This window comes from Monodelphis domestica, chromosome 1 (genome assembly GCF_027887165.1).
Source record: "Monodelphis domestica isolate mMonDom1 chromosome 1, mMonDom1.pri, whole genome shotgun sequence".
Classification (NCBI taxonomy): Eukaryota; Metazoa; Chordata; class Mammalia; order Didelphimorphia; family Didelphidae; genus Monodelphis; species Monodelphis domestica.
In genome coordinates, this window is record NC_077227.1 from 151261943 (window position 1) to 151530338 (window position 268396).

At 34.3% G+C, this 268396-nt stretch overlaps 3 protein-coding genes and 1 long non-coding RNA gene across 7 annotated transcripts; 3 read left to right on the forward strand and 1 right to left on the reverse strand.

Moving 5' to 3' along the window:
* Positions 1-6007: 6007 nt before the first annotated feature.
* VPS13C (vacuolar protein sorting 13 homolog C) lies at positions 6008-219833 on the reverse strand. 4 transcript variants are annotated; one of them, XM_056807953.1, is made up of 85 exons: positions 219058-219833; positions 197213-197256; positions 191391-191433; positions 189688-189783; positions 189149-189250; positions 174136-174198; positions 171507-171572; positions 171137-171246; positions 170129-170188; positions 163433-163492; positions 162971-163051; positions 161530-161593; positions 158208-158335; positions 157215-157321; positions 152509-152680; positions 149888-149950; positions 148886-149021; positions 148027-148121; positions 146937-147079; positions 145678-145870; positions 145116-145230; positions 144506-144642; positions 142269-142392; positions 140177-140294; positions 139256-139385; positions 138306-138384; positions 137213-137352; positions 136870-137023; positions 126980-127059; positions 126108-126167; positions 123078-123237; positions 122487-122603; positions 122301-122404; positions 120872-121039; positions 120129-120433; positions 118914-119061; positions 118005-118113; positions 110592-110728; positions 89290-89446; positions 88849-88928; positions 86345-86404; positions 85367-85529; positions 80609-80722; positions 78358-78461; positions 77554-77721; positions 75942-76246; positions 73909-74056; positions 73393-73540; positions 70821-70951; positions 68851-69020; positions 66870-67117; positions 65876-66105; positions 64454-64546; positions 61687-62052; positions 61189-61275; positions 59716-59871; positions 59281-59545; positions 58205-58365; positions 56163-56284; positions 55519-55813; positions 54052-54441; positions 48007-48111; positions 47045-47209; positions 44414-44542; positions 43401-43534; positions 42969-43095; positions 39988-40223; positions 38348-38489; positions 35848-35988; positions 34163-34244; positions 33987-34056; positions 30483-30594; positions 30228-30341; positions 25481-25611; positions 24652-24733; positions 23877-23990; positions 22989-23064; positions 20951-21114; positions 18383-18428; positions 17239-17362; positions 16414-16528; positions 11869-11957; positions 10693-10816; positions 10172-10255; positions 6008-8124 (listed from the first exon to the last, which is right to left on the reverse strand). In XM_056807953.1, the coding sequence occupies exons 1-85, from the start codon at positions 219155-219157 to the stop codon at positions 8035-8037; spliced, it is 11268 nt and encodes a 3755-aa protein (XP_056663931.1). In that variant the 5' UTR covers positions 219158-219833; the 3' UTR covers positions 6008-8034. The 4 variants fall into 4 exon arrangements, with proteins under 4 accessions (XP_056663931.1, XP_056663933.1, XP_056663939.1 ...); XM_056807955.1 differs by lacking the exons at positions 171507-171572; positions 174136-174198; XM_056807961.1 differs by lacking the exons at positions 6008-8124; positions 10172-10255; positions 10693-10816; positions 11869-11957 and adding an exon at positions 12200-15727.
* On the forward strand, positions 103907-109081 carry LOC103099715 (uncharacterized). Its single transcript, XR_460598.3, has 2 exons — positions 103907-104092; positions 108654-109081. It is a non-coding gene; the product is annotated as an uncharacterized LOC103099715 (long non-coding RNA).
* Positions 152753-153654, forward strand: LOC100016597 (cysteine and glycine-rich protein 2). Its single transcript, XM_016423616.2, has one exon. The coding sequence runs from the start codon at positions 152822-152824 to the stop codon at positions 153401-153403; it is 582 nt and encodes a 193-aa protein (XP_016279102.1). The 5' UTR covers positions 152753-152821; the 3' UTR covers positions 153404-153654.
* A 9089-nt stretch (positions 219834-228922) lies between the features above and the next one.
* Positions 228923-232440, forward strand: LOC100022659 (C2 calcium-dependent domain-containing protein 4A). The gene is made up of 2 exons (XM_001374402.4): positions 228923-230583; positions 231063-232440. Exon 2 carries the CDS (start codon positions 231105-231107, stop codon positions 232323-232325), a length of 1221 nt encoding a protein of 406 aa, XP_001374439.1. The 5' UTR covers positions 228923-230583; positions 231063-231104; the 3' UTR covers positions 232326-232440.
* Positions 232441-268396: the final 35956 nt, after the last annotated feature.

Genomic DNA, 268396 nt, shown 5'->3' on the forward strand with positions numbered 1-268396 from the left:
GAAGTGGCATTGCCATGTAGGGAGCTGGGCCAGGGAAGAGTACTGAAAAAGGAAAAAAGTTGCAAAGCTAGTAGCAGCATCAGTGGTGTGGTTCAGACCTCAGGTACAAAGAAGAATCTCACTTCCAACACCTAACCCACTTTGTAGAGGAATAAAAAGAGCAGAAACATCCAGTCAAAGGGAATATCTGACATTGACTCATTTCCATTGGTTGATAGGAGTGGAAGGTTCACAGCAGTCTACTCTTGCTCAGATGAAAACTCAAGTTAGAAACTGGAGGAACTGAGACCAAGGGGAGATCATTTAGACCTTGCCCTAGATCAGCCCACTCTGGAAGCCCTGAAAGGTCTTCCCTGCAGGTCCCCAGCCTGTCCTTCACATCCTAGGATAGAACCATACTCAATACCCCAGATAGCAGCAATGGGACCAGCCCAACCCTTCCCTCCAGAAGCACCATATCTAGTCCAAAGTCAGAAGGGTTTGAAAAATGCCCAAAGGAAAAAAAAACAACCACAATAAGGTATTATGAAGGGGAAGACATTCAAGACACAAACACAGAAAAAAATAACTCTGAAACACCTATAGATATTGCCTCAGAGAGAAAAAATGTCTCTTGGGTCCAAACTCAGTTAGAATTATCATAGACAAGAGTTAAAAAAATTTTTTTTCATATACATGGAATGAAAGCACTTAAGGAAAATATTAGAAAAGAAATGAGAGCTATGGAAGAAAGAATTGGAAAGGATATCAAGCTTGGAACAAGAGGTTCAAAACCTTCTCCAACCAAATTAGAATAGACCAAATAGAAGTCAATGACACCATAAGGGAACAAGAAATATTAAAAGAAAATCAAAAGGTTGAAACAATGAGGAAGAAAATGTGAACAACACTGACCTTAAAAAGATAAGAATTTCAGAATCACTAGACTCTATGACCAAAAAAAAAAGCCCACATATATTTTAAGAAATCTGAAAAAAAACAGCATTCCCAGATTATTTTTAGAACCAAAGGACAAAGGAGAAACAGAAATAATCTAGGAATAGGAAGGAAAGCAAAGTTGTCTGAAAGAAACCCTAAAACAAAAACACTAGGGAATATCACAGCTCAAATCCTGAGCTTCCAAATAAAAGGAAAAAAAAACTTTTAGTAACCAGAAGGAATTAAAGTACTGATGTAAAAATGGAGATTTGAACCTCAGACTTCAATTCCCAGAAGTCCCTGGTAATTCCCAGAATTCCCTAAAATCTTGCCTGAGTGCTCACCTGGGCCAAGAACAAAAGGGGTATTTAAACTGACTGTACCACCTACTTGCTCTCTCTGCTTCCACTTCTAAGTACACGAGTCTTTCTACCAGGCAGGCAAGATGTAGGTTACACATGCTTTCCTTATTTTGTATTTCTTTATTTCTTAATTCTAATAATTTTAATGAACCTCATAAAATATAATACTTTTAGCAGAGAAACTAATTTAAATTTTACAGTTTTGGTGACCAAATGGGATAAAACTCTCAATTAAAAAAAATGATAGCCTAGATAGTGATTTTTAAGCCACGTTTCTCCAAAGCTTTTCAGAAAAGTCTCTTCATCAGCTTGAGCCTGCGCTCCTGCAATCCGCACCTATTTGACCCCCAGAATCACTCACCTGGCCCAGGCCCTGCTTGCCTGCACACCTGCCTGTAGCCATCTGCTTTGAACCTGGTCCTGGCCCTGCCCACCCCCTTGGTCTCTCTCTGGCTCATTTGGCCCAGCTGATCACCCAGGCTACTGGTAGCAGATCCAATTTTTTCAGGATCAAAAACAACCTGGTAAAAAATGGGGGTGATTTTTTCTTTAGGCTACAATTAGCCTCCATGTGGACTGGAGGCAGGAGATTGGGTGGGGAGGAGAGGGAAAGAAGGAAGAGGCTTTTCCAAACAGGAACTCACAAGCATGACTGCTTTAAAAGGATATCTTTTGACTGTATTGATTCTTTCACTTAGCTCACCTGGGAGTCAGGAGAGAATTTCAACTCCCTGCAATTCTTTGGCAAAAATTGAGATTCCTAAAATCCACCCTTACTATGGGGGGCAACTCAGTGGCTCAGTGAATTGAGAGCCAGGCCTAGAGATGGGAGGTCCTTGGTTGAAATGTGGCCTCAGACACTTCCTGGCGGTATGGCACTGGGCAAGTTATTTAACCCCAATTGCCTACCCTTTACCAATCTTCTGCCTTCTGACAATAGGCATCTAAATGGACAAAACCCCAAGGAACTTTAAAGAGACTGGAGGTTATATTTTTAAGGCTTTTCAGATTCCAATGTTTTATAAAAATCTCTGTATTCTATTGCATTTTACTGATTGTTTTAAGATTTAACTTTGTGATTTTAAGTTCATATATTACTGCATTCAATACTATTCTGTTACATTTAATCATTTTAATGTACTGGGTTTTAACTACTGTTAAGTTCTGTTGCTTTTCCCCTATAGCCATAATGAACAAACATTATTGTGTAAGTCCATATAAAAACAGCTTTTCTATTTTTGACTTTGTAAATTGTCACATAGAGGATAGATGGACTCCATCAGAAAAAAAAATGCTTACTTGCTTATATTAATTGGGCCCCGTTTCAAGGACCTGATATAGATTTATTTTTCCCTTACTTGTAATTTTTACACATAAAACTTTGATAGTCTATATTTTCATCCAGAAATTTTCTTTTTTATTTGGATTTTTATGATGTCTTTTTAATTTCTCTTGCCAATTGATTCATATACCTCATAACTCAGCCATGCATCCCTAAGTGATCCCTGTTTTTCAATCACCCTCTTCATGGGGGAATGTAAAAATATTATTTTAAATTGCAAAGTTTAAATTCCTTTTGAGACAAATTTTAGGTTAAGAAACATGCTACCTCTCTAAATCCAGAAACTGAACTATTTGGAGAAGGCACAATGAAGATGCCTCCAAATGACAAGCTGCACGAGAAGATCAAGAATGAACTTTGGGTGTGGTTGATTGAACATTCATTTATTTGTATGTATACTTTCATGCCAAAGGGGTCTGCCCCCTAACTGGCTTTTTTGTCAATGCATCTAGCAATTATTGGTTTTATTCTTTTTTCCTTTTATCCTCAAATTATTGTAATCTTTAAGTTGATTATGTTTTCATGATCCTTTTGGGAAAACTCTTCTGAATAGGATCAAACCGCGAAATGTAAAAATGGAGATTTGAACCTCAGACTTCAATTCCCAGAAGTCCTTGGTAGTTCCCAGAATTCCCTAAAATCTCACCTGAGTGCTCACCTGGGCCAAGAACAAAAGGGGTATTTAAACTGACTGTACCGCCTACTTGTTCTCTCTGCTTCCTCTTCTAAGCACATGCGTCTCTCTACCAGGCAGGTAAGATGTAGGTTACACATGCTTTCCTTATTTTGTATTTCTTTATTTCTTAATTCTAATAATCTTTAATGAACCTCATAAATATAATACTTTTAGCAGAGAAACTAATTTAAATTTTATACTGAGGAGTCACAGTCAGTGCTTCAGCAGTTACCACTATAAAAGGGTGGAGAGTTTGGAGTAAGATCTTTCAGATGGCAACAGATAGGACCTTACAGTCAATAATAATTTTCCCAGCAAAACCAAGTATAATACTACATAGGGGAAAAATACACATTTAATGAAAAAAAAGACTTCCAAATATTCATGATGAAAAGGTAAGAGCTATAGAAATTTTTTTAAAGTATAGAGTACTTTAAATACTCTTAAAGTATAGAGATTTTAAAGTATAAGCATAGGAGTGAAGAGATATAAAAATGGGGGAAATTTTTAAATGGGCAATATGATAAAGGACTAAACAAGAATAAATTGCTTACATTCTAATATGTGCAGATGATACCTGTGTGCCCTCTGATCCCTATCATCATTAGAGTTCATAGAGTGAGTCTAGTTAGACATGGTTAGGGAGTGGTTATGCTTAAGAATAGAGAAGGGAAGAGGAATACACTGGGGGTGGGGGACAGCACAGAGTAGAAAAAATATTAGGGAAATTTATTTCATATAATTAGGATGCTGAAGGAGACATATATATAAAGAAGGAGGAAGTGGTGGGGAGAAGCCTCACTCTCTTTTGAATTGGTCAAAAGAAAGGATACACACATGCATAGAGTTGAAACAAATGTATTTCACTGAGCAGCTGAATAGGAGGGAAAGCAAAGAAAGGGAAATGGAAAGAGGAAAGATAGATAGATTGAGTGATTGATCCTAAGCAAAACAACCTCTAAGTATGTACAAAAATACTGATAGCTCTTTTTGAGGTGGCAAAGAATAAGAATCTGAGGAGGTCCCCATAAAGTAGGAAATGGATAAATAAGCTATGGTATAATAAATGTGGAGTACTACTGTGCATGAATTCTTATCAGTGTAACGACCAATTATGATTCCAGAGGATCAATAATGAAACATGCTAACACCATGTCCTGATAGAAAAGTGAAGGACTCAGTAGAGTGAGACAAGTATTTTTTAAGATATGGCAAATGTAAAAATGTTTTCTGAATGATATATAGATGTGTAATCGGTTTATTTTTCTTATGTTCTCAATGAGAGATAGGGAAGAATTCAGAAGGTGAAAAGGTGGATCTTGGATCTTGGATGATTATCAAAAAAAATGGTTTTTAAATAAAACTTAGGAACTTTAATCAAGAAAATGACCAACCATAATTTCTGCAGTCTCATGGTGAAACATGCTGCCTTCCTCCTGACTGTGAGAATTTATTTTTCATAGATTGTATTAATTCTTGTATCAGGATCCTTGAATAGAGGCCTCAAATTCAGTATATTAAGGGAAATGACTGTATTCTGGTGTCTGGGGATCTGGGTCAAAGATTCCTTCTCTTTTCTACTTTTTTCATTTTCTTTGTCCTTAGGAATAAAAAAAGGCTTCCTTTTTAATAGGATTTGGTTAATAAATAAATAATAAATGAAGATGAGTTGTTTTCTGGTATACACAAGAAACCCATCACCTATCCACCTGTCAGTGTGGGGAAAGGCTGAAAGTTTGATTGGGATAATCAAAGGGCTGAACAAAAAGCTCCTAAAACAATTTACTAAGGTGCCTGACCAAGAAGAGACACTGGTCATTGAGAGAAGCCTAACATATACTACTTTATTGCTTATATTGCTGGCCTTACCAATATATAAATAAAATCAATAAATTGATATTTTTACCCCAAAATCAGTTTCAAGATAATTTTAATTGTAACATGACAGAGAGGTAAAACTTTTTGTTCAGCTTGACTATGCATAGTTCTAACAGGGGTTTTGTTTTCCTTCCTTTCTCAAGTTGCATGTGGGGATTATGAGAGGGTAAAAAAGCTCTGTTTGAAAAGAAAACTGAATTGTTTTAAAAGGAAAAGATGTGGTTAGAGTATTTAAGTGGAATGAAGAAGGAAGATGAAGTGATTGACTTGTGGTGAAGCACTCTACTGAAGCTGAACATCAAACAAAACTAAAATATAATGGCAAGGGCTATTCATTATTTTTTCTTTGCATCCTTAGTACCTACAATGTGAAGAATTAATGGATGCTTTTCGTTCTTTCTTTTTTTGGGAGAGGGCTGGATCCACGTTCTTAGCTACCAAATACAGCTTTCTTCCCCCCCCACCCCTACATCCCTATAGCACCAGAGATCCTTTATTTTTTATTTTTAATATATTTTTTCTAAAAAATATATACATTTTTCTATGTTACATGATTCATGTTCTTTCTTTCCCCTCTACCCTCCCAGAGTTGACAAGAAATTCCAATGGGTTATACATGTATTATCGCTCACAACCTGATTCCATATTATTATCTTTTCAACCTAAACCCCAAATCATATACAAATATATACAAGTGATAAATCATGTTTTTCTTCTGCATGTTTACTCCAACACTTCTTTCTCTAGATGTGGATAGCATCCTTTCTCATAAGTCTAAAAGATACTTTTAAATCAGATCAGATAACATATGTAAATAACATCACCAGAAAATGCATTAAATATTTTATTTCTTTGAAAAGTTTACATGCTTTTTACATATTTCAAAAGTCAATGAGAATTAATGTAATACAAAAACAAAACCAAGAAAAACCAGAGCAAAACATTCAGATTAACGTTGAACCAGAGGATTAGCCCTATAACAAAGCTTTAAAAAACTTAAATCTTTAAGGCAACAGTGTTGGTGATTTGAAGGATTTCAAACATTGACTTTTGCATTGTTTAATACCATAACCCATGTCATTTTAGAATAAACCATTAGTGCACTGTATTTTCCTACAAAAATTAAATGTTCTTAAGAGATATTATTTTCTTATGGATAATATGGTAATCTCAAATTCACAATTAAGAATTTTTTAAAGAAAAAGTTTGGTAGCATATTCTGTATGCAATCTTTTTTATGTCTTTTGAAAAACTATCATTAATCATCTATAAATAAAATTTGTTCAAGATAAAAAATTTTATAAATTTTAATTTTCTCAGAAGAAAAAATGAAGACAAAAAGGCATATGGGACAACATAAAATAAAAGCATTGATTATTTCCTGTTTCAGAAATTTTCAGAAATTTCAGAGACACACTAAATATTACTAGAGAAGTGATTCCTGTAAACCATAAAACACTTTTTAATGAATCTATCCATTGTCAGGACAATGCAAATTTTCAGACCTCCATTCCTTATGTAAACAAAACCAAAACAATATCAAATTTTGTGCATTATTGAACCAAAATTCAATTTTTTTCATTATTTTATGATAGGTGACTGATAATAAACCATTTAAGATACAATCATTACATTCCAAATAGATTAAGAAAGCTCAATGACTTTTTTTTTTTTTAAGTTTAACAGTCAGTGCACTAAAGAGTAACTTAGGCAGATAGGGTTAAAATCAAAGAATGCTGTATTGACAAGTTCACTTCTTCAAAGAACACTTTTTTCTGATAAAGTGCTGCCAGTTCGGTTTGTTTTTAACTCCTGAATATGAGTTTTAGGGACTTAACAGTTCCATTAGATCAGCATTTCAAAAATATTTCTAGACCTGTGTGATGATTAAGTGTTCATTTTTGACTACCTTAAAATTCCTTGTAATTTTAAAAAATTATACTCTTTGAAATGCTGCTGGACATTCAATGTATTAAATAAAAACATTTTATACCTCTAATCCCTAAAACAAATTAATGTGCAATATTTTCATATACCAACAACCAATACTTCTGCCAAATAACTTTTTCTGGAACAGGTATGCAGTTTCTCTCAATATATGAATTATAAATCCAACAAGAAGAAGAGAATATAGAACATGGTACAATTTAATGCTGTAACATAACTTATCTTGGATCCATTGTATTATAATGTAAAAAGGGGGGAAGGGAATCAAAGGAAAAATTGGGTAAAAAAAGTGATTTCATTAGGCAATGGAAAAAATTCTTGTCATTTTTTCATTTCATGGATGCTTCAGTTCACAATTACATGATTTATTAGAAATTTGTCTCTAATTATTTAGAATGGCTAAATGAAACATTCAAATGTCATACAATTATCTGTAGCTCATACCCACTAAGGAAAACAATGATCATTTATAAAGTTATTTTCCTCTTGCCTCAGTTAGGATTCTAATTTATAACCAGGTCTACTGTCCCTTGTTAATTTAAATTTATTCTTTCCACTCCATATTTGAAAGTAACTAACTCATCTACAAGTATTTAAAGTGCCAAATATATATATATATGGAAGATGGATTAAGGGTACATGTAGAGGAAAATATATAATATATACACACATACTTCATGTAACCACTTAAGAATATAATTTAGCCCTTGAGGAAAAAAAAAGAATAATCTGACAAGTTCAGTCAGTAGGTTTCTTAAATGAAAATTTATCTTGGTTCCATTCTTCTAGAATATGAAGAAAGTTCTGACTTGTCTACAAGACAATCATGACATCTAATTCATTTCCAAAAAATGATCATACAATGGAAGAAGAGCATTAACCCAGTATCTGGAAGAATTATTAAGGCAGCATTACTTTCTAACTAATTTCAATGATGACTGTTTCACCAGTTTTTGCTGATGTCTTGTTGACTGTGCATCCTGAATGGCATTACATGCTCTCTGTAAAATAGAACATTATGAATTAGAAAAATAATAATGAAAGTGTAGAAATAAAGATTGGAAGAAGTGAAGGAGAGAATGAATAGGACAAAAAAGCTATGTTATATCTGATCAACTTTCAATACTAACTTTCATCTATCATATAGATATCAATACTCCAAAAGGCAATGGTTAGTGAGTATGGAAGGACTGAGTGAAAGTTTTTAAGGATCGGGAGACTTGGGTTTGTTTTAGGGAGCAGGGAAGTAACCTGGACATAGGGAGAAACTAGAAAGAGAGAAATAATACTAGAGAAGATGGATTAAGGGTACATGGAGAGGAGTAGCCTTGGCTAGGGAAAGGGCTATCTCTTCATCAGATACTAGAATGAAAGACATAGTGAGGAAATCCTTTCAGGGCATGTGAGAAGAGGAGAAAGGGAAAGAGGGAGTTTGTGGTAGACAGCTTCAGTTTTTCAATAAAATATGGTGTGAGGTCCTCAGCTGAAAAAGAGAAAGAGGAGCCGGGGGGAGGGGGTCTGTGTGCAGGGAGGGCACTTGAGGAAAGAAGTGAAGGTTTGGAATAGTTGTTCTGGTAATTGGGAGGGAGAATTGATTAGAGAGAAATAGATTGTTTTACTACAATACAGGTCCAATTGAGATTAAATAACTTTGTGGAGGACCAAGGAATCATTGTTTTGAGATTTCCTATTGTACCATTCAGTAGTATGTACTAAGAGCAAAGGAAGTGGATAGTGAGAAAAGGAAGAAAGTCAAAGATGGGTATGGATGAAGATCCCATACTATACTACTCTCATGGGTTATTTTTTTCCACTACCTTTACCTAGTAGGTACCTAGTACCTACCTACTATCTTTACCTAGAGATAATGCTGGCAACCAAAACAGAATATCACTTCTGCTATCAGCAGTAGTGGGCATGTCCTCAATTATCAGAACTATCAGTTTATAAAGCTTTTTATTATATCTATCTTTAGTGTTAATCTGGATGTGTTATGGTAGAAATAGAGTATACTTATTTTTTTAAAAGTGGTAGGTCTTAGGGCAGCTAGGTAACTCAATGAAGGGAGAACTAGGACTAGAGACCAAGGGTCCTGGGTTCAAATCTGTCCTCAGACACCTCCCTGATATGTGACCCTGGGCAAGTCACTTAATCCCAATTGCCTAGCCCTTACTACCTGGGAACTGATACTTAGTAAGGTAAGGGTTTTACAAAAAAAAAAAGAAAAAAGAAAAAAGAAGTAGGTCTCTATTCCATCCAAGACACTGTTAATTTCTGGAGAAAAACAACTTCTTACCTACAGTGAAATCTTCTGGTTTTAAATATGTATTAAATATTTTAATTAAAAAACATATAATTTTCATAAAGTATTAAGATATGCTCTTATCTTTCTATGGCAATGCTCTTTTAACTTGTATAACTGTGTTCATCAAATTAGTTCATATGCCCATGGCATTTAGGAAATTTGGGCCCTTGTGAGCAGCCTGAGATAATGAAGAAACAAATAATGAGTTATGGAAAATCCTCAGATTCTCGCATTTTTCCTAGTCTAGGCACTTCATCTGTCCTCTCAAGTCCAAATTTTAAGTCACTTAAAGTTCAGGACCTTGTTTTAAAGAGCTTTGCATTCTGATATAATACTTAAGACATGGCCCTATGTACATCCATACAATAAACACTTAAGTCCCTGACATGTGCAGCACTGACATTGATAATTACTATACAAACATGAGCATTTTAAGGCTGAAACAAACCTAGGACCACTCATCCCCAAGCAATATTTCTGAAAGGCAAGGGTTTGAATCACTGGGCAAGCTAGAAAGTGGAGGACAAGCAGAGAACGCTTTACCATTCCTGCACCTCTCGGTCCTGCTGAATTCCAAGTCTGGATGGCAAAAAGCTGTGTAGGACAATGACAAACTTACATAGCAAAATTCTAACTAAAAGTATCTTTTTTTCTACACTTGAAAGAATAAAAGTCACTGACTGGCCAATACTAATGGATTTCTTCTTTTGGCCTTTCTTTTATAAAAGATATAAATGATTTACCATTGCTATTGTTGCATCTTGAAGATAAATTTTTCGTAGACAAGCTTGACTGACACTGTCCTTTTTGTGGAATAACCCATGATCCTGTTTTGAAAGAAATGACATAACTAGGCACAACAAAATAAAAAACAACCCACAGTCTTTAACTGGACACTTAAATGTCAGCTTTACTTTCTATCATATCTTCCTTCCCCAAGAAACTCCTCATTCTGAAATCTCACTATTCTACTAGACCAAATCTGCCTGGTCCTCACATCTTATCAGCGTCCGCGGCTCCTCTGGCTGTGCCCTATGACTGACAGGCAGGGCCACCGGCTTCAGGGCTCCTGCATAAGGAGGAGGTATAGTCAGCCAGGCTTGTCCTCCAGATATTCTGCTTGCAGACTTCTCTGAGACACCAACCTTCCCCCTGCACGAGGCTCCCTTTACCCTTCCCTTGCTAGCTTTTCAGTTTCCTTTTCTGTGTTGTCTTCCCCCACCCTCATCCCTACTCCCATGCCCCAATTAGATTATTTCCTCACCTTAACTGAGATTTTTAGAAGATTATTATCAACACTTGGAGGTAACACAAAATCTTCGAATGGGTATTGCCATTCTGTGGACATGTGACCCAAAATCTCCACTTCTTTTACGTACAGCACTCGCCTATTCATTCAGATAAATAGAAGAAAAAGTGATTAATGAAACTAATCTTTCTCCTTACACAAGCTGCTATTTTGAAAAATTATATGCTTAACTGACTATTGCCTAGTAAATTTTATATTGTAGTTCTAAAAAAAGCATTCTCTTCAGATTTAAATCAACTGCCCAGCTCATATTTAATATAGATCCTAAGATAGAAGAAGCCTTAAAAAAAAACAAAAAGAAAGAATGGGGGCAGCTAGGTAGCTCAGTAGACTGACAGTCAGGCCTACAGATGGGAGGTCCTGGGTTCAAATCTGGCCTCAGACACTCCCCAGCTGTGTGACCCTGGGCAAGTCACTTAACCCCCATTGCCAAGTCCTTACTGTTATTCTGCCTTGGAACCAATACATGGTTTTGATTCTAAGGTGGAAGGTAAAGGGTTAAAATAAATACATTTTTTAAAAGAAAGAAAAAAAGTTCATGTATAGGAAGCAAGACTTAATGTGACCTTTCAATGGTACAAATCAGAAGGCAAGAATCACTAAAAGACTAGGGGACAAAAATAACCTAAGAAAAAGCTGGCAAGTTTAGAAGTCCTCACCAAGCATTCATCAAAAAGTAGTAGCTGGAATCAACTGTTTTATTTTGAGACTATATGGAATTATGCCATCTAGAGAATTTTAAAGATATTAGTCATAAAGAATTCTCTTAAGTTTGATTCTGAGTCTAATATCATAGAGGAAAAAAAAAGAATACTTCTGTTTCTGTTTATGTATTTCAGAAAAATAGTACTCTGTTTCTAAAAGTCTTAATATGATCTGGAGCACAAATAAAAAGAAACAGAACTATTCTGCAAATGAAAACACCAGGTTCTCTAAACATAATCTTACATTTAAATGTGATACTCTAACCATTCTCTTTATGAATGTCAAGAGTTAAGAGAACTAGGTTTCAGAACCAGTTCTATCATTAACTAGTTGTAATATTGGGATGCAACATTTAAAACTTTAAAGTTCTCTCAGTCAACTATTTTTCTTATCGATATTTTCCTCTGTATATTCAAGTCATTTTACCTATTTGTAACCACAAGATTTGCGTTTTTATATCCAGGAATGACACAGTGGTACCGATAGCTTTCCCCATCCAGCTTTTTTATGTGATTCTGAAAAAGAAAAAAAAGTCTCAGACAATGGGAGTACATTATTTGTGGTCATTTCCAATCACAAAAAACAGATTCATTCAAGACAGCACAAATGCTAGATTTGAAACATTGATTCCTACAAACAGAATCTGAATTTCTAATATTGACATAGGAAGCTGGAAAAAAGTGTTCCTCCAATGCTCTACTCCAATTTTCCTTATTGCCTACCCAAATAAATATTTATTAAATGTTTACTAGCACTATTTCAACTAAAATATATTTTATTCAGCTTGAATAAATGACAAAACTGTTTTTAAAGGGGTAATTAAATGCAAAATGTATAACAACAAAACTATAAACAGGAAGCACTATTGCATTATATTTACAAACACCAGGGAAATGGCTATATCTGGAGATTTTTTTCCCTCATAAGGAGAAAAGGCAACATATAATTAATACTTTATTATAAAATAACAGATATATTTGTAGATCATACATAGGCAGTATTGTATCTATCTCTTAAATTTTATTTCAGATAAAAAGTACAATGACAATATTATTGAGGACACAGAATTTCTAACAATTCAAAACAGTTAACATAATTTGTTGCTAAACCCAACTATAAACACAAGACAATCCAAATAGAAACAATAAACTAGAAATACATTCTTCTAGACTCTTTCAAAGTCATTTTTACATGTAGTATATGTATAGTCACATGAAAAACTGACAAAATTGGTCATTTCAATAATCAAGTTTTCACTGAGGTTATTACTCAGTATTTAGACATCTATTATGAAAATAATGTGAGGTAAGTGATTTCAAAATACATAGAATGTGTCATTAACTAGCAAATAAGTTTAACAATTTGTAGACAAGTAGCATAACTTTAATATCATAGAAACATGCTATATACAAAGGTAGCAGAATTACTCTGTTCTTATGCCCTTTCCTAAATAACGGTTCTTCAGATGCCGGGTCCAAACTTATCCTTGGAAAATCCAAAGCACCAGCCAGGAAGGAGGGTGATTCATTTTCAGAAAATTGGTCTCAAATTGGGATATAATTGTAAAATTAATAGTCTGAATTAGGAATTTACTTGAATATCAACTTTGGATAATTACATTTGTGATAATTTTCCTGAATGGATAAGTTATATTTTCTGGATTTGAAATACAAATTAATATGTTTGTTACATTCAAACAATATATATTAAATTCTAACCATATTCTAGCTTATAACCATAAATACAATTTACTAGTCCAACTTTTATATTGGTAGTTTAGCTTAACAAGCAAACTTTTAAATATTATTTTAAAGCATATAATATTATATTCAAAACAGAAACCCATTTCCTTTCTACTTTAATAAATTTCACAGGCCAATGTGAGAATTTATTTTCCTCAGTAGTCATGTATGTTACAAGGGTTTTTCTTTATTTTTCTTTTCCATTTCAGGGGAAGGAGAAAGGAAAAATGAGAGAAAGAAATTAAATGGGTGTTAAATGGAAAAAGAAAATTTAACTATTAAAAAAGTTCTACAATACTTAGATATTTCAATTGCTGGTAGGAGAAAGGCCAGAAAAATGCTAAAATAACTAATATCCAGACCTTTTTTCATTTTCATCCCAAGAGGGCAGAGAGTAGTTTGGAAGAATTTATTTTACTAAAATTCAATTAAAATATGTAACAAGATTTAAAACATACCGAAGTGAAATTAATCATTCTCACTAAGCAAAATCATCTTGGGAAGAAAAAAGGACATGAAAATCATGAGAAATATCTAAAAAATGGCTAGTAAACTACCTATTGAACTTAGAGTCAATACCATACTGTTATGGTTTATTTGTACTTTAGTTGCTTAATTCATGTTAGTTTTATTAGACTGTAAATCCTCTAAGGGCAGAAACCATGTGCAGTACTTGTTATGTATATTGCCTTTGGTATTAACTATAAGTCAGGACATATAGGTAGGTACTCAATAAATACTTGCTGTCTGGCTGATTATTATAGAGTGAGCAAGAGGACATTCTAGTTTGCCTAGGAGACAAGCTTGAATGAAGCTATCAAGTCTACTTCCTGTTTATATAATGTAAGGGAACTTATGGTATTCTAGATTTTAGAATGATATCAATATTACTTGGGAGTAAATAATACATTACTAATGAATAAAAGTAACAAGCCCAATAACAAATCAACCAAGAATGTACATCTATTTACCTAGAATTTTTTAAAAAGTGTTTCTGGGTTATGTATTTATTAATCACTCATGTAAAGAAGGAAAATACAAGACAATATGTATTAATATAAAGATTATTGAAAGTACTTTGTAAATATTATGGTAAAAACATCATATAAGCAAAGGAACTCTGAAATTAAAGTCCATTAACATTTCAGTATACTGTAGAAAAGAAAATATTAGTTTTATCTTAAAAAGGGCAATTTATGGATGATTTAAGACTATAGCTCTAATTTGTATTCATTATTCCATAGAAAACTCTATGTACAAAGCTGTTTCCCAAGCCTTAAAGCATACAAGAGCTTTTTTATTTCCTCTCTCTGGGCAACTCTCTTATTAAAAAAAAAAAACCACATAATCCAAGCAGAGTTCAGATGCTAATGCCCATTATGCATAGAGGTACTACATCTTATATTAATATTAATTTGAAATTTCAGTTTAATTTTTTAATTTGGGAAAGCACTCTGGATGCTGGAGGAGAGACTGTCTCATTTTCTGGACAATAACATTGTATGGAAAATTGCAGTGCAATACAGCAAAGCTGTGTGGTTCAAAGCCAACAACTTCTCTCCTGATTTTTATTAGAAGACTGAATAGTAGTAGGATTGGATCATGTCACATGAATGCTTGAAGAAATACCACAACCAGATTTCCCTGTTGTTGAATATTAATTTTCATAAGAGTATTAACTCATAAATTGTGAGGAACTATATGTATAAGGCAAGAGAATAAATTTCTCTAAAATTAATGTGGCCTAATTTAAAAGCCCATAGTTGATTTGTAAGGCATAGATAATTGTGTATATAAAGGTATTACTTAAACATTTTTCTTAAATGGAGTAATATATCCAGTTACGATAATCAAGACCAAAGAGAATGAAATAATACTCTATGAAAATTTGAGTCCATTTTGAAAAGGCTTGTGCAAAAGAAGGGTGAAAATTCATCTTTTAGCCAATTGTCTTAAATCCTCAATACAATTGCTCTATAATTTATCAGCCTTTTACTATTACTATAGGTGCCCAAGAAGACTTAACTATATCGCAACAAAACCTAAAGCATTCGCAGGGGAAAAAAGCTGTGTAATGAAAGTGTTAATATTTTAGAATTAGCAGAAATGAAACAATTCCACTGATTTGTATTTTCTACATTTGAGTTTCATAGTGCCCACATGAAAAAATATTAGAAAAACTGAAAATACAAAATGTGAAAAGAAAAGCATATTCTTTTGAAATGTCAACAAGGCCTTTCTCCAACTAATCAAATAGTATAAATTATTTGCTGCATCTTTCTGTATTTCAAAACCATTTCTTAGTGTTACCCTTTATGACAGAAAGAATACCATGAATGCTAACATTTTGTATTTGGTGCATCAAATACCTTTCTATAATATTTAAAAGTTCACCTGAAATTAAGGGTCTAAAGAACATTTCATGAAATTGACCCTCAATCTAAATACTCCAAAGACAATAAATTAATACCACAGTATATTTTTTTAAAGATGAGACCAAGTAGTAGTATGGGAAATTTTTACTCCTCTATTTCCAGTTCTTGCTGTGTAGGCAGAAAAAAGAAAGATAGAAAATGAAGTTAGAAGCATGCAAAAAAATAAAAGCATACTAATTTACAATAAAAGAAACTAAAAGCTAATAAAATTACAGATTTATTTCCTTATGAGGACAAAACTGGTAGCAATCAATTTCTCCTATTTGCGGGAGAGGAAAAAGGGTAGAGTACAAGATAGTTATATTACTTAAAATGTAATAAAGCTTCAAAGTCAGAAAAATATAGTTTAAAATATATTCTAAGGATCAAAAAATATGCAATGTTTTATCTGCAGCATCCTACCTAGGTGAATGTATATTTATATGAAAGTTCAAGTAAAGCTAGTTGATAGGAAGAAAGAAAAGCCGTGAAATTCAAAATACGCAAATGAAGTATAAGAGTGGCATACCTAAAAAGCATGAGACCCAAATGAACACTCAATAACTGGATATTCTGCCCATGCTAAAAGTATTTCATATTTTGTGCCTTCATTTAATAGTCCTATTCTTCCTTGTCCAAGCTATGTTTTTCAAAGTAGACAACTACCTATATTTCCCATTCATTTTGCTGTGTTAATAAATAAATCCCCAAAGGAAGCCTACTACAAGTACAATCCACTGAATGTAGTACAAAACTCCCATGAAATCTAAAAATATGTACATAACTTCTGCATGACCAAAAAACATAAAAATTACCTCAAATAAATCATGACCCTCAGATTCACTTCTGTCATATGGTCTTATGATCCCATCTTCATGGATCAGGCGAGGAGGGCGGAGGCTAGATACCTCTTCAGTTGATTCTGCAGCCCTATATAAACAAAGAAATAGGAGTAAAACAAATTCTCTATAGTTGAATTTGGATTCTGGAGGACTAATATTTACATCCCACCTTGGCCACTAGTTGTGTCACCTAAGCAAGTCACAGGGCCAGGTGCATAAGTGCTTAGTAAATGTTTGTTGACTGACTGATTGGCTTAATGGTTCAGCTTCCTTATATGGAAATGGACTCAGTGGCCTTGAGGGTCTCTTTCAGTTCTACACCTAGGATCCAATAATCATACAGAGCTGATTAACATCTTACTTTAATCTCAACCCCAATAGCTTTTAGAAATGAAATAATAATAGCAACTTTAAAGGGAAATAAAGAACTGCAGAGAAGATGACCAGGAAGGATTGAATAAGAGTACATATAGATTCTAGCACAGACAAAAACTGAAAAACGTATAATTTCGATGAAGTATATATATGTATATGTACACACACACACACACAAAATAAAGATAAATAAAAATGCCATGCCAGAAACAAAGGAGAAGGAAAAACAAGAACAAAAACAGGCAAACTAGCTATTGAGTATTGTATATATTCTCTCCCAAAAGGTTATTTTTATTGGATTTTTCATGAGATGTCAACCTGGGACCTCCCATCTCTAGGCTTGTGACCTTTGTCCATATAACTATGAACATTCATTTTTAAAACCTCATAAAGAAATCACACTCTCCTCTTAAATATTTTTACCTCTGAATTCCTTGGAAGGTACTGCTGGCCATATCAATGATGCCACCAGTTGGACGAGCCACAGCACCCACAAGCCCTTTTCCAATCCCTTTAAAGAATCCAGCTGCTCCTTCCTTTTTGGCTCCTTCAGAAAACAAGAATAAATTGAGGTACATTTTACTTATTGAGTTCTTGACTAGGTAAAAAAATGCAAAACAATGATGTATCTACAAAATTCAGAATAAAATGATGAACTGGTTAATAAAGCAAGCTTCTAGAACTGAGCTTTCAGAAATATAAATTGTCTATTATGTAATAAACTTTAGAGTTCAGTCAAGACTGGAACATTTCAGACAACATTATGAAATCTGCCCTCTTTTAGCTTCAAAAGTAGAAGAACTAGCAATCCCTCCCACTTTGAATTTTTTTCTCTTTTTATTACTATGGACTTGATAAACATTAATAAACATGAACATTTCCCCTTTCAAAGAAAAAAAAAGAACCACATACAAAATTGTGAATCTCCATTGCATATAGATTTTAAAACATATATATTTCAAATTTAACATAATTTCAACACTGCTTTGTTTGTCTAGGTCCCATTCTGCATTTTCTTTTGCTTTCTTTCTTGTATTTTTCAGCGATTCAATGTTCTTTTCTTTCTTTTTTTATATAATTATCATTAACCCTACTTCTTTTCAAAATCCTCCTATACCTCAACAAGAAACTAAACTATTTTTCCCTCCCTCCCACTACTCCCACATTGCCAAGAAGGCAGACTTGCACATAGGTTGTACATATATAATCATATAATATATTTTTCTCTGTTTGTCATCTTGTGAAACAAGACACATTGCTTATCCTAGAGAAAAATTAAAGAAACAGAAGTGGATGAGGCAAAGGGGGAAGGCATTATCAAAATCTTATGCATTATCATACTTATTTTAGTAACTGAAGTAGTAATAATATATATAAATTAGTCAACTATTAGTGTATGTTCACAGAATTTCTAGCTCATTCAAAGTATTCTCAGTTCGGAACTATGACTGTGCTATAGTATTCAGTCAATAATTCCATCAAAATAATTTGTAAATGAAATTCCCTTTGTTCAGAAAAAGCAAACATGTTTCCAATCTGGTTTATCGAAGAAATATTTTTATCCTACCTTCCATAGGCTTGGTAATTATTCCTGTCACACCACCTACAACTCCCTGAAAGAGAAATCAAGTTATCTATCAAATTAAAGCTGTCTTAATTTTCAAGTGCCACTAGAGGTCCCTACTGCCATATTAAATTCATCTTTAAGTAACTTTTATTACCAAGTATTATCTAAATATAGCTGCTAACATTTAAGGGCAGATTAAGCATTATAGAGCATATTTCCCATAAAAATGATTAGACAGTAGAGGACTAATATCTAACTTTGTGAAAGGTAATAAATAAATAAATGATAAACTAAAACAGTTAAGTAAAACTAATAATACAGTAATCTTACCTGAAAGTGCAGCAATATTTCAAATCAATTGCACCCTATGTCTGTTTTTTTAATGAAATTAACAAATTTATTTTCACTCTATCCAATTCCTCAATCCATTGGGAAAAAAAGAGAAAAACAAATTTCTTGTAACAAATATGCACAGTAAATCAAAATAAATGACTCAATGATTGTATGTATTATTTGTAATATATAGCGTAATGTGCCTAGTTGTCATTTGAAACCTTTTCATCCCCTCTATGTAATGAACATGTCTCATTATATTCTAAAACTGGTCCTCTGGATTCAAGAAGAGTCACTGAATTATTATAATTCTTATAGCCTTCCAATTGTTTTTTACAGTGTTGTTACTGTCTGAACCAGTGATGGTAAATCTATGGCACAGGTGCCAAAGATGGCATGCAGAGTGTTCTCTGTGGGCATATGGGCCACCCCACCAACCCCACCACCAAAGTTCATTACTAGAAAGGCAGAGGGACCCAAGCAGAGCTGCTCCCCTCCCCATCTCCATTGTGCCTGACCACATTTTTTCACATACCCAGCATCTCTACACAGCAGCCCAATGGGAGCACACAGGGGGTAAGGTGAGCAGCTCACAGATAGCAGAGCTGAAGGGAGCAGAGTGTTCAGGCTTCCCTCCTCTCCCTCTCCACATGCACCTTTCATCACCTGCTCCTCTGCCCAGCAGCCCAATGGGGAGCCCTTTCTCCCTCCCCTGTCCAGGGTAAGGGTGGAGTGGGGCATGGCACTTGGTTGGTCTTGGTGGGGGGTGGGGGAAGGAGGAGAGGGTTGAAGCACTTGACAATCCATCTCTAAAGGTTCACCATCACTGGTTTAAACTCTTCTCTTGGTTTTGCTCTGTATAAATGGAGATTTTGAACCCTAGACTTCATTCCCCAGAAGTACTTGGTATTTCCCAGAATTCCCTATAATCTCTCTTGAGTCTCCAGGTTGGCGAGATCATAATTGTTATTTAACTGGCAGTAACACCTCTCACTCTTTCTTCCCTTGCAATGATGTAGCAAGTATAGTGGTAAGCTAAGTGCGGGGGTTTTAAATGGGCTAATCAGCCATGGGCACGTGGTTTTTATTTTGTATCTTCTTTATTCCTTGATGTCTAATGATCCTTAATAAACCTCATAAAATATAATATTTTTATTATTAGAGATATAATTTAATTATTACAGCTCATTTCATTCTTCATTGGTTTATAAGTCTTTTTTATAATAATGATATAATAGTATAAGTTGTTCAGGTTCTACCTACATTACTATATCAATTTATATGTCATTGTGTCTTTTTGTCTACTTTTCTCATTTTTTATAGCAAATTATCACCCCCATCATCATCAAAATCATATCTGCCACAACTCTAAGTCATCTAAATAGAATTTAACTTAGTGAAAAAGAACTAAAAGAGCTCATTAATTTCTGAGGCAGTCTTTTCTAATTGTGGGCAGATCTAAAATTTTAAATTTTTTCTCAGAAATTTAGCTACAAAATGCCCCCCAAAATGTGCTCCTGATAATTTTCTAAGTTCTAGTTCTGCACTTTTGAACCAACTTTAATAAGCTTAATCCCTCATTTATGTGCTAATCATTTAGCTGATATTTGTGTAACACCAGAAAGTTTATAAAGTACTTTAAATGGTTGCTTCTCATAAGAAACCCACAAATATTATAACATCCTCATTTTACTGAGGAAGTGAGGATTATAGTGAGGTTATTTGACTGGCCCAGTATCATACAACCATCAAAGCCAGAATTGTTATATAAATCTAGGCATTACCTAATTCTAGAGTTAGCCCTTTCCACTGAAACATACTACTCTCAACACAATCTCAGGCATCAACTAATAACTAATGCAGTTTTCAGAAAGTGTTTTCACTTCATGAAAATTATTCAAGTAAAACTGTTAACTTAAATCAATTTAGCTTAGAATAACGCAAAAAGTATACTGGCTATTGGATACACACTCAGTCTAGATTAAAATTTTTATTTTAGTAAAATCTAGTAAAAAGTGAAACATCCAGTCCTCACCTTGAGAAGAAAGTGATCAACAAAGCTGATGCACACAATAAAACCACTATGAAAAGTTCAGCCTTATCATTTCCTAATAAAATTCAGTAGTTTAATTTATTAACTCCCATTTAAAATAATGTAGATTTCTACTAATATCTTCATATTCTAAATAAATATCAAGAACAAAGTCCAATATAGATCCAAAATGGATATAATACCCTTAGGAAGCCTTTTCCTCCTTTGGCCAGGCTATCTCCAAAATCTTTAGGCTGGCGACCCATCTCTTCACGTCGTTTTTGCTGATATTCTTTGTCCATTGTAATTGCAGCCAAACCCTTCCCAACAGAACCTGTTATTCGGGAAACAACCCCTGCTGCACCTCCTAGAATAAATAAAATATAAAATTAAAAAATCACATAAAAATAAGCCAGTCCCTTAAATGGAAATATAATACAAAATTACCTATTATGGACATGTGATTATTTCAAGATTGTCTCATATTTAGTAAAAAAAAAAAAAGCAAAATTAATTCCTCTATTTGGTACAATTCATCAGAAAGAAAAAGAATTTAACTCTTTTTCCTGCTGATAATTCTCCTAAAATACTCAGTTTTTCTGGCATATAATTACAAAATAGATTTTGATATATAAAAAATTTCTTCCCTTGTGATTTCATTTTATTTATCTTTATTTCAGTAATTTTATTTTTTACCTTTTTTAATTTTAACTAAATATTTATCCATTTTATTCATCTTCAAAAAACAGCTTTGGGTCTTGGTAATTCCATCATCCTTATTTTCCATTTAATCTATTTTCTCCTATAATTTCTAAATTTCTATTATAGGTGTATGGCATTGTTTAAAAATAGGAATTGTGAATCTTAAAAATTACTCAGACTCTACTTTAGATTATTTTATTAAGCTATTCCCAATTTTTAACAATGAAGATACTTAATCAGGAATGTATTGAGAACTTTTAAATTTACTCTACAGTGTAGTCAGTGTCTTAGGGGAAGATAAAGTTGCGAACTCCTGATTGAACAATGAAAGTCCCTAACTCATACTTACAGTAAAGCTAGAACCTTCAGCTAGGTCTATTTTTAGATCTAATACAAAAGGGTGCTAAGTACCTATTAAGGTTAAATTAGTACCTAAACAGTCAAGCAACTTACAAAAGGCAAGCTTAACAAAAGAGGTGTGAAGTACTCGGAGGATTTAATCTAATCAGAGAAGGTGAGAACCAAAGAAGATGAGAACTAAGAATGGGCAGTCCTGGGAAAAAGCGTCTACTGTGATTGGTAGACGTGAAAATTTAGGGGAGGTGACATAAGAGAAAATTTCTTTAAAAGGAAAGGGTAAGAGGTGATTTAGTAGTGGGAATTCAGAGTTGAAGTGAGGGACATTTGAATGGAGTTCGCAATTGAATTCAGTTTGGAGAGGATTTCAGTTCGGAGGGAAAGAACCCAGCTTGGAGATGATCTTGTGGTGAGTGATAAAGGCTGACTCCCTTTCCCTTAGGCTCAGGCTAGGCCCTTTTCTACTGCTTGGCTATTCTCTCTTTCTCCTTCCCTTAATTCCTTCATTTATAGTAATTAAAATCTCCATAAATCCCAGCTAAATTGGGTATTTTTCACATTTGGGAATTTCCCATGGTGACCACTTATTTTAGATTTTAAATCAAAACACTAAAATTATCCTTTACAGTTTTGGTCAAAACCTTTACAGTAGTTTGGCCTTTACAGTTTTTAACATTCACAGAATTCTGGATGAACATCCCATTTATTAATAGGCTTGTAATTGTACAGGGTATTATATATCTGAATATTTTAAATGTACAGGATGTTATATTTGAATATCTTGTTGAATCAGTTGAAATTACTTTATAGTTGATAGATAATAATAATCATAATAATAATAGTAAAATTACTAATAGCTAGCATTTATATAGCACATTAAGGCTTACAAGCACTTTGTCCATTAATTTATTTAATTAATTTAATTTACTTATTTTGAGATTTTTATTTAGAAAAGTTTATGTTATGCAGCTATCTTGCTGGTCAGATAAAAACTCTTTAAAATGGATCAACTCAGAAGAGCCATAGACTGTTCTTAAAATTATCTTTCATTTAAAGGCAGGAGAATAAATATTTTTATTAAGTGATTCTATTAAAAAAGAGATCTCACTTTGATTAAAAATGAGAATTTTTATCATAAAATATTCTTCATTGACTATAACAAATAAATGAAATGGCACCTACCTACAGTGTGTCCAAAGAGACTTCTTACTCCAATTACTAACCCCTCAGCAAATTCTTCAGGGCCCTGAACAGCTCCCTGATTAAAAAAAAATGACCCACAATTTGATTTAACAGTACTTAATCATACTTTGGGGATGAACAAAGACATAAATATTTTTCCATAGATAACTTCAAAAAATCCTGAAAATTCCATTTAACACATGCCTTTAATGTTCTTCTCTCCTATTTTCCCTCTCATAGTTGAGAAAACTAAGTCTATGTGGTCATAACATCTCTTAAAGAGAATTTTGTCAGACTTTGTGAAAAATCTATAAATGTCAATTTAACATCATCTACTTTAAGCACACTAGAAAAAAAAAGCACACAAGAAACAAAGAGACTTGGCAAAGTTAAGCCAACATAGTTCTAATATTGGGATTCAAAGTATAATCTTAAATCTGGCATGTCAGAAACTCATTTCCAAATTATCTTCTACCAAAGAAACTTTGGTTTCTTACAACCCTTAGAACCAAAAGTGTTAGCCTCTATTTGATGCTTTAATATTTTGAGAATTATATTTCAACATAATTGAATTCCTTTGTAATCCTATACAATTTTTTTTATGCATTTAAAATCATTATTCTAAGAGAAGACATAGACTTCACCATACTGACAAAGGAGCATGACAAAAAAAATGATTAAGAACCCATATATATATATATATATATATAATATATATATATATATATATATATATGTATGTATGTAGAAAGCAAATTAAAACTTTCAAAATGGACTATTTAAATATTTCATTAATTTGCCAAACTTAAAATCCTACTTTGTTTTGAGAATAAAGGTAAAAGTAGAAACTCAATTTGACTTGAAGTAAAAACAAATAGAATTAAATACCTGGAAGGGTTCATAGAAGAGTGCTTCAACACCTTCAGAGAGACCTCTAATTAGTCCAAACGGATTTCCAAGTACATCTAAACCCAATACAAGGACATACATCTGCTTCAAAAACTAAAGAATAAAGGAGAGAGTCATTACAGTTTCTGTGGTTATTTATTTGTTTAATAAGATCAGGAAAAAAAGTCGCATGCTTTTCAAAAAACAGAACTAGTTAAGCTAAACATTCAAGTTGAAGGGAAATGTAAAATGGGCAATAATTGGAAATCATAGCAAAAAAGGAAGTGGAATGCCAGTACCAAAAGTAAATGGCACTTTGATGTATCTTATGGGATAGAAATAATACCCTAAAAGCCCTAACTAGTTAATGGATCTTCCTGAGCACACACTTAATACCAGAACACCCCATGTATGCCTCAGTAAATTTTTGGCACTGAGTTACAGGATTCCTCTGGCATAACTTACTGGGCTGGATTTTCTCTCCAAGTTCAAATTATTCCCAGGAGGCCATTTGATTCCCTAGAACCTAAAGAGCCTGAGAAGTATAACAGTCTCCAGAAGTATTCAGCCACTAGCTACAATACATGTACATGCACATATACATATACATCCATTCTGATGAAATCTGTTTTATTGGAACAATTATATCTAAGAAACAAAAAGTCAAGGAAATACATTTTTATTATTCAATCAAAATTCCAAGTAAATAATTAGGTGGCAATCTGGACTACTAGGTAAATAAAAATGGGGCCATGCTGTTTTAGTCAGAAATTACCTGTTCACTGTAATGCCTGACAACACTCCACATGAGCTGATCTCTCTTGTAGAACTGGTACTGTATCTCATAGTATGCAAGTCTGAAAAAAAGTATGCAGATAAACAGTTATTCTTAGTAACTGATATTTAATTTAAATACAACTGTAATCTTGACTATTTGAAAATTTTAATATTTAGTTTTCCATACTGGCTACACAAACTTGGCAGTTTATTACCATATACACTTATTGATTGCTCCAAATTACCTTTTTAGTATTTCTTTCTTGCCAAAATTATAGAAAAAAGATAGAATTTGACAAAAAGTCACGATAACTTGAGGATATCTAGCTTCACTAGTAAACAGATACTAGATTATCCTCTATAGATAAATCTCATCGTAACTACACTAATCAAATATTTTTTGTTGAAATGAAGTATATTAAAGATATAGTTTATTTAATGTTCTCTGACTGAATACAGATTTGTGAATTTTTATGCCTAATTTTCAGCACTTCAAACTTAGTATGAGGTTGATAATTAGTGAGAATGAAGCCAGTTAACTTCTGGAATAAGATATGGTACTACCTGGATAACGACAAAATAATGATTGGGTATAAGATCTCTATTTTTAACCACTACAAAGCTTATCTGTAAAAAATAAAACCAACCTAAATATGAGTATGAGGATAATGGGAATGTAATGCCTAGGTTAAGACTATTCAGTTAATATTTTTCCAAGTTATTAGTATGTGCTCTGAATGGTACAGATAGTGAAGATTAATCATTAGGAATGTAAACTAATGAAATGTAACCTTTTATATTCTCAATTTATTTGAGATAATGCTTACTTGAATATGAGGTCATCTACATCAGTCAGTGTAGCACCTATGCTTTTCAACAGGAGGTTGACAGAATGAATTGCAATCATTTCCTGTTTTTCTTCTTCACTACCAGAACCCATAGAGAGGCTTAAATGTAACTGAAAGAAAATTATTTTTAATAGTTATATCCAAAAAACTATTAGATTCCTTGTGTGAGACAGCTTACACATATGACCGACTTATGCTTCTTCCAAAGAAATATTACTCTATCATACAACAAAAATTATCAGTCTACAAATTGCTTGGTAATTCACTTATAATACAAAACTTCAAACTAATTTATTTAATAATTGTTAAGAGAACTCTAATATTTTACCAACATTTAACTTTTTTTTTCATTCATGGTGGCTAAGAATACAAGCAAATATGAAATGAGCTAAAACAATATGGTGAATCAGCTACAAGTTATGAATGTTTATGAATGATTTATTTTCATCCAATTAACTAAACATCATTTATTGTGATATGCACTGCATCAAAATCACCTATTTTTAAAAAACTGAGAATATGCTTGTCTCTAATATTTTGATGCCACTTCTCTTACTCATGACTTCTCAAAGATTACTGCTAATAATCTTCAATTATATTATTCAAAAACTCTGAATTACTGATGCAGCAGAAGCAGCTCAGTGGCACAAAGAATAGAATGCTTGGCCCAAGTTTTGCTTCAAATATTTATTAGTTGTGTAACTTTGGACAAGTCACTTTAACTTCTGTCTGTCTCAGTTTTCTGAACTGCAAAGAGAGATAATAATAGCACCTACCTCCCAAGATTGTGGTGAGGATAAAATGAGATAATCTATGTAAATTACTTTGCACTATATAAATCCTAGCTATTATTGTCATTAGTATTACTAAAAATGACACTGATAGATGTCATAAAACAGTTCATATTGTTGATAGTTTTTTCTTTCTTTTTCTTTCTCAGTTCAATACAGTGAAAGAACCCCAAATTCTACATGACTTCTTTTAATGAATTTGGAATATCTCATCATATGTGTCATAAGAAAATTAAAATGAGATTTCTATCAGAATCCAAATAACCATTCATTCACTTAGCATTTACTGAGCAACTTCTATGTTAGACACTACTATTGTGGGAAAATAAACTATATACAGGGAAATTAATACAAAATGTATACATAGGCAATACAAAATAATTCCCTCAGATTTGGCCCAACTAGGGTGCAGAAGGGAAGGCTTAGGAAAGAGCTAAAGCAGGCTATCCTATGTATAGAATTTATGGATTCTTTGAGGTAGAGATAAAAAGGAAAAATATCTGAAGCACAGGGGACAGTCTATGCAAAGTCATGAAGGCAAAGATGGAAACAATCTGTTCATCTGAAACTCTGTGTGTGTGTGTGTGTGAGAGAGAGAGAGAGAGAGAGAGAGAGAGAGAGAGAGAGAGAGAGAGACAGAGAGAGAAAGAGAGAGAGACAGAGAGAGAAAGAGAGAGAGACAGAGAGAGGCAGAGACAGAGACAGAGACAGAAACTTCTTAATGACATAAAAAGTAAGGAGTTCCTAAAAAAGAAGTTCCCAAAAAAGGCTAAAGTTAGAGCACTAAAATCCTCTCAGTTTGCTAGCATAAATATTTTTGGTTGCATGAAATGTTATCAAGAGGTATGGCAGTTAAAATTGTAAAGAAACCCAAACCAGTGAATGCTTATGTCAGCTCCTTGTCATTATTCTTTATTCAACTTTATAACTGATTTTTAGGCCATCTTAAAAAAACCCTACAAAACCTAGAACTATACATTAGTATCAAATTATAACTATTGATATGCTATTAATTACTACTTCAATAATTCAGAATTATTAGAAGTGAATGCTGGATAAGGAAGGATTTGTGAATAAGAAAAAATAAAGATGATCACAAAAGATTGAAAAAAAACCCACTTTATACAAATTGAAAAGCTTTTGCCCAAATAGAAACTATGTAGTTAAAATCAGAAGGGAATCAGTTAACTGGGAAAGCATCATTGTAGGAAATATTTATGATAAAGGTTTTATATCCAAGATACAAAAAGAATTTAAATAGGCACATACCCACAAAAAGAATTTAAATAGGCACATACCCATGAAAATACTACGTATGATATTTGTATGAATACAAACTTAGCAGGTCAGAGTATGAATAGGTAGTTATCAAAAGAAGAAATGAGAAGGGAATTCCAAGTTAAAACAACTTTAAAATTGCACCCCAAATTCATCAGCAATAAGGACAACCATCCCCCAAAATGAAACTAATGACCACTGAACATACAGTGGGAAGACAGGCATACATGCACTGTTTGTGGAGCTGTGTATTATACTAACCATTTTGGAAAGTAAACTGGCATTCAATTCCAAAAGTCACTAAACTACCTATACCTTAGCCATACTACAAAGAAGTAAAAGACAGATGGAAAGGACCCATATGTACAAAAATATTCACAGTAAAACCTTTTGTTGAAGCAAAGAATTAGAAACATATGAGATGTCTATTAATTGAGGAATTAACAAATTATGGTGTATAAATTACCAATAGAATATTATTATGATGTAATAAATAACAAAAGAATGGCTACAGAGAAACTCTAAGACTTGTATGAATTGATGCAGTCAAGTGAGAAGAACCAGGAGAATACAAAGACCACTATAATGTAAAGAGAAACCAGTTTTAAAGACAAAAGAATTCTGAACAATGCAATGACTACTCATGATTTAGAAAAATAATGATAAAGTATGCTTCCTGTTTCTTGATGATGGCTTAGAGATATGGATGAAACATACATTTTCAGCCATGACAAACATGTAAAATGAGTTTTGCTTGACATGAAAAGGTTCTTGTTTTATTTGGGTGAAGGGTATATAGAAGAGGGATTAAATAGCTATAGATGAAAAAAGACAATGAAAATAAAGGAAAAAAGCACCAACAAAACAATTTTTAAAAAATACAGACAAAAGTAGAAAAGAGTTCAGAAAAGAAACAGATAAACAGGTTAAGATTACTATGCTGTTAAATTTAACATGTGCTTTTAAAAATGTTACAAATTGTAATCCCTTTTTTTTGTTCTTTGGATAATTAAATGTTCATGTTTGCTAACATTTGGAAAATTCATTATAAAAGGAAAAAAGTGAATGACATGTTTTATGTGAGATGACACAAATCATAACTTAAGTGAATATAAAATATTAAATAGCGAGCATATTTCCTTTGAAATCAATTAAATAAGTTATTTCAAATACTTGGATTACAATTGCTTGTATTCTTTGCTACCTACTAACAATGCAGAAAAATATAAGAATTTCTGTAAGAATGCCTAATACTCTATGTATCTAAGAAATGCTTATTAAAATATGTAAGTTTAGGCTTTTTGATATCCTAAACACTTGGTTCTTCATTTTATAACTTTATAAGAAGTCAAGGACAAAAATCTTTCAAAATAATGACTTAACAATATATAAATGAGATGAAACTTTTTTTCCACAAAGAGTTAGGGAAGATTATTTGGTAAAGGGAACTGTCAACGCAAGAAAATGTGACACATATATATATGGACAGATATAGATATAGATATAGATATATATCTGTCCACTTCCAGAACAGCTGTGAAATATCACATTCACATTTTTGTTTTGGTATTTTATGTTTTTTTCCAAGAAATGGATTTTGTGATAGGGTTCAAAGATAAGCCCATAGCACCTATAACTTTTTGTGTTTTTTAAATATTTTATTTTTCCCCCAATTACATGTAAAAACACACCTCTAGTTTCTATACCTCCCTTAGGATACACCCTCCTTTTGAAATGGGAAGGGAATTATGGTCCATTACTTATCACATTCACAATTTACTGTGTGCTTTAGAATAACACGTAAATTTCTATCATCTCTACCAAAGTATATTTTTTTTCAAAAAGAGAAAAATGAACAAATTTGACTCTAATTTTATTTCTAAGTACTCAGCCAGACTAGTCTGTCAATTCAAGACAAAGAGACAATCAATTCTAATTTTTATAAATCAGCCCAAACAATTATTATACTGAGTCAGTTGTTAAAATAGTCAAACCAGTCTGTATGGAGCTAGTTATGGATTAAATGCAGGATTTCAAGATTTTTTTTAAGATAATCTGTTATTCCTTTAGCCCACTTGACGAACTTATTGTGTTAAAATGGATAATATATATAAGATATATTTCTCTAAGAAATCTAAAAAGAAGAATGAAATAGAAAAAAGCAAGGGGGAACATGAAGTTAAAATTTGAAGAAATGAAAGAAATCCCATTTTCTTTTCATTAGATTCTAACAAAATTTAGAGAGGGAACATTACAGCAATAGTGTAATATCAGCATCAGCATTTTCACATAGTGATGAGGATGCCCAACAAGACTTTCTGTTTAGACAGTATTTTTTTCTGGCCACAATTGATCCATTAAATGTTGGTTGATACTTCCATGCTTAATTAGGAAAAGCTTTTGTCAGCTAGTTCTTAACTAGTTAATGAACTCAAGGGAGCTATTAATTTAGAACTGAAGAACATGCATTAGTAGTTTCTCTGTAGGACAGTGAGCCATTGTATATGTTAAACATGCTATTAAACAATTTGTTTTATTTATCCACGCCAAGTCCTTGAATTGAAACCTCCACCTGATCAACTTTTTCACTAAATTTCAAAATTAATATTATTATCAAAAAATTTGTTTCCCATGGTCCCAAAGTAGTTACAACATACCTTAATGGGAGAAATATGGAAATGTTCAAAGAAACTGAGACTTGATATGTCTGTCATTGATGTTTCCATTAATTCAGTGTTTAGAGCATCAATATCTTGCTGAATTAATTTGGTCTAGAAATAAAATCATTCACATAAATTCTTAATCATATTTTCTTTTTTAAAAAACTAATTCACTTAAACATCAAATTTCAATTACTTATCACTTTATGTTTTTCTAAGAGATACAAGTGAAACTATGAAAAGTATGATTACCCTTTTCTTTTCAGCTTCAGGGTCAGTGGCTGGTGTTAAGAGTGCAAGAATTGCACCTAAGAATCCTTGGTCAATTTTCAAGGCCATTTCTTGGATAAGAACCATAAAATACCTAGAAAGAATAATAGATATTAAAAGCAAATAACATTTCTCCCTATGAACAATAATTGTACCATCATACTTTCAGCAAGAGAACTGGACTACAAACCAACATTAATGGAGCACAATGTGCTTTACCTCCATTCTCTCATTTGATTTTCACAACAGTCCTGTAAAGCACATACTGGTGAAATTAATCTTCATCTTTAGATGAAGAAACACAAGTCCAGAGAGGATTAAGTGACTTATAGGTCCTAGGTAAATGATTTCCTGCATCAGGTCAAAAAGTCACAGCAAAAGGCTGTTACTTCATTAGATACTTAATCTCTTTTGTTAGGAGGTTCACGGAGTCCAAGCATAGGTGGAATGATCCATTAGAAAACCATCATTAGTACCACAGTTTAAACACTTAAGACATTACTCAATTCATTATAAAAATCAGACTTACATGGCTGACAATATGCTATATATTCATTTGTCACCTGGATGCACAACTTTGGGACTTCTTTGACTTTTCTATCAGGAAGCTCATTATTGGAAAAACCTCCTCATCCCATGGGATCCCATCATCCTTGGTCCTCCATCTCATCACTATCCTCAGTTCCTCTAACTTTCTTTTTTTTTTCCTTTTTGGTAAGACAAAGAACTTATTAACACACCAATGCATATACATTGGTGGACAGTTAAATTTTGTGTCCTGACTTTTATAGCCAGTGGTAAGAAATTTCCACATGAAATAAAGTCAATTTTGATTGGTCCATATTTTGAATGAAGAAATGAGATTAACACTGTCTCAGTTAAACTCTATAGGAAAACAAGTCAGATTACAGATTAAATTACTCAAGAGGCCTCACTTTGGACTAATTGAGGGGAGATTTCTATAACACTAAGAGAACCAAGAAACTCATATTCAGGAAAATCCTCTTATACACTTAACTTGGACAATAACTAAAGTATTTGGGAAGTGTCAAACCTCCCTCTAGCTTCTACCTGAGGAATGTTTAAAGTTAACATTATTATTCCATAAGTTAAGTTTTTGTCAGGTGAGGTTAATATAAATAGAAAAGTTTCAGCTAACTAAAAGTTGCTAGAGAAATAGCCCTGATCCTGAAAATAAGTAAAAAGAATTAGGGAATACCTGCCTTCCAGACAAACATGAAAACATGAACTACAAGGCTGAGGTAACACAATAGTGGCTACCATGTCTACAGCCAAGATGCTACTAGCCTTAGACCTGAAGTTGAGAAGCTTTACTGTACTCCATATCTACCATGACCACGTGTGGCTATCTGAGGATAAATCATCTCGACCCTCCACTGCCACACTGGACCAATATTCTGCAGAGTGTGGAAAGAAAACCAAAGAGGAGGGGCTAGTACAGGTGGATTCTGTTCTTCAAGGAGACATAAGATGTCTCACCATGCAATAAGAGTACAGAGTGGCTCATGAGAAACCTCCTTCAGAAGCTGAGAAATTGAGAGAAGGAGGAATGACCAAGACTTGCTGGAAGCAAGACCTTTCAAATGCAAATGGATAAATGTTACAGAGATGTTTTTTCCATGCCCTCAGGTGCCAAGCCACAAAGGCTAACTTCCCTTTCCTGGGTAGCTACATACATTCTGGCTCCCTGAAGGACAACAATTGGACATAAAGAAATCAAGTTATTAGCAGCTCTCCAAGTTTCTGCATGGCATTCTAAGCAGCATCCTGTGTATGTGAAGGAGTTGAGCAAAGGTACAAAAAGCATTATGGCTGTGGATTAGAAACAATCTAGCATTACATTTTTTATCATTCTTGAGTCTGCCTCAACTGCCCAGATTGTCCAAGAAGATACCAAAGAAAAGCCTTTGCCCACCAAAGATAGAATCCCTTTACTGTGCCCCAGACAAAATGACTTCTTCCCTCCAGGAGTCTGGCCACAAGAATGGGAGCACCCATTCAAGCAGGGTGGTCTATTCAATTATCATTGACTATGCAAAGAAAAACAGCCTAGTTGATGCAAACAACAAAAATCTTATGAAGTTGTACTTCATCTTGTTTGCCTACAACTTGAAGAAAGCTGAACAATACACATTATTGAAGCTTCCATAGTATAAACTCACTGCAAGATGTCTGGAGATATTGCAGCCTGCCTATCAAATAATCTTTTTATTACCAAGAGTTTGCTGCAAAGAAAGAAAGTCTGTTCAACTGGCATCACCTCAGCACAGAGGGCTTCCAATAAAAAGATGACCTTGATCCAGAACCTAGAGGTCGATAGTCTTGACTGTTATCTGTGATTATCATACTCCAGGGCTGGTGTCACCCTCTTCCCTATTCCTGGGACTAAGGATGCTATTCTGGTCCAAATCCAGGAGAATCACATCAATCATCTACGTTGGCTCCTGCTTGAAGAGTATCCTATCCTATCTCCTGAAAATATATCCAAGGCTGGGAAAAGTCCCCAAAAACAAAAGCTGGTATCAATTTTTATCCAACTGTACTCTAAGCTTATCTAGCTTTCACTTAAAAGTGATCAGATAATGCAAATGTTATAGAATCTTCTGTTTTAGATTAGAGGATTTAGATTCTGATTAAAGGGCAGTGTATAAATGCCATCCTAAAAGATTATTTCAGTACTTAATTCTTTGTACTGGAATATTCTTCCCTAAAAAGCAGGGTAGACCAAAATCAATTGGGGGGGGGGGATGGAAACAGTATTACTATTAGAAAAACAAATCAATAGTAGAATACAAAATTAGATGAAAAGGGTTTTTTATAGAAACTAAAAACACCTTTGACCTCTAGGACTGTCAAATAAAAATTATAATAAAACATTACTAATCATCTGAGAGACAATGTGGGGAATGGTCAAGTCAATAAGTATTTATTAAGTGCTTATAATGTGCCAAGCACTGGAATACAATTCAATTAAGGAAAATGGCCCTACCCTCAGAGATCTTACATTCTAATGTGGAAAGACAGCATAAAAAGAGAGGGAAGTTTGCATGGGAGCAAAGACCAGGAAAAGATGAAGCATAAGGGGCCAGGCCCTTCCTCAAAGAGAAGAGGAGAAATAGCCCAGCTTTTGGGAGTCCTGAGTTAAAGCCCTGCCTCTGACATATATTAATAACTCCATGAACACAAAAATGTCAATGAACCTTTCAATGTTCAAAGGAACACTTTAAAACGATAATTTACAGACCAGGTGTCACTCTACTTCAGTGTACAGTTGAAACACTGCAAGATTCCTATATCAATAAAAGCAGTGGTCTAAAACAAAAAACAGGATTCATCACCACAAAGTAGATTACCAAACTCAAACTGAAAAAAAAAAAGATTTTATATTACAAACCAGTTTCTAAAGAAATTTACTTTGCCTTTAGCACTATCAGTGTAAATATGTATTAAAACTTTCTTACTTACTTGAATTGCAGCACTTTACTATATTCATTAAATCTTGTGATGATACTAATGTCAATAAAGGGCCTGGGTTCTGAAAAGCAAAAAAGAGAAAATAATTGGTCTCTATAAAAAAAAGTTAATATTTATTACCTTTAAGAGATATGAATACTTTAAATTAACTTTTAATTTTCCTCTACCTGAATCCAAAGCAATGGACTTTGGAGGGGCTACAGGATGAAATGCAACTGGGAACATTGAACCTGGTAATTGGTTATCAACCTACAAGAATAGAAAAAATAAAGATTATTGGATCCATAAAAAGAGCTTTAATGTCACACAAACACATTCTCATCCCTAATTATCTCTGTGTTCCTTAAGGAGTTTTCTACTTCTACTTTCACTTTTCCATTTTTTTTATTAAGTTGTATTTTTATAACACTTTCATTTTCCAATACAATTCTTTTTTTTCTCTCCCCTAATCAGAGAGAAAATCCTTCATAACAAGAAACAGAGGAAGGGGGGAATGATGTTCTGGAAAATCAACCATCTCTGTAACCAATTGCAAAAGCATATGTAATTTGCTATACCCCTATTCCCCTCCTTCTGTAATGAAAGGTGCATTTTCTCATACCTTCTTCAGGGTTAAATTTAATAACTGTAGTGATAGTATTCCAATTTTTTCCTTTATATTTATATTATTCTTGTCACTGTATATACTGTTTCCAAGTTCTGCTTATTTATATACTCTATCTGATCATATATCTTCCCATGTTTCTTTTATTCTTAATATTCATTTCCTATAATACAGCAATGCTGCATTACATTTCTATGCCACAATTTGTTTAGCCATTTTCTTTTCTTCTATTTTCTTGCTACCATGAAAAGTGTTACCATAAATATTTTGTACTACATGGGTCATTTTAATTATTTAGTTCAAAATACACTAAAACAAGTCACTTTACACTAAAATTAAGGCACTGTTTTAAAACAAGTCAAAATTATGTCATTCTCAAGTTTATATGTTTGTAATGAGACACTGTGACAAATACAAAGTAATATGATACCCAAGTTAATAAAAAGAGCAAAAGAAGATACAAAAAAGTTACAGGAAAATACATGCAATCATACAAGCAATAAGTGGAATACACAGAAGCATTAATTTAGAAATCTTTGTACCTACAAACTATATGATCTCTCAAAAAGTAATTAATCTATTGTCTTACTGTGGATATTATGTACCATATTAAATAGGGAGTATCAAGAAATAAATGGACTTTCTTCCAGATGTTATAGTTGAAAGTCTCTCATTTTAAGTAAAAAACAATTATACAGCAGAAACTCAAACTTACTGTTCAATGTGTGAATAAGTCATAAATTGTGTTCATGTAACTAAGAATTTCCCTAATCAAATGACAGTAGGTCATGTGAACATTGCCTCTCTATCTAGAAATACTTTCATGTACTAAAGAGTGGTCATTGAAGTTGTTTTTTTTTAAAGATTTGTACAAAGTATATTTTGAAAAAGCCCAAGCCCTTTCCATAGGTGATTAAGAAAATATTAAAATGTCTTATTCTAAATTTATTTAATAGAGATTTCTAACTTAACAGATTGTTTTATCACAAAAAACATACTTTTCTTGGTTAACTGGAGATTCTGACCAAAATGAAGAATTACAGTTCTTCTGCATTAAGATGTGTAAGTTAGGAAGCATAGATAAAATGTATTTCTATAGCTAAAGGAAAGAGTTCTCTAACAATTCTGAGAAACTGGAAAATATATATATACACAACCACAATCTAAGTTTAACTTTATAATCCTGTTCTGATTTGATTTAGTAACTTAATTTAGGATTTCTTTAAGTTGAAGATAAAAGTATATTACCTGAAGCCAGTACAACTGGGCCCGTAAACTTCTTTGGTGAGGAGATTGCTTAAGTTCAATATGAATAGCTGGTAAGAAATCTCTTTTAATAGAACACCGAATTGGGACTCGCATTTCCATTGGGGATTTACTAAAATTTACCTAAAATTAAAAAAGTTTATACATGAATTATATTTTGGAGTTGCATGTATTAGATTTACAAAAAACCTCCTATAGTAAGGGCAAAAGTCCCAACTAAAGAACACCATCGTAACATAGCATATTTATTATTTTTGTTAAATTAATATGAAAAATGTAAATATATTTTTATGTAAACAGGGCAGCCAGGTAGCACAGGGGATAGAGTATAATGGGCCTGGAGTCAGGAAGAAATCTTCAAATATGACTTCAGACACTTACTAACTATGTGGCTCTGGGCAGGTCACTTAACCCTACTTGCCCAGGTTTCCTTATATGTAAAATGAACTGGAGAAGGGAAGGGCAAATCATTCTTTGCCAAGAAAAATTCAGAGTCAGACATAGCTGAAATGACAGAACAGCAACAAACATATACATACAAATATTCCTTTACCTCATCAAAACTATGGTAATCATTTAAAAGTGATGAGGAGGTTGTTATTTTGTTATTGATCTTCTATATTCATGTTGACCTAAAGGTCAACAATCTTACTTTAATATTGGCATTCTATTCACTTAAGGAAAACACTTATACAGAGGAACAAGTTCTATCAATAGGAATTAAATCTCTTGATGTTCAATTCTTATATACACTTTATTTTTACTGTGTCTACTGAATTACTGAATTAATCTGAACTACTGAATTAATCATTTGGGTATTCAATTTTACAGCTAAAAAAAAAAATCTGTTCCACAAACATTAAGTATCCACCACATAAAAATAGCTTCGTACTAGAAATAAAAATAAATAAATTTGTTCTGATATATGTTCTCAAGAATCTTATAATCAGTCTCACAAGGGAGGAGAGATAAATTTACTATAATGAAAAGAATAACATCTTAAGTGCAAATTTGAAAAGGCTAAGGATACAGAAATTAGAACTTTAGGAAAACATGGCAGCAAAGATATAGAACTGGCAATCATCTGAAAAAAGATAAGAATTTAAAGTATAGATATAGATGAGTATGGAGAGAGAGTACATAGAGAGAAGTAGGATGATAGAGCTTTGTAGAAAGGGAATTTAACCATTCCAGGAGGGTTAAAATTTGGTAGAAATAAAGTATATATGTGGTCATCAGTACTTACTGCCTGACCTGAACTTTTACTTTAAGCTATAATGGACAGCAGAAATTCAAACTTCTTGATCAATACAAAAAATAAGTCATAAACTGTGTCCATGTAATTGAGAACTCCCCTGATCAAATGGCTGTAGGTCATGTGAACATTGCCTCACTATCTGAAAATGTGCCAAAGTTACCATTTTTTTAAAAACAAAGGGCTAAAAAAGAAAATACATGGTCTCTGTCCTAAATTTAATTAAAAATAAAACAGTGAATTATAAAAAGTTGAGTAAAACATATTTTAGTCTAAGAGTTGGAGTGAGGGGAAACTTATTCAAGATCAATTTAAAGATAAATTCTATATTTTAAAGAATAATTTATACCTATGCTATAAAAGTTATTTTCAAAAATTAAGAAACACTCTAACAAACTTTAAATAAGGTAAGTATAGTCCTAATATATAAACAAAGAAAGGATAAAACAAAGAAAGAAAACTGAAAGTTAATATTATTCCTGAATATTCATTTTAATTTAAATTTTTGAATTAAAATCCTAGTAAAAAGATCATAACAAAAATCTTATTTTTACTATGACCAAGCTGGATGCAAAAATAATTCAATGATTATTAATAATTAGCACAAATAATTATATTGAAAACTACCTAAATCACATGATTTTATTAAGTGATGAAGAAAATCTTTCACAAATTACAACAATCATACTATACATGCTGAAAACTCCTACAAAGCACAGGTTCAGAGACATTCTTTTTTACTATGACAAAAAGTATATAGGTGAAATATATATTTTGCCCTTGACACATGTAGCACTTATTGGTAACATCCCATGAGTAATCTCAATTTCTAGGACCACTGGCTTTTCAAATCAAAAAGGATTTTAAATAATTTTGTATAAACCTCTCATTTTTGTCAAGTGACTTGCTCAAGATAATTAAATGGCAAAGCCAATATTTGAATTCAGGTCTTTTGACTTTGGATTTAGATTTGGATTTTGAATCTTACTGATTCATTAAAATCTTGTTAAAAATTCTTGGCAATTTCCCATGAAAATATAAAAGAACATGTTACAACCAACTAGCTGATTAAATAATTTAAAAAAAAAACATTTGTAGATTTATTGTAACTGAATATTTTTTGAAACTTTCATAGGGATAATTCTTACTAACCCTAACTGAAACATAATTAAAATACATACATACATTTTGTTTGACATTAATATCACAAAATAAAGTTAACTATACCTCAAGATTGCTGTCTAATTTAATCCAGCCATGCCCATTTGACTGAAGATATTTCTGGTAGGCCTGTTCCAAAATAATTATTTGCTTTTGACTAAAAGGTTTCCATTTCCGTTTTGGTTTCATTTCCCAAACAACATCAGAACTAGAATAATTAAACAATAAAATTTACTTCATTAATATGCATATATAAACATGCTTAAAACATTTCAAAATTGTCCTTCATCTCTAGAATATTACAAGTAATTTATTCTAAAGAATTTATACATTTTGAGAAATACTAAGATAAAGAATACTTTAACACAATTAACACTTTCCAAAGGATTAAAAAAAAAAACAAATGCTATGCTAAAATAAGGGTTCTTAGCCTTTTTATGCAGTCAGTCTTAAGAAGCCTATAGAACCTTCTCAGAATAATATTTTCAAATGAATAAAAATAAATAGGGTATTTTAGGGAAATCAATTACATTGAAACATAGTGTCAAAATATTTTTAAAAATTCACACAACCCAGGTTAAGAATGTCTGTACTAAAATACTTTTTAACTATTTGATTCAGGATGTTATCTGTATGTAAGAAGGCATATTAGAAAAAATTAAGTTTTTACTTATATAATTGGTACGTATTTAGTTATTGTTAGAGTTAACAAGGCTCTAAGAACTTGTTGCTGTTGTTTAGTTATTTCAGTGACTCTTCATAACTCTATTTGGGGATTTTCTTGGCAAAGATACTGGAGGGGACACCATTCACTGAAGACAAGATTAAAAAGAATGGGGGAAAATCTATTGAACTGATGGTTAATATATTCTTCTTTATTATAAGAATAAGGAAAGTTGATAACATAGAATATAGGAAAAGTAATAGAAAATATTAATTTTCCATCCATCATATTTTCCTATGCAAGATCAAAAAGCAGTCCTTTGCTTAGTTCTCTCACTTCCACATTCATTTTACACTGAATTTCCGCAACAGTGAGCAGAAACAATGGAGCTTAAAAGCAAAAGGCATTAAAGGTAAATTATTTATTAAATTTATGGCATGAACAGAACTTTCATTTCTGCAATGTCTAAACACAGCAATTATATAGATTACCTTAGTATATCCAGTAAGAGAATCAATATGGTTGATCATGTTTTTCATATAACAAACCACACCTAAAATAATTTACTAAAATGAAATAGGTTTAAAAATAAATAAAATCATTTGGTGTATGAGAGAAAGCTTGCCAGTGTAGGGTTGGGCTTACAATCTTAAAGACTGGAATTCGAGTCATACCTCTAATCCATATTGGCAGTATGACTACAGACAAAATCCTAGACCTTTTAGTGTTTTTGGCAACTCTGAGTTACAAATAAGGTACTGTCTTACATTGGTACCAGGAGTTTCTTTATCTAGAAGTTCTCAATACCATGAAATCTCAAGTCTAGTCACTATATCCTAACCTTTAAGTTCAATCTGTAACTACAGACTTCAAGATCTACAAGAAGTAACTGATATCAGCACTCTTACAAATCTCTTAAAGCTGATAAACTAAGGTATTTAAAATCCAGGGGGAAAGTGATTCAGAATATAACTGTCAAATTATAGCAAATATTTTCAACTCAATAACTTTTAATCATGGTTTTTTTTTCTTCCTTCCATACCTGGTTATCCCAATATATGAGATTTCTTGTTTATTTTCATTGTTAACCAGTGAAAGTCCAAGACTATGAAGTGACACATTTATTTCTTGATCAGCTTGCTCCATTTCTTCTGCTTGACGTGCTTTGGAAACCAATGCAACATCATCAGTAAAAAGCAGTACTCTTTGGCGTCCATCCAGGAATGATACCCAGTGTATTTGGATATTTGCATCATATGGAAATTGTCCACATTCATCCTAATAGAACAGAAAAAAAATTCACTGAAAAAATGCATATTTAATACATAAGGACAAAACCAATTGAGGAATGATGAGTACTTCAATGTTTATCAAGAAACTTTATATGCATTACTTCCTTAGATCATCATGGCCATACAATAAAGTTGGTTGTATTATTATTATTATTATTATTATTATTATTATACACAACTTGAAGATGAGAGAACAGTGACTCAAGAGTTAAGTCCCATAATTGTTATAAAGTGAGTTAATTTAAAAAGCAAGATTTCAACTCAAGTCTCTCCTGACCTCAAGTATTGTACTCTTTCCCATGTAACACATTTCTACTCATTTTCAAAGGAGAGAGGAAATACAAACATGGAAAGCTTTCATTATCAACAATGGAAGAAATTAAGCAAAGTTACATTATATTAAAAATTATGCCAAGAATACCACTCTAGAGGCATATAGTTTTTTACTTTTCAAAACACTTTCATTTTCATCATCTTTTTTTAGGTTCCTAAGAACCAAGTAAAAAAGAGGAGAAAAGCAATATTATTTCCCTTTTATGGAGGCAGAAACTAAAATAGTTACCTATGTACTTAGTGGTAAAAATACATAAAATAAAGAGTTGTAACTTATATGAATAACTCACAATAGCACCTATGACAAAGAATTTTGTGCCTTATTCTTACTGTGATATTTATATACTGTAAGGTAACAGCTATATGCTGGGAAATCAATGTAAGAAAATATTTCAAAAATAACTTCATTCAAATCTATCATGGTTCATTTGTAAGACAGGACAAGCAATCACAACAAATATATTTCTTTTAAGCATATTGACATGTAGGTGGTCTTTGATGATAAGTATGACCTACTAACTTATTAAAAATCATTTTACTGCTTTGCACAGAACTTTGTCTTAATTTTTGTGTAAATTTCAAAATAAAATTTCAAAGATATTACCTTACTTGTTTAGTAGTGTAACAAAGAATTTAATATCTGACCATATATCAATAACTATATTTAATTCTCAGTACATTTTAAGAATTTCTTTAACAAATTAGAGTAAATGATAAAAGGGAGAATTCAGGATAGTAATAAGATATATAAATCACAAGAAGGTGGAAATGTTGAAGAAACTGAGATACTTAGCCTGAGAGAAGGAAATAGCATTTATTAAGTGCCTACTAAGTGCCAGGTCTTGTGCTCAGTGCTTTGCAAATATCATTTCATTAGATTTAAACATAATCTTGGGAAATAGGCCCAATAATTATACAGAAAACTGAGGCAGAGGTTAAGTGACTTTCCCATGTTAACACAGCTATTAATTGTCTCTCCTCACTCTAGGCTTTGCTCTCTAACCACTGTACCATCTAGCTATCTCCTAGTTACTGGAAGGAAGAAGTAAAGAAGTATTGGGAAGAGACATGATGATTGTCTTCAACTCTCTGAAAGGTTGTTATGTGTGTGAGAGGAAGTAAATCTGTGCTATTTTGCTTCATAGGTCAAGTACATGAGGGGAAAAATATTTCAATGACAGATATACAACAAAGAAATGGGCCACCTAGCAAAGTAGGGACTATCTTTCTTATTACTGAAAACATTTAAGCATAAATTGGATGATCAGTTTTCAGGGATATGATACATGAGATTTCTCCATCAGCTAAAAGGTTGATCAATAACTTTATTTTTTAAGGCTTCTTTCAGCTTAAGAAATCTTCAAAAATTTTTTGATATTTATTTTTATGGAGGTGTAAAATGTAAACTATTAGAGACATATAAAGCTTTACCTGTGAAATAAGCCTAAAAAAAAAACCTAGCAGGTAACACGATGCAGTTTCAAATGTGATGGGTTTGAAGGCAGAGGGCCTCGGTTCAAATCCTCAGTCACTTACCACCTATGAATATGCAAAGAAAACCCTTAACCTCCTAAGGCCTTACTTTTCTCATCCGTAAAACAAGAGTGTTGGACAAGATCCCAAATCTAGGTCCCAAGTTTAAGCTTCTTTAATCATATGAATCTCAAAGCCAAGTTTGGGACTAATTCTGTCTCAGGTCAACATCTCTGATATATAGGTTTGAAATCAGTGAAATGAGAGTCATGTAGTCCACTTAATAATTAACAAAAGAAAATTTACTCAGCCATAGCAGGGGAAGGATATTCACAGCAGAAAAGGACATATTATTACAAGTTGTAGTCTTGATTCAACTAAGAATGGTTTTCTTGGTTAAGTGTGGGTCATCCTATTAGTCTCTAGTTAGAAGACTGAAGGAAGAGCCCCATTCCTTTGCAAAAGTTGTATCAATCAATGGTCTGAGTTTTACTTAGCTTCTTCAGTCAATTAAATTTTAAAGGCAATTGTAATACCTTTAAAGAAAAAAATTATCTCACATGGAAAAGGAAGGAAAGAGGTTTAGGAATATGTTTGCTTTACAAAGCTTTACATTTAACTAATTTTTTTTTCTTTTAGTATTAAAATTGTCTCTAATGCACCACCCCATCTCAAATTTCTTTTAATCATGATCTAGTAGACACAAGGTTAAGGGGCTAAACTATCATTTTCCCTAAATTTCAAATATATAATTACCTTACCAAACAATGAAATGCTTGTGCAAAAATTATCTGAAACTTTAGTCCAAACATAAGATCCTTCATATAATCCCAATTCATTCATAGTATAATATGGTAAGAAAATCACATGCAAAAATAGCCATATTTAATAATGTATAGCATACATTGCTTTTAAAAAGCTATACCTTCAACAGGTCATGTTCTCCCACATTTTCTGCATATTTCCATGTTAGTTTTTTGGTGCCAGTAGGATCTTCCCAAGCAAAGAGCCGTACTTGTCTTGGTAATAAGACCATTTCTTCCTGTAATCCACTAAAGTACACATTACAGAACACAGAGAAGGGAAAAATAACAAATTGAACATGGAAAAACATGAATTATATACTATTAATTCTAACTAAATTTCTTATTTCAAGACTTTTAAATAATTCTTATTATATCATTAGGTGATATACAAGCTTACATCAGCAATTATAAGGAATATAATCTCAATAGGTTCACTTAACAGATAGTGAAAGAAAAGGAAGAGATGTATTAAATGAATAGCCATTAATTTGTAGAAGGAAATATAGTTACATTTATAGATAATCTGTATTTTCTATTAGCTCTTTATATACCTCTGTTTATACTGAAGAATATCCCATGGTGTGTGGTTAATGATTAGGGCCGGTGCAGATCCTTCATGGTAATCAGAGAAGTTTATGACAGTTGAATGTTCAGCAATGTTTACATCTACCAAGATACCTCCATTCTATTACAGGGATGAAAAGTATGAGAAATGTTTTAAAATTAATATCTAATACAAAGAAGTTTTCAAGGAAAACACTAAATCGTTTGCTTTGAAATAAAAACTTCCTTCTTGGGAAAGGACCAACTTGTTAAAAAAATATTTATATCAGCTCTTTTTGTGATGAAAAAGAATTGAAAATTAAGGGGATGTCCATCAATTGGGAAATGTTGAACTAATTGTGGTATAAGAAATGATGAGCAGTACGAGTTCAGAAAAAGCTGGAAAGATCTATGTGAAATGATGAAGTATGAAATAGGCAGAACCAGAACAATGTATACAGTAACAGCAATATTGTAGAATGATCAACTGTAATAGACTTAGTCACTCTCAGCAACACAATAATCAAGGACAATTCTGAAGGACTTATGACAAAGAATGCTATCCATCTATGGAGAAAGAACTGTTGGAGTCAAATGCAAATCAAAAAATACTGTCTTTTACATCAATTTATTTGTAGTTTTATTTGGGAGTTCTGGTTTTATACTAGTATTCTCTTAAAACAATGAAAAATATGTAAGCATGTTTTACATGGCAATATATGTATAATCCATATTAAATTGTTTACCATTTCTGAGAGGGGGAGGTAATAGAAGGAGGGAGACAGTTTAGATCTTATAATTTTGGAAAATGTATGTTAAAAATTGTTATTACATGTAACTGGGGAAACAAAATATCTTTGATTTTTTTAAATTTCTTTTTCTCAAATTCCTGCCAGATTCTATTCATACAATAACCCATGAGATTTATTTTAAATGAATGCTAAAAAAAATTTTAAGTGGCATTTCAAATTAGCTTAAGATAACTTTTTAAATGAAGACAGTACAAAGGACCAAAACTTACCAGTTCTTCTAAGCTCAATAAAGTGCCATTATCTTGTTGATTATAAAAGAATGGCTTGGAGGATCCTTCACAGCCCACCACTCGCACACAGAGTTTGCCTGTCAAATTTTCAGGCCAAAATGGAAGACACTGACAATATAAAAGTTGGCTATTAGTACACTCACCCAGCATTTTAGTTTTAAAGAAGCTGTGTTAGTTTCCTAAGATTTTGGTTTGAGAAAAATGTCCCAACAATCACAACTACCCCAAAGTTAAATTGGATGTCTCATAAAATTTCAGATTTGCTTAAGTTGCTTTCAAATAAAAATTCTTTCTCAAAAGTTATCAATCATGGGGGCAGCTGGGTAGTTTAGTGGATTGAGAGCCAGGCCTAGAGATGGGAGATCCTAGGTTCAAATTGGCTTCGGACACTTCCCAGCTGTGTGACCCTGGGCAAGTCATTTGACTCCCATTGCTTAGCCCTTACCACTCTTCTGCCTTGGAACCAATACACAGTAAGGGTTTTTAAAAAAAAGTTATTGATCATATTTAACAGAAAATGTAATGACTTGATTTTAATCCTCATCTTTTGGGTGCACTCTAAAGCATTTGACACTGTAATGCTGTTTCTTTTCTGTGGAATTTTTGTGATACTCCTAAATCTCCTCTTTTCTGACTGTATGTTTCTCAGCATCTTTTATTAAATCTTCATCTATGTCATATCTACTAAATATGGATGTCACCTAAAGTTCTGTCCTTGGCTCTCTTCTTTTTTATCTATTTTATGTCACTAAGTGATCTCATCACATCACTGCAGATGATTCCTAGAACTTTATGTGCTGCCATAGAGCTTTTCTGAGCTCCAGAATCATGTAACCAAATGCCAATTGGACATCTCAAACTGTATGTCCCATAGACATCTCAAACTCAACATGTACCAAATGATACTCATTATCATTCTCCAAAATATATACTCTCCTCTTCCAGACCAATCAAGAGAAACTGGTCTAACAAGACACAAAGGAAAATGTGAAAAGATAAGGAATGCCAGTTATTCAAATCATAATAATGATTTTAACTCATTGAAAATAATTGTTTTAAAAATAACTTTAAGCAATTTAGAACTATGACCAAATAACTATAAAACTGGGCATACCTTCCAACCTAACAATAGTGCTATTAGTTCTAAATCACAAAGGGATCAAAAACAAAGGAGAAAGATTGACATGTACAAATATATTTACAGAATATTGTATTTTTGGTGGCAAAAAAATTAGAAACTGAGAGGATGCTCATCAACTTGAAAATAGTTGAATAAGTTATAGTATATAAATGTGATGAAAAACTATTGTGGACTAAGAGGTGAGGATGGTGAGGATGATGGTTTCAGAGAAACCTGGTAAACTTTATATGAACTGAAACAAAGAGAAATGAAGAGAACTAGGAAAACAATGAACACAGTAAAAGCAAAACTTTTAATGACAATCAATGGTGAAAGATTTAGCAACTGATCAATATAATGATCTGGGACAACTACAAAGGACTCAAATGTTATCCACCTCTATATAAAGAATTGAAAAACTCAAATTGCAGATTGAAGTAAATGTTTTTCCACTTTATTTCTTTTTTGGGAACATGACAAATGTTGTAAAACATATTTTACATATGCACAATGTATAGACATATTTATACTGGGTACTGTATTTCTTATCTTCTCAATTGGTAGAGAAAGGGGGGGTAGAGGAAGAGAATTAGGAACTAAAAATAAAAGTTTAATTTGAAACTAAAAAATAAAAATAACTTTAGAGCTGTTTAGACTGTGTTAAGTTGAAATAAATGATAACAGATGAGCATTACTACTTCTAAATGTTAATTTATTTTTCTGAAACAAGTCCTACCAATACTAATCTTTATTATCTTTCCTAATATTCAAACAACACAAATTGGTCCTCTTTATCTCCAAATCCTCCTCTCTTCCTTCCAAATTCATGTCAACACTTCTCTTCCTCCAGCCATTCCAGCATGCAATGTTTTGTTTTGTTTTTTTCCTTCTTTGAATTCCCCTGTACAGTCTCATTCTTGGTGAATCTATCTGTTTATTTCTCAGAGTTTCACTTTCCTTCTCTGTAAATGAGAGGGTCTAGAATATTCTGATCATTTAGGCTACACATCTTAATACTTGTTATATATTATTCTACTGTTGAAATGTTTCTTGGATGTGTATTCTAATGAGAATGCATATACAACTTTTGTATCATCTATTCAAAATAGAAGCTGTTCAATACTTGTTCTTTAAATAGCTTGTTAAATTGTATTACGCACAGATAAAATGTGAAATAGAAGAAAGCCTTTCTAAACTGACAGATTTTATACAGAAATCTGTTAAAAGAGTGTTATTTGTGGTTCTTGGAGGATCAAAGAGGAAGGCATTTCCTACAAATATTATATTATTTTACATTATAAAATTATAATATTTATATTATATATTATATTTACAATATAATACAATATAAAATTATATCATAAAATTATATTGTTATGTTATAATTTCTATATTATAAAATAATTATATTATAAAATTATGATATATTATAGGTATATATTATATATTATACAAATAATTAACAATTATAATAATGAATTTTTTCTTACCTCAGAAGTGGCAATATAGGTCCATTTATTTGTTGGTAACGAGCCATCTACTGCAATTTCTCCAACTTCTAATTCCAATGAAGACTTATTGGCAATGGTAAAGAAAGGAGTTAGAGTAACTATCCTTGTAAGATTAAAACTGCTCATTTTGATGCTAACTCCAACCTATGGATGAGAAATAGATTAGTACTGTACCTCCATCAGTCTGTTTTATAGCCAATCATCAATTTAAAAAATATTTAGGATTCGAATTAAGACTATTTAAAATGTTCATGACCAATTATTATTTTAATGCTGCAAATTTTTTAAAATTTAAGCATTTCTCTAGAATCAATAACCTTTCAAAAAATTCAAAATATTGTCCTTCCAATTTAACACCATTAACAATCAATTAAAAGAGCATTTATAATTTCACAGAAGCATCATTAATAAAATGAATATGCATGTACAGATGGAAATAATTTTACTTACCTGTTTTACTATTCCTTTACTTAATTTTAAAATACAGAGAACTGATTGACTACTTAAAGGAACTAAACACATGCAATGATATTGTTTAAATATGAATTTCAATACAATATAAAAACAGTACATTTTGTCTATATTGCCAACTTTGAAAATAAATTTAGTTAATATTAAGGACTGTGTTTTCTTGTTCTAATACCATATTTATTTCTATAACAAAAAAATTCAAGGAATTTCAGACATTAAAAAATAATTTTAAAGGAACAAAAGAACTTGAATGGTTTCATCACAATACTCTGAAAATTGATCAGTACAGCCAATAACTTAAATATTAGGAGGTAAAGATATGTCCAGGGATGGGGGCGATCCACATAAAATACCAGATTTCTGATTCTCTAGATATCAAGTTTGGAAAATACTCTCAGGGACAGTTTATATTACTATAATTGTGGCAAAAATAAACACAAGATTGGATTAATGAATAAGCAGCATCTTACCAGATATTCCATATTATTGGCAGGACATTTTACACAGCCATAACTTCCAACTGTATCTAATGAAAAACTATTGGACCAGGTACTAGTTGAAATTCTTAACTGTACCTGCACCAAAGAATATATCATGTTATTTAAAATCAGCTAACATTGCATCAATTTTCACTGGTGAAATATTGTTAAGTATTTCTCCTTATTAACCCAGAATACTGTGAAGCTGTGGACTTAGGCCAAATTTTTAAAAATAGGCAACAGATTCAAATAAAATTAGACCATTAGATATGCTTTAACTTGAACAAATGATTGAAAATCTCTAAATTTCACTATTCCTCCGTAAATTATACTTAAATCTAGAATCCGTCTTACAAGGTTGTCTTGAGAATAAAGTCAAAGCACTTTAAAAATGCTACAAAAGTGTACCCAAAGTCTTCTGGGGTAGAGAGACCAAGATTGGCAAACTATGAAATGCCCAGCGTGGGAGAAAGCTCAGACACTTTAAGATCCAGCTCCCAAGGAAACCACAATCAGAAGGGAAAGAATCAGAACATAAGTGATAAGATAAATAAGGAGGAAGGGGAGTAGAACAGTCTAAAAGTATCTAAGATTTCAGGAAAAAAAAATCTCAAAAATCTTGAAAATAAATGTCAACAGAAAAAGCAGGAGGAAATATACATTCCAGATCTACTAAACAAGTTCAAGCATACATGAATAGTGCAAAATAAATGAGAACAATGAGAGCAGAATTTAGGTCCTACACAGCAATAATAATGAACAGAACAGAAAAACTTGAATCTCTAATGGCAACCTTTATCAAAGAAATAAAAGAAAGCACAATAGAATAGTAATGTGAATATAGAGAAGTGAAAGATAATACAGAAAAGAAGCAAAAACAAAAATATTAAAAAGAAAATATGCTCACTTTGGAAGCAAAACATTGATCTCAAAGTAAGAAGCATAGAGACAAACCTATGGATTAAAGGTCTCCCAGGAGAACACAAAACAAAAAACATTAACATCATAGAGAAGGATATTATAGAAATAACTGACCAGAACTTCTAAACATAAAAATAAAATCCCAATTAAAAGAATTCACAGATGGCTTCCAGAAAAAATAACCCAAGGCAGAAATCTCCAAGATACATGGTGGTTTAATTTAACAATTTTAATTCAGAAACAATTTCTGCAGGTCATCAAGAGAAAGACTGTCAAGTATAAAGAAAGGATATTTAGATAACGCAAGACTATTATTCATCCACTAGAAAAAGATAGAAGGAATGGAATAAAGAGTTATGAAATGAAGTGGAACTGAGGATGCAGCCCAATAACCTATCCTGAAAATCTGAGCTAAACCATATAGGACAAAAGATGGATATATAGTAATTAGGAAGAGTTTGAAACATTTTTTAGAAATAAAAACAGAATTTAAGGGATTATTTGCTTCTTGACAGAACACCACAAAACACCACTACTGAACTGTAAGAGGGATTAATAAATGCAAAGAGCATCAAGAGTGACAAAAGAAAGACCAAAATGAGATTTCTTTCTAAAAGAGAAATAGGTAGAGGTGAAAGTGAAATTTTGGTAAAAATAATAGTAAAAATGTAGAAAAAGGGAATTATAGATAGAACCCAGAGATACCCTGTCTATAGTGAATGATTCTTTTCTGGGACTATATTACAACATCAGAAGTATATTAAAGAGAGAGAGGGAGAAGTGAGGAAGAGAATAATGTTTCAGGGTCAAATGAAGGACTAACAATGAGAGAACCTGATCTCAGAAAGAGGGAATGAAAGAGGCCTTATTCAAGAGTTAGAAATGGGGTACACTGATAAATATACCTATAGCTAAAGGGATCAGTGCTTGGGGTCTCACCTACCATAGGGAAGTATTCTCTTTGATATTTGCAATAACTGGCATTGTTCTGAGTGAGGCACAGTGGAAAAATGGTATCACGATAAAGCCTGAGAAGTCAGAGTCAGAAAGCATATAGAATAGATAGCTTGGAAGCTTTGACTACATGAAGAATACAGAGAAAAGAGAGGAACCAGATGAGTATAAGGATCATGAATCAGAGAATGAGGATCTAGACTAAACAGAAAGAAATTGAGAATGAAGAAAGTGGTGCAAAAATATTTTAAATTAAAAAACTAAGGAACAGAACTAGCTAAAGAGGAGGAAAGGAACAGGGAATCTACTTGTCTGAGAGGAAAAAAGTGTGTGTGGGGGATATATTCCAAGATAAAAGCAGGAGAGAAGAACAAATAAACAAAGTCCTAACAGGAAAAGGGTAACAAACAAAAAGGGGGAATCATAGAGTTAAGGAGCCAGTGGGAATAGGGTCAACTTAAAGAAAAGATTAAAGGAGGGAAGCTGGGTATCTCAGTGGATTGAAAGCCAGGCCTAGAGACAGGAGGTCCTAGGTTCAAATCTGGCCTCAGAAACTTCCCAGCTGTGTGACCCTGGGCAAGTCACTTGACCCCCATTGCCTAGTCCTTCTGCCTTGGAATCAATGCGTAGTATTGATTTTGATTCCAAGAGTATGTGTTAAAAAAAATACACCTAATTTTTATGACTTTAAATGTGAATGGATTAAACAGTCCCCCCCCAAAAAAAGATTAAAGTAACAAATACAGTATACAAATAGCAGAAAAGGATCGAAATAACTTGAAAAAAACAATTTTGAGATAGATGGAGGAATATATATATATATACATATATATATATACCTAATTTTTATGACTTTAAATGTGAATGGATTAAACAGTCCAAAAAATTAAAAAGTGTCAGATTACACAGGAAAATAATATCCTAAAATTCAAAGTTTATAAGAAACGCATTTAAAAAACAAAGACCACTACAAAATAAAATTTAGTCAAGAGAAACACAAAATGGTAGGCACACATTAACAATTACAAGAGAATAATGGGTAAACTGCTGACATTCAAACATGTGTCCATTCTAAACTCTATAATCAAGGTCAGAGAGAAAGTGCAATTAGATAAAATCTAAAAGTAGTTCCGTTATTTCTTTCTGATCTTTGGCAAATAATGAAAAGAGAGGGGAAAGGAAATATCCTGAGATGTAGGACTAGAAGTAGGAAGAAGGAAGGAAGAAGTAGGAAGAATGCAAAATTATCTCACTATAAATAGATAGGTAGACAGATAGATATATAGATAGACAGACAGACAGATATAGATATAAACAAAGGGGTAGAGGAAAAGGTAATGGTTGACATGTGAGCATCATTCTCATCTAAAATAGTCAAAAGAGGGAAGAATACATAAATACACAGATGGATACAGAAATACATTTCACTCGACAGGAGTATAGGATATGTAGAGGGGGGAGTTAGAGGAATATAGATTAATAGGCGGTTTAATCCTAATTAAAATGAAATCAAAAGATACACAAAAACATTCATATCTCCTTTTGGAAATGGCAAAGAATAGGAATTAAGGTGGGGTGCCCATAAATTGAAAAATAGTTGGAAAAGTTATGGCATATAATTATACTACAAAAGAAATTATAAAAAAGATAATTCCAGAGAAACTTGGCAAGATTTGTATGAAATGATGCCTAGTGAAGTGAATAAAACCAAGGAAAACAATTTACATGACACAATATGGTAAAAACAAACAACTTTCAAAGAATTAGAAACTATAATCAACCTAATGACCAATCATGATTTAGATAACTAATGATCAAAAATGCTACCCACTTCCTGATAGAGACATGACAAATTCAGAATGTATAATGAAAAATAATTTTTTTGGACATAGCTAACATGGAAGTATGTTTTGCTTAATTGTACATTTTTATAACAGGGGTTTGGTACAGGTTCACAGCGAGAGGTTTGGGATAGAAGAGAGAGATGAAAGATTCACCGAGTTAAAAAAAAGAGAGAGCTATAAAGCAGAAAAAAAAATGTAGATCATCAGACTACCCTTGTAACCTGCAGGAGTAGTAATCGTATCATCAGGACCCAACTTTAAACCTGTGCATGCCAAGCTGGGGGGTGTTCTTGTGAACAAGACAGAAATATGTAGACTGTAGTACATGTAGTTACATGGATTTAAAACTGACTGGCTAAATCCACAGAATATTTATCAATAGTCTAATATTTAACTGGAAAGAAATTGAAAAAGGTATACAGAAGGATCTATAATTGGCTCTCTATTTAACGTTTCAAATACCTTTTTGTATAAAAGGATAGAATGCATGCTTATCAAATTTACAGATGGCACAAACCTAAAAGACATAGTTCCATGCATTCAATAAAAGAATCAGGATCCAATAAGATTAAATTTAATAAGGATAACTGTAGTCTTACATTTGGCTCAAAAATCAAGCTCACTAATATATTATGAAATGATATAGCTAGGGGACAGCTAGGGGGCTCAGTGGATTGAGAGTCAGGCCAGAGACAGGAGGTCCTAGTTTCAAATCTGGCCTCAGACACTTCCTAGCTATGTGACCCTGGGTGAGTCACTTAACCCCCATTACCCAGCCCTTACCATTCTTTTGCTTTGGAATCAATACATAGTATTGATTCTAAGAGGGAAGGGAAGGTTTAAGAAAATGATATAGCTAGACAGAAATTTGAAAAAAAAAAAAAAACAGGGTTTTACTAGACCAAAAGCTTGATATGAGTAAACATTATGATATGTCAGCCAAAAAAAAACCTAATGAAATCTTAGATTATATTATAAAAGAAGGACAGATTAGAGAGGTGACAATTAAGCTATATTCAGCCCTGGAAAGTTCAGATCTAGAACATTTTATTTAGTTATAAGTGCTTGAGAACCTGAAAAACTAGCTAACTATGGGTTTGAGATCATCTTTTACATGGATCAAATTAAGAGACTTACAGATGGTATGAAAGCTCTTTTCAACTATAAGATAGACCCTCATTTGGAAAAGTGAAGAGACTTCAATCATTGAGAATTTACCACCTATTGAAGACTCCCAGACCCACCTCACTACACTGCAGTCATCTTCCAGCCATACACTATGAATACATATTCTACTTCCTCACTTCTCTCATAAACATTCCCTCCTTTTTTTCAGTTCTTGCTCTAGGAATAATAATGAAATTAGTCACCATTCCTGTGACTAAAACAAAATATCTTTCACAGACCACTGCTCCCCTAAGTGTTACCTTTCTCTAATAGGATATAAGCCTTTTGAGGGCAGGTACTAGCTTTCTTTTTTATGTTTATAAAGTACAGTGCTTAGCTCACTGCCTAGAACACAAACTGCTTAAGGAATATTTTTTCATTCACTAAACTAACAATGGCTATACAAATTTGATATAAGGGAAAAAAAAATCTTAACTAGAATCATCCAAAACTGAAATGAGCTGCCTCAGAGGAAGTGATTTCCCTGACATTAGAGCCCTTCAAACTGGAAGGAGGAATAGTTATCAGGTATAACACAAAGGAGATTTTTCTTGGGCAATATGATTTTTAAAGACCCTTCTAATTTTAAAATTGTGTGAGTCTATATGTGTCATTGGATATCTCTGCCTATTATTTGTCTTTTACTAAATAATATTGTCATATATTAACTATTAATTTATTAGTATGTGGTCCTAACTGCCTTGACCCCTAACTTTCTTGCTAGGTGGCAACTACCTGTTTTCAAGTCCCTCAACTAGAAGTTCATCTCTGGACCAAGCTTTGTTCACATATCATGGTAATACTAAATTCCATTTCAAAATGAAAACTATTCCATGTACTGTGATAAAATTTAACCTGCCTATTGCACCTATTCACCATCACCTATCTTTCCAAGGGATTAAAAGTCTTGTATCTCTGATGAATTTCAATACAGGAAATTCTGTGAGATATTGAAAAAAGAAGCTCACAACCTGGTGGTTCTGACACCCACTAATATGTCTCAGAGATACATTCTGGCACTAATTCACTCTGAGGCACAGAGTCAACAGGTAAGCAAGCATATAATTGGGAGGCTAAGTGACTCTCTAAGTCTCCGTGTTACAACTGAGGATGTAACTATTACAATCCATAACATGAAGTGAAAACATACCTTATTTTTACTAAAAATGTTCTTCTTTTTGAAAGAGAATAAAATAATGTCCCTATAGTCAGCTGGATGCTTCACATGTGTATCCTCTGCACGATACTGAAGGACACGAGAAGTTTTATTAATGAGCCAGTAGGGACTGAAGACAGATAATATCATGCGGCAGCCTATTCTCCTAACATGTATTGTTAGGTCTACTGTCATCACTTCTGTGGAGTCAGATGTGAAGCAAACAAGAAAGAATTCGGGGAGGGCATCTTGTATGCGAAAATGTCCATTCCAATTTTTGCCCTGGTATTTCATCAGGACTAATTCCATTATTTCTCCATTTATTCTTGAATAAAGAACATCAGCAGTACTACCTTCTGAGAGCTCATGAGTATCTGCAGCTCCCTAAAAAGAAAACATTTTTAGCTAAAAAACATAGCAACATACCAAGGATTATTGACACATTGCTCTTTTGATATAGGATTAATAAAACAAGACTAATAAACAGACAGAAAGAATGAAGTGTTGAGAATAAGAATGGCTAAATTGTAAACCTCATCTACAACTAACTGTAGTAGGTGTGTGTTCAAGGCAAGTGATTTCATTAATCAGTACCTAAGTTTCCTTTTCTGTCAAAGAGAAATTATAATAGTCAACTACAAGCTTTGCTATAACTATATCAAGGACAAAATGAGATAACAAATAAGACAATGCTTTAAAACTTAAAATGCAATAAAATACATAAAGCCATGGTATAGTAACTTGTATATGTTTTTGTAAATGTAAACATTCATATATACATAAAACAACAACAATAGAAATAATAAGAATAGCTAGCATTTATATGGTGCTTACTATGTCCTAGGCACTGGGTTAAGTTACAAAGATTATCTCATTTGATCCTCATAACAACTCTGAAAGATGAGTGTTATTATTATCCCCATTTTACAGTTGAAGAAACTGAATCAAAAAGAGGTTAAGTGACTTGCTCAATGTCACCCAGTTAGTAAGGATCTAAGGCTGAATTTGAACTCAGGTCTTCCTAAGTCCAGGTCTATTGTTTTATCCACTGAACCACCTAGCTGCCTATGCACACATGTATATATACATATACACAAATGATATAAAGAGATCATTCTAGATATTGCTTTATACCTTCCATTCAACTAAGAAAAATATCAAGGAAAGAGAGCTATGAATAACTGAAGAAGTATGGAACCAGAGGTGTGTCAACTAAAATTAGTAAGTATAACAAATTGGCATCTGTAACAGCAACTCCAAAAGTCTTTAATAAATATACAAACACACTTGGTTATATTAATTTATATTATTGTATGTCTATAGATGGGAGGTACGGATCAAAAGATACTTATTTTATGTTATTAATTTATGGTAATGTCAGGCCTTAGTTACTACTACTACTATTTAAAACTGACCATCTCCATGCAAAAATACTAGCCAACCAATATAGAAGAAACATACCTCAAGTAAATATCTTAAAGAATATGGAAGAAGATTCCTCAAAATTAGAGATGGATAAAGATGAATAATGTATGCTGGATCCCAATCTTCACCATGAGTAGAAATATAACTTAATTCATCAGGAATAGCAACTGTGTTTACTATCAGGGGTAGGAAGTTCCTTTCAGTTGATGGGCACTGCAGGATGCACCTGACTTCATTGCTTCTATGAAGTTCCTCTTTCCAAGAAATATAGGTTGTTGACTCTTTAAATTGACCCTTCAAGATTCCAGCTGGCTGAATAAACAATTGACATCTATGGAAAAGCAAATAAGGAAAAAACATCTCTAAAACCAACAGAAACAAAAACTGTGTTCTAAAACATCTATTTAAATAAGATGCAAATACATATTCAATAAATGAAAACAAGTCTTAAAAGAGATCTAGAAAATAACTTCGGTGCCAAATAATTTTTTTTTAATCTGGGAAGGACAATTTACAATGACAAGAAAGTACATACCAATAATTCATTTCTCCAAGTAAGAATGAACTTTATTTAAAAGCTCGTTAATTCTCACTATTAAGTTTTACAACTATATTCCTAGTCAGAAGAAATAAACTGAAAACATGAACTTTAGATTTCTATATATTAAGAAATATTCTACCTATATGAATTTAATGGAACATGGAATTCTTCTTCAGGTTTCGCTATTCCAATGGGTTCCAATAACTTAGCAGCCTTGACAAATTTATAGATGGTAAATGGAATAGAGAAATGGTTCTTGATCTATGGAACAGAAAGACATATTATTAAATGAAATGTCACCCTCCAAAATCATATGATCACATACAAAATAAAATTACTGCTGTTTCCAAAAACTTCCACTGAAAATTGATTGAATAAAAATATTAATATATTTAAAGGAAGTGAAAATTATTAGATTACCCAAAACATCTCTGTAACCAATGCCTGAGATTGGTCTATATTACCTTTCAAGTATATAACCATTTTAAGTAGTCATTAATATTTTTTAAAATATTTAGGAAAAGTAAGTCTTTATTCATGATATCTTTAAAGGTTCCTCCTACCTTTCTATTGCTTAGGAAATTACTAAAACCATCAGGAAAGAGTCAATGAGAGTCATAACTAGAGTGGTTGCAATGGGAGTGGAGAGAAAGGGATTGAATGTGAGTGCAAAAACAAAATTAACAGGATTTATCAAGTGATTGCATGGAAATGAGGGTAGTAAAAGAGAAGCAAGTCACTGAGCATTGCCTGGGCCAGTATTACCAAAAGAAACAAAATAGATGGGAAAATGAACCAGTATAAAAAGGAGGATTTGGGATATGCTGAACTTGAAGGGCTAGACATGAGGACATATAGGCAGTTGTAGATCAGTCAAAAAACTTGCAATCTAATGGAGAAGACAACAAGCAAGCAAGCTCTTTACATGGGATATACAGGTAATAATTAAAAGAGAAAAGGCACTAGAATTAAGAGGTGCTGGGGAAGACTTCCAATAAAAGACAGAATTTTAATTGGAATTTAAAGGTAGCCAGAGATGTCAGTAGATAGAGCAGAAGAGAGAAAGCATTCCAGGAATGGGAGGCATGCCTGGAAAGTAGAAGTAGGACCTGAGCTCAAGGGAGATCACAGAACTGGATATATATTACAAAGCCCTAAGAATGTAGATAACTAAGAACTACTAAGAAAAAGGTGGAAAAAAAAGAGGACCAAAGAAAGAGCTTTGAAAGACATGGATTATTAAAGGTTAGGGGAGGATGATGAAATGCAGAGAATGAGGAAAGGAACAAGGGAAAGGACTATTACTCAGGTACCTGCAATATAAAGTAACATAACCAAGTACCTTTTTATAGTGAGTTGTATTATAAGATGCCACTTCAGACTGTATTATTTTATACATTTTCAGAAGGAAATACTTATGATAATTTAAAATTAATATCATGGATAGTATTGGAAAATAGATGAGGAAACTTAAAAAAATTTTTTTGCCACCTCAACAGTAAGAAATTAGAAGCCACTATCTTATTAACACAGAAGCACTTCAAAACAAAAGAAAAGATGTCCAAAATAACTATGCAAAACTTTTTGAATGGTTTCTTTCCGATATTCTAGTTTCTTGAGAAATACAATAAAAACTCAATACAAACAAAATAAAAGCTATACTACTGCTTGTAAATCAACCTCCATTAAAATAATACTCAATTTTTTATTCTTTAACATTTAGTAAAAAATCATTAAATTCTAAAACATAAAAGACCTCAAAATGCACTTTAAAATTAAGATATGCTAACAGGTATTTTAAATAAGAGCAATAGAAAAGCAAGCTGATTAGGAATAAAAATTGTTTCAAAATGCCTGCTTATAAAATAAAACTAGTGTTGGTCTAATAAAGTTTTACTAATACTTAATTAAGAGAAATCAATGTCAAGTTAAAAGGGGCATGCAGACCAATCAATCAATCAACAAATATTTATTAAGTGCCTATAATAGGCCCAGCACTATGCTAAGTGCTGGGGATACAAATAAAAAAAAATATGAAACAATCCTTAATCTCAAAAAATTTACATTCTACTAGAGGACATATTGTATACAGTTATTAGCATATACTGAATTTTTAAATGGCAGTTAAAAAAGAAACACACTAGCAAACTGAAATAAGGAAAAATCACTTTAAAATCTCACCTGCAAAGAAGAACGAAGGGTAATCACTTTATTCCCTTCTGTTGCATCAATCTGCACCAAAGTCGAGTCAGAATAATTAACACAAGGATTTCGCACATTATATAACCGTCGGCCAGGTCGCATAATGGGGATATTTGCTACTTCTGTGTATCCATGAGGCACTAATATACATAATGACATTCACATAAATTAAATGGCAATAAAAATTTAAGCAAATAAAATTCTTCATAATTTCAGTAAAGGAGCAAAATTAAATCTCAAAAAGTAAATTTCTATGGAAACCTACTTTATAAAGCATGTTTCTAGGTCCAAGCAACTAATTAAACTGAAGTCAATTTAAGCTTTTTAATGGTACTACACCTTATTCGTTATGTCACAGTCCTCAAAATGTTAGACACAGCACTTGATTTTATAAAAGAAAATAGGGAAGAGCATTTTCACTATTTAATATAAATACTGAATTTAATAGTAGCTCACATATACAGTGTTTTAGTATTTTCAAAACATTTTTCATACCATATCACATTTGATCCTAACAATTCTATGAAATTAGCACGTTTTTATCCCCATTTTAACAAATAAGGAAACTGAAGTGCAGAGTTCAGAGCCTCAGACTTGCTCAGAATCACAAGTTATTTGTTGTCTGAGGCATGATTTGAACCCAGCTCTTAAAACAACAACAACAACAAAAGAATCACATTCCATGTCACAGTAAAGTAGAAAGAAATTCTGGTTTTTCTTTCCCTCATTTTTGTTGATGTTATTTTATTTCAGTACTGTTTTTACCATTTTGAAGAGATGCCAGCAAGCTGTGCTAACATTGGCTAGAACTAAATTGAACAGACAAAAATTATAGACTTAGACTTCTGAGATCTAATATTAAACTTTTTAAACTTCAAGAAAAACAAAGTTGGGAGGTTGGAATAAACTAAAGAATTAGTTTCAATTTCAAGGGATCTTAAAGCCTAGAACAAGTAATACCAAAAAGAGTTCTAATTATTTTTACATTTTAGCTATTCCCCAGCTATGGCAATTACAATAAAAGACAATTATACAATCAAATAAATATAACATACCAAAAGTGAGAGTAAAGAGAGAACTTTCTTGACGGCTCAACACAGACAGTTTCCCTCGATGCAAGGGTTCTGAAGTAGAATATTCCAGTTCCAAAATCTGATCAACATCAACATCATAAATATCATCTTTTACAGTTGAGCCCATTACTCGGAGATTAGAATTAGGCTGCACCTTAATAGGAATACCTAATGCATTCTTCACTGTGAAGGGAGCCCTATCTTTTAAAGAATAATCAAAAGTAGATGCAGTTCCCTCTGAAAAAGCCTGAAATTAAATAAAAGCAATATTAGTACAAATTTGAACAATATAGGACAGTCTCTTACACTACCAGCTATCCAACAACAAAAACAAATTTCTCTGAGAAATTTATGATAATCTTTTTATATCCACACACTTTTTGACTAATTTACATTTTAAACAAATAGCAGGTATACCTTTGTTAAGTTGTTGAAAACTGTGAGGAAGCATTTGGATATCGTTATGTTCATTGTATCTCTTGAAGAAATGTGAATTGCTGTTTGTGGCTCAGGAAGAAAAATAAAATCATCTCCAGGCATCAAACTTTTATCCTGGACTGGGTTATTCTTCAACTATAAGAAAAAAATTAAACCAATTACCAGTCTCATATATTCAATGAATCCTCAACATACTTTACTATACTTTTCACTTGACAAGAATATTCTACAAATATTTTATTTTTGAGTTGACAACACAAATTTGCCTTCTTTAGCATACAATTAAGACTATACCTAAGTTCCTAATACTAACTACAATTTCTAAAAACCCTACTCTGTCTTCAAGGACAGGTTCTTCTCTCTGGCCAGACCAGGCATATTCTACTCTATCTATAAATTATTCACTAACTCCCTTACTCCCTAAAGTAATAGACAGCTACCACTCACTCACTTCAATCAGTTTTCTATTGCAGTCCAACTGTCAGGAGCCAACCGACAGCAGATCCTTGCCTCAGAGACAGACTTCCTGCTCTAGAGATCCCAGAGGCAAAAAGACTTCTAAAGGATAAAGTGAAAAACCCTCTTGGTAAGCTCAGGCCCGCCTTTATACAAATGCCAACCCAATCTACCAGCAACCAACCCCCAACGACCAACTCACTCCCTGCAGCCAATTTCTCTGCAACTGCCAGCCTTAACTTTCCACAACTGACCAACCAACTGCCAGCAGCTTGCTCTCCTAACTGTCATCAACTCACCGACCAACTGCCAGTCTTAACTCTTAATGATTGACAGCCTGCAACCCCCGCTGTCTCAGCAGGGGGCTTCCCTGGTTCCTACTCCCTGTCACTGTGGGCTGGTTAATCCCTACACATCTTTATGGTAAGACAACCTCCAGGTTCCCCATTAAATTAAAGAAATTAAAGAATTCCTTTTTACAGGTCCAAAATAATTCTTTAAGAATGTGCTAAGATGGAGTATGTTTCTACTTTTCCTATATTTTTACTAGTTTTAACTACAAATTAATGAAACAATGAATTTTCACACATCATTAATTTCCAGTAGTTTATCATCAAAAAACTTTAAAAGCTCATAAAGTACTTCACAATTATTGAGAGCTATTCAATACCAAAGTGAGGCAGATATAGTATTCAACTCCCCTTAATGAAGAGGAAAATAAACCATAGAGGGGTTAAGTTTGGCTTCTAAAAGTTATTTGCAACACACAACTTTTGAAAACCTGTTTCACAAATGCGTATTATGAAAATTAGTTAATATTGTATTAGAAGCTACAACCACAGTAATAAAAAAGGATGATCTGGTATTTGTCTTTAAGTTTTCTTTAAGTGTTTTTAAGCAATAACTAAATGTAGATAATACAGTAGAATATACTAATGAATACATTCAGACTTTTTATAAAGATTGGTACAAAAAAATACCATCTTGATTACTTACTTCAAGCTTTAAATTCCACTGTCTGTTCCCTTCTACTCTCTCAATCAAAGGTTCCCAAACAGCATGTATTTCATTATAATAGTGAACCTGAAAAAAAATAGAATTTAATTTCAAATAGGAAAACTGTTTCATTCTCAACTACTTGATGCTTCTGCAACAAGGAGGAAATAAGTCAGCTGGTTAATAGTGCATATTAACAGTCATGTAATTACTCACATAATTGTTTAAATGTACCCCAAAATAGTACCCTGACCTCATTTTCTTCTATTTTGTTTTAATACTAGAGAGTTTACTGGATTTTTTCTGAAAATAACTTGTTTTAAAAAATGAAATAATGAAAAAATATCACTATAAGTTGCACTAATCAATATAACTTATTATATATTTATCACTATAACTACAAAGAAATTCTAAAGAAATATTAATTACTACAACATTAGAAATTTGAGTTTACTACTGCAATAATTTTGTACTAGAAGGTAAAGATGTGGGCAATACCTCAAGTGTCATGTCAGCAGTAGCAGCCATCAAAGAAGACCAGTTTTTAAAATTCCCTGAAAATGTGGACTCAATCAATAATAAAGGTATAGTTCGATGCCCCAAACCACATTCAAAGGTAACTTGAACAGATTTTACATCCATAACAAAATTCTCCTTTATTGAAGGTTGTTCAAGATCTTTGAATGTTTCAGTTACTTCTGTTGCCATGTCAACGCCAAGAAACCAAGCACTACAATCATCAATAGACTTGATAGCCCAGAGGTTTTCAGTACTGCCTGATGTACTTTTTGAATCATCATCTTTTTTCTTTCGTGACATAGCAGCCATGATTGTCATCACAGTATTGAGAATTATTGGTGAAACCTTAAAGAAAGAGAAACAAAAGAAATAAATTAAAAGCTGCCCGAAATGACAATAGGCATAATCAAGAAATAAAGAAAAAGAATTTCTTAGTGAAAAACTAAATCCTCAAAGTTTATATAAAATTAAGAAACAAAGTTATATTTCATTATTTCCCTAGCTTTATGCAACTTCTCAACTCACTATATTTGCAATGGATTCACCCTAAACACATAAGGTAAGTATCAAAAATTCTTCAGCTTCTAGTCCCAGCTCTGGGCAAGTCACTTAACCTCTCTGAATTTTCATTTCCTCAGCTATAATATAGGGACAATTCGATTACCCTAGTTGTTTTGTTATTGCACCTCCTGCATATTTATTTTGCATAGACCCAGTGTTTACTTATTTCTAAATATTTTATTTTAAATATTATTTCTAAATATGTTGTAGCCTCCTAACATAATGAAGTTAATTGAAAGCAGGGACTCCCACATTTACATTTGTTTCACTAACACCTAGCACAAAAAAGGTAGTTGATAATAGCCAGGTGACTATCAGTCACTGACTTCTAGTACTATCTCACAGGGCTGTTGTGATGCTTAGTGAGGTATTATAAAAAAAAGCCTTTTGCCACTTTTAAAGATACAGATATCAATAATTACAGTCATTATTTTTATTTGCCAGAGGTATGTGAAGTCAACAAATACATATGAATGTTCACTGGTTATTTTATAACCATGGCTTTTTAAGGGATTTTTAAAGGGTTTTTTTATTTTTAATTTTTAATTTTAATTTTTAATTAATTAATTAAATTATTTACTTAATTAAATAATTAATTTAATTTAATTTTTAAATGAGCCAAGAGCTTCCAAACTAAAACAAATCCTGTTCATTCTTCCATGGGCATGTTATTCAGTTATCCTTTCTTTTCCATCCCTATTCCAGTTCTCACTGACTCATGCCTATACTATGCAAAATCTTACCATATCTTAAAGTAATTTTAAACACTACCAACAGATTTATCCTTTTCAAACGGCACTCTGATCAAGTAATATTCCCTGTCTCCGATTAAAATCTTGTTCATTCTCCTACATGTGTCAATACTGCTTAGTTTAATATTTAAAGCTTTGTAGCTTTATCTCAAATAATTCCCTTACATAACCCTTTCCCTCTACTAAAGTTAGTGGGTCTTCTTATATTCCAAACAGGACCTGAACCTTACCATTTCTACACCTTTGGTCTCATTGTTCCTCATTTTCTTATACCTAAATAAATTCTACCTAACTTTTAGGGCTCAGCTCAAATAACAATCCTTCCCATCCTATTCCAGCCAACTTCTCCACAATACCTCTTTCACTGCCTTACCATCAAGGAATCATTCCTAGTATCTACCCAACTTGTTTCTTCTCTCAGATTCTCTAGCCCTCCTGCATAATACTACCAGATTAGAGCTCTATTTCAGGAACATTGATCATGTTATTATTCCCTTTCTCAAAATTCTTTAATGTCTCCTTCTTGTCCACAGAAAAAATAAACTGGTATCCAAAGTCCTTTACAATATCATTTGTAAATTTGTTGTGTTCACTCCTCTTTGATAAATGAGGCAAACTGGCCTACTCGCTAAAATCTAAATACACGTTTCTTTCATATGTATGTTTTGGGTCCATTTTTCTTTATTTCTTTCTCCTTTTTTTTGCCTTCCCTCTATGATTCTCTTCCTCTGATTAGTGTGCTACCTCTCACATTCTCTCTATTCAATATCCCAGGCCAAGTTGACCAAAACTAAAAAAAATGTTAAAAATTATTTTTACATTTAATGGGGGGAAATGAAATATTTTTTTAAAATTATAGGTCAGGTTCAGATGTAGACTCCTCTATGAAGTTTTCCCTTATTTCCTGATATGACTTCCCTCATTTTGGACATATATTAAAGTTCTCTGAACCTCTTAAAATACTTATATTCTACTTTGCTTTACAAGACCCTGGAGAAGGTACAAGAATAAATAAGCCAAAAATTCCTGTCCTTGGTGAGCTGAGAATCCCTTCCTTATCATGTTTGTGGATGATGGGACTCAATCATTTATTAGCTCATTTAGAAAAATGCCAGAAACTTCTTTTCAATAGGAATTGTCTCATTCTCACTAAAGATCAATACTCTCTACAGCCATAATTACTGTTATACACACACACACAAAAAACCCAGAAAAACACTGATTTTCTGAAAAATTTGCATTGTATTCTTTAAATATTAAATATTAAAGCACTGAATATTTATAATTCTAAATAATAATTTAATTCAGCTGAATGAATACTTACAAGTTATCTATGTGCTAGGTTTTGTATCAAATAAAAAAACAAAAAAAATGTGATCTCTGACCTTTAGGAATATATAATCTTGTTTGGGTGATTACTCGCTGATACCAACCTTAATTACAAATTCTTCAACTAGAACATCTATATTTTGTCCTCTTGAAACATGCTCATGTTTTTCCATAAGTAAAGAGCAAGGCTGTAAAACCTAAAGCAAAAGAAATGGAATTTATATTTTAGTATTTACAGCAATATAAGGACTAGTATGATCTCACTATGATCTTACCAGGTACCTTATTAAATGAAAAAAGCAATTATTTCATATTAACTAAAATCCTTTCAGACAAAGTTTTTCTTATCTATGAATATATGTAGGCTTTTAAAATTTATGTCAGTATAAATTTAAAATTAATCTATTATATTAATTTACACAAAATCCTTAATAAAATACAGAAGTATGTGTCAAGCAACCCTCCCACCCCAGCCTCCCAAACACACATTTTCTTGATAGTATAATTTTAATATCTTCAGAAATTTATTAGAGCAGCTAAATGAAAATTTTATAGGCTAATCAAAAATATTAGAGACTGTTAGATGCCTCAGAGGATAGAGTGCTAGCCCTGGAATCAAGAACACCAGATTTCAAATCTGTTTCAGACACGTACTAGCAATGTGATCCTGAATAAATTATTTATTCTCTGTTTCCTAATCCACTAGAAAAGGAAATGGCAAATCACTCGAGTATCTTTGCCAAAAAAAAACCCCAAAAAACCCAAACCCCATAGATAGTATGGACCATAGGTTCATAAAGAGCTATACATAACAGAATGGCATAATAATTCAAAAATGGCAATTTAGCAGAAAGCTCTCACTGGAATATGTTTAACTTCTTTTTTTAAACATTTTTCAAACTCAACAATAATGTACTAAAGATATTAATTAAACCTGATAACAATATGCCACAGGAAAAGTTCAAAAGTTTATAATGTAAGCAGTTTAGGGAAAAAGCATAACCTTCATCTAAGAAATGTTTACTTAGCCTATCAATTCAACAGTAAAAAAAAAATCATTTGATATCTAAATGAAACAAAATTATTCTTTTTAGTCTATTGCTACTAAAATATCATAGTTTATAAATTAATAGTCCAGTTTAAGAGAAGAGCTAGATTTATTTTTGCAAATCATTCTATATATCTTTCAAAAAATTATTATTAAAGTTTCAAAATCACAATTTTGTCGTTCTTCTTTCAAAGAGCTATATATTAAACATGCCAAGTAACTGGAATAGTAATTATGACAACTAGTAAAAGTTTTGTTTTTCTTATGATTTAAAATAAACTTTTAGTAGATTATGACATTAGAAATTATGCCAAGTGTTAGTTAAATTTTCTTCTTCCTCCACAAGTTTATACTGTTGAAAAAAATACCAATTCATGCTAAAACTCAATTCCTTTCAACACAACAATTACTACATATGATAATTTTGTCATTTTTGCAATTCTTTAACCTGAAAATTAGGATCAGAAGTGACTCTTACCGTAGTGACATTTTTTCCTCTTTTTTCTCTGAGAAAAGGACAAGCCAGCACTTTAAGGTCTTTCACAGATGCTGCCATCTTCTGCTCAAGGTTTGAAGACAATAAATAAAGGTTACACTTAAATGATGCTGTCAGAGCAGGAGCATCAGCCTTTGCCAAGCTGGCAACAAATACCACTTCTGGATCTGTTATTTTTGCTTTTAAAGTCATATTTGGCCTTCCAGAACTTTCTGAGAGGAAAAAAAATCAGAAGAAGCAATGCCTCAGACACAAAAATGTTGACAATGTCAAAATAATGTTATGTAGATAGAGTACTGTATAGTTATCAATCATTCACAGAAATATTAAGAACACTGAAAAATGTTCCTTTCAAATTCTTTATATATTTATTGCTATGTTCAAACATTTAGGGATCAAAGAGCAAGGGACACAAAGAAAATCATTGGTTGATTATATTAGATGGTACATGTTTAATTTTACTTTTCAGTGAACTTATATAAGTTTACTAATACAAAATTTGCAATAAAAACACATAAACTATATGTCAGTTTTCTAATTTTTAATATTTTTGTGGCTATTTAAAGAATAGCATAGGTCTGGAAAAATAGAGATTACCTGAAGAAATCAATTACGTGGTGGGTTACTTTAAAAGTTTAATAAAACATTAAGATTTTTATTTTCTTGAGATATAACAAAATTCCCAAAACATAAGATATAGATATCTGAAACAAGAAGAACTTTGGAAATAGCCTAGTCTGATCCTCTTATTTTTCAGAGGAAACTGAGGCATAACTGAGGTTTAAGACTTGCCAAGACTAAGCTAGAATGCAGGTCTTCTTAAATTTCACTCGTGTTCTTTCTAATATACAGCTCCATTAAGGAGTTTCTAAGTAGTAAATATTTTTTAATGACATGATCACATTTTAAAAATCTAATTGGAAATCCCATGATTTCCTTTTGCTTCTTTTTGTGACAGAAAAAATGTTCTACCAACCTTTCTCTAGTTTGATTTTTGCTGAAGTAGTTTGCCTTAGCAAGATCTGTGAGTTTTTTTCAGTTCCAACTGTTGACCTTTGGGGAATCGCTTTGATAAAAAAATCTGCAACTGTCATTAGAAACTCCACACTGGCACAGATATACAACTTGTCAAGAACAGCATCTATTTGACTTCCATGTTTGTCTTGCTTGTAATTTATATCAATCATTGAACTTTTATCTTGACTATTCTTCTTATCAATCATTCTGAAAAATAATAAGATTCAATATTTTAACATAATTCTAAATGATTAATGTATTTTACCTTTCACTCAACCTGTTAAAATTTGGTTTGTGTCAGTGTGAACTGAAAACTAATTAATTTGCCAGCATATGACTTGTCATTCACTATAGTGTACTCCATACTACTAAAAAATTATAAAATATTTTCATTGCAATACAGTGAGTTGGCAAACCAGATTCTGATGAGAAATTCAGTCATTTTAAAGAATATATCAATCTGGGCCCATTAACTTTCATAAGACTACCATATCCTTTATCTTATTTCAAGGAATAAAACTTTCTTTAAGGGTATGATCTTGTCATATTCCTTTTACAACCCAAAGGACCAATCAATTCAGAGTTTACTGAACATTTAATATGGAAAACTGGACTAGTGGAAAGCACTACACATTTTTATTAGATCAAAAAAGAATGTGTCACCAATAAGATAAGAGTATATTAGGTAGGACTGATAGCAAATGCAAATGATATACCACTTGCACACTAAAAAGATGATGCTAAAACTTGCTTTTCTTCTTTAAAAATAATTTATTATAAATAATAGCAAACACCAATATAACTAATTGAACTTACTTTAAAAACTTTTATTTATCTTTTGTTTTTACATTTTTTATATTTCTCATTGTATCTTTTCCTGTTCCCCTTCAAAAGAGAGTCATTTTTTAAAATAAAGAATGAAATGACAAAGAATTAGCATGTCAAAAATGTCTAATATTGTATGCAGCAATAATTCTCCACCTCTGGAAAGAAGTAGGGAAAGGTTAAAAGCTGCTTCTAAATGACTGGTTGAGTCTAAAATAATTCAAATTTAAACTGAATTTCAAAATTAAACAGTATTAACCTTTTTTACACAAATAAACAAAAATAGGTGCTTCGTAGTTATGAATTGGGGGAAATCTTAAGAATGTTATTAAAATAAAATAATAAAATATTTTTAAAAGTTATAAAAATAAAAGTTATTAAAATAAAATAAAATAAAAATAAAAGTCTTTTAGATTTCCTTGAAATTTGCATTATTACTGTGGATTAATGAAAGATGTTCCAATGACATGAAATTCCCATCTGCGTTCCTTATAAACAATAAGGCAAGGGAAGTACATTCAATCTCTACAGTTTCATGGAAGATGGATTGTGTTCACTGGAAATAATTCAGAGAAACGGTTTATCAAAAGAAGCATCTAGCTTGAAACAAAAAAAGCCTGGGTTCAATTCCTGTTTCTGATTCATATGGCTATGTGATCCCATCAAATCACTTAACAGAATGACACAGAAATTCTCTGAAAACATAAAGAGTGGACAAAATATCAATCTGCATTGGTAAAAAGTTTCGAGCTCCCTAGACCATTGAAATGACTGTTTCAATATTTAATCTGGTCCCTAATTTACCAAAGCATCTCCTTTCCTCAAACAATATTATCTTTATTTCTACTTCCATTGCTTCAATTTATTTTATCATTAAAATTACTTTTGAAAGAAAATGATACATAATGTCAGTATATATTTTAAAATTCCATAAATCATGACTATTATTTCATATCTGCCATGAAAAGCATGACTATGGAATGCTTAGTCAAATAAGTCAGTCTCAAATGAGACTTTAATTACTGAAAATCTTAAGTTCAATAGGCAAGGTTAGCAAGTGAAGTACATTTTTCAATCTCAAATAGTATTTCATCCAAAATATAGCATTAACAAACCGTGATGTAGCTTTTTCAACACCTTCTCTGAGATCATCAAGTGTACAGGTCTGAAGTTTAAGAGAGACATTCAATGAGCCATCCTTAAACATCTTTCCTGCTGAAGCCATAAGGTGTAGCCTGAGTTCACCAAGTCGTAAATGGTCACTGTGAAATGAAACTGTGGAACTCTATTGCACAGTTTTTAAGAGAAAGATAGTAAAAATGAATAATAAATGATATCACAGAATCACAGAATATCAGAGGTATATGGAATACATAATTGGCTAGTTAGTATAATCCATCCCTGAAAAAAATTTGCTTGACACGATAGCAAACAATTGTTCATTCACTGAGTCTTTGCCTGAAGTCTTATAATGAAGGAGAGCTCACTGCATATAGCTCTTCAGGCAGCACCCTGTTTCCATTTTGGCCATCATATGCTTTCTAGTCTCTGTGCTTCGGCTCATACTATTCCTGACAACAACAAGTTCTTCCTCACTCTTTTCTCAATATCCAACTTAAATTCCCCTCTTTTATGGCACTCTACTTAAATTACCAGGATCATAATGACCTTGCCTACTTTGGGACTTCACAAACCACTTTGTTGGCAGTACTCTTATCTGTTAGTATTAACACTTATTTGCATGTGTACATGAAACTGCTATAAGCCATTATATTAGTGGAAACGAGTAAACACCAACTAGTAAAATATGTTTGCAAATTTAGCAAATAAAATAGAACTTTAGAGACCTAGCTTTTTTTTCCCTTTTTTCTCTGAATATATTTTTATTTCATTAAATATTTCTCAATTGCATGTTTAAACAATTTTGGAATTAATTTCTTAAGATTCTAAGTTCCAAATTTTCTCCAGTCCTCCATATATCCTTTTCTCTTCTTGAAAAGGGAAGCAATTTGATTACATATGAAGTCATTCTAAACTTATATCCATTTTAACCATATTGCAAAAAATGCAGATTAAAAAATAAAGAAAGTTTAAGAAAGTATGCTTCGATCTGCATTCAGATTCCAGTAGTTCTTTCTCTGGAAGTGGATAGCATTTCATCCTAAGTCCTTAGGAATGGTCTTGGATAACTATATTAATAAGAACAGCTAGGTCACTCACAATTGGTCATCATACAATATTGTTGTTATTGTGTATAATGTTCTGCTCATTTTTCTGCATCATTTCATATCTTTTGAAAGCACCCTGCTCATTATTTCTTAAAATACAATAGTATTCCATTACCATCAAATACCACAAATGGTTAAGTCATTCCCCAATTGACTGATATCCTCTCGATTTCCAATTCTTTACCACCACAAAAAGAGCTCCTATATTTTTCAACATAAAGGTCCCTTTCCTTTTATCTCTATAGAATACAGATCTAGTAGTTGTAGTGCTGGGTTCAAAGCATATACAGAGTTTTATACTCTTTGGCATATGTTCCAAATTGCCCTCCAGAATGGATCAGTTCACATTTCCATCAACAATGAATTAGTGACCCTATTTTGCTATATTCCCCCCAACATTTATCAATTTCCTTTACTGTCATATTAGTCAATCTGATAGGCAAGAGGTGGTAACTCTGGGTTGTTTTAATTTGCATTTCTCTAATTAATCGTGATTTAGAGCATTTTTTCCTACAACTATAGATAGCTTAGGTGTCTTCTGAAAACTGCCAGTTTATATCCTTTGACCATTTATTAATTGGGGAATAAATCATGTCCTTATAAATTTGACTTGTCCTCTGTATATTGTGAAATGAGTTCTTTATCAGAGAAATTTGCTATAAAACCTAGTGGGTTTTTAAGAATTCACAATGCTATTTATTGACTCAATAAATACATCAGTGCTTCTTATATATAAGGTATTCCAATAGCATGTCTGAAATATTTCTTTAGTTTAATAATACTAGAATATGTTTGGGAGCAGAGATATATTCTATTTTGTTTAGCTACAATTCCTACTAGAGAAATTTACTACATACCTGATTTACATCATTGTTATAGAGGACAAGTGAAAGGGACTCAAAGTGAAAATCAAATTGAAGAGTAACATCTTGACTGTCAGAAATCTTCAAGTCTGTCATGTCTTGTTCAAAAGTACATAATACTGAACCTAAAAAAAATAACATTTTTTTTATTTACAAATAAAGGAAAATCTAGGAATTTTTCTTTCTTTACCAAAATATTTTCCCAAGTTTTATAAGTTAAGAATCTTAATGGAAAAGAGATCTTTTCCAAACTAACCTAATATTCTGTAAGTAGCATAGATAAAATCTATTTAATTATAAAGGGCATGGATACAATTTCTATTGACCTTGACTAAGTCTTTTATTATCTTTGTAAAAAAGAATTTCTCAATTTGTATAATGAGGATTAATAATGGCTGCTTTACCTTTTTCAAAATTTTATTTGAAAGTAAAAGGTGGTAGTATTTTAAAAAGACTGTTAGTATGTATTCTATATTGGCATTTTCACACACACATATGAAATTTAAAGACTTCAAAAGACCATCTAGTTTATCCTCTCACCGTTAGTAGAGGCACAACTAAATCAATAACAACATGTATGCACACACATGCGTGTATGTGCGCACAGACACACATAAAAATATGTATGTCCAGTTACCAAGTCTTCTTGATCCTATCTCCAAAACATTTTTCATATTTACTTTCCCCACAAGGATCCTTCTAATACTATTCTTCACTGTAATCTTTCTAGATTTTTGCAATAGCTTCATTATCTTTCCTTTCTTCTTCCAAACTTCCCTATATCTATCAAAACACTACGATTGTTTCTGTCCTCTGAGTCTGTAATGCTGGCACTTTCCTTAATTGATTAATATCCTTCACACTACACATACAAGTTGCCAAATCTTGTTGTTCCTATTTCCACAACATCCCTCACATCTGACCCATTCTCTCTACTAAACAGCTACCATTTTAATTCAGATTCTCATCACCTCTGTCCTGTATGATTATAATGGCCTAACTCGTCTGACTGAATAAAGGTCTTTCCCCACTCCTGCTAAAGTGATTTTCTACAAGTGAAAACAGAACCATGGCACTCTCCTACTCCCTAAACTCCAATAATTCACTATTTCTTCTATAAAACACTTAACTTTTGGGAGGGTGAATTTGAAGTCTTTTGCCATGAGTTCTCATCCTATCTTTCCAATCTCCCTTTACATTACTATTTATTATTTTTTCCCGTTCAACGTGGACATCTTTTTATTTAGAGGATGATTTTCCATATGTAGCTGGATCAAAAGGCAATAATTTGCAGTATTGAGGAATTAAACAGGAAGACCGAACTGTTATCTAACAGAACAAATTATTGAATAAATTTATAGAACTGCTTCCTTTGAAGATCTTTAAAATTTATTAAGCACCTACAATGTTCCATGAACTATGCTAAGTGCTAGAAAAACAAATATAAAGAATGAAATTCTACTCAAAAAACTAATATTCCACTTGGGGAGACTGATATCTATAGCTTTAATACCTTAAAACTATTTTAAGACTTTTGGAATTCTGTATACATTAATTCAAAAGAAATAAACAGAAAAAATACAAATGAATACAAAATATTCTGATAAAGAAAGCACTAGCAATTGGGAGAAAAGGTTTAACGTAGATGTGTTACTTGAGCTGCAAACTAGAGGAGAATCCTGAAGTAGAAGATAGGAAAGGGTTCATTTAAGGCAAGGGAGAAACAGTGAAAAGGCATACCATGCATGAACACAAAGGAAAGAATAATGAGTTCTATACTGGATATGTTGAATTTGAGACCACTGTAGTAAATCTAATTTGAATGATCAACCAACAATTAGTGGTATGGAGCTGGAAGCTCAGGAGAGAAACTATGGCTAGACAAACAGAATTGTGAAGTATCTGACTTGATGAGGTTACTGAAAGTGCAGAGAAAGCAGAGAAGAGAAAGAGAGGGAACCCAAAAAAAATATCCAGTCCAACCCCATAACTTAATAAACAAGGAAACTGAAGGTCACAGAAGTTAAGGGACCTGTCCCAGATCACAAAGCTATTATATGTCAAAAGGACTATGTGAAGTCAAATCTTGCTGACTCCAAATACAGTGTACTAACTACAGTACCATCTTCTTAAACTATGAAGAAAGAGTTAAACTATAACCTGAACAACCAGTTAAAAAAAAAAGAATATAATAAAATTTAGAAAGATTTCTATCAAACCTAATTAACAAGAAAGTATTGAATGCTTAACATAATAAACATTAATTACCTGATAAAATGCTTTATTTTTCCCAATGTCACCAAATAACTGAAGCATTACTTTCCTGTGCCATAATGTTCATACCATACATAGCAAGTTGCTGGTTAGTTCATCATCTGAGTATATGTGTCTATGATCTTTCTTCCTTCTTGTATTTGTACAATTTTTTTCTCCTCTAGATAGCTAAATACCTTGCATTTTAATTGTAAACTGCAGAAATAATTCTACCAAATTTTTAAAAATTTAATTAAAAAAATTCCTCCCCCCCTCATGCCCTGCCAACTTTAGCAAAAACCTTAGCTATTACCTCTCTCATGATCAGAACCATCCTGAGATATTTCCATCTTCACTCTTGGACACTCTGATTGTAAGGAACTTGGCTGTAAAGATCCTTCTCCAAGATTTTCCATTAAAATTTTCATTAGAATGGTTAAATCTTCTTCACTGAGGGCAATCTAAAAATCAGTCACAATTTATTTGTGGAAGATAATTAAAACACAAAATTATAAAATCATAAATATTTTATTTGCAAAGTTATTAATTAATCAGACACTTATATATGAAAAAGGAAACGCAGCAATAACCACGGTGGCATTACAAATTATATTTTGAAGCCACTTTAAAAGAAGACTTCTTAGATTTTTATCCACAGTACCTGAACACGATGCAATAATAGAAAATGGGGAAGTGCAGAAAAACAAAATGACATCGTTTACAATTAACTCATTAATCCCTCTCCAGATATCACTTTGAACCTTGTCACCATGAGAGCTACACAATGAAAAACACAAAACGATTTCCATAGTATTTTTTCCAAACTTGCCTGCATTGGTTTCAGGTCTCCTTTTATCTTTATACCAGGGATTTGTGTATACCACTCTGTTGCTAAGTTCCGTTGGATAGACCAATGCATATTCACTGGTTGCAAAATTTCAATATCAGGTATTGCAGATTCAGTCTGCAAAATAGTTCTGAGAAGAAAACAAAATTGTTAGAAGTGTGAAACAAAAATGCAACTGATTATAATGGAGAATAGTTTTATTATTATTTCTTCATGAACAAAGATTAATATTTGTATTCTTACAAACTACAATACTTAAAATCACATTGAAAGAGTTTATAAAATGCCTTTTCACTTTACAAGTTGAGTAGCCTTATTTTTCAATAAACAATAATCATACTAATTTTTTAGGACAATCATAATTAATATTGATTGAGGTTCCCAAACCACAAATATCCTACAATACAGTTACTGAGTTTTTTATCCTTGCTGATATATAAATATATGATTTGAAAAAGCTAACAGAAAAGAATGTAACAGTTTAGGAAGTTGCAACCAATGTAGAAGAACTGCCAAAATTGAAGGGCAGAGAAAGACATTCACAATCTACCTCATGTATATAGTACACTAGAAATATCATCAAACTAGAAGGGAAACTATATCAAATCTTAGAGATCTGACATGTACACTAAGAAATGCTATATTACTTATCTTATTCCTGTTACCTATGCTGTAGCACTAACAAGTAGCACCACATTTTTATTTTAACCTGTCTTTATCCTTAATCTATCCAACTTTCTAAACAATAATGTTCATGCCATTCCATAGACCTAATAAACAAATCTACATTCTCAACAATACATTAGACATTTCTATAAGAGTTTCAATTTAAAGATTGGAAACAAGAAATTAGAACTCTTTTAAGAGACCTGTATTAATTATTGTTAGTTAATATACTACCATCAAACTTATATATAACAAGAAAATTAACATAAAGTCTGTTGTTTTTAAAAAAGGATTAAATTGCTGAGATCAATTGTATACAGTGTCCAATGGCCTAAATAAGCTTATAGGCACAATCACTGAATGAAGTATCTCCATAACATTTGTATAATTCTGTGAATTTATGGTCATTGAAAACTGTCTCCTAAGTTTAATATACTACCATCAAACTTATATATAACAAGAAAATTAACATAAAGTCTGTTGTTTTTAAAAAAGGATTAAATTGCTGAGATCAATTGTATACAGTGTCCAATGGCCTAAATAAGCTTATAGGCACAATCACTGAATGAAGTATCTCCATAACATTTGTATAATTCTGTGAATTTATGGTCATTGAAAACTGTCTCCTAAGTAGTAATATACTGAGAACAACTATTTTTTATTGTTTTTTTAATGATTTTAATAAAGGTATTACTTTAATGGACAAGTTTCACACACTGGAAAAACCTAGATGTAAATTCTAAAAACTCTTTTGAACTGCCATAACATTTTCCACCTATTTTGTACTTTTACAGTATCCTTTATTTATTTGTGATTATGACTTATTCCTCACTACAGTATGCAACAGAAGTGACCCTGGGTTCTCCAAGGGTGTGCCAGAAGAGCCTACATAAAGTTGGGAAGTAAGAACCCCTTAGTAGACTATGTCAGTGGCTGATATGATGAATTTTTTTAGCCACAACAGCTCTTGAAGATTAAATCATAGAGAGAGAGATTCTGATTTCCATGAGGGGAAGAAGGACCCAACTAATGAAATCAGACCCTGAACATACTGATGTCTAATTATATCTACAAAACTATAAATTCCATGAGGGCAAGAATTATATCTTACCTATCTTTGTACCTCCCTCAGCATATATAAGTTTGTTACATGTTAATTAAATGTTTGAGAAATGTAATTAATTTGACAAAATTAATTTAATTAAAGGAATTTTCTAAACACACCAAATGATTTGGTGATGATATTAGGATAAAACAATTACTGAGATATCATACCCAAACAAAATTCTAAATTACATTTTATTAAATGCCACATTATTCAATTACATGGGGGAAATGTGTATTTATACCTTGACAACTTCAACTGAGTGAGTTGTACATCCATGTTATCAATGACTGGAGGAAGAGAAGATTTTTCCATAGGGACCAAGTTAAATTTGTTTTCAACTCTGATTAAACCTAAATCTGCTAAAACAGCATTAGGGGATACTGAAGACTGAGGGATAAAAATAACTGGTGCTTTCAGGTTGATGTCCATGGAAAGACGGAAACTCTTTTGAGCAAAATCTTTCACACTAGAAGCAGCCTTCTCTGCAGCCTGGGCTGTAGCAGTACTCAGGGCGTCTTTAGCTTTCTGGAAATTGTTGAGGAAGTTCTGTAGGAAGGGAACATCATCTCAAAGAGTGAAAACAAGCATATTTACACAAAAAGTGAAGAACTGAACAATGCAGATAATATGAATATTCACCTTTGATGAATTTGGTAGTTGTTGGGTTTTTTTAAATAAAAACCCCAAAAGGTAGAGAATGGAAAAGGAAATACTCTTCTCAAGAAAAGTGGCTCTAATAGCTAATTGAAGATTTTTTAAAACAGATGTATAGAAGTTGTCTCTCCCCATACTTTAAGTAACTGATGAGGAAATGTGCTAATAATATGCATTGGTAAAGGGATCTAACAAATGTTCGTTATATCCATTAAATGACAAGTCTATATTACAGATAGTTATCCTGAATCACCGAAATGAATAACATTTTTTATTTTTAATAAACAGCTATATAAATAATTAGAACACTTCCTATAGTGGACTCTCCCTCTCCATCTACCATTCTATTTGTTCATCTTTATCCCATCCTTCAAGGCTCATCTCAGGGGCCATCACCTCCATGAAGCAAATCTTGGATCTCCCTTGGTATGAAAGTGTCCTTTTCCTCTTCAAATATATAATGCAACATTGTCTAGACCCCTCCTTAAAAAGTCTTCTTTTTAATTACCATACTTTACGTATTTGGCATACACATGAAATTATAAAAGCTACTTGAAAACAAGATTTGTGTCATATCTAATGCTATGTCACCACTGCCTGGCAAAAATGCCTCACACAAATTGGTACCTAATCAACATCTGATGAATGTGAGACTATTTTGAGATCGAATTTGATAAAATTTCATATGTTCCTTCCACTTAAAAATTTCAATGAAAAAAACAATTATATCCTTAGGAGAAAAAAGTGATTTTTAGAAGTTAAATGAACTTCCTCCAAAAAGCAACATGTAAAATAAAATGCTCCAGTTCTTACAGAAACTCATAGGCTAAAATCAGAGAGACAATTGATTAATTCTAATATCTATTATTTGCTAATAACTGACATATGCCAAGAAAAAGTCTTAAAGGTGTTTTTTCTCTTGATTTAGTCCAGAAATGAGATTTCATGATAAGTCCAAATGAGGAAACTCCCTCTACTAATGCAAAATGGCACAAGCTCTACAACTAATTTTCTTATAGAGATGTTTAGGGCAATGAAAAGTTCAGTTCCTTATCTCAGGTCACACAAATAGTATGTTTTATAAATGGGGCTTGATAATGTTAAATATGGAACATTTTTAACTACCTCAGTTCGAACATGGTCACAAAAATTGTTTAGGTCCCAATGTAAAAAAAAAAGTGAATAGAAAAGAAACTTACCAGAAGAGACATGAAGAATTTATGAAGATAAACAATTTGAATGCAGCCAACTTTAAGACTTAGTTTACCATCTACTTTAGACATGTCAGTATAGGCTTTTCCCTCTGTGGCATCTGGATAAAGAGTCATTTGGAACCTAAAGACTTCATCTCCCACTATAGAGACAGCCTGAAAGTATCACATTGTGTTATCACACCAGTTTAATTTTATGAGCCTTCTTCCTCTAATAAGAGTATGATTCTTTCATAATGGCAAATTTTATGAATCAATTGAAGACAGAAGAGAAAACTGAGACAACTAATATGTTATTTTTAATCAAACTATCAATAAAAATTGAGAGAAGGGAAAAGAGAGAGAAAGTCAGTTGGGAATATATACACATACATACGCATTTCACTGCATGTAACATTAGGCTGAATGCCGAACATTAACCAGTACCTTTTAATGATTTATTTTATTATAAGAAGGCAGTGGAGATACTGTAGTGGAAAGTGCTAATTCTAATGTTCAAGGGCCTCCATTAAAATCTTGCCTCTGATACTTCCTGTGTTACCATGGTCAAATAACCTAACTGCCAAGAGCCTTAGTTCCTTCATCTATAAAGATGAAGACAGATAGATATATACATATATGAATATATTTCCCACTGATCTTTTTGTTGTTAAATAGTTTTACTTTGGGAACATTTCAGTTATTTTCCTGGTCATAAAAGCTTTCACAAACCTTTTTTTTTTTAATTGTTTCTCTAATCCAATTTACCAAAAATAAACTTTATTCTTGAAATTTCTATTTATTAAAAATCACCTTTTTATGAATGGACACTGGATCAGCATTTGTAACTATGATATCTTTAAGCCTGGCAAAAACTTCTGTCTCCTTCGACTGCACAGAAATAGATGCATCCATTCCTGTAGGAAACAATTAGTTCTCTCTCTTACATTCAAGTACAATAAAAAGTAAATCTAGCAATATTTAAGCAAAGTGGTATCCTTTTAAGATACAGAATAACAACAACAATTCTCTTTGCTAAAAAGAATGGTTTTTAACTAAACCAAATTTAAAGTATTTATTTAGATGCTACTACTGGTAAGGTCAAAAAGCCTCTTCAGAGAAAAACTAAGCAATTTAAATAGAGCTGTGAAAAGTTTCAGCAAATATCTCTAGAATACTGAAGACAATCATTAATAATGTGACAATTTTGTTCTAATAGATTTTAAGCTTCTTAAGGACAGGGGCTGTCCTTTGCCTCTTTTTGTATCTCCAGTGCTTAGCAAAGTACCAAGCACACAGCAGAGGCTTAATAAATCTTTTTGATTGACTAACTGATTGATCCATTACAGATAATCAAGACTTAATGATTAAAACTAGCCTAAGGAGGGGCTAATGATTAATAAAAACTGAAGACTAGAGAACACTAGCTGAATTGCTTTCATAAATGACATCATAATTTTAAATTATTTCCAACTAAAAATAAACATTGCCTTGCATGTTCCAATACAATGACAACTGATTGTTTGCCAGTCTACTGGTAAGAATTTATTTCATCATATTAGAAGGTAGCAGTAGTACTATGGGGAAAAATAATAACTCTGAAGTTCCAGGGTCTCTATTAAAATCCTGCCTCTGTGCCTGTCACTTACTCCCTGTGTCACCATGGTCACACCACTTAACTAGCTTAAGCCTAAGGGTCTTCATCTGAAAAACAAAAAGACTGAACAAAAGAGCCCCCAAAGTTCCTTCAAGTGTGAGCTCAGATCTATGATCCAATCAAAACCTTTACATAGTCACTAATATTTCTAACATCACATTCAAGAAAGTCTTTATTTAAAAACAGAAAATCCCCCATGATTACAAAACATCTTAGGGCAAATTAATTAATCTCAATTAAAAAGAGCAATAGAGCCATTAATATCATAGGGGAAAATTGAGATTAAAGTCTTCATTTAAATATCCAAATATATCCTAAGTGTGTTATTGCCTCAGCAAATTATTATACTTGATAAACATTTGAACATTTATTAGGACAGAGACAAACTGCAGATATTTTACTAAAGAGATGTTCCATTTAACTATATTTTTTCTGATCCTGCACTAAGCCTACAACATGGATAATTATCAAATCAGATCTCTGAAAAAAAATTCTTATAAAGATGAATTACAACTTCCTGGAGAGAGTAAGTAAACATACATATTGAAAAAATGTACATCTTATAAACAAATTATAAACCTACTAACAGATTTTACATTTAAGAAGTAATTAATCAGTCCTACATATATTTACAAGTAATATGGACGTTAGACAGCCCAATAGATATAGCACCAGCACTGGAGTTGAGAGATGCTGGGTTCAATTCTGTTCTCAGACACTTCCTAGCTGTGTAACCCTAGACAAAGTCCCTTAACCGCATTAACCACTCTTCTATATCAAAGTTGTTACTAAGACAGAAAGTAAGTGTGAAAAAAACAAATAATAAACTACCTCCAAACTGCTCAACATTAAATGCATGAGAATGATTTTATTCAAGAGTACACAAATATTATCATGAAATGATTTCTGAGACCTATTAATGAGGCTTTAAAAAATATTTTCAGATTCTTGACACATACTAGCAATCTTAAAAGCATACAATTTTTACCAGTTTCACTTTTGTATTCAATAATTCTGCTCCAATATAATGTCTGAAAAAGGAATGAAATTGTCATGACTACTGTCTAAGAATTTATACATGATAAAAATGGCACAAGTTGTTTTAAAATTATTTTGTCAGCATAGAACATATGTGAAAATTATTTCACTGCTTTGTTTAAAGTCTATTTGAAATAACTAGGAAAAATTCTCATATAACTTTTCATTCTAAAAAAATTCATTTCTAAAATTATACAGTATATATGTAAAAAACTGCTCGAAGGAATCCCTTAACTATTCACAACACATCCACCATAGACTGTAAACTTAGAAGCAAAGAGCCATTGAACTTTGAAATAAAACTTGTAATGTTTTTTAAACTATAAGATTATATTGGATAAAAGAAAAGTGATTTACATAATTACTTGCCTTTTATTCTAATATCTGCAATGTTACACTTCTGATCACAGACAAAGATATTAAATGCATTCAGTTGTGCAGTGACTTTCAAATCAAAAACATCTTGATGGGAAATGTCAGATACTGAAAAGTTAACAAAATATGATTAGAGAAGTACAATTAAATGTAACAAAGAAATTCAGTCTCAAATTCAATGCAATAAGTGCTTTTAGTACCATACATAATCAAAAAGGCTAAACAAAAATAAGATCCTTGAGGTCAGGACTAGTTTAATTTTTATCTATCTCCACTACTCTGAATACAACAAAAGTAAAATCAATTCCTAATTAAGCACTTAATTAATGTTCAATGAATGGAAATTAAAATTTCTAAATAGTAAGTTAAAACGAAGAAGACAAATTCTAGATTAAGAGGAAAACCAACTATAAATAATAATTCATATTTACATAGCATTTTAAGATCTGCAAAGAGTTTCCTCAAAACAACCAATATATGTGGTAGTATTATTATTCCCATTTTATCAAGCTTCAGAAAGGTTAAGTGACTACAAAGCAATCCAACAAGTTTTTGCTAAGTGTAGGTCTTCAGGACAAAAAACATTACATCCCCCTAAAAATATTACTTTTTCCTGAGTCTTGCTCAAAATTGCATAGTTAAGTATCAGGCCCAAGATTTGAACTCCAGCACTCTGACATCAAAATCCATTGTTCTTTCACCACCTTGCTTGCTACTATATCATGCTGCCCCTATAACTCAAAAGTACAATTATTTGATTAGGTACTTCAGTAAAATATCTTTATGCAAAGTTCATATTCTTTCTACTTAATTCTTTGTTTGATAGAATTCACTTATGAATCCATTTATCAAACAATTAAAGAATAATTAATCTCAATACCATATAAGCTATTTGGGAAAATAGACAAAGAAGGAATACTACCAAATTCTTTTTATGACATAAATATGGTGCTGATACCTAATCCAGGAAGACCAAAACCAGAGAAAAAAATGTAGGCTAATTTCATTAATGAATATAAATGGAAAATTTTTAAATAGAATATGAGCAAAGAGACAATAGTAATATGTCACAAGGATCATGTACTATGAACAGCTAGGATTTATAACAGAAATGCAGGGATTGTTTAATATTAGAAAAATTATAAGCATAATTGAATATATCAATAGCCAAACTAAAAGAAATCATGATTATCTCAACAGATACAGAAAAGGCCTTTGACAAAATGGAATATCCATTCATATTAAAAAACTAGAAAGCATAGGAATAAATGGGCCATTCTTTAAAATAATAAGTATTATCTACCTAAAATCATCAGCAAGTATCATCTATAATAGGGATAAGTTAGAAGCCTTCCTAGTAATAACAGGGATGAAGCAAGGATGCTTATAATCACCATTATTATTTAATATTGCACTAAAAATGCTAGCTTTAGAAATAAGAGAAGAAAAAGAAATTTAAGCAATTAAAGTACAGAATAAGAAAACCAAACTATTATTATTTACATATGATATAATGGTATACTTAGAGAATCAACTAAAAAGTTAGTAGAAATAATCAATAAACCCACACCTAAGACAAACACAGGAACTATTTTTAAAAATACACTTTTCAAATACACAAAACACTTTTCCCACAACTCAAGTCAGATCTAAGCAAATGGAAAAATGTTAATTGCTCATGAAAAGGTCTAAGTTAATATCATAAAATGACAATTCTACCTAAATTAATTTGCTTATTAATCAGTGTCACATGATAAAATTAAAAGGGATTCTTTTATAGAACTAGGAAAAAATAAAATTCATCTGGAAAAACAAAAGGTCAAGAATATAAAGGGAATTAATGAAAAAAATATCAAGGAAGGTAGCCTAGCAGTACCAACTCTCAAATTATACTATAAACCAGTAATGATTAAAACAGTTTCATACAAACTAGGTGGTAGAGACATGAAGAGAGAGAGGTTTTGCAGGACAGGCCAAGATGCAAGAAACAAGGCTGGGGACCTGTCTGTCAATCAAGAAGAAGGTTCCAAATGGAATGTTCCCAGGAGTTGGCAGTTGGGGGTCTGGCCACAGAGGAAAAGCAGGATCTTGGACTTTGATTCTGTCTCGGGCTCTGGGGGTTGAAACTGGCCAGGGGGAAGAAGCTGAACTGATATTATTTAGTTTCTGTCCCAGGCTGAAGGACCCTTGAGGGGGGCCTTCTGAAATTGGTGGCTTTGTGAAGAAAGATTTTAACTGTTGTCCTCCATCTCTAACTGTCCCTCTGTCACAGTTGTGACTTCCCAAGCCCTCATAATCTTCATTTTAGATTAGGGACACCCTCATCCCTCTTACCTCAGTTTCCCATCCTGTTTTCCAATAAACCCCCTGACTTGAAAAGGAAAAGAGTATCTTTATAGTTCACTCAGGGGGGAGGGAAGAAGTCAAAGGCTTCAAGAAGAAGTGGGAGATGAGGGAGGCATGGAGGAGAGGGTGAAGGAGGGAGGGAAAGAGGGTAGGAGGAGATTAGGAAAAATATTGATCCACTAGTTATCAGTAGGGATCAGTAGGCAAACTCCAGAGCATTCCCCTGCATTAGTATCTCTCAATAGGCAAGTGTGTCCCCATACTTAGTAGTAGCTCTCTCTAGCCTCAAGCCAGAGCATAGTCAGTTATAAGCAACCAGAAATAGTTTCCACAGATCATCTTTTCTATTTTAACTAAGAAAAAGAATGGTAGATCATTGGAATAGATTAGATATAGAACATAAAGGGCTAAATGATCTTAGCAACCAAGTATTTGAAAAACCTGAAGACCTCAGTATTTGGGATAAGAACTTACTATGACAAAATCTGATGGAAAAAAAGGAAAACTATGGAATGGATATATAGATACAGATAAAAATAAAGATATAAATATAGATATAGATATAGACCAATATCTCATACCCTATATCAAGATAAGGTCAAAATGATTATATGATTTAGATACAAGGGGTGATACTATAAGTTAATATGGGTAAAAATAGAATAATCTACTTAAAACCTATGAAGAAGGGAAGAATTTCTAATGAAATAGAGCATTATAGGACACAAAATGAATAATTGTGATTAATTGGGATAAATTAAAAAGCTTTGGTACAAACAAAAGTAACCAAGATTAGAAGGGATACTAAAAACAAAAAAATCTAGCAAATTTCTCAGATAATAGTCTAATTTTTCAAATTTATAGAGAATTAAGTCAAATTTATAAAAACAAGAAAAAGTCATTCCCCAAATAGCAAATGGTCAAAAGATTTGAACAAGCAATTTTCAGACGAAGAATCAAATCAAAGCAATCAATAAACAAATGAAAAAATGATCTAAATCAAAACTGATAAGAGAAATGCAAATTAAAACAATTCTGAGGTATCACGTCACAACTATCAAATTGGCCAATGACAGTAAAGGAAAGTGATGAATGTTAGGGGGGATGTGGCAAAATTGAGACACGAATGCAGTTTTGGTGGAGTTATGAAATGATTTGCCCATTCTAGATGGCAATTAAGTACTATGCCCAAAGTGCTATAAAACTATGAATACTCTTTAATCTTGAATTCAACTACTGGATCTGTATCCCAAATAGATTATAAAAAAATTTACTTACAAAAATTTAAAAAAATTAAAATTTATTTACAAAAATATATTTAATGCCCTTCAATTGGGGAATGGCTGAACAAATTGTGGTATATGTTGGTAATGGAATAACTATTGTGCTATAAGAAATGATGAGCAGGATGATTTCAAACAAAGCTGGAAAGATCTACGTAAATTGTGGCAGAGTGAAATAAGCAACAAGGGAACACTGTACAAAGTTAACAGCAATACTGTACGATGACCAACTGTAAAAGACTTAGCTAATCTCTGCAATACAGTGATCTGGGACAATTCTGATGGACTTATGACAGAGAATGCTATCTCCCTCCAAAGAAAGAACTATTATAATTGGAATGCAGAACAAAGCATACAATTTTTCACATTAGTTTATTTATGGTTCTAGTTTGGGATTTGAGTTTTATATGAGTATTCTCTTATAAAAATGACCAAAATTGAAGCACATTTTACATGATTACACATGAATAACCCATATCAATTTGTTTACCATCTCTGAGAGGGTGGAAGGAATAGAGGGAGGGACACAATTTAGATCTGATAATTTTGGAAAAAATGTTAAAAATGTTATTACACATAATTAGGAAAAATAAAATATTCTTCTAATTTGAAAAATACAAAAAAATAATGTACAAATGATAGAGCTGATCAGATATTAGGATTATAGAATTAGGAGTAGAGCATGACAACTTAATGGAGAGTGAAAATCACTCACTAAAGTACCTTATAATCAAAGTAAAGTTTAAATTTGATTTTTCTTTTATATATGACCTAGTCTGCCCTTATTGATGTAACTAATATGATTTCTATCATCATTTTATTTTACAAATTATAACAGGTTTTTTTTAATATTCTAATTTTGATTAAAAGTATAATAGTTATGGGGGCAGTTAGGTGGCTCAGTGGATTTAGCATCAGATCCAGAGATGAGAGGTCCTGTGTTCAAATCTGGCCTCAGACACTTCCTAGCTATGCGATTGTGGACAAGTCACTTAACCCCCACTGCCTAGCCCTTACCACTCTTCTGCCTTGGAATAAATTATAATATTGATTCCAAGACAGAAGGTAAAGGGGTTTTTACAAAAATAAAAATAAAGCATAATAGCTATTTTAAAAATAATACCAGCTTTGACAACAGTTTTTTTAGTTTCCTCTATTGGCATTTTCAATTCATATCCCTTCTGATTAGAGGGAAGACCCTGGGATGGAACAGCAGAGGACAAAAAGTCCATGATGGATAGCAAAGATTCCAAATGGAGCACTAAATCCAATGATGAAAATGACACCTGAATCAACAACAACAAAAGAAAACTGATTTTAGAAATTGCAAAAAAAAAAAGGAATTAAAAAATTTTGTGCAAGATAACCATTCAAAATATTACAAAACACCAATGAGGATTAGAGAAAGCTGTCTCCACATTAATTCTTCTAAATATAATTGCATTTTTTTATTTTTCCTGGTTTTCCAAAGCTTCACAAACCTAATAGTTTATCAAAGATGCAGACCCTTTGATAAGAAATTAGGCCACATTTCAGAAAAAAAAACTTCAATGTTGAAATATATTTTAGGCAATTTATTTAAATTTGAGAAGTTAAAATCTTTTATACATAGAAGAATGTGTGCTTCAATCTAAATGTATAAATCTACACAATTCTGTGTACAAAAGGGTATTACAAAGTATGAAAGATCATATTCTGACTTTTTTCTAAAATTCACTCTGAATCTGAAGTCATTAGAAATTGCCATTTCTTTAAAAGAATGTTTTTGTACGGAATTCCTACAATACTAGCCCAAAAAATTAGCCAACATCACAATAAGCCAAAAAATGTAGTGGTCTAAGATTTTTTTAAGGGTACACATTTTTTTTGTTGCTTTTGAGTCAATCTGAAAATGAACTCAGTGAAGCAAATCACTTGCAAAAAGTTAAGTCATCTTCCTATGAGACTTTGTCTTCTATTTTATACACCTACCAGAGAAATTGCTACATTGTACTAGGCTTTTATCAATGTTTAAACCCCCAAAACTGAGACAGCTACTGGAATTAGATTAAATGATTACCCCCACATTTTGACTCCTGAGAATAAGCTATAAAGTAATTACCTTTACTGTTTGTTTGGTATTATTATGAATAGTTTTAAATTCTGGTCCATCACTGTCTGCCTGCAAGTAAAATAAGATTATATCTCTTAAATATAAACATTAAAAACATACACACAATTTCTTTTCTTGACTTTTTTATAGGGTTATAAACATTAATTTCCAAACCCTTCACATTTTTAATAAAGTTTGGTTAATTTATATGCACAGTATAAAAATGTTTCCACATGATAGAACACTCTGAATGTAGGACAAAACTTAAGCAAGTATATTCTAAATGTGCCCTATTTATTTATTTTCTCCACTCACATTTCCTCTGCTATATTTTTTAAAAGAAAAAAAAAAGCTATGGGGACTCAGTGAAGATAGAGCCAAATATGGAGATAGGAGATTCTAGGTTCAAATGTGGTCTCAGATACTTCCTAGCTGTGTGACCATGGGCAAATTACTTAACCCTAGACCTTCCCACTCTTCTGCCTTGGAACTGATCCTCAGTACCTAAAATAGAAAGGGTCTTAAGAAATAAAGGAAAGAAAAAATAACAGTACAAATGTTTTCCATATATAACTATTGATTCTTCTTTTAAAAGCTCATATTGTTACTAGAAAGGATTTATTGCAATATATATTTTGTGACTGATAGAGAAGATAAAAGCTTAAAATTAAAAGAATGCAATAACTTGAGTGGGAAAAAAACTTTGATATCATCTAGATTAATTGCTTCATTTTATAGATAATAAAACTTAGACCCCAAGAAGCGACTTGATCAAAGTCACACAGCAGCATTACAGTAAGATTTAAACTGAAAGATTGTTTGTTGCTTGCTGAGAAAGAAGTTGAACTAGTCCGAATTTCAATTTAACAATCATTTATCTTCTCATCCCTCAATCTTTTATTCCTTTACCTCCCTTAATTTAAAGTAATCAAGTTTTTTTATGCTCCAACATTAGTAAGCATCTACGTTCTATGCCTTATGGAGACAGAGATGAAAAATGAGTCACTGTGCTCAAGAAATTCTCAATTCATTAAGACAAAGGGAAGAAGCTTTGATGGGTGCAAGATTACCTCAAAGATTGCTCCTAGCTTCAAAATCTACAATCTTTTCTAATGTAGGATACAGAGTTAAGATATGATAGGGTAAAAAAAGAAATCTAGACAAAGCACTATAAGGAAATACAGGGAAAATAAAAAGAAAGAACTTTTATATGGGGCAGGAGGTAGAAGAGGATGGAACTCATCAGTCACAGAAAGTTTCACTGAAGTAGAACTTGAACTAGATCTTAAAGCAGAGAATTCCAGAAACCATAGATGGAAATGCCCTGACCTTCAAGTGTAGCGATTTCCAGGTAAATGTATAGAACCGAGAAACAGCAAGAGTTTCAGTTCAGTTAGACTGGAACACAGAGAGTATAGAAGAAGAATTTTAAATAAAACCAAAAATTCAGGTTGAAGCCAGACTGTAAAGGGTCTTGGTCTTTTGGCTACAGTATAAGTTCATTAATTTATCATCTATGTGAGGAAAAAAAAAAAGCACCAGGTTAGTCACTGGAACTGGCTTATACAAGTCCCCGGTACTAACTTGCTATGTGCAAGTGGCTAAGCCTCTTTAGGTTTCAGATTCCTTGCTTGTAAAGTAAGAATGTTGAATAAAACCAAAAAGAAAAGCTAAAACAAAACTTCTGGAGTTAATTCTCATTAATACTTTGCATATGTGAATTTTTTTTTAACAGAAGAGTAAGATAGTTGGATCTTGCTTTAGGAAGACTTTTGATAGCTATGTGAAGGCTACATTTGGAGGAGGAAAGATTGAAAACAAAGAGATTGGTTAGGAGGCTACAATATCCTAGGTGAGATTAAAGGAAGGCCTGAACTTGAAAGGTGATAATATAGAGATGAAGGGAAAGAAGATGCAGGGTTTGTCAGAGTAGATTATGGTAAATGACTATATATGTGATGCAAGATAGAGACAAATGACTAGAAAATCATGTAGATATGAACCAAAAAATAATAATGATGTGTAATTATAGGCAGTTAGGTGGATAGTAAATGGAGCACTGGACTTAATGTCATGAAAACCTGGATATAATTCCTGCCTCATTTATTTACTACATCTGTGACCATGACCTTGACTGCTTTTGCTTCAGTTTCTTCATCTGTAAATAAAGGGTGAGGAGTTGTACTAAATGTTCTCTTAAAATTATTTTCAGCTCTAACTCTAGGATCTTATCATCCTATGATTAGTTTGTGCTATTCTTTTTTCTCAAATCAAAGGTATTTGATTTTGAGTTGGTAATTCTCTAATAAGTGAGATTGAAAATGTTAAAGATGTATAGAAATTTCCAAAAGGTAGCAACAGACCAGGGTAAACAAGTTTAAATAATTTGCTGTAAACATATACCATTACACACTTTTTAAAATATTAAATGAAGGAGAAGAGGGACTAAAATGCAAATAGCATTACTCCATACATACAAATATTGAAGAATTCTAGAAAATAAACAGCAATACCTTTATGAATTCCATTTTTAGAAGTGGTTCATGACTTATATTACAAGAGTTAATAATATAAACAGGTTCTCCTTTAGAATCTATAAGAAAAAAAAGACTTGCTTGAGAAATCAACACACTTAAAACATTCACCCAAAAACAATTATTTTAAAACTTCAATGTCAAGAATTGTTCTGTATTAATAAACCCTAATGTATAAGATATATTAACTTATAAAAGATGACAACTGTCTCTATTTTACTAACTACAATTATCCTTCTAAAAATTTAACAAATGTTTCTGTTAAACAATGAACTCAAGAGAAAATTAAAATTTACTAAAAATTGCAACATACAATGTGTTAGAATACAACTCTATAGTTCCTTAGCATGTTAATGAGAAAGAACAGAAAGATTTTTTTCTGCTATGAATTTTTATATTAAGCCCACATTTAACACTTACCTGAGAAATTATGAGATTGCATATTAATTTTTTTGAGATACATTTTAGCAGTCATATCATAGGTCTTAACTCTGGCTTCGACTCCAAGCTGTGACATATTTAATTTATGTAAAGGCTTTTCTTTTTTTTCTGATTTTTTCATTAATGTAACCACAACCTAAAAATAAGCAACATATATTTAATTATTTTGACTATTCTTATACAAGATAACATTTTTAAAACCTCTCTAGATCGAAGAACAAAAAGTGATGGTATATTATCAAAAATCCAATTATTCTATACCTACATTACTCCCTTAGCATAAATTAAACAGTAGAAGGTACATAAAATCACAGATCTTTGGAGCATTATAGCTTGTGAAGAAGAGATTATAATACCAGTGAGATTGGCAAACAAATGCAAGGAAATGAAATGTTGAATGAACTGTCAATCAACGAGAGAGAAGGAAAATTCCCGGGAGAATCTGAGGAGGAGAAGGAAGTTGGAAAGCCAGCAGCTAAAGAAAATCACTTCTGCCCTGGGAGACTAGGGAAGAAGGCTAATAGACAGGCTTGCTCTGGATTCCTGACTATTCATTGACTCAATATTGAAGAGTGGAGCTTAGCTGTGAAGAACAGCTTAGCTCTGAAGAGCCTTTTCAATTCATCAATGATATCCCCTATTAGACAATTAATTTCATTTCCCCTGTATTGAACTTCATAAAAAGTTAAAGAGAACTGATATTCCCACTTTCCTTCTCCCATCCCTCTAAATTCCCTTATTCAAGAATAAACCCCTTTTTTTAGAAAAGAACTATAGTGTGAGATTAGTATTTTGAAACTGCTAATAACTTGCCATCTTTGGAGAGCTGTTAGGATCAACTGTGAGAGGAACAGGAAGTGAGATCGGAGGAAAGGAGTGCAGATCTTGGCCTTTCCTCTATCTTATTTCCTGGTGCCATTGCTCCAATTCATATCTACTACCATAAATATCTTAAAAGGACAGTCTATTACAAGCTATAAAATTGTCATTTTAAAGGATTGGTTAAAAAAAAAAAGAATGAATCTAAAAATCAAGACTCTAGATCAAGTAAAATTTATTTCCTCCACAATTTTCATTATTATTTCCATACTAAACCTAGAGGAAGGAAGCTGATAATGAACTAGTAGGATTTGGGGCTGGGACAGACCTCTAAGGATCATTCTGTCCACTCCTCTCATTCTCATAGACTAGGAAGTGATGGCACATCAAGTGATTTTTCCAACATCAGAGAAAGAACAAATAGCCAAAAAACACATGAAAATCACTTAGTTTGGTTGATTTTTTAAAAATATGTAATATTAAGATTTCAAATGCTGAAAAACTTACAGGTTACAGACTAGTCACACAGAACAAGGTCTCTAATGTGAACATTAAATTAACTCTCCCCTGCCCATTTGTAGATTTATTCCCCAAAAACATATGCACCCCATTCACACTTAAGTGGGGGAGGTCTGTGACCCACCTGTGAGATAGTGGATGACTAATTAGAATCTACTGACTTCCCCCTGGGTAGTCCTAAGCAAAAGCTTTAACTGTAATTGATACAGGTCAAGTGAAAGAAGTCACCGGAAGTGATGAAAAGAAAATTAAAGTTAAAAAATGTCAAGAAACTTCCTGTGAGGGTGCTCCGCTCTCTCTGGTCTTCAACGTGACATTGTAGGACTTCAGGCTTGAGATCTCAGACTGCTTCCCCTTTGGATTGGCATGTAGTGAGTGAAATGCTCACTCCCTTTCTTTGGATTTTATGTAGGGACTAGCCTCAGGAGAGACGACCCTCTTGAGAGAGGCTCCCTGTGTTGCCAAGTCATCAGCTCAAGGCCAAGGCCCCATCTGGCTAAGGACTAACTAGCCTTGCCTAGGTTGAGCCAGGGGACAGGGGTAAATTACTTAGTGCTTAGGCTAGATATCTTACCCTACCCTCTCTATGATTTCCTACTTAATTCTTTCTACATTTTGTAAATAAATTGTAAATAAATCTCTTTGGAATAAATTAAATTCCTAGTGATCCTATATTCTTAAATAATCCAGTCCAACCTTTTAATAAAAATAACCCATGGACTTCCGGGTAAATATGGCTGCAATCTAGACGTGACTCACTTCCTCTCTCAGGTACCGAACAAAATAGACTACCTCAAAAGAGCATAAAAATCATCTTTGGACGAACAGAGCGACTCTCCAGTACTCCACAGAAATGAAGGTATGTGGGGTTTGAACATTACCACACTATAAGGAGGAGGAAAAGCTTGCACAAAAACATGAACGGAGCAGCCCCTTCCCCCCCCCCCAAACCAGAGTAACCTATCAGAGCCCTCACTGGGACAACGAGTGAGTGAGAACATCTCTGTCTGGGGGGAGGAGGGGCACACGAGGGTCCTTGGGATCTAAAGATTGCAAGGAAATGACCTCTCAGGGTGGTTTCACGGGAGAATCCTGCGCTGAGCTCAGGGGGATGCAGACCTGAACTTGGGGCAGTTGCGCTGAACAGCTGGGCAGAGCTAAACACCTGGGCGGGCTGCACTGATTGCCTGGGCAGTTGGGCTGAACAAAGGGACCCGCGCTCTAAGAAACCTCGGAGGCTGGGAAGAACTAGTCTGAGGCAACCTAAATTCACAGAAAACCCGCCCATATCACCCAGATCCCAGACCAAAAAAAAGAAAGTGTTATAAAACCACTAAAGGGATGGCTCACATGTCCCAAAATCAAGCCTCCAAGAAGAAAGGGAGGAAAAAAGTGACTATTGAAAACTTTTATGGAGGGAGTACCCAAGGAAAAGAAGAGAATGAGGATGAAATCCAAACAAAATCAGAACATGCCTCCCAAAATGGAAACTATCCACAAGCTCTGGAAGATCTCAAACTGGGGCTTACCCAAAAGATGGAAACATTTTGGAAAAAAAAATGGGAGAAAGAGATCAGCAGTCTGATAGACAAGACTTCACAATTGGAGAAGGAGCTGGAAGCATCTACTAGAAGGGCAGAAAAAGCTGAAAAGCAAAACCAGTCCCTAACGACCAGAATTAAAAAGCTGGAAGACAGCGAGCATGCCCAAAAGATGGAAACCTTTTGGAAAGAAAAATGGGAGAAAGAGATCAGCAGTCTGATAGACAAGACTTCACAATTGGAGAAAGAGCTGGAAGCATCTACTAGAAGGGCGGACAAAGCTGAAAAGCAAAACCAGTCCTTAACGACCAGAATTAAGCAGCTGGAAGACAGCGAGATTACAAAACAGCAAGTATCAATAAAGCAAACCTAAAAATTAATGAATTAGAAGAAAACATGAAATATCTCACTGAAAAGGTCACAGACTTGGAAAACAGAGGAAGAAGAGACAACCTCAAAATTATTGGTCTCCCCGAAAACCCAGAGATAAACAAAAACCTCGCTGCTATTCTACAGGAGATTATAGAAGAAAATTGCCCACATGTTCTGGAGCAAGGGGGCAAAATAGAAATAGAAAGGGTTCATAGAACACCCTCTATACTAAATCCCCAAATGAAAACCCCCAGGAATGTGATCGCCAAATTCAAGAGCTTCCAAGAAAAGGAGAAAATCCTACCAGAAGCGAAGAAGAAGAGCTTCAGATGTAGGCGGGTTCCCATAAGGATCACACAGGACTTAGCAGCTAACACACTAAGAGACCACAAAGCATGGAACATGATATTTAGAAAGGCAAGAGAGCTGGGTCTCCAACCAAGAATCAACTACCCAGCAAAACTGACTATATACTTCCAGGGAAAAGTATGGGCATTCAAAAAAATAGATTTCCAAGCATTTGCTAAGAAAAGACCAGAACTTAATGGAAAATTTGACATCCAATCACAGAAAGCAAGAGAAACATGAAAAGGTAAATATGAAAGAAAGGGATAAGTGGACAAATCTTATCTTTTTCTTAAAGTCAAACTCTCTTCTATAAGGACAACATTTATATCAAATTATATATATTAATATATGGGGAAAATGTATTGTGTAACTCTCAAAAATTGAGTGCATCATAAGAGTAGTTAGAAGAATCATTCATAGGGAAAGATTGGGGCATCAAGGAGATTTGGTGAAAGGGGGGCAAAGAAAGAAAAAGGGAGGGGGGGGAAGCATCGATAATACTAAGATTTACTTCAAGAAATAGGGGGTGACTAAATAGATTAATCTTTCCCATACAAAGATACACATGGGAAGGGGAGGGGAAGATCTCTCATATGAGAAGGAGAGGAAGAGAGCTTGAAGTAGAATTACTTAAACCTTACTCTCAGTGAAATCAAATCTGAGAGGGAAGAACATCTAGATCCAGTGGGATCTTGAATTCTATCTTATCCAACAGGGTAAGAAAGAAAGGAAAATCAAGGAGGGGGAGGGAAGAGGAAGTATAAAAAGGGAGGGAAGGAAAGGGGAGAGGGGAAGGGAGCACAAAAAGGGAGGGGCTACAAAGGGAAGCATCTCAAGGGAGGGGACTAGGGGGACTGACCTAAAGTAAATCACTGGTTCAAAAGGATATAGCTAAAGAAGAAAGGTCAGAACTAGGGGAAGATATCAAAATGCCAGGGAATCCACAAGTGACAATCATAACTTTGAACGTGAATGGGATGAACTCACCCATAAAATGTAGACAAATAGCAAAGTGGATTAGAACCCCAAACCCTACCATATGTTGTCTTCAAGAAACACATATGAGATGGGTTGACACTCACAAGGTTAAAATTAAAGGTTGGAGTAAGACCTTTTGGGCCTCAACTGATAGAAAGAAGGCAGGAGTTGTAATCATGATATCTGACAAAGCCAAAGCACAAATAGACCTGATCAAAAAGGATAGGGAAGGTAAATATATTCTGCTAAAAGGGAGTATAGACAATGAGGAAATATCACTAATCAACATGTATGCACCAAATGGTATAGCATCCAAATTTTTAATGGAGAAACTAGGAGAATTGAAGGAGGAAATAGACAGTAAAACCATATTAGTAGGAGACTTGAACCAACCACTATCAAATTTAGACAAATCAAACCAAAAAATAAATAAGAAAGAGGTAAAAGAGGTGAATGAAATTTTAGAAAAATTAGAATTAATAGACATATGGAGAAAAATAAATAGGGACAAAAAGGAATACACCTTCTTTTCAGCACCACATGGCACATTCACAAAAATAGATCATACACTAGGTCACAGAAACATGGCACTCAAATGCAGAAAAGCAGAAATAATAAATGCAACCTTTTCAGATCATAAAGCAATAAAAATATTGATCAGAAAGGGTACATGGAGAGCCAAATCAAAAATTAATTGGAAATTAATTAATATGATACTCCAAAATCGGATAGTTAGAGAAGAAATCATAGAAACAATAATTTCATTGAGGAAAATGACAATGGTGAGACATTCTTTCAAACCTTATGGGATGCAGCCAAAGCTGTACTTAGAGGAAAATTCATATCCATGAGTGCATATATTAACAAATTAGGGAGGGCAGAGATCAATGAGTTGGAAATGCAAATCAAAAAACTTGAGATCGAACAAATTAAAATCCCCCAGAAGAAAACCAAACTAGAGATCCTAAAAATTAAGGGAGAAATTAATAAATTTGAAAGTCAAAGAACTATTGCTTTAATAAATAAGACTAGAAGCTGGTACTTTGAAAAAACAGACAAAATAGACAAAGTACTGGTGAATCTAATTAAAAAAAGGAATGAAGAAAGGCAAATTAACAGCATCAAGGATGAAAAGGGGGACCTCACTTCCAATGAAGAGGAAATTAAGGCAATCATTAAAAACTACTTTGCCCAACTATATGGCAATAAATATACCAACCTAGGTGATATGGATGAATATCTACAAAAATATAAACTGCCTAGACTAACAGAAGAAGAAATAGATTTCTTAAATAATCCCATATCAGAAACGGAAATCCAACAGGTCATTAAAGAACTTCCTAAGAAATAATCCCCAGGGCCTGATGGATTCACCAGTGAATTCTATCGAACATTCAAAGAACAACTAACCCCAATACTATACAAACTATTTGACATAATAAGCAAAGAGGGAGTTCTACCAAATTCCTTTTATGACACAAACATGGTACTAATTCCAAAGCCAGGCAGGCCAAAAACAGAGAAAGAAAATTATAGACCAATCTCCCTAATGAATATAGATGCAAAAATCTTAAATAGGATACTAGCAAAAAGACTCCAGCAAGTGATCAGAAGAGTCATTCACTATGATCAAGTAGGATTTATACCAGGGATGCAGGGCTGGTTCAGTATTAGGAAAACTATCCACATAATTGACCACATCAATAAGCAAACCAACAAAAATTACATGATTATTTCAATAGATGCAGAAAAAGCTTTTGATAAAATACAACAACCATTCCAATTAAAAACACTAGAAAGCATAGGAATAGAAGGGTCGTTCCCAAAATAATAAACAGTATATATCTAAAACCATCAACTAATATCATCTGCAATGGGGATAAACTAGATGTATTCCCATTAAGATCAGGAGTGAAACAAGGATGCCCATTATCACCTCTATTATTTGACATTGTACTAGAAACACTAGCAGTAGCAATTAGAGAAGAAAAAGAAATTGAAGGCATTAAAATTGGCAATGAGGAGACCAAGTTATCACTCTTTGCGTATGACATGATGGTCTACTTAAAGAATCGTAGCGATTCAACCAAAAAGCTAATCAAAATAATCAATAACTTTAGCAAAGTTGCCGGCTACAAAATAAACCCACATATGTCATCAGCACTTCTATATATTTCCAACACAGCTCAGCAGCAAGAACTAGAAAGAGAAATCCCATTCAAAATTACCTTAGACAAAATAAAATACTTAGGACTCTATCTCCCAAGACAAACACAGGAACTTTATGAACACAACTACAAAACACTCTCCACACAACTAAAACTAGACTTGAACAATTGGAAAAACATTAACTGCTCATGGGTAGGATGAGCCAATATAATAAAAATGACCATCCTACCCAAACTCATCTATATATTTATTGCCATATCCATGGAACTTCCAAAAAAATTTTTTACTGATCTAGAAAAAACCATAACAAAGTTCATTTGGAAGAACAAAGGATCAAGCATATCCAGGGAAATAATGAAAAAAAATACAAAGGAAGGGGGCCTTGCAGTCCCAGATCTCAGACTATATTATAAAGCAGCGGTCATCAAAACAATTTGGTACTGGCTAAGAGACAGAAAGAATGATCAGTGGAATAGACTCGGGCTAAGTGACCGTAGCAAGACAGTATATGACAAACCCATAGATCCCAGCTTTTGGTACAAAAATCCACTATTTCATAAAAACTGCTGGGAAAATTGGAGGACAGTGTGGCAAAGATTAGGTTTAGATCAACACCTCACACCCTACACCAAGATAAATTCAAAATGGGTGAATGACTTGAACATAAAGAAGGAAACTATAAGAAAATTAGGCGAACACAGAATAGTATACATGTCAGACCTTTGGGAAGGGAGAGGCTTTAAAACCAAGCAAGACTTAGAGTCACAAAATGCAAAATAAATAATCTGGAATACATCAAATTAAAAAGGTTTTGAACAAGAAAAACTAATGTAACTAAAATCAGAAGGGAAGAAACAAATTGGGAAACAATCTTTAAAAAAACCTCTGACAAAGGTTTAATTACTCAAATTTACAAAGAGCTACATTAATTGTACAAAAAAATCAAGCCATTCTTCAATTGATAAATGGGCAAGGGACATGAACAGGCAGTTCTCAGCCAAAGAAATCAAAACTATTAATAAGCACATGAAAAAGTGTTCTAAATCTCTTATAATCAGAGAGATGCAAATTAAAACAACCCTGAGGTATCGCCTCATACCTAGCAGATTGGCTAACATGACAGCAAAGGAAAGTAATGAATGCTGGAGGGGATGTGGCAAAGTAGGGACATTAATTCATTGCTGGTGGAGCTGTGAATTGATCCAACCATTCTGGAGGGCAATTTGGAACTATGCCCAAAGGGTGATAAGAGACTGTCTGCCCTTTGATCCAGCCATAGCACTGCTGGGTTTGTACCCCAAAGAGATAATAAGGAAAAAGACTTGTACAAGAATATTCATAGCTGCACTCTTTGTGGTGGCCAAAAATTGGAAAATGAGGGGATGCCCTTCAGTTGGGGAATGGCTGAACAAATTGTGGTATATGTTGGTGATGGAATACTATTGTGCTAAAAGGAATAATAAAGTGGAGGAATTCCATGGAGACTGGAACGACCTCCAAGAAGTGATGCAGAGCGAAAGGAGCAGAACCAGGAAAACATTATACACAGAGACTGATACACATGGTACAATCAAACGTAATGGACTTCTCCATTAGTGTCAATGCAATGTCCCTAAACAATCTGCAGGGATCTAAAAAACACTATCCCCAAGCAGAGGATAAACTATGGGAGTAAAAACACCAAGGAAAAGCAACTGCTTGACTACAGGGGGGAAGGGGATACAACTGAGGAGAGACTCCAATTGAACACTCGAATGCAAATACCAACAACATGGAAATGGGTTCTAACCAAGAATATAAATGATACCCAGTTGAATCGTGCACCGGCTATGGGAGAGGTGGTGTGAAGGGAGTGGGGGGGAGGAAAAGAAAATGATCTTTGTTTCCAATGAATAATGTTTGGAAATGACCAAATAAAATAATGTTTAAAGTGAAAAAAAAATAAGCCATTTTTCCCCCTTACATGTTAATAGCCAAAATTTTCTCTGTAAACAAAATCAGAAAATGAACCTGACTTTCTTCATTTGAGGGATGGCAATACTGAACATACTATTAAACTTATTAGATGATGTGTTGATTGATTTTAATAAACTTTTTTTCCTTCTTTTTTTAGTTTTTGATTTTTTTTTGTTCCATTAGGGGAAAAAAAGATATTGATAAAAATGTAAGACAGGAACTGTTCATTATTTGTTTTTGGCTTTTCCACACCTAACACATAACACCTGGCATACAGCAAAGGTTCTTTAAGGCCATTATATTTTGTTCTCATTGCCTTCAAGAACACAGAAGCATGCTGCCTTGCCTTTTGGGTTATCTGCCCATTTACAAATGAGCTGGTTCCCACTTGTAGGTTTAAAACATAGTCCATTTGTGGGAAAAACCTAGTTAACTAATAACAGAAAAAAATTTCAGAGGAATCCACAAAAAGAAAGTAATGTATTGATTTTACTGTTTAAAGATAATGTCATTACCAACAAAGTAATAAAGGTAGTAAACACCTGTGGTAGCCAAAAGTCAAGGTCTTTTTCCTTCTAAAACATTATGTTAAGAATTTTCACTGTCTTTTATAGTATATCTAATTTTTACCAAGTGATCTGAAAACTGTCTAGAGTGACAATGAGAATATATATGCAGCATATACAATTAGGAAATAGGATTAGTAAACTCAATTTCATTATCCAATTCTTTGGGGTTTAAAGGTCCTTAACCTAGTGATCAAGTTTCCAATAATTAAAAAGTAGCAAATAAATAACAGTGTCATGTCATAAGAAAACTGAAGGCATTGAGGGCATTAAGATAGCAAGTGGTTAAATGTGGGAATGGAGTAAACCACACTGACTCTATCTTGTAATTCAACTCGAGTTAGCTTAGATCCCTGTCTATTCAATTATAGGTCTAATCCAAGCTGTTGTTTTATGAGAAGTTTATTATCATTTGTGAAACTGAGATAAAAACCTCATTGCCTTGTTTTAATCTAGCTCTGCCTGGCTGGGAAACTAGACTACCTGTATCTGCTATTTAAATACTCTCAATAAAAGACCTACATTATGCTGACCAGAAATACAGTCAGATTCAAAGACTGATTATAAGGAATTTTCCCAGAATTATCTGTCTAAGCAAGCTATATGTCTTATCTGAAAACTAGCCCCATATTGATCAGTTATTGTTTCCATGTTCCTTTGATTGTATACAGATACTTGGGGAAGAATGGGCTATCTCTGCTGTCCATTCACCCCCTCCCAACTTGGAGAGTCCCAAATCTGTCATCTAATTAGAAATTTGATTACCTACTATTATAATGTTTCCTTTTAATTGGTCTTATTTAATTGGTTTTATGGTATAAAAGTCTGTCACCCCCTGTATTCAGGATCTAGCCCCAAACTGAGAAAAGAGATTGGTCCCAATTTGTTAGGCAACTGGTATGCATTACTTAATAAATTGATATGCAGATAGATTCCTGCGCTCTTTGTGGTGGCAAAAATTGGAAAATGAGGGGATGCCCTTCAATTTGGGAATGGCTGAACAAATTGTGGGGGTAGGGAAGGGAGGAAAATAATGTGATATTACAACCAAGGAATAATGTTCTAAATTCACTAAATAAACTAATTCAAATGGAAAAATAAGCAAATAAATGAATGGAAGGAAAATAAATAAATTGATATGCTCAGAAGATCAAACTTTTGTTTACTCAATCATTTCATCTTTTACTCAGTGCAGTGTCAAATTTTCCAATAATAGTGAGGTTTCATAAATCACACCCAAAAAATCAAATGGTAAGCAGGAAGAACTACTAAACATAGATAAAGAAAACAGTTTTAGAAAACAAAAGCAAAACATGAAGACCACTCAAAACAGAAAAAAACAAAAATATTTTTGTAAATGTGAAGAGCCACATTCTCCTGATATGGTAGAATGAAGTATTAGCAATTCAAATGTTATTCATTTTTAAGCTAATGTCCATTAAAGTTATAAATGCTAAGTTGTACTGTACTGTACATTTATCTATCTGCTAGGAGGAACAAAACTCCTAATTAAAAGTAACTTACTCCTTTGAAATATTCTTTTTTGATATAGGCCTATGTCTCAGAATTAGATTAAACCAAAATTTCTAAAGCTATATGACAATAAAGAAAAAATGGCAAGAGGAAATCATTAATACTGTTCTAGCAATGTGCAGGAACTTAATATGTAACTTCTTTTTAAAAAAAAAAAACACCTTATTTTGTATGTTAGAATCAATACTATAATTTGGTTCGGTAACAATCAAAATTGGGTTTTGACTCAATATGGGAGTTATAAAAGTGAAATTGCAGTCGCTGTTTATAAAATAATAGCCCTTAAGTCAGAAAAGCTGTTACCAGCTTTTATTTATAATAAGGTAGAGATATTGAAAGTGGAAAATATAGGAAGGAGACAGAGTCTTGTCCAGTTTACCGCCCTATATGCTGCTCCATTCAAGTCTGGCTCAGCTCCTGGTTGGGGCTCCCTCAAGTCCCGATCTCCACGTGAAAGTCCTGGTAGTCCTCAGCCAGAAGTCCCAGTGGTGTCTTCAGCCTCCCACCAACACAGAATAGCTCCAAGGAAAAGCATGTCTCTTCAGTTCTACTCACCAGCTCAGAATCAAAGGAAAGAGTCTCTCCAAAACTCAAGGAAGGATTGTCTGTAGCCAGTATCTCCAAAAGCCCAGGAAGGAATGAGACCAGACCATGCTGGTCTCTTCTTTTATACCCCCTTTCCCCATCACTTCCTGTCTCTTCCCCTCTTTACAGGAACCATTTGCAGGCTCCCAATTTGCCTAGCACTGTCCAGGGCTAGGCAGTGATCTCTAGTTGATGACTTGTGAATTCTCTTTACCTAATAGTTAGCTAGCTACTAAGTATGGGTATTTTAAGTTCTTGATTTGATTAACTAAAAATAGACAAAGGAAGAGATAATTCTATCTTGACAATTCCCGTTGTGATTCTATTGGGAGACAAGCATGATGATATCTCCCAGATTTATATGCCTAGTCTCCCCATGAATCTTTTCACATAATTAGCCTGTACCTCTAAAGATCTTCTAGCTAAAGGTGCATACAATATTGTACGTCCAAAGAGGAAATTACAATCGTTGGAGATAAGAGGAAAATAAACGAGAGCAAAACTAAGGAATAGTATGTGCATTGACAAAAAGCCAATTAGGGGGCAATCCTCTTTGGCATAAGAATTTATATTCATAATAAATGTGTTCAACCCCTTTCAGTTTTGTTGACTACATCCCAAAGTTCATTCTGGATCATCTGATGTGGTGTAGGCTTCTTTATGGCACCTTCTCCAAATAGTCCATTTTCTTGATTCAGGGAGTTAGCAAGCCTCTTTTCCTAAAATTTCTTCAAAAAATTTTAAATCTTGGATTTTACAAAAAAATATACAACCCCAAGGAGGGTGTTGACTAACACCTGGATTAACTTAGGATACAGGGTTGAGTTATGGGGTCAATTATCAAAAGAAAAACAAAAAACATAAAAACAATAGAAGACAAAATTAAATTTTGGGAGAAAAAATCTCAAAAGCTAGGTATATAAAAATTATGAGTAAAAAAGAATAAATCCATAACAGTTCCCTGTATTACTAGCAAGGCTCAATTAAAGTGGTTTATGACCTACAAGTCTGCAGAACAATTGTAGTCATATAGTACTTACCCATTGTTAGCCAGGACTACAGGAAATTGCCATACTATAAAGAGAGAAAAGGGACTAGATTTTGAAGTAAACGGGAAGCATGTGATTCCCTGGTCTGATTTTATCTTAGATCTTAGGGGTAGGGGAGGCAAAATGACAGCCAAACTTAGGTACTTGTCTGAATCTGGCACAGGGAAATCCTGAGTCTGCCATTGTCAAACAGCTCCTACTTCGAACCTCAAAACAAGTCCTCTGTCTTGGTGCAGATCTCATCAATCACACAAGGATTGTTGGTCTCCTTGACCTTTTGCTTCTTGGCATTGTACAATGGCTCTTTTGTGATCTCTTCTTCTGGAATCAGACACAATTATTAATCAAAGTTCCACAATATTTAACAATCAATGGCAAGTTTCCATAGTCTAAGGCTTTTTGGGTATGCATTGATATTAAAGTAATAGATATTGTAAACTTATCCTTCAAAATGCAAAACATTAATACTGATTACATGTACTTCAAGTAAAAGAAGAAAGGAAATAAATCAAATATTCTATTGCAAATTTTTAAAAAGCAATAAAAAAATTCAGGAATTTGAAGTGTCAGCCAAAAGTGTACACTTATTTATGGACTTTTATGTCCAATGCAAGTGACAGGATACAGCCAATCAGTGTCAATAGAAGGTATTCCTTTTACTTGTGAGAAAGTAATCCAAGAGTACTTTTCTCCAATTTTGGTAGCTGTTAGGGTGATTAACAATACTTGAAATGGAGATTCCTACATAGGCTGGGTTCCTCCAGCTCGCTAGAAGTTCTTTATGTACACCTTATCTTCTGGTTGTACGTCATAAAGTGAGAAGTCTATAGGTCCTGCTTGTACTGCAGCTCCAGATTCATGGAGTTCTCACAATTTGATCTGCAAGTCCTATACATAGGAAGCAATTGAAGTATCCCCTCCCACCCCACCCCTGCCTAGTAATGATGTGTATGCAGAAGAAAAAGGCTTAGCCTGTATAAGGGGGTGTCCAAAAAGCATCTCAAATGATGATATGTGTAGATCTCCCCTGGGCTGGCTTCAAAGATAAAAGAGGGCTAGAGGGAGAACTTCAGGCCATTTTAAGTAAGTTTCAGTGAACAATTTTCTTATCATAGTCTTGGAGATCTCTATCAAGATCTCTATTCATTCTCTCAAATTGGCATGAGCTCTGGGAATGATGTGGTATATGGAATTTAGGAGTGATCCCCCAAACAAGAATAAATTTGGGATAGAACCAAATCTGTAAAATGAGTTCAGCTGACTGAATCAATTTGTGCTGGCAGGCCAAAGCCAGGAATATAATTTCTTTTAAGCAAAGCCTCTGTGGCTCTGGCTCTAGGAAATGCTTCTGCCCATCTGGTCCACTATAAATAGACAAAATTTATAATGTTCGGTCTTTGGCATCATGATAAAGTTGATTTGAAGATGCTCAAAAGGTGTGTAAGCCAAAGAGCACCCACCAAACACTTAGCCACAAAATGCATGTTGATTATATGTCTGACAGGTTGGGCGGGAAGCATACACTTTAGGGGCTATGGTAGTTATATCAGGGGCTTTCCATACCCTTTTAAAAGAGCCAGTGACCATTTTTGTGAACGGATAAGCATATTTGGTGATAAAAACTTCTAGAGACTAGGGGTTTTCCTTCAGATGACACCCATACTCCGTTTACCTGTTTTGCTTTAAACTTTTATTTCCACTTCCTGTTCATTTTAAGAGAGGGATAAATTTGAGTTGTTACTAGTTGGCAAAGTTAAAATCATTCAGGTCCTTCTGAGGCAGTGAGCATTGCTGTAATCAATATCTGCCCAGTGGTTCCCTCTAGAGACAGGGTGAGTTACAACTGTATGGGAAGAGCAATGAACTACAGCTAGGGCTTCAGGTAGCTGGAAAGTGGAAAGCACTTCATTAATGATCTCTCCATTTTTTGTGATACATTTTCCAGCTTATGATAAAAATCCCCATTAAAGTCATAGCATACATACTGCATGAAATATTCCAAATGCATACCTAGAATCTGTAAAAATCGTTGCCTTCTTGTCTTTGGCAATTATACATGCATGTTTAAAACTATGGGTTCTGAACCTTGAGCACTAATATTTGAGGACAGTGAAGCTGACCACACAATGGCAAATTCTGTGACTACAGCAGTTCCAGTGTAGCATATGCCATCCCACATAAAGGAGGAACCATCAGTGAATCTGAGTTATCTAAAGGGATATCAAGGAGATTATCTTGAGGCTTTTTAGCCATGGACACTAAAGATTATCAATTGTGCAATAATTCCCCTGAAACTTATAAATCTGGAAGCAAGGTAGCAGGATTAAGGACTGTATAGTGTTTCAAGGTAATATTTTCAATATCTAACAAAGTTACCTCATATCTAGCAAGTCTTTGATCTGAAAATGCCTGTGTTCTGTGCCTTAAAAACAATGTCTCAATTTCATGTGGGCACATCATGGTTAATGGGCACCCTAATACTAGATCAGTAGATTTAGTTACTAACAAAACTGTAGCACCTACTTCTCTAAGACATGGCAGGACTCCTGGAGCTACTGGGTCCATCTGGGCCAAATAATAAGCAACTGGATGATAAACAGGTCCTGAAGATTGATTTAAAACACCTGAAGCTACTCTTCTCTGTTTGTGTATATATAAGATAAATGGCTTTTTGTAATATGGAATTTTTTTAAACCCTTACCTTCTGTCTTAGAATGAATATTGTGTATTGGTTCTGAGGCAGAAGAGTGGTAAGAGCTAGGCAATGGGGGGGGGGGGGTTAAGAGAGTTGCCCAAGGTCACACAGCTGAGAAATGTCTAAGGTCAGATTTGAAGCTAGGACTTCCCATCTCTAGGCCTGGTTCTCAATCCACTGAGGTACCCAGCTGTCCCCTAGCCTGTTTTAATTTTGAAAGAGCTGACAAGTGTTCCACCTTTAATCTAAGTGGTTCGGGGACTGAATTTTTTGTCAGACTTATAAAGGGGTTTAGTGATTTCCCCATAGCAAGGGATCCACTGCCTACAAAACCCTGTTGTTCCCCGAATTACCCTTAACTGTTTCTTAGTGGAAGGGGCAGTTAATTTCTGAGTGTCTTCAATGCACTTAGGGAAAATGGAGTGGGCACCAGCAGTTAAAACAAACCCTAAATATTCCACTTTGTGGAGACACCATTGAACCTTTGCCTTAAGAGACCCTGTGGCCTCTCTTATGTAGCTCTAAAAGAAGATGTTTACTATCTTCCTGGCATACTGTGGCATTTGGTGAAGCCAAAAGTAGATCATCTACAAATTGTATCAAACAGCTCTCCTGAAAATTGATATTTTCTAAATCTTGTTTATAATTTGTGAGAACAACATAGGACTGACCACAAAACTTTGTGGTAACCAGGACCATGTCAATGGGAACCTTTCCAGATGAAGGCAAATATATTCTTGGAATTTTCATGGATAGGGATTGAGAAGAATGCTGAGCACAGATCCACCACAGTAAAATATGTGGCTGTGTTGGGAATAGAGGAGATAATTTTGGCTGGGTTTGGAACCACAGGATGTCTTTTTATGGCATAATTATTTATAGCCTTTAAATCCCATACAAATCGATAGACTTGTTTTCCATCTGGACCTAATTTTGGCTTCTTTACAGGTAGAATAGGTGTATTATATTCAGATTTGCATGCAATTATTATTCCTAGCTTAATCAATGACTATATCACTGAGGTAATTTCCTCAATTGCCTCTGTTGACAGGGGATACTGGGTAAAGGAAGGAGGTGGACCACCTTGTGTCTTACTCTGAATAGGAGCATCTAGAATATGTGGCCCAGAGAAACTCAGGTATAGCAGATGAGATTTCAAAGGTGGGGGGTGGGGAGACTATTTCACCTCCTGACTGTCTAAAAGAAGTACAGGGAGTAAATTTAAGGATTCCTCAGGTGATTCCTGCATTATAGTCATCTTAAGAGCATGTTATTGTGACTCTTAGTTTGCATAAAAGATCTCCCCCTAACAGATTTATAGGGGAACCAGGCATTAAAAGGAAAGAATGTTCTACTGATAGAAGTCCCACAGACACCATTCAAGGGGAAAGTTTTGGGACATTTAGAGGTGCTCCTGATATACCTAATACATTTAGAGTGCCAATAGAATTGCACTCAGAATCAGGTTACTCACCAAAACTGACCTGGAAGCTCCAATGTCTAAGAGGCCATTACAGTATGAGTTTCCAACCTTCAGAGTTACATGAGGTTTATTACTTTGGGGGAAGAGAATGGACTGGAATAACTGGCATTAAAACATCAAGGTCAAAGGTATCCCTCTCTGATTCCAGAGCCCTTTCCCAACCCTCAGACCATAAAAAAGATCCCTGGCTATTTCTCTGGGGTCCCCCACCTTGAGAGGAATTCTTACCCTGAGTATAAACAGGCCCCATTTTGGGTGTTTTGTTGTGGGTCATGATTTGCCTCATTTGGATTATTATTTCTATAATTGTTATTATTCCTAGTTACTATAATTTGTGAAATTTATATTTTTGTATACCTGATCCCACTTCCCACAGTTTATCATTACATGACCCCTTTTCCCACAAAAGTGATACATTAATGGTTGATTTCTGGATTTCTACAAATGGGCTATGGTCACTTGACAGAGACAAATGGGCTTGGGATCTGGGAAAGTAAGCAAAGGTCCAAGCCATGCAAATAATATTCCAGGTCTGAGGACAAAGTTTGGAATGTAAACATCTCCCCTATCCTAGCACACAAAAAATCTTAGAAAGCAGACACAGATGGCCAGAAAAACAGTTTTGAGAAAAACATGTTTAGTACTTATTTTAACCATGAACTTGCTAAACCCCACATGTACTCATACTACCCTCCCGCTCCCTCATTTCTTGTGGTTTTTTTCCTTTATAAACTCTGCCTCTATACAATAAACTTTGCTAGCAGTTGCCATCAGCTCTTGAAGCCCTTCTGACCCCAAAAAGGTGTTCTCTTGTCTTTATTTTCTCTCGCTCCTACCTAAGGGACCCTCGGCCCATGGTCAGAGCCTTTAGGGTTCTTCTCCCCTTGGGCTCTGACAGCCACTCCTTGATTTGCTTTTTCCTTTTTCAAATTTTTTTCCATTAGTACCCTTATTTCCTTCCTTAATGCCTCCACTAAGTCTCTGTTATCTTAATCATTCTTTTCATAGCCATTAAAGACATAAAATACTACTCTTCTTAATTCTTTGAGATTGATATTAGTCCAGTTTCGGGGCAGTTAGTCTTTTTTTTTTTTAAACCCTTACCTGCCATCTTAGAATCAATACTGGGTATTGGTTCTAAGGCAAAAGAGTGGTAAGGGCTAGGCAATGGGGGTTAAGTGACTTGCCTAGGGTCACAAAGCTAGGAAGTGTCTGCAGACAGATTTGAACCCAGGACCTCCACATCTGAGCTGGACTCTCAATCCACTGAGCCACCCAGCTTCCCCCAGGGAAGTTAGTCTTAAAATAGTCTTTGACTACCTTACAACAGTACTTTACGAAATGTCTTATTTGCCTGACATCCCTTTCTCTGGAAAGATCTAGGTCTACATATCTTCCTCCCCATTCAATAAGCCTATCCATAAACTGAGAGGGGCTTTCATCATGTTTTGTTTAAGATTTTCAAATTTTGTCCATGTACCAGGTCTATCAGAGCAAGCTCTCATTGCATCTAATATTGCATTCCTAGCTAGACATAATTTTAAGTGATCTTTTTCCACATTTGAGTCCCATTTCAGGTCTTCTTTTGGCCACCGAATTGTGTCCCTTCCCTGGGCCTCATAAACAAGAGAGAGAATCTTATTTTTTTTTTCTGTTAAAAAGGCGTGGAGCAAATATTCCACATCAAAGCACATGGGATCATAAATTTGGTAGTCTCAAGCTTTTTTATGACCACAATGAACTCATCTTCAAAGGAAGGAGTATTTACCTTGAATCTCTCAATATCTTGTTAAGTGAACAGTATATGGTGTTTAATATTCACTAAATTCCCTTTTTTATTATAAGTGGGTATTTCCCTTAGAGGGAATAGACCTTTAACTGGGCTAATATAGATCTCTAGGAATTAAGGAGAATAGCAGTTTGTGTCTTTAATAGCCATGAAAAGAAAGATGGAGATAACAGTGACTTAATGGAGACTTTAAGGAAGGGAATAAAGAGTACTAACAGAAAAAAAAATTGAAAAAGAAAAAGCAAATCAAGGAGTGGCCATAGCCCCTCTGCAGGAATCCACAAATCAACACAAGATTAATGTGTTACTTTTGTGGAAAAAGGGGTCACCTAATGATAAAGTGTAGAAAGTGGAATCAGGTATACAAAAATGTAAATTTTAGAAATAATAGTAATTTTAGAAAAAATAATAACAAAAACTCATGTAGAAATAATAATCCAAATGAGTCAAATCAAGACTCATATCAAAACACCTCAAATTAAGTTCGTCCACACGGTACTCAGTGTGGGAATCCCCCTCAGTATGGGGGACCCCAGAGGTATGACCAAAGAAATCTAGATAAATGATGGTATGTGGAGGAAGAACCTCAAAGAGTATGGAGGTGAATTTTAAGTCTTTTCAGACTGTTTCCCTCCAAAAGTGAAAAAGCTTCTGTAATGCTTTTTTTTTTTCATTTCTACCCTCCTCCTATGACTGGATTGGAGATAATACTGTTATAAAAGTCCATAGACAAACTGTTTTGGCTGACACATTGTCATGGAATGTGAACTATTAAATTTTTAATTTTTAATTTCATTATGGTTGCTCTTTATATTTGAAATAGAATATTTGATTTTATTAGCCCTAATACCTACGCATAGCCAAAAGCATTAGACTGTGGAAATCTGCCACTGATTCTTAAATATTATGGGACTTCTACTAATAATTATGTCTGATTCCAGAAGAAGATATCACAAAAGAGCCACTGTAGAGTACCAAGAAGCACAATGTCAAAGAGATCACCAGTCTATATAGGATTGATGAGAATTTGCTCCAAGACAGAAGATTTGTTTTGAGGTTTGAGGAAGCGGCTGTTTAACATCAGATGCTGGACTCCCCCATGCCAGATTGCTACAAGTACCTTAGTTTGGCTGCCATTTTGGCTCCCGATCACTGAGATTGAAAGAAAAATCAAATCAGGGAATTATATATTTCCCTTTTACTTCAAAAACTAGTCCCTTTTTTTTCCCTCTTCTATAATATGTCAATTTTCTATAATTATGCGCTGCCAATGGGTAAAAGCTCTATTACTACAATTGCCCTACAAGCTTGTGGGACAGAAATCATTTTAATGGTGCCCTGATTAAAGAACCTGTTATGGGCTAATTTATTCTTGCTTACTCAGAATTTTCATATACATAGATTTGGCTTTTTTTCCCAAAAATTTAATTTTTTTTTCTATTTCAGTTTTTTTAATGTGTTTTGAATTTCCTTTTGAGAATTGATTTCTATACCCCCTAACTCAGGCATGTAGCCTAGGTTGATCCAGATGCAGGTCAACACCCTCCTCAGGGGGAACTGCATAAATCTTGTAGAGCCAATATTGCTCAATTAATTTATCACTAGCATATTTCCCTCATCTTCCTCTTTTAATAGGGAATATGAAGGAATGGAAGGAGGTGGACCACCTTTTGTCTTAATTTGAACAGGAAGAGCTGATTTGAGTAGGCCTACATCAGAAGAAGATGTGTCCCAAAGAGTCAGAGGTGGGAGGTTCCTTCACCTCCTGTCTGTCTGAAATAAGTACAGGAAGCAAATTTAAGGATTCCTCAATCAATTCTAGCATTATAAAATCATCTTGAGAGCATGTTATAGTGGCTCTACATTTCCATAAAGATCTCTCCTCTTCACAGATCTAAGGTAGAAGAGCATTAAGGGCTGGGCAACGGGGGTTCCGTGACTTGCCAAGGGTCACACAGCTAGAAGTGCCTGGAGCCAAATTTGAACCTCCAATCTCCAGGCCTGGCTCTCTATCCACTGAGCCAACTAGCTACCCTCAAATATCTTCTATATAATATTCTCCTCTCTACTCTTAAGGATTTTTTTTAAACCTTTAAATTTACCTTTTATTTTCTGCTTCCCTAAAATGTCTCATTCATATTAAAAATATTTCCTTAAGTCTAAGCCAAGGTATATTCCAGATCTCATTTTAATTTTTAGAAAACAAGTCTCAGTTCATACTAACATTTTCCCTCTGTCATATGTGGCTAAATAAATATGGTTAAAACTTGATAAGAATTGCCAATATAAGGTGTTTAAAATATCACTAAGAAAAAGATAACAGACTGTCCACACTACTCAAAACAAGAAGCATATTTTCCTGAGTAAGCTACAACACATTACCAGCAAAGAATTTTACAAAAAAGGCACAAAAAAAGATGATGCTCCTAGACAGATGTCTATCAGCACAAAAAGGGAAACCAAACTTAGGATAAGAGTGAGAAATGAAAAATGGGCAGAGAGTTGCCATACTAACATCTCTGCAATGTTAAGTCATCTAGAATGGTAGTAAATCCTCCCAAAGAATACACAGGAGTACATGGACAAGAATACGAGTAAGATGTCATGGAAGAACTGTGATCTGCATAACTGAAGGGAGTATACAAAGTCATAGAAGCACAGGAATATCAGAAGGGAATATACAAATCCACTGAAGCATAGGAGTTTCAGAAGATTAAACTCATAATAAGGATATTTTTACTTTCAAAGAGTTGGTTAACTCCAAATTTCTAAAAGCAATTCTCAGCTTTTAACTATTCTCAAACAAAAAGTAGTTATAAATATTCACACACACACACACACACACACACACACACACACACACACACACATACACACACCTCTTTAATTTCGAAATTCAGCAGCACATTAGTGACATCTTCTGAAACAATTTCTTCAATTGCAGTAGGTAGAATTCCTTGTGATATTTGTGAACCTTGTTGTGATGTGAACTTCTCAAAAGGTTCTTTAATTTTACCTGAATTAATAAGAGAAAGAAATTATTTAATTTGGTCCTGAATTACCACACAGGAAAAAATGTTATTTCTCCTAACATAAAGTAAGCATTAATACTGTATTTGGTTATATAATATTCCAATGATCTGAAATATCTCTCCTCATACTGTTTTTTGAAATATCACATTATCATAGGTAAACACTGTACAAATTCCACATTCAAACCAAGAGACTTAAACTTTTACTTATTGAGGAACTTTAATCTGAAATTGTATATCAGCATTTTATCAAAATAGGCTCAATTTAACTGAAACAGTTTACATAAATTTTTGTTGATAACTTTGTTTTAATAACACTTGTATTTCCCTCTGTCTATGTACATCTATCTACCCAAAGAACTATACAAAAAAGAATTTAAAGAATAGGTGGGAAATGCTCAGCAAAACCATCAACAAATTTTTAAAATTCTTATTTTACATACTGTGTTTCACACCTGTGAATTCAACTTTGATAAGAGTGAAAGGGAAGAGGAGAAGACATATCTTTTTATACCTATTCTTTAAGGCTGACTATGGCTATTATATTTCACAGGATTCATTTTCAGATGTTTTTTGTTGTTCTTTCTCTTTACGTTGTTGTATATTTACATGTGTATATGGTTTTTCTACTTCCATTTTGTTTAATTTTTTTTTACATTTTTCCACATAACATGTCAATACAATTTTCAATAATCATTTTCTGACATTTTGTAATCTATATTCTCTCTTTTCTTTCCCTCTCCCCAAAATGATAATATGATATAGATTCTACATGTATTATTATATAACACATATTTCCTTGTTGATCATGTTGTGAAAGAAAATATACCACTTACACTAGAGAAAAATTAATGGAGAAAATTAAGTGAATAATCTGCATTTAGACTCATTAGTTCCTTCTATAGAAGTAGACAGCTTTTTTCATCATGAATCTATTATTGATAATACTGTGTATAATCTTCTTCTGGTTCTGCTCACTTCAATTTGCATCACTTCATGTAAGTCTCTCCAGGATTTTTATAATCATCATGTTAATTATTTCTTATGGCACAATAGTATAATTCCATTATAATCTTATACCACAATTCGTTCAGCCAACCAAACTGATGGACATCTCTTCAGGTTCAGTTCTTTTCAACGACAAAAACTGCTGCTATGTTTTTAAAAAAGTAGGTCCTATTTTGATCCATTTAGGATATAGACTTACTGGTGGTATTGCTAAGTTAAAGGGTATACACAGTTTTATGACCCTTTGGGTACATCTATTTACTTTGCATCAGTTCATAAGACTTTCCAGATTTTCTCATGTTCATTGTTTATATTTATTGTTTGCTATAACATATTGAAATTCTATTGTATGAATGTACCATGATTTGCTCATTCACTAAAAATTGGATATTTTTGTTAAAATTCTTTGATACCACAAAAAGCACTATAAATATTTTGATCTATACGTAATCTTTATTTTTACCATTGACCACAATGGGGCATTTGCCAATGAGTATAATTTCTAGGTCAAAAGATATAGGTATTTTGATCCCTTTTATTTGCACAAGTACAACATGCTTTCCAAAATAGCTACAGCAATTCAAAATTCCACCAACATAATGGGCCTGCTCTTCTATAGCACCTCCAATACTATTTCCATCTTTTGTCATCTTTTTAAATACCTGTCTAATAGGGAGTGGTTTTTGGTCTCATGTATAACTGATATTTGTTTGTATATACTATATATCAGACCCTGATCAAATATTTTGATTCAATAATTTTTCTAATTAAACTACTTTTTTTCCTAAATGCATTCTGTTAATGCAAAGACTTTTTGCAATGATGAAGCATGCTACTCTATATGCAGAAAAAGATAATCATTTATTATTCATATCCAACCTGGGAATTTGTTTTTGCTATGCATATTCATTAACAAGGTTTATATTCTTTTCTTTTTTCCAATGGGAATTGGTAAGGGAGAAGAGGACTGAGGCTTTGATTCAATTCAGAAAAAAAAATGGATAAAAGGAAAGCCAAAAACAATCATTGATGATCAAAACAGCTTTGAACACTACATGACAAAGTTCTAATTACAGAAAAGATTTACAATTTCACATGTAACTCTATCCTCTCATCATTATTGCTGACTATCAAAATGTTTCTACTTATTCTTTAAGTTGTTTATTGTACAGTTCATTTTAAATTTTCTACTAGATGTTATTTTGTTTGTAAACTCAGAATGAATAATTTCTATTACACTATGGGCAACAAGAGATATGTGTAGTACTTCTGTTTTTCTATATTTATTGGCAATAATCTGTGATCTAAAATATAGTTTATTTTTGTAAATGTGCCACATTATTGAGAAACAGGAATATTCATAAGGAGTTCCATTCAGAAGATGCTGTAAAACTTTTCCATCTAAATTCTCCAACAATTTGTTCTGTTTTGTGCTTTTGCTTGATTTTTGTTAGATGAAAGAGAAACTATTAAAGTCATTTTCCTTCTTTTTAGTATCTTATTTATTGATTTACATCTGCCTATATAATAGGTTTTTAATAAGATTTTTTTCTTGAAATATTTCAGGTTTTAGCCTTTTTTCCTTTGTATTTTCCTCTTTTATAATGGTAACATTTCTTTTCCTTTTTATTATTAAATTAAATGAATGTATTTAGTCAATTTAGAACATTATTCCTTGGTTACAAGGATATTATCTCCCTCCCTCCCCAAGCCCCACCTTTCCCATAGCTGACTCACAATTTCACTGGGTATTACATGTGTCCTTGATCAAAACCTATTTCCATGTTGTTGGTGTTTGCATTAGAGTGTTCATTTAGAGTCTACATCCCCAATCATATCCCCTCAAGCCATGTATTCAAGCAGTTGTTTTTTTCTTCTGTTTCTATTCCCAGTTTTTCCTCTGAATGTGGATAGTGATTTTTCTTATAGATCCCTCCAACTTGTTCAGATCACTGCATTGCCACAAATTGAGAAGTCCATTACATTGATTGTACCAGTGTATAAGTCTCTGTGTACAATGTTCTCCTGGTTATGCTCCTTTCAGTCTGCATCAATTCCTGGAGGTTGTTCCAGTTCCCGTGGAATTTTGCCACTTTATTATTTCCTTCAGCAAATACTATTCCATCACCAACATATACCACAATTTGTTCAGCCATTCCCCAGTTGAAGGGCATCCCCTCATTTTCCAATTTTTTGCCACCACAAAGAGCACAGCTTTGAATATTCTTGTTCAAGTCTTTTTCCACATTATCTCTTTGGGGTACAAACCCAGCAGTGCTATGACTGAATCAAAGGGCAGGCAGTCTTTTAGCGCCCTTTGGATATAGTTCCAAATTGCCCTCCAGAATGGTTGGATCAATAAACAACTCCATCAGCAATGAATTAATGTCCTGACTTTGCCACATTCCCTCCAGCATTCATTATTTTCCTTTGCTGTCATGTTAGCCAATCTGCTAGGTGTGAGGTGATACCTCAGAGTTGTTTTGATTTGCATCTCTCTGATTATCAGAAATTTAGGACACTTTTTCATGTGTTTATTAATAGCTTTGATTTATTTAACTGAAAATTGCCTATTCATGTCTCTTGCCAATTTATCAATTGGATAATAGCTTGGTTTTTCATACAATTGATTTAGCTCTTTATAAATTTGAGTAATTAAATCTTTGTCTGAGGTTTTTGTTATGAAGATTGTTTCCCAGTTTGTTATTTCCCTTCTGATTTTGGTTACATTGGTTTTGTTTGTACAAAAAATTTTTAATTTGATGTAATCAAAATTATTGATTTTACATTTTCTGATTTTTTTCTAGCTCTTGCTTGGTTTTAAAGTCTTTCCTATCCCAAAGATCTGAAATGTATACTATTCTGTGTTCACCTAACTTGCCTATAGTTTCCTTCTTTATATTCAAGTCGTTCACCCATTCTGAGTTTTATCTTGGTGTAGGGTATGAGATGTTGATCCAAACCTAATCTCTCCCATACTGTCTTCCAATTTTCCCAGCAGTTTTTATCAAATAGAGGGTTTCGATCCCCAAAGCTAGAATATTTGGGCATCTCATAGACTGTCTTGCTGAGGTCACTTACCCTGAGTCTGTTCCACTGATCCTCCTTTCTGTCTCTTAGCCATTTCAAAATTGTTTTGATGACTACTGATTTATGGTATAGTTTGAGATCTTGGACTGCAAGTCCTCCTTCCTTTGCATTTTTTTTCCATAATATCCCTGGATATCCTTGATCTTTTGTTCTTGCAAATTAACTTTGCTATTTTTTTTCTAATTCAGTAAAGAAGTTTTTTGGTAGTTCAATGGGTATGGCACTAAATAAGTAAATTAATTTGGGTAGGATTGTTATTTTTATTATGTTAGTTCATCCTACCCATGAGCAGTTGATGTTTTTCCAATTGTTTAGATCTAGTTTTAATTGTGTGGAAAATGTCTTGTAGTTGTTTTAATATAGTTCTTGTGTTTGTTTCGGCTGATAGATTCCTAAGTATTTTATATTGTCTAAGGTGATTTTAAATGGAATTTCTCTTTCTAATTCTTACTTCTGAGATGTGTTGGAGTTATATAGAAATGCTGATGACTTATGCAGGTTTATTTTCTATCCTGCAACTTTGCTAAAGTTGTTGATTATTACAACTAGCTTTTTGGTTGATTCTCTAGGAATCTTTAAGTAGACCATCATGTCATACGCAAAGAGTGATAACTTGGTCTCCTCATTGCCAATTTTAATACCTTCAATTTCTTTTTCTTCTCTAATTGCTACAGCTAGTGTTTCTAGTACAATGTTAAATAATAGAGGTGCTAATGGGCATCCTCGTTTCACTCCTGATGTTATTGTGAAGGCTTCTAGCTTATCTCCATTGCAGATGATGTTTGCTGATGGTTTTAGATATATACAGTTTATTATTTTTAAGAAAGGACTTTCTATTCCTATACTTTCTAGTGTTTTCAATAGGAATGAATGTTGTATTTTATGAAAGGCTTCTTCTGCATCTATTGAGATAATCATGTGATTTTTGTTGGTTTGCTTGTTAATATAGTCAATTATGTGGATGGTTTTCCTAATATTGAACCGTTCTTGCATTCCTGGTATGAATCCTACCTGGTCATAGTGAATAACCCTCATGTCACTTGCTGGAGTCTTTTTGTTAGTATCCTTTAAAAAATTTTTGCATCTATATTCATTAAGGAGATTGGTCTATAGTTTTCTTTCTCTGTTTTTGACCTGCCTGGCTTTGGAATCAGAACCATATTTGTGTTGTAAAAGGAATTTGGTAGAACTCCTTCTTTGCTTAATCTATCAATTAGTTTGTATAATATTGGGATTAGTTGTTCTTTGAATGTTTGATAGAATTCATTTGTGAATTCATCTGGACATGGGGATTTTTTCTTAGGGAGTTCTTTGATGGCTTGTTCAATTTCTTTTTCTGATATGGGGTTGTTTAAATAATCTATTTCTTCCTCTGTTAGTCTAGGCAATTTTAATTTTTGTACATATTCATCCATATCACCTAGATTGCCATATTTATAGCCATATAATTTGGGCATAATAATTTTTAATGATTGCCTTAATTTCCTCTTTATTAGAGGAGGTCTCCCTTTTCATCTTGGATACTGTCAATTTGGTTTTCTTATTTCCTTTTTTCAATTATATTGACTAGTACTTTGTCTATTTTACTTGTTTTTTTCAAATTACTGGCTTCTAGTCTTATTTATTAAATCAATAGTTCTTTGACTTTCAAATTTATTAATTTCTCCTTTGATTTTTAGGATCTCTAATTAGTGTTCATATGAGGATTTTCAATTTGTCCAACTTTCTAGTTTTTTAATTTGGCATGCCCAATTCACTGCCCTCTGCCCTCTCTAGTTTGTTAATGTATGAACTCAAGGATATAAACTTCCCCCTGAGTACTGCTTTGGCTACATCCCATAGATTTTGAAAGGATGTCTCATCATTGTCATTTTCTTCAATGAAATTATTGTTTCTGTGATTTGTTCTTTAACTAACTGATTTTGGAGAATCACATTGTTTAGTTTCCAATTAATTTTTGATTTGCCTCTCCATGTACCCTTACTATTGGTAACATTTCTGAATAGACTGCAAAGTTTTCTCCACCTCTTTCTATTGTGGGGGGCTTTTCACTGAACTCAGACCTCGATCTAAGTAGCTTCCAGAAGAACAGGGCTGACAGGCCCCAGATTAATTCCAGTTCTTTTCCTTTCAGTAGCTTCCAGAAGAACAGGGCTGACAGGCCCCAGATGAATTCCAGTTCTTTTCCTTTCAAACTGAATGAAGCCACTAATACTTGTTCCTGTGCCCCAGTTCCAGGGGGAGAGGGAGACAATATGCCTGCAGTCTCTCAATGAGATGGGGAAATCCCTGAGTGAGGTCCAGGTGCAAACCCTTGGGCTGTTACCCACATCTCTAGCAGAACACGGAAACAAGAGGGTTAAGTGATGGAACTGAATGAGTGTTAAGATTTAACATTCTCTAGCATTAATTCCTAAGGCTTTTTTCTCATCATGTCTTATTTTCTTGTCCAGTAAATTCAGCTATAATTCATCTATCTCTGATCCATAATACCTCTTGGAACAGAGTTAATTAGTAAATTAACAGATTCTATTAAAATTAAATTCTTGACAAGAAATATCATCTTTATATGTGGAACAACCACAGCTCATGTTTGTAGTTAACATCACAGTCCATAAAACCCTTTTTAACATATACAAATAAGCATCTCAAAATTCATTGAGATAGGCTAGCAGGTATTATTTTCCTCATTGTACAAATACAACAACTATGACTAAGGTATTCCAGGCTCCAGATCATGCAGTTCTCATTGGTTGAATCAAGTTTTCTGTCTGATTATCATATCTGGTCATCTTTTTCTTAAGGGGCTAGTATGGTATAATTGGTAGATTTGATAGACTTAACTTTAGGAAAATTTAGATTAGTCACCATTTACCTTAGACACTTACTCTGCAGCCCTGGGCAAGTAATTTAACCTCTGAGCCTTACTTTCTTCATTGGTAAAATGGAGATAATAATAATGCTTATTTTATAAGGTTTTTGTGACAATAAAATGAAATAATATACATAAAACTTTGTAAACCTTTAGATTCTATGTAATCAATAGCTATCGTTAGTATTAATTATAACAAGCTTCCTCTCAAAAATATGAATATAGTTGTAATCATAAATATTAATGTGGGAAGGGGTAGAATATTATTTCTATGTTAACTGGCCCCTTACTTTTCTCTTGTATTCTTGGTTCTATTTTATCCAAACCTTCAGCAGCCTCACCAAGATTTTCTTCCAGTACTCTAAGGAGAAGATTCAAATCATCCTGATTTAGACCAACCTGTAAAGTAATAAATACTTTCAGAAGTAAATACATACACACACATACATATTAGAGTAAGTCTATATTAAAGAATAAATTAGATATGTATTAATCTAGATCAGAGAGTAAGACCACTATAACACTAACCAAGCAAATTATAATCTAGTTCACCATTTGTATTTCACCATTGTTCCATATGAAAATTGTACTCAAGATTGTCAACTATATTAAAAAAAACAATAAATTATTTTAACTAAATTATTTTATCAATCCTGGAAAAGTCATCATCATCATCCAAGCATTAAGTTTACTTTAAAACAAGTAAAAGAGGACAAATTTCTTTAAATGGATAAAATCCTATTATCTAAAGAGAGAGAGACAGAGAGACAGAGAAAGAGAGAGACAGAGAAAGAGAGTAAAATAAATCTGCTAAAATATTCTCCTTAAAAACAAAAAGAAAGAAGCAGCAAGGTGGCTCAGTCAATTGAGAGCCAGGCCTAGGTACAAGAGGTCCTGAATTCAAATTTGGCCTCAGATCAGGACTTCCTATATAGGTGACCCTGAGCAAGTCATTTAACCCCCACTGCCTAGCCCTTACGACTGCTGCTTTTAGAAGCAATGCACAGTATTGACTCCAATACAGAAGGTAAGGGTTTTTTAAAAAATAAGGAAGAAGTAATTCTTAAACATTTAGACCCACTCAAAATCTGAAGAATTCTATCTTTGGAAAATACTATTTGTGTTCATAAACACAGTAAATATTGCTTCATACTCTAGAAGATTTAAAGAGGAAAATAATTATAAATATATATACTTACATTCATTGTATCGAGATGCCCTGTAATTTCCATTATAGGAATTCTGTGATACCAAGCTGCAGCTAAATTCCGATTCACCAAAATATTCAAATTAATAGGGTGTAGTAGTTGAATGTCAGGATGAGAAACACCTGGCTGAATCACTGTTCTAATAAAATATGGAAGAAAAAAAAAACAAACTGATGTCGCTCAATTATGACATTTCACTAATAATAATAACTTTTGTTCATATTCATAAAGCCTTTTATCAAAGCACTCTGCACACAAAAACCCTATAAGCAGATTTTATTAGAACTATTACCCTCAATTGTAGACAAGAAAATTTAAATCAGTAGTTTAATGAATTTATTAGGCATATTTGAAATAGCCAAGACTAGAACACAAGTCTTTTAACTCCATATACAATGGCTATTTTCACTAATGAAAAGTCAAAATCATTGTTCTGAAAAATAATTAACATTTTTATTTGAAATACTGAACAAAATACCAATCTTACATTTTTAGGATTTTCAGAACTTGGACTATTAAGAAATTATTAAAAGGAATTAAGAACATAAGGTAATGTTCTTTAGAGGGCAGTCTGATTAGGATTATAGAATTTATAAAAGCCATTATGTAAACATGAGCATGGTCCACAATATCTAGCCTGACCCATATCAGAACATATGCCTTCATGTCCCATCTGGTCATCTATACTGGCTGTCTTCTTGCCAAACATCTTGCCTTCTTTCCAATTTCAATCCTCTGCTACTTCCTACACCTCTTGTTTTGAGAACCATCATCCAAAATATGTTACCACCACTTCGAGGAAGGGCACAGAAATCAATTCCATATAGTTCCAGACTTCAACACACTTCCCAAGCCAATATTCTCCTGTACATCTCCTATTAGAATGAAAATTTCTTGAGGAAAATAACTTTCTCACTTTAATAAATACCTATATGTTTATGAGTTTCAACCACGAATATAACTAATATACTCCATGTTATATTACAAATAATTATATTTCAAGTTAAGTGAAGTCTCAAAAAGCTATATTCAAGATTCATGTAGTAGAATTACTTTACAAAATATCTCCTTAGTACTTCAGTAATTTTTTCTCATGAATAATTTAAATTAAAACAAGGTTCAAATGTAATAAACTGATATCATAAAAATTTATACCTACTCAGGCATTGGTATAAGACATAAGTTCTCTATATTAAAAGATCATACCTAGAAAGTTTAAGTTTCGTTAGCTGCACAACCATTTTATCAATTATTGGAGGGAGTAAACAGTCTTCACCAGATACTTGACTAAATGTGTTTTGTATTCTGATCAATCCAAGATCGACCACAACTGCATTAGAGGAAGTGGAAGACTGTGGAATAACTATAACCGGTGCCTTCAAATCAATGCTCATAGAAACACGAAAACTCCTCTGGGCAAGATCTTTCACGCTGGTGGCAGCCTTTTCTGCAGCTTGGGCAGTAGCAGCACTCAGTGCTTCTTTGGCCATGTGAAAATTGTTCAAGAAATTCTATTCAAATAAATAACATAAATAAGAAAGTCAGAACCTCATATGTAAAATGGCCTTCAGATGATACAATGTAACAGGCACTTAAAGCTATTTAATTTCTTAGTAATAAAGAAGCTGTTTTTGCTGTACTTGTGTTTTAAGTGAAAGATAGCATTTACCTATGATACTCCTGCCTGAGATTAGAAGCCTGAGGCCACAGAAAAGACCAAAAGAAAACTGTGTTAACAGCATCTGATTCAACAATCTTCATAAGACTAAATGATTAAATGACTTAAAGAACTCAGCTAACTGAACACAGAAATAGCAACATATTAAAATATAAATGCTATCAGTATATAGAACATATCTACCACAAAACCTCCAATAAAATAGAATCTTCAGTGTTTGACTATGCAAACATATCTAATTTAGAAATGAAAGATACAAATGTAATATTACCAGGAGAGACATGAGGAATTTGTGAAGATAGACTATCTGAATACATCCCACATTCAGTGACACTACGCCATCCACTTTAGACATGTCAGCATAAGCATCTCCTTCAGTAGCATCAGGATACAAATCCAAATTAAAACGGAAGACTTCATTGCCCATTATTGAAACAGCCTGAAAAAAAATTCTATATATTATTGTTTCCATTTTTCACAAAAAAAGAGTCTAGAAAAGTTGGAGAAGTAGAATAACTTGCCCTTTGTGAGTATCAGAGGCCACATTTGAACCCCATCTCTCTCCAAAGCCAATCATCCTACACCGTGGTGCTTCCTTTGCTATTAATATTAAGTGTGACCTGTTGCCACAGAATGTCAATACAGTGAGAAAAATTTGGTCAACTGAGGAGGCAGAAAAAAATCCAAGGGGTATCATTTTAAATGCCCTTTAAGTTTTGCTGGGAGGCTTTCATTTTTCTAAGACTACAGGACAGCTGAGGAAAACATTTCTGCCTATGACTTATAAGCAAAAGGAAGGTTATGGCATATTCTTGGAAGACTGGCTATAGATATTTATAGGTAATTAGCAGAAAGTCTGAGGGTAAGAAATAGAGTAACAGTGGAGTGAGAGAAGGTGGGCAGGAAGGTGGGGCTGCACAGTCCCAAGGAGGGTTGGAGGGGACCCAGGCTGTAGTCATCATTAGTAGCATTTATGGACTTTATTACCCCTCTTTAGGAAAGTTGTGTCATATGTAGAACTCTTAATTCATGAAAAAAAAAAGCAGTTCTTGACCACTTAAGCTGATCCTCATAGTCAGGGCATTTATATATGGAGCAGAGGCCATGATTATAGGACACGACTTAGGTCAGAGGTCAAGCTCCAGTGAATAGGGATTGATTCACTCTGTATTTCCCATCCCCAATGCCTGGAATATAGTAAGTTCTTAATAAATACTTATTGATTCATTGATTCTGCAGCAACTGATGTGTGTCTGCTCTAGTGAGCTATATTTAGAGCCAGAAATTCTTGGTTTAAATTCCCACTTTGCTTTGTTTGTTACCTGTGCAATTGTGTCACTCCACACCTTTGGATATCAATTTCTACACCTATGAAATAAGAGAGTTGGACTAGAAGATCTCTACTATAGTTCCTCTTTCCAGCTCTGATCAAGTTGACAAGTCATAAATAAAATAAAATGTGCACATTTTTATGGGACTCTATCATCGTAAACTCATCCTTATGCTGCTTAAAGCACTTTCTTCACAACTATAGGCAGTACAATTACCACCTCCATTTTCCAAAGATGTGGAAAGTGAGGTTCAAAGGTTACTCCTGACCATATGAGAAAAGGATTCTAGACTCAACTTACATCTTCTAATAACAACAAAAAACCCTACTCAATCTTTAAAATAGTCAATATTTATACAACTTCATATACCTGCTTATGAACTGTATTAGTATCAACATCTGTGACAATTATATTCTCCAATCGTGCAAAAAGTGACTGTTTTTTTGATTGAAGAGAAAGATAGGAATCAAGACCTGAAAAATAAATCATACTTTTATGCTCCTACTGAAAAATTACTATCCCATAACAAATATTTAATTCTGTTAATACTTTTACCTTGAATCTTTATTTCAGCAATATTGTGTTTTTCATCACAAATGGTGACACAAAAAGCATTCAACTTTGCAAATAACTTGAAATTAAAAATATCATTATCTTTGGAGGATGTGGTCACTGAAAATAAAAATAAAATTCAGAATGCCTTTGAGTAATCTAAAATGTTTTGATTTTTAAAATTAGGTTAAAAATACATAGAGGGACTTTTACAAGTATAATTCTTAGTTAATAAAAAGTAAGTATAATATGACTGAGTTTTCATTCTTTCTTTAAGATTCAATTAACTTTCATAATCTAATATCCTACTAAGAAATTGGTATTAAAAATGTAGCCTTTTTGTTAATCCCCAAGATAGACATTGTTAACAAAAGAAGACAATATTTTAGCTCAATCAAAAGCATTAGTGCTTCCCTGAAATATAAAATGTTGAACCACAAATTTGTTAAAATGTCAAATTCTTTCAAGATCTATAAGAATAAACTATAACTTTAAATTTTACAAAAGCCTATTAGAGATCTGGTAGGAATGCCAAATGTAAGAAATAACTCTTTAATTATCTTACTATTTAAAGAAAATAAGTGTATCACATACCTTTCTTCAGAGATAAATTTTTCTGATGCGTTTCACTATGAAGTTGTGACTCTGTCTCAGCATTAGTTTGTTCCTCTGATGGTATAACAGTGCTGAGGTAATTAATAGAAGAGAGAAGGGCTTGTGTTTGCAGTAAGAGATTTAAAGATGAAAAAGCCACCTTTTTTAAGGAAAAAAAATTAATACTTTGGTTAGAAAAAGAAGGCACACCATCTCTACAGAATAAAATATAACTTGAACTTTTCTTTTTCACATGCAAACAAAAATCTTCAAGAGAAAATCAGAAGATTAAATCATCTTAATAACTTCTTGAACCAATAGTTTTTTTAACTGCTTCCTGATGATAATCCTAATCTTCACAATACAAAAATATTTCTTGATTATTAAATGAACCTTTTCTATTATTGCCATATAAAAATAAAGTTCAGAATTAAAGCTTATAATACCTTTGGTATTATAATTATTATCAGTAAAACACTGGATATGCACAAATAATTCATGTGAATAACAACATAAAACTACATATAAGGGTTCCCAGCGACTAAGTAGTCTGACAAAAAAAAAAAAACCACAATCAAATATTAAAAGAAGAGTAACAAGTTCATGAGAAGAATAATTCAAGACTTTAAAATTTTATTTTATCATGTGACTACACAAATCCTAAAATATAAATCTGAACCTATTCCAAAGTATTGTTTAAAAAGCTGAAACAAATGGAAGATATTAAATTGAATAAAAAGAATCACAAAGAAGATTGTTTTTTAAGGTATGGAGGCATTTAAAGAACGTCTGTTTAAATTTTATAGAATCATTCTGATGAATTTATACACTTAATAGGCAATGAAAGTATTCATTTTTGAACCTAATATTAGCTACTCCATCCATTGTGCAAACAAACTAAAATTCAGAGTTCCTTTTGCCTTGGTACAGGCTGTCATTGCTCATGTCAGGAAAATACTCATCTCTCTCTCTTAGAATTTTTCCCTAAAATTCAGCTGAAGCATTATCTTCTATATGAGGCTTTCCTTGACAACCTGGCTTCTAGTGTCTACTCTCAATTACCTTGTATTTATTTTTGGTATATCTTGCATCTATTTATATATACATATGTTGTCTCCCCAGTAGAATGCAAACTCCTATAGATGAAGTCCTGTTTAATTTTTGACTTTGTACACCAAGTGCTAGGCAGACAGTAGCAACTTAAATAAGCACTCGCTGAGTATTTGCTAGATACTCTCTCCTCACCTTTCTCTCTCTCGGAATCCCTTAATTCCTTTTAAAAGTAGTTGAGATAAGTCAATATAAATTATGAGCATCTCTGTGTATTATCAAGAAAATCCAGAAGGGAGAGATGTAAAGAAAAATTACATTTCAAAAAATTATAAAATATATAAAATATCTGGAAGCCTACCCACTAAGTACACCCAGGAACTATATGAATACAACTACAAAACACTCTTAACAGAAAGACAGACTTAAATAATTAGAGAAATATTAATTGCTCATGAGTAGGCAGAAACAATCCAATAAAAAAACACTTAAATCAATGCATTTATTCGGTGCCATATTCAAACTACCTAATAATTATTTTATAAAACTAGGAAAAAACTGAAATAACTATGGAGGAACAAAAGTTCAGGAATCTCAAGGAAAATAATGAGAAAAAAAGATGAAAAGGGATAGGTTCCAGCAGTAACAAACTTCAAATTTTACCACAAAATAATATTCAGCAAATAACTTAATATAAGTTAAAAAATAATGATCAATCAGTAGAACAAATTAGAAATACAACACAGAAGTCAAGAGAACTCAGGTACTGAGTTAAGGATGAAAACTGCTGGGAAAACTAAGGAAGTCTAGAAGAAATTAAGTTTAGATGACTACTTCATACCATACATCAAGACTTGACCAAAACAGATACTTGGCTTAGATATGAGGTCACATAACAAACAAATTATAGAAGGAAGTAAGAAATTACATTTCTAACTATAGAAAATAGAAGAGATTATAACAAGGGGAAAAGAATCTTAGCATAATCACAGTACATACACATAATCACATATATTCATTGAATATATGAAATTTAAAAGTTCTGCAAAAGCAAAACTAAAGAACCTAGCAGTGGAAGAGAAAATTAACTGGGAAAAAATTTTTTGCAGCAAACATATCTGATAAATGTTTCATTTTCAAGATGTGTGAATACAGACTCAAATTTATAAGAATAGGAGCCATGTCACAATGGTTATAAATGGACATATGAATAGGTAGTTTGCAATAGAAACCATGAGAAGTTATCAAAAAGAGAAGTGAAAAAAATGTTCCAAATCACTAATAGAGAAATACAAATTAAACCAACTCTGAGGCAAATGCTACCCCCCTCCCCTCCCACCCATTGGGGGAAGGATAATGGCAAAGAGAAAAAAATAAGTGCTTGTTAAATGAAAAAAAAATTTTAAACAAGCTTAGCTCAACTATTACATATATATGAAGCCCTTTCTAATTTTCCCAGTAGCAAGTGACATCCCTACTCAAATTATCTTGAATTCATTTTTGTATATTTTACAAATATTTGCATGTTATGTCCTCTTACCCAAGAGAATATTCTACTCCTTGTATACATAGTTGTTGTCTTCACTTTGTTTCCATTTCTCCAATATTAGTAACTGATACATAGTAGGCATTTAATAAATAACTTTTGATTAATAGGATATCTACTTTTTCCTGTCCAGTATCTAGGTAATGCAAGGTTTTCTTGGAAATAAAATTTTTTTCATGTTTTGAATTCCTTCTGTTTTTGGAAAAAGAATTATTTTGCTCCTCTAGCTTATAATTTAGAATGCTGGCTTAGTAGCTTAAATAAATTATATCTTATACATTGTGGGGAAAAAATAAAATTTAAATTATCAATTTAGATTAAGTAAATGATTCTTTAAAATTATTTGACCAATAATCCTCAAGTGAACAAAAAAGGCTTTTATATAATAACCTGTCTTGAATAAAATGTTTTCATTTAATATAATTTTCCTTTACCTTAAATGTTTGCTCAGTGTTTTCAAAAGCAGTTTGAAAACTAGGTCCATTCTTGTCAGCCTAAAAGAGAAATTAAAAGTTCAAATCTAAGCAATCTTCTTAATCAAGCTTTATAGTTAATACTAGTTATTTTAAAGTTGCATAAAAAATATAACTGGTGATCCAAAGATAAGAAAGACTCTGCTATAAACTGACTACAACATATTAACACAATTACTTCTATACTACAAAGAACAGGAAAGACATTGTTATGGAAAAGTGTTTCTCCCAGAAAGAAGTGAGTTGGTATTAAGGACAGAATCAGAAACAATAGCTGGACAACCACAGGCTACCCCAGTAACTTCGAAAGTCAAAAGAGAAAGGTTTTCAAAACCCTTGGAGGTTTCTCTAGGAAGACATTATGGAAAGACAAGGAAAAGAAGTATACCCATCCTATCAAGATACTAAACCTAAGTATAGAAATGAGTTTAAAATGTTTATTTAGCAATAATATATGAGTATCCCTACTCTCCTTTAAAACTTGGGAGAACATAACTTGCCCTTCCAAGTCTTGAAGAAAGAGTATAACCAGAGAAGCAAACACCTGAGTTCACTATAAATATTGTTCTGCAAACACAAAAAAGTAAAAGCACAATCAAGTTAATGAGTACACTACAGGAAGAGTAAGACAGTGTCATTTCAGGAGTTGTTCTATCAATCCAATAGGTATTCTTAGCCTATGCCCATGTTGAAGTGAGTGAAATTCAAAGAACTGGGGAGAGCATAGGATCGATAATGAAAATTAATAATGTCCTTTCCAAAGACTTCTGGTTAACCTACTCTCTCCTCCTAAATCTTTTGAAATATGATTTTAATAAGTTAAGGAATCATACCTTGATATATTCCACTTTTAAAAGGTCTAAACCAGATGTGTCCGAAGAATTAATCAAATGAAGTGGTTTCCTTCTGGATCCTGGAATAAAGAGAAAAGTAAATTGCCTATTAAATCTGAGAATTTAGGATAACCTCTTCCTTTAAGGGGGCAACTAGATGGCTCAGTAGATTAAGAAACAGGACTAGAGAGAGGAAGTACTGGATTCAAATCTGATTTCAGACATTTCCTAGATATATGACCCTGAGCAAATCACTTAACCCCTATTTCTTAGCCTTACCATTCTTCTGACTTTGAACCAATATACAGTATTTATTCTAAGATGGAAGATAAGTGTTATTATTTTAAAATTTGTTTTTATTTAAAATTTTTTTAATCTTTTGAAAGGTTAAATTTAAAACATTTGACCATCTCTGATAGTTTCAAAAAAAAAGGTTGACTAAGAGGTGTACAGGTTGGGGGCAGAGCCAAGATGAAGTCTTAGTAGCAGCAAAAGCCAAAACCACCCTGACAATCCTTCCAAACCAATCTTTTAAAACTGCCTCAAAATGACAGGACTCAAAAATAAACAGCAGGACAGAGTGAAGGGGCTCTCCCAATGAACACAACTTGAAAGGCAGAGAGAGAGTTGATTTTCACAGGATAAGAGGAACCAGATTTTAATTTAATTTCATTTTAATGCAAAAATGAACACAGAAGAGTGCTGGCTGACCACCAGTCTCCTACTGCACTAGGTTCTGTGATGCAGAATCACAGGACAGAGACTACACTAGCAAAAGAGCACCTCAAACACACCTATTGAACTCCCAAGCACTAGCACCAGCCCACAGTAAAGCCCAGCAGTCCATAGCACTGGCCCCTTTCAAGCCTGACCTGCTACAGTACAGATCTAGTCCCAGTGCAAAATAGTTCACACTGCCTAAGCTAACAGGAGAGAAGACAATCAGAAAACATCTTTCAGAATTCCCAATGCACAGGCAAAAAAAAAGGCTGGGAAAATGAACAAACAACAAAAGAAACACTTAACTCTCAAAAATTTCTATGGGGACAAACTACAAAGCAAAGAACCAACATAGGATAGTGAGATCCAAGAAACCACATACAAAACTTCCCCCCAAATGGGAATTGGTATCAAGCTCTGGAAGAACTTAAAAATGAATTCAAAAATCAAATAAGATAAGTCAAAGAAAAATTCAAAAAAAAAGTCAAAGAAAATGTGAAAAAAAATGTAAGTACTACAAAAAGAAAATAGGAGATTAGCAAAATCAGTTAATTGGAAAAAGAGGAACAAAAATCCAATGAAGAAAAGAGTTTCCTAAAAAAAAAGAAAAGGAAAAGAAAAGAATTGATCTACTGGAAGAAGAGGCAAAAAATTTCATTAAATAAAAAGACATGAAAAGTAGAATGGACCAAACTGAAAAGGAGGATCAAAAGGTCATGGAAGAATTTGGTCATTAAAAATTAGAATTGGTCAATGAGACATGAAGAAACAATGAAACAAAATTAAAAGAAGGAAAAAAATAGAGAAGAAAATTTGAAAGATCTCATTGCAAAGAAACAAGTGACCCAGAAAATAGATCAAGGAGAAACAATTTGAGAATTATGTACTACCTGAAAATCATGTCAAAAAAAAATTCTAGACATTATATTACAAGAAATTTTCCCAAAAAACTGCCTTGATAGTATTGAATAAGTCAAGGATAAAATACTGCAAACTGCCAGAAAAAAAAAATAATTCAAATATCATGGAGCCCCAGTCAAGATTATACAGGATCTGGAAGCTTCCACACTGAAGGACCAGAAGGCTTGGAATATGATATTACAAAGGACAAGGGAATTGGGTTTACAACCAAGAATCACCTACCCATCAAAACTAACTATATTCTTTCAGGGGAAAGTATGGTCATTTAATAAAATACAAGATTTCCAGGCATTCCTGAAGAAAAGACCAGACAAATAGAAAATTTGATGCCCAAATACAAAATAAAAGTGAAGCATAAAAAAGTAAATAAAAAAGAGAAAACATTTCAGGGCTTCCATAAGGTCAGATGGTTTATATTCCTACATGGAAAGATGTTATCTATAACTCTTAAAATTATTTTCATTATCATAGGAGTTAGGAGAAGTATACATAGGCAGTGGATATAGCAGTAAGCTGTTTAGTATGATATGTAAAAAAAAACTAGGGCTGAAAAAGGGGATTGTATTAAGAGAAATGGGGGAAAATAAATAAAATGGGGTAAATTATATCATATATAGAGGCACAGGGGGAAATCTATTATAGTGGAGAGGAGAATGAGGGTGATGACAGGTAATATTTAAACCTTACTCTTATTGGAATTGGCTCAGAAAGGGAAGAATATCCAGATTCACTGGGGTATAAAATTCTATCTTACCCTATAGAGAAGTAGAATGGGAATGAGAAAAAGGTTGATGGGAAAAGGAGTAATATAAGGAAGGGAGAAGTTGGGGGGATGATTAAAAGATCCAATAGAGAAATAGCAGGGGAATGAGAAGGCTAGTGTTGGGAAATGTAGTAAGGGAAATTACAGGGTGCAAAGAGTTTTGATTGATAAGTCCTCAAGACTCAGAATTCTCCCAGGGCTGACAGGAAAGATTCCAAACTGCTGAAAAGACAGTTTTTCCAATAGCAATCTGGAGCTGGGAAGTGAAGCCTGAAGGGTGCAGATCTGATCTCTCCTGGACTCCCTTGGACATCTTAGGAGCAGTCTCTTTAAATACTACCAAGCAAGAGTGAGCAGGAGTTTCCCAAATACCCTCTGGAAAATTGGAGTAAATCAGTCTCTCTTTTGAGGACTCAGCTGGATTCCTGTAACTGACCCATCACAGGACTCTGAGTGTGAGAAATCTGGTTACCTTTATCAATTGGTTATCTTTATCAATTTATGTAATTAGTTAAGGTAGTTAAATAATGGATTTAATTAGAGGGTAAAGCATTCAGATTTCCCTTCTCCCATTTTCCTTCCTCCCTTCATCCCTTCTCTGTTAATAAATTCAATATTATTTATATGTGCTGTTTTCCCTTTGTATTACCTTCCTTCCCCTTTTCAAAATATAGGTATACCACAAGGAGAATAAATATAAGGGAGAGGGAAGTGGAAAAGTAACAAAAAGCAAAACACTGGTATAGAAGGAAAGAGTGAAAAGAGAAAAGGCAGGATCAAAAGAAGAAATAAGGAGAGGAATACAAAGATGGTAATCTATAACTATGAATGGGAATGGGACGAACTCACCCATAAAATAGAAGCAGAGAGCAGAATGTATCAAAAACCAGAATCCTACCATATGTTGTTTACAAGTAACACATTTGAGGGAGGTAGGCATACCCAGAGTAAAGGTAAGAGGCTGAAGTAATATCTATTGGACTTCAAATGAAACAAAAAAAGCAGGAGTAGCAATTATGATCTCAGACAAAGCTAAAGCAAAAATAGATATCATTAAAAGAGATAAGGAAGGTAATTACATCTTGAAAAAAAGTAGTATAATGAAAAAATATCATTATTTAAACTAAATACACCAAATTGCATAGTATTCAGATTTTCAAAGGAGAAACTAAAGGTGCTTAAAAGGGTAAGAGATAATAAAACAATACTAGTGAGGGACCTCAACCTTCTCCTATCAGAAGAAAATAAGTTGAACCAAAAAATAAATAAGAAAGAACAGGAAATGAATGAAGTTTTAGAAAAGTTACATTTAAAAGAAATCTGGAGAAGATTGAATGGGGATAAAAAAGAATATACATTCTTTTCAGCAGTACATGGTACATATACAAAGATCGACCATATGCTTGGGCATAAAAACCTCATGACCAAATGCAGAAAAGCAGAAATAATAAATGCAACTTTTTCAGATCATAAGGTAATAAAAATTATAATCAATAAAATTCATGGAGAGGCAAATTAAAATCATAGAAACAATCACTGATTTCACTGAAGAGAATGACAATGAGGAGATAACATATCAAAATTCATAGGATAAAGCCAAAGCAGTACTCAGGGAAAAATTCGTGTTCCTGAATGCTTATATCAGTAAAACAGAGAAAAAAGCAGATCAAGAAATTGGGCACGCATCTAAAAAAAAAAACTAGAAAAAGAATAAATTTTTAAAAACCCAGTTAAAGACTACATTGGAAATCCTAAAAATCAAAAGAAAAATTAATAAAATTGAAAGTAAAAGAACTACTGAACTAATAAGACTAGGAGCTGGTCCTATTAAAAAAAAATAAAATAGATGAGTATTGGTTAATATCATTAAAAACAAGAAAAAAGAGAATCAATTTTGATTACATAAAATTAAAAAGTTTTATATGAACAAAACCATTGCAACTAAAATTAGAAGGAAAGCATACAATTGGGAAACAATCTTCATAACAAAAACCTCCAACAAAGGTCTAATTACTCAAATTTATAAAGAGCTGAACCAATTGTACAAAAAATCAAGCCATTCTCCAATTGATAAATGGGCAAGTGACATGAATAGGCAATTTTCAGTTAAAGAAATCAAAACTATTAATAAGCGCATGAAAAAGTGCTCTAAATCTCTAATAATCAGAGAAATGCAAATCAAAACAACTCTGAGGTATCACCTCACACCTAACAGATTGGTTAACATGATAGCAAAGGAAAGTAATGAATGCTGGAGGGGGTGTGGAAAAGTTGGTACATTAATGCATTGCTGGTGGAGTTGTGAATTGATCCCACCATCCTGGAGGGCAATTTGGAACTATGCCCAAAGGGTGCTAAAAGACTGCTTGCCCTATGATCCAGCCATAGCACCGCTAGGTTTGTACTCCAAAGAGATAATAATAAAAGAACATGTACAAAAATATTCATAGCTTCGCTCTCTGTGGTAGCAAAAAATTGGAAAATGAGGGGATGCCCTTCAATTGAAGAATGGCTGAACAAATTATGGTATATGTTGGTGATGGAATACTACTGTGCTCAAAGAAATAATAAAGTGGAGGTATTCCATGGGGACTGGAACAACCTCCAGGAATTGATGCAGAGTGAGAGGAGCAGAACCAAGAAAACATTGTACACAGATAATGATATACTGTGGTACAATCAAATGTAATGGACTTCTCCATTAGTGGCAATGCAGTGATCCTGAACAACTTGGAGGAATCTACGAGAAAAACTACTATCCACATGCAGAGGAAAAACTGTGGGAGTAAAAACACTGAAGAAAAACAACTGCTTGAATACATGGGTCGAAGGGATATGGTTGGGAATGTAGACTCAAATGAACATCCTTTAAACAACAACATGGAAATAGGTTCTGATCAAGGACACAAGTAATACCCAATGAAATTGCCCATTGGCTGTGAGAAGGGTGGGTAGAAGGGAGGGAGGGAAATAAAGTGAGTGTAGTAACCAAAAAAATAAAAAATTAAAATTAAAAAAATATACCATTAAAAACAAGAAAAAAGAGAATCAAATTACCTATATCAAAAATGAAAAGGGTGATTTCAACTCTAATGAAGAGGATATTAAACAATTATTAGATCTATTTCATCCAATTTTATGACAATAATTCTGATAATTTAGGTGAAATGGATGAATATTTACAAAAACATAAATTGCTTAGATTAACAAAAAAGGATATAGAATACTTAAATAATCTCATCTCAAAAAGAAAGAAATTGAACAAGCCATCAATGAAGTCCCCAAGAAAAAACCCCCCAGGGCCAGATGGATTCACAAGTGAATTCTATCAAACATTTAAAATAACAATTAATCTCAATATTATACAAACTATTTGGCAAAATAAGCAAAGAAGGAGTCCTATAAATTTTTTTTATGACAAATATCGTGCTGATACCTAAGCCAGGAAGACCAAAAATAGAGAAAGAAAATTACAGACAAATTTCCTTAATTAACATTGATGCAAAAATCTTAAGTAAAATACTAGCAAAGAGACTACAGCAATATATCACAAGGATTATTCACTCTGACCAGGTGGGATTTATACCAGGAATGTAAGGTTGATTTAATATTAGGAAAACCATCCAAATAGAATTAATCATATCAATAATCAAATTAATAGAAACTACATGATTATCTCAATAGATACAGAAAAACCTTTGACAAAATGTAAGATCCATTCCTATTGAAAATGCTAGAAAGCATAGGAAGGGCCTTTCCTTAAAATAACAAGTAGTATTTATTTAAAACCATCAGCGAGTATCATCTGCAATGGGGATAAGTTAGAAGCCTTCCCAATAAGATCAGGAGTAAATAAGGCAAGGATGCCTATTATTACCACTATTATTTAATATTGTACTAGAAATGCTTACTTTGCAATAAGAGAAAGAAAAGAAATGGAAAGAACTAAAATACACAATAAGAAAATTAAACTATCACTCTTTGTAGACAATATGATAGCATACTTATAGAATCCTAAAAAATCAATTAAAAACTAGTTAAAATAATAATTTTAGCAAAGTTGCAGGATATAAAATAAACCCACATAAATCATTAGTACTCCTATACATTTCCAACAAAACTCAGCAGCAAGAGTTAAAAAGAGAAACTGCATTTAAAATTTCTCTAGACAATATAAAATATTTGGGGATCTATTTGCCAAGACAAACAGGAATTAAATGAACACAATTAAAAAACATTTTTCACACAAATAAAATGAGATCTAAACAATTAGAAAAACATTAATTGCTCAGGAGTAGGCCAAGATAGTAAAATAAAAATGGAAATCCTACCTAAATGAATTACTTATTTAGTGCCATGCCATATGAAACTACCAAAAAACTATTTTATACAACTAGAAAAATATAATAACAAAATTCATCTGAAAGAAGAAAAGATCAAGAATATCAAGGGAACTAATGAAAAAAAAAGTAAAGGATGGAGCCTAGCAGTAATAGATCTTAAACTGTACTATAAGACAGTAATCATCAAAACAATCTGATACTGGCTAAGAAAGAGAAGTTTAGATCAATGGAATAGAGTAGGGGTAAATGACCTTCACAACCTAGTGTTTGATAAACACAAAGATTGCAGCTTTGGGGACAAGAATTCACTATTTGACAAAAACTCCTGGGAAAATTAGAAAAAGGTATAGCAAAATTTAGGTTTAGATCAATATCTCACATCAAGATAAGGTCAAAATGAGTATCTGATTTAGTAATATTAGAAGAAATATGGGGAACATAGAATAGTTTACCTGTCAGATTTAGGGAGAAGGGAAGAATTTGTGACCAAAAAAAAGACAGAGAACATTACAAGATATAAAATGAATAATTTAGATTATATCAAATTAAAAAGCTTTTGTATAAACAAAACTAATGCAACCAAGATTAGAAAGAAAGCAACAAACTGGGGAGGGGGAGGAATTTTAACAAAATGTCCTGGAAAAGGTCTAATTTCTCAAATATATAAAGAACTAAGTTAAATTTATAAGAATCCAAGTCATTCCCCAATTGATAAATGGTGAAACGATATGAATAGGCAGTTTTCAGATGAAGAAATCAAAGTTATCTATAATCATATGAAAAAAATGTTCTAAATCCTTCCTGATCAGAGAAATGCAAATCAAAACTCTGAGGTACCACCTCACACCTATCAGACTGAATAACATGACAGTAAAGAAAAATAATAAATGTTGGAGAGAATATGGTGAAATTGAAAAACCAATGCATTGCTGATGAAGCTGTGAATTTATTTATTCGACCATTCTGGAGAGCAATCTGGAATTATGCCAAAAGCCTATATATATATATAAAAGAATGCATGCCTTTTGACCCAGCAATACCACTACTAGGTTTGTAACCCAAAGAGATTTTTTTTAATGGGAAAGGACCTGTTTGTACAAAAATATTTATCAAATTTTTATCAAAAATGTTTACAGCTACTCTCTGTCTTGGCAAAGAATTGGAAACTAAAGGGATGTCCCTCAGTTGGGGAATGGCTGAATAAATTGTTATATATGATGGTGATGAAATACTATTGTGCTGTAAGGAATGATGAAAAAGAACTGGAAAGGATGAATTGATGCAGAGTGAATTGATGCAGAGTGAAATAGGCAGAACCAAGAGATCATTATTTACAGTAACTGAAATATTGTGAAACAATCAAATGTAATAAGACTTTGCTACTAACAGCAATATGATGATCTGGGACAGTTCTGAAGGATTTGTGAAAAATAATGCTATCCACCTCCAGAGAAAGAACTGTTGGAGTATAAATGCAGATAAAAAGGAGAATTATAAAAGGTAAGAGGGGAAGGGAAGGAGAGAGAGAGACTCAGAGACAGAGAGAGAGAGAGCACCTCAAGGTCAAACAAGGTTTGACAAGTGGGTCTGGATCCAGCCTGATGGTAGGTAGTCCAAGTCACTCCTTAACTGGTTATCCAAGTCATGACATTATTTGTCAGACCTGGCTGACAGGGGTATGACCTGAGACTAATGAGATAGAGAGACTGAGTAAAGCAGCAAAGCTTTATTGGGGGGAGGGGGGAGAGGAAAGGAGATCAAGGGGGGAACCTACAACCTGTAGCTGGCTAGGGGCCTCCATCTGGGTGGAAAAAGGGGCAGTCTTTTATAGGGTGGTGGTATGGGATGAGGTAACCTGGGCTGTCTCTATTGGGCAAAGTTGGGTACTTGTGTCCAAATGATTGGAGATCCCTAAGGGGGTTGGGAACCTTGGTCTCTGGGGTTGGGAAGTTCTCAGGCTTGATGGTCTATGATTTGGAAGGTCATTTGTCTAGGCCTGACAGGGAAGTATTGGTGTCTTGCCAGGTTTTACTAGTGGCAGTGTCTGTCCCAGGCTCGGGCAGGTGCTAAGGGTGTGTGTGGAGGGGGGAGAAGAGGGGAGGGTGGATCAGGGGAGTATTGGTCTCTATAGGGATTGGAAAAGAGGAAAGGGAGGTTTGGTCCCAGGCTCTATCACAAATAAGAAAGTTCTTCTAAGGAACCATATATTTATTACTACCAAAGAGCTAACAAACTATTAGATATTGCTCCAATGTCTACTATACCTCAATTTCTTTTAATCACCTCTCAGATAATACCTTTCATTCAGAGAAGACTGACTTACAGAAATTTTTATTTAAATGGGCTTTCTATAGTGACTAAAATGCTGATACCCTTTGAACCAGAGATTCCACTGCTAGAGATATTCTTTATGGAAGTCAATGATCAAAAAAAGGCCCCATGCACATTAAAATATTTTAGCAGCACCGTTTGTTATAGAAAACACCTAGAAACAAAGTAAAGTAGATGTACATCATTTGAGAAATTACTAAACAAATTTTATGTGAATGTATAATATTATTATTGTGCTTTCAGAAAAAATAAATATATTACTACAAAAAAGTTATATCAACTGATGGAAAATGAAATAGCCATGACTAGAAAAGCAACATAAGCAATGACCACAATGTACATAAGAAGAATAAAAAGACAATCAATTTTAAATGCTGTCAAATTATGACTGAGCTTGGCCTCAAAATAGACTTGTGGGGGGCATTCCTCCTCTGAAGTAATAATAGGAAGAAATGGGTATAGAACACTGTATCAGATTTTTTTCAAATATTAGTGCTACCGAATTACTTTTTTTTCCTTCTTATTCTCTTTTGAAAGGTTTGATTTTAGAAGAATAGGAGTATATTTAAAAATGTAGCTGATAATGAAAACAAAATATATCAATAAAATTTAATTTTAATGTCCTTTTCTTCCAACTTATTATTTATGGGCCTATATCTTGCATTAAAAAGTCCCTTTCTTCCTGACCTAAAGATGATGCCTAATCTCAGCTCAGACAAAAACAAAAAAATAACAGTTTAGGCTTAAAGTATTATAAGTTCTAATTAAATATTACAAAACAATCCACTATTTTTGATTTTTGTAAATTTTACCTTGAATTTCATGGTAATCCAAGCTTATTTTCTTTAAATAAGATACTACAATCATGTCAAATGTTCGAACTGTAGCTTCTGTTCCCAACTGTAGGACATTAAACACAAGAATAGTATCTTCTTTTTCCTGTTGTTTGGTAAGTTCCAAAATCACCTAAGGTGGTAGGTAGAATAGATTAAAAAAAACTTGAAAAAAGTTCAGTACCATTCAATTTCAAAATTTGAAGGGAAATGAATAAATATATTTATATAAGCTTGCATTTCTTGCCTACAGCAAAAAAGAGCCTATATCAGTTTATTCAGATAATAACTTACATGTAGACATTCCTAATATCAATTGTACCTCTTTAATTTCAAATTTGAGTTGAAGATCAATGAGCTCTTCATTTGGGGGTTCTGTGACTTTATTTATCTCAGATCCTTTGACACTTCTGCCAGTCTGTTGTCCTCCATCTTCAGCATCAAAATATTCATCATCAGATTCTAAAGGAAAGAAATATTTATTGAGCCTGAAATATCATAGCTGAAAATTACATATAAATACTCAAAATCTAAACTGACCACCACTAAAATGCCATTTAACCTAGAAAATCTTTACATCAAGACAACATTAATCTTAATATTTAAGACCCAAGAAATGAATCAGTTTATTATAACAGCCAATTCCAGTAGATAAAATGCTATTGGACTATAAATCAAAAACACCCAAGTTCAAATCTGTATCAGACACTTACTATTACACTATGTGATGATCATGGGCAATGCATTTAACCTATATCTTCCTAGTTTTCCTCAGCTGAAAAATGGGGATAATACTAGAACCTACCTCCCAGGATTGTTGAGAGGATAGAATCTATGAAGTATTTGCAAACTTTAAATGTCGATAAAAATACTAGCTATTGTTACTGTTTCTATAGGTTATGTTTTCTCCCTAGTATACTTGCAAATACAAAAAAAAAGGCATATTCCTACAAATAGCTTTCCAGAACAGTACTCCTATCCCCATTTGACACTATGGATAGCACCAATGTTTCCTTATCGTTTTTTAGATTTGATTCTTAGTCACAAATAGAGGTCAATTTAAGAAGCATTTTGTTTTGTTCTATTTTTAAATAAGACTACTTATTCCTACTATTTAAAATTGTTAAATGTAAAGTTCTGGAATATCATCTAGCCTAACCCCTTAATTCCAAATAAATAAACTGAGATTCTTTATCTCAGATAGGACACTCAGTGGCTTGACTAGTTTGCATAGCTACTACCTTTGGGTTGGCTATGGCTAAAACTGAAGTAGCCTGATGATCAAAATCTGTGTACCATATCATGCTGTCAGTAAATTGCTACAGAATTTTTTTATTATTTTCACACTTTTTAATTTTTTAGTATCAGTTTAAAGATTTTTTAAAAAGCGCATTCTACAATTTACAATTCCTTACCTGAATCTACTTCTTCTAGTAGCAGTGAAGTGTCCAGTAGTCTTTTTGTCCCAACAGATATAATAGGAATAGAGGCTACCTAGAAAAGAACAGGTGGGTAAAAATAAAAGGTAAGCTCTTTGTACACGATGATTATTTGTCTTTGTATCCCCAGGGTCTAGCTTAATGTGGATGTTTAATAAATGATTACTGAGTTATTCAGGATTCAAGACACAAAAGCTATTTTTATACTTATATATAAATATATCTTTTTACAAGCATATCAGATACATAATTATCTTATCTTTTATACCTAATTAGATTTTTCTAAATATTAGACTACCATAAACACTTAAAAGATGCTAAATATGTATATATATACATAGCCATATATAAATTATTTTATTTATGGTCAAAGGTCAATGCATGCATGACCACAGAGGTAATAAAAGATAATAACTATTACCAATGCAAAATTATTTCCTTTTCTTAAAAATGGCATTAAAAAGAAATAATATTCTAAGGATTTTAATCTATAATAAGTGACAATTCACATTCTGCAGGCAAGTTCAAAGTTGAATGGTCAAGAATTTTTAACTTTTTCCATATTACAAAGTATGTGACAATTATATGAGTTGTGGCATAACACAAAGAACTTCCTGCCTAGCTACACTGAGGGAGTACCATAACATTAGAGAAGTAGCTCTTTGGTTGGTTTCTATATTCCCCTCACCTACCTGGCTTACCATATATGTACCATCCCATTAGTGGACTGAATCAATTATGGAAATGAGTTCCAAGTTTTTGTTATTCAATGATATAATTTTATCAAATATTGGCAAAATAAATATCAAACCATCTATCACTACAAAAATCCCTAAATGAGGTGAAAGTGATTTAAAGAATAATTCGAAAGTCAAAAGTTACAAAAAAAGCCATTTAGATAGAAAATATTTTCTAAGTGCATTTACCTTTCTCTCTGGAGATTGCACATTTGATTTTGTTGGCAAGGGGATACTGTGAATCAAATCCAGTACATTTTTCATCTTTTGGTCAGATAGTCTCACATGCATCAAAGGAAGCCCACCTGAAACTTTAAATCTGGAAATGAAATTAAAAGTTACTTTCCCAAGCATATTTTTATAATTAGGCCCCACTGTACAATCATATGTCTCAATCTAGGAGGGCTTTAATCTAGCTATAAATTTCTTTACTTAGCAGACATTAAAGAATGGCATACTCTCTAGAAGATCTTTTTCCAGATAATGTAAGCTTAGTCCTGTATATACCATGTTTAGTACAAAATATTTCTGAAATGAATACATTTCAGAACTTTCTTTAAGAGATTATACTAAAGATAACATACTCTAAAAATGCAAAGGACAAAAGCTTTGTGACAATTATTTAAAAGTCTAATCTGTACATAAATGGGTTTTTACTATATGATATTCAGACATTGATTAAGAATCTGATTAAAATACTGCAAGATAATTAAAGTTTCATATGAATTTCATGATAATTTTCCTAAATTTAAAAAACAATTTCACTTTTTAAATTCCCTCAGATAATAAAAAACTTCGTTAATTTTGTAACAATCATTCAGATTATTCAAATTTTACATTTTACTCTATTAATGATGAGAATCTCCAGTTCTACTTGAAAACACACATATACATACAGAGACAGAAATAACATTTAAAGACTACAAATCCTTATGCAGCCCTAAAGTAAGAACTATGTCAAGTCACATAATTTCCTCCATAAAATATTTTCAACTTAAATAAAAGAAATCACTGCCCTTTCACTTCATGGAAATTTGATCAAAATCAAGTAATTGAAGCAGTCAAATTTATTTTATAAAAGAAAGAAATTTACATACAAGCATATATTACCTGGCCATTCTAATGTCTTTTTCCACCATTGACTTAGCCAACTCAACATGAATATCCATAGGCTGTAATATATGCAAAGATGATGGGTGCTGAAATCGAGCTTTTTTCCAATTTTCCCCTTTACAAAAAAATTACAACAAAAAATAAATTACCTAAAATGTTTTATTCTTATTGTAGGCATTCAATAAAAATCTAAAAGTTGCTTGAAAAGAATGAAAAAACATATTAGCCAAGGGCAAAAGTGAAGCATGTTGAAACAATGCACATAGTTCTGTATTTATTTAGAGAGTGGCAATATAGGAAAAAGACTTTTTGTTTTTAAGCCCTGACCCTTCCAACTTAGAATCAATACTATGTATTAGTTTCAAGGCAGAAGAGTGGTAAGGGCTAAGCAATGAGGGTTTAAGTGACTTGTCTAGTCACACAACTAGGAAGTGTCTGAGGCCAAATTTGAACCCAAAACCTCCAGTCTCTGGGCCCAGCTCTCAATCCATTCACTAAGATTCCTAGCTCCCCCTTGGGCCACAGACTTTAAAAGCAAATAAAGATTTCTAAGTTAATAGGTTAGTCCCAGAATTTGTCAACAAATTATAGGAATAAAAAGAAAAAGAGTGAATATATACATACATATATGGATATGTGTGTGTCTATACATATTTATCTCAGAAATATTTATAGCAGTATTTCTTGTGGTAGCAGAAAACTAAAAACAAAGACCCTATCAATTGGTGAATGGCTACACAAATCATGGTACACAAATACAATAGAATATTATACTATCAAAAAAAAAGAAAATTATAGGCATTAACATGAAACCTGGGGATGTTTCACTTAATTGATATTGGTATTCACTTAATTGAATTGATAAAAAGAAAGTAGAATCAGGAGAACTATATACCCCATGACTGCAGAGATGCAATGGAAGTAACAATAAAACATTCAGCGGAGGACAGCCTAAATGGTAAAAGTAAGTTCATGATATGAACTCCAATTAAAAGAAATGTCTAGCTGAGAAAAAAGACTTAGGGGAGACATGGTCACCATTTTCAAGGTTGTGTCATATATATCTCTTTGGTCTTAGAAGACAGAACTTAGAACAATGAGTAGAAACGCAAAAAAGCTTTGATTTAAACTTGATATAATAATGAATACTGTAAAAATCAGAACTACCCCAAAATGGATGACCAGCCTGCCTTGGGAAGCAAAGAAGTCCACCTCCCTGATTAATTACTTGCTACATGCATACACAGGAGATTCTTTTCATATTTCAGGTGAACAAAGAGCCACTGAGGTCCCTCCTAACTGAAATCTGGTGATTTTGTGATGTGAGTTCCAATATTTATAATCACTAGCTATGTGACCTTGGTTAAGTGGCCAGAAAGTTACAATGCAGCTCACTGAGAACAGACTCTTCATTCCCAACAATTAAATCAAAACAAATGTTAACCAAGAGAAAATAAGTAATAGCCTGTATTAATGGTTTTTATTTTGATAACAAAAGTACCTATAGTTATGTAAAATTGGAAAATTAATGTTAGGTGAATTTTAAACTGCATCTAATCCTGATAAGATACACAAAAATGTTAAGATCTTTGGAAAAGACAAAGAAATAGATTGTTTCTTCCTTTGTATTCATATCCCCAGTAACTAGCTAAGTTTGTGCCAGATGTATTCTTGAAAAGACACTTAGTGAATGTTAGTCTAATCAATGATGTATAAGCATTTGTGTTAAAGGCAACAAAACACAATAAAAGCACTGCTAGTTTGTGCTTTAATTCAAGTTACTTAGTCAATTATATCATATTCTATTAAGATAAAAATTTAAATTTACTTTGTATGTAGATAAATGTATCAAAAATAGGCTAAATTATACTTGGACTGAGACTTAGATAACATAAGAAGGCCATATGTTGTGAACTGAATTTCTTATAGTAGTAACAATTTTCACTGAGTCACTTAGACACTCCTTTACCTAAAACTCCTTAAGAGTCAGTAACAAGTCGACACCATAGGATTCTTGTGCCCCATCTATCTGTCAAGGCAACTAGCATTAGAATTCCTGGATTCCAAAGTCACAATAAGAAAATTTTACCTGATCTTGCAAAAAGAAGTTGAACACTTTTAATCCCAACATCAAACTTGTCATATGCCTTATCCATTATTTCTTCGAGAGATGAAGTAGTAGTTTGTCTTTTACTTTGACCTATACTATTTAGCTACAATGAAGAAAAAAATATAACTTATTCCTCCAAGGCATACAAAATACCAACATTATTAAAGACTTTTAGTTAGATCAGGTAGTGAATAACTGAATACTTCTCTCAATGGATTCCTGGTCCTCTTTCATCAAGACCGTATCTCCACACACATTCCTTTCATTTGTTCTCTGTTCTCTCCTGAGAGGCAGGAGAGTTTGAGGGGAATGACCTGAAAGTCTCCTAATTGTATCTATTGTATCTATTCCCCTATCTCACTACCCAAAATCACTTTGTAACTCTTTTGCATATCTTGTATAACTTGTTTCTATATGCAATACCCCTCTCCCCCCCGCTAGAAGGTAAGTGTCATAAAGTTAGGAACGGTTTCATTATTTCTTTGTATCCCCAGTGCCTAGGACAGAAGGAAGAGAATAAGCATTTACTAGGCACCTACTATGGGCCAAACACTCAACTAAGTACTTTATAACTAATATCTCTTTTGATCCTCACAACAGGAGGCACTATTATTATCTCCATTTTACAGGTAAGGAAATGTGAGGCAGATAAGTGCTTAAATAAATCATCTAGGACAGTGATGGTGAACCTTGTAGAGACAGAGAACCAGGTCCTGTCCCTCCCCACCCCTGCCCCAGACCAAGTGTCGTGGCCCTTCTCCCCACCACATGCTAAGTATGTCCCACCTCACTCCCTTACCCCACACAGGGGAGGGAGAAAGTACTTGCACTGGGCTTCTGGACAGAGGGGTGGGTAAAGTGATGGTTGTCCTCATTGAGTATAGAGGGGGAGGGGAGTGGTCCAAGCCTTCTACTCCTCTCCAGCTCTGCCTCCTGTTAGACACCCATCTTCCTGCCCTATGTGTACCCATTGGGCTGCTGGGCAGAGGGTGTGAAAAAATGTTATCTTATGTGGTGGAGAGAGGAAGGGAAGCAGCTTCACCTGAGTCCCTCTGGCTTTCTAGTAATGAACTGGGGGGGAGAGGCACATGCCCACAGAGAATGGTCTCTGTGCCATCTTTGGCACCTGTGCCATAAGTTTGCCATCACTAATCTAGGGTCATACAGTTAGTAAGTGTCTGTGACTAGATTAGAACTAAAAGTCTTCCTGACTCCAGTACTAGCACTTATCAACTGCCTGTAGTAGATGCTTAATAAATGCTTGCTGCTACAATAATGCTAAGGAAAAGAATGACCACTACTAATAACTGAAAATCTAATTCAGCAAAATTACAAAGAATAAGCACAGTCCCCAAAGAACAGATATAAGAAAACACTGTTGTTGTTGTTGTTTTTAATTCCTTTACAGAGGTAGACAATGTAATGGGACAGATAAACACTGTATGTATATTATCGGATCTTTTTTGATATCTTAAATTGGTTTTGCTTATTTTTTCTCTATTTCTTTAAATAAGTAAATATATATAATATACAATCATACATATACATATGTATATTAAGTTATGAGTAAGATGATATAAAAATAGCAATAAAAAATTAAATACATGCCTAAATGAATATTTAAGGCAGCATATATGTGGAATCCACCACAATTTGACGGTCTAGAACTTGGTTTTTAACCCTACTTTCCTCAAGTACAACCCAAGCAGTTTGGTCACATTGGCCTTATGGTCAGTACTACCTATCTTCCCCTTTCTAAGTACATAATGGCCAATGGTTGGGATTCTAGGTTTTAATTCTTCAAAATCTCAGCCTTCATCTCCAGGTATAGTTTTCAGTCATTCACTAGCAAAGCTGCTTCCCTCTATTTAACAATTTTTGGTAGCTTAACAAATATTCAGGAACTTACTTGAACTCTTAGAATTAAAAAAAATTCAAATAATGAATCACAAAATTCTGAGCTGTATTAAAAATAATATGCTAAAAAGTATAAATAGTATGTATATAATAAGTAGTATATAATATATTATGTATATATTACATTTATGTGTATTATAAATGTAATAATATGATGGAAATTCTTTTAAAACAGTTTCAAAGTATACAGATTAAGACAACATAAGGTAATTTAAGGAAAATATTCAAAACTAGAGATGGGTTTTTGTGAGAATGAACACTGGATGTAGAAAACACAATATACACACATAAATTCATACCTGAAAGGTACCAAAATCCAAAATTAGAATATCTGATTTTTCATGATGGAATCCTGTCCTTGGAACTATGAGGTAAGAAGGCTTCAAATTAATTCTTAAATCAAGAACTTTCCGTGTTTCAATAATATGTGTAAGTCCTAAAATTGACAATAAAAATAAGAGAGTAAGTTAGAAAATAGGAACAAGCTATTAATAAACAGTAAAAACATAAATTTAAAAAGGAACAATATTAAAATAACACAATCATTTTTAGGTTACAAAGTACATGACTGTTTTTAAGCAAGCATTTAAAACTGTCTCAGAGAGATGAATAACCAAAGCATGCGCTCTGGGGCAGGAGACATCATTTTCTGAATTAAAAGTCAAATGTTCACTAATATATAAATATGATATGGAAGACAACCTGTCTTATTTTTGGTTTTACATTGGGTTCAGGTCATTAGAATGCAATAAAGGCTTCAAAATATGTTATTCTTAGTATTGGCATTAGTGTTGAAAAATAAGACATTAAGCTGCATATGTACTTTTTTCTGTTTCCAGTTGCAGTTTCCAAGTGAATATCAGAAATTCTGTGTTTATTATAAATAAATGAATTACTCAAATAATTTACCTGCAGCTGTTTTCTCTTTAATTTCTTCTAGTTTCATCAATGTTGCTGATGTTATCTGTTCAAGGTCTAATCTCTTACTTGCTTGAAAGAAATCTGCCATTGCATTTATTGTTTTCTGTAAAATAATTGTTAAGCTAATTCTTTCCATTTAACAAATTGCTTTCATAGTGTATTATCCCAAGAATCAGCTTAGTTCTAGATAATAACTGATATGAGTTTGGATAATCTCCTAGACTGTCTTATAATACTCTTTTACCACATTTTCCCTAAATTTTGGGAACAAAAATGTTGCTTATAAGCCTCCCAAAGAAAAGTAAAGGCAGGGACCCTAGACAATTATATGATAAAAAAGAGTAGGAAGATCTGATAAAGGCATATTTCATAGGAATTAAATGAAGAGGAAAGAGAGTATAATTTTAGAATAGAGAAACAGAAACACAGGACTACACATTCATAAGATGATCTAAGTCAGAGGTATCAAACACACAACCTGAGCCACATGACTCCAGCAAAATCCCCTAGTGCTGGCACAATTTTTAATATTTTCCACTGTTATACTTACAGCATCATAAATGATCTCTACAGGCTGAGACTGAACTACAAGAGTTTGATCAGCATTACTGTTCTCTGGATTGGTCTCAAATTCTATTTTAAGCAATGATGAGCTGCTATCTCCAATAGAAGCCACAAGAGATGGAACAATATTTTCTTGCATTAGACCAGTTACATACCAATGTTCCAGTTTTGCTTCTACCCTACAAACCAGTAAAATAAAATGTAAGTATACTTTAATGTGATGCATGGGGAAAAATAATCATATAAAATTCTCTGAGAGAAAAAAATACATTTTCCAACCAAAGAACTAATTACAAACTAGCTTTTAAGGACTACAAAAGCTCATACTACAATACTCTTTCAAATTGATCTTCCATTATACAAACTCCTCTTCCAGGACAAATTGATCTACTGATTGACCATCTAAAAATGTTTAGATCTTTTCATTTTCTTGACTTTGCTCATTGATATCATTCTCACCTGCCCATGCCCCATAGGAGTTAAATGGAGAGCCCATTTTTCCATAAAGGCTTCAATAATCACTCCTTATTTTAATTCATATAAATTTATTGTTTCTATCATTCCACCACTTAATCACAAAGTGCTTTATGTGACATACTGACATACTTTATAGCATAGATTTTAATATTTCTTAACTTGTGTTGTTCATTAACTTTTTTGTGTGCTTGGATGAATTCAATGCTACTTAATCCAATGATGAAAATGCCTTTTATTATTGGTCTTTGTTTTGCCATATCCATGAGGGGTAGCTGACTATAGTCTTCTATTCCTGGTTTGTTCCTGGTTTTGTTTCAGGAAAACAAGCAAAGCCCTTGATCAGTTCTCACAAAATAAAACGTTCCATTTTTTTCCTCACAGTTTCATTTTTAAAAGGAGCAGAAGCAGGAAGAGATAGGGAGCAAGAGGGGAAAAAAAAATTTTTTTAATGCAGTTTCACAGATGGGATGTAAAATGGGACTGTGAACTCTAGAGATTGGCAAATGCCTTACTAAGAAAACAAACTTAAATGAGCATACCATAAATGATAGATACCTTGATATTTTCTCTGGATCTTTCCTTCCAACCCTGATTTCCTATTAATTCAAAGGTTCTTTGATCTTAAAATAAGAATGGCTATATATGTTACCTTTTTAACTGGAGGTTAAGGCCCTTGTGGGCAAGCACTATTTACAAATGTATTTAACATTCTTTGTAGCTAATAACACAAAAAATAAATACCTCAATTCTATTTTTTTTTTAATTTACCTAAGTGCCTGTGCTCCTGGTCGCTGAGATGCTTGAGTGCTTAAGCCAATGATTTGTATTTTAAGTATCTCTGGAACATTTCTGTATTCTCTGATTGTAATAGATGTGCTTAGCAGTTTTAGTGTCATTACATGGGCCACATACTAGACAGAAAAAAATTTTTTTAAACAAAGTTTGAATAGTTTCTATTTTCTTGCAAGATAAGTTTTCAATACATATTATATGCAAACATTTAATTAACTGAATTTAAATAATTAATATGAAAAATGTAATACAGTCAAAATACTAAAACTAAGTTTTGCAAGGCATTTTACAACTACAAGTATTATTAATCCATTCTACATAAATGAGCAAATTAAGGCTCATAAGAGCTAGATAAGCACCAAGGTAATATAACCAGTCAGGTCTTATCTGAACTCAGATCTTTCTGACTTTAAATCCTGAGTTTTGGCTATAACACTAGTTAACATTTACCTTTAAGGTTTACAAAATGCTTTATATATACATTATTTTAATTGATCCCACCATAACCTGATGATATAAAACTATTCACATTCAATATAACTTCTACAGTCAAGAAAGAATATCATTAGAGAGTTTAATGATCAGTTTCTTGAATATTATGAGATAATCCAAACTAAGCAGACTTATAGAGGGTCATGAAGAAAACAACAGCATGATACTAACAAAATCTCAGATTTATTTAGATGTTTTTAAGGTTACTCTTAAACTTACTAACATAGCTAAATCTAAGCAGGGGAAAGAATTTTAATAAATGAAGTACTAACTCCAGACATTTAATAACACTAATAAGCAAATTCTTGGCCATGGAAGTTAAGTGAATCATTCAGAGGCACATAGCTAAGACCTTTCAGAGTCAGGATTAGAGCCAAGGTTTTCCTGACTACATGCTCAGTATTCTAACTATTTTTACCATTTTGCCTCCCAACAACTGAGTATGATATTGAAACAAAAGCTAAATTTAAACTCTAATGTTTTTACCACTCTTCCAAAATTGGTTCATAATCTAACACTTTCAGATTTAGAACAAAATACATTAGCACAATACTTATTTTATCAATATATTTACCTGCTTAGGTAAAGTTAAGTTGTGGGTACTGTCACTATATCCAATGGCAGTGAAGAGTTTTGCCTTTTCCTCTGGAGTCATCAGGTCATCAATGGCTACAATAAAAATTCTAATTTTTTTAGAGAACTATTACAGAAAGATCACTTTACTCTGATTGATAAGAATCTACTAAAAAGTCTGATAAAAGTGCCCTAAGGGAGCAGCTGGGTAGCTCAGTGGATTGAGTGCCAGGCCCTAGAAATAGGAGGTCCTAGGTTCAAATCTGGCCTCAGACACTTCCCAGCTGTGTGACCCTGGGCAAGTCACTTAACCCCCATTGCCTAGCCCTTACCACTCTTCTGCCTTGGAACTAATACACAGTATTGATTCTAAGACAGAAGGTAAGGGTTTAAAAAAAAAAGTGTTCTAAGAGAAGTAGCCAAAGTGTTAGTTTAATTACACCTCCTATATTTTTTTGAGTACATATTAAAACAGAGTTGGAAATCCAGGTCACATTGCATTACATATTATTTTTATAATTTTTTGGTTTAGCAGGTAAAAGTTTTATGATTGCATATCTTATTATGCAGTACAGTATTATTAAGTTAGTTCTTATTTGACAAAACCCTTTCAACCGCTTCTATGAAACTCTTGTCTATTTCTCAATATATTCACCCTCCATAAAAGATCAAAATAAAAATCTCTTCACTTTATCTTATTCAGACTTAAATTCACACTTATTCAACACCACACTTATACTGTATCTCAAGCCCTTATTTCATGTTATTTTAAGGAATTTTGTTAAATTATCTAAACAAGAATGAATATATGTTTCATTTCTTTATCAATAAAGTACACACTGATTTGAATTGAAACTTACTTTCAGAAACCAAGGATTCTTCATCATCTTTTCTCTTAGCTTCTTTCTTACCCCAGAAGCCACTAAACCAGCCTCCGCTACGCTTCTCTCCTGCATCAGTAGATTTTTTTCTCAATTTTTGCCCAGATCGAATCACCTAAAAAGTAAAAAAGATTTCTTAATTTATTTTAGAATTCATTCAATTCAAATCTAATACTATACAACAAGGCATAGTGAATTGGGGGCTGTCCAACATTGTAGTAAGCAGGAACTGGATTCAAATCCACTACTGACACTTTACAGTCTTGGTTGTGTGGTCGTAGGAAAGTCATTTAAATTTTCAGTGAGTCTCAGATAATTCTCTAAGACTCTTAAGTTAGAGAAAAATTACTGGCCTTCATTGGCAAAGGGGGCTTCCTGCATTATATTAACCCAGGATATAGATCTCCCAAAAATATATTTAGATTGTGAAAGGGACTGTACCTGACATTTGTGTCAAACTACCCCTTTTTTTAAACTGATAGAAAACTAAGGCTGAGAGAAATTAAATAATATGTCCAAGGTCATAGGGCTAAAAATTGGCAGATCTGTTTATTGAATCCAAACCCTTCAGTTCCATTGCCAGTAGTGCTCTTTTTATTGTCCACAATTATATATAAGAAAACTCTAATATATCTTTCTATGCAACTTAGAATTTATATACAGGTATCTCTCTCTCAATTATGCTAATTATGTATGGACATGGAAAAAAGGATGAAAGGGAAAAAACATTTCGTTTTAGTTAATATATATATTAAAAGTCATTTATCAATAAGAACTAAATTGACTTTCAACTGAATTACTTTAATGGTCATTTTAATTATTCTAATTTGATTACTATTTACACTGTGCATACCTGTTAATAAGGCACGTTTCCTTCAGTTGCTTCGTCAAATATTAAAATTAGATTTCTAGATGTTAGGTTTAAAAAACCAGTGATAATAAAATGCTTAGAAATATAAAATCACATAAAAAGGTACCTACTTCAACTTGAGCTTGTTGCCTTGCTAAAACAATGTTGAAAACATCAAGAGTCTTCTCTAAGTCCTATAAAACAAAAGGATAGACTTTAAATAAATGAATGATTAAAAAGAAGAGATATTTTTAAACAAAAGGTTTATGTTCATCCAAATATATTCTTGTCCTCCTTGAAAAACTCTGTAAAAATAAAAGTTTACTTGTGAGTAAAAGTAAAGATCCTTAAAATGAATCAAAATTTATTTAATTATACAAGGTGATAAACATTTCATTAAATCCAGTCAGAAAATAAGATTTCTCTATATGTCTTATCAACCACAGTAAGCTTTAAGCACAAAATTGGAAATGCCTTGTTTATATATCATCTCCTCAAGCTGATAGCTGGTAATGTTTCTTTCTGTCTCACAAATACCATTCTTAAGTCTAATGACTTACTCCTTAAATCCATTTCAGTCATACCATGGATCTTACCATTAACTTATAAGTGCCCCTTCCTTCATTAAAAACTGAGATCTTCCTTTGTCTGGCTATAACTTATATAATTTCATTTCTCCCTAATATGTTCTCCTCCTAAACTCATTCTTGACTTCATGGGGGCCTCTAATCTCTCTAGCTCTCAGTACATTTTTAGGCAATTGCCCTGGCTTGGACTTTACTTCCCACCCTTTCCTATCTTGTTCCTAAAGCAAGTCAAATAGACTATAAAACAATCTTCTACTCTCAAATGTCTTGTCCTATCATCATTCATTCCTTGCCAAATCTCACCTCAGGGGTTAGTCTCACCATCTCCCTCCTCCTCAACTACTCACAGTGATGAACTGAGTTACAAGAAGTCATATAGCCATGCTAACTGAACACATTATAAATAAATAAAATAATATAAATATTATGAAATTATTTATAAATTATATATATAAATAAAATTATTTTAAAATATTATAAAAATATAAATAAAAAATATAACATAAAAAGTAAAATAAACACATTCACAGTATCCAACTTCTACTGGAGACTCACTTCTACAAAGCAATGTCTTTATTCTTCTACTATTTTATTTTATTTTATTTTATTTTATTTTATTTTATTCTCTATTTTATTCTCTAAAATTCTTCCAACCTTCATTTCTCTCTTTAAGCCTCTCACATCTTTATCTCCTTCCTCTCTCAGTTAGGAAACTTGACTCTTACTTTACTGAGAAAATTGTGGCTAAATAACATGCACACTCTCTTCTCTACATTTATTTATCTCCAAACCCTTTAATGTCATGCCCTGCTCTCTCCTCCTTTTCCCCTAGTCTCTGACAGGGGATAGCTTTTCTCCTTGCCAAAGCCTTGACCCCACTGATCTTACCTGTCTTGACCAGCAGTTTGCAACCTCAATTATTCTTCCCTTTCCTCCACCTGTATTCCCACTACCTCCTTACCATTGTAAACAACTCCTTATCTACTGGTTTCTTCCTTACTGCCTCCAAGCATATCCAAGTCCCCTTTATAAAACTCCAAGTTCACCCTGTTATCACTTCAAACTATATCCCTCTTCCCTTTATCAGCTGAATTCTTTGAAAAAAGTTTCCTATACTCTCTGCTTTCACTCCCTTTCCTCTTACTCATTCTTCAAACCTTGTAATCTTGCTCCTGATCTCAACACAGGACTGAATCTGCTCTTGCCAAAGTCACCAAAAGTCTTTCAAGAACCAGCTCAAGAGCCACTTTCCACTTGACTATTATCATACCTCTCAAACTACTCTGTATTTTATATCTTGATTCTCACTATACTTTTATATACCTTTGCTGATTCTTCAATTAAAATGGAAGCTCTCTGAGACTGGTATTATTTCATTCATTGTACTTATATCCCTCACAGTATAAAAAACACAGTCAATATTTGATTATTAATTCCATTCTTCTCACAAAAAAATTATGATGTTAATAGCTTTAACAAGTCACAAGAACATGGACATTAAAAAAATATAAACTGCCTTGGAGAATTTAAAAAAACACAGGAGTGAATATTCTCTCTTCTCCTATTTCAAAAGTCTAACTGACTGAGAATTCAATTCACAGTACACATAATGAATCAGTGGCAGAAATGGGACTGGAACCCAGGTTCCAAGGCAGAAGAGTGGTAAGGGCTAGGCAATGGGAGTCAAGTGACTTGCCCAGGGTCACACAGCTGGGAAGTGTCTGAGGCCAGATTTGAACCTGGGACCTCCCGTCTCTAGGCCTGGCTCTCAATCCACTGAGCTGCCCAGCTGCCCCCAAAAGTTATGTTTTTTAATTGAAAATATATTGAGTTTCCTGAAAGAAATATATAATAGTAAATGTAGTTACTATGCTACTACTTTTATTAGTCGATAACTAAAAAAATTTAAATGACTGTCCATGTGAAAATTGGATAGTTCTGCAAAATAGTACATGCCAAAATTAATATGCTAGTAAAATGACAAATAATTGAAAAGCTCACATTTATCAAAATTTGTTTTTGCATCAAGGTCACACTAAAAGAAAATGGGACTTCTGAATTAGAAATCAAATAGATCCAGAAGTAAACCCCCATTTTCCCTTAATCATTAATTAACATCCCCAAAACAAAGCAAATTATAAGTAGCATAAATAAGTAGGAAATACCTGAATTTCATTTTGTACTTCTTCTGTGATTTTACTCTGGGTTAGTTTACTTTTGTATGCATTTTTATAACACTTAAGAAACTGCCTGTGCTTTTTTATATTATTCCATGACCACATCTGTGTATGTCGTCTTATGTGGACTTCAAGAATAGCATCAATTGCATACTTCCACCTGAAAAAAATGGGATTTTTTTAATAGAAAATTAAGATTTAGCTACACGGCTTCCCTTTGCAGTTACCCCTGGGCTCGTTCTTCGCTCCCGCTCCGATCCAAGCAGCCCCGGCCCAAGCTTCTGCCTGCGCCAGGTCCAAAATGCCCAACTGGGGAGGCGGTAACAAATGTGGAGCCTGTGGAAGGACTGTGTACCATGCTGAAGAGGTACAGTGTGATGGAAGAAGCTTCCATAGATGCTGTTTTCTGTGCATGGTTTGCAGGAAAAATTTAGACAGCACAACTGCGGCCATTCATGATGATGAGGTTTACTGCAAATCCTGCTATGGGAAGAAGTATGGACCCAAAGGGTACGGCTATGGCCAAGGAGCAGGCACGCTTAACATGGACAGAGGAGAGAGGCTGGGTATCAAGCCTGAGAATGTGCAGCCTCACAGGCCCACCACAAATCCAAACACTTCCAAATTTGCTCAGAAATTTGGAGGAGCCGAGAAGTGTTCCAGATGCGGAGATTCCGTGTATGCGGCAGAGAAAGGAATAGGAGCAGGGAAGCCTTGGCACAAAAATTGTTTCCGATGTGCCAAATGTGGAAAGAGCCTCGAGTCAATGACTCTGACAGAGAAAGAAGGGGAAATCTATTGCAAAGGTTGCTACGCAAAGAACTTTGGACCAAAGGGTTTTGGTTATGGCCAGGGAGCAGGGGCACTCGTCCATGCGCAGTAAAGGATAAGATGTTGAAGGCAGCAAGAACCACAACGCCAAGCACTGAGACTTCGTATCAAGGCACAGAGAATCTCTTAATACTAAACTACTGTGAAAACTATTCCAACTCTACCAATAATACCAGCATTTGTGTACTGTTTGTTACTATGTATTATGGAGACACTAATTTGTAGGAGGAAAGCATTACATTTATTCTTTATGCTTTAGAACATATTTACTCTGATTTTAACTATATAGCAATTGACTAGCTTTTTATTAACAACTTTTGCTCTTTAAATAAACTTTCGCATTGCTTCTGAAAAAAAAAAAAGAAAATTAAGATTTATGAAGGAAAAAAACTGGAGGAAACTAACCTAAGCAACAGCATTACAAGTAAGTACCTCTTACATTGTAATCAGATTAAGAAAATCCAGTAAAAAGAAAAAAAACACTACACAATGGACCCCTGACTCCTATGAGAAATTCTTTCCTTCAACTTGGTCTGTCTATTGTACATTCCACAGTCACTATTTTGAAATTTCCTCCCCTTGTTTAAGAAAAACTTGGGAAGAATTGTATGAACTGACACAGAATTAAGAGACCAGAATTAAAACAATTTATGCATTTCTATAAAGACAAACAACTTTGAAATACTTCAGAACTCTGATCAATGGAATAAATCTATGATTCCAGAGTACACACTAATGATGAAGCTCACTATCCAATCATATTGCTTGCCTTTTTAAATGAATGGGGGGAAAGCTAAAGAGGAGAAGGGAATTTGGAAATGAACAATTTTTTTAATTTTAATTAAAATTTTAGGAGTGAATTCAAGGAACAATCTGAAACATACATATTTTTTGAACAAGGTCAAAGTAGACATTTGTTTTGTTTAAATATTTTTGTTACAAAGGTCTTGTTTTTCTTTCTTTTCCAATGTTAGAGACTAGATGAGAGACAAAGATGGTAGCTTTTTGCTCATTGAAGAAAAATTTTAATTAAAAAAAGCATAAAAATTACCATCTTCCATTCCAAATTCAAAACATATGTCTTTCTAAAACTAAGAGGTAGGAGGAAGTTACTAGCTGAAAATTCTCCCACTCCTCAAAATTTTCTGTCTTTACCTATATTTTTTCTTTTTCCCTTCTGGACAATGACTTTTCTATCACTGGAAAATTTAAGGCTATTCACCAAGAACTCTTATCTTCTTCCACTCTCCTCATCTAAATCACTCAGACATTCCTCTACTTCCCCCTTCATTCCAGTCCCTAACAAAGTTACCCTTCTACTTTCCAAAGCCTTCTATATATATCTGTGATCCTATATGATCCTGTCTATTCTATCAGATCATCCTCTAATCTTTCCTCTATCTTTTTGTTCCTTCCCTGATCCCTACAAACAAGTTCTCATTTCCCCTATGCCTAGAAGGTTATCTCTCTTCATTTATTCCTCTTAGTAACCTTGGTTTCCTTTGGAATTCAGTTCAAATACCCCCTTTTGCAGGATGGCCTTACCCAGCTCGTTCAGCTACTAAACAGCTTCCCCTTTTGTAATTATCTTCCATCTAGTTTTTATTTTATATATCTATTTATATGTTATTTCCCTTATTCCTATTAGAATGTAAGCTCTTTGAGAATAGGGACTGTTTTTACCTCTTATATCTCTAGCTCATAATATAACTTTACCAAAATAATCACAGGTAAGCTGCTCAGTCTAGAAATTTTAACCACATGTGCTGAGCACCCAAAGATAGCCAATTTGACTCTAACCTGTCTTCTACTCTTGATTTCCTTACATTCTATCACTCATCTCTTCCTATATATTTGGTAAGAACTAAGTGTTTAATAAAAATTTACTAAGAGACTTTATCTGTCCCCATTCCTTCTGGCACAGATAACAGTGAAAGAATCATCTGATTCTCTATTTCCATCCCCTCTTATTTCCTAATTTAGGGTCTTTTCTCATTATTGTACATGTTGTATGCATTTTGAGGGAAGGGATAGCTATGTTTTATGTTTGTATTTCTACTATACATTGCTAGAAATAATAGGCACCTAATGCTTATTGAATAAAAGGCACAGATATAAGAGAGGAAAGCACACAAAAAGAATAAAAAATAATTTGGCTAGAAAAAAATACCTTATGAGACAAAACTACAAAGACTAGTTAGTGCCAGCTTGTGGAAAGTCTTGAACTACCAGTTAAAGGAGGAAATGAGGAGTCATTAAGGACTTTTGATCTGAAGCATGATTGGAACAGACAATAACAGTGCAAAGAATGGGAAAAGGCTTGACCAGAAGAAACACCAGTTACATCTTATTTATAATAAGTCCTTACTCAGAACCTACTATATACAAACCACTTTCTCTCAAGCATAGAAATATAAAACATAACTCCTGTCCACAAAAATCTTTAAAGCATAGAAAAAGGGAAGAAAGGAAAAAAACTTTTATAATTGTATGTTATGATTAATTATATATGTAAGTACCAAAAGAGAGATACAAAGGGCTAAAAATTTTCAGAAGAAGCAAGAGAAAGTAATATAAGGAAGGTCTTAAAGGATAAGAAGAATATCAATAGTGTTATAAGGAAGAGATAAGCTTGGTGGGTTTGGCAGAGGGCAGAGGCATGAGACAGCAGAGTAAAGATTCTGGAATACAGCAGGACGGGTTAAGCTGTTACTAAGAGACAATTGGGTTTTGTGGTCTCTCTCTAGAGATATCTGGGAGTGTGTCTTCTTGTCCTTAGTGGCTGATCCTATCCTGATTCCTAATCTGATTCCTATCCTGCCTGCTGTTCAGTGTGCTGTTTTCCTTAGAGAAGAACCTGTTGATACTAAACCACTAGTCCGCAGTGATTTGTAAGACCAAGTCTAAGTCCTTTTGGATCTGGGATCTTCCCTGGGCCCTACCAGGGCCTACCTACCTATCACAGACCAATACCCTAATATCAACCAAGGGGAGTTTTAGTGTAGTTTAGGAAGAGCAGGTACTGGGAATTTCTAGGAAATGAGGAGAGGGATTAGTGTAGGTCAACAACTCTAAGAAGAATCTCTGTGAAGAGATATTAGATTCCTGGGACTTTTAGTTAGAAGGTTTAACTTTAGGGTTATCCCATACCATTCTAACCTATTCTCTTTAATTAAACCTATTTTCCCATTTTACTGAGTGGTCTGTGTATGATCTCAGACCAGGTTCTGCCTGGTCAGTGTGTCTGTTAGCCTTTTAACCCACAAACTACTGACACTGGCCCAAAACAATCCATTCTTTCACATCCTCAAAATCCCTCCCTTTTACAATAGGCAGAGATGGGGTAAAAAACACTTGAAGTAAGAAATTGACATAGAGATACATAATTAGGAATGTGTAAGAAACGAAGAGTCTAGACTGATTACATGGGGGGAAAAAAGCAATTGGAAAGGTGACCTGAAATTATTAAATATACTTATTGAGGACATGTAGGTGGCCCAGTGGATTGAGAGAAAGGTCTAGAGACAGGAGGTTAAAATCCAGACTTAGACACTTCATCAATGTGTTAAATTGCTTAATCCCAATTGCCCAGCCCTTACCACTCTTCTGCCTTGGAATCAAATTCTAAGATAAAAGGTAAGGGGGAGAAAGAGTGAGCAAGAATGAGAGAGACAGAGAGGGAATGCACACATAATTTTTTAATTGATATTTATGGAAGGATAAGGATAAGAGGTATACAGGATGAAAAGATATGTATAGGATGAGATCTACAGATAGAAAAATACAAATCCATTCAAAAATGACTATAACATTCTAACAATTTTAATATTATCAAATATATTAAAAATAAGCTGCAAACTTACCACTGTCGACTATTAGTATGTAATGGTAAATAAGGTCTATATTTCCTATATGGAGCATTCCTAACCATATAATCCACTGATTCCAGAAGATCAATCATACTGAGGTACTATCAAAACAAAAGCAATAATTAATTGATCATATACATACAGACAAGCACTAAATTTTATTCTTCAGCTGCCAAACCAATTTCCCAAATAACTATACCATGCTCTGTTAAGGTCCAATTCTCTATCTTTTTATGTCACATAAGTAAACATAAGCTTCTGAAAGCTGTGCTGGGAGAAGACAAACCATGATAATGTTCCACTGTAAAAGACACTAGGTAGAGGTTGTTTTTTGTCCTGATATCTAAAGACCAACCAAGGTAAGTCTGTAAAAATTCATCACCAAAAGGTTGGCTCAGTGATTACTTTTCTGACCCTTTAAAGGAGGTTTTTAATCTGCCTGAAGAGAATACCACCACCAGTAAAAACATGCATCTTCTGAAATGTAGGTGTCATGACAGCCCTATAGAAGAGAAACAGAACAGAACTACTCATTTAGGGTCCTTAAGCCTTCCTCCTCAATTTCTCAGACTCTTATTCTTATAATTCTAATCCAAACAAATATCTGGTCTAGGTTAAGGAAAACTTATTCAAAAAAAATTCTGCCTGCATGGGTGCTCCTTATCCTCAAGGGTTCAATACTCAGTATTTTCCAAGGAATGCTCTGACTTCTAAAGGGTTCAAGACATACATGGAAAAAACCCTCTAGAAACTTTGATACCTGGGAACCAAAAGATTAGTATACAATTTGCTATACCTTTTTAAAAAAAAGATTATAATGAATAATAGCTTTTTAATTTTAGTCTAAATTTTAAAAAAAATATATGAAAACATAAAATTTCTATGAAATATTCAAAATATCTAAAGCCATATTCAAGATGAAGAAATAGGCAGCAAAGATTCTGCAACTGATTAAGAGCAAAGAAATGCCCAACTACCTCTTCTTACCTGAGGCTTGGTCAATTCGATAGCAATGTTCTGTACTTCTACATTGCAATCAAATTTGGGTGTTTTGAGTTCAGTTTCTGCATGAGGATTCATATAGAGTTTTGCAGAGGCTGATATTGGCCTGAAAACTAACATAACAAATAAAGTCACAAGATGTATTTATGCCATGGTAAGTAAACCACTGGAAACAATATGAAATAAAATAATAAATTAAATGCTGCTTAAAACACCAAAATGAAAATTATAAAAATAGATTATTATTATCCTCAAAAAAGCATCTATATGTCTACAATATTTATAGGCAACCATAAAACTAAGTACAATATAACAAACCAATGATTTGGCTTGGTATAGAAAGAGGAAAAAATATAGAGTTAGTTGGCTTCAAAACCCCAGCACACTGCGTGGATGTTCTGTGGGAAACTATAGAACATAGAAAAGTCCCACAAGATAAGAAAGCATAAGGCCTGCAATGTTCATAATGGGAGGAAATGTACACTTTGAGATCAGAAATTTATCTGAGTATGAATGGATACAAGTGGAAATTATATAAACATATGCACATAAAATTAACTCTTAATTATTGAGGAGGTATTTAATAAGTTTTCTGCTCTCATGTGACCTACCATTTTGCCATTTACTATTTAATTGTTCATTGTGAAATTTCTATCCAAGGGGAAATGATGAATAAAACGGAATTCAAGTCAATGTTGTGTAAAACTCAGCAATAAGATCACAAATAAAATTTGTTAAGTTCTGCAGAAATCCTTGAAAAATTAATTTGAGCTAAAAATAGGATTTAAAATATATGCTATAAATGTGCTAACTACTGGCTTATCTAGAAAGTAATTACATATGTCATAATTCATTATCGTAAATATCCTATCCCATTCACAATTTGCTTCTTCCATCAGATATATTTCCAAAGTTGCTAAAGTCAAATAAAAAATTAAATTGACAGTTAATATATCCACAAAATAGCAATTCAATAATAATAAAAATACAGAATTTTTAAAGGTAAACTTCAATAATGCAAAACAATTTTAATTTTTAAAAACTGTTTACTAGCTATTTTTCATTAATAGTAGAAAACTCATAATATACCATACAGCTAAAATAACACACAATTAATTTGAATGAAGTTGAGACTTTTATAATCTGGGAACTCTTTGAGGCAAACTTGACACTAAGAAAAACCATAAACAATTTTCATTTTAAAAAATCAAAAGGAGGGGGCAGCTGGGTAGCTCAGTGGATTGAAAGCCAGGCCTAGAGATGGGAGGTCCAGGGTTCAAATCTGACCTCAGACACTTCCCAGCTGTATGACCCTGGGCAAGTCACTTGATCCCCATTGCCTAGCCCTTACCACTCTTCTGCCTTGGAACCTATACACAGTATTGATTCCAAGACAGAAAGTAAGAGTTTTTAAAAAAATCAAAAGAATAAATTATTCAGTATAGTGGTGCTAGCTACTATTTCTCAAAGCTAAAAAGAGACAGTACTTAAAGACAGTGAGGCTGTCAGAGGCTACGTTTAGTTCTAATCTTTTACTTTTCAAGAACAGAAAATATTAGAATGTCATCAATAGTCAACTAATTAACTATTCCTGAACAAGAATCTCACATCAAAGTGTTCATTTGACCTTTACTTTGTTTTCCCAGGAAATAACAGTTGTAGGCCTAACTTCTGGCCCTCAAAGCGAAGATACTAGTCTCCTAGGTCTTAGACAGATACTTTAATATAGGTAAGACCAGAGACCTTCAGAGGGACTATAAGCAAAATCTTTGCTTCCTGATCCTGTGCAGTTGAGCTTGAATATCTGGCTATTCATCTGCTCAACAAGAAAGCTTAAGCCTGTGGAAAATGATTCCTGAACTACACCCCTTCAAACATTCCCAAAAACACTAGGAATGGGTTAGGTAGTGGGAACTGGTTTCTCTGCCTGAAAGTAGACCCTCTTCCCTTGTCACTTCTATACCCTCTAAGGAGAAAGAAAAAAAAAAGACAGAGGAATGGAAAAAGGCAGTGGGACAAGTGATAATAATAGTCAAGTAATGGTTACTATAACCCCCCTCTAGTTTTTTCCCTGGAATATGATTACTGAACTTAAAATGTTATCATCAGATTCTCTATCCCAGGTATACTTGGCCCCTCTTGCCTCATCCTGCTTTATTTTGATTACAGAATCTACTCCTTTTTCTCCATATACATCACTGTTCCCAACCTATACAAAGCTCATCTGTGAAAGTAAAGACTTAATAAAAAGAGATGGATGGGTCTGCAGGAAGTCTTCCCTCCTTAGGCATGTTGATTATGACATTCCACTTCTATGAAATGAACTCTTTTCTGCTTTTTAGTGCTGGCAAGATGAGACTCTTGGCCCAAATCTAGTCCATCTGACCAATCCTTTTTCTTGCCAAGAGGAGGAGCTCACACTATCTAGTTTTTATTTGTTCCTACTCTCCAATTCAGAGTCCCTAGGGTGCAAAAGGATCAGTACTTCAGTGACCTGGGGCTGGGATAGAGCACAGGGTTGCTCAATTCAGGAGAGAGATCTCATAACTCCGAGGTGGTCCTCAGTCATAGTCCTGACTCAAATGAAAGATATTCAAGTCCTACAATGCAAGTTATTTAGGACAAAACTGGAGAGCAGTTAGAGAAGTGTGGAAGATGAAGACAGGTAGAAGCAGATAGTATACTTTTACTGGAAAAAGATTCTTCTAAGGTCCTACTTCAGATTAATTCAAGTAAATATTTATTAAGCACCAAGAAAAATTGCTGAAGTGAAGAAATTGTGACATTTATTATCTAGAAAAAATATAGCATTACATAAATGGATTGATTAGGCAGTCAATAAGGATTTAAATCTTAACATGAAAGGACTAAGTGAAATCTACTTCCCTCCCTTTGGCAGAAAGATGGCAGATGATCAGTGTGGAGAAAGGCATATAATTCATAATGTCAAGCATAGCCAATGGGTTGGTTTATTTTTAATTGATAAATCTAATTGAAGTGATCACTGGGAAGTAACATCTATATTCTTTTTTTAAAAGATCAGTAAAAATTATAATAAAAAATGATGCAAAATGTGTGTTGGTACCTTTAAATGGCATATTTTTTAATAATCAGTTCCCATTCAAATAATCAAAACTTTAATGTCCAAACATTGAACCATTTTTAAGAAGCTAAGATACCAAAAAAGTAAAAAAAACTTAGTTTTCCATTTCACTTTACTTTAACTACTATCCATAAGTATGTTTAAAAGGAATATTGTAAAAATAGTAATATAATCAGCAAAGATATAAGATTAACTATTACTTACTATATTGATAGCTTGGAGATTTACTTCTACTGCTACTGGAAAGGATTCCACTTTTCAAATGATCCTAACCAATGAAAAAAAAATTTTTTTTAATCGAAGTAAAAGAAATATTTATGTACATATATATGTATATGTGTGTGTATACCTATGCATCATATCCTGTCATATATATACATAATATATTATGAAAGGCAGAAAAGATAAGAGAACTTCTAAAATTTAAATATAAAACAATAGATCTTTATTTTCTTTTAGAACTTTTATTTGAAATTTTTTTCTTAAGCACAACTAGGTGGCTCAGTGGACTGAGAGCCAGGCCTGGAGACAGGAGGTCCCAGGTTCAAATATGGCCTCAGATATTTCCTAGTTGTGTGATCCTGGGAAAGTCATTTAACCCCCCTCTGCCTAGCCCTTATCACTGTTCTACCTGAGAACTAATACACATGATTGATACTAAGATGGAATGTAAGGATTTTAAAAAAAATTAAAACAATCTTTACTCTCCTTTTTGGAATCCAGAGATAAATGCAAAAAACAAATTGCAGATTCATATTTTGTTAGAAGACCTAAAAAAGTAGTTCTAAAATAATTCTAAATTAGAACATTTTAAAATAGAATGGAATTTCCATTGAATTTAAATAGCCATATTTTAAAAATATATACAGATAGTACATATTAATTCTCAAAATATTTCAATAATTATAATTTATATCTACAGAAAGATCAAAGAATTAGAACTAAAAGGACCTTGAAATATATATCTGTGAAAAATGAAACTATATCAGTTTAATCCTTATCTATAAAAGAAAATTTAGACTAATTCATGAACAATACTATTGACTCTTTTTCCTAAGAAAACTAGTCTAAATAAAATATCTTTTCATAAATAATTATGGCAAATAATAAATGAAGTAAGTGAAAATGCTCATATCTTTTAAAGTTGGACAAGTAGGATTAGATATATCAAATCTGAATTAGCATAATTTTTGTTTATAATAATTATTTTCATATTGGGAGATAAAAATTATGATATTAAAAATCCCCAATGCTGTTTCTTTAGATTTTAATTGACGTTTCTAAGTTAAAATTACCATATAACTACTTTTTTTAATTTTCTACTAATATCTTCTGAAATTTGCCCAAATACTTCAAAGATATTTAAGCTACTTAGACTCAACAGTTTAAGTCCTCTGTCTATCAATGTACATCATAATTCCTCCGGATACTAAGTATGTAAGAGATGCTATGGCCAAGAAATTTATCATTCTGAATGCCACCTGATGATGAGTTTGGCTATATTGGTTGTCATACAAAGAATACTTGAACATACAAGAGGAACAAATGCATTACAATCTGCACTGCTTCAATGAGATATGAGAGCTACTGATGTATTTAAGTTCTCAAGTATATGTCTAGCCAATAAATGCATAAAGTGAATTACCAATATCTGTTCCTTGGATCCCCGGTAACATGTATTACAGTTTACATTCCAATAGGCACTAAGACTATCAAGGCGTACAAGCTAGGAAAGAAAAAGATTAATGCCACCAGTCAGTTAGAACATTGTCTTTTCTTAATAACTGTCTTATCTTTGAAAAAGATATGGAAGAAAATTTAAAAGATTCTATTCAATTTATACTTTGAAAACTTTCATGAAAAATATTGTATTAAGGAAATCTAAAACAAAATAGCTGTGGAGAAAATACATTTTACATACTGAGAAATTAAGACCCTAAGAAGTTAACTGATTTTCTCAGGCATATAAAGAGTAACAAAATCAGGGCTAAAGCCCAGATTTCCAGTTTTCAGTTCAGCATACATTCTATTAAACCAACATACCAATAAGAGACAACATAAATTTTCCTACATTAAGAAGTGAGAAAATTCATCTCTAATACATTACTTTGTATATGATCTTTGCAGCTTCATTTAATATACAAGGAGTCCAATTTTCATTAGCACTCTAAAGAATGAAAAGAAAGACAAAGTTAGAAATCAAAAAGATATTCTGAATATAAAAAATGCTTAAAACTTGAATATGTTTTGTTTAAAATATAAGTTAAAAAAATCGGGACAGACATGGATTCTTTTCTTAAGAATATAACTGTATTGTCACTTAACAGAAAGAAAAAGTAAGATAGCTGAACTTTTTTAGTTATTTTAACCAGTTCATATTTATAGAATTTTTTATAGAATAAATAGAATATTTATAGAATATTTTAAAATATTTATTATAGCAAAATTGTCAGATTTATCTCTTCCCTTCATTTTACCTGCAAAACTGGTTTAAAAAAAAACAGGTAATCACCAAGAGGTGATTTAGTAACTTCATTATTAAAAAATTTAATATATGGCCTCTAAAAGCCCATTAGCATGAATATACTAAAATATGATAGGTACTAATTCCACCAAAGACAAAAATGAGAAATACGACTATCCATTCTACAGAGGAGGCAATATTGCTCTTCTTTTCTTTTTTAAAAAACCTTTACCTTCTGTCTTAGAATCAATACTGTGCATTGGTTCTATAAAAATGGAGATTTAAACCCCAGACCAATCCCCAGAAGTCCTTGGTAATTCCTAGAATTCCCTGTAATTCCACCAGAGATACCCACCTGGGCTGAGAACAAAATTTGTATTTAAACTGACTCTCCGCCTACTTTGGATCTCTCTGCTTCTGCTTCTAAGCACACATGGCTCTCAAGATGTAGTAAGTAAATTGTGAATGGCCTAGTGCACTAGGCATGTGCCTTCTTATTTTGTATTTCTTTATCCTTGATTTCTAATAATCTTTAATAAACCTCTAAAAATATAATACTATTAGTAGAAAAACTAATTTAATTGTTACAGTTTGGCTAACCACGTCAGTTGTGACGAAATACCCTCAATCTTCTTAACTTTCCTAAATCTTTTCTCTACCGTGACTAAGTTCAGCTTTTAATATCTACTGCCTAGATTTTTTTTTAAGTCACGTTTCTCCAAGATGCTTTTCAGAAAAGCCTCTTGACCTGCCTGCTTCTGCAGCTCCCAGCTCCTGCTCCTGGTCTCTCTCTCGCTCACCTGGCCTAGAGGATCCCGACCTGCCAGCAACTCTGGCCTCCAACTCTGATGGCTCATCACCCCAGGCCTAGCCCCAGGACCCAGGCTATTAGTAGCAGATCCAATTCCTTCAGGATTAAAAACCAGCTGGTAAAAAATAGGGGTGATTTTTCCTTAGGCTATGATTAGCCTCCATGTGGCAGGAGGCACTGGGGGAGGAGGGAGGAAAGAGGAGAAGAAAGAGACTTTTCCAAAAAGGAACTTACAAGCATGGCTACTTTAAAAGGATATCTTTTGACTGTATTGATTCTTTCACTTAACTCACCTGAGAGTCAGGAGAGGATTTCAACTCCCTACAATTCTTTGGCCCAAACTGAAATTCCTAAAACCCACGCTGACTATGGGGAAGCAGCCCAGTGGCTCAGTGAATTAAGAGCCAGGCCCAGGGACGGGAGATCCTGGGTTAAAATCTGGCCTCAGACACTTCCTGGTGGTATGGTCCTAGGCAGGTCATTTGACCCTCATTGTCTATCCCTTACCAATCTTCTGTCTTCTGACAATAGGCATCTAAATGGATAATTAAAAAAAAAAAACCAAGGAGACTGGAGGTTATATTTTAAGGCATTTCAGACTCCAGTGTTTTATAAAAATCTCTGTATTCTATTGCATTTATTGACTTTTGTTTAAGATATAGCTTTGTGGTTTTACGTTCACATATTAATGTATTCAATACTATTCTGTTACATTGAATCATTTTAATGTACTGGGTTTTAACGACTGTTAAATTCTGTTGCTTTCCCCCTATAATTACACTGAACAAACATTATTGAGTAAATCCATATAAAAACAGCTTTTCTATTTTTGACTTTGTAAATTGTCACATAGAGGAGAGATGGACTCCATCAGAAAATTGCTACAATTGTATAACAACCTTTGGGAAATTTAATGAGCTAAATATCTCAAATTGATTTTAAGGGCTCTTTAGACATGATTTTTAGAATTTTTCTTAACAATCTCTGGTCATTTTGCCTGCCCCTAACAGGAGATAAGGCCCATCCATTTTATAGCTGAAGTGAAATACAATTATAATCCCCAACTTCCACATTTATAAAAATGTGAACAGAAGCTGGGAAGTTAATCCCAGAGCATATAGTACCCCTGGATGGTTCCCCAAAAGTGGAGCATCTCTCATTTATAACTCTTCAGCTCACTTTACCCAACATCAACAGTACAGGGGTTTGGATTTTTCCTAGATTCCTCTGCCACATTTTTTGTAATGATAGCTAGATTTCTTGATGATGTTCTAAACCCAAAATGAGTTTTACTTTGTTTAAAAATGTTTACCAATGTTGAAAGATTTGCTACGTTTGTAAAAATTGTGACAAATATCCATCAGTTCATAGGCTTTTAAAAATGCCATACAGCAACTCATGTGAAATATGATAGTGGGTTTGTTTATTATTGTAATTAACTGGACTATTGAGAATTTTGGGGATACTGATACCTACATATATGTACTACTGTTCTTTATTTAAAAAAACTCTTAGAGAGATGCAAATCAAAACAACTCTGAGGTATCACCTCACACCTAGCAGATTGGCTAACATTACAGCAAAGGAAAGTAATGAATGCTGGAGGGGATGTGGCAAAGTAGGGACATTGATTCATTGCTGGTGGAGTTGTGAATTGATCCAACCATTCTGGAGGGCAATTTGGAGCTATGCCCAAAGGGCGACAAAAGAATATCTACCCTTTGACCCAGCCATAGCACTGCTGGGTCTGTACCCCAAAGAGATAATGGACAAAAAGACTTATACAAAAATATTCATAGCTGCGCTCTTTGTGGTGGCCCAAAACTGGAAAACGAGGGGATGCCCATCAATTGGGGAATGGCTGAACAAACTGTGGTATATGTTGGTGATGGAGTACTATTGTGCTAAAAGGAATAATAAAGTGGAGAAGTTCCATGGAGACTGGAACAACCTCCAGGAAGTGATGCAGAGCGAGAGGAGCAGAACCAGGAGAACATTGTACACAGAGACTAATACACTGTGGTATAATCGAACGTAATGGACTTCTCCATTAGTGGCGGTGTAATGTCCCTGAACAACTTGCAGGGATCCAGAAGAAAAAAACACCATTCATAAGCAAAGGGTAAACTATGGGAGTGGAAACACCGAGGAAAAGCAACTGCCTGAATACAGAGGTTGAGGGGACATGACAGAGGACAGACTCTAAATGAACACTCTAGTGCAAATACTATCAACAAAGCAATGGGTTCAAATCAAGAAAACATCTAATGCCCAGTGGACTTACGCGTCGGCTATGGGGGGTGGGGGGGAGGAAAAGAAAATGATCTTTAACGAATAATGCTTGGAAATGATCAAATAAAATATATTATTTAAAAAAAAAAAACTCTTACTTTGTGAAATTCATTTGCTTGTACTCACAGTGGATCATGGCCAGATATGAAGAGGAAATAAGTCTCATTTTTGGCAAGAAAGTCTTGTATTTTATATTTTCTTAGCTGACACAGTGTGTCAATGATTATAAGCTATATTTTTATTTTTAAAACTCTTTTATTATATTTTTCTTGCATGTGCAATATACTATTTCAGTCTTTTATTTTTTCTCTCCTTTTTATATTTGAAGCACATGTCACCAGTATTACGGTTTTCTTTAACTTTTTTTTGCAGGAATATAAGTTTAAAATACATTTGCTATAATGTCAATGCATGCCCCAAAAGCTTGAGACTATAAAAATGATGCCACTAATTGTTTAAAAAAAAATTATGGGACTCTGCTTAATGATTCTGTCTTATTCCAGTACAAATAATACAAAAATAGCCATTATACAGGGCCAAAGAAACCAATCCAGGAAGGATTGATGCACTTCTAAGCCAATACAAAGGACTTGAACGTAGTGTGAGACTCAAGGTTGCGATGCTTAACATACATTAAGACGTAGGCCTTCCTTGAATCCACACTCTTTCTGAAAATACTTACTTGTTTATATCATTTTAATTGGGCCCTGATTCAAGGACCTGTTATAGATTTATTTTTACTTTATTTAGAATTTTTACACATACAACTTTGATAGTCTATATTTTCATCCAAAAATTATCTTTTTTTATTTGGATTTTTCTGATGTCTTTTTAATTTCTCTTGCCAATTGATTCATATACCTCATAACTCAGCCATGTATCCCTAAATGATCCCTGTGTTTTTCAATCACCCTTTTCAAGGGGGAATGTAAAAATATTATTATTTTAAATTGCAAAGTTAAGATTAAACTGGCAGCAAAGCAGTCCACATTTTTAACAAGTTTGGCAGGCAAAGGAAAGAGACCAAGAAAAAATGGTAACTGGGGACAGCTGAGTGGCTCAGTGAATTAAGAGATAGACCTAGAGACAGGAAGTCCTGGGTTCAAGTCCAACATCAGACACTTCCTAGCTATGTGATACTGGGTAAATAACTGAACCCCCATTGCCTAGTCCTTATCACTCTTCTGCCTTGGAACCAGAACACAGTATTGATTCTAAGATGGAAGGTAAGGTGGAGGAATTTTTAGATTTTGTTTTAAAGGGGAAAAGATGGGGTAAAAAATAATAGGTCAAAAAGATTTTTTTTACATTAAAACATTTTAAGAGTTGATGGAAAATAAGAGGCTAAATATTTAAGAGGGAATAATAATGTAAGAAAAAGAATATAGTCAAGAAGACAGGAAGAGGTAGGAATCAATAGGACAGGTAGAGGAATTAGCCTTAGAAAGAATGAGATAGATGAGGATGAAGAAATTCTATTGTTGAGAGTAAGAGGCAAAGTCATCTGCTAATAATGAAGGGGGCAAAATAATCAGATTGACTGGTTCAGAAGTAAGGAAAAGATTTCAAAGAGCCATTGTGCAATGAAATTCAGTGAGGAGATAACAAGGGATTAATGAGCAAGTGAAAGGATCTAGTTGAAGTCTAATAGCATGAATTTACATACTGAATGAGAAAAACACCAAATTTAAAGCCTAACTTTCCCCTTTAAAATTCTAAGACAAACAAAAAAAATTCAAGATTTACCATGTCTATTCATATTATTGGGTTTTTTTTAATATATTATAAGGGGGCAGTTGGGTGGCTCAGTGGATTGAGAGCCAAGCTCAGAGATGGGAGGTCCTAGGTTCAAATGTGACCTCAGATACTTCCTAGCTGTATGACCCTGGCCTAGTCCTTACCATTCTTCTCACTATTGATTCTAAGACAGAAGGGTTTAAAAATAAAATAAAATAGATTATACAAGTAGAAACAAAATATTATATAATTTACTCTCACAATGACCAGATAAACCAGAAAAATGTCCTGGAATCAAAGTAGCTATAGCTGATAGTGTAATTTTTTATGGCTTGCACCTCAAAGCAAGATAAGAACAGATAAAGAAATGTGAATATGATTAATCACAATAAGTTCCTTTCACAATACTAGTCACAATCACAGACTAGGGGAAATCATGCTATAAAGAAATGTATCCTCTGAAAAATATGGGGGAGGGGAGATAAATAGGAAAAAAACTGGAAGAGAATATAACCATAGATTTATTGGTCATATTTGCTTATTAAAATTCTTAACTTATGAACAGAAAATTAAAAATGATAACCATTCTGCAAATATCTTTCTGAATCAAAATTATCTATCTATTATTTCATAATACAAGAATATTTAACAAAGTTTTAGACTTCTGTACATAAATACCATAATTTTAAAAATCTATAAGTTATATAAAACTATGTTTCTGCTCTTTCAAAGATCTATTGAAATTGTTGATAGCATTTGTGTAGTGAGGTTTGTTTTTCCTTTCAGATAAATGTGTCAACTTCTCTATTAAAGAGAAAAAGTAATAGTTTCAGGCTTTTGGTATATATTAATTAAAAATGAGAACCAATGAGGTAAAATCTTATTTCCTTAACAAGTCAACCAGTTTAATACATACCTCTATACATACATACCTGCAATAATTCAACTGGTGGTGGAAGCTTGATATTTTTTGTTTATATTTATCTATGTCTACAGCTCAAAACATATAATATTATTTTTTAATATGTCAGGCTACAAAAATTTAAAGGGGAATTTTTATTGCAACTTTAAGCAGTAATTCAGAATCACTCACAAAGTTACAAATGGCATCGCTAGAAAGAGTTAACTTTAAGAATTAGTTTTTGTTATAAGGGACCGAAGCACTTATTTCATTTGTTTTCATATCCCCAGAGCTTAGGACAGTGCCCTAACATAGAGTAAGCACATAATAACTGCTTGGTTATTGATTTAGAGTAATGATGAATACTTTTATGATTTTCTTTTTCTTTTTATAAAAGCCAATTCAATTGTTCAGAAAAATGTTAATCTAACATGATATAACTCTTTTTATAATCCTCTGATTAAACTATAAAAACATAGTAGTCATAAACATAAAAATGGTTACAGTAATCTACAGGTGCTATAGATAATTCATCCCCTGTCTTTATGAGAACAATTTATATATTCCATAAAAATTATTGAAATAAAATTAACATTACCAAAAGACTAAATTCTCCCAATGTCACTCCCAATGAGAGAGGTCGTTTTGGATCAGTGACCTATCAGGGAAGAATATAAAGTATACAATGAAATATACAACATTCCAAAACAGAATAGCTAAGTGTATAAACAAAGTATGGATAGTATAAGCAAGAGAAAGTACATCCTAAATAAATCAAATTTGACATCATAGGTATCACTTAAATTTGGTATAGTAGAACTTCTGATTAGACTACAGCTAGAGAAGCTGATGCCTTACTCAAAAAGAATAGGTTTGGCCTTATATAATGTAGGAGGAGGGACTGAGATTTTTTTGAAAAGTAAGAAAGGTAAAAAAAAATTTTTTTTAAATAGGATAGGTAAAAGTTGGGCAGAATAGCACTAATATAGTCATGGGAGAAGCATTAAGGCAAGGAACAGTGGAGAGAAAAGCTGACTTAATACTATCATCCAAGTTTACTATGGACCATCTGAACATAAAGAGAAAACAAACAAGAGTTTTCAAGAAATAAATAACAAACCCTGGTGCAAAAACATGATAAAGTAGTAACAAGGGTCTTTAATTGTTAAGAACATTTTATCAAGGCAAAAGCAGAGCAGGTAACAATTTGTTGATTTGTCTTAATGATAACTTCATTCTTTAATCCACAAAATAATACTTTTGCTTAGTCAAATTAAAGAAAAAAATGCATTTTCTAATATTCACCAAATGAAAGGGGATAAAAGACATAAAATTATACAAGGTATCAGAGGAAAGCTCTTCTGGAATTAAAATTTGACCACATATAATCCACATTCGGAGCAATAATTTGCCACATGTAATATATATATATACAAATGAAGATCTAACAACATAAAGAAAATTTAAAAATTGTTTTTTAAATATTCATGGTCTAGTAATCCTAATTTTTAAAAAGCCATTAGCTAAAAATACAATTTTAACTTATAGAGCCATAGCTTTGATTTATTTTAAAATACTTATCAAAAGCATAGCAAACTGAACTTACATCATCTTCATACTTAATATGAATATCTGTGATTTTCACTTGAACATTTTTTATGACCTGAGTCGCCAACTTTTCCAAAAATGTATCCTTTTTTTCTTTCTTTGGTTTATCTATGAGAAAACAGAGAAATAGTAAATAAAGTTAAATAGCTGGCATGCTAATATACAATGATGATAAGAGTTAATACAGTTCAAAGAGAAAATTTTTATAGCACTGGTGGTTTCTAACTTCTTTTTTGTCATATAAATATCAACTGCAAATTTGACATTATTTTTAAACTGTCATAAAATTTTAGGGAGTACCTTCAAAGAAATCAAACATAGCAATATATCTATAAAAGTGTGTATCATAAAAAGGTGCATGTACCTACCTCTTGAGCGATCAAGACCTTTAAAAGGTTTCTTAAAATACTTTTTGTGCTTTTTACGTTTACGTCCTTCTCAATGGAAGCATTTTTGTGAGAAAAGGATACAAGTTAAGTTAGACTACAGAACAGAAAAGAAAAACAAGAAGAAAAGACAGATTTCTTCCTGACTGTAAACCTCAATCCCCATTTTACCTCTTTCAAAATAGGCTTCTACTACTCCATGTACAAATATACATTCTAAAGCCCAGCTACTATTCAGCTATCATTTTAAACATATTAAAATATACTGCCCTTTGAAACTATTCGCCCACTTTAACCTGAACATGCTAGCAATACTTTAGAAACAACACATCAGTGATTCAGTGAAGAACCATTAGGAAAAGATGCAGATAGATATATGTTTGGTGCAGAAGTCAGCTGAGCATAAGTAAATTAAATTTCTCATCATTTCCTAAGAACAGAATGCTTACAGTATATTAATTATATTGTTCAACAGCATTAACTCCTTACTAACTTCAGAAAAGAGGAAGAAGCACCTATAAGCAAAGGAACAACACGAAATTGAGTACCTAAAGAAACTACAAACTAAAATTAATTTTATAATAATAGATTGGTTCCAGATTTCTTTAATATAGATTAGATTCATGTTTTAGCAACATAAAAGAAAAACTCAACTAACATTAGCTTAGATTTTAAATCACTTCCTCAGATTTGTCTTGTCATTTGTTGTATATTTTTTCTTACATTTAAAACCAAGATATCAAAATCCTTAAAACTAAATTGCTGAGGGCAGCAAGGGTGGCTCAGTTGATAAGAGAATCAGGCCTACAGACAGGAGGTTCTGGGTTTAAATTTAGCCTCAGATACTTCCTAGCCATATAACCCTGAGCAAGTCCTTTAACCCCAACTGCCTATCCTTTGTCATTCTTCTACCATGGAAGTGATAATCACTAGTATCACTTCCAAGACAGAAGATGTTTTAAAAAATAATGATAAATTACTAAATAAAAAATTGATTACTCAGTTCAAAATATTCAGTAATACAAGACAATTTTTGCTCATATTAGCAGTTCCTGACAGCCTCCTTCACATTCTTGTACCTGCTGAAGTTAACCATAAGAAAAATAAAAGGCAGGTTACATGAAATTTATATATAAGAATATATGTAAATCTAAAATTGCTAGCAAATTTATGATTCATTCACTCTTTGATGTCATACTAAACTGAAATAAAACTAGCATTCAAGTGAATATATTGTAAACCTAACCAAATACTTAAGTGTCATCTTCAGCAAAATAATCTTATTTAATAGTCAAGAGAAGTAACTCTAGCCTAGGAAAAAGTCATCATAAGAAAGCTTATTTTTAAAAAGAAATCTAACTACTAAGGTTTTACTATGCATTAAAATTCCAGTAACAATGCATAAGGACACTTATTAAATGCTATCTATTACTATTAGTAGATATTAAAATGTTCCTATGGAATTAATTTGATCTACCCTACTTACATCCTAGAAGAATGTGGCAAAATTATCTATCACTGATTGGGGGCAAAACAGGCTCACAGCTTATCAAAATTTTGGAGGTAAACACTGCACTAATGTAGACTCGTATGCTATGGAGTCCATATTTTAAATGGTTGCTACACAATCTAGACCTACTGTTGATGATCTATCATGCTTGGATTTACTCCAAAAACACATCTAAGGAAGGTCAGAGCACTTTTCTTCAGTTCTCTGACAAGTACATTGTAAGTTGTTTAATCTATCATAATGAAACCAAATGTTAACCATTTCCAGTTAGTTCAGTAGTTTCAGCTATATCTTTTAAAATACTCAAATTTTTCTTTGCTATTTAATCAAACTTAAGAGATGTACCTTACTTTACATACTTATTTCTGAAAAGTTCTACATAAACTAGAAGTTGTTAAAGTCACCTGTAATTTACAATGTACCCAGGAAATTTATTATATAAAGTAATATTAATTCTTCAGTAAATCATCATCCTTCTCTGCTTTTTGTGGAAAGCCAGATTTTCATATGAAGGATGAAAATGGCTTAAAAATGTAACAGGTGTCCTTTTCCACATCATAACTTTCTTTACTACACTTTCAATATATGCAAAAGAAATTAAATGGAAATTTGAGAGGAGTTTTGCAGAAGCCACAGACAACATGCAAAGACCATCAGATGACACAAAAAAACCTTTAGAAACCATATAGCCTAAGACCAAATACCTAACCCAAATTTTACAATAACGTTCTGTAAACAACTCATAAAAGAAAAAAAAAATTCATATTTTTTTCTGGTACAAAGGAACAGTCAAAAAAGTTTGCATGGATTTTCCAGATAATGGGGGGCACTGTGTCCTTAACCCTTCAGGATGTGGAAGGGATACCTATACTACCTGTTAAGTACAACAAAAGCCATAAACTAAGATTCTGAAATTCCAAAAGGTACTTAAATAGCATTAGGTCAGTAGTACAAGCTCACAGATCAGTGAAATGATAAAATTATTTTCCTATATTATCTAAAAGTGCATCTCCACAATAAATAGGCTTTAATTCAAAAACATAAGCATGAAAAGGCACTTATTTTGTAATTAGAGAAATATAATTAATCATGCATACCCACCCGACTTGATGTCCTTGTAAACAAAGTTCTCCAAGCCATATATGAACTCCCCTGAGTGTACGCCTGCATCCCCATGGTAGCAATAACCAAATGTAAGGCATATATAAGACTCTTAAAGAAATTTACCTTTCATTCAATATACAACACATAACTTAAACATAATTATCTGAATCAAGTACCATTTAACAAGAAAACTGAGATGAGATTATATTGAACTAAACTATTTCTAAAAAAAAGGGTTAGTTCAATATAATCTCAGTTCAGAATATTTCTAAAGAAACATTCATGTGGTTCCATTTTAGGTATTTAAATAAAAGATTGAAAAAATTTTATTTCATCAATTTAGGATTAAGATATTCTTCATAATGTGTAATTTGCAAAATCCAAAAAACAGCACATCAACTATGGCTAATATTTACGGACTTTACGAACAATAATCAAACAAAATATGAAGAGGAAAATCATAAACAAATTAAGTGAGCATAGAATAGTATAGATAGAGAACATTACAAAATGTAAAATGAGTTATTTGGGTTATATTAAATTTAAAAGTTTCTATACAAACAAAACCAATGCAACCAAAATTAGAAGGGAAGCAACAAATCGGGGGGAAATTATATAACAAAGAACTGTAAAAAGTGTTCTAAATCTCTTATAATCAGAGAAATGCAAATCAAAACAACTCTGAGGTATCACCTCACACCTAGCAGATTGCCTAACATGACAGCAAAGGAAATAATAAATGTTGGAGGGGATGTGGCAAAATTGGGACATAATACATTGCTGGTGGAGTTGTGAGTTGATTCAGTCATTCTGGAGGGCAATTTGGAACTATGCCCAAAGGACACTAAGGGAATGCCTGCCCTTTGACCCAACCATAGCACTACTGGGTTTATACCCCAAAGAGATAATGGAGAAAAAGACTTCTACAAAAATATTTATAGCCATGCTCTTTGTGGTGGCAAAAAATTGGAAAATGAGAGGATGCCCTTCAATCGGGGAATGGCTGAACAAATTGTGGTATCTTTTGGTGATAGAATACTATTTTACTCAAAGGAACAATGAACTGGAGGAACTCCTTGCGAACTAGGAATGACCTCCAGGAATTGATACAAAGTGAAAGGAGCAGAATCAGGACACTATACACAGAGACTGATATACTAAAGAACACTATCCACATTCAGAGAAAGAACTGTAGGAGTAGAAGCACAGAAGGAAAACAACTGCTTGATCACATGAGTTGATGGGGATATGATTGGGGATATAGACTCTAAATGATCACCCTACTGCAATTATTATCAATAATATGGAAATGGGTCTAGTTCAATGACACATGTAAAACCCAGTAGAATCATTCATTGGCTACAGGAGGGGGATAGAAGGAGGGGAGGGAAAGAACATGAATCTTGTAACCATAGAAAAATATTCTTAAAAATTAAAATTTTTTTTAAAACCTGACAAAGGTCTCATTTCTCAATTTATAAGGATCTAAGTCAATTGTACAAAAAAATAAAGTCATTACCCAATTGATAAATGGTCAAGGGACATGAATAGGGAGTTTTCAGTTAAAGAAATCAAAACTATCCATAAGCACATGAAAAAGTGTTCTAAATCTCTCATAATTAGAGAAATGCAAATGAAAACAATGCTAAGGTACCACCTCACACCTAGCAGATTGGCCAATATGACAATAAAAGAAAATAATAATTGTTGGCAGGGATGTGACAAAATCAGGACACTAATGCATTGCTAGTGGAGTTGTGAATTAGTCCAGCCATTCTGGAGGGCAATTTGGAACTATGCCCAAAGGGCTTTAAAAGAATGCATACCCTTTGACCCTACCATATCACTGTTTGGTTTGTACCACCAAAGAGATAATAAGGAAAAATACTTATACAAAAATATTCATAACCACACTATTTGTGGTGGCAAAATTTGGAAAATTATGGGGTATCTATTAATTGGGGGAAAAACTGTGGTATAAGATGGTGATGGAAAATTATTGCACTGTAAGGATTGATGGATCTGGAGGCTTTCTAACAATAATCAAACATGTCTAAATAAAATCTTTTTATATTTTGGGGGTTTTTTTCTGCATGATAAGAGTGAAAAACTGGAAAGGCAAATTCTAATTTCAATTCTTCCAAGCAAGAATTTATACAATTTAAGTATCCAAAAAGAACAATCATTTATTGAAAGTGAAAGTATTCTATCACTTGGGACATGGAGGATTCAATAAACTAAGAAAAATTATTAAGCTACAAAGATTTTTTAATAGAAATTACATATACTGACTATATTTGATCCAGGAAAAGAAACAAGAAAATGCAATTCTCTCCTCCTTTTTAGAGGTAGAAGACTATGGATGTACGATACTGCACATACTCTCAGACATGGTTGATGTGTTCATCTAAATGAATTGTTTTTCTTTCCTCTTTTAAAAATTTTGTTAGAAGATATGCTCATTTCTCTGCAGATAAGGAGGAGGGAGGGGATAGATTCTAGAATGAAGGTAATGTAAAAATATAGCAATAAAAATTTGATTTTAAAAGAATTGCACAACTCTTCCCTTTTCTGTAAGCCTACAACACCAGCATTTTTATCCATTTAAGAAACTTGAAATCATACTTTATTGAGACACCACTGACCATGAATTTCTTCTTCTCTCTTTTATTCTACATCTCAAATACCCTTAGCAGCAGCCACATTCTCTATTCTTTCACTTCAGTTTCTTTTTTTAGTACTTTATTTTCCCAACTGCATGTAATAACAATTTTTCAAAATATATTTTCCGAAATTATAAGATCCAAATTTTCTTCCTCCCTCCCTTTTCTTCTCTCCCCACACCAGGAGATGGTAAGAAATTTGATCTGGGTTATACATATATTATCAGGCAAAACATTTCCATATTGATCATTGTTGTAAAAGAATATTAATATAAAACTAAAACCCCCAAATAAAAACACAAATAAACTAGAGTGAAAAATAGTCTGCTTTGACTTGCATTCCAACTCCAACAAGAGATAGATAGCATTCTCTGTCAATAAGTCCTTCAGAATTGATCATCACACAACATTTCTGTTACTCTGTACAATGTTTTCCTGGTTCTGCTTATTTCACTCTGCATCATTTCACTTAGATCTTTCCAGCTCTTTCTAAAATCCTCCAATTCATCATTCCTTATTGCACAATAATATTCCATCACCATCACATATCACAATTAATTCAGACATTCCCCAGTTGATGAATATCTCCTCAATTTCCAATTCTTTGTCACCACAAAAAGAACTGCTATAAATATTTTTAAGGTGTTTTCCCTTTTTATCTCTCTGGGATACAGAACTAGTAATGATATTACTGGATCAATGTATATGCAGAGTTTTATAGCTTTGGGAATAGTTTCAAAATGCCCTCCAGAAACATCAGTTTGCAACTCCACCAACAATGCATTAGTGTCCCAAATTTGCCACATTCTCTCCAATATTTATCATTTTCCTTTATTGTCAAATTGGCCAATCTAATAAGTGTAAGTGAGGTACTACCCCGGAGTTTTCTTAATCTACATTTCTCTAATCAAGAGTGCTTTATAACTTTTTTCTATAAGATTATTGATAGTTTTGATTTCTTCATCTGAAAACCATTTTTTGTATCCTTTGCCAATTTGTCAAATGGAGAATGACTTAGTGTTCTTATAAATTTGACTCAGGTCCCTATTCATTTTAGAAATTTGGCCTTCATCAAACAAATTTGCTCTAAAATTTTTCCCCAGTTTGTTATTTTCTTCCTAATCTTGATTATATTGTTTTTATTTATACAAAAATTTTAAAATTCAATATAATCAAAATTATTTCACATCTTGTAATGTTCTCTGAGTCTTCTTTGATCATAAATTCCTTCCTTCTCCACAATGTGACAGGTAAACCACTCTATGCTCCCATAATCTGCTTATGGTATCACCTTTTATGTCTAAATCATATATCCCTTTTAAAGTTTTCTTGGTATAGGGTGCAAGATATTGGTCTATACCTAGTTTCAGCCACACTGTTTTCCATTTTTCTTAGCAAATTTTTGTCAAATAGTGAGTTCTTATTCCAAAATCTAGGATATTTGGGTTCACTTCAGTTTCTAATGAAGAAGTGTCTCTCAGTATTCATCAAAGCCATTTCAAAACAATCATTAAAAAAGATGGTTGGTAGAGCAAGTTGGAACCACACCCAAAGGGCCATAAAACTGTGATGCGACAATGCCACTACTAAGTCTGTATCCAAAAGAGATTGAAGAAAGAGGTAAAGGACCTACTTGTTCAAAAGGAATTATTGTAGCTCTTTCTGTGATAGCAAAGAATTAGAAACTAAGGGGATATCCATCAATTGGGGAATGGCTAAATAGGTTATGATACATGATTGTAATGTAATACTATCATGCCATAAGAAATGATAGAGAGGACACTTTCAGAAAAATCTGGAAAGACTGATACAAAGTGAATTGTGCAAAACCAGGAAAACATTATACAATAACATCAATATTGTATGAGGATCAGTTGTGAATGACTTTAACTACTATCAACAATGCAGGGATCCAAGACAACTCCAAAGGACTCATGATGAAAAATGCTATCCATTGTCAGAAAAGGAATTGATGAAGTCTGAATGCAGATTGAAGCATACCATTTTTTACTTTATTTCCTTCACGAGTATTTACTTATATATGTGATATATGTCTTCCTTCATAAGAATGTACTACATGACAGAACAACTATAAACTGATATATTACTTGTCACCTTGGGGAAGGGAGAAAGGAAGAAAAAAATTGGATTGCAAAATGTCAGAAAGCAAATGTTATGTGCTATAAGAAGTAAGCAAATTAATATTTTTTAACTTGGAAAGAACTACATCAAATAAAGTGAAATAAGTAGAACCAAGAGATTTTACATATTGTTACAGATTTGATATTTGAAGCATAACTTATGAATGTTTATTAGTTCCAGAGAATGAACTGAAAAATGGAAACATGAAAAACATAATCTATATATACTGTTTGCTGGACAATGCCTTCTATGGTATGGGAAGAGTAGGGAGACACAGATGTCTGGAAATAAATCCCATTAATAAATTTTTTTAAGAAAAAAGAAAATATTAAAATTTGTGCAGGCAATTGGAAAAACAATATATAATAAAGTCTTGGGGGGGATAAAAAGATGGTTGGTAAAAGAAAAAGTTACTAGCAAGGATTAGCAGGATTTCAGTAACAGATCATCCTGATTTCCTTTTTTTACAGAATTACTAAACTAACTGATGAGAAGAATGTGATGCACATACTTTGCCCAGATTTTAGCCAGGCTTTTGATAAAATATCTAATATAATTATTGGGAAAAAGATGAAAATGCATAGATTAAACAACAATACAATTAGATGCTCTCAAAACTGGTTAGAGATGGCTAGACTCAATAGAATTCATCAAAAGATCACAAATGGAATATTTCTAGGAGCTGTGCTAAAGCATTGTGCTATTTAACATTTTAATTAATGGCTTAGATAAAGGCACAAATAGTATGGTAATCTAATTTGCATATGATAGAAAACTTGGAGGAAGAAATCACACACACACAAGACAACAGAATCAGTCAAATGATATAGCAGCCAAAAAAATTAATGCAATAAAGGGATGAATAATTAAATATACTTTCCAGGAAGAGGGAGGCATTAGTTACACTATACTTTAGTCTCATCATATCTCACCAAGAGTACTGTGTTCAGTTGTAGATGCCACGGTTTAAAGAATATCAATAAGGTAGAAGATATTCAAAGGGCAAACAAGATGTTTGTGGCTTCAAGTCCAGGTCATATAAGGATCAATTAAAAGAAAGTGGTTAAGTTTAGCCAAAACTTGGAAGTCAGGTATTATCCTCTATTCCTCCCTCTGTCTCACTCCCCATCCACTCCCAATCCAATCTACTATTAACTTCTGTTGATTCTACTTTCTTAATATCTCTCATGTGTTATTCCTTTCTCTTCTGACAGTGTAATATACTGGTACAGGCCCTCAACACCTCATACCTAAGCTTTTGCAACAATTTTCTGGGTTTTCTCCCCACTCAAATTCATCCCCCATTCGGTTAGCAAAGTGATCTGACCAACTCAGACACATTCTCAATTCAATCAACTCTATCCAAAGGCACTCTACTCTGCTAACTCTGAGATCAAATATAAAATCTTGTTTGGCTTTTAAAGCCCTTCATAATAACCTGGCCACTTTCTGTCTTACCAGTCTTCTTTGACCTTATTCCTCTCAATATACTCCATGATAACAAGACAGTCAATCTCCTAACAGAACATTTTCATTGACTGTTTCCCCATACCTGGAATGCTCTCTCATCTCTGTCTCTTGGTGTCTTTCAAGTCTCAACTAAAATCCCACCTTCTATAAGAAACCTTTACTAATCCCTCCTTAAAGCTAGTTTCTTACCTCTCAGATAATCTCCAGTTTATCCTTTATATGATTTGCTTTGAACATAGTGGTATAAATGTTGTCTCCCCATTATACTGTGAGCTTTTTGAGGGAAGGGGTTAATTCTATCTTTCTTTCAATGTTTAGGACAGTATCTGAAAATGGTAGTACTTACTAAATGAAAATTGATTTGCCTTGAAATGACAGCTCTTTTTAAGTATTTGAAAAAATATCATTTGAAAGAAGGATGTGACTTGTACTATTTGGTCCCAGATAGTAGAACCAAGAGTACAGTTAGAAAATGCAGAGGCAAACTTTGATAGTCAAAAAAACTTTCTAACAATTAGAACTAAAGAAAAATAGAATGAGCCACTTTGGTGGTAGTAATGGGTCCCCTATCTTCGGTCTTAATCCTAAAAATATTTAATGTTAATTTAATGTTAAACATTATGGAGGAGAAGTTCCTTTCAACTCAAATTTTGTGATATTAAATAAAAAGGTAATGTGCTATGTGAACTGTGGGGGAAATTTTGTAAATGAGAAATGGCCCTTGCCTACAAAGGGCCTGTTGAAAACTCCCTTCCAAAATTCTATTAATCCTAAATCAAAATTTTAGATTTGGTGAATACAAAAATTTTAAATTCCTTTGCTCATAGTTGTGTAACCATTTGAATAAAAGTAAAGTAATTTGATTTCCAATTTATTGGTGAAATAATTTTATTGAGATTTCAGAGAGTATTTTACATGTTAATTAATTATTGGTAACATTATGGTGCTAATGAGTACCCATAAGAAAACACATTTTGATATGCTTAAATAAACTTTTAAATGTGGTTATGGAAAAGAATATGGGCATTAAGTGGGTAGAATTTAATATGGCTAACTCACTTTCAGTTAAGTCTACAATATTTGAGAATATGCACATTTACTTATGATATCTTTCTAAAAATCATATAATAAAGCATATGGTATCAAAGTAGAATGTATTTTCCAATAAGAACAATATTATAATTGAAGAAACCAAAGTTGAGAACCCAAGAATCCTAATCTCAATCCCAATGTTCTTCTCAGTGTATTATATTATATATCCTTTCCCAGGTTCAAGAAAAGCTAATTCTGTGCCCTACACAGGGTTTGAACATTTCATTTCCCTCTTCCCTCTCCCCAAAGTGTGAATATTAGTTAACATCTTAAAAATTAATTTGCTTCTAGTCAGAAGTACACAGCAGAAGGTGGACAATTAAATTAGTTCTATATATACATAAATTTTTACCAAAAGTATGTGTGGGATGAAATTTGTGCATTATTCCCCAATATACATTTATTAGTATTAATAACCATAGATTGGCAACTTACTATAGAAAAGTAGTGAAGTTAGGTGTCCTCACTAGGAAATATCAATCTCTCTTTTTGAAGAGTAGAGGAAATCCCCTCCCCAAGCAGCTTTATACATATATATTAATATAGGCTTTTAATATACTCTTTTTCAAATGTGGTTAAGAGAACAACACCCCCCTTTTCTTCTATTCCTGTGAGAAGTTTAGGGGTGACCTAATTCCTATGAGAGAAATTTCAAAACTTATAAGTTATAATCTTGACTACATATTTCATAGAGTATTTTAGCTTGAATTGTTGCAATGTGGTAAACCCTTGGACTGGCCTAAAACTCTGTCTCAAATAAAAACTGCAAACCTATGGAATATTCCCATATGCTCAGAAATGTCAAAAATACTGGGCAAGGGTTGAGGACAGAAGATGGAGGGTAGAATAAGATACAAAGGATGGGAAAGGGGAGATAGCATTGTGTTGGATACCTATAAAATCTGAGTAAACCCAGGCATCAGTGCCCACTGTTTCTGGGACCTCAGACTGTAGAGCCTCTCTCATTTTCTCTCTCCCTCTCTCTGGACCCCCACCCCCACCCCTTGTGAGGAATACTGGTTATGCACAACCAGTATTCCTTCACCCTTAACCCCACCCACCCACCCTGTGAAAATACTGGCCCTTGCCCCCTCCCTTTCTGAGGATGCTGTCTAGACCCAGGCAGCATTCCTCATTCTATGCTCCCCCCCACAGCTCTGCATAAAGCCATGTGAACTCTGACAGCAACGAGTCTCCTGTCTGCTCATTAGAGTGATTTTGGGGGTACAAGTCCCCCCAGAATTTCAGTCCACACAAGTATATTCATTTACACTTCTAAAAGTACTATTAGAAAGCATCCCTCCATCAAAGAAGGGGCAGGTAGGAGGCACAATGGATAGAGTGCCAGGCCTCAAGTGGGGAAGACTCTTATTACTGAGTTCAAATCTGGCCTTAGACACTAACTGACCCTGTTTGTGTCAGATCCTCATCTGTAAAATTTCCACTGCTTTTATAATACAGATATGCCTATTCAGATTATATCAAATCACTACCTTCCATCCTAAATGGTTAAAAGACATTTTTCATGTTGCCTTTCCCAAATTTAAAGGCTCTAGAAGTCTCAATTATAGAACTATTGAATATAGAAGTCTTGATTCCAAAAGAACTTTTAAGGACATATAAAAAATAGAATAGATATGTGCCTTTAAGAATGCTAACAAAAATGTCAGTTCCCACAAGATAAGAGAATATATAACATGTATATCTTTACAACATAGAAGTGTTCCAACTTTTTTGTTTAAAAACCTCCACACTATTCATTAGAAAAATGCAAATTAAAATAATTAATAATTAAGACTTATATAGAACAAAAGACACCTGAAGTACTTTAAAAACTTAAAGTAATCAAGGGAAACAATGGGGTTAAAATGAATGCATTCCTTGCAGAAGAAAGTGATAACTAGAATACTAAGAGACTTATGGCACTTGAAAGGCATATAAGATACTTAAGATACTTTGAGGTAATCAAGGGAAACCATGCAGCTAAACAGATTACATTAACCAGTAAGAAGGTGAAAACTAAGATGCTTAAGATATTTATGATTCTTGAAGGGCCTAAGACAGAGCTAAAGCACTGGGACTAAATATACTTTATCACTATGAGGGAAATGAATAGACAGAGAGAGAGAGAGAGAGAGAGAGAGAGAGAGAGAGAGAGAGAGAAGGAGGGAGGTAGGGAGAGAGCAGGTAGTAAGTTGAATATGATGGCATGATTTTTTTTAATTAGGAGATAAGAAAAAAGAATACATTGAGAAAAGAGAAAAGGAGAGAAATTTGGGGAAAATTATCTCACATTAGAAAGCATGTAAGAATCAATACAATGGCAGAGAATATGGGGTGGCAAGCTGATATTTAAACCTTACTCTTACCCAAATTGGCACAAAATAGAAATAATATCCACACTCAGGTACAGAAATGATAGATCCAGGAGGATTCCCCAGAGGCAGAAAAAGACATGCTTTGTAAAACCTACCCCCAGACTCCTGGTAAAGACTGAGTAGTGAACTCAGAGGTTCACAAATCATGTCATAGACATTTGGCTTTTCTAATTAATTGGCTTAAAACATAACTGAAGGACTGAAATATTCTTGACTATATTAACATAACATTAAAGTTTTATCTTGGACAGAAATGACCTTCATACTTTTAAATGCATCCTATTCAAATTCTACTCCCGGGAAATTCCTGACTAGTTATCACAAACTTTGAGTTATGTTGCAAGGACAGAGTGACTTTCTCTACTCTGTCACTAGCACTATCTCATGTTTTGGATGGCACACCAAAGAGAAACCTTGTAGATTAGTATTGTTGAATGTATTTACTACCTTATGCAGCTATGTACCTTTAACTGGCCTACATACTTTGATAAGGCTTGAATACTACTGATTGACAGAGAAAATGTGTGCTTCTGACAAGTAACTTATTTGTTCATGGAATGTATAAAAATCACTCTTAAATGCCCAATAAACCAGATCTTCGCATTTCACTCTTGTGAGTGTCCCTAGGTTCCCCATGACTAAGTTACTCTCTACATGCCCATCCTTTTGTCTCTGTCTCTCTCCCTACTCTAGTTCTCTCACTCTCTAACTCACAATCAAACACACTCTCTCAGAGTTTAGAACTTAGGCTGTGTCTGCAGGTAAGAACACATTTGCTGCAATTCGATTCCTTACCACCTGAGCTAACCAGCATGGGGTTGGACATTGCCTGCCTTTTAACAGTAGCTACCAGAGTAACCCACAAGGTGAACATTTCTTTCCGTTCATCTCAGAAATCTAACTGGGATAAACTGGGAAAAATTTTTCATAGCAAGTCTCGCTGATAAGGTCTTCATTCTCAAATATGTAGAAGAAGGTGAAAACTAAAATGCTTAGTAATATGAAGCATTTCCCAAATGACAAATGGTCAAAAGATATGAACAGGCGATTCTCAGATGAAGAAATTAGAACTATCATTAACCATATAAAGAAATGTTCCAAATCATTACTGATTAAAGAAATGCAAATTAAAGCAACTCTGAAGTACTACCTCATACTAACTAGACTGGCTAATATGACCAAAAAAAAGAAAAATTATAAAAGTGGGAAGGAATGTAGAAAAATCAAAAAACTAATACACTGCTGGTGGTGCTAAGAACTGATACAACCATTTTGGAGAGCTATCTGGAACCATGCCCAAAGGCCAATAAAACTGTGCATACCATTTGACCCAGCAATACTACTACTAGATCTGTACCCCAAAAAGACTAAACATAAGGGAAAAGAATATACTTGTACCAAAATATTCAAAGCAGCTCTTTTTGTGATGGAAAAGTACTGGAAATTAAAGGGATATCTATCAGTTGGGGAATAGCTGAACAAGTTGTGGCATATACTTGTAACAACTATTTTGCCATAAGAAAAGACAAACAAAATGATCTCCAAAAAGCCTGGAAAAACTTATATGAAACATGAAAAGTGAAGTGAGCAGAACCAGGAAAACGCTGCACATAGTATACTAAGTAAAGACTCCTTGCTGCAAAATGATTCTGCAAAATGATTGGCAAAATGATTGACAGGGACATGTGACACAGAATCACATGAGAGCCTGGGTCAAGATTCTAAGGTCCCAACTGAAACCAGACTTCTGGGGGAAGTTTGGAGGTAGTTGTGATTTCTATCTTTCTACAAGTTTTCTGGTCCTTTTTGGAGATACCAGCTTGAGAGGAAAAAACCTGCTTGAACTGGCTGCAGGTAGCTAGACAGAAGACCAAAAAAGAACCATTCCTTCTCTGCTGGACCTACTTTGGACTTCACCTCTGGGATCTTGGCTCATTTACTGAACTCTGTTTTGTGAGGTTCTGTTTGGGGGGAACTTTTATTTAGCCTAGATAACATCCATTAGGATAGTATTAAGGGAATTTAGGTTTGGGGATAATATTAAGAACTTTTCCTACTCCTTTGTTACCCTCCTTTCTCTCCCATTCACATCAATAAACTTAAAATATTTAGATGTTTCCCTCTTGTCTCTTTCCCTTAAACAATCCCATTATAACAGTTTGGCTGGGCCAGCTAGATTTATATTGATTATTGTTAATTGCATGTTAAATTGTGAGTTAAGTATAGTAAATTTACTTAGGAAAGTTCAGTTGAGCCAACATTCTAAAGCCTCTCTGAGCTGCCAGGAGCTGAGGGGGAAGACCTAAAGGAATTCTGTTGCCTTGGCTTACTTAGGGGAACCATTTTGACTGCACCACATGCTCCTGATGGCCATTTTGAAAAAAATTTTTTTGGTATTTTTGTAATTTTGTAACAACTTGTATATTGTATGTATATTGGACGTTGTAACACCACCTATACTGTACTTAATTCTTCTGTAATGGTTGACGTAAACATGTCTTCAGATATGTTAGGCACAATTTTACTGTTAATATGGGAGTACATGTTGTACATCCCTTATGGTATATTTGTGGGTACCCTAATATATGTCACCTTATATTGGAATTTGATTATATGAAACCTGTTATAGGAAATTAAATATGGAACATTTTATAAAACAACTTAAATATAAACCTGGAGTATATAAACAATGCTGATAATAATAACAGCAATGATATCAATATTAAACCATTAAACAGATTAGAGCAAGAAGAGGCAACTGGAAAAGTTAATCTATGTGATGACCAACTGTGAATGACTTAATTATCAACAAGGCAAGAATCCAGAACAACTACAAGAGACTCATGACAAAAAAAGGATGCCCATCTCCATAGAAGGAACAGACAGAATCTAAATGCAAATTTAAACAGATAATTCTTTATTTCCTTCATGAAATTTTCTCTAATGTAGGCAATGTAGGCAACATGTGTCTTCCTTTACAACATGATGAACATGGAAATATATATTGTATGATAATATGTGTACAATCTATATAAAAACTTTTACAGTGGTATTTTCTCCAGTCCAGTCATAGTGGAAAGACAGTACAATAGAATATACACTAATAGCTAATAGTCAAAACACAGTAGCTTAAAATGATTCATTGTAATAGAACTTAACAAACAAAATAAAATCTTAAAACAAGCAATCAGCAAATATAATATATGTGACAGGATACAGGCACTGAATTCAAGAATTTTTTTTTCCCCAATTCAGATACAGAGATTTCCAGAAAACAATGGAGTCTGAAAAGGCTTAAAATCCACCTCCAGACTCTTTAAGGTTCTTTTCCCTCCCCAGTATCATCATCCATCTAGGTTCTTTTTTGTCACATCTCTGTTCTCCCATCATGAGGGAGAATTCCTCAGTGAACATAGTGTGGAGGAATCCCATATTGGATGTATTGCAGAGACTGGGCAGGCCAGAATGGCAAGGGGGTATAGGGAGATGAATTTCTCCCCTGAATCTCAGGCTTTTTCAAGGTAATTGCCAGGACCAGAGCACCAGGAATTGCACTGTCTTTCTGCTATGACTGGACTGGAGAAAATACCACTGTAAAAGTACCTTTGAGTTGTTTGTAACAAGAGGTAAGGGTCCGTTTAGTAGCTGAAGTAAAGTGCTATAGCACTACTCCTCGTTTCCACATTAAAATGGATGAGACATATAAAAGACATGTGTTTAGAGCTGTTACAGACTCATGCCAAGAGGGTCAATATTGTAGTCCTTACCTCCACAGTACAATGGATGGGACATATAAAAGATGTGTCTTTAGAGCTGTTACAGTCCTGTGCCAAAGGAGGGAGCAAACCCAAGGGGTTGGTTACCCCATAATGGGTCTTATAAAGTTTTCCTAAGGGGCATGGTATCCCTAAATGGCCCCCAAGAGGGAGCATTTCAGCCAAGATTGAAAGCCATGAGCTTCAAGGGCTACCTGAGTGGATCTAAGTGGGGGGATCACATAATTATCATAGGGATTGCATAATTGTATAAAACTAAAAAAATCTTTTGAGAAAGAAACATATCAGGAAAAGGAACTCGATAACTCTTTAAATCTAGAAGATGAATTGTTTGAAGAAGGCACCATGACGATGCCTGAAGAAACCTCCACAGTATCAGAAGACTGAGAATGAACCATGGAGAATAACTGATTGAACTGTGGGGGGTTATAACACATTTATTTTATATGTATACTCTTATGCCAAAGGAGACTGCCCCCTAAATGACTTTTTGTCAATGCACCTATCAGTCACTGGCTTTACTGTCTTTCCCTTTTATCCCCAAATTGTTATAATTTATAAGCTGGTTATGTTGGGAGACTAGTCTCCCAAAGGATCCCAGGGGGAATTTTTTAATTAGAATCTGTTAACCTAAAAGCTATGATCCCCAGCAAAACTACAATTCCGAGCACTCCACTCATTTCCTGTTGTTATATGTTGACGTAGACAGGATATAAATTCCACATCTCACTCTCTTTGCTTCCTGTTACAGCTTAGGTAGAGTGGGGAATTTTGAGCAGGTAGAAAAACTTAATCACATAGTTCTATTTTGTCAGATAATAAACTTTAAAAAATAATATTTGGAGGTATTGCACATTAATTTAAATCCTATAAGGTTTAACCTGAAACTAGAAAAATAGAACAAAAAAAATAACCTTTCATTCTATTACTAGCATTAACTGCCTTTCTTCTATAAATAAAATCTCACTCCAAACTTATATTCTTCCCCAAAACACTGGAAAATATTTACCATATCCCAGAATTTTTCCAGATTAGAAAGAATCATGAACTCATGAAAAGGCACTAAAAAGCTGAAAACTGAAAATACAGTTTAAGAACATCTAGGGTAATGTCGAAGAGAGAGTCGGTTTGCAATGAAATAATAGTACTAACTTAATATTATCCATTTTCCTCTCAGAGTAGCAAAGAATTTAATTTCATTCTTTAGGGGCATAAGTGACTATACAAAAAAAAAGGCTTGCAAGAATACAAATAAATTTTGAAAAGGCTTACATCTTAAGCACGTGCAATGATACTAAAAGTAGGCAGAATCAGAAGTAAACACTGTTTGCAAAATACAAGCTGCTAACAAATTCAAACTACTATAATAATTTTAATGTCATTTTCGAAGAAAACCTATCACAACAGCTTGATGCAAAAGATTGAGGAGAAAAATGATCCTTTTCCAGGAAGCCCAGATTCATCAGAAGTGACATGATACCACAAATACCTTTCTCAGCAGCTTTTTGTAAGGCATCTTCAATTCTTGATAGATCTCTCTGTTTAATTTCCTGCAGGTATTTTTCTTCTTTTCCAGCATCATATTTAATACCTAAAGGCATAAAGTTATTTTAAAGCAGTTATTAAAATGATAAAATTTCTCAGACAGGAGCAAATTTATTATGCATGAAAACATTTAAAAACAAACTTCAAAAACAGAATATTAAAAGGAAACTAAAATAAGAAAAACTATCACCTTTAATTAGGAATTTATATAGAACCTAAAAAATATAATAAATAAACTATGAAAGTCTTTTTTTCTATAAAAATTAAATGTAACTTATTTCATCTTAATAAAAAACTTAGCAAAATTAATGTATTAGTAATTATGATAAGAATTCAAAATAGTTCTATAAAATATAAAAATATTTGATATTTATAAGTAGTTCCTTTTTATGTTCTTCTATTTTACATAATATAAATTTATAGAAGTAATCATATTTCTGATTCACTATGACATGTCAACAGTTAAATAATAAAATGACTTACTTGCTCCAGGGACAACAAGTAGATACAATCCTTCTAATGTTGCAATGACTGCTTCCCCATACAAATTCTTCCAAGGAATCTTCAAAGTAAGCTTATCTAAAGAAAAATAATTTCAATCTTAAAATTTTAAACTATATACATATCTAAACCTTTATTAAAAGGATCCTCTCTTATTGCCAACAATGCTGGCTTCAACAGAGTGAACACGTCCCAAACACATAGAACCTATTCCAAAAAAAAGGTAAGTATTATTCTCATTAATTGACATTATAAAAGAACAAGAATTCAATACACACTAAGGAAAAAAAGGATCTCTAAACAGAGACAGGGTGACTATCAAAGTCAAACAGACAATTTCCTGAAAAGGGGCTGTGATAGGACCATTACTGAAGGCAAGTTGGCACAGTGAGAAACCACAAAGAAACTGAATCAATGGTTTATTTTAGATATTAAAATATTATTCTGAGAAGGGATACAAAAGCTTGATGCCAAAAGGACCCATTCCACACTCACAAAAATGTCAAAATTCCCATTGTAGACCAAGTAAAAAAGTAAAGTTTTTAGGATCAGTTTAAGGAATCCTACCCTAGGAAATCAACCTATATTTATAACAAAAGAAAGGTGTGGCTTTTTATAAGACTCATGGGGAAAATATCTCAGAATCCTGCACTGAAAATCCAATACTAGTCCACAATGCAACATGGCAGTGGAAAAAAAAAACAAAACTAAAGACATCTGGGGGCTATACTGAGAAGCACAGTATTCAGAACAAAGGATGTGATAGTACCACCATGCTCAGCTATACTCAAGATTATATATATATAAGTTTCCATCAATTCTGCATCCCTAATTTTAGGAAAGACAAGCTATAGAGAATTCAAAGAAAGATAATCATAAATATCATGACATGAAAACTTGGTGGATATTCGATCTGGAGAATAAAAGTTGTAATGAGGAACAGTATAAAGGTCCTCAAGGATAAGAAGATCTTCATGAAGGCTTGTTCTGCTTGGCTCCTGAGTGATATAAAGACAGAAAAGAAAAAAGTTTCTGCCTTCAAGCAGTACCTTCCACTGGATACTACAAAGGAGATTCTTTTTCAGATTCAAATTAGCCTAGAAAGCCTTTGAGGTCTCTTCCAAGTCTTTAAGATTCTGTGAATCTTAGGTTAGACATGCTACTGGAAGGGGAGACTTGAATTTATTTATGAATTATAATAAAGTAATGGTTTTATAAGGAAAAAGAATGTCAACTTACCAAAATTCCTTTCATATCAAACTACTACATAATAAAATAGAAGTGAGAAAAGCTGAAAAAACCATTTTGTTTGCTTAAAAAAAAATAAGGAATAAAGGCTATATTTAAACCTGACATAGCATGTTATTTTTGCATTATGAAAAATGAAAAAGTGAATCTCCTGAAATTGTAAGATCAAATAAAAAAATTTTAATTATAAGATGATATGTTGTTGTTGCAGCCATATCACAATAAAATTTTCCAATTGCTTACTTTCTTTCACTTTCTATTTTTCCCATTTTATTTCATCAATACATTTTTAAACACCCATTTCTTAATAATAATTAGAATTTGCCTAGGAGCCTTCTGAATTATGTTCAAATTTTTTAAAAGAATGTCATACAGAATTAGAGGAAAGTATTTATCTAAGGTCTTAGAATAGTTCAAGTAATCTGTGCAAATCTTACCTATTTGCCCAGCTTTTACTTTAAAGGGAACATCCAATTCACTCTTGATAAGGGAAAAAAATAAGATCAATGTTATTTACAAAACAAAATTGCAAAGGCTTAAAATCACTTCAATTAACAACAAAAAATAAAATAGCATCAATAGAAAAATATAAAACCAAAATGTTTCAGTTGTATCCCTTATAAAAGATACTTTTTAAAATGGAGAAAACAGAAGTTATAAAGGATAAAACTTAAATAAGGATAGAATTCTTTTTTTTTCTTTAGTCAATTTAGAACATTATTCCTTGATTACAAGAATCATATTCTTTCCCTCCCTCCCCTGCCCCTATCCCTTCCCACAGCCAAATGTGCAATTCCACTGGGTTTTATATGGGTCCTTGATCAGAACCTATTTCCATGTAGATCCCTCCAAGTTGTTCAGGATCATTTCATTGCCATTAATGGAGAAGTCTATTACATTTGATTGTACAATAGTGTATCAGCCTCTGTGTATAATGTTCTCCTGGTTCTGCTCCTCTCACTCTGCATCAATTCCTGGAGGTCATTCCAGTTTCCATGGAATTCATCCACTTTATTATTCCTTTTAGCACAATAGTATTCCATCACCAACATATACCACAATTTGTTGTCATTCCCCAATTGAAGGGCGTCCTCTCATTGTCTAATTTTTTGCCACCACAAAGAGCACAGCTATGAATATTCTTGTACATGTCTTTTTCCTTATTATCTCTTTGGGGTATATACCCAGCAGTGATATGGCTGGATCAAAGGGCAGACAGTCTTTTAGTGCCCTTTGGACATAGTTCCAAATTGTCCTCCAGAATGGTTGGATCAATTCACAACTCCACCAGCAGTGCATTCATGTCCCAACTTTGCCACATCACCTCCAGCATTCATTATTTTCCTTTGCTGTCATGTTAGCTAATCTGCTGGGTGTGAGGTGATACCTCAGAGTTATTTTGATTTACATCTCTCTGACTATAAGAGATTTAGAACATTTTTTCATGTGCTTATTAGTAGTTTTGATTTCTATATCTGAAAATTACCTATTCATGTCCCTTGCCCATTTATCAATTAGAAATTGGCTTGATTTTTTGAACAACTGATTTAGCTCTGTATAAATTTGAGTAATTAGACCTTTGTCAGAGGTTTTTGTTATGAAGATTTTTCCCCAATTTGTTGCTTTCCTTTTAATTTTGGTTGCTTTGGTTTTGTTTGTACAAAAACTTTTTAATTTAATGTAATCAAAATTATTTATTTTATTTTTTGTGATTTTTTCTAACTCTTGCTTGGTCTTAAAATCTTTCCTTTCTCAAAGATCTGACGTATAATATTCTGTGTTCACCTAATTTACTTATAGTTTCCTTCTTTATATTCAAGTCATTCACCCATTCTGAGTTTATCTTGGTGTAGGGTATGAGATGTTGATCCAAACCTAACCTCTCCCATACTGTCTTCCAATTTCCCTACCACTTTTTATCAATTAGTGGATTTTGGTCCCAAAAACTGGGATCTTTGGGCTTATCATAGACTGTCTTGCTAAGGTCACTTATCCCAAGTCTATTCCACTGATCCTCCTTTCTGCCTCTTAGCCAGTACCAAATTGTTTTTGATGACTACTGCATTATAGTATAGTTTGAGATCTGGAACTGAAAGGTCACCTTCCTTCACATTTTTTTCATTATTTCCCTGGATATCCTTGATCTTTTATTCTTCTAAATTAACTTTGTTAAGATTTTTTTCTAATTCAGTAAAAAAGTTTTTTGGTAGTTGAATGGGTATGGCACTAAATAAATAAATTAATTTGGGTAGGATTGTCATTTTTATTATGTTAGCTCATCCTACCCATGAACAATTGATGTTTTTCCAATTGTTTAGATCTAGTTTTAATTGTGTGGAGAATGTTTTGTAGTTGTGAAGGATAGAAATCTTAAGGGTAGATTAAGATAGGGACTGGGCTTGTGATTTCATTGATGTAGGGAATTCCTAGATGAAGTAACTTCCTCTACCAATATAGGTTGGCAGCTTCTCCACAACTGGTAGTCTTAGAGAGGTAGCTAGAGCACTGAGAGATAAATCACTTACCCAAGGTCACAATAATATGCATAAAAGGTAGTTCTAGAACCCAAGTCTTTCTGGCTATCTCATTAGCAACTATATTATGTGAGCTTTCATATCTGTTACTAAAATCAGAGAAAAATCTGGAACTAGAAATACATTTTATTTTTATTACAACAAAAATGCTGATTAGAACAACGTAAAATAATTATTTAAAATGATCAAGTACTAAAAAATTTTATGATATTAAAAATGTATTGGTAACTTGTCTTAAGTTATTTTTACTTAGGTAAAAAAAAAAGGTAAATTTTTTTAAATATATTTTATTTGATCATTTCCAAGCATTATTCATTAAAGACATAGGTCATTTTCTTTTCCTCCCCCCACCCCCCATAGCCGACTCGTAAATCCACTGGGCATTACATGTTTTCTTGATTTGAACCCATTGCTATATTGATAATATTTGCATTAGAGTGTTCATTTAGAGTCTCTCCTCTGTCATGTCCCCTCAACCGCTGTATTCAGGCAGTTGCTTTTCCTCGGTGTTTCTACTCCCATGGTTTATCCTTTGCTTATGAATAGTGAAAAAAGGGTAAATTTACTAACTAAAATGAAAAACTATTACAAGTTCACAACTCTTGGAAAACTGTAGCAATTGTGAAAAAACAGATAGATTTCATTTGAATTGAACAGATGACCACTGCCTCCTTACAATGCACTCTGTGACAGAAATATCTTTGCATAAATAAGCTGAAAATGAGGGCTGAATAAGTCAAGAAAGAAATAACAGATTCCAAATATTATTCATAAATCAGGGCTTAATTTAAAAATTAGTGACTAATGATGGTCAAAAATAAATTTATCTAGTATCCAAAATACTCAGAAAGTCAAACCACCAAAATATTTCAACATAATTAACATGAGAAATTATATTCAGAATCATCACTTGGACCACTGTAAGGTGGTATAGCATATGAATTTTTAAAATTATATCATAGAAATAAAGCTTTGTTGTAGAGTATACTTCATAATATTCTTCTTTCATAGCTATCTTAATAGTTGATTAAAATATTCAGAGTATTTCATTCCTCAACCACTCAATATAATCGAAAATTTACTCAAAAATTCTAACAACATTTTAAACAAAAAGTCTATGTTTTAGCCAATTTTTTAAAAAGCCTAGCTCTGAAGGAAGCACTTTATCTGAAGAATAGAATCTATGACTCTATCACTAATAAATATACATAAGACTATATCCATATATATTTATACTGTGTATTTTGGATGCAAACTCTTATTTAAGGAATATCTCCACAAAAATTCAAGAACTTTCATGCCATATAAGGCAAATAGTACATGGCCAAAATGCAAATCTTCTTCCCTCAAACAACACAGAAAAGTCAAAAAAGAATAAAATATATAAGAGCCAGAGAGCAACTAAGTAGCTTAGTGGACTGAAAGCCAGGCTAGAGACAAGAAGTCCTAGGTTCAAATGTGACCCCAGACATTTTCAAGCTGGGTGACCATGAGCAAGTCACTTAACCCTCATTGCCTAGCCCTTACAGCTCTCCTGCCTTAGAACCATTCTAAGGCAGATGTAAGAGTTAAAAACAAATAGCTAAGAGCTAGCATTTATACAGCACATTTGATCCTCACAGCAGCCCTATAAGGTATAAGTTATTGTTATCCCCTGTATTATATATGAAAAATCTGAAATGGAGACAGGTTACATGACATGTCCAAGGTCTCATGGCACCATAATTTGAACCCAAGTGCTCTGCTTCCAGATACTCTATTCTTTTCGCTATATCTCCTTTCTATTATTAATTTGTTCATTAAATTATTTTAAATAGCTGGAGCAAAATTAATTTCAGTCCTGCAATTATCCAAATAATAATTAATTCTGAATTAGTATGGGTGAGAGTAACAAAGTTTTACTTCAAATATGCACCAACAAAAAAAAAATCTGACTTTGGAAAAATCAAGTTCTACTACTGTAAAATTCCATTCATAATAGTCATCCTCACATCAACAAGAACAAAAATTATTCATATAAAACATTTGAGCAACAAAAACACTCCCTCAGGTGCTCTCAACTTTTTCACTGGCCTAGGATAGCATTACAACAAGTAAGAAAGAATGTTTTTTCTTCATGTGATTTAATCAAAATAAAACTATTAACTATAAGCTTACTAGTCAGGATTAAAAAATAAGCATAATTCTGTATTTCATCTTCTCCAAATAATAGCAAACTCCCTTTGTTGTTTACCTAAATCTGGGTTTCTTATTTTTAAAAATCAAACTCATGAAATACAACTGCATAAATTAAATAAATGTTAAGAAATAAAGAATAAAATTTCAATATCAGTAAACTTTAGTTTTCTTTATTTTTTTTTATCTTTTCACTGTAACCAAATTGGGGGGAAAAAAGTACTATATCTGAAGATACTCTTTTGACATATAAGGAAAGCTCAAGGTTAATCCTAAAATTTTCCTACAATAAAGTTAAATATCACTTATTTAGTCCTTTGGGGTTTGCAAAAAGTTCTCACCTAGATGGTTCTCTCAAAAACGTTGTGAGGCAGATAATATAATTATTATAATCCCCATTTTAAAGATGAGTAAAATTAAATGTTGAAGTTAAATGACTTGTCCTTAGTCACAAAGCTAGTAAGGAATGGAGGCAGCATTTGAATCCAGGTCTTCCTCACTCCAAGTTCAGCACATTATCTACTGTACCAGACATGTCAAACTCAAATAGAAATGGGGGTCACTTAATGGTGCATAAGGATCCTTCTTGTAGGCTGAATATGGACTTGGTTTTAAAATGTACTGTGTTTTACCCAGCCATAGCACTGCTGGGTCTGTACCCCAAAGAAATAATGGACACAAAGACTTGTACAAAAATATTCATAGCTGCGCTCTTTGTGGTGGCCCAAAACTGGAAAACGAGGGGATGCCCATCAATTGGGGAATGGCTGAACAAACTGTGGTATATGTTGGTGATGGAATACTATTGTGCTAAAAGGAATAATAAAGTGGAGAAGTTCCATGGAGACTGGAACAACCTCCAGGAAGTGATGCAGAGCGAGAGGAGCAGAACCAGGAGAACATTGTACACAGAGACTAATACACTGTGGTATAATCGAACGTAATGGACTTCTCCATTAGTGGCGGTGTAATGTCCCTGAACAACTTGCAGGGATCCAGGAGAAAAAAACACCATTCATAAGCAAAGGATAAACTATGGGAGTGGAAACACCAAGAAAAAGCAACTGCCTGAATACAGAGGTTGAGGGGACATGACAGAGGATAGACTCTAAATGAACACTCTAATGCAAATACTATCAACAAAGCAATGGGTTCAAATCAAGAAAACATCTAATGCCCAATGGACTTACACGTCGGCTATGGGGGGTGGAGGGGAGGAAAAGAAAATAATCTATGTCTTTAACGAATAATGCTTGGAAATGATCAAATAAAATATATTTAAAAAAATAAATAAAATAAAATAAAATGTACTGTGTTTTATCATATTTTCATTTATTGTCTTAAATATCTTCCAATTACATTTTAATCTGGTTTGAGTCAATTATCAGACACCTCCACAGTATGACACACTATTATTCCTTATAAACAAGGAACATATATTCTACATTCCTTTTTTTGTTAGGTATCTAACAACTAAGTTATTCATTAAAACTAGCAAATTATTTTTAGGAACTTAACGAAGAGCAGTTGGTTTATTCTCAAATACTTACCAAAGCATTCTCTTTTATTTGCAGATTATCTAAGGCCACATTACCTAAAAAACAAATTTTAAAGTGAGCAGGAAAATAGCATAAAGTTAGCATAATAGTCAATTTTAATCTTCATCAGTACTATTAATGTTGGTGTCAAAGTATGGAAAATATATAACTTATTACAGCAGAAATTTCAAACCATTTAGGTTGTCTGATATTATAGGGAGAATTTAGTTTTGCCTTCACTGGAGAACCAGGACCCCAAAATTTTAAATGGTTCAACGACAACCATAAGATCATTCAAAAAAAAAAAGACTAATACAGACCCAAGAGATTAAATAGTACAGGAGTTCTTAAACTGGAGTTGGTGAATTTGTTGTTTTTGTTTGTTTTTTATTAACTGTATTGCAACACCACTGGTTTCCTTTGGAATATTATAAGTTTTATTTCATGTATTTAAAAACATTCTTATTTAAATTTTTTTTAAATTTGATTCACCAAACTACCAAAGGGATCCATAACTTTATAAATTTAAAAACCTTTGATCTAGTCCAAGGCCTTCATCAAGAATATCTCTTAATTCATTTGTTTTCAATTTATATAACAAAACACAATTTGCTATATAAATTTTCATTTTCCCTCCTAAAATTACATGTTTCAAATTCACGAGTATTTACATCTTAATTTTAGTACTCTGAAATCTCCTAAATCTATCCTCACTTTAACCACATCAAATTATATTCACTTTTATTCAGATGTCATTAAAGTATCCTAGTGTTAAGAGATGTTTTCTCCTGGTTTCAAATACAGATGTTACTATATCTATTTCTAAATCCCTTGGTAAAATTACAATTGTCACCCGTTTTTGTTTCCATATGAACTAGTCACAAGTATCTCTAGATTAAATTCTGATACCAGTTTAGACAAATGGAGAGTCGTTCAGATCTATCCCACTGAATCATTAACTCCCACTGAGAAGTAGCATCCACTACCTTAAGATGGTAAAGGAAATCAGAAATTCTCATATCTAAGTGAATTACAAATGTTGAAAACCATGCTTCAAATTATTCAATTTGGTCCAACATGAATGTAGGTGTGCCTTTTGAAATTTATATTCCTATTAGTGACTTAATCTGCCTCTCAGCCAAGTCACAGAAATTCATTTTTTTTTTTAATTTTAAAACCTTCCCTTCCCTCTTAGATTCAATACCATGTATTACTTCCAAGGCAGAAGAGGCATATGGGGCTAGGCAATGGGGGTTAAATGACTTGCCCAGAGTCACACAGCTAGAAGTGTCTGAGGTCATATTTGAACCTAGAACCTCCTATCTCTAGGCCTGACTCTCAATCCAGAGTCACCTAGCTGCCCCTCATTTTAAATTTTTTAAATAACCATGCTGCTTTCTTAAGAATTTCAGTTCCTATAATAGAAAAGTCAAAAATTATTAGGTCTTAAATGGAAATATATTGAAGACAACCATAATGTCAATGAGACTTTATTTTTATTTTCTGAGACAAAATATAGAATTACAATGTAAAATCATTTCATTATTTACTTGACCTAAAAAAAAAGGAACCAAGAGTCTTTCTCCTACCTATAATCTAGCAAACAAATACTTATTTCCTCTCTGACAAATATCTATGTTATCTAACTAAATAGTAAGTATAGCATTCATTCTATAGGTTATTTTATTTGCAGAATAGGAGGAAACACCAGTTCTCACACAAATAAAAGGAAGACAGAGCCATTAGATTAGATTAGCACCAGTAACTGAAGTTCATTTAAACATAATTAATTTAAATTTAATATAGTCTAGTACTAATACCAGCACACTTCAATGACAACTGAATAGCAGAATGTAAGAATGCAAAAAAAAATCATAAAGTACTTAACAAAATGAAAGCATACCAAAGATGGAATTTAAAAATTTATCAAATCAAAAATTAATAAAATATCTAAAGTCACAATTACTAACTCAGTACTGGGCCCATCTCTCTTATCCCTCTATACCATTTCACTCAGTAATCTCAACAACTCTCATGGGCTCAATTTCCTCTGATGTCAACTCCTGCTACTTATCTAGTCTAACTTCTCTGCTAGCCTCCAGTCTCATATCTCCAACTGCCAAATGGACACCTCATTGTGGATGTCCTACAGACATCTTAAACTAAAAATGTCCAAAACTAAATTCATTATCTTATCCCCCAAACCCTCTTCCCATCTAAATTTCCCTATTACTCTCAAGGACATCACCATGCTCCCAGGCTCCCAGCTCATGACCTATATGTCACCTTCAGCTCCTCATTTTCTCACAATCCCTGTCTGTCTGTTGCCAGAGCCTACTGATTTTGCCTTTGTAACATCTCTCAAATACATTCCTTCTCTCCTTTCATACTGTTGTTTCCACCTTGGTGCAGGCCCTCATGGATTACTGCAACAGCCAGCTGGTTGGTTGTTCTGCCTGTTCCAAATCTCTCTCCACTCTAGTCTGTCCTCCACTTGACTATCATTTCTCTTACTATTTAGTGACTTGTAATATTTTTTCACATTGTTTTACATTATGTTTTAACAGTATGCAACTCTTCTTTTGATAAATGTTTATTCTTAATCTTTTACTACTTAGCTTCCTTACTTTCATGATGAAATGCCTTAAAAATAGAAGACTAACAAAAACCAAATTATATATCCATGCCAACACAATTTAATCCAAGTTACAACATCTTTGGTTTTCTGACATACCCTCTGAGCTATGTATTACCTTTGAAAACAACTATATCCTGGACACACCTCAAATTGCTAAAGGCGGTACAATTTCTCTCCTGGCACTAGCTGAACAAAACCTGATAAACCTTCAAACTTGTGTGGGCAACAACAAGTTCACCACTAGCCACTTTTCTTAAACCCTTGAAAATAATTAATATCAAGGAAGATATCAGAAGATCTGACAGTGCCACTGTAATATTTTTTTTCTTTTAAAATACTTTTATAAGGGCTATCTTAGCTTTATAGTGCTAACTTTATACAAAATTTTCCAACTGTGAAATTAGTAGACGCATCACAGAAAAATAAGGCTAAGTTTCTAGATTAACTAAAATATCTTTGGTGGGAAAAATTAGTAATAAGGAAAACATAACAAAAACTCTGATTCTTAAAGTACTTTAAGTTTTACAAGGACAGAATTTTGTTCAAAAAATTCTGATTTCAGCCAGAAATTTATTTATATACATAAGCATAGCATGAAAATTTCTACAACTATTAGTATACCTCTTCTAAAAAGCTACTTTTGTCCTCAAACAAATAAGATTATTTCCATACTAGTGCCTCCTGGCTTCATTCGTTCAATACACTAACCCCATTTTTTTCATCCTTCCAATTATTTGGTACTCTTGTGTATATGCCAAAGTTAGCTATGTAAGACTATCACTGCACGTATGAGGTATTTCATTTTGCTTTATGATTTTATATATGTCCATCTCACTTGTTTCATTTAATAACAAGCATTTATTACATGCTTCCTCTAATCCAGGCATAGTGCTAGGCATCGTTAATACAAAAACTTAAGCTCACATTTTATTGAGATAGTATGTATACACTTAAGCATGTACAAAGGATAAACAAGATAAATACAAGGTAATTGGGGGAGGAGAGGCACTAGCAGCTGGGTTATCAGGAAAGGTTTCCTGTGGGAAGTAGTACCTGAACTGAACTTTGAACAAATCTAGGGATTCCAAAAGACAAGAGTGAGAAGGGACATAGAGGGTCAGGGCATGTAAAAACAAGGATACTGGAGAGGGAGTGCTGAGCAACAAAAAAGCCAATTTGGTTGGACAGAAAAATGTTCAAAGGAAAGTAATTTAGAATTATGAGAGGAAGTTAGGTTGGTGGTAAGCTGTGAATTACTAAATTTCAAACAAAAGTAGCTTGTGCAAGATTCCAGAACAGCAGTAACAGGAAGCCACTAGATTATATAAAGCAGTATTGACTTGGTCAGAACTGTTTAAGGACTATTATTTTGGGAGCTATGTGGAAGGTAGGCTAGAGAGGGGAGAGACTTTAAGAAAGGGTAATTAGAAGGCTACTGCAATAAGAGTTCAGCAGATGAGAAAGAGAGTAGTAACAGGCCAAGAATAAGATAGATATGAAAAATGGGAGATCAAGATTTGGCAACATCTTCAAAGGGTTCTATGGTCCCTGCCTCCTCAGCAGGCACAACTACTGAAGATCCTTAAAAAGAAAATTCTAGATATCAAAATCCTTGCCTCTATCAAACAGTTCAACATCAGACACAGAAATAACTTTAATAATGAAAATAACTTTAAAGAAGATTCATTACTATCTGCTTTGCCACTGTACCCTAAGGACCAAGGGACCTTTCCATCTAACTTATAATTAAACTACATTTAAAAAAAGATTATATCTGTATATATATATATATATGTATGTGTATATGAACATACATATATTTATATATCGCATTCTATGTAAATATGAAGACACATATGAGAGATAGAGACTGAACTACAAATAGGAGCAAATAATACAGTCCTTACCTTCAAGGAATTTAAATTCTAATTGAGGAGTATAACATACAAAAGGAAGAGGGGAATCATAAAATACAAGGCTGCTCAGCTTCTGAGGAGGCAGAAAAGCCTTAAAAGGTAGTAGAAAGTGATGTGAGTATGGATGGAGTGCCCCAAGAAGTAATGTCTAAGACAAAACCCATGCATGCAAGATTAGAAGGGGGAAAATTTTACAGAAAGTATCTCTGACAAAGACTTCATTTCTAAAATATAGAGAGAATTGAATCAAATTTAAAAGAATACAAATCATTCTCCAAATGATAAATGGTGAAAGGATATAAACAGGTAGTTCTCAAATGAAGAAATCAAAGTTATCTATAAGCAGATGAAAAATGCTCCAAATCACTACTGATTAAAGAAATACAAATTCAAACAATTGAGATACCCCCTTCACATTTATCAGATTGACTAATATGACAAGAAGAAAATTATGAATGTTAGAGGCATTGTAAGACATTAATACATTATTGATAGAATTGTAAACAGATACAACTATTCTGGAGAACAATTTGGAACTGTGTATACCTTTTGATCCAGCACTGTCATTACTATGTCTGTAATGCAAAGAAATAAAAAAAAAGGTGGGGGGGTAAAGATCTACTTGTAAAAAAATATTTATAGAAGCACTTTTTGTCCATCAATTGGGAAATGTCTGAACAAAAATTATGACAGATGATGGTAATGGAATACTATTGTGCCATGAGAAATGATGAACAGGAAAATTTCAGAAAAACTTGGAAAGACATATGAACAAATAACAAAAAAGACAAATAAAGGGAAAGGGCAGCTAGGTGGCTCAGTAGTTTGAGAGCCAGGCCCTGGGATAGGAGGTCCTGGGTTCAAATCTAGCCTCAAGACACTTCCTGCTGTGTGACCCTAAGCAAGTCACTTAATCTTCACTGCTTGGACCATACCATTCATTTGCTTTAGAACCAATACACAGTATTGATTCTAAAACAGAAGGTAAGGGGGAAAAAAGAAAGAAAAATGAAGTGAGCAGAAGCAGGAGAACACTATATATAAGTAATAACAATACTGTACAATAATCAGCTGAATTGTAAATGATTCAGGTATTATCAGAAATGCAATAATCCAAGACAACTCCAAAGGATTCATGATGAAAAATACTATATACTGCCAAAGGACTGATGGAATCTGAATGCATATAGAAACATACAATTTTTCCACTTATTTTCTTCCTGAGTTTCTTTTTGTATGTGTGATGTGTCTTCTTTCACAACATAATAAATATATAAATATGTATGTCATGATAGCACATATACAGCCCACATCAAATTACTGTCTCAGGGAAGGGGGGAGAGAATTTAGACTGCAAATGTCATAAAACAATGTTAAAAATTATTTCTACATGTAATTGGGGGAGGGGAAAGAATATAATAAACATTCCTGTAGAAAAAAGAGAGAGAGAGAGAGAAAGAAAGAGAGAAAGAAAGAGAGAGAGAGAGAGGGAAGGAAGGAAGGAAGGAAGGAAGGAAGGAAGGAAGGAAGGAAGGAAGGAAGGAAGGAAGGAAGAGGAAGAAGGAAGGAAGGAAGGAAGGAAGGAAGGAAGAAGGAAGGAGGAAGGAAGGAAGGAAGGAAGGAAGGAAGGAAGGAAGGAAGGAAGGAAGGAAGGAAGGAAGGAAGGAAGGAAGGAGAAGGAAGAGGAAGGAGGGAAGGAAGGAAGGAGAGGAGGAGGGAGGGAGGGAGGGAGGGAGGGAGGGAGGAGAGGAGAGAGAGAGAGAGAGAGAGAGAGAGAGAGAGAGAGGAGAGAGAAGGAGAGAGGAGAGAAGAGAGAGAGAGAGAGAGAGAGAGAGAGAGAGAGAAAGAGAGAGAGAGAGAAAGAGAGAAAGAGAGAAAGAGAGAGAGAGAGAGAGAAAGAGAGAAAGAGAGAGAGAGAGAGAGAAAGAGAGAAAGAGAGAAAGAGAGAAAGAAAGAAAAGAAGAGAGAGAAAGAAAGAAAGAAAGAGAGAGAGAGAGAGAGAGAGGAGATGAGAGAGAAGAAAGAAAGAAAGAAAGAAAGAAGAAAGAAAGAAGAAAGAAAGAAAGGAAAGAAAGAAAGAAAGAAAGAAAGAAAGAAAGAAAGAAAGAAAAGAAAGAAAAGAAAGAAAGAAAGAAAGAAAGAAAGAAGAAAGAAAGAAAGAAAGAAAGAAAGAACCTCACCAATCAGAAGAACCAGCCCCAAGCAGAGATAACGCCAGAGTAGACAGACTGATTTAGTCAAGAAAGCTCCAAGTTCTTGAAAGCAGACACTGACTAGCTTTTCCACTTACATCCATAGTATTTAGCAAAGTGCTTCTGGACAGAGCCTTAATGTATTTTTTTTTCATTCACTGGAACTATGACATACTTCAAGAGATATTCAAGTCAGATATTATTATCCTCAGTCCTTTTGCTAATGAAACTAAAGCTCAGAGAAGCTGAGACAAGACTCATTTCCTCAACTATAAAACAAGGGATTGGATAAAGTAAACTGTAGATTCTTTCCAACTCTTATTTCTGACTCATTTAAGGACATACAACTAGATTAAGGTAAATGCATTGCTCACTCCTACTATTTGTGCTTTTCTAGTCTTCTGTGAAGATTTTAACATCCTCGAGGAATAAATCTAAGTTTTCTAATCCTTTTTTAACGTTGCTAACTTAACAGGTGTTCTATAAATACTTATTGCCAGATAACTGTAAGTTACTGTTAACGATTAAAATACTAAAGATCATGAGTTTGTTGCTATCTCTGGAAGCAAATGTCAACTTGCTGAGATAAAATTTTCAAACTTCTTTTAACTTTTTAGACAGCTGAAATCCAACTAGATTTAAACTAAGAAAAAAGAAAGCCCATACTGAACAGAAAAGGCTTATTCCCCAGAGTGAAAAGCTTTCAAAGTCAAAAGTTTAAAATATTTTAATGCTTAACTCTGTAATAGATAAATGATGAATCCTCAAAGTCCTAAAACGTTGTTTTCCTAATTTTATATATTTAATATTGCCTTAATATTTTTCTTGCTACACTTATTAGTGGAGTTGTAAAATGATCTAACCATTTTGGAAAAAGATTTGGAGTTATATAAAGAAATTGATTGAAATGTCAATGCACTTTGAAACAGATTTCAGTGCCAGGCTCATGCCAAAAAGCAAATGAATACTAAAAAGAAAGGTCCCAATATACATCAAAATATTTATTTTTTTAAAAACTTTTTATAATAAATAAAAAGATGACCGTCATTGAAGGAATGGATAAACAAGTTGTCTGCCATATATGAATGTAGTAGAATATTACTTGACTGTGAGCTCCTTGAGGGCAGGAATGTCTTTTGCCTATCTTTACATCCTTAGCACAATGCCTAGCACATAGTCGTGTAAAAATGGAGATTTTGAACCCTAGACTTCAATCCCCAAAAGTCCTTGGTATTTTCCAGAATTCCCTATAATCTCACCTGAGTCTCCAAGTAGGCGAGATCACAATTGGTATTTAACTGGCACAGTAACACCACGCTCTTCTCTGCTATTGCAATGATGTAATAAATTTAGTGGTAAGCTAAACGCAGAGATTTTGAATGGGCTAATCAGCCATGGGCACAGAGATTTTTATTTTTGTATCTTTGATTTCTAATAATCCTTAATAAATCTCATAAAATATAATATTTTTATTAGAGATATAATTTAATTTTTACAGTTTTTGACAACCACAAGATTGGACGAGAACTTCTCAATTTTTTTTAAGATAGCCTAGATAATTTTTTTAAGCCACATTTCTCCTGCCAAGGTTCTCTTGATTCAGCTCACTCCTGCTGCCTGCTCCTGCCTCCAGACACCCACACTGCAGCCTCTATCCATCCGCTCCTAACCTTCTTGACCCTGATTGCTCACCTGGTTCTGGCCTGGCCCCAGCCTCAGCCTCAGGCCCCAGCAATTCTACTTCTGATCTGCTACTTCTTGAGTCAGATTGCCCCAGGACAGCCCCAGGACCCAGGCTTCTGGTAGCTGCCACTGTGTCTTCGGAATCACAAACCAACTGGTAAAAACTGGGGTTTTCTTTCCTTAGGCAACAATTAGCCTCCATGTGGCAGGGGGAAGGGGGGGAAGGGGGGGTCAAGGAGAAGGAAGAGACTTTTCCAAACAGGAAGTTGATTACTAATATGGCTTATTCTATGAGAGAGCCGGGCATTGCGTATTTCAAAGGATGGCTTTTGAGTGCACTGATTCTTTTCCTTATTTTACCTGAGATTCAGGGGAGAATTCATCTCCCTGCAACTCTGTGCCATTTGGGCCTGCCCAATCTGAGATTCCTAAAACCCATGTCCTCCGCTATGGGAAATCTCACAGTACTGACAAAAAGAATCTCAACGGATAAAACAAACAAACAAAAAAAAACGAACTTTAAAGAGACTGGAGGTTACATTTTTAAGGCTTTTCAGACTCCAATGTTTTATAAAAATCTCTGTATTTTATTGCATTTTGCTGATTGTTTTGTTTAAGGTTTAATTTTGTTGGTTTTAAGTTCATATATTAATGTATCCAATACTATTCTGCTACACTGAATCATTTTAATGTACTGGGTTTTAACTACTGTTATATTCTGTTGCTTTTCCCCTATAACTATACTGAACAAATATTATTGAATAAGCCCATATTTTAAAAAAACAGCCTTTTTTCTATTTTTACTTTGTAAATTTTCACATAAAGGATGGATGGACTTCATCAAAACTGGTTACAATTGTATTACAACCTTTGGAAAATTTAATGAGCTAAATATCTCAAATTGATTTTAAGGGGTCTTCAAACATGATTTTTAGATTTTTTTCAACAACTGATCATTTTGCCTGCCTCTTAACAGGAAGTAAGGTCCATTTTAGTAGCTGAAGTGAAATACAATTATAATCCCCACCTCCCACATTTATAAAAATGTAAATGAATGGGACATCACAGTCTCATACCAAAGGAGCTGGGAAGGGCATGGTACCCCCTGGATAGCTCCCAAAAAGGGAGCATCTCTCATTTATAACTCTTCAGCTCACTTTACCCTTTCACCAAAACAATCTAGATTTCTTGATGATGTTCTAGACCAAAATAGGTTTTACTTTGTTTAAAAATGTTTGCCAAGGTTGAAATATTGCTACACCTGAAAAACTTGTGACAAGTATCCAATTTCTTTAAATGTCATATAGCAACTTATATGAAATATGATAGTGGGTTTGTTTGATATTGTAATTAACTGGGCTAGTGAGAATTTTGGGGATATTGATACCTTTTGAATGTGCATTACATGTTGTACTACTGTTCTTTAGTAAAAACTGTGAAAATCATTTGCTTGTACTCACAGTAGATCATGGCCAGGCTTGAAGAGGAAATGGATCTCATTTTTTGGTGAGAAATATTTGTATTCTGTATTTCCTTAGCTGACACAGTGTGTCAATGATTTTAAGCTATATTTTTTTATTTTTAAACTCGTTTATTATTATATTTTTCTTGCATGTGCAATATACTATTTCAGTTTATTTTTTCTTTCCTTTTTATATTTGAAGCACATGTCACCAGTACTAAGATTTTCTTTAACTTTTTTTGATTTTGCAGTAATATAAGTTTAAGATACGTTTGCTATAATGTCAATGCATACCCAAAAAGCTTTAGACTATAAAAATGATGCCATTGTTTAAAAAAAATTTTATAGGACTTTGCTTAATGATTTTATACAAAAAGAGCCATTGCACAGTGCCAAAGAAGCACAAAGCTAAATTGCATAGTGCCAATCGAGCACAAGGTCAAAGAGACCAACCAATCCCAATGGGGTTAATGAAAATTTTGAGCCATACAAGAGGACTTGAAAGTGTTTGGGGTTCGAGGTTGTGGCTGTTTAACATGTGTTAAAGGCAGGTCTTCCTTGTTCCACATTCTACCAAGTATCTCAAATTTGGCTCCTACCTGGCTCCTATAATCTAGTCCCTTTTCTGTCTTTCATAGTGTGGCTAAATTTCTGTAGTCCTGGTTACTGATTGTGTAAATGCATAATTGCTTATATCATTTTAATTGGACCCTGATTCAAGCACCTGTTATAGATTTATTTTTCCTTTACTTAGAATTTTTACACATACAACTTTGATAGTCTATATTTTATCCAGAAATTATCTTTTTTCCACTTGGATTTTTTTTGATGTTTTTTTATTTCTCTTGCCAATTGATTCATATACCTCATAACTCAGCCATGCATCCCTAAATGATCCCTTTGTTTTTCAATCACTCTCTTCAGTGGAAGAATGTATAATTATTATTATTTTAAATTGTAAGGTTAAAATTCCTTTTGAGAGTAATTTTACGATAAGAAACATGCTACCTCTATGAATCCAGAAAGTGAACTGTTTGAAGAAGGCACCATGAAGATGCCTCCACAGACAACATGCTGCACCAGAAGATCCAGAGTGAACTTTGGGATGTGGTGATTTGAACTGTGTGGGGTTTGAATGCATTTGTTTTGTATGTATACTCTTATGCCAAAGGGGACTGACCCTTAACTGGCTTTGTGTCAATGCGCCTAGCAATTATTGGTTTTGTTCTATTTTCCTCTTATCCTCAAATTATTGTAATTTCATAGCTGGTATGTTTAAAAGACCCATTGGAGAGACTAGTCTTCCTTGGGCCTCAGGGGTATAATAAAGGGTTAATCTGTGTTACACTATGTCTGGTTGTAATGACTGGAATGTACTCTGGCAGACTGGAGAGAGCTGCTAAGGGGGACACTCCTGAGCGTACCTAGTTACAATGGTGGAGATAGGAGTATTACAAAGCTAAGGAGACACTGAGAGATAGTGTTACAGAGATAGAGGAAATGCTGCCACAGGGGAATGCTCTGGGGTTTGCCTACTGATCTCTATTGATGACTAGTAGACCATTATATTTCCTAACCACCTCCTCCTCCCTTCACTCCCTCCCTTATCCAACCTTCTCCCTCCCAGTTTCTTCTGAAGCTTGTGGCTTTGCCCCTAGGAAACTGAGGAAAGAGGGATGAGGGTTTCCCTAAACTATAAGGAGAATTTTGGAGGGTTATGGAAATAGTCTTTTCACAATTGTGACTCAGAGACAGTTAGAGAGATGGAGGATAATAGTTTAAAATCTTCTTTCTTCTTCACAAAACCACCAAGGTCTCTCAGCCTAGTTTCAGAAGCCCCCTTCAAGGGTCCTTCAGGCTGGGCCAGAAAGCTAACAAGATCAGTTCAGCTTCTTCCCTCTTCAGTCAGGCTTGCCCCTCTTGATCAGAGCAGAGGTTTCTCTTTTGGTCAGAGAGCCCCAAGCCAAGGTTTCTTCCTCGCCAGCTTCAACTGCCTCTCCTCCTGTGAACATTCTGTTTGGAACCTTCTTGATTGACAGACAGGACCCCAGCCTTGGTTCTTGCATCTTGGCTTGTCCTGCAAAACCCCTCTCTCTTCAAGTCTCTACCACAGGGGGAAATGTAAAAAATGGAGATTTTGAATCCTAGACTTCAATCCCCAAAAGTCCTTGGTATTTTCCAGAATTCCCTATAATCTCACCTGAGTCTCCACATAGGCGAGATCACAATTGGTATTTAACTGGCACAGTAATGCCACACTCTTCTCTGACATTGCAATGATGTAGTAAGTTTAGTGGTAAGCTAAGCGCAGGGATTTTGAATAGGCTAATCAGCCATGGGCATGGAGTTTTTATTTTGTATCCTTGATTTCTAATCATCCTTAATAAACCTCATAAAATATAATATTTTTATTAGAGATATAATTTAATTTTTACATAGGCACTTAATGGATGTTTACTCCCTTACTGATGGTGAAATAATGATTATGTTGATGAAAGAGAATCAAGAAGACATATGAATTAATGTCAACTGATGTAAGTAGAACCAGGAAAACAATAAACACAATGACTACAATAATGTAAATGTAGAAGGCAGCTGGGTGGCTCAGTGGATTGAGAGTCAGGTCCAGAGACAGGAGATCCTGGGTTCAAATGTGACCTCAGATACTTCCTAGCTGTGTCACCCTGGGTAAGTCACTTAACCTCGTTGCCTAGCCTTTACCATTCTTCTGCCTTGGAACCAAAACACAGTATTCTAAGACAAAAGGTGACATTTTTTTAAAAATGTAATGTAAAGAAGAACAAAAGAATAAACAACTGGAATTATGACCAAGTTTGGCTCCAGAAAAGAAAAAGAAAATATACCTCCCTCTTTTGTAGAGGTGGGAGACTATGTGTAAGAATAGTACATATTATATTGGACATAGTTGATTTCTTAGCTCATTTTGTTCAACTTTTTTTTCTTTTAAAATTATTCATTAAAAAGAGTGGCTCTTTGGGAGGGAGAGGGGAAGGCTCTATTGGGAAATGTAGGAGATACAAACACAAAATATATTGATAATATTTTTTTAAGTTTAATATACCTTAAGATGTAAGAAAATAAGGCATTCTGTTAGTAAATAAACATTAAGAGTTTAAAATGTGCTAAGCACAGAGAAAACAGAGGGAACTACAGAAAGGCATAACTCTTTAGGTAGCACCTATTATATGCCAGGTACTGTCCTATGTTCTTTTCAAACATCTCATTTGGTCAAAGAACAAAGAAAGGCAAAAACATGGTTCCTATCCTCAAGAAGCTCAAATAAACATAAACAATGTAAACAGAAATGTAAATCTCAGGGGAAAAGTAGAGGAATAGACAGAAAGACTTCCAGTAGAAAGTGAAATTTGAGCAGTGACTTGAAGGAAGCCAGAGAAACCAGGAGTAAAAGAAGAAAGGTGCATTCTAGGCAAGCTCAAAAGTACAATAATCAATACCACTATTAGGTCTGTATCCCAAAGACATCAAAAATAGGGTGAAAGAACCTATTTAGTACAAATGTTCATAGCAACACTTTTTATGGTGGCAAAGAACTAGAAACTGAAGGGATGTCCATCAACTGAGGGATAGCTAAACAAGTTGTGATATATGATTGTAAAGGAATAATATTGCACCATAAGAAATGACAAATGATATAATCACAAAAAAATCTGGACTTATATGAAGTGATGCAAAGTGAAGTGGGCAGGTCCAGGAAACCACTGTACACACTAACAGTAATAATATTCAATGATCAACTATGAATGATGTAAACTATTATCACAAGGCAAAAGATTCAGGAAAACTCCAAGAGACTCATGACAAAAAGGCTACCCCCTGTCATAGAAGGAATTGACAATCCAAATACAGATTAAAACATACCATTCTTCACATTATTTCCTCCATGAATTTTTCTCTAGGTAAGCAGTATGTATCCTCTTTCACAACAAGATGAACATGGAAATATATATTGAATGATAAACACATATACAACCTACATCATATTACCTGACATCTTGGAAAGGAAAAAGAGAATGTAGGTTGCAAAGTGTATCAGAAAACAATTATTAAAAATTATATCGACACATAATGTGGAAAAAAATAACATTTTAAAAGGCAAAATCAGGTGATTGAGTTACTGTATAAAAACTATCTAAAATATAATGAAAGGCTCAGGTTGTAAAGGGCTTTAAATGAAGAGAAATTTATATCTGATCCTATAGTAAGAGGGATGCACCGGAGTTCACTAAGTAGTGAGGTGACAATATCAGAGCTTTAGGAAGATCACTTTGGAAGCTGAGTGATAGATGGGCTAAAGTGAAGAGAAACTTGAGAGAGTCATCTAACAACAGAAGGCTTCAGAAATAATCCAAGCAAGAAGCAAGATAATAAGGGCCAATACAGAAGGGAAGGCGACATGTGTAGGAAGAAGATATAGCATTAGGCTGTGACAGTTAAAACAACAAGATGTAACAACAGATTGACTATAGAGGATGAGCATAAGAAGTCAAGAATGACACAATCTATAAACACTTATTAAGCAACTGCCATGCGCTAGATACTAAATTAAGCATTGAGGGTACAAAAAAAAAAGCCAACAATAATTCTTGCTCTCAAAAAGCTTACAACCTATTAAGGATACAACAGGTAAATAAATATGTAAAAAAATTATATTCAGGAAAAATAGGAAATGAATAACAAAAAGACAACACTAGATTTGAGAGATTGAGAAAGGCTCCTAGTGAAAAAAAAAATTGGATTTTAGTTGAGATTTAAAGGAAGCCAGGGAAACCAACAAGTGAAGAGAAGGAAAAGCATTACTTCCATATTAGAAACAATCAGAAAAAATGCCCAGAGTTGAGAGATGGAGTGTCTTGTTCATGGAATAACCAGAGACCAATGTCACTAGATCAGAGTTATGCTGGGGGAAAAAGTAGAAGACTAGAAAAGTCTAAGAGGCGTAGGTTATGAAAGCCTTTGAATGGCAAAAAGAGGATTTTATATTTGATCCTAAAGGTGACAAGAAGTCACTGGATTTTAATGAGTATGAGAATGATATGATTGAATCTATGTTTTAGAAAAATCACTTTGATGGCTGAATAAAAAGATGGCCTGGAGTTGGGGAGAGACCTGAAGCAGGCAGACCTGGCAGTCAGATATTGCAATACTGAAGACAATAACAGTAAAGCTGGGAAGAGGGGGAAGATTTTAGGGAAAAAATAGTAACTCTGTTTTGGCCAACTTGAAATTGAGATAGCTAGGGCATCCAATTCAAGATATCTAAGAGGTAGTCAGTTTAAACAGACTCAGAATACCTCAGATCTGAGATAATAAAACAATTATTTTAAAATAGCATATTACACATACATATACAGATAGTAGATGAGATGGAAAGATTACTCGTTCTAAATGACATTTTTACTCTATTTAGTAGGATGGCTAATTTAAGAAATGGAAGATATTTCTCTGTCTATTCCTAATTCCTCCCTACTCCAAACTGCTCCTGACTTCAAAAAAAAAAAAAGTACATTCATTAGTCTTTTGAGCTATATAATGAATCAAACAAAAGTTGTTTTTCTTAAATATTAGTTATAATTCTTAGTTCAAAATATGCCACTTTTGAACAAAAACTTTTATTCCTTTAATTTCTTGCAAAGAAAAAAAGCAAAAACAAAAACAAAAAACAGGTTTTGTTTTGAGTTCCCTATTAAATAGTTTTATCAAATAACCTATAACACTACTTTATTACTTTAGAATTAACTAAAGCTTTAAAAATCCCTACCACATGATTTCACTAAATGTGTACTGAAAACAAACTGCCTGATTTCTTCAGTCCTACTAAAAACTTCGATTAGGGATTTAAACCATAATCAGAGTAAGAAAGAAGAAATGATCTTGTGACATAAGAGTTATAATACATCAGGGGAGAAAGTTGCATGAAACATCTTCTCCTTGAATTTACTGTCATTATGAGGCAGTTAGATAGAAGAAAGAGTACTGATTTAAGAAACCTAAATCTACTCCTGACACTTATAAGCTCTTCAACCACAGATAAATTACTTCTTTTGGAATCTATTTCTTCATTTGCAAAATGGAGTCAATATATATCTCATGGTATTCTTATAAGGATCAAATGTAAAGAGCTTTGTAACCCTTAAAAGAGTTATTTTAAATGTCAGCTCTATAATGTCTAGCCTATATACAAAGGAGCTAAAAATTATGACATTTCAGTTTCCAACATAATCATAGGGCAATCAAATTATTTACCAAGTTCATAGTGAAAAATCTTTTTATTTCAAAACTTCCAGCTTTCAAATGACTTTTATAAGCAAGAGGAATGGTAGGGTATAATGACAGTTGGTAAATAAATGGGTCCCACTTGATGGAGGTAATCAAAAAAGCCCCAGGATCACATTAGAATTTTAATAAGTACTGTACTTTAAGGCTGCTTAATTCTACAACACCTGTCCACTCTCTACATCAGCAAATCCCTCCATTTTAAACTCCCCAATCTCTTGCCCTCCTAAAACCCTTTTAGACAGAACCATAACTTTTCCCTGGCTACCTGTAACATCCACCACCATCCCTATCCAACTTAGCCCTAACTGCCCTCCAGATAATATGCTCTTTTTTGTGCTCCTACTGTGCCCTCTGGAACTTCACTATTCAATTATTAACAAACTTACTTTCATGCTCAGGTTTTTACTCTTAGACTAATCCTAGATCCTAGCGATAAGAAAATCTGCCTTTCCCCTTAAAATATCAGTTATCCCTTACTATCCCTCCTCTACTGTCCCCAAAATCTTGGATCCTCAAGACATTTGCTCTATAATAATCACTGAGTAACTTCTTCACCTTAGAAGTTTATATCATCTGACTATAACAAACTTTCATTGATTATTTATCTTCAGGTCATTTCTCTTTCACCTTCCTTAATAATTTTGGTATCTGGCTGTTTTCTCCTCATCTCTACCTCCTACCATCAACTTCAGTAAGTTCAACACTCACAATAATGAACTTCTAATACTACAAACTGTGTTTCCGAATTCTAAAATCCTCAATCCTAAAATCTCCATCTTCAACAACTTTATTTGCACATAACCTGTGAATTATCAAGAGCTTTCCTCACAAAAACTCCGTGAGTTAGGTATTACAAGTATGGTAGTATAGCAGATTCTTAATTTGGAGTCAGATGACCTGGGTTCAAAATCTAACTCTGTAATTTACTACCTGCATGACTTCTGATAAATCAATCTCTCTCAGCCTCAATTTCTTCCTCAGTAAAATGAGCAGGTCATATAAAATGGCCTCTAATCCAACTCTAAATTTATGATTTCATGATATCCATTTTATAAATAAGGAAACTGAACCTCAAAGAGGTTAAATGATTTGCCCAAGGTCACTCTACTAATGGAATTATGATTCAAAACCAGGCCTCTCCTGATTCCTAACCTCTCTCTCAAATCTGTTATATCTCCAAGATCCTTAACTCAAATTCCCTTCTGACCATTACTGTCTTTTTACCTCTCCCAAAGCTTCATTTTTACTTCACCAGTCCTATCTATTATCTGTCTTTCCTCTCAACCTGTCTCTGAAATTCTTGCTTCACTTCCAGCCCTCTTTTTTCTGGGTTATACACATATTATCATTTAAATCATACTTCTACATTGGTCATTGCTGTCAAAGAATACTTATATAAAACCCAAACCCCAAAATAGAAACTCAAAAAAACTAAGGTGAAAAACCATATGTTTTCATCTGCATTTTTATTCCAACAGTTCTTTCTCTGGAGGTGGATAGCATTCTCTGTCATAAATCCTTCAGAATTGTCCTGGATCACTATATTGCTGAGAATAGCCAAGTCTTTCAGTTGATCATCATACAACATAACTGTTAGTGTGAACAACGTTCTCCTGGTTCTGCTTATTCTACTCTGCATAAGTACATGTAGATCTTTCTAGCTTTTGTCTGCAATCATCCTGCTCATCATTTCTTAGAGTACAATAATATTCCATCAACAACACATACCACAATTCATTCAGTCATCCCCAAATTGATGGACATCCTCTCAATTTCCAAATCTTTGCCACCTTTTAGCTACTATAAATATTTTTGTACAAGAGATCCCCTCTTTTCTATGACCTCTTTGGGAGAAAGACCTAAATAGTGGTATTACAAGGTCAAAGGGCATGAATAGTTTTATAGGCCTTTGGGTATAGTTCAAAATTGCCTTTCAGAATGATTAGTTCAGTTCATAACTCCATCAACAATGATTAGTGTTCCAATTTTGCCACATACCCTCTAAAAAATGTATCATGTTCCTTTACTGTCATATTGGCCAATTTGATAGATATGAAATGATACCTCAAAGTTGTTTTAATTTGCATTTCTCTAATCAAGAATGATTTTGAACATCTGTTCATATGATTATTGATAACTCTGATTTCTTCATTTGAAAACTGCTTGTTCAGATCCTTTGACCATTTGTCATTTGGGGAATGACTTGTATTCTTATACATTTGACTTAGTTCTCTATATATTTGAGAAATTAAGCCTTTTATAGAGAAATTGGCTATAAATTTTTTTCTAATATATTGTTTCCCTTCAAATCTTGGTTACATTGGTTTTGTTTGTACAAAACTTTTTTAACTTAACATAATTAAATTTATTCATTTTATATCTTCTCTATCTCATTTGGTCATAAATTCTACCCATCTCCATAGATCTGACAGATAAACTCATCTATGTTCCTCTCATTTACTTATGGTATAACTTTTTATGTCTAAAACATATACCTATTTTGACCGACCTTATCTTGGTACAGCAGCAATGGCGAACCTTTTAAAGTCCGAGTGCCCAAACTGCATCTCTCATACTCCATGAGAGCCAGAGGAAGCTCCCATTGGGCTGCTAGGCAGAAGGGCAGATCAAGTGAGAAATATCCTCAGGCATTGCAGTGAGGAGGGGGAAGGAAGCAGCCCCTTCTGGCATGTTCTGACACATATGTCATAGGTTCACTAACACGGGTATAGGTTGTGAGATACTGGTCTATACCTAATTTCCACCATACTATTCTCCATATTTCCTAGCAGTTTTTGTCAAATAGTGAGTTCTTATCTCAAAATCTAGGGTTTGGGTGTTTATCAAACACCAGATTGTTATGGTCATTTACCCCTGTATATTGTATATCTAATCTATTCCATTGAACTACCATTCTGTTTCTTAGTCAGTACAAGATTGTTTTGATGATGACTGCGTTATAGTACAGTTTGAAACATGGTTCTGCTAGGCCATCCTCCACATTTTTTTTAAATTCCCTTGATATTCTTGACATTTACTCTTCCAGATGAATTTTGGTATTACTTTTTCTAGTTCTATAAGTAATTTTTTAGTGTTTTGATTGGTATGGTACTGAATAAGTAAATTAGTAGTAGTAGTAGTCTCTCGGTAACGGAGGATTAATTTAGGTAAAATTGTCATTTTTATTATATTAGTTCAGCCTACCCATGAGCCATTAAAGTTTTTCCAACTGTTTAGATATGACTTTATTTTTGTGAAAAGTGTTTTATAATTGTGTTCATTTAATTACTGTGTTTGTCTTGGCAAGTAGATTCCAGATATTTTATATTGCCTAGAGTTATCTTGCTGCTGGACTTTGTGGATAATATATGAAGATGCTGATGATTTATGGGGGGTTATTTTGAATACTGTGACTTTGCTAAAGTTATTATTTCCACGAGGTTTTTAGTTGGTTCTCTAGGATTCTAATTATAACATCATGCCATCTGCAAGGAGGAATAGTTTAAGTTCTTCATCATCTTGAAACTTCAGTTTTTTCTTTCATTTCAGTGATATACTCTTTCTCCTTCTATCCATCCCTGACTTAGTTTTTCTGTCTCTGCTCCTGCCCCACTAATTTCCAATCTGGATAACTTCTACCTTGAGTTATTGACTATTGCTGAAGGACGCCAAAGTCACGTTGTCTAGGGCCATTACAAATTCATGCTTTCTTTGAATTGGGTCCTCTAATTCTAAATCCTCCACTTTTTCCACTGCATCACTTCTCCCTCCTCTCCAATGACAGCATCAGAGTAGGAAGAAATCTCTGAAACCATTTGACTCACCCTGTACACAAACAAGATCACCTTTACAATATACTTGCTTACAAATGGTCACATAGTCTTTGTTTAAAGACTTCTAATGAAGGAGAGACCATCCCATCCTTTACACCAGCTACTACAAAAAGCTTTACTAAAGCAAAGGTTTTCTTAGATCAATAGCAATTTGCCTCAACAAAACAGAAACTCATGGTGACACTGAAAGACTTCTATAATCTAGCTTTATTACTCTAATATACCTTATTTCTTTAAAATTCCCCTTCATTTTCAATTTCTCAATCTTCTGAAATCCTTTTCTTACTTCAAGGTCCTGTACTACCTTTTCCAGGGATACTTCCTTTCCCTATCTTACTTTTGTTTAACCTTCTAGACTTCTTTGAAGGAAGAAACTCTGTTAGATCACCAAACAGCACATTCACACATTTAGCTAACTAATAAAACCTGCCAATACCAGCTAATTTTTCTGTCACCCTAAAAATTATCAATGTACCACAAAAAAAAAATAAAAGGTTTTGTGAACCTTATAGCTGGACATTTCCCTTTCCTCTTAATTCCTCCCTCCAAAATGCACTTACCCTTATTATATTTTTCATATAAATACATATGGCTGATTGCGCAGGTAATTCCTCATATTCTATCATGTGCATGTTTATCTGAATCAGTGTCAATTGACTTCTAAAGGTGAGTATGTCCTGAGAGTGTCCAGAAACAGGAGCACTTGATGGCAAGTTAGAAATACAGCTTCCTGCTAATTATGGAGCTCCTTTTCTGAGGAGACAAAGTGATGGTAGTGAAAATGGTTTCCAAAAATTTTAATGAAGTTTTTAGTTTTGAGCTATTAAAAACGTTAGAATGCACCCCTGCTTTTGAGACATCCTTTTAACTGGATCTCTAATTTAAAAGACAACTATCCTAAAGGCAAAAATACAATGCTTACTTAGCACAATAACCCAGCAAAACGCTTATGTAGGATTCTGGTTTCTAATTCTACATCCAGTAATCATTTCCTCCCTCAAAAACAGAAATGGGAATAAATAAATTTAAACATGGTTCAGAAGCTTAAGTTTGCATGAGTTAAGAGGTGCATGAAATCACTAGGCCTTAATCTTCAGTCTTAGAGGTGTTACAAAGACAAAAATTTAGGGGTTTAAAAGAAGAGTGAATAAAGTGGACACATTTTTTTTTAAGTTCTTGATTTTCTAGCTCTGAATGTTTCCATATTGTCAGTTTCTCCATTGCCTCAATAGAAAATAAAAAGAGAGAAGTGGGGTTAAACTAAAGTTTAAGCTAGTGTTAGGGAGTGGACTTTGCCAAAGATTCTGGCCAGAGGATTGTGTGTTTATGGCATACTCCACCTCCTCCCAATCAGCTGGTTCTCTACGCAATTCCCTTTTTTCTGATGCTATTTTCCAAAAGCACTTGGCCATCACACGCAGAAGAAAATACTATTTCAAAAGCAAAAGGGTAAAGATTGGGGCATTAACCCCACCTCACCCCCACTTACAGGGCAGAAGTTGCTAAGTACCAGGGAGGATATTTCTCTAACCAGACATCAGAAGCCCCCAGTTTCCTTCCCCGGTCAAGGCCCCCGCCTATTTCATATCCCTGTTGGATAAGAGATGGACACCCAGAGGGCTAAAAGAGGCCTCCCCACCCCCGGTCTTCCAGGAAGAGGGGCAGCCCCAAGGGGAGCCTCGCGCCCTCCCCCCCGGGGGCGGAGTTTCCCAGCGGTGAAAGTAGAGACGGCGAAGGGGGAGGGGAGAGAAGGGGGAGAGGGGAGCCTGGGCAAGAGCCTCCCCGAATGGAAGGTCTGCGCCGGGGGTCGCTTACCGCCCCATATACCCAGCTTCAGCTGGGACTTGTCCAAATTTTCCACGTAGTCCCCCAGGAAGCGATTGAGGAGGTCTGCGACCACGGACTCCAACACCATGGCTTGATAGGAGTGAGGGAAAGGTCAAAGGGAAAGGAAGGGGGAAGGGGAGGAGAGGAGTGGGTGGAAGCTTCAAACCCGGAGGACTAGTCTCCTGGGGTGGCTGCTGTGGTATAGAGGCGAAGGGAGGATGAAGGAAGAGGGCGGTGTCTCCTGGCCGCGAGGTGGAGGATCGTCCCCCGCCTTCCTTCTCCCCACCCTTGGAGCTCCGGCGCGCGTGACCGGAACGTACGCGCACGCGCGCTGCTCCGCGGACACTGGTACGCGCTGCCTGGAGCTGGCTGCTCGGGGTGCGCGGTCGAACTGTATGGGCTCCTGGCCGGCGAAGTGTCCTCAAGTGCTGCCCGGGAGGAAAAAGAAGCTCTTCTCAAAATTGGGTAAAGGGTGACAGAGCCTCTGCTCCGCGCCCTCTTTCTCCAACTACGCCTGCTCTGCGGTCCAGATGCTTGCCTTTTTTTTTTTAATCCTCACCAGGTAGTTCTTGTCCCTTCTCTTCTGTTTCTGGAGGACCCCGGGCCTTTACGATCTTGCTGTGAAGCTGTCTTTATCCCTCTTCCTTAATAAAGTCAGAGCAGAAACTACGAAATATTCAGAGGTAGAAAAACAAACAAACAAAAACCGAAAACAAAGCCTGTAGCTAAAGAGGCCAAGGGCGCCTGCCTCTCATACTCCCCCAAGCATGGAACACCTAAGAACCAGCTCTTCCTTTTAGCCCTTGCCTGATCCACCCTTTAAATTGTTGGTAAAGTGACATTGTCACTTTATCGGGCTACAAACGTAGCCTACGGGTTCACAGTGTTATTTCAGTCTTTTGAATTGGCTCCAAACTTAAAAGGGAAAGGAAAAGCATAAAGAGTTCAAAACAGTATTGAAAACTAATTCTAATTTAAAAATTCTTTTATCTTGCTTCCTTGCTTTTCTCCTAACTAGCCCTGGTCTTAGAGATGTCAATTTCTTGATTGCTGCAATTGGGGTTATAAAAATGTGGAAGGTGAAACTGGGTGTAATACTATTCTCCCTGTTTAAACCTGTGATATGGACTAATTATAATTATTCCCCAAGTAATACCCTAAACCTCAAGGCACCTGGGGGGGGGGGGGGCATTCCTAAATTGGATAAAAGATTTGAAAGTTGAAGGTACTTGAAGACTATCTAGTTTAAGCCCCTCCTTTTGCAGAAGAGGGGTTAAAACTTCCACACTCACAAGGGGTCAAGAAATGATGTACCTCTTCTGATGGAGAATGGGGGGAAAAATCTCCCAAATCAACAATCAACCCAATCAACAAATATTTAAGCAGAGCATTATGCTAGCCATCCCTAGAACATAAAAAATTATATATGATACACATTTTCTGCCTTTAAAGAGTTTATTATAATCTAACTGGGCAAGTAAAGTAAAGTTAAATAAGCATGGGAAAAAAAATACGTAAGAAATGTAACAAGCCAAGGACTTACCAGGGTGGAGCCAAGATGGCAGAGTAATCCAGAACAGCTCTGTGCCACCATGAAAATCCTCTCTGACAAAGATTACATAAAGAGGCTTGAAAAATCATTATAGAGAGGAGAGGATATGAGTGGTGACAGGTAATGCTTAAACTTTATTCTCCTAGTAATTGGCTCAGAGAGGGTAAAACAAGTCACTCCTCTTCACTCTGTCTTACCCCACAGAGAAGTAGAAGTAGAATAAGACAAGGGAAGAGGGAGGCAATTGGAGGGAGGGGGAAGGGGCAGCAAAAAGCAAAATACTGGTGAGGAAGAACAGAGAAAGCAAATAGAGCAGGATTTAAAGGGGAAATATGATGGAGGGCAATACACTGTTAGTAATCATAATGCTGAATGTGAATGGAATGAACTCACCCATAAAACAGAAGCGGGTAGCAGAGTGGATTAAAAAACAATCCTACTGTATGTTGTTTACAAGAAATACATTTGAAGCAGGGTGATCCATAAATTCAAGGTAAAAGACTGGAAGAGAATTTATTATGCATCATCTAAAGTAAAAAAAAGCAGGATACCAGACAAAGTAGAAATTGATCCCATTAAAAAAGATAAGGAAGGAAATCATAATTTGCACCAAATGCTATAGCATCTAGATTTGTAAAGGAAAAATTAAAGGAGCTCAAGGAGAAAATAGTAAGACCATACTAGTGGGGGATCTCATCCTTCCCCTTTTATAACTATATAAATGAAATAAAAAAATAAATAAGAATGAATGAATGAAATGCTAGAAAAATTAGAGTTAATAGATATCTGGAGACAACTGAAGAGGGATAAAAAGGAATATACCTTCTTCTCAGCAGCACATGGTACATATACAAAAACCAACCAAGTACTAGGGCATAGAAATATTACAAACAAATGCAGAAAAGCAGAAATAATAAATACAACTTTTTCAGATCATATTGCAATAAAAATTATATTTAACAAGGGTTCATGGAAGAAGGTCCAAAGCAAAATGCTGATGGACACTTACAGTTAGAAAATGTGATCTGAAAGAGCATCCAAGAAAGAAATCAGAGGAGTGGTCAGATAGATAGGAGAAGAAACAGGAGAGTGATCCAAAACCTAGAGAAAAGAGAATATCAAGGAGGAGGTCTGGCAGATCTCATTGTAAGCATCCATTGAAGCACCTCCTGTAGAAAAGAGACCAGCCAACCTCACCAAGTGCCAACCCAACTTCCATACATAGAACAAGCAAGCCAACCTAGTTGAAGAAGCAAGGTACCTTGAAGGAGAGGCAAGAGACAGCATGTATCGGGCAAAGTCAAACTACTACCATTACCTTGACCACCATGTCCTTTCAGACCCTAATGGGGTCAGCTCAGGACCCTGAATTCAAAACCTTTGGAAATAACAATATATCCAACCTAGTTCCTTCTGCCATCATCAAGTACCTGCAGGTATTATAGCCATAGCTACTCAAAATTCAGAAAAGAAAGCCCTTGCCAATTAAGTCCTTGGCACTGTTAAAAGGTTCAACATTGGAAATATATACCATTTTATAAATGGAAATGACATTAAAAAAAGAGACATTAGCATCTGCTTTGCCACTGCATCCTAAGGACTATGAGATGTTTCCATCTGATTTATAGAAGTAAACTTTCATCTATTTATACATTCAGATCTTACCCAGCTAAAAAAGTCTATCAAATATGGACACAGTGACAATCTGTATGTGTCTCTTACCTGAGGACAAGCCTAGCTGAATTTTGAAAGGTTCATCACCAAGATGGCTACTGAATAATAAAATTTCAATAAATTCAACTCTCAGTCTCTACTATGTCATGGAAGGAGTTGCGTTGACCCTGGAAGTATACAAGCAATTCTTTCAATTTTTAAAAGTAATCAGATAGATGTAATCTAGCCTATTGGTGAATCATTCCTTAGTGTTCAAATGCTCAGAGGACAAATTCAAGCTGTCTGTGAGCCCCAGGATTACCAGAGAGAGTTAAGGGAGAAAGTGCTTGCTTTTTAGCAGCTGGACAGAAGGGCTGGGCATGCAAAAAAATATTCTGGGGGCTGGGAAGAGGGGGAATGGGGCAGCAACCTGAGTGCCAGCTCTGCACACTTGCCATGTCTTCCCCAATGCAGTTATAGAGAAAAGACCTGAGAAACAGGGAGAGGTTAAAGGATTTATCCTGGGTTACCTGGGTAACAGAGGGTAGTGTAGTCCAATGGATTAAGACTAAAACTCTGTAGTCTCTGACATAATAGCTATATAATCATTGATAAATCATGACTTCTGTGAGTTATTTTCTAATCCATAAATAAAATGTATTGCCTGCAGTACTTTACAAACCTTAAAGTAGTACATAAATATCAGTTATTATTGTTGGTGACAAAGGTAGTTCTCTCAGGCCCAGAACTCCTAAGCCTCATCTATTGTTTTATGTACCCATTTGTTCCCATGAACCCTTCTACCCAGTCTCTGATTAGACCCAACTTCAAAAACTACCCAGTTGAATTTGCTATGAGACTCTAGAGTTCACACACACACACACACACACACCTTTACACAGATCTTATTTCTAAAGGCTAATGTGAAGATGAAAATCCTACTTTACATAATTGGACTCAAATAAAATGAACTCTGGTTAATGATCTTATAACATAAAAACTTTTATATAGTAATACTTTGAATATTCCAGATTCTTGAATGATGATCTAACAACTCCCTCATCCCCCTTGAAGAACGCCATTTATCTTTCCCAAGAAGCCTTTTCCATTCCTCTTGAATCTTATTGCCTTCTCTCTGAGACCACTTCCAAGTAATTCTATCTATGTCTTCTTTGTACGTAGTTGTTTGTATGTTCTCTCCCCATTGTAATATAAGCTCCTAGAGAGCAGGAACTGTTTGGGTTTTTTGCCTTTCTTTTCATGCTAAGCACTTGACACAGTACCCAAAACATAGTAGGTGCTTAATAAATACTAGAATACTTAATAAATGCTAGTACAACTAGAATGATCTTCAAGGTCCCTTCAACTCCTAAAACCAATGATGCTGTGATTCTTATGATCCTAAACAATGTTGTAAATATATACAAAGGAACTTAGTTAACACAAATAGATTAAAGAAAATTAAATTAATCAGTTTCAATTAATTAAAGATATTCATTCCCCTGATGAGGAAATTTTCAAAGATGGAAAATGTGTAAAATTTAAGAGTAACAAAGAATTAAATAAGAAATTCAACATTCTTGCTTATCTCAAAATCAGGTCAACTGCCAGCAGGTTGTTTTTTCAATCACCTTTATCTTAAAAAACAAAAAATTCCAAACTTCTCTTTACTCCTCTCTTTACTTCCCTTTTGTGCAATGGAGAAAACTTAATAAGTTACAAGGTTGAGAAAAAGGAATTTTAAAAATAAAAAGAATGAGCATTAAAAGGATGTTAAAACAAAAGTTAGAACAATAAGATGAATGATAAAGAAGGAAAATAGAAAGCAGAATTAGAAGAGAAAAACCAACATACAGGAAAGATGAAGGGGGGAAAAGCAAGTATAGTAACATTTTTGTAGCCACAATTTCTTATCTTCATATTACTCATTCAGTCATCTATTATATGCAGACAGACCACTAGACTAATACCCAACAAACGTTATAGGACTTTCAAACATTCACTACAAAAATCACCAGCAGTCTAATGGACTGTGGTCTGTTTATGCTTTTTTTTCTTGGAATTGTATTCCAGCCTCATAAATGAATGTTCCCATAGCTACATATGTGAGTTACAGAAGTGACAGAGCAGTCTTTCTTGGAGTACATGTAGCTCCGGACTATGCACATGTCCTAGCCCAAGCTCCTCAGCCTCATGATCAGTTAACTACTCATGGCTGAGAAGTGAATATAGCAGGAGGTTATGGAGAGTCAACAAGATATTTTAACCACACACACACACACGCTGTGAGACATCCAGTTATACTTGCTGCCATCTGCAGATCTTGTGTGTAGACATTATCTAATATGTTACTTTAGAAGATAAATTGTTTTAAAAAATGACTGCTTGGTCAGAGGCAGAAACATTTTCATGATTTTGTGCATGAAAGCGACTAATCCCCAAAACATTAAATCTAAAAATGTGGCTTTAATCATTAACTGGTATTTCCTTACCTTAATAATACTTTAAGAATCTGAATGTTCCTTTCTTCAGCCACAGTTAACTCTTTCATTCTCTGTCATTTCCTATTCCATCCAGGAACTCTGATCAATTTCTCAATCTCTGCCTCTGTCTCCCTGGCTCCCTCTGGCTCTCTCTGTCCCCACATATCTCTCTACCACTGTGATGGCGAACCTATGACAAGCATGTCAACACTGTAACTGCGAAAATGTGGGTTTCAAGACTGTGAATTGCCAAAACTGTAAAGATAATTTTTAGTGTCTTGATTTAAATCAAAAATAAGTGGTAGCCATGGGAAAATTCCCAAATATGAAAATACCCAAGTCAGCTGGGTTTTATGGAGATTTTAATTAATACAAATGAAGAATTAAGGGAAGAGAGAGAGAGAAGAGAGAAAAAATGTAGGCCATTTGGCCTAGGCCTGAGCCTTAAGAGAGACTAGTCAGTCTTTTATCACTCACCACAAGATCATCCCAAGCAAAACTCCAGTCCTTCACTGAAATCCTCAACTCCTAAATTCAGAGACCCATCTCTTCTAATTAACTCCAAACTCCAACCTCCATGGCAAACCCCCTGAACTAAGTTCAGAGAGCTCCTTTTGAAGAGAAATTTCTCTTATGTCACCTCCCCTAAATTTTCACACCTACCAATCACAGTAGACCTTTTCCCTAGGACTGTCCATTCGTAGTTCACATCTTCTTTTGTTATCACCTTCTCTGATTAGATTATATCTTCTGAGTATTTCACATCTCTTTGCTAAGCTTGCGCTTTGTAAGTTGCTTGACCTTTTAGTGATTAATTTAACCTTTATAGGTACTTAGTACCCTTTTGTGTTAGATCTAAAATAGACCACCTAGCTTAGGGTTTTTGCTTCACTATAAGTATGAGTTGGGGACTTTTCATTGTTCAGTAAGGAGTTTACAACTTTATCTTCCCCTAAGGCACTCTCTGAGCAAGGTGGAGTAATTTTGAGTTCTCAATACATTCCTGACCAAGTACCTGCATTGTTACAAATAGGAGAATAGCTTAAATCAAATCTTCTGAAGTAGAGTCTGAGAAATTTTAAGATTCACAGCACTGACACACATAGCCATTTTTGATGACATGAGGTTGCATGCATGCTCAGCACACCTCGGGCCTGGGAGCCACTCGGGTAACCATGTGCCTGCAGCTGTGACCATGGCCATGCCCTGGCCGGGTCCATGGAAGGGAGGTGCACATGGAAGGAGCATGGGCAGGCAGGCAAAGGATGGCAGCCACAGCTCTCACAGTGCTTCCCCCACATACACACACACACACACCCGTCAGCTGACTGGGGAGGGGTAGGGCCAGGCCAGGCCAAGCCAGGCCTATGGAAGACTGGGCAGGGCTCCAGCAACTGAGGAGTGCCTGAAACCCATTACCAGACACTTTTAGCACCCTGAAAAATATAGCAATTGCTTTTCCCCCCTCTATGTACTTTTGTGAGACCTTATTCTCAGTGTTAAGTAATGTCAAAACCAACAAAAGAAACAGATTGACAGATGAGGTTAGTAGTGCTTGCTTGGACTTGAAGTGTACAAAATACCAACCTTCAATTAAAGATTTAGCCAATGAAATTCAGCAACAAAAAAGTTACGAATATACAGATTAGTTAAAGAATTTCTCCTCCCCCTCACTTATCTTAGTTCACGGCACCCCACACAAATTAAATAATAGCAAGACCAACAAAAGAAACCAACTGACAGATGAACAAAGAAATGACTAAGCAGGTAAGTTAAATAATTAGTTTTTAGTTTATTAAATACAGTTATATATTACAATTATACATTTTTGTTATTTAAACTATAAATATCATGGAATTATGGTTTTTTTCTCAAAGTGATACATCACCTGAGTTATGCTCAGTTTTTTGGTGAATTTTGACACACCATGCCCAAAGGTGGCCCATCACTGCTCTAGAACTAACTTCTTATGCAAAAAATAACTATGCAAATTACAAATCCTAGGCACAAACTTGGTAAATAGAAGGCTAGTGGATCAACAAATTTGTTCTAAGAAGGAAGAGGTAGAGTTTTAGTGCTTCCAAGAGAGATAAGGGGAAGGAATAATATATACATAGTATCTATTATGTGTCAGGCAGCTATGTCTCAAGAAGCTGTATATTATGTGACAGGCAGCTGTATCTCCAGAGATTTTTACCAGTATCTCATTTGCTCCTTACAATAATCCTACAAGGGAGGTGCTGTTATCTCCATTTTGCAGTTGGGGAAACTGAGGCAAATAGAGGTTAAGTGGTTTGCATAAAGTTACAAAACTAATTAAAGTCGAAGGCCAGGTGTGAAAACTTCAATCTTTCTTGACTCTAGGTCCAACACACTATCCATTAAGACACCAATTGCTTCTAGATAGGAATGCTGTGAAAACTAAGCTATATGTAGGGAAATAGAGGACCCCCCCCCATGCTAAAATGTATCTTGTCCTGCACTAAATGCTTCCTCATTCCTGCCTCTCCTTGACAGTTGCATAGCAGAAAGAAACTTTGGACTTGGGAGACCTGGATTTGAATTCCAGCTATGCTATTTATGACTTGCTTGACATTGGACAAGTCACTCAACCTCTGTGATCTTCATTTTCCTCATCCATAAAACAAAAGGTTTGGAGTAGATCTCTAAGATCTTTTCATGCTCTTAATCCTCCATAAAGCTAACTATAAAATTTGGTTCTACTGCTGATCATTGTAAATCATTTAGACAGTTTATGCCTCCAAACTAGTCTTTCCAAATGATAAATATATTTTTAAATGCCTTGATGAGACAAAAAACACAATGGGCAAATAATATTACAAGATTATTTACAAATTGTAAATCGCTACATTAATATGAGCTATTGTTATCAGTTTTCTAAGATAGCTTCCCACAGTAAGGAAGAAAATGAGCTTTTATAAAGCGCCTATTATATGCCAAGCACTGTGTTAAGCACTTTACAAATATTACTACATTTGGTAAGTACTATTACTCTCAGCCCCATTATACAGATGAGAGAACTGAGACAGATAGGACTTGCCTAGGGTCACAGAGTTTGTAAATGGCTGAGGTCAAATTTGAACTCAGATCTTCCAGATTGCTAGATATTCCCTCTATCCACTGGGTCAGCTAGCTGCCTCCAAAGAAATGTTGTAGAAAAAGCACTTTAGTGGAAACCAGGAAATATGATTTCTGACACTGACTACCAAGTAGCTTTGAGCTTAAGCAAAGCTATTTATCTCACTGGATCTCATTTTTCATCTATAAAATAAAAGGATTGCCTAATTCTCTGAGCTGCTTTCTTTTGTTCTGTCCCCTCCTTCCCTCCTCTTTTCTTTCCTTCTGGCTATAAAATTATGGATTTCTAATATTAGAACAGAAAATGCACTTTAATGTCATTTCTAAAAAGTATAAATGCTTCTTAGAAAATAATTTGTAACATGTCAGAAGATATAATTCATTGTTCCTTTTGAGTTAAGATTAACATATTTCTTGAGTATCCCATTTAACCTAATGCAAAACTAGACATATAGTAGGCTATATAGGCTATACTCATTGAGTGATTGGTTCCTAAAATACTATGACCAAGAAAGAAAGAAAAGAGTTACCCACCACTAAATAAATCTATGCTTCCAGCTAAAGAGCTTGGTTTTGTTAATATGCCATAAATTTGTCTAGCCCACATAATACTACATAATACTAGCTAGCCCACATACATATTGTTTTACTTTGATCCAGTTTTCCTTTGTTTTTTAGGTGCTAACAAATTATATAAAACATACCCTTGCATAATCACTAAGAAAGGATTAATTATTTTGATCATCCATTTTAGATGCTGCACTACCTTAGTCCATGTGCTTTACTGATATTTCTGTATTCCCACGGTCTGCAATCTCACTATTGGGAAAACTTCCAGTGAAACAGATTTCACTCCACTGTACCTGGGAAGGGAGCACCTATCAATGATGAGATCATGGATCCATTGTAGCATCAGTTGAGGTCTTCATCATTTCTCACTTAAACTGCTGCAATAACTTCCTAATTGGCCTCCTGGCTTTCTCTCTCTTCTCCAATCCATTCTCCATACAGCTACTAAAATCATCTTCCTAAGTCACATGGCTGACCATGTCACATGTCTGTTCGAGAAGAGTTATTGGCTCCCATCATCTGTGGCATTAAATACTATCTCTAGTCTGGTAACAAAGACTTTCCATATCTGAATTCCATTTACCTTCATAACTTAATTTCACATCATTTTTCAACAGTGTTCCAACCAACCTGAATTAATAAGTCTTTCTCAAACTTGATATTCTACTCCCTGTCTCTTATGCATTCACACAAGTCATTTCTAATGCATGGAAAGTACTCCTTCATTTCTAATCCTCAGAAACCTTGTCTGTCTTCAAGAATTGTGAAAAGCGGCATCTCTCCCTTATCTCTCCAGTTATTAGTGCTTTTTCCCTTCCCTAAGAGAGTGCTAAATTTGGAGTTATAAGTCATATTTATAGCTCCACCACTTAATACTTCAGTAACCTTGGGCAAGTCAATTAAATTCTCTAGGCCTCAGTTTCCTCAATGTTAAGATAAGGACAGTGAACTAGATTTCCTCTAAGGTACTTCTAGTTCCAAATCTTTGCTTTTATATTCTGAGGGCTGAAAAGAAGCTTCCTACTTCCCATCTAGAAAAGTACAAATGCTTCAGAAATTCCTTACAATGATCTATGATCATTCCTGTGTGATTATCTACTTGCCCAGAAGAAAATAATGTCTGAAAAGAAGGGTTTGAATTGTGACTGACAACTCTGTGACTGAACAAGTAACTTCTTAGTTTTCTCATGAAAAGGATTAAAAATAATTGAACCAATGTCATTGGATTGTTGTAAGGAAAGCATTAGTAGAAATATTAATTATTATTATTACAGGAATGGTTTAGCAAGTAAACCTAACTTAAATAATGTGCAACCCTTTTTGATATCTGGTATTCTATCATGAAGGAAGGGGGGTTTGGGGGGGTTTTAAAGGACATTACAGCCCAGGAATCTTGGGAGGAGCCTACATATTGTCTGGTATCAGAGGACACTTCAGTATAAATTAAACTAATATTCTTCCAAGCCACATCCAAATAAGAGCATGCAATTTTCAATTTGACACATTTTGCAATTTTCAAAAGGGGCACAAAATGAGAGAAAGATTAAAAATAGTACAAAATCTAGGAAGAGCAGGCCTAAGTGGAGTACTTCACTAGACTGTCCGGGATAACAGGAAAGTGTTTAGTTTCTATGGATATCTAGGAAAGGTTGTTTAAAAAATGAGAAAGAGTAGGGGACAGAAAAGTGTCAAAAAACAAACGCCTCAATTTTACGTATGGGCAGCCAGTCACAGGCTTGTGTTGTGGAATGGAGGAAAGAGGAAGGAAACGACTAGACAGAGAAAGGCATAAAGAAATGAGTAAAAGACGTCTGCAGTTTCTACATGTGCCAAGGCCATGGTAAGGTTTCCAGAGTTCCCCAACAGCTTCAGCCAAGTGGCGTGGCAGAAAGGAGGGTGGGAGTGGGCGGTGTGGCGCAGAATCAGGTTACACAACCTGGGAAAATACTCAAAGCGCTGGAGGCGGGGCTTACTTTCAAAGCGCGGTGGCTTCACATTGGCTGGACTGGTTGGCAGCTCCTATAAAGTTGCTGCCAGCAATTTTCTCACTGCAACTGGTTTCTATCAGCCTTTGAGCAGACTTGTAATGTCAGACACCACAGTATGCAACCATAATCTGAAAACGTGAAGACCCAAGGAATAATCAGCGAATTTTAGGTATGTACAGAAGGGATGCTTATTTGCTTGATACTTGGGTCCAGAAATGTTGACCAATTTTCTTGTGATTTTTGGGTTGTTTGTCCTCCCTCCTTCAGGAAAAATGTGCAACAGACAGGTTTCACGAAATGACTAAACAAACTGCTTCTGAGAAGCAACACGGAAGAAACGAAGACCAAATTTAAACAATGTTTTGGAATTATGGATTTTAGGAAAGCAAATTCTGTTAGGGGTAAGGGAGAAGGGTAGAAGATGGGGTGGGGAGTATAAAGAAGAAGGGGAAGATTTTTTAATTCATTTGAAACATGTGGAAACGTCAGGACACACACTTGGACTTCCATGTAGTTTTTACTAAGTCTTGAGGACTTCGGGGAATTCTAGGCCAGGAGGCAGGGAATGGGAGGGAGAAGTAGCACCTTAAAGCAAATGAAATCAAAATTGCTATCCCTTGATCGGCCTTGTCTCCTTATGTGTTCTAGGTAGATTAGCTCGCCCACATACACCGCGGTACTGTCACTCAAATGTGGTGCCTGGAGCGACTCCTACGGATTCGGACACGCCCAGCGGCCACATCTGCCTTCTCTCCTGCCAGCTTTACCAATGTTCTCACCCCAGCCAATATACCAGAGTTCTGCATCCCTCCCAGGCTCCTACCCAGTCCTTCCCCAGCCCTTACCCGAGATCTTTGGCAGGAAGAGGAGCTGAGGCAAGAGTGTGTGAGAGCCAGGGAGGACCCAGACCTTACTGACTGGGATCCGCGCTCTCAAGCTGCGCTCTCACTGCCGCACCTGCCCCGCCAGCCCACCTCGTACGGCTTCTGCACGTTGCTCGAGAGCCCCAATACTCGCCGCAAGGAGTCTCTTTTCCTCGGGGGCTCTGCAGCCGCTGCCGCCCTTCTCCTGCAGGCCCCGTCCCAGTCACTATTGAGGCCTCGGGCTCACACTTACTGCGGCAGCGGCGGTACCAACGCTTCTTGCAACCTACGGGGGCGGCGGGTCGCCCCAGACAGCCCGGCCATTGGCTGCTCTTCCTCCTCCTCCTCCTCCTCCGCCAGCTCTTCTCCCTGCAGTTCCCCACGGCCCCAGGTAGCTCCCGCCAAGCGCTCCCGGAGCCGTCAGGGTTACCGGCACCTCCTCCGGGCCCCAGACGCCTTGGGCCGGGCGCTGCGAGCCAGTGGGAGCCGCGTTCTGGCCCGGGCTCGCTCAGTCTCCAGCGCAGAAGATGACGACGAGGACTATGAGGCTGTCGGGGACGCATGCCGCATCTCCCAGACAGCCACCTGCCAATCTGGCTCCGCTCAAAAACGAGCTCTATCCCCATCTCCGTCCCCTTCTCCTCTGGGTCCACTGCAGGAGCGCCTGGAGGTCCAGAGCACCCTAGCCTTGGACTGTGACGGCGGTGCCCTGCACTTGGCCACAGAGTACTGTCCCGTGTCCCAGCGGCTGCGCATCCGCCTGCTCAGCGCCCAGGGCCTCTACAGCTGCACCGCAGAGCCGGGGGCCATCGGCTGCAGAGTCAGCATCACCTTGGTGCTGCCGGGGAAGACACACAAGCAGCGCAGCGCTGTGGTCCGACGGAGCCGAAATCCAGTCTTTAACGAGGACTTTTTCTTCGAAGGACTGTCAGAGAATGACCTGCGCCGCACAGCTGTGAGGGTCAAGGCCGAGAACAAAGGCAGGGGCCTAGAGAGGGACCGTTTGCTGGGTCGGGGAGAGCTGGAGCTGAGGACCATACTGCTCTGACCAAGTGGTCCAGCCTCATGCCTCCCTTCCTGGTGCTTTCTGTTATCCCAGGGAGGCCAGGGCCTTGGCAGCTATTTTGTAAAAAAGAAATAAAAGTGTTCTTTTCTTTGAAATACTACTCGGGTTCACGTTTTATGGAGCTGAGCCACGTCTTAGCAACTGAAAGGAGAACATGTAGGCACTCATCTTTAGATGAACCATAGGGTTTAATGTTGGACTTGGAGGTAGGAAAGCCTGGATCAAATTAAGCATCAGACACCAAAGTGACCCTGGACAATCCTTCTGAGCTTTAGTGTCTTAATCTGTAAAAATGGGTTGATAATAATACCTATCTGGTAGAGTTGATATGAGGGTCAAATGAAATGCTGGATATAAAGTACTCTGAAAACTTTAAATAACTAAATGACCCTCCTCCGTTATATATGCATCTTGAAGAGTGCTCTGAAATAGCAAACTCATTCCTTTTGGGAAATGTAATTATATTATATGCTGTATCTCAAATATTTCAAACACCCATTCCAGGTCTTAGAAAGTTCTATTATAAAAATAACTTGATGCTCTAAGTAGCAGAGAAGCACAGCTTAAATATTTGTGTTGCTGAATTCCAGAACCAAGATCCAAAGTAGAGGACTCCTTAAAATTTGATGTTCTCACTGTCCCCTTCTTGCCTTCTAATAGATTTATTGGTTGAATAGAACTCAATTGAGAAGAATTCGGATTGTGAGCTGAAAAGGATTTCCCAGGTCATAGGGTCATGAAATTATAGATGTAGAAGAGAAAGGGACCTTAGAGATATATCGTTCAAATCCCTCATTTAGCAATAGACTATTAGACCTAATGTCAGGAAGACCTAAGTTCAAATTTGACCCAGAGCAAGTCACTTAAGCTCTTTCTACTTCGGTCTCCTCTACAGGTAAAATGGGGATCTCCCATCTCTCAAAAGCTGTCAAGAGATTAAAATGATATAATATTTGTAAAATGCAATGTTCTTTCCAGATCATCTCAGTTATTTATTCATTTATTTATTTGTTTTTTTAAACCCTTACCTTCCATCTTGGAGACAATATTGTGTATTGGCTTCAAGGCAGAAGAGTGGTAAGGGCTAGGCAATGGGGGTCAAATGACTTGCCCAGGGTCACATAACTGGGAAGTGTCTGAGGCTAGATTTGAACCTAGGACCTCCTCTCTCTAGGCCTGACTCTCAATCCACTGAGCTCCCCAGCTGCCCCCAACTCAGTTATTTAAAAAGAGTTTCAGTTTTTTGTTTGACCAATGTGCTTTCTTGGGAATAGGGAACTCTTAGTTAGGAACTTCATCTAACAGCACAGATCAGCACTTGGTGGGCAATGTAAAGTCTTAGGAATGTGTCTGGGACCTCATTGGCTAAGTGACTTGCTCAGTTGTTTTGCCAATAAGTAGCAGAGACAGCACTTCCCAGGTCTTCTTGACTTTGTGGCTGACTCTATCCATTAGGCCAGTGTTATCAAACTCAAATGAGTTTTGTAAAAGGGCATACTAAAGCATACTGTAAAATGGGAGTTAAAGACCTTAAAAGATGGTATAAACAGGTGGCTAGGGTTTTATGTAACCTAGCCAGTTTAAGGTGTCCTCCCCAGAGGCAGAGGTCTAACCTGAGAAAAGGGTCAGTGACAGTTGACTGGGAATTTGGCTCAACCCAGTCTAAGTAAACCCCTCTCTCCAGGATCAACCCCCAAAACTGCTTCTTCCCCTCCCTCTTATGGTTCTGATTGATGAATATGACTGCTTCTCAGTGAGGGCTCATTTATTTGTGTGAAGTAAACAGGGATAGGATCATCAATGGCAAGTCTTATCAGCCCTCAGGCAAAAGCAGAGGCCAATTTGAATCTCCTCTCTATCTAGAGTTTCCTTGTTATGCTGCCTAATACTAGGCTAATCCAGGAAAGGAATATGTCTCTAGGTATCAGCTGAAGCAGGTAAGAAATTAGGAATTAGGAGCGATTCTGTCTACCTCAGGGAATAGTCCCTGAAGGTAAACTAAACTGTTCTTCTCCATGAGACAGAGAAGATTTCAGGACTCTGCAGATAAGAAATCCTTGGCAGGAGTGGGTTTCACTTCCCAGTGCTGGAGTGAGGGTCTCAAAGGTGCATCTCTCCTCAGAGTTCATGAGCAATTCCCCCTGGGCTGGCAGTTGAACTCCCAGAGACCCCCTTCTCCAGGATTCCAAGAAGGTTCTCTCCTGTCTATCACTGCTCCACCACATTCTATGGCACTTCCTTGCAAACTCATTTCTTTTACAAAATACCATCTCTGTCTTCCCCTTTCACAATATCGAACTTACTAAATTTGATTTCATGAATCTTGAAACTTACCTTTAATCTTAACCTATTCTTATTCTAACCCCCCCCAAATAAGAAACCCTCTCTTTCCTATGCTATTCTTTATCCTATTTAACTATTCTTAATCTAGGATTTTCCCAGGAAAGACAGGTTGAGGTAGGGTTTACATGATAATTACAGAGTGCAATTACATAGAGCATTAAAACACAAAGATAAACAATGCCAATGCAAATGTTAACTATACCTATAATACTAAAGGAATACACAAAATTTCCTATTTATGACTACTGCTATTAATAGAACAACATTGAACTCTTAAACTTTTCCATTAAACACAATTCTAGCCTAAGGTTTCATAAGAAAATTTCATGTTAAAGAAAAACTTCTGCAAATGCAGTTTAAATTTCTACTCTGAACCTTCTAACAACTTTATCTTAGCTTCCATACTAATTCTTAACTCTATAGCTAAATTGTTGCAATAACTTTCTTATCCTATTCTGTAAATGGTCTTTCTACAGATATGATACAAAATTACAAGAATTATGTATATATTTACAAGGAATCTATGTTACAATATATATAAGACTATTTACAATATTTACAAAATACATTTTCATCCTGTCTATGCCCTGATATTAATCAAATAGAGAATCTCAAGATTCTTCCATTCAATCAATACCTTATGGATCTATTCTAACTATATATCATATGGAATCCCATTTATTTACTTGGGATTTACTTAAAAAATATGTCATTTTGTGAATTGTGTATACTATTTTATGTGCTATGTTGGATGTGATACTTACTTTCCACCTTCAGAAATCCACTTTTTACAGTTGCCTGATATAACTCTGTTCTTACTTCCTGTTATATGGTGTTGCATGTCTTAACCAGTTTATGTGTCTGTGTATGTGTCTTTGGCGCACTGTATCTTACACACAACCTGTTTACCATCTGTCCTCTTCATTTACAAATATTCACAGTGCTAATTGTCTTTGCTGTCCATTTCAGCTCCCCATGTTTCTGTTTCTTTTCTGCTCTTGCAGTTTTCTTTCATGCTTCAAAAACTCAGTGTGTCACAGACCAAAGGGCAACTGTGAGTGATCTTAGGGATCACAGGGTTTTACAGGCAATGGATATCAGGATCTAGCCACATAAATATCTGCTAGATCTTACAAAACACCATGTCCCAGAACCACTGAAAATAAATAAGGAACATCTGTAAGCCCTAAGAAAACTCAAAGAATCAGTCTTAACAGCACCAGCCTTAAGTATCCCTGCCTATGACAAAGAATTCCATCTGTTTGTCCATGAAGTCCAGAGGATAGTTTCAGGTGTCGTAGCACAAACCTTAGGCCCCAATTTTAGACCAATGGTTTATTATAGTTCTCAATTGGATAATGTGGACAAAGGTATGATTCCATGTCTTAGAACAGTCACTGCAGTAGCACTATTGATCCAAAAGCAAGGGGATGACTGAGAGATGATGTTTTGCAAAATACTGTCTCTCAGTTTGAAATGAGGCCATTAAACTAAACATAAGTTTAGAAAACCACATATTAACATCATCTATGTTTTATCATATTTTTATTTATTTCATTTACTATTTCCCAATTACATTTTAATCTGTTTTGGGGCTTCACTGAGGAGTATGACCTTCAAGGCTTGTGTTAGATTGTATCTTAATTTATAATTATTTATTAAATAATGAAAAACAGGCAAAAGAAAGAAAAGGCACCAGCCATGTGTGGCCAGTCATTCCCTTACCAGCCTCCTCCTCACCTGACTGTGCCAGCTCCAAGCTAAACCTCAGGCATGCCACACTCCTTTAGCCAACCCAGAGCCAGACCACCTACCCTCTCCTAGCTGCCTCCCCCAGCCAGCTGTGTAGCCAGACCACAGGCATGCCAGTACTCACTTAGACACCTCCTGTCTTCTATTCCAAGCAGGAAGACTCCACTTCCTTCCCCTGTCCAGTTTATGCTCCTCATGACATCCCTTTCCCAAGCTGCTCTGATTTGGAAGACTCAAACCTTAGGTAAGACAAGAGGAAGATCTTCTGGACTCCAGGGGTCATCACGTGATCTTTAGAATGGGCACATAATACTATATAGTATCTCTTAGCATGGTAGGGAGGACTCCACCCATTACTGATTCAGAAGTAAGATTTAAAATCAAAAAGTTTTCCCAGAGTGGCAAAAAAGAGGGTACAGGCTAGTGTTGACTTCTAGGTAAAGAATTTATTTGGAGGAAACCAATTTCCCTGAGTCCAAAGATCATCTGCCAGTGGCCCATCTGCCAGAATTCCTCTTGGGCTAAGGTAAACCAAAGATTTCCATCTGGAACTTTGGGTTACTTAGTGCAACAGTAAAACCCAGGTTTTTTCCCTTTCTTTATTAATCACTAATGGAAAGATTAGGATAAGTCAGATAGCGTGGGGAAGGGTTTTAGGTAACACAGGGAGTTGTAAGCAGGGCCAAGAGAAGAAACAGAAGGCTCCTCTTAAGCAGGGGACTTAGAAGTTGGGTGGAAATAGTTTGAAGAGTGCTAGGGTCCTACCTACCAATTTCCCTTATTCCTTTTATTAAATAAACTTTGTTTTCCATAAGCCAAGGGTTCTGTGCTTAACTGGACCTGGAACGTTCCTAGGTGGGTTGTAACATCTAACATCCCTCTCAGGCAGTTCCCCATTACAGTACAACATATTCCATTATGTACTTGAGATGCAAGGATGCACCAATACACAACTTCTGTCAAACTCTGTAACATGGTAGAATGGGTAGGGCATTGGAATTGGAGTCAGAAAGACCTGAGTTCAAATCCCACTTCATAAAATTGTTAGCTATGTTACCCTGAACAAGTCACTTAATCTCTTTTGGTTCCAGTTTTCTCATCTATAAAATAAGGCAATGATCTCAAAGCTCCCTTCCAGCTCTTTGTCTTCCCATAAATCTACTACTGGGAGTTCATCAATTATAATGAGGGCTTTCTTCAGATCTATTAACATTGTGAGGATATATGACCATTCCATTATTTTCCAGTCATACTTTAAGAGTATACTTAATACTACTTCTCTTGCACAATTAATCATGCCCACAATATGCCTTTCCATTGCCTTTTGAGTAAACTCAACTTTAATTCTCTAGAGATTATGATATTCCATGACTCACAACAATGCAATATCTCAAGAGAATTGTTATTAAAAAGATGGGTCTTTATCTAAGGGACAAATTTTCAGTCATTAAAAGCACTTTGTATTTTGTAAGAAAAAGAAATTTAAAATAATACAACTCATGATAAAATTATAATAATGATAATATGACATGACAAGTATATGGATATATATATATATATATATATATAATTTCATGTGATTCTTATAACAATACTATGAAATGGGTACTAAAGGTATTGCTATTTTTATTTTGCACATAAGAAAACTCAGGCTAAAGGGATTAAATGACTTACCTATGATATTGTTGTTGTTATTAATCCTTCATTTTCAAAACTGATTAATGATATCACAATGTTGGGACAAAATTTTGGATGGGTGATGTTTTAACTTCTGAGTGAATTGGATTAAGCGAGGTGGAGTTGTAAAGTCGTTTCCAGAGTCATTAAAGTATTGTGACAGATCAAAAGTCAAGATAAATGGTGATGGTCCAAGATATAGTCAGTGAATTTGGCATCTCTGATGCCTGACCATGCTCTAAGTGCTTCAGAGATTGCTTCATGTAAGGGTTAAAATTATGGTTGAGACTGAATTTAAGAATTATATTTGATCACCAAGGATTTTATTTATAAATCCTAATGAAACACCCAAACTCAGCTGGAAATTTTATGATGATTTAATTGATATAGTGGAGGAGATTTAAGAAGGAAGAAGAAGGAAGGGGCTAGCACCTGGTGGGAAGATTAGTAGATCTAGAAAGTAAGGATTTAAGTGTGAAGGAGGGAAGAATCAGCCTGACCTCCAAAGGGGCTCAGCTAAGATGCCTGAACCTGAATCAGCTCAAGGGCAAAACTCACCACTCATCACTCCAAGACGTCGAAACACCTAGCACACTCTCAGCCAGAGTTGCCTCTCCAGGGAAAGAAGAGAGAGGAAGTGACATACCTTATATAGACAGTTTTATATCACTTTCCTGCATCTCATCGGTACCAATGATGATTTAGTTTGACTTAGGACAGCCCAGAGGTCTGTCCTTTTTTCTGGACCTGTCTGTTGAAGGTCATTTCCTTAGATAATTAAATCTTGAGTTTGATGCAGACCTTCCAAATCTTGTTAAACTAAGAAGGGAGGAGAAATGTCATTTCCAAGACCTGATTTTGTTATTCCAAGTATCTCCATTGTTACTGATCAGGAAATAGCTAAATCACATCTTCTAAGGAATGGTCTGATTAGGGTGGAATAGTTTTAAAATTCACATTCAGTAGTCTTCATGTTCATTGGAACAAATTGTTCTCATAGGCCCAGTCTTCAATGCTTGGAGGAGATATCAACTTTATCAACCTAACTCACTAATAATTTGGGGGTGTTTTTTGTCTTTTATTTTAAATTTTTTTATTTAATTAAATAATTTAGAATATTTCTCCATGATCACTGTTACAGTAGAAATTACAGAAATAGAAATGAATTTAAGTGTGATAAAATAAAATAATAAATAAAATAAAAGGTGATTTGCAGAGTCTAGCATGACCTAACACTAGGAACTCTAGGATAAGATTCTGGAATGTGGGATGAGAGATTTTGATGGTTCCATGACCAACTCTGCTCTTCCTGTCTTGGAGCTGAGAGAGGAAGGAGTTGATCTCCGTTGAGTCTGCTTTACCAAACCTGTTGGTGAGAGAAGGAAAACTTTTTGATTTCCTTTGGGAGTACCTTTTCTCACAAGAAGAAATATAACTGAAGAAGATCCTACATATTATTCTCAACCCTGACAAAGAACATCGTTGTCCAGAGTCAGTTGTTGGTGTTAGGGCTGAGGGGTCAACCTCAGGCCTGGCCCAGCTGCGTTGAACTCAGACATCTAGAATTCATCCTTTTTCATCTTGAAACCTGTCACATCTTGATAAACCAACCAGGGAGGATTGAAGAGTAGAGAGGTCTTTGGGGCATTAGCCAGAAGCAGGGAGTGAAAGGGAGCATCAAGATCAAGAAGCCTTCACCTCATGGTGAATGTAGAGGGAAGAGGGAAGTGAGAGACCTTAGGGATTAGGGCATCCTCATTCCTAAATCCTCCCTCCCTCCCTTTTGTTTTACCAAAAAACCTATTAGTTTTGATATCAACAAGAATGTTTGAAGGATTGAGTTGCACTCTGGTCCAGTGAGATAAGGCCCAACTGCCTTATTGTACTAATAGGGGACTGGGGTATCCCTTGGTGGATTTCAACATCCATGTACCTCATTGTACCCTCCTATTTCATTACACAATTCATGTTCTTTCCTTCCCCTTCTCCCTTCCCACTCCAGTGGCCAATGAGCAATTTCACTTCACCAGTAGTTTTGAGGCCTGTCACTTACCTTTTACATGGTTTGTCCCATCTGCCAAGATGGTTTTACCAGGGTATGGTCACTGAACATGCTATGGCTTTTTGGAACCATAAGTCAGAGTCAGGTGATATACCGACAACAAAAGTGGATGAACAGCCTGGAAAATGGCTCAGCAAGCCCTCATACCAGAGGTACTGGTCCTCCCTGCATACACCCTACACTCCAATCCATGAATAAATGTCAGGAGTGGGATTTGAACCCAGGCCAGAACCCTTTCTGCTATACACTGTAGTTTCTCAAGTGTGAACATGAAAGTAGTAAAGGAGAGAGCTGGACAAATTTTCAGGAGGAGCGCTTGGTTATATTTGAAGGCATCAAGGTTTCCTATGTAGCACCTGAGCTGGCCCTTGAGGGAAGAAGCATTTCAAGAGATGGACAGGCAGAGGTAGTTCAATTCAAACATCTACAACAAAGACTCTTAACATAGAGTCCATGAACATTAAAAAAAAAAACTCCCCAATAATTGTTTTTAGTGTAATTATTTACTTTCATAATCTGATATATTTTAAGCATTTATAAAGCCTTAGTCCAAGAAGGGGCTTGTAGGTTTCATCAGACTGCTAAAGAGGTCCATGATACAAAAAAGGTTAGGATGCCTTCATCTAAGGTGATCTGTACATATCTGTACATAGGCAAGAAACAGAATAATGTGGGAGGACTGCTAGAAGTAGAGTATGGTTGTGATATAGAGTATGTGAAGGGGATAGGAAATAAGGAAGATTGAAAACACAGGTTTGAGTCAGTGGTACTAAATGCCAGGATTCAGAGTTTGAATTTTGTCCTGAGGGCCAGAGAGAGCCTGTGTACCACAGAAGGATATGATGTTTAGTTCACATATACTTCATTTTAGGGGTCCAGAGACATATAATTTCATTACAAGATAAAAATCTCCTCTATTTGATCTCTTCTATGATCTCTATAGCAAGGGGCAAAAGATGGATTATGAAAAACGATCAGTTAAGTACAATAACATCTAATAAAATATACTAAAACAAATAAGTTAATGGTTGCAATGATCAAAGTAGCTTACTCATGTATCATCCAACCCCTTTTCTCTTCTCTCATGGCTATTACCCTAGTTCAGGCCCTTCTCACTTCTAGCCTCTAGTCTAGGTTATTGCCCTAGTCTCCTAATTGGCCTCTCTGACTCATCTCTTCCATCTCCTATACATCCTTCATACAGCTCCCAAATTCATAGGCCTGTAGCACAAAACTGACTATGTTGCTTTCATGTCCAAGAAGTTTCTGTGGCTACCAAGTGCCTGTTTCATAAAATACAAACTGAGGTTTATGCTCTCCAAATTCCTTTCTTAACAGTTCCACAATTCTCTCAGAGCAGTACTGATTCTAAAATGGAAAATAAAGGTTAAAAAACAAACAAGATATACCTCACAAAGTGGAGTAGTTTATATAATATTTTATATCATAAAAATATAAATGTAAAACTAATTTTTATAAAGCTTTTAAAAAGAGAAACAGAAACAAAACCAAGATTTGGCCTGTTAATTTTAATCTAAGGATTATTTTTTCTTTCATTTTATTTTATATTACTTTCCTCACTTCCACATATCCTTCCACCTGAAAAAAGAAAAGAAAAAAGAAAGAAAAGTAAAATCTTTGTTACATCATTATTTGTATAGTCAAGCAAAACAAATCCCCACATTGGCCACATCCAGAAATGTAAGCTTCATTCTACATCTAGCACTCCTCCACTCCCCTATTTCCCTGCCCTGGAAGAAGATGGGCAGCATGGTTCATCCTCTGTCCTCTGGAATTACAGGTAAACTTTGTATAGAACAGAGATGTCAAGTATGTTTTTCAAGCCAGTGAGTCTTTTGAACTTCACTTTAAAGAAATGAAGAAACATTTGCATATAAAGTTTCTTGTGTCTCTGAATAGTTTTGAATGCTTTTTGATATTTAGAAAATTGTGACTATATTTGAAATATCAATTATGTGAGATGAGTTTTTTCAAGGGAAATTTTAAATTTTTGACTACATTTTGGTGCCATCTAGTGGATATTTTAAATTATATATGTATTGCTCTGACCTTCCTTTTTTCTATTTGGATCAACTTCAATTGATAGGTAATAGATACCATATACCAATACCAATAAGTACAAGTTGATTGTTTCTATTGCTATCACTAAAATAGTCATATTAGTTCATTCCGTGAGTGTTGGTCCTTCTAATCAGCGACTCTTGTCCCATAAAATCTAGTTTGCAATTTCTGCAACCCTCCTAGTCTGTCAAAGGTGCACCATTATTTGATTGACTTCCTTCTTAATAAAAGCTAATGGCAGAACTGCCTCTCATTTTGTGGAGTTCTTCATTTTTCATGGGTTCATGCAGTAAGAACTTTTATGTTTGTTTGTTTTTACATAATCTCTAAGGTTTTTTTTCTTTGTCATGATGTATAGAGCATTATGGGCAGAACTATGGAATTCCATATTTCTAGTCAATGGATGATATGAAGAGAAGGATAAAATAGATAAAAGACCAAAAGAGATTCATAAATGTTTGTAATTCTGATCTATTCTCTTAGTTATCAATGTATTAGCCATGCTTTATGTATTAATAATTCATATATATATATATAGGAAAACTATACCTTGAAGATGAGATGAAAGAACTATCTGATTGCAAAAGTACACCTTGAAAGTATTTGCAGAAAAACATATATTTGATAAAGAATGATAGCAAAGGTTAACTTTTTAAAATAGTTATATTTGTATAGAAAGCATGAAAGTTATAAGGGTTTCATTTGCTTTTAAAAAGCTTTATTGAGTTTTATAAATGATGATGCTTGTTAGTAGATTATTCAGTGACATGCTGAATTTCATAAAATATTTTCATAATTGTTGAGTTTGCATAATTCTTCCTTCAATCCTTTGATCCAAAGAACTTAGCTTGTGCAAAGAGAATAAAAATTCCATAGAGTTTATTTAGCTAACTCTGCAGGGTAGCTCAACCAAGTAGTCATGGAAGGATCAGGCAAAAACTCTGAAGAGAGTAACATCAGAAAAGGCAGGGAGAAGTGGAGAAGTGGAAGGAAGATTGAATTTAATTTCAGAAGACAGAATTTTCAGTCTTACCTCCACCTTGTAGCTGCTATGTATTAAAAATAATTGTGGTTGGACTCTGAATATTTATATAGATGGTCACCAGGGATTTAATTTCTAAATCCCAAAATAAATTACTAAAGTAAATGGAATTTATGGTAGATTATTTACAATATTTACAATACAAGGAAGATATTAAGGAATGAAATAGAGAAAACTCTGGCTTCTTCTGATATCAGTTAGAATTTCTAAACCCCAGCCAGGGGAACAGAAAATCAGGGTCACTAAGTCAGCCTTTCATTCACAACGATGACAGTCTAAAAAGAAGTCTGGGTGTCTGTCTTCCGGTTGTTCCTCTGTGTCAGCACCTCCAACTTGAAATTTGAATTGAACATATCTCGAATCAATCTTCTTTTGCCCTTTTGGTCCTCTTAAAGATCTTTTTCTCTTGTGTCAACTCCCCTATATTTCACACCTACCAATCACAGCAGATGCTTTTCTCCAGAACTGTCCACTCTTTAGTTCTTTTGTTTTTTAATTTTTAAACATTATTTTATTTGGTCGTTTTCATACATTATTCACTGGAAACAAAGATCATTTTCTTTTCCTCCTCTCCCTCCCCCGCCTTTCCCTCTCCTATAGCCGACTCATGATTCCACTGGTTATCACGTGTGTTCTTGACTGGAACCAATTTCCCTGTTGTTGGAATTTGCATTATAGTGTTCATTTAGAGTCTCTCCTCAGTCTTATCTCCTCCAACCCTGTAGTCAAGCAGTTGCTTTTCATTGGTGTTTTTACTCCCACAGTTTATCCTCTGCTTGTGGGTAGTATTTTTTAGATCCCTGCAGATTGTTCACGGACATTGCATTGATACTAATGGAGACATCCATCACCTTCGATTGTACCACATTGTATCAGTCTCTGTGTACAGTGTTTTCCTGGTTCTGCTCCTTTCGCTCTGCATCACTTCCTGGAGGTTGTTCCAGTCTCCATGGAATTCCTCCACTTTATTATTCCTTTTGGCACAATAGTATTCCATCACCAACATATACCACAATTTGTTCAGCCATTCCCCAATTGAAGGGCATCCCCTCATTTTCCAATTTTTGGCCACCACAAAGAGCGCAGCTATGAATATTTTTGTACAAGTCTTTTTGTCCATTATCTCTTTGGGGTACAGACCCAGCAGTGCTATGGCTGGATCAAAGGGCAGACATTCTTTTATCGCCCTTTGGGCATAGTTCCAAATTGCCCTCCAGAATGGTTGGATCAATTCACAATTGCACCAGCAATGAATCAATGTCCCCACTTTGCCACATCCCCTCCAGCATTCATTACTTTCCATAGCTGTCATGTTAGCCAATTTGCTAGGTGTGAGGTGATACCTCAGAGTTGTTTTGATTTTCATCTCTCTGATTATAAGAGATGTAGAGCACTTTTTCATGTGCTTATTAATACTTTTGATTTCTTCGGCTGCGAACTGCCTGTTCATGTCCCTTGCCCATTTGTCAATTGGAGAATGGCTTGATTTTTTGTACAGTTGATTTAGTTCTTTATAAATTTGAGTAATTAAACCTTTGTCAGAGGTTTTTATGAAGATTGTTTCCCAATTTGTTGCTACCCTTCTGATTTTGATTACATTGGTTTTGTTTGCACAAAAACTTTTTAATTTGATGTATTCCAGATTATTTATTTTGCATTTTGTAACTCTTTCTAATTCTTGCTTGGTTTTGAAGTCTTTCCCTTCCCAAAGGTCTGACATGTATACTATTCTGTGTTCGCCTAATTTTCTTATAGTTTCCTTCTTTATGTTCAAGTCATTCACCCATTTTGAATTTATCTTGGTGTAGGGTGTGAGGTGTTGATCTAAGCCTAATCTTTCCCACACTGTCTTCCAATTTTCCCAGCAGTTTTTATCGAATAGTGGATTTTTGTCCCAAAAGCTGGGATCTTTGGGTTTGTCATATACTGTCTTGCTGAGGTTGCTTGCCCCCAGTCTATTCCATTGATCCTCCTTTCTGTCTCTTAGCCAGTACCAAATTGTTTTGATGACCGCTGCTTTGTAATATAGTCTGAGATCTGGGACTGCAAGACCCCCTTCCTTTGTATTTTTTTTTTCATTATTTCCCTGGATATCCTTGATCTTTTGTTCTTCCAAATGAACTTTGTTATGGTTTTTTCTAAATCAGTAAAAAAAATTTTTGGAAGTTCCATGGGTATAGCACTAAATAGATAGATGAGTTTGGGTAGGATGGTCATTTTTATTATATTGGCTCTTCCTACCCATGAGCAGTTAATGTTCTTCCAATTGTTCAAGTCTAGTTTTAGTTGTGTGGAAAGTGTTTTGTAGTTGTGTTCATATAGATCCTGTGTTTGTCTCGGGAGATAGATTCCTAAGTATTTTATTTTGTCTAAGGTAATTTTGAATGGGATTTCTCTTTCTAGTTCTTGCTGCTGAGCTCTGTTGGAAGTATATAAAATTGCTGGTGACTTATGTGGGTTTATTTTGTATCCTGCAACTTTGCTAAAGTTGTTGATTATTTCGATTAGCTTTTTGGTTGAATCTCTAGGATTCTTTAAGTAGACCATCATGTCATCTGCAAAGAGCGATAATTTGGCCTCCTCCTTGCCTATTTTAATGCCTTCAATTTCTTTTTCTTCTCTAATTGCTACTGCTAGTGTTTCTAATACAATGTCAAATAATAGAGGTGATAATGGGCATCCTTGTTTCACTCCTGATCTTAATGGGAATGGATTTAGTTTATCCCCATTGCAGATGATATTAGCTGATGGTTTTAGATATATACTGTTTGTTATTTTTAGGAATGACCCTTCTATTCCTATGCTTTCTAGTGTTTTTAGTAGGAATGGGTGTTGTATTTTATCAAAGGCTTTTTCTGCATCTATTGAGATAATCATGTGGTTCTTGTTGGTTTGCTTGTTGATGTGGTCAATTATGTGGATGGTTTTCCTAATGTTGAACCAGCCCTGCATCCCTGGTATAAATCCTACTTGATCATGGTGGATGACCCTTCTGATCACTTGCTGGAGTCTTTTTGCTAGTATCCTATTTAAGATTTTTGCATCTATATTCATTAGGGAGATTGGTCTATAATTTTCTTTCTCTGTTTTTGTCCTGCCTGGCTTTGGAATTAGTACCATGTTTGTGTCATAAAAGGAGTTTGGTAGAACTCCCTCTTTGCTTATTATGTCAAATAGTTTGTATACTATTGGGATTAACTGTTCTCTGAATGTTTGATAGAATTCATTGGTGAATCCATCAGGCCCTGGGGATTTTTTCTTAGGAAGTTCTTTGATGGCCTGTTGGATTTCTTTTTCTGATATGGGATTATTTAAGAAAACTATTTCTTCTTCTGTTAGTCTAGGCAATTTATATTTTTGTAAATATTCATCCATATCACCTAGGTTGGTATATTTATTGCCATATAGTTGGGCAAAGTAGTTTTTAATGATTGCCTTAATTTCCTCTTCATTGGAGGTGAGGTCCCCCTTTTCATCCTTGATGCTGTTAATTTGCCTTTCTTCTTTCCTTTTTTTAATTAGATTAACCAGTACTTTGTCTATTTTGTCTGTTTTTTTCAAAGTACCAGCTTCTAGTCTTGTTTATTAGCTTAATAGTTCTGTCACTTTCAATTTTGTTAATTTCTCCCTTAATTTTTAGGATCTCTAGTATGGTTTTCTTCTGGGGTTTTTTAATTTGTTTATTCTCAAGTTTTTTGATTTGCATTTCCAATTCCTTGATCTCTGTCCTCCCTAATTTGTTAATATATGCACTCAGGGATATGAATTTTCCTCTAAGTACTGCCTTGGCTGCATCCCATAAGGTTTGAAAGGATGTTTCGCCGTTGTCATTTTCTTCAACGAAATTTTTTAATTGTTTCTATGATTTCTTCTCTAACTAACCGATTTTGGAGTATCATGTTATTTAATTTCCAATTAATTTTTGATTTGGGTCTCCATGTACCCTTGCCGATCAATATTTTTATTGCCTTGTGATCTGAAAAGGCTGCAGTTATTATTTCTGCTTTTTTGCATTTGATTGCCATGTTTCTTTGACCTAGTGTATGATCTATTTTTGTGAATGTGCCATGTGGTGCTGAAAAGAATGTGTATTCCTTTTTGTCCCTATTTATTTTTCTCCATATGTCTATTAACTCTAATTTTTCTAAGATTTCATTCACCTCTTTTACCTCTTTCTTGTTTATTTTTTGGTTTGATTTATCTAAATTTGATAGTGGTTGGTTCAAGTCTCCCACTAATATGGTTTTACTGTCTATTTCCTCCTTCAATTCTCCTAGTTTCTCTATTAAAAATTTGGATGCCATACCATTTGGTGCATACATGTTGATTAGTGATATTTCCTCATTATCTATACTCCCTTTTAGCAGAATATTTTTACCTCCCCTATCCCTTTTGATCAGGTCTATTTGTGCTTTGGCTTTGTCAGATATCATGACTGCAACTCCTGCCTTCTTTCTATCAGTTGAGGCCCAAAAGGTCTTACTCCAACCTTTAATTCTAACCTTGTGAGTGTCAACCCATCTCATATGTGTTTCTTGAAGACAACATATGGTAGGGTTTTGGGTTCTAATCCAATCTGCTATTTGTCTACGTTTTATGGGTGAGTTCATCCCATTCACGTTCAAAGTTATGATTGTCATTTGTGGATTCCCTGGCATTTTGATATCTTCCCCTAGTTCTGACCTTTCTTCTTTAGCTTTCTCCTTTTGAACCAGTGATTTACTTTAGGTCAGTCCCCCTAGTCCCCTCCCTTGAGATGCTTCCCTTTCTAGCCCCTCCCTTTTTATGCTCCCTTCCCCTCCCCCCTCTCCTTCCCTCCCTTTTTATACTCCCTCCCCCTCCCCCTCCTTAATTTTCCTTTCTTTCTTGCCCTAATGGATAAGATAGAATCCAGGATCCCACTGGATCTAGATGTTCTTCCCTCTCAGATTTGCTTTCACTAAGAGTAAGGTTTAAGTAATTCCACTTCACGCTCTCTTCCTCTCCTTCTCATATGAGAGTTCTTCCCCTCCCCTTCCTATGTGTATCTTTATATGGGAAAGATTATTCTATTGAGTCCCCCCCTATTTCTTGAAGTTAATCTTAGTATTATCGATGGTTCCCCCCTCCCTTTTCCTTTCTTTGCCCCCACTTTCCCCAAATCTTCTTAATGCCCCAATCTTTCCCTATGCATGTTTCTTCTAACTACTCTTATGATGATACAGTTTATGAGAGTTACACAAAACATTTTCCCCACATATTAATATATATAATTTGATGTAAATGTAGTCCTTATAGAAGAGAGTTTGGCTTAAAGAAAAAGATAAGATTTATCTCCTTTTCCCTTTCTTTCATATTTACATTTTCATGTTTCTCTTGCTTTCTGTGCTTGGATATCGAACTTTCCACAGAGCTCTGGTCTTTTCTTAGCAAATGCTTGGAAATCTTCTATTTTGTTGAATGCCCATACTTTCCCCTGGAAGTACATAGTCAGTTTTTCTGGGTAGTTGATTCTTGGTTGGAGACCCAGCTCTCTTGCCTTTCTAAATATCGTGTTCTATGCTTTGAGGTCTCTTAGTGTGTTAGCCGCTAAGTCGTGTGTGATCCTTATGGGAGCCCCCTTATATCTGAAGCTCCTCTTCTTGGCTTCTTCTAGGATTTTCTCCTTTTCTTGGAAGCTCTTGAATTTGGCAATTACATTCCTAGGGGTTGTCTTTTGGGGATTTAGTATAGAAGGTGTTCTATGAATCCTTTCTATTTCTATTTTGCCCCCTTGCTCCAGAACGTGAGGGCAATTTTCTTTTATAATCTCCTGTAGAATAATATCGAATTTATTGTTTATCTCTGGTTTTTCTGGGAGACCAATAATTCGGAGGTTTTCTCTTCTCCCTCTGTTTTCGAGATCTGTGACCTTCTCAGTGAGATATTTTATGTTTTCTTCTAATTCATTAATTTTTTGGGTTTGCTTTATTGATTCTTGCTGTTTTATCATCTTGCTTTCTTCGAGGTGCTTAATTCTGGTCGTTAGGGACTGGTTTTGCTTTTCAGCCTTGTCTGCCCTTCTATTGGATGCTTCGAGTTCTTTTTCCAATTGAGCAGTCTTATCTGTCAGACTGCTGATCTCTTTCTCCCATTTTTCTTTCCAGAAGGTTTCCATCTTTTGGATAAGTTCCAGTTTGAGATCTTCCAGAGCTTGTTGATAGTTTCCATTTTGGGAGGCATGTTCTGATTTTTTTTGGATTTCCTCCTCATTCTCCTCTTTTCCTTGGGTACTTCCACCATAAAAGTTTTCAATAGTCACTTTTCCCCCTTTCTTCCTGGAGGCTTGATTTTGGGCCATGTGAGCCATCACTTTGGTGGTTTTATTCTCCTTTCCTTTTTAGTCTGGGGTCTGGGTTATAAGGGCGGTTTTTCTGTGAATTTAGGTTGCTTCAGACTAGTTCTTCCCAGCCTCTGAGGTTTCTTAGAGTGCTGGGTCCCTGATCACAGCCACACTGCCCAGGTGTTCAGCTCTGCCCAGATAATCAACGTGTGGTCCATCCCTGGTGTTTAGCTCAGCGGAGATGTTCAGTGCAGCCGCCCCAAATACAGCTCTGCTGACTGCCGTAATCAGTGCCGGATTCTCCAGTGAAACTGCCCTGAGTCGTTTTTTCCTGGCAGTCCCCAGATCCCAAGGACCCAGGAGTACCCCCCCCCCAGAGAAGTTCCCCACTCACTCGCTGTCCCGGTGAGTGCTCAGGTAGCTCACTCTGGTTTGGTGGGGGAGGTTGGGTGGGGGAAGGGCAGCTCAGTTTACTTTTCTGTGCAAGCTTTTCCTCCTTATTATAGTGTGGAAATGTTCAAGCCCCACGTACCTTCGCCTCTGTGGAATACTGGGAGTACTGGGGAGTCCTCCTGTTCCTCCAAAGGTGATTTTTATGCTCCTTTGATGTGGTCTATTTCGTTCAGTGCCGGGGAGAGGAAGCGTGTGGCGTCTAGATTGCAGCCATGATGACCCGGAAGTCCACTCTTTAGTTCTTACCTTTTTTGGTTAGATTATATCATTTTGCTTTACTTAATGCCTTTTTTGGTAAGTTCACCTTTTGTAGTTACTTAACACCTTTTTGTGGTTAAAATGGGTAGATGTACTTAAAATGCCACATTATCACCTTTTTGTAGATTAAAATCTAAAAATATATTGTGGATTACAATTCTAGCTGCACTATAAAGGAAGAACTAAGTATCTTCATTGTTACAATCTGGAGATAGCTAAATCCAATCTTCACATATGTGACTTTGGGCAAGTCATTTAATTACTGTGATCATCAACTTTCTCAGCTGTACTACCTCTCTCCCATATTATTGTAAGAGAAGTGCTGTATAAATGTGAGATTCAATTTATAAAGTGAGTATAGCAAAAAATAAGCCTAAATTCCAGATTCACTAAGTGACCTAGAAGATTATTTCTTTGGAATTTATGCCCAATTATTATTACTTTCTCCCTCTTGAAATTGATTTTAGTGTATTTTATATGTATTTTATATTTATTTTGTATCTTTTATCTGTGCCTTTTATACTGCCCCAATAGAATGTATGTTCTCTGGGAGCAGAGATGATATTTTAAAAAACCCTTTTCTTCCATCTTAGAATCAATACTGTGAATTGGTTCTAAGGCAGAACAGCAGTAAGGGCTAGGCAATGGGGGTTAAGGGACTTGCCCAGAATCACACAACTAGGAAGTGTCTAAGGTTAGATTTGAACCCAGGACCTCTCATTTCTAGGTCTGGCTCCCAATCCACTGAGCCACACAGCTGCCCCCAAACAGAGATAATTTTATTTTTGTTTTGTATTCCCAAAATGTATCACAAAGTCTAGCAATAGGAGGCACTTAATAAACATTAAATTGAACTGAACTAAATGGAATTAAAGATTTATTTATAAACCAGATGCATAATTTTTTTAGATTGTCTCACCCAGGTTAGAAGTATTGCAGGCACTCAAGGACCCAATCACACTACTGTCTAACTCCATTTCTGACCTAGACTAGTTCACCCTTTGTTAGGCATCAATCACCTACTGTCTTTAGTCTACTGTAGCTCAGAACTCCTGAGCTCAAGCAGTCCACCAGCCTTAACCTTTCCATTACCACGGGTTGCAGTAACATCACAATATGCACTTTAATCTTTAAAATAAGCTATGAAAATTAAGAGAGAACAAAATGAGAATTAGGTTTCTAAATATAAAAAGAGGTAACATTTCAGGGGAAATTTCTTAAATAGGGTCAGTAAATAAGTGTTTTTTCTGCCAATATTTTAGAAGGAACACTAATTCAAACCTTCTCCAAGAAATTTTTGGTATGCCTCCATATACTTAGGACAAAATAAAAGATCTTGTGGAAAGTCCTCTGGTGAGGCTCTCCAGAGATGTGGTTTTGCTGGGGTAGGGTCGTCCAATGGCATCTCTCTGTTTTTGCCAATGTCCATGATCATAGGTTGGGAAGTTATTACTTTAAAGTCCCGTCTGAAATTAATTGAGGAAAGATCGACAAGGCAATATTCTATCACCTTTAATTATTCCATACCACCTAGAAACTGTTGAAGCTAAAAAGGCTAACTAAAGAGCAGTGTTTTTATCAAATATCTAGTCATGGTGATCACTTTCTGCTTTGTAAGCAGCATATAGTAGTATCATGCTGTCACAAGTAAGGAAGATCCCTGACAAAAAGCATCTGTGATGAATGTCTTGTCCAGACAAAGGGAGTTACACATAGAGACAATTTAATGAAGGCTTCTATTGCCTGATTCTGACCTTTAAAGACTGGTTTTCCTTTTCAGTTTGGTCTGACCTGTTTTTGAGGCTTCGAATTGTTCCTGCATTTGCATATTTTGGTCCTTCAGATTGCTGAGTTCCTTTTGCATTATTTCCCATTTTTCCTGCCAGAAGGCTTCCATATTTTTGATAATTTCTAATTTAAATTCTTCAAGAGCTTGTAGAAAATTTCCATTTCTTTTGGAAGGTTTTGGAGCATTTGTTTGTGTTTCCTCTTCTATTTCCTCTGTATTTTGTATTTTCGCTCCATAAAATGTGTCCAAAGACACCCCCTTCTTCTTACTTTTCTTGGTGTTGGGAGGCTGACCCTGAGCAATGTTTGCCATCTTATGGTTTTTCCTCCCCTTTCCAGTCAAATATGAGTGAGGAGGGCTGGCTCTCAGTGTATGGGTCTAATGATCAATCAAGGCTTTAGCCCCAGGCAAATTGTCTGTCCTCCACAGCTGTGCTGTCTTCCCAGGGAAGCCCAGGGTCTTCCCTCCCCTGTCTGCTGGAGTTTCGGGTGTTACTGCTCAGTTCTCTCCAGCTGCTTCTCAGCTGCCTTACTTCCATGCTCTGAGCCTGGGACAGCACTGTCCGCAAGGTACCCCAGTGTCTTTGCCCACCCTGAGGTTCCTGTCCTTTCAGGAAGTCCTGCACTCTAGGGGGGGAGGGGTCCTGACCTCCCTGAGCTCTGAGGACACTGATGGGATTAGGTTCAATTGAGTTGGTCTGGATTTGCCCGAGGCAAAAACCTCTGGTAAGACTAGAGCCAGATAGAAGGACCCAGCCATGGGGCTTCAGGCACCCCGGTCTCTCCCTGGCTTCCTCCCCGCTGCCCGCACTGGATGCTCCAAGCCTGGCGCCCCACTGCTCACAAGGTAGACCCTCCAAACCAGCACCTTTGCCCGCCCAGAGGTTCCTGCTGCCCCAGGGGGGCTCAGAGCTCTGGGTTGGGGGGAGGGGTCCTGGGACCTTCTTTCTGCCTTCCCCTTAGGCCCTAGTGTTCTTGGATTCCGGCTTTTGGTGGGGGGGGGGCGTACCTTTAGATTTGAGTCCAGAAGGAGGGTTCCCCACCTCTGTCCTGTTGTTAAGTTTGAATTTCAGTCCCCTAGGAGCATTCAGTTTGTGATCTGTAAAGAAGGGTTTTCAGAGGTCTGAACTTTTGCTACTTCTAAGCTGCCATCTTGACTCCACCTCCTTAATGAAGGCTTAAAAAGAAAGACCTTGCTGAAATTTTCAAGATAGGACAAAACTAAATTGTTAAGAGAGAATCCAGCTAATGAATGTAGTCAATCTTCCATTGAACATTTCATTGCTCTCCATGCTAGTATCAGGAGAACCTTGGTCCTAAACCTCTTGTAAAAGATACTTTTGTTCACCTGTTTGTCTACCCGACTTAGGCACTGAAGGCATGTGTCCCATTTTTGTGTTCCCTTTGAAGAGAAGGTTTTGTCATTAAGGCTTCCCTATGTGAGATTCTCTCCGGCTCTGGCAAAGCATTCCCCACAGATTTTTTTTTATCAGGAACCAGTCTTACTTGTAGCTGTATGATTCTCCCATATTTGTCAAGAAAACCCCAAGCAGACTATGGTCTATGGGTCACAAAGAGTCAGACACAACTGAATGACTGAATAGCAATAATATTCAAAGCTCTCTACTCTTTTCTATTCAGACTGTTCCTTTTGGAAATTTCTCATACTCTTCTCTGTGGCTTCAACTATAGATATTCTGCAGTTGGATCCCAAATATATGGCTTTAACCTGTCTCCTGAGCTCCTGAGTACCCCAACTCTGTGTGTCCAAAATCAACCTTGTTTTTTTTCCCTCCTAAATGCATCTGACTTCACTAGTTATTTTTAAAGAAACTCTACCCAGTATCCTGGGTTGGCAAACTTTTAGTCATCTTGGTATCTTTTTCTCTGAATACCACTTATCACATACATAGTCAGTGACCAATTCCACCTCTACAACATCTTTTGCATCCTTCTCCTCCTCTCTGTTCATAGTGCCACCTATCACCTTAGAAATCTCTGTGCTATAGTGTCCTGCGAGGCTTTTTGGCTTCTTCTGTTCATATAATAACTACAGGGCAATTGAGTGGCAAAGTGGATAGAGGGCCAGGCTTGGAGTCAGGAAGACTGATTGATCTTCCTGTGTTCAACTCTGGCCTCAGATATTTAACTGTCTGAGTGACCCTAAGCAAGTCACTTAACCTTGTTTGCCTCAGTTTCTGCATCTATAAAATAGGCTGGAAAAGGAAATGGCAAACCACTCCAGGATCTTTGCCAAGAAAACCACAAATGGGGTCAAAGAGTTGGATACTATGATGCTGGGAGCCATCAGGCCACGATGTCTTGACAAAGTCACTTGTGGTGACTAAGGAGGCCACAGAGTGGCCCTTGGCAAGATGTGATTGCCCACTCAATCTCCCTTGCATAATCTCTCTCATTAACATTCCTTACCTATGGAATTGACATGATTACTATTCACCCTAGTCTCAGAAGGAATAATGCAAGAGCAAAATACCTGTACCCTAATTCTCTAAAACACCAAAAGATTAGACCCTCCAACCTAATCCCAAAAGACTACCATGGGTTAACTTCTTGTTAGGTACATAATTCCCAGTAAAATTGCAGCTGCAAGTCAAGACCAGAGCTTTCCCACTTGCAGAAACTTATTCTCATGAAGCCAGCATACAAATCAAACATAAAGGCCCCTACAAAACGTACAGGTACACCAAGCTTCATCATGCCTTGGTGACTTGATTCTTTCCCTAAGAAATTCCCTAGTAAACCCTGAAAAATGATCAGTCTAATATTAAATCTGAATTGTGTTCCCAGTACCTCTCAACCTCAATGGTATGATTGTTGAATTGTCTTTAAGAACTTCTGATTGATTATTTCTTTTTATTAAAAGTAATAAGTAAATTTCCTTGATTATTTGTAAGCTCAAAATTCCTCACAGGGTAATGAGAAAATTAAGTCACCTGTGACAAAATCATTTATTTTCTGTGAAATCTTTATTCTGTCAAGGATCTGTAATCACAATGTAAGAATATAGAATGTTAATCAAATGATTTGTTAAAAGTTAATGTATCACTTTTCCAATTATCTCTATTTAGACATGTGTGTTAGGTAATGTATCTGTGTGCCAAGAAAATGGGTATAAAAATAATCATCAAGCTTGGGGATGGCAGAGCAGCTATCAGATGCAAAGCATGCCCATGGCTGTAAATATACAGCTGTCTTCTGTTTGTTATTTTCTTGACTGATCGTTCGCCACCTGTCAGGAATTCCTGGAGTCATGAGTGAGTCTGGACCTTGACTGTGGAACTATGAAAAGTTATTGAACAGCAATAATATCGCTACTAGAATACTCACCCTTACCCAGAGATTTTGTTACCTTGTCCTGTGCTCAGAAATATTCAGCATCTTCCCATGTAAAGTTCAAGCTACATTGTCTGGTATTCTAAGTTGTCTACAATCTGGTGCCACTCACATTTTAGTCTTTTCTCATTGAAATTCTCTGTTCTCTAGACAAACCATTCAACATTTAGGCCCCTATACAGAATATACTAGAAATTCTCTCACCTCATACAATAATGTATGAACAAAGGCATTCCTTATCCCTAGAAGGCCCTCTATTCAATAAATCAATATTGATTAAATACCTATTATGTACTGGGCATTGGGCTAAGCACTTTATTGTACTTGAAAATAATAACTCTTTGTCTTAGACTATTGGAACTATGAGCTCCATGAAGACCAGTATCATAGCTTGCCTAAACTTTGTATTTTTCTGACATCAAACACAATTTTTTGTATACATTATATGCTTCATAAATGTTTGTCAATTGAATAAGAGCTATTCGAGGCTACAGAAGTAAGGGAATAGAAACTAGTATCTTGAGACAACAGTGACAAAATAGTTTTCTTTCTAGGCTTTGATGCATACTTTATGACCAAAGCACTGTATTCTGGTTTTCTTATAGCTGAGTACCCTAGCCTTTGACATGTTGGAGAACTAACCCTTGAGTTCATAGTGTTAGAATTTAAGTAAAGAGGCTGATGGCTTTTAACATTCTTTTTTCCTTTTTTTTCAATTAATAATTAAGTATTTTTTCTCCCTTCTAACCCCTCTCCAATTTAAAAGAAAAAATAAAAACAAAACCCTATCTATCTATCGATCTATCTATCATATGCATGCAGATATACATTTAAGAAAAATAAATTCCCATAATATCCATGTTACAAAATGTATATTGGGAGCAGTGAAGGAGCTCAGTAGATAGAGAGCAGGTCCAGAGACAGGTCTTGGTTTAAAATTTGGTCTCAGAGACTTCCTAGCTGGCTATCCCAGGGCAAGTTACTTAACTTTCATAGCCTAGCCCTTTTTTAAAAAATGTATGTTTAAAAAAAGTTTTTGTAAAATTAAAACAAATATAGCCAAGATTGGAAGGAAAGCAAAAAAAAATTTAGACAGTTCCTTAGATAGAGGTCCCATATCTTAAGTATAGAGAGAATTTTCTCAAATTTATAAGTATATGAGCCATTCCCCACTTAATATGAACAGCCAATTTTTAGCTAAAGAAATCAAAGCTATATATAGCCATATGAAAATGCTCTAAATCATTATTGATTAGAAAAATATAAATAAAAAATATCTTTGAAATATCATCTCACAAATATCAGACTAGCTAAAAGGAAAGATCAAATTCACAGATGTTGGAAGGGATATGGGAAAATAGGGACATTAAAATACTGTGGGTGGAACTGTGAACACTGATCTAACCATTTTGGAGAACAATCTGAAATTATACCCAAAGAGTTATAAAACATAGTTATAAAACTGTGTATATACTCTTTGACCTAACAATATCACAATTAGTTCTGTTTCCTAAGACAATCAGGGGAAAAGAAAAATAATATATGTTTTAGCATAGCAGCTCTTGTTATGATGGCAAAAATTTGGAAACTGAGGGAAAGCCCATCAATTTGAGAATGGCTGAACAAGTTGTGTTACATTATATTTATAGAATGCTACTGTACCTTTAGAAATGTCAAGTTGGTTCATTTTTCTAAAAATATGGAAAGAACTACATGAAATTATGAAGAGTAGAAATGAACAGAACCAAGAGAACATCACATATAGCAAAAGAAATATTGAAAAATGACCTGCATATGTCCACATCTAGAGAAAGGACTGATAAATAGAAAGAAGCAAGGCATAGTTTTATATATACATATATGTATATCCATACATACATTATATGTATACATATATTGATTTTGTTTAGTCAAATTATGTCTTTTCTAGTGTGGGGGACAAGAGGGAGAGGGAGATACCAGAGGACTTTAATATTACAGAAAATAAATAAATGTTATATTTTAAAATGTTATATATATATATATATATAATATATATCTCAATCTTCATTTTGAATCTATAATCAGATATCTGTCAAGAAATGATCAGTCCAGGGTAGAAAGGGAAGGAAAATAAGGGCAGGAATAAGGGCAGGAATAAGGGGGACTGATTAAAAAACAAAATATTGGTGTAGAAGGAAATCGTGAAAGAAGAAAAGGCAGGACTAGGAGTGAAAATCAGAATGCTAGGAAATACACAACTGGTAATGATAACTCTGAATGTGAATGTAATGAACTCACCCATAAAATGCAAGTGAATAGCAGAGTGGATTAGAAACCCAAACCCTACCATATGCTGTCTACAAGAAACACACATAAGGAAGGTAGACACACATAGGGTAAAAGTAAGAGGATGGAGCCAAATCTATTGGGCATCAACTGATAAAAAAGAAGGCAGGAGTCACAATCATATCTGACAAAGCCAAAGTAAAAAGAGATCTAATTAAAAGAGATAAGAAAGGTAATTACATCCTGATAAAAGGCAGTATAGACAATGAGGAAGTATCAGTACTCAACATGTATGCACCAAATGGCATAGCATCCAAATTTCTAAAGGGAAAACTAGTGGAGCTCAAGGATGCAATAGATAGAAAAACTATACTAGTGGGAGACCTGAAACTTCCTCTATCAGAACTAGATAAATCAAACCAAAAAATAAATAAGAAAGATGTAAAAGATGTGAATGAAATATTAGAAAAATTAGAGTTAGTAGATATGCGGAGAAAAATAAATAGGGACAAAAAAGAATACACCTTCTTTTCAGCAGCACATGGTATGTTCACAAAGATCAACCATGTACTAGGTAATAAAAACATTGCAAACAAGTACAAAAGAGCAGAAATAATAAATTCAATCTTCTCATATCACAATGCAATGAAAATAATAATTAGTAAGGGTACATGGAGAGGCAAACCAAAAAGTAATTGGAAATTAAACAATATGATTCTCCATAATCAGTGAGGTAAAGAACAAATCCTAGAAACAATTAATAATTTCACTGAAGAAAATGACAATGATGAGACAGCCTTTCAAAACCTATGGGATGCAGTCAAAGCAGTACTCGGGGGGGGGGGGGGAATTTATATCCTTGAGTTCATAGATTAACAAATAAAGAAGGGCAGATGTCAATGAATTGGGCATGCAAATTTAAAAAAAAAACTAGAAAGTTAACAAATTAAAAATACTCAGATGAAGACTGAATTAGAGATCCAAACAATCAAAGGAGAAATTAATAAAATTGAAAGTCAAAGAACTATTTATTTAATAAATAAGACAAGAAGCTGGTATTTTGAAAAAACAAATAAGATAGACAAAGTACTGGTCAATCTAATTTAAAATAGGAAAGAAGAAAACCAAGTATCCAAGATGAAAAGGGAGACCTCACCTCTAATGAAGAGGAAATTAAGGCAATCATTAAAAACTATTATGCCCAATTATATGGCAATAAATATGGCAATCTAGGGGATATGGATGAATACTTACAAAATAAATTGCCTAGACTGAAAGAGGAAGAAATAGAATACCCAAACAACCCCATATCAGAAAAAGAAATTGAACAAGCCACCAAAGAACTCCCTAACAAAAAATCCCCAGGTCCTGATGGATTCAAAAATGAATTCTCTCAAACATTCAAAGAACAACTAATCCCAATATTATACAGACTATTTGACAGAATAAGTCAAGAAGGAATTCTACCAAATTCCTTTTACAACACAAATATGGTACTGATTCCAAAGCCAGGCAGGTCAAAAGCAGAGAAAGAAAACTATAGACCAATCTACTTAATGGATATAGGTGCAAAAATCTTAAATAGGATACTAGCAAAAAGACTCCAGCAAGTGATCATGAGGGTTATCCACTATGACCAGGTAGGCTTCATACCAGGAATGCAAGAATGTTTCAATATTAGAAAAACCATCCACATAATTGACCACATTAACAAGCAAACCAACAAAAATCACATGATTATCTCAATAGATATAGAAAAAGCCTTTGACAAAACACAACACTCATTCCTATTGAAAAAAATTAGAAAGAATAGGAATAGAAGGGCCTTTCCTAAAAATAATAAACAGTATATATCTAAAGCCATCAGCAAACATCATCTGCAATGAGGATAAACTAGAAGCCTTCCCAATAAGATGAAGGATGCTCATTATCACCTCTTTTTTTTAACATTTACTAAAAACACTAGCTGTAACAATTAGAGAAGAAAAAGGAATTGAAGGTATTAAAATAGGCAATGAGGAGACCAAGCTATCACTCTTTGCAGATGATATGATGGTCTATCTAAAGAATCCTAGAGAATCAATCAAAAAGCTAGTTGAAATAATAAACAACTTTAGCAAAGAATAAACCCACATAAGTCATCAGCATTTCCATATATCTCCAACACATTTCAGCAGAAAGAATTAGAAAGAGAAATTCCATTTAAAATCACCCTAGACAATATTAAATACTTAGGAATCTATCTGCCGAGACAAACACAGGAACTATATGAACACAACTATAAAACACCCTCCACACAATTAAAACTAGATCTAAACAATTGGAAAAACATTGATTGCTCATAGGCAGGACAAGCTAACATAATAAAAATGACAATCCTACTCAAATTAATTAATTTATTTAGTGCCATACCCATCAAACTTCCAAAAAACTTTTTTACTGAATTAGAAAAAAGCATAAAGTTAGTTTGGAAGAACAAAAGATCAAGGATACCCAGGGATATTATGGGGAAAAAATGCAAAGGAAGGAGGACTTGCAGTCCCAAATCTCAAACTATACCATAAACCAGTAGTCATCAAAACAATTTTGAAATGGCTAAGAGACAGAAAGGAGATCAGTGGAACAGACTCGGGGTAAGTGACCTCAGCAAGACAGTCTATGAGATGCCCAAATATCCCAGCTTTGGGGATTGAAACCCTCTATTTGATAAAAACTGCTGGGAAAATTGGAAGACAGTATGGGAGAGATTAGGTTTGGATCAACAGCTCATACCCTACACCAAGATAAACTCAGAATGGGTGAATGACCTGAATATAAAGAAGGAAACTATAAGCAAATTAGGCAAACACAGAATAGTATACTTGTCAGATCTTTGGGAAAGGAAAGACTTTAAAATCAAGCAAATGCTAGAAAAAAACCACAAAATATAAAATCAATAATTTTGATTACATCAAATTAAAAAGGGTTTGTACAAACAAAACCAATGCAACCAAAATTAGAAGAGAAGCAACAAATTGGGAAACAATCTTCATAACAAAAACCTCTGACAAAGGTCTAATTACTCAAAATTTTAAAGAGCTAAACCAATTGTACAAAAAAAAATCAAGCCATTGTCCAATTGATAAATGGGCAAGGGACATGAATAGGCAGTTTTCAGTTAAAGAAATCAAAACTATTAGTAAGCACATGAAAAAGTGTTCTTAATGTCTTATAATCAGAGAGATGCAAATCAAAACAGCTCTAAGGTATCACCTCACACCTAGCAGATTGGCTAACATGACAGCAAAGGAAAGTAATTAATGCTGGAGGGGATGTGGCAAAGTGGGAACATTAATGCATTGCTGGTGGAGTTGTGAATTGATCTAATCATTCTGGTGGGCAATTTGGAACTATGCTCAAAGGGCTCTAAAAGAATGTCTGCCCATTGATCCAGCCATAGCACTGCTGGGTTTGTACCCCAAAGAGATAATAAGGAAAAAGACATGTACAAAAATATTCATAGCTGCACTCTATGTGGTGGCAAAAAATTGGAAAATGAGGGGATGCCCTACAATTGGGGAATGGCTGAACAAATTGTTGTATATATTGTTGATGGAATACTATTGTGCTCAAAGGAATAATGAACTGGAGGATTTCCATGTGCACTGCAGAAAACCAATGCAGGATGAAGTAAACAGAACCAGAAAAACATTATTCAAGATAGCTACAACAATGAAAATTTAAAAAAATAATAAAGAAAATTGAATGCTATGTAACTATTATAATTAGAGTTGGCCTTGGGGAAGAGTTGTGAAAATATGTTGTTAGGGAGGTAGGGAACTATCAATGTGGGTCAGACCCCACAATACATTATGAAAGTATTTTGTATTGGTTAAAAACAGAAAAGTCAACTAATAGGATAGTTGGGGAACACAACATGTAGAAATAAATAAACCTACTAGTTAAAACCAATGGCCCCAGCTAATGGGGCAAAGGCTCACTACTGACAGAAATTGCTAGAAAAACTAAGAATTCTGGCAGAAATTAAGTATAGAGTAACATCTCACACACCACTCCAAGATAATTTTTAAATGGATAAATGGCAACTATAAAAGGTCACTTCATATGAAAAGTTGAGCAGCAAAGAATATATCATTAGCAACTCTGAATGGAAGAATAATTCATGACCAGACAAATGATTAATAGGATCATGTAATATCAAATGGATTGCTTTAATTGCATACAATTAAAGTTTTTTTCCCCCACAATCAAAACCATATCAGAAGGGAACCAAATAGGGAAAAAAATCTTTGCAGCAAGTTTCTTTGGTAGATGTCTAATATCCAAAATATATGAGGAATTGATTCAAACTCATAAGACTAAGAACAACTCCTCAATTGATAAATAGTGAAGGTATGTGAATATATGGTTTTCAAAGGAAGAAATCCAAGCTTTCATCAACCATATGAAAAAATACTCCCAAATCACTATTAATTAGAAATGGAGAGTAAAGTAATTCTTATATTCCATTTCATTCCTATTAAATTGGCAAAGATTCTCCAAAACAAAAATAACAAATGTTAGTGTAATGGTTGGGGAAAAAAGTTACATTTATGCTCTAATGGTGGAGCTCTAAATTGGTCCAGCCATTTTAAAATGCAATTTGGAACTTTGCCCCCAAATCACTAAGCTGCCATACTGTTTGACTCAGTTATAGCACTATTAGATATAAAGACTCATATGTATCTAAGGGTAAAGATAAATTTAGTCAATCTATCAAATCACATCACTTCACTTAAAATGCCAAGATACTCTACCCTGGTAGAGTAATCAAGTAAGAATGCTTTCAGTTCTATTAATTACTAATAGACCTCAGACTAAGTAAAAAAAAAAAACTTTGGTCAATTTAGATATCCTTGAAAGTCACTACATGAACTGGAGTGGCATTTTTCACAATATGTGTTTTGATTAGTTGAGGAAATTCAGCACTTCCTGTGCATCATCTATAAAATACTAGATCATTTTGGAACTCAAGACACTCAGGCTTTGAGAAATAATAGCTAGCACCACTATACTGAATAATTTATTCTTTTGATTTTTTTTAAACCCTTACCTTCTGTCTTGGAGTCAATACTGTGTATTGGCTCCAAGGCAGAAGAGTAGTAAGAGCTAGGCAATGGGGGTCAAGTGACTTGCCCAGGGTCACACAGCTGGGAAGTGTCTGAGGCCAGATTTGAACCTAGGACCTCCAGTCTTTAGGCCTAGCTCTCAATCCACTGAGCTACCCAGCTGCCCCCGGGTTTATTTTATTTTTTTTAAAAGAAAGAAAACATATATTTTCTTGTGTAAAAATATTATGGTTCTGCTCTCTTCAATCTATATTATTTCACACAAATTTTTCCAGCTTTCTTTGAAACCAAACCATGTCTTTCATCATTTCTTATATGTATTTATATAAAGATATATATTTAATTATATTCATAAAGCATAATTTAATTATTCCCCAGTTAATGGGCAATTCCCCCCCCCCTCTTAGTTTTCACTTATTTGCTATAACAAGAGTTACTATAAATATTTTTAAAATATGACTTCTGGGATTACTTTTGCAATTCTGTCTTGCATTGGCAAATAAGATCCCCAGAGCTCACCTCTCCCGCAAGGTTCTAGGATCAGCATTTTATATTATAGTGTACTAGGTCACCCCAACCCCACAGGTGATTTTCCCTCCTCTCATCCCACAATTTTAAGTTGATATAAATTAGTCATTCATATATAATTAACTTTTAGTAAGAGATATGTATTAAGGTGGTAAAGGAAGTTAGAGAAATTCATACAAATTCATTGTTCTTTTCAAAAGTCTTTGATATACTGTCCCATAAATACATACAGAATCCAAGGGAAAGTAGGCTCAAGTTTAGAGAACACATATGATCAGGAAGTAATTCACAAGTCCTAGAACTCTTTTTGATATTAAGATGTTCTCCTTAAGTATAGTGTAGTTTTTCTACCAGCCTTGATTTTTAATTTCTTCATTGTGTGTAGCTTATGATCCAGACATTGCTACCTGCTATTGCCATGTTCCAAGGACATTACTAGAATACCAATGGAAAATTCAAAATGTCTCAGTCTTTTGAATTCACCAGGACCACCTCTGACCAAAATGGAGTTGGAAATGGTAGAGGAGCAAGTTTGAAGCTCAAATGATATCTCACTTCTGCCACTTACCCAACCCAATCAATTCCTGCTTAGGTGCTTGGCTGGAGGAATATAAGTAGTAGTAGTAGTAGTAGTAGTAGTAGTAGTAGTAGTAGTAGTAGTAGTAGTAGTAGTAGTAGTAGTAGTAGTAGTAGTCTCTCGGTAACCAAGGATGACGATTGTCTTTGTGTGTTTTTGTGCACAAAGAAACATGTGCGTGAAGATTTAAGTGGAAAAGTCAATGCACAGAGACAGTCCCACTCTCTCAGCGTTGGAAGCCTGGGTCCATTGGCATGAAAAGTCGTTACACCTGGAGACTTCCTCAGCTGCATTGGATGGCCGTGTTGTCTTTTGTGCTCCAACATGCCCTAAGCACTCCACAGTGCCTTGCTGTGTTGCCATCTCAGCTGTTGAACCTTCTTATTGGTTTCTTCCTCCTGTTCCGCCGAAACAGTCTTCACATGCTGGGTGAGCAAAGCCCTGGTTCACCAGGGGTGGACGACGACAACCCGATGGCTACTCTCACAAAGTTTAGCCAGCCTGTTGAAGCCATTGCCCAGGGTGTGACCGCTGCCACATGCTAGCAGCTACTGGGAGCCACAAGTGAGAGCTGGGTGTCAGGTGGGGGTCAGAGGCTGGAGAGCTGCCCTAGGAGGGCACGACAAGCCTTCCATACCAAAGATATTACTCCTCCCTAAGTACCCCATACACTAAGTGACTAAGTTGAAAACTCCTGAGTGTCTTGAGTTCCAAAATGATCTAGTATTTTATAGATGATGCACAGGAAGTGCTGAATTTCCTCAACTAATCAAAACACATATTGTGAAAAATGCCACTCCAGTTCATGTAGTGACTTTCAAGGATATCTAAATTGACCAAAGTTTTTTTTTTTTACTTAGTCTGAGGTCTATTAGTAATTAATGGAACTGAAAGCATTCTTACTTGATTACTCTATCAGGGTATAGTATCTTGGCATTTTAAGTGAAGTGATGTGATTTGATAGATTGACTAAATTTATCTTTACCCTTAGATACATATGAGTCTTTATATCTAATAGTGCTATAACTGAGTCAAACAGTATGGCAGCTTAGTGATTTGGGGGCAAAGTTCCAAATTGCATTTTAAAATGGCTGGACCAATTTAGAGCTCCACCATTAGAGCATAAATGTAACTTTTTTCCCCAACCATTACACTAACATTTGTTATTGGATGGCAAATCATTATTCAGTTGGCAAGACAGAAAGAAAAGCAATAAAAGAAAGAAGGATTATTGAAGTTTTTTTTCTAAATCTAAATGAGAACAAGACAAGAAGTCAGGAAAAAATGGTAGATTAGCAAGATAGTTTTGAAAACCACATGTTGAACTCATTATATATATTTGAATTGAAAAGGGAGCTGCATATGACAGAGATTCACAGTTTCACATACAATCCTTTCTTTTTCCTGTCTTATTGAATAAATAGAGGTACCTATTTATTTTGTTTAAGGTCAAAAAAATTTTTTAATCAACCTAAAATACATTTCCAGAAAAATTAAAAGAATATAACTTACATGGGAAATATTATTTTCAGACTTAGAATTTAGAATTAACATGGTATTCTCAGGTAGTTAATTTTAGTTACCAGTAGCGTGTAGCCTATAAAAGATTCCATTGGTAATATATGATTTGCCTGCTAAGCTTCAAATTGCTACATTTCTTAGTATACAAAACTGAAAGAAAGACAACACTATGAATTTGATAATTGTAATAAATATCTATCTGTTTGACATGCAGCAGTTGTTATTTCCATGAAAGGGTAGAGCAGCACATCAAATATTATTAATGGATAGACTTGCTTTTATTCATATATCATATTTGATTTCTCCTTTGAATAACAATATTCCCATGTCCTTCAAAGAAACATAGCTCTATGACTAATCTTGCAATTAGCAATAGCTTGAATAAACAAGCTTTTCTGAAAGTAGGCAAATTGAAGTTGCCTCCTCAAGAAAAGAATGGAGGAGTGTGAAACAAGGACTGAGCTACTACAATGCATTTTAGAGAGTTCTAGTCCCCCTGAGTGACTTCTATATATGCCAAAGAAGCTTGGGGTTAGAAAGCAGAGATTCTCTGAGTTCAAGACCCTGAAAATTTAGAAAAAATAATTCACTATTTAAAACCTTTTAAAAATGCCAGTTTTCCTCAGGAAAGAAAATCAATCTAACAAAAGCTTATTACATTTAGATCTGAAAGTAAAATGAATGAGCATCCAGCCCACTTTAAAGATGAGGACATTGAGACCTAGAAAGATTAACTAGCTTGCTCACGGTCATATAATTTATATATGCTCTCAGAGAACATACATTCTATTGGAGTAGTATAAAAGATGCAGATAAAGACACAAAATACATGCAAAAATACACTAAAATCAATTTCAAAAAGAGAAAGTAAAAATAACTAGCACCGAGGTCTCTTGAATCCTAGTCTACTTTGTTCTTTCTACTTCGGTAAGGGGTATCCTGCTCCTGCATGATTATTTTTTTTTTAAAGTGGGAAGGGCAGGGAGGAAAAGGGGAAAGTTTTCATTTGAACATATTACATACTTTAAAGGACTGAGCATTTTTGAAAAAGTCATGGCATGTTGGCGTGTTCCCGGGGTTAATACTGCTCATGGTCTGAAAGTAGAATGGCCGTGGTTACTATGGCAAAGAACAGCTTCTGTTGTTTTATATCAAGTAAGATATTATTTATTGTTTGTGGAAGCACCTTTGTGAAAAATCTGGTGACTTTGAATTCCACTAAGCCAGAGCCTAGGTTGATATCTGGCTACTGCAGTCATCTCCAAACATCAAAAGCATATTTGCATTTTTCAAACATCAAAATCAAAATTTTAATGAAAAAGGAAAAACTAGCTTTAATCACTGTTTCGATAGATAGTCAGGGAGTAGTGCTGGAGAGAGAGAGAGAGAGAGAGAGAGAGAGAGAGAGAGAGAGAGAGAGAGAGAGAGAGAGAGAGAGAGAGAGAGAGAGAGAGAGAGAGAGAGAGAGAGAGAGAGAGCCCCTGGAGAATGATTTTCTTGAACTACAAAGCTTCATGTTGGAATAAACAGCATGGAAGTTAGCTTGTTAGTCTCAAGACGGTGAGATAGATACGTATTTAACTAGAACTACATTATGGACATCAAGCACATATCAGATACAGAATAGATCAAGGACATGTGATTTCATCAATGTGGGAACTCTCTTCCCTAGGCAGATCACAAGCCATTGAAGAGCAGGTTTTGGGGCTCCGAGAGGTTAAATGTCCTGTGATCATGTGGTCTTGTGTGTGTGGTCATAAAGCTTGTGAGTATCAAGGGCAGGATATGAAACCAGTTTTTCCTGATTCCAAAGCCTATTCCTAAACCATACTGCCTTCCTTCTCCCCACACAAAAAGACACACACACCAAAGGACAGCACTGGTTTAGACTATAAATCCATATATATATATACTCCCCCACCCCCCAACCCCGTGACAACTATATGGCTCAGTGGATAGAGTGCTGGGTCTGGAGCCAAGAAGATTCTCCATAAGTTCAAACCTGGTCTCAGATAATTACTAACTATGTGACTTAACCTTGTGTGCCTCAGTTTCCTTGTTTATAAAATTAGCAGGGAAAAAGAAATGGCAAACCACTCCAGTCTCTTTGTCAAGAAAAGCCCAAATGAGATCACAAAGAATTGGACACAACTGAAAAATGATTGAAAAACAACAAACAACAAAATAAATATTCAAATATCTATGAGTGTCTATCTACCTACCTACCTACCTATCTCTCCATATAATTACATATGTAAACCAAGCTATCAGTAGTTTTTCACAGAGGTACTTTCATAAACAGTAAATAATTTGTTGCTTCATATATGAATGTTATATATAATATGTACATAGATATATTTTAATATTGATACCTTTTAAAATTTTGAATATATTTTGTTATAAATTCATTTTTCTATTATATTGAATAAGAATTTAAAAAATTATGCACTTATCAGTACAATTCTTTTATCTTTAAACTCTTATCTTCCATCTTTGAATAAATACCATGTATTGATTCCACTGCAGAAGAGCAGTAAGGGCTAGGCAATAGGGTTTAAGTGACTTGCCTAGGGTCATACAGCTAGGAAGTATTTAAGGCCATATTTTAACTCAGGATTTCCTGTCTCTAAGCCTGATTTTCAATTCAGTGAGCCACCTAACTGCACTCACCAGCAGCAGTTCTTGTGATTTAAGTCAATAGTGCAGACTTTAGAAAGAAAATTAAAGGAGTTATGTATCCTAAAGTGTTCAGTGCCCTTCATTGAGGTGTGAGTTACAGAAGCAAAAAAGAGAATCCAAATATCACCTCATTAACTTAAAGCAGAGTATTATGTGTTACTTCATACCACCAATATTCAAAATATTTATTCATTTTTAACCTTTTTATCCTTTTTAAATTTATTTTTTTCTTTTTAAATTTAAATTTAACTTAATTTTTT

What these genes read in the sequence shown, in the direction of transcription:
- LOC100016597 (XM_016423616.2), top strand. Translation starts at nt 152,822, where the DNA reads ATGCCCAACTGGGGAGGCGGTAACAAATGTGGAGCCTGTGGAAGGACT.
- LOC100022659 (XM_001374402.4), top strand. Translation starts at nt 231,105, where the DNA reads ATGTGGTGCCTGGAGCGACTCCTACGGATTCGGACACGCCCAGCGGCC.
- VPS13C (XM_056807953.1), bottom strand. Translation starts at nt 219,157, where the DNA reads ATGGTGTTGGAGTCCGTGGTCGCAGACCTCCTCAATCGCTTCCTGGGG. An exon ending in AAGTACAAAATGAAATTCAG is followed by an intron (nt 149,951 to 152,508) that starts GTATTTCCTACT and finishes TTTGTTTTATAG; the next exon opens with GACTTAGAGAAGACTCTTGA. An exon ending in AATTCCTCATGTCTCTCCTG is followed by an intron (nt 120,434 to 120,871) that starts GTAATATTACAT and finishes TTATTTGAATAG; the next exon opens with AATTTCTTGAACAATTTTCA.